The 288,358-nt window shown below is 40.6% G+C and overlaps 2 protein-coding genes across 27 annotated transcripts in view; one reads left to right on the top strand and one right to left on the bottom strand.

Annotated features, from left to right (window-relative positions):
• Positions 1 to 58,247: 58,247 nt before the first annotated feature.
• Positions 58,248 to 246,018, bottom strand: adgrl2a (adhesion G protein-coupled receptor L2a). Of its 26 annotated transcripts, XM_052074459.1 has the most exons (27): positions 166,745 to 167,444; positions 147,270 to 147,444; positions 123,987 to 124,200; positions 112,622 to 112,731; positions 100,625 to 101,425; positions 86,961 to 87,260; positions 86,432 to 86,535; positions 85,977 to 86,162; positions 83,657 to 83,695; positions 81,570 to 81,753; positions 80,819 to 80,941; positions 80,511 to 80,710; positions 79,684 to 79,857; positions 78,768 to 78,974; positions 77,971 to 78,191; positions 76,988 to 77,054; positions 72,530 to 72,621; positions 70,682 to 70,726; positions 70,426 to 70,452; positions 65,934 to 66,102; positions 65,696 to 65,824; positions 64,662 to 64,758; positions 61,815 to 61,943; positions 61,059 to 61,076; positions 59,936 to 59,974; positions 59,402 to 59,421; positions 59,209 to 59,330 (listed from the first exon to the last, which is right to left on the bottom strand). In XM_052074459.1, the coding sequence occupies exons 2-25, from the start codon at positions 147,331 to 147,333 to the stop codon at positions 59,937 to 59,939; spliced, it is 3,738 nt and encodes a 1,245-aa protein (XP_051930419.1). In that variant the 5' UTR covers positions 147,334 to 147,444; positions 166,745 to 167,444; the 3' UTR covers positions 59,209 to 59,330; positions 59,402 to 59,421; position 59,936. The 26 variants fall into 26 exon arrangements, with proteins under 26 accessions (XP_051930401.1, XP_051930402.1, XP_051930399.1 ...); XM_052074441.1 differs by lacking the exons at positions 59,936 to 59,974; positions 166,745 to 167,444 and adding exons at positions 217,639 to 217,727; positions 245,925 to 246,018 and having other exon boundaries at positions 58,248 to 59,421; XM_052074455.1 differs by lacking the exon at positions 59,936 to 59,974 and having other exon boundaries at positions 59,100 to 59,330.
• A 40,585-nt stretch (positions 246,019 to 286,603) lies between these two features.
• adgrl4 (adhesion G protein-coupled receptor L4) overlaps positions 286,604 to 288,358 on the top strand; it is an 18,094-nt gene continuing 16,339 nt past the window's right edge. Inside the window, exons 1-2 of the mRNA XM_052074543.1 lie at positions 286,604 to 286,961; positions 287,136 to 287,285. Coding sequence (XP_051930503.1) covers positions 286,847 to 286,961; positions 287,136 to 287,285 — 265 coding nt within the window. The 5' untranslated portion in view covers positions 286,604 to 286,846. The remainder of the gene's footprint in view (positions 286,962 to 287,135; positions 287,286 to 288,358) is intronic.

Below are 288,358 nucleotides of genomic sequence, written 5' to 3'. Positions count from 1 at the left end.
AGCATTCCTCACAAAAATGCTGATGCTTTTCATACGCTAATCAGGATCAAATGTATTATCCATACAGACGCTAATTTAGCCAGCCGTCACCTTCTCCGTGGCAGAGCTGACAAATTATTTTCCTTTATGGAGCCTTCTTGTCAATCTGCTTGATTGGCTGAAATTTTTACCAATCATTAGCTACATTTTGACGACGCCGGGCAATTCACTGGCTGACAGGTGTCCAATCAGAAGTTGGAAATGATTCCTTTGAGATTTTCAATGCGAGCTTGCAAATGCATATGCACGTGGCTCCACAGCTGCATTGCAAATTCCATTGCGATACAATGTGCATACTAAAGTGTAAAACTCACTTGATTCAGCTGCTTTGGACAAATGAAATCCATTTTAGAGGTCACGATATTTGTCGAGCATGTAAACAAAAAAAGCAATAAAATGTACCAAGAGTGCAATTGTATTCTTTAAAAATACTGCATTGCACATTAACTTGGTGATTTCTATGCGTTGAGCAAGTCAAAACACCATATTTTATATTACTTTGCAACTCTTTCAAATTCTGACTGAATAAAGCAATGGAAATTGTAAAAAAGAAAAGTATTATTAGGTCAATTAAATGACTCAATTTAAACTTTAAACAATGGTAATTCATGCTATTGAATGATCTCTTTCCCTGAGAAACATTTACAAATAGCAGCAATTAGAGTGAGTGGGGGAAAAAAAAGATGCAAAGCTTCAATGGGGAAATACAATTGAAAGCATGCTATTGATGTGTACAAATGTATCCCCTTCTCTTTTCTATGATGCTGCGCCATGAGAAGCGGCAGTGGGAGAGTCCCAGTCCAATGAACAAGTAATGATTGCAGCTGCTCGAATGCGTTTCTGCCAAAGAAGCCAGATCATGTCTCTCCATAAGTAAAATAAATAAAATCTTCTACACTCAACCTCCAATGGTGCAAATTCAAAATTATATTTGAAAAAGGAGTACAGTACAGTATTTTGTGATCACAAACTAATCAAAGTCAAAACATTAATAACAAAATAAATGTGAATATATATGTCCTGTATACACACACAAACACTGATGTCTTCATTTCTACATGCAGCAAAGAAGTGAAGCATGGTGAGTCTCTGTCAACAAACTTCCTGAGTCAACGAATGTGGCGATCATTTCCAAGCCTCTGAAATATTGACATGCTGTGCTTTATTTCTCACCTGCTTCTTCTCTTTGTGTCAAAATAATATAGTTCCGGTCATGAAAATTCACTCACTCCTTGCAATGTTGTTTGTGGTTCAGTGTAAAATAATATAGAAGTACAAGTTTCACCTCAAAAAATTGTTTCCTGACAGAACACCAGTTACACTTAGTTTTTATGTTAATGTTGTAGTGAGTTGAGTGTGAGTTGCAGGCCGAATTAATATTTTTCACAACTGTCCAGTTCAGTTATATTTGCCCAAGGGGAATAGAGCTTTAAACATTTATTAAAGCACTTCAGGTGGATAGTCAAACAAGCCAGCAGCAGAAATGATGCTGACTTAGTGTTTTTAGTTGTTTCTCTGGGAAGAAAAAAAAACATTTTTACACAATCGCACTGGTAATAAAAAAAACAAAAACTGTTTTATTCTCTGTCACACTTGTCCTAAAATGTAACTTGATGCTTGCAATGTTACAACTTGATTTTCACAAGAATGAAACAAAAGTATTCGTAATATTGTCACGTCAACTTTATTCCCATAATCCCATAATATCATTTGATTTTCTTCTACCAATATATTTGAGGGTTTCAGTTCAGCCTTTTTGGATTCCGCGACAATTATTGAAGACAAAAATAGTAATAATTTTGGGGGGTCTGCTAAATCGCTTAATTTTTCTTCTCGACACCGTCTTAATTGCATTAAGAATTAATGGTGTATTTGCGTGGCCAGGCTCACCACCAGACACCAGTTACACGGCTCTTCCTGCTGGGCCTGATGCCACGCAGCGGGCCCGAGAGTGCCTGCCGAGCACCAGCCGCTATCACACTCCAGCTCGGGGGTTAGAAACTTTGCGGCATACATATGCATGAGGATCCCTCATATCTCCCCAAAGGCGGCCATATCTCACCATTAGTGGCTCTCCAAAGTCTTTGGCGGTGCACAGTATTGACTTTTGGAATAATATCTGGCAATCCCCGATGTGATTTATGATGATGTGCATTATCGATCACTTAAGAAGATATTTAGGTATTCAGAGTAAAAAGTTATGTTCTCATTATGCTGATGGTGTGAGCCACTGGTCCGAGATGAACGGGAGGAAGTCAGCTCGCACATTAACGGCGAGGTAATTAGCACATCGGCACTCCCTTTCTCAGCTCTCCCGCTGCTGAGGCAGGCCTGACGTGCTTTCGCGTTAGCACAAATTGATACTGCGGCCCCACAGGTGGGAAACAAGCTCTCATCACCTCGTCACCCCAGAGGATGTGAGACACAACAACATATATTAAACCACTATTTCGCAGCATGTGGCTATTGTCTTCATGAGATATTTTACCCTTTATGGAGCCCTTGGGGGGGACACACAAAATCCAATACGAATTTGCTTTTAGAGGAGGAGGCATCCGCTACATCCAAACAACTGGGATTTCAAGTGCTTCCTCCTGCCAGAGGCAAGAAAAGTGACAAGCCATCGAAATGCTTCAGGCAAATGCATCAGCGCCGGCAACGCCACGGGCTCACAGACAATAGGAGTGGAAGGGAATGACCTGCTGCAGTTTAAGAACGAACGGTGCAGAGTGAGAAGAATGCATTTCACTATGTTAATTTGTCCTCTGGACATGGACATCTGGACATCTGCCAAGGCTTAAATGTTTTTTAACTTGGGGGGTGGTAGTGAGTAGAAGCAGAAATTTCAAATATTAAAAGGGACAGTGTGTTTAATTACATGCAAGACAATTCTATCACATCAACATACGTTTATTATATAATTAATTGACAAATAATTGCTAATTGCATTTCATGGGCCATGCCTCACCATAAGGGAGGTTGATATGTTTTGTCTCCCTTTATCTACTATGTATATCCGAAGGAGACAAAACACCAGATCACAAATCAGATGGATAGATGACTACAGTATATGTAAATTCAACAGACTGTCATTTGCGAGAACACTAGATCTCGTTTCTAATGCCATTTTACTTGCACCTCCGCTAAAGAAATTGGTGGTAGGCTTGCAAAGTGTGTTCTCTCTGAGGCACCGTAGTGTGTGTGTATCAATAGTGCAATTATCTATGCATTAATTTAAAATCTCTCAAATCCCTGCTCTAATTGGACAATTAGAAACACACACTATTTATTCCAATTGGTCGTATTAATTATGAGCACAGCATTTTAAGCATCAATTGTGATTTACCATTTTACATTTGAAACTAATTCAAATAAGCCAAAACTGTTTCTGAACCTTCAAACTCAGAGCAACAAACTCACTATATTTTACATCCAGTCAATATCCGACATTGCGCAAACAACTTTGACAATTTATAGATGGGGTATGTGAGATGTTTTGTACATTTAAGTGGGCAAACACATGCAGATGTGGGATGACTGAAAAGTAGAAAAGCTTAAAGAAACCAAACTGTGCTCGGAGGCGGGAAACAATCGCAAAACTTTCTACGGCTGGTAATGTTTTTAACATAACTTTTGCCAAGATATCTTTGTGAGAAAGCCTTGGCTGGACATGGTGGAACCAGCATCATTAGTGTCTGTCTCCCAGGGGTGGCATGTGTGGAAGTTACTGCCCTAATCAATAAGCAAAGTCCAAGTGTTGAAATATTTATCCACACTGAGCTTCATGCTTGCGGTGAACCGTCTGAGCACTCTTCCTGCACCTTAAAGGGTTATTCAGAGAGCCATATACGCCGAAGAGTACACCTTGAAATCAATGGGGTGCCACTCACAGACTGAGTGCTGAGTATTGCAGAAGCCCATTAATTTATTTTCAGTGCGAGGCGGAAAACAAGGCAGGGAGCGGACGTTGGCGGAAAGACAACTTGGGATGGTGTTGCCCTGACATTGGCTTTTCTAACTTTCATCGTAATAGTTACAATTAAATATACCGCAGCTGTGGAGTAGGCTAACACTAGTCCAACATCAAGCAAAACATTTCTAAATACATTTTGCTTTTATAGGTCTGTCAGCTTTACAATTAAATAGATGTCATTGGTGAAGGCTTTGAAATATAATACATCGTTTAGCTTTTAAAGCCACACAAAAGACGATGTTCTACACAACAGAAAATGAATATATAACACTGTATATCATGACGTTTTAAATCCTAGACATTAACTGTAAAAAAATAAAAATGAAAAATAACAAGTATGCGGTATATCCAATGAGATCATGGTGCGACACCCTCTGCAAGACATCTTTTCAGCTTCAAGACTTTGCTTGTTATCTCACTTTATCTTCCCACAGAGCATGTTACGGACGATTAAAAGCTCTGTGTGATACCCGGGCTAACATCTTGTTAAAAGCGAGAACCCATTTGTATTGCTTATACCTCCATTGTTAGAGTCTACAAAGGATGACAGCCGCCTTCGCCTCCTCAGCTTGAAGTGCACGGCTGAAGTCTCCACTCATTACGCCGCCATAAAAAAAGCGGATCTCATTTGTTAAATTTTTTCAGGAGGTGACAGTACACTTTGAAGTTTGTCTTGCTGCAAAATTCCGTCTTCCTTTCTGAGCAATTGAGCTGAAGTGATTTGGTCGCGTGTGTTTTGTTTTGACATTATTTTGGAAAGATGATTGGTCGGATGCTTCAGAATTTGGTCCCTTAGAGCAGGGGTGTCAAACTCATTATTGCCACGAGCCTGATTTTAGTTGGTTTTCTTTGGAAGGCCGTTATGGCATATAAAGAAGTCAATAATAACGGTTTATTCGCCTTTTGTTTGAGTTATTGTAATGAGGGTTTTTGGTATCTCTTATTGACAACATATGCAAATTTAAAATGTTGGTTGACATTTTAGATAGGATTATGGAAGTTGTCATGTATGAGGTGCTTTCGCGGGCCGCATAAAATTATGTGGCTGGCCAGATCTGGCCCCCGCGCCTTGAGTTTGACACCTGTGCTTTCGAGCTTTGGTCTCTGGAGAAAAAAAACAAAAAAAACCAAAAAACACACCCTTAACCAATCGTAATTTTGCACTCGGCAAAAAAAAAAAAAAAAAAATGTCCATGGCAATTTCTCCAAAAAAGGGAAATTTCAATCAAAAGGAGACAAGACGGCTTGTGTACTGGGAAGGCAAATTCAGCAATTGTCAAAGAAATTTTAGATTTTTTTTAAAATTCACAGTCACTTGGATTCATCTGATGACAACTACATACATAGAAATTAGAGAAAGAATATTATCCAGGCAAACTCAATGGCATTTATTTTAGACCCTGGCATAACTGTTTAATTTTGAAGATTCGTAATATTTATTTGATTACTCTTAATTGGGTGCCTACACGATTCAGACGATTAAACTCGCAAGCCGGGTTCATCTTAATTTTGCTGAGCCCGACATGTGTCCTTGGCCATCTGCGAACATTGCGCTGCGTGGTCCAAACGAACCTACACACTCGGATAGCATACAATTCTCCCTTCTTTGTCAGCCCTTACCAATCATTTTGGTTGTATATTTCTTAAAACACAGATAGTTTTAAAAATGTACAAGTGCATTAATGTGTTTGTCGACGTAAAAGGTTATCACCAACTGGCTGCCCACCTGCTCCAATTCAGTCTCAGCTTCGGAACCACTCAACTATGGCCTATTAACAATTGTTGACTGTCAATTTTCAAAATAAGACCAGCGGTGTTTATGATCTTTTAGAGTAGAGGTCCGAGCAATTGTTGGAGTTTGAGATTCAGGAGGGTAATTGGAAGATATTGACTAACAACTTTCACTGTCTGTGTTCATTATTCTGCTTTACTCCTCATTAACTGCAAGGTCTTCATTATCACCATGTTGCAGTTGGCCAAGAAACATTGTTAAATTAACATTAGCAATGACCCTAATTGTCAGCTGTTTGCTTTGTCACATTACATTTTCCAGGCCAGTTAAGAAGCTGTCTCCTCTTAATTTAAACCGTGATGCCTTTTCGATACGGAGAGGCAATAAGGATGAAATGTGTGGAGTGCCATTTGCTTCACCACTTCTCTGACTCTCTTCACACATTTGAATAAAAGATGCGACAGGCATGTGGAAAACATTGCCGTACATGCCGGACTGCCATCGGGCTCCGAGATCATGAGTGGCAAAGGGGGCCTATCGGATGCCAGAGGAATGTACCGCACAGATGGCACCCACATCTAGTTCTGTCGCCAGTGTTCACCCTCTTAAAAGAATCTCCAGTGTGGGGAATGTACTTTGTGCGTGTGTGTGTGTGTGTGTGTGTGTACATATAGAAGATAATGCAATGGTGTACAACGTACGCCAGTGTTTCTATTTCCATTTCTTCTGCACTTGCAAGCGAGTGATGCATTTCTACGATTGAGGTCAGTTGCAGAAAGGTCATACGAATTTGACAGCGTCTGTGGAGGTTTAATGTGGATGTCATCCAAGGCAGCCAGCTGCATTGGATCAACACCCAATCATGGTTCACCTCACCACGATGTGGATGTTATAAGATTGTCATCGTCCTGAACAGACCACCTCAATGTCCACCTCCTTGAAGTCTTGCGTGGAATTAGTGCCACATCTCTTCTTGCAAAAATCTGCTGCTTTTCCACTGTCAGCAACAAGTAGAGATGGAGAACCGTATGTTCTTAAATGTTCCACTGCAGACGGCAACCAAAATGGTCAACCGCTTCACATGCTTTGCTGTTGTCGTTTGTATACAATATTACCATATCACAGGCTTCCTATCCTCTGTTTTTTGATTTTCCATGTCAGTGTTTTTTTTTTTGTGGAATCATTACTTGAAATGATTCTGTGTTTATGGGAAATAAATATTGCCTCAGTTTCCATGTCGGCATGGACTAAAAGCAAGCATTACTTGACAAATTTGGATTTATAATTCAATTCCTAAGACTCATAGAAATCACCTCAAATGCTAATTATTACTGCCTTAAAACAAGGACAAATGAGTAAAAACACATTTCCGCTTCATAATGAACCCAGTTACATAGCTTGGCTTCTTCTTTCTGGCAGTGAACACGTAAACAAGCCGGTACTCGTGGCAGAAACAAAAATGCTTTGAGCATTTTTTTTTAACTGGGGTACCCAAATTACTCAAGGACTTGTTTCAGCCCTAATTTAGACCCAGAGGCAATATCAGAAGGGGGAAAAATGAGACTTTAGGCCCTCCCACATCATTGTCGCACATTGAAAATACTATTATCAGTCGTCAACTCCCCTCCACCTTGCACAGCGCCGTGTGGAGCACGCCCTTTGAGAGTGACAACCGGATGTTTTTCACATGCGTTGAAATGTTTAATTGCCTAATGAGCATTCAATTAAACTGCTAAGCAATCAGTCAACTGGGCAGTGCATCAACACCCTTGTTGTTACTTTGCTGTTGGCTATCCGAGCAACAACACAGTTGCATGGCGGACCTCAGATACAAACACCGCATGTTAACAGAAGCCAACTGGTATGCAATTACGTGGATGGTTTTAAAAGTGGACCAAATGCAAAACAGCCCTGGTTCTCCCGTTGGCCAGGATATGTCAAGGTACCCTGGTGGTTTAAGTATGTTTCAACTAAAAAGGGAAAGTTTTCCATCGGTTATGCCACCTGCGTCAACACGCTGTATTCTTGATGAGAGATACATTTTGAAAAGAAAACACTTTGGACGATGTATGATGCAGCAGAAGTGCCATATAAGCGGACTCAATGTACCATTTTGATCAAGTTGATTTTGTCACGTCAGACTATGACATGTTTTTCAGCAAATATGCAATAAGTAAGATTTTTGACTTCAGGTTTCCTTTTAGTTCTTGAAAAAGAAGCGGGCCTCCTCAACATAGCCTTGAGCCTGAATGTGAGTGCACAAAAGGCCTGCATGTTCTTTGCGAGATTTTTGTTTCTGATATTTAACCTGCTTTAGGTTAGGCATGCGCGCACGGGCGCACACACACAAAATGCTTCCTTTGAAAGTCCTGATTTATAAAAAAGAAACTACATAAGACATACATCGTTTAACACAGGGTTCAAGGACAAACTGACGCATATTTTGCCACCGGTACGTCACCCCACAAAAAGCAGGAAGTTAAAAGTGGGATGGGTGGAGATGAGCGCAGGCTAAAGAAAAATACATAATTGAACAGGGGGGGGGGGGGGGGGTAGACCAGAATGTAAAATCAGTAGAAAGTAGAAAACAGGCCAAGCAGGGCAATTTGATCTTAATTAGCTGCTGTACACGCAACTTCTTTTCAATAGTTCATTACTGGCTCCTTTATGACTTCCTTACTTAGGAGATTCTTTACCACAACAATTCTCTGCTGACTCTAATTAAAAACATTGCATGGACTCAAAGTCTGCTGTGCATGATCAAGTCTCACACAAGCTATAACATACACACTTTTACTTTGAGACCTCAGATCTAAGTTAAAAAGGTAATTATAATAATGCTAAAAATAACTGCATGCACATTTTACAATCTAAAATGAAATGATTTCGAGAAATTATCGAAACATGTTAGAAAAGTATAGAATCATATCCACGATTGACGAGGTTATGGCTTCTTTGAAATGGAAAAATGAAATATTACACAGCGACGCAGAGTTGTCATATTTCATGAGCCAACAATGATGGCATCGCTCACAAACTCCTTGGGTTTTTCTTCTACACATGGGGTCAAATTGTTTTTGCTCTTCTTCACATATGAGGTCTACTGTGTTGAAATCCAACACCCACCTGAGTCTATTCTGCCACAATGTACACATGTGTTTGATTTAACCCTACATTCCACATGCATAATACATTCAATGTCAGAAAACCAGTATGCCCCTTCCCCAAAATTCCAATTCTCGCAACATACTTCCACCAAGGAAATGAGGAGCAGTCAAAGGTCAAGTCAGTGAAAGAGTCTGAGGGAGGGGGGGAGGGGGTTGGGGAGACCATAGCTTTTTCTGAATTTTCCTTCACAGTTAGAGCTCGATTTGTACCAATTTTAGCCAAATACCTCCTTGAAGCTAAGGTAAAATATAAAAGTACTTTGAAATTGACAACACAAAATAACAAGACTGAACAGCATCATACTGTGCATGTAAGATAATCCACTATGCGGTATTCTGAGAATATTGGCATTGATTTTAAACACATGCCTTGTTTTCTAGGACTGTGAGACTACCTTGCAAATCATAGCCTTTTGCTCAGCCTTTTCTAGTATGGGGAGCTTTTTATGAAATATACAGTGTCTGAAATGCAGCCTATGATTTGTTAGACTAGAATATTATCAATTTTTTCGCTTTGTAATACAGTCAGACCAGCCTTAAAAAGGTGTGCAAGAATTAGCCTTGAACTGTGCGCAGTCATTTTGAGATGAATGACATTTTAGCATCATGTATATACAGTAGCGTGCACTAGCTTTGATTTCGAAAAGGAACCTATTTAGCATGTTCATTTTGCCAGTGCCAATCAGTAAATGGTTGCATAGACCAAAAAATAAAATCCACAAAAGTTAGTGGCTCACAAAAGTTAAATAAATGAATACATAAATTAATTAAATTAACCATTTTATTACGGCTTTGATGGAATCTGCCCACTCACCACCATCACACCACACACCCATCCTGTTCATTGTCCTGCATAAAATATGAAGTAGCCAGACAACCAACAAAAAGATGGACAAAAGAACAACTTCAGCCCAGTACTATACATTTATTGCATTGTCTTCTGCGACAGGTGTCAAATGCAAGGCCAGGGGGCCCGATCCAGATCGCCACGTCATTTTATGTGGCACCTTGCATGAACCTTGCTACAGTCTGTACCGAAATGTCAAATTATCATGTGCAATAAATAACGTTGAGATTTTGCAATAAGTTAGTTATCTTGTTTACGCTCGCTTGAACAAACAAATAGTTGACACATTTCAAAAGTAGTTTTCCATCCATTTGTACAAGTAATAATACGATGTGATGACTAAAAACGTTTTAGGTAACGACAACATGGGAAGGCGTAACTCCAAAGAGGCCCGTGACCAAAATGAATATGACACTCCTGAGGTACTTGTCAGTTAACAAATGTGTACCCACTGTATTATTCAAAAAATAACAAAAGTCAACTTCTGAAGTACACATGGTGACTGAGATTTTAAAAAAAATGGGGCAGGGGGGATTGAATAATGAATCAGTGGGACCAGGTTGTGTTTTTTTCCCCATACAGGAGCAAATGGACAAAATGACTCAATAATGGTATGCATTAAAGCAGTAATATTGCAATAATAATAATAATAATAATAATAATAATAATAATAAATAACTTGCCATTCCAAAACGGCTTCACACAACCAAGCTCCTTACTTGAAAGACTAAAAGCTATTCCAAGGCATTTTGAAAGGCGCATCAAAAAGGTTCTGGGCGGCCCACCTTTTTTAATGCCGACAAAGATATATTGACTCCCTGCCCTGTTCGGCAGACAGCCACACAGGAATAGGCAACACCATCATATCTAATTACAACACTTCAGATTTTGATGATACACTTGGCTTGAAAAAGCACAACACTGTAAAAGAACAATTGCTCAGAGAGCCCCAAGCAGCAGGTGGTGCAATTTCAGTCCTTCCTGTCTTAATGAGAGAACACATCCAAAGGTAAAAGGGAGGAATTTATACTTTAATTCCATTCCCAAAGTCATAAAACGAGGTGCTCTTAATTTATTAGTTTATTAAAGGCGAAACTTAAGCCAGAAGCAGCTTTGTCCTCTCGATGTCCTTTCTTCCATCCTTGTCGGGTTTAGCCATATTTCTAAAATTATTAAGCTCAATGCAGACTTCCCACAGGGGCTGAATGATGTAATGGATTAATAAAAGTAAAATAAACGGGTTATTCTTGGTCTCAGGGACCATCAAATTAGCCGGGGCTTTCAATGACCTCCGAAGACCACACACCATCACAGTATCTCACAAAAATGTGTAAAAAGGAAAAAGAAAATGAAAAACATACTGGCATTTAGTGACCACAATGTAATGCAAAGAAAGAGTAGATCAGGTCTTCCGTTGGTTCTATTTTTATCACATCTAAATTTGGAGAGAGGTGTTGAATGAAGGAAAAGCATCCATTTTTATATACTGTGCAGTTGGGGGGCTGAAAAAAAAATCAGTGACCTTTCCTGATTTTGGTGTAGCCATGTCACTTTTGGAGCTTCAGCGCCATGTTGCCTGGTGTTAAAAAAATAAGAATAAGAAAACCTTTATTCGTCTCACAATGGAGAAATTCCCAATTTATAGCAGCAAAGTTATGAAAGGAAGAAAGTAGAAGAACAAAAAATATAGAACCATGTACTGTATGTTAGTATTATCATTCTTTCAATGGCCAATATGCTGTACGAGCGATTGATTTGTCTTTGAGGAAAGCGTTCCAATTTCGAGTCATGTTTAAGTTCTTACTTGTATTTTGTTCATATTTTTACTTTTCCATATATTTGGGGTAAAACGGTACAAAACACGTTTTACACCAAGGAAGATTACTCAGCCTGCACTTCCTCATTCCACAGTTGGGCCTAAGATGACAACATCCACTATATTTCAATATATATATTTCAGAAAAAGCCAGGACATAACTATGTCCTGGAATGAAATGTGCATTCAGTGCTTTCATGTTTATATAGAACGTGTTTGTGTGTCTTAAAGGTTAATCCAATGATATTTCACAGGATCAAAAATCCTCATGATCATTTCTTTCATTTAAAGTGGACTGCGTGATTACAGCAAGCTACTTTTAAGAGAAAACCTTGAATTGAGTCTGATAGTATAGACGGAACACTTAACGCTCACTAAAAGCTTTTTTTTTTCCGTCTCTATTTTATGTTGATCTCACTTTTACCTTGTGGAGGTTTAAGTATTTCTCCACTAAGATGCTCTTCACACTTACATCTTCGAGTCTACCATCTCAATGCACCAATTTATGACAGATGGCCTTGGACTTTACAATAGGAAGTGCAGATACGTCATACATCAGACAAAAGGCATATGCGAGAAGGAGAAGAGAAAAAAAATCCCATTTTATAGTGCCAGTTTGCGGGGCATGGTATTCGGCTGGTTAGCATGTCCGCTACACAGCGCAGAGGTGCAGGGTTCAATTTCACCTCCGGCCTTTGTGTGTGGAGTTTGCGGGTGCTGCCCGTGTCTGCGTGGGTTTTCTCCAGGTACTGCGGTTTCCTCCCACATTCCAAAAACATGCATGGCAGGTTAATGGAACACTCCAAATTATCCTTAGGTGTGATTGTGTGTGTGTGTGAACAGTTGTTTGTCGATGTGTGCCCTGCAATTGGCTGGCAACCAGTTCCGCAAACCATGTATTTTCAGCCCGAGTTTATTAAACACTTAGGGCCCTATTTTCATGCCCAGTTCAAGTCTAGCGCAATGACCAGTCAACTATGTGCATGTTTGGAATTTTCTTTCTTTTTGGGTATTATTTTGAGAGACGGGCACAGTTGGTGTGCACAGTGCATGAGTGAACAGAGGTGACTTCCCAGCCAATCGAAGCGGCTCCTCTCATTCACTTTCGACTCTGGGCTGGTGAGGCGCGCAGTCGACATGGCGGAGGCAAATCAGATTGGAGTCGGTGCAGGGGAAAAGTATGTTTATAATAAAGAATTGCCAGAAGATCTCCACTTGTGTATGACAAAGATGGCCACTCTCAAGTGTTAACGTGGACATTGGATTGCGCATCTGTGTGTAACAATGCCCCGACCCCCACCCACACAGTGGCACTCTTTATGACATCGATAGATCATTCAGCACAAAAAGTAGACATACTGGATGTTAATCGGTTGATTTGATTATGATGAACAGCAATTTGTTATTTAGCAAAAATAAAATAAACACATCGTGGTGATTCACAAGACGCATTGAGTGATGCAGAAGTGCATGGCTGTGTGCCAACTGTGCTACAAAGACATTATCACCAAAACGTTCAAGCCCGTCACATTAGTATTCACAGTTTTAGTATGAACAAGTTTGATTTAGTGGCTGAAAGATGACTTGTTGCCATATATATATATTTTTTTATACATTTTAATTGTGCTTGCTACTTAACTGGTCACCAAAAATTAAGGCTCCTATACTTGGGACTCCCATGCTATTTAAATTACTGTTATTACGATAGTTGTTTCATCACGCAGTCATATTAAAAATAAATATATACACCAAATACAAATATGTGCTAAATCTCTGGCAAACCACCGCACCATGAAGTCATGCGTTACGTGATTTAGGTTGGCTGCCTCGAGTCAACAGGCTGTAAAAATGACAAACTGAAGGTAAACAACTGTGATACCAGGACATACTCGTCTTGATAAATGAAAGGAAGTGAGATCCCATTCTGATTAGGGCTGCCGAGGACGGCATCCTCTGTGAATATTAATTTCCCTTGAAGAGGCGTTCTCACTCTCTCTCCTCAAAGGCTGCTCAATATATCGACGGAGGTCACGAGTGAAGGTGACGCACAAAGTTGTCTGGCAGCAAAACTGAAGTATTTCACTAATGACCTGAAACATTTTGTGACTCCACTCTATTAAGCTCTTATTTGGTTGCCATCATCATCAGAACGTCTTAATTGGCGTCAATGAAATGTTACATTTGGAGTACATTCGTCAATTTGATACGAGACCACACACATGCAGCGACGCAACAACAGACGACAGAATGATTGGTTGGCGGTGACCCTGCCCCGAGTTGAATTTCACTCGCTCACTCGAAGCAGTCAGGACATAAACGATAGAATCTCTACAACAAATATTTGCAGGGGAACACAAACAGCTACCCTTACAAATGAGCGACGTAAATCATCATTGAGAAGGAGATTAAACACATCTTGCCGATCTCTCTCCAAGCAAATGCCAAAAACTGAGATTTTCTAATAATTAGGGCTTATCTAAAAAGCACTGTGTATGGAAGCCAAATTAGCTTTCTTTTTTTTCCATCACAGTGTTTGTTTTCTCCATTAACATAATTTTCTCTATTCTATCAAGACCGAGGAATTGATGGATTGCTTGATTCAGTTCGTAGAATTTACGGTTAGAATTTACGGTGCTCTTTGAAAAGCTTTTCGCACTTAAAGTCGCAGACATGCATCGGTGAGGCACAGCAAGAGCACAGTACCAAAATAAAACATTTGAAAACTAAAGGGAATGCATCATCCATCAGAAAAAAAAGACATCTTTGTCTGTGTGACGCAAGCAGCTAGATAAAATCGAGAGCATGTTTTCTGCACATGTTACAGGACGGGAAATGTTTTACAAAATACACAGACCCAGAAGCGAAACATTAAGTTATGGCAATTAGCCAGCGACAGAGGCAGTAACAGATGTGTATCTGTATGTGTGAAAGTGAATTTTTTTTTAAAAAAGTTCACGAAAAATACAGATAAGTGCTGACACAATTAATTGTGGACCAAAAGTTGTCTGCACAGCAGCATGGGAGGCAGGCTGTTTTGTAGATGATGTTGCGGCTGCTGAAGCTATCTAAAACTTGAATGGCACTTTGTTGTGAGCAGACTTACAAGACCTCAGATTTCTTGTCAGTTATTTTTTGTCACATGTGACACCGTCCCACTGGAAGGACAAGACATTTCTGATACTAATGCCGGGTACAGAAACAAAAACGCTTTATTTTTGTCCCAATGTTGCACCTTCCTTGCCAAGGAAGTTAAACACCTGACAATCCTATGTCTTGTGAAATTGCCCTGTAAGACATTGTTTGTATCTGAATTGCGTTGAGAGTGGATTTGTGATAAAAAGGGGGAAAAACTGTCTAGGTCGAAAAACTAACTAAAACTCCACATGTCCTAAGGCTTTTGTTTTGTTTTGATTTTAAAAGGGATTTCCCCAGACTCCAAATGATATTTTCCAGAGACGGTCTTTTCGTGTTGACATTACAATTTTACAATGCGCCACCTCTGGTCCGTTTCACAAACACTCGGGTAACTCGGCCGTTCATCCTGGAGCTTCTCTCCGTTTTTGAGTGCTCATGTGTGATATACAGTATTTCTGCGTCTGAGAACATTCGGAGGTGGAAAAGAATCTGTGTGTGGTGTTCTGTTTTGGGATTATCTGAGGAAACCACACACGCATGCACACAAACAAAATGACTAACACTGTTTAATGCCTCTATGCTCTACCTTTATGTGAGGGGTCCATCACAGGTTTAAAGAAATCCTCATGTGTGTGTGTACCTCTTCAAAGATGAACAGTAAAACACATTAAGACAGACATGCCTTAAAGCTTAAATCAAAAGAGCGAGTAATCTTATTTGGATCACCACCAAATGATCAAACCATTGCAGATTCTAACAAAAGAAAGCATGCATGTTAAATTAAATCAACATTTCCTATAACCTCCAGCAATTTCTCAACACTCAATGCCTGTTGATGAAGCCTAACTTTTGATTCCAGAACAATGATGACAGCGTTCATCGTGAGCAATTGTAAAAGTGACCTTGACAGAACTCAGTTCCAGTCACCCATCCTCACGCCGACTGATCTGGGTTGATACCAAGATATAAGACTTATCCAGTTCTTTCACCTGTCACTGCTCTCGAGGGAAAGAGATGGCTGCTGCTTCGGGGTATCTGTGACAGAGTGAGTGTGTCTGAGGAGATCAGTTTAGGGAGATTAACAGCTCAGTCCATCGCTGTCACCAAGTACTGCTGAACCTTGACATAGCTTAATGGTATTATGAGGTCAGGTGAGTAAATGACATCTCTGCACAGCGGCAGGTGGAGAATACGTCCAACCGGCTGCATTGGTTACTGGGGCAAATTATGCAATCATGCATCAAGCGGTCCAATGTTAGGTAGGTCCCATTCACTCCACACAAGGTGAGAAATTCACTGGCGCACAAGTGGAGATAGCATTCATCAGTCAAAAAAATGTTTTTTATGATTTGAAAAACAGTTACTTTTTCACTTGATGCTGCTGGCATGGTGTAGGAGACCATCTTCAAAATCAATACCTCTTCCAGGGGTAGCAGAAAAACACTAAACATGATAAAAGACTCGTCAGCTTTGCACTGAAATGGCAGAGAATGAGTGCAAACTTTTTTTTTCTGCCTTCGGTCATAGCATTTGATCACTCGGTTTGGTATACATGTTGGTAAAAACTAGTCAAGTAGTATGTGGATATTACAGTGCACAGCTTGCTCAACTGTTGGGGTAATACTTTCATCAAACACATTTTCTTCCAAAGATGGGGGAAAAAACACACCATGTCTGGTGCAAATCTCTTTGTCTGCTCTGACAGAATGTTGGAGAAGTCAAAGGCAGCAGAACCAACAAGCAGGTTTCTCAACAAACACTTCCGTATGTGTGTGCCAGTTCAGGCCTGCTTGCCCCTAAAGCACACATATTGGACACCTATGTTTGTGAACATGTGTTGTTGCTTCCCCACAACACGTGCCCCCATGCTGTATCGGAGCTTCCAATTCTCAAAGGCAGCTTAATTTTTTCAGAAGGGAGATATTTCAAGTCTCGGTATAATGTACACTAACATAACTCAAAAGGTATTGGACTCCAATAGAGTTGCAATAAAAGCAGTACTTTGCACTGGATCACTGTTAAGCTTACCTTAAGACAAGCGCAGGACCTGCAGGCAGACGCAGTGATCTCAGTACTGGTTTATTGTCAGGGCAGAGGAGTAGGTCAAGGAGGCAGGAACCAAAGGCAGTCAGAGAAACCAAACTTAGGTGCACCGATGAGCTGGGCAGGAGAGATGATGGCAGGGAAAGTAGCTGACAAACTGCCAACAGTTTGTCAGATCTTCAGACAATGGCCTGTATGTTACAGAGGAGAGTGTGGCTGACAAGGTGAACATTGGCAGTGTTGGTGAGACAGGTGCAATGATTGGGGAGAAGCCCGCCCACACTGCATTCAAGGAAAACAGAACAGAGGGAGGGGCCACACAGTGGAACAGACACAATGGATTCCAACAATAACTTTGTTGATGAGTGCCCCAAAAGGACACACTGCAGTATAGCCACCAATATTTTCCCCACATTTCAACAATTATATGCTTTATTTGCAAATGTTCCCATTCCCAGACGCTTCACTTTCATTTTCATCAATCTTATTTTTGATTAACTCAACTCAAGTAAAATCTACACACATTGAACACACGTTGAAGCAGTATTCAGATCTGGTCAGTTCAAGCGCACATCCTTATGTTGAAAATGCTTCAAGTCAAAGGCCGAGCATAACCAGAAATTTTTCAGTGGGGAGGCCAGCATGGCAACAGCTCAGCGAGGGATGGCCATACACATGGAAGTACAAATTCTTGTAAACACCATTGTAACCATAGAAGACATTGTTTGTCATACCATCCACAGGCAAATGTGTATAAATAAAATGGAAAAAGAAAATGCTGAGCTGAATTTACTTGATCATTTTCTGCCATTGCTTTGCTTTTGTGTTCTATCTCTTAGTCAACCTCTATCTCATGCACAGAATCGCTAGTTAACAGTGAATCAATTGATGGCTGGCCATGATGACCAGGACCCGCCCAGAATTACACCGGCCGTTCAGGAAAATTAACATATTTTCCTGCGGGTGGTATGATAATGACTTCTTGGCCACTCAGTTTGCTTGCTATGGTGTGAAAGTAATGACTTTGATAGATTTTGAAAGAATCCAGTATTCTTTCTTGAAGAGAGCTTCTTTTGCAATTTGCATATAGATCAATTGTAAAGATATTCTGTTATTATTATGTTGCAATAAATTGTGGCAGATTAGCAAGGGGTCTAAGAAAACTGTATCCATGTGAAAATAGGAGACAAATTACAGTTGGTAGAATTATAGCTTTGTGGCTTTTGTGCTTTTAATACTCACTGATTTACTGACATTTTCCACTTGCCTGTCAAAAGTTAGACACGGTCTGAGGAGCCGTAAATTTAAACTGACTTTCAACCACCAATTTGTCCCATGCGCCGGGCAGATGTCAAAGGACACACCCATGATATACCTTGCCACGAAAAATGAAAAGCGGTCCGACAAATTTGCAAACAGGCGCAGTGAGGTTTGCGCCTGCGTAAAAATTAGGATCAGCCAACATTTCCACATCTGCAAAACTAAAGTAGAGCCCTCGATCATTCCTGGTTTTCTATGGACAGTAAAACAATTCAGGTATTTGTCAATCCAAGCAGGCTACGATTCAGAAAGAATATCAAATGCGAGATAGCTAAAGGTGGCTTAGGTAGTTTATAGGTTGATCAGAACTCTGCAGCTGGCACTCAGGGGAATATTTCTTTTGTTTCCCCTTTGTCAGAAACAAACACCTTCCGTTTTTGAAACAAATCCAACTTTTCAAGGAAACTGAGGTTGTTGTCTGGAAACGTTTTCTCGGCATTGTGATAAACTAATTACCTGACAGTAAGCAATGATGAAAGACTGGGGACGAAAGTCGTCTGAATGTCTTGTACTTTCCTGTGTGCTTCTTCACACGGTCCTTGCAATTATTCCACACCAAAAAAAGAAATACAACAACATTGAATTTTGAGTTTTGAGTGCACTTGTGTCCGTGCACAAAAACATATGTTTTTGTGCAGCTTATGAGTGGGATGGAAAATTATTGTGTAGCTTTGGTGCTGGTGTGGTTTGTGCTCTTGGGCTCACAGCGGGGTGACGCTAAGGCACCTTGATGAATTCAAACACTTGCAACCATTTAGAATGCGAATAAGAGTCATTTACTGTACATTTCAGCAAGGAGCCTGGCGCTTTCACTGGCATCCATCAGCAACATAACAGGTGGCCTGGAGCTGACCGGGAGAGAGTTGTGAATATCAAATTCTACAAGTGTCGCAAATGAGAACTGGAAATATACTCTGTTCAAAACTGGATGCCCAAAGTGAATGTTGGACCACAATATTTGTATGCAGCGATGGCGAAACTATTATTCTGTCCGATTGCAATGTAAGTAGACTCCGAGAAGGACCATTTTGCAATTCTAGTATGCCTGCAATTGTGTGTGCAGCTGCGGAAAATCTGTTTTCATTCTGTTGCTTTTGGATATATGATGAGCGATGATTCCCCCAAAGGAGAAAACTTATTTACTGCCAAAATAGTCGTCATGAATACTGACTTGATTTAAAGCAAAAGCGGACACCTGTGGCATTCTATAAGGCCATTTACTGGAGACAGACTAACGGCCCAAGGATGTGTGCATGAATCAGGCCATTTCCCACATGGAAGGATGGGGAGGGAAAGAGGGCGGAAGGCAGAAGAAAATTCATGGTAAACCTTCAATGTACCTGGCAACCATATATTGCTCATATAGCCATAGCACCCATATGACATTACACTCTCCCATATGTCTGCTGCTGTTTTCATCATGCTGAGCGGTGCTCCCTTCTTCATGAAGTCAGGCCGAGGCTCACACAACTAGAGCGCATCCGTGTATACGGTACATTGGGTAAGGATGTGTTCATTACTGGATCTGAAAATATTGGTCTGATGGGTGAAAAAAACAACAATGCAGCACCGGCAAAAACAGTTGGAGGCTGTACATCTATCATCTATCAAAGCAGTTTTTGACATTTCTACACTACCAGAAAGGAGGTGAAGAAAAAGATGTGATTGTAAACCATCGTCACTAAGACGGAGTCCCTCAATGGCAAATGACTTATAATTATGAAGAAACCTCTTGAATTACAGATGCAAGTTTCCATTTCATTGACATCATTAAGATGCTTTTATTTTCAATCCGGCTTGGTGGTATGGAGGCAAAGTGCTGAAAAACTATAATCTTCCAAATACTTCTGGACTTTAAATGTATTTTAAATATAGTGATTGGCAGATTATTTTGTGAAATGCACTCACTGCCCAATGGCCATTAAATACATCTGTACAATCACATAAGACACAGTATGAAATCATGGCCCTATTCAAGGATAATAAAGTTCAGAGACGTTACTATAGTTTGATCCTGTAATTTACATACATGATCAAATATTTTAAAAAAGTGTTTGGTTTATTTGCTTGTTTCCCCAATTCATATCACTCCACTTCAGTGCTCTACATGTACATTCGGATAAACCAAATAAAACAACATAATCCAAAACAGAATACATACACGACTAAAATGAATCAAGTTGCACATGAGCAAGTTAGAGATAAGAAGTCCCCCTAAAAACATACTTCATTGCATGCTTGTACTTAAAGATCTAATCTACTGCCACATTTAAATGCTTTAACAACCACACGTGTAACATAATACGCGGTATGTCCATCATTGATACTTTATTTCATGTTTAAGAGAGGTAAGAAACCTCACGTTGTCAACGAAGCAATATGGAAATGTATCCACACCCAAACACACATGGAAATACACAGTTGTCAGCAATTTTGTGTACACTCAATTCTCCACAAACTGTGTGTCGCTCCCATATGTGCTCCAGTAGTGCAAGAAGCAGCTGTCTGAAACAAAAGGTGTCTAACACGAGCCTGCCCTGACATGGCGTGCATTTGAATGTTTCCATCTATTTGTCTACAGAATGCTTTACTCTCTCCTCGGGAGACTCAGAAGACATTTGGTAGGCATATTTGCCATTAAAAAGAATGCCACAGGGGACAGCCGTGCAAAAGATAGGTGCCTGGGAAACAGCATCCATGACTTCCAACACTAACTGAACAATTCTTCCATCCTGAATTGAAGTTTGTTGCAATCTGAGGTATATGATATCCAAAGAATGCTCCTAAGTTGCAACAAATGATGCCTCTACCATACTGTACGATTTCCATTTAAGATTATATTTTTGCAGCAAACAGTTTGACATTCACTGGAAATTGCTCGTTCCCAGAAATTCAATGTACAAGGCAGAGAATTTCAAAATCCATTTTACATGAAAGCATATTTTAGCCGTCGGTAAACACGTTTTTTGCCTTTTTTTTTGGTATGCATAATATAATACGGTATTTCATATATGTTTATGTGTAATGTTCAAAAAATAAAAAATGAGACAGAAAACTTCTGAATAATCATTTGCAAACAATGTTCAGAAACGTTTATTCTTTTTCTTAAAAAAAGATTTATATCGTATAAATGTATTTCGAGATACCAAATGGTTAGTTTTCATTTGGCTCAAAGAAAATTTGAAGCTATATAAAGGACATACAAAACGCAGCATGTCGTGTGCCCAAATACTGTTAAATTCCCATTAAATATGGTTAACGCATGTTACAGTTCGTCTGTCTCATTATTAAATGCTAAGACTGTATATTTTTGTTGTTAGATCCTAATGTGGCACTGGATCATTCAACTAATTACCAAAAGGTATGTATGGTGTTTGACCCATGTATAATTGAATACAGAATATTCATCAAATTAGCGAATGCAGTTGGAATGTGCAGCTCATTCCCGCAGTTGTGGTGTGGGAGCAAGTGACTTCAGGTATTTAATCAACCGGAAGTGGGGAATTTCTAAAGCAGCTGAAGTATGGACGGCAATGCTTCAATATGTTTTGTTGCAGATTTACCTCAATGAAAAGAAAGGCCCTTCTTTAGGAGTCTGTGTGCTCCTTGGTCCACTTGATATAGAGATACACATCTCTGAAATAGGTCTTAAAGCATCCACTCATGAGCTCAGCAAAAATGAAATGTTTTTGATTAGTGGACGGACAAATGAGAGAGAATAGGTCTTATGATTGGATTTTGAAATAACTTCCACCTAAATTGTGTGAAGGGGTAGTGCATTTGTATCTATTGTTTGAAGTTGGATTCTTATTTTTTACAAAATAAATAATGGATATTGAAATCATTCACCTTAACAATGCTACACACCCTTTCATTAAGGACGAGAGCTATTGTGCTGTAGTTTCGTGATCAGCGTAGATCAGGAGCAGCACGTGGCGTTTGTCTCTGCGGAGACCGGTGTTGATCATTTTGCATGAGCTCCGGCAGGCGGATCTGCGAGCAGGATGGCTGACGCACTGTGGGAGTGGTCGCAGCCAAATTTTTTGATGGCCAATAAAAGCAGATCCTTTCATTTCCTTTAAATGCGGCACGCTGGTCATGTACTCACATCTTGACATGGCGAAAATAAATTTGCGCTGTGAAGTGGGCACTTGAAAACCAGCTCCACCACATCCGATCATTCATTTGAAAGATCTAGAAAATAAAAGCGGAGATATCACAGTGAGCAAGCAAATGCAGAAATGATGCATGCATGGAATCCATTGTATTTTCAGTGTTGATGAGAGAAAGTTTCAGAGAGAGAAATACAAATATTTAGTTCATTTACGATAGTTAAAAAAAGAAATAAATATTGGGCTTCAGTTCCAAACTACCGTAATGAATTCAAATACAAATTGTGTGATTCAGATTCAGTTTTTCAATGTAATGACTCAATAAAACCAAAATAATCTTTGTTTATGCAATTCAAATGCATTTTTTCAATTCAAGTATTCATGTTTAGTGATTTAAATACAAATATAAATGATTCAGATTCATTTTCTGGTGACACATGTTTCATCCCATACAAACACTGAAACATCTTGGTGGTCAGACAGAATTTAAAAAAAAACAACATTTCTCCCCATGTTTCAACACATTTCTTTGGATGTTGGCATAATTGTCACTGCGGTGCAGTGGTTTGCCATCCACCAGAGTGTTGTTTGTGATTTGCAGACACCACTGCCAATGCCAGGATGATCTGTCCAACTCAATGGCAATCACTGAGTGTGGAGAAAGGACACATGGTGAACTAAAACTGGGTTTTAGTTCACCAGCTGTCTGAACAAACCTCCCAAAAGATATTGTGATTGTCCCAGTGTGTGTACCTGCTCCATCCTGCTGCCATGCCACGGTAAATGGCTATTTATCATGGTAGGGCTGGATTTGACAGCCTTGCCCTTCCTTCCAAATACAACCATAATTCAAACGACGTCGCACAGGGTAAATTATACCCTCAGAAAGAATAAACCTTTCTCGGGTACAACTTTCAGGTTGCACAGTGGTTCTCATGCTTCATCACCAAGAGCTTGTACACGCACACACACGGGCACAGTTACGATTTTAGAGTAAAAATACGTGGAAAAGAAAAATCTGTACAAGTATAAATTGTGAATTTTATGGAAATAAGAGTATTTTTTTTATTGTTTGTGATGTTACAAGTATAAATGTAAAGCTGCAAGTTACACTTTTAAGCTTCACAAACAATCAAATGTTGACACTTTTTATTTATTTTTTGATCTTATTTATTAGACTCTTTATGTTTAATGGTAACATCAACACTCATGAACAGTTTATTGTATAAACATTCTATATACTGAGAAGTAACTAAACAGAATGATATTGATTGTGATACCTCCCTCATTAAAACTTTCTCCTCATCACAATCATCTTCAAAAAATTACAATTTAATTCCTGTTATCTTTTATTTTTTAATCTTGTTTTCAGTGTGGCACTAATATTCCTTTGTGAAATTATTTCCACCACATTTGAATTACAAGATTACATGTGATTCAATTAGCATTGGTGTGCATGTTTTTTAAGAAGGAACCAACCTTGTAGGAATTAAAATATTCCAATTAGATGTTCAAGTCAAACATTGTTCAATATAATTTATGGAGTCTTAATTCAATCCTATTCCACACACACACACACAAAGTCAGCTGCAAAATAGCAATTTCACATCCACAGTATAAATTAGTACCAATCATAAATATGAACAATGCCTGAATGTTTCAAATCCAGAGTGACATCAATGTTTCAAACCTGTGGCCAATGGCAGCCAGAGAGACGAGTCAGCCAGGACAACAGCTTAATATTTTTTCTGGAAAACCGCTGCTCTATTTTAAAAATGTATTTCTTTCTCATTTCTAATTCCACTTGCCCTGTTCACTTTCATCCCTCAGTCTTATTAAAAGGACTTTTACTTCATTACTCTGCATAGACCGAGCTGGTTCCCTTTTTATTTTTTAATATCAAGCAAAAGCAACAAGGAACCAGGTGTGTGTTTCTGTTCATGTTTCGGTGATGAAAATGTGTCTCACCTGAGTCTCACAAGCTATGTCAGATAGAAATGAGAAAAGATGAGTTGGTGTGGTCAGACCTGAGGGAGGGAACAGGATGCAGGTGTTCGGCCACATTCTGCCAAACAGGTGCGTCGTGCTTGCGCGTGTGTGTGCATATTTGACTTCACACATTGGCATAAGGGCAATACTAATGCAAATTACGGAAAAGGATTGAGAGGTATAATTTTAACAAGGGACTAGAAATCATCACTACATTACTGGTCTCAAAATCAACAGCTGTAATATGTAAAGCTGTGCAAGCTACCCATGTTTCTCAAAGGACACACACACACATAGCGGCACACACACACACACACTCTTGCACCTGGAAAAATAATTAATGGCGGTGAGTACAGTGCAGACCTCTAACCAGGCCTAGCTTTCGTGGATGCATGCATTATTCACTGGGTACGATTCAAGAAATTGTTGCGAAATGCCCTTACTTGCAATGTAACGTAAGTGCAGGCAAAAAAGAAAAAGAAAATCCTCCATCTGGAGGTTGCTGTGCATTTTTAGCCAAATTAAATCCGTTCTTCATTGGCCCACCATGCCCCACACCTCCACAAAGTTTTAGCCAAATTATTTAATTATTGTACAACATTGCTTGCTAACAAGTAAACAAATGAGCATGATCAACTTCATGTCCTTCCTGGGCAAGGTATCAAATGTGATGCTGCATTTATGATTACAGAAAGAAGTGTAAACCTTAACCTTTCTCATTAATCACAAGGTCCTGGGCCAAGATTGAAATAATATCTCCATTTTGGCTTGCAAACAGCAACAAGTACCACAACACTTCTATCTATCCCTCTATCTATTGACACACACTAAAATATATCTTCTCCAATTTGTCAATATCATGACCTCTTTATGAACTGCACAAGCAACCTTTCTAAGTAATATTTTCACATTAACTGACAGATACGTGTTGAGAGGTGAGCCTCTGTGTGAGGGAGAGTGTGGGGGGGGGCGAGATGGGTGAAGAAGGGTTGCTGTGCATCCTTTTAATTTTCAAGTGTTAATATAAGTTGTCTGCTCTATATTAGACTTTAAAAATGATAGTGTGTATTTTTTAGAGGCAGATTGTTGCTTGTGCCTGCAAGGTGAGTTTCTTCACATATTCAACACGACCCACTTTGAAGTGCTCATTCTGTTCTTTCGTTGTAACTGCCGCTGTCCTTCATCACGATAAGTTCCACTTTTGGTTCAAGAGTCATCATCATACTGTCCTTTTGTGCCATCACTAGTACACATTGGATATGCAGGACTTGATATAACACACACACACACAAAGCGAAACAAGAAGTTAATCTTTTGTTTGTGAGAAATGCAGACATTTTGAAATGGAATTAAACACAGCAGGAGCATATATTTGGGTAGCTAAAATAAAACGAGTGACTCTGCGGCACCACAGGGGTTTTGGGATTTTTTTTTTTTTTTTTTTTTTGCTCTGCCTCAGACGAAAAATGTGATGCCATCCTTTGAATAGCGCTGACCACATGACAAAATCATCACAGCCTTCAGCTGCAGCTTCACACAAAGGTCAGTGACACACACCGAGAGCTGAAATGATACATGAGAAATAAAAGGAAGAGGATATAATGATTAAGGGGGTGGATAAGCTCTTTTCATTGCCGTGGAGGATGAGCTTAGTCAGAGTATCCGGACTGTTTTGTACCCCAAAGAAACTGATAGCGGTGACCATCTCTGTGGTTCCCAGCTGTAAATATCTGTGCCATCACACCAAGACCTCCAGAGGATGAGACTTAGAAAGAATCTGAAGAGGCAATTAGACAACGTCGGGCCAGATGCTCTCCACCACTGCAGCAGCGGGGCCTTCTTCACTTGGAGCTAATTACATAACAAAGACAGTCTTTAATCAGGTCCTGCCTACTGTAGAACACCACCACACCGTCATACCCGAATCCTTCCTCCCTCCTCTTGTCTCTTCTATTCCCACAACTCATCTTGCAAATTACACAAATAAAAATAAGAAAAATAGGGAAAGAAGAAATGAACCGATTCGCCTTTAGATAACTACCCATATGCTGTCGTGACGGTACAACGTTTTGTAACATCTATGTGATGTTGTGGCTATTTATCATTGACCAACCAATATTCGACACCGATTCGAGAATGACAGTTGTGTCAATGATGGTTAATATCTCTGTTGGTATATTTTTAAATGCCCTTTTCATGCGAGCAGTGTGATCAAATATATTTTTGTGTTTATGCAAACTGCTTTAGGATAGGTATTCATTTCTCATCTCATTTCTGTCCCGACCTCCAATCCTTCAAATCATTTCTTAAAGCTCACCTCTTGCATAATGCTTTTAAATATCTTTTAGTCACTTTTACCCATGATTACAATGAAACACGCTTTCAAATGAAATGTACTATTATTATTCACATTATTCCAGGAAAGACATAACATTGACTTGCCCAAAACTCTTACAGCACACCCAGCCTTCCAGCTTCTGTCGCACTTTTCTATATTGCCAGTGAGTTGGGGGGCCATCCCAATTGACACCTGGCAAGCGGGGGGTATCCCCTGGAATGGTCGCCAACAACTGAATTTCAGAGTCCAATTTGGGAAGCTTGTCTGTTCCAAAACAACAAGGAAATTCTTTCTTGCCCCCGTTGAGCCCGTTTCACCGGCTGTCTCCATACAGCACATGATTTCACAATCAAATCTAATTCATACCACAAGGCCAAGCTAGCACAGTAAGCGCACTCATATTGTGCATAGCCAATGTTTATCAAAGCTGAGCCCCACCAAATGGCCTCGCAGGGCCATCTGGGTCAAAATTTTTAAACAGACTCCATCTTGGCATCTCAACAGAGCTTCTTATCCGGGCCTCAGCCACTCCAAGTTGCAGATGAACCATCCATCACAGTTAATGTTCTTAAGCAAACAAAGCGTTATTCTAATTATTGCAAATGCAGATTAGTACAATTTACTTGTTTAATCAAATCGTTTGCTTTGTTTAATTATCTGGATATGTGCACATCAAGCGAGAGAGATTTTGGAAGAGAGACATAGATAGAGAGAGACAGAGAGCAAAAGTGGGGGAGGACGTGCACGTAAGAGCATTCTTCGCCTGAGGCCAAAGGGAATTAGAAAGAAAATTAACAATCCATTGTAGAATTTGCACTCAGCACAAAGATGAGACATCTTGGAAAAACTTTGCGCAAGAGTTTACAACCTCCAAACTCCGAAAGAAAAAACAGCTAGCATGGTTGCCTTTCCTGTTTGAATGCAGTGCACCTGCGCTACTGAAATATTCTTGCCATTTGTCAGAGTCAAGCTGATATGCTTGAGGTTAATTGCATTGCAGCTTTTTTTGCTTGTAATCCACCTTGACTTTGAACTTGTGTTTTCTCCGTGTGTCAAATTAAGCTTCGGAAATGGAGAGATCATGCACATTTTGAAGTGGTGAACATGCTCCCCATACACATCTCAACTCATGGGACCCATCTTCCTAATTACCTGCAATCCGATATTTAACTCCCAACCTTGGCAAATCATAAAGGACAGTGTTTTTCTTTTGAAACCGTTAAAAAAAAAAAAAAAGAAAAAAAAGTGCAGTACACAATCTTCCACCCATCTATCCATCCACTAGTAATGCCGGGTGAGCATTGATGTTCTCCATATGCTCTATTCACAAGTACTCTTGGTTTTCTGAGTACAGGAAGCACGTATGTGTGACGATGCTGTAAATGATAAAAATACAACAACAACAAAAAACTCGTGGTGGCATTGCCATTGGAAACAAATCACTATCGGACCTGTCAGAGACATTCAGTCATTCATTTTCCAAACCGCTTTATCCTCACTCGGGTCGCGGGGTGTGCCTATCCCAGCTGTCTTCGGTGGACACCCTGAACCGGTTGCCAGCCAATTGCAGGGCACACAGTGACGACCAACCGTGCTCACACTCACGTCTAGGAACAATTAGGAGTTTTTGGAATGCGGGAGGAAACCGGAGCACCCGGAGAAAACCCACGCAAGCACAGGGAGAACATGTAAACTCTACACAGGAAGGTCGGAGCTGGAATTGAACCCGGTACCTCTGCACTGTGAAGTCAACGTACTAACCACTCTAATACCGGGCCGCCCTGTCAGAGACATTCACGGCAAAATAAAGATAGCAGGAGAGTTGCCGGTAAAGGCAAAATAATCTCTGCCTGTTCCAATTGATCACAGTTACCATGTATACCGGAGTAGCGCCGTGCACTCACACATGAAAATGGGCTATCGTAAATGTTTCAGAAACTGTTATTTTGACCTAAACCTGAATATTGACTGCGTGTAAACATGTTTACTGTCTTCTTTTCAACCTGAATACCGGTTCATCTTGCGATGCAGTTTCTCCAGTTTGGAGAATCTCACCAACTACAGTGTCAAATGAGATCAATTGTGTCTCTTGACAATGCTTCCCAGCTCTTCGCCCAATTGATCGAGAACAAGGCTTTGGTCAAGGGAAGGTGATCACCCCCTCACAACTACTTTGGGCCACATCGATACTTTCTTGCACTTCACTCTGGCATGGTAGAGTTAAAGTTAACAGAAAAAAAAAGGATTTACTTGACCACACTCTACACAAGACACCGAATTACAAATGCAAAAACGTACTGTACATACAAATACAGCACGTGGTCAGAAACTCAGCCAATATAACTTGTTGCTATTGTAAATGTATGCTTTACAATAGCATATTTCAACATTTACACAAGCTCATTTGAATTTACTGTGAACACAATGCTCTGATACAACTGCTGTCTAGATCTCCCGTCTTATTGTGGTGTCAAAAACTCCAGTCCGTTGTTCTTTTTTTTAATCCTTAACATTCTGTGGTTATTAATGATAGATTAATTCACAACTGTTTTTAACAGTGGAACTATTTATAACAAATTCTTCTTTGGAAAGGCAAATTGTTAAACAATCTATTGTTTAAACTTGCTGAAGTTGAATGTAAAGATTGTTGCCATTTGTGCTTCTGCAGTGTACACTGAACTAGTCTCAGTTACTATGATACTTAAAAGTTATCTTAACAGAGTTGATTGCTAAAAACTGTGAAAAATAATAGGCCAACTAATGTGAAAATATTATGGAGTCACAAATACGATTACAAGGCTACAATACAAATATTATTCAATACAATGTGCGCACATTTGAATTTCATAAGCCCAGTAATGTACCATTGCATCGTGTGATGGTGGCATAAACCATTTTTCTTGCATCTTGGATGGCAGCTGATGTCATTAACTATATTTATTTTTCGCTTTATGTACATTCTATTCTCCAATTGAACAAATGTTTTGCTCTAGCACTCTTTTGCTTCATTCGGAAAGGTACGTAATAATAAAGCACTCGGAGAATTGCCAACCCTGTCACTCAAAACAATTGCGGTGACATTCAACAGGAGTTTTTTTTTTCTGCTGTGTCTACATGAACCCAGGAAGCTAGTATCTTACCCTTGTGGGTACTCAAGGACACACACAGCACTATGTAACTTATGCTATCAAACTCTTCAAAACCTTGAGAGCCTCAGGCTAGAGCTGTCCAAAACAATGTTGGTGAAATCATTATGAAGCGCACCTGCGCGTTAGCACTGGACTCCATGGTGGCAGTAGAATCATTGATGGATGCACATTTCACTATTGTTCAGCAATTGTGCATGCAACCTGCAACCAAGTTTTTTCAAAAGTCCCATGGAGATTGACAATCTTAATATCACATTGAGGGTTTAAGTCCGTGCTTAAAAAATAATAAATAAAAAGGTTCTCTTTGGCTGGATTTACATTCAGGTTTAAAGTCTGTTCAGGTTTTTGCCCCCAAGTGGCAGAATATGTGTCGTGGCTACGTAAAGAGAAAAGAAACACATCAGTTGTAGACGCAATGTATATTTGAAGAATATTTTTGGCTCACTTTGACCGGTGGTTGACATTTTTTTTTAGACCAAATACCACCTCAATAAATACTTGCCTTTCCAAGTACAGTACCGCCATGAATAAATTACAATGTATCGCATGAAGAACTTTTTTAACCTGCATTTTTACACAACCATCTAGCCATCCATTGTCCGGCCCACTTTATCCTCTCAAGGGTCGCGGGGGGTGCTGGAGCCAATCCCAGCTGTCTTTGGGCAGTAGGTGGGGGACACCCTGAACCAGCCGATCGCAGGGCACACAGAGACAAGCAACCATCCATGCTCACAATCACACCTTGGGACAATTTGGAGTGTTCATCAGCCTCTGCCATGTATGTTTTTGGAATGTGGGAGGAAACTGGAGTACCCCGAGAAAACCCACACAGGCCGAGGGATAACATGCAAACTCCACATAGGAAGGCCGATCGAACCCACGACCTCTGCACTGTGAGGTCGACACGCTAACCACTCAACCACTCGACTACAGCAACATTTATAAATGATTAAATGCAAATATATTGTACTACTGAACGGGATATACTTTACTCGATTAAAAAAACCCTGCAACATATGTTATTTAATTCAGTGATTTATTATACAGTAATTCAGGTTTTATTAAAACACGTATTTAACATCTATACAACAGAAGTTCCCATCAAACACAGGGCGCAATCCACATTCACCTTGTCTGCCAGACAACGGTTTTTCTAAAACCAAGGTCTGGCTTCTCCATTACAACCGGCACCAATCAATTTGGGCGGGATTGGAGCGGGATCAACTGTTCTGTGCGAGATTCCACTGCGCACTCGCAGCATGCGATTTATCAGACAAAATGACTTTACCACAGTCTTCAACAGTCCAATCCTTGTACCTTTGGCAGAATATCAGTCGGTCTCAAATGTTTGTCCTGGAGAGAAGTGCCTTCTTTGTTGTACTTCTTGACACAAGGCGAAATTTTCTCCATGACAAAACCCACAGTATTGACAAAACGTTCTGTACAGTATTTCCAAAAATTGTCAGTTGTTTGGAAGAAAACATTTAGATAATTTAGTTTTTTTTTTAATGCCTGGGGCTTAAAAAAGGCTTTGGTTTCGTTCAATACGGTATTGTATTCGATACGTAATAATTGTCCAAAATAAAGATTACTACTTGCCGTATTCCCCTGATCACAGGTTCTTTTTGAAAACATAGCCCCTGTGATAAACGAGGGATTACCGTACCACACAGAGAAGCAGACATACAGTGAGTGATGCAGTGCTGAAATGGTGACTGCACCACTGCGCTGAGAGATTGGGGTTGCGCAAAAACAGCAAATAGGACTGACAGCAAACTTTTCCTCCAAAAATGTGAGAATAGACAGAGTTTGTAAATAATGACTCACAAATATGTGGAGGAACACTGTGCAAAGACAACAAAAGAAAGAACAAACAAAATTATCAACTGACTTAGACTTAGAGGCATTTTTGATATTAATAATAATAATAATACATTTTATTTATAAGCACCTTTCCAGACACCCAAGGACACTTTACAACAAAAAACACAAAACATTACGGGTTGAGCAGCGGCAGCCAAAACGCGCCAGCGTTCACTCAACCCGGAAATCCATATTAGCTCCATTACTCACTTAAAAAAAATAAAAGAAAATAGAATGGCACTCCTAAAATAGCTGACTGACTGCTGGAAGGTTTAGAAGTGTGATGTAAGGGGGAAAAACAATCAAAACTCTTCATCAATTACTGAAATGCATGAATACAGTGAGCTGCAAAACCTTTGTCTTAAAGCCTGATCAAACAAAGTTAAAAGTAAGCGCTCCATTTTATATGACTGTCAAATAGCTTTTGTAATTCAAATGAGCTAAATCGAATGAAATAATTTTCCTTGTGTATGTGGAAGACAGCAACATTATTTGTGAATCAAAAACTGAAGAGAGACAATTTTGGTGTTTGTGATGTTTCACTGACATGTTGAGAGACAACGACCTGGAAGAGAATCCGATTTTGATTTTGGAGGAGCCAAGTATCCAAGTGTGCAATGTGAAAGTTAAAGTGTTTTGTAGAAACGGCATTCATTGGCCAGCAATTTGTCTTTGCTGCTTTTATTTAGCACATCTCCTGCTTATACAAAGCCTTTAAGTGTGTGGCTTCTGTGGGAGCTATCGTCATCAGTCAACTCTGCTGCCTGTGAGCACTCCCAAGAGAGGTATTGGGCTGAAATTGTTTAGGGCATGAGGCTCATGAACATAAGTAATGTGGGCCCAGCTAAGATGGCAAAATCTCTCCCACCAAGTTTCCATACTCAAATGTAAACACACATCTATATCCACTGAATCTAAAAAACAAGGCCCCCGCCCCCCAAAAAAAGTATTGGATGTGAAAATTTGATGTTTAACTTTTATCAGGAATGACAGTGTTCATAAGATTTTTTTTTAAACACTCACACACTTCTCTTATTCAGACACAACAGATATGGAGTGAGAAAACTGAAAACTAGCAAACAAAAAATACCTCACTCCTATTTTACATAGCATAAGATGTAATACCTTATCTGACCCGAAAAAAAAGCACGCTGTCAGATCTAAACTTGGATATGTTGAATGAGCCCTTTTTCCAATTGGATTTAACGTAATTAATTTCAAACTGTTCTCAGTCAATATATTCTCACAGGGGGTCGTTTTCGTGTATCGGATTAATGTGCTCTGATGAAAAAGTGGTTCCTATGTAAATGAAAACTGACCACATGCTGGCACATGTTGGTCTTATCAAAGATCTCTTGATCATTTTTGGGGGACATGTTTCAGGGCAAAAATCTTCCCAGTGCTGCACTTCTTTAATGACTGCTCTAGAACGGATGAAATGTCTTCTCAATAGACCCACAACTGTTAAACATCAACCGTACTTGGTTTGAAGTGTAAAATGGCAAATGGGCAGCTATACATACAGTACCTTGAAGAGCGAAGCTGTGATCGCCAGACCAAGCTATTATGTGTTGCAATTTTTCACAGAGGCCTGATTAAGGCTTTCACAACAAGGCCTAAAGTAGGAGTGGCCAACCAGTCAGCGACTAAGAGCCTTTTTTTTTACTGCATTATAGCAAAGAGCCACATCATACACATGGGCACACAAAAACCTCACCCCATCCTCCCTTCCTCTCTCTCAGACACACACACACACACACACACGCACACACACACACACACACACACACACACACACACACACACACACACACACACACACACACACACACGATGATGACATTGACTCCTCCTCGGACTCCAGGCCAATCATTTTCAACAATGGATATTGTGCGCACTGTCACACACACATACAAACTCTCAGTTCAACCAAGTCCACAAACAAAAATATAATAACGTTGTTCTCTTACTATGCATGTTGCTTTGCGCCTTTGTGCAGGGACTTCTGGCATTCCTTCTCTTGAACAATACTCTTCAAATCTGGTTTGTATTGACACTCAAAGCAGGCACTTTCTGCACATTCACATTTTTAAATGATCACTTCTACAACATTCCTACAAAGTCAAAATGTCCCCCCACTAGTGAGCTATTTTTAGAGTATGCCTGTAAGCTACTAATGTGGTCTTGGGGCCTACCTGGTGCTTGCGGGCAGAGAAAAAAAATCTGACAACCACAGTGTTAATATTTGCTGAGAGTAAAACTAAAATGAAAATAAAAATCCTATGCTCATTTTTCCACAGGATTGCATGTGTATATTTTCTTGCTTATAAGAGTTCATTTGAAAAGAGATCAGAAGTCAGGGATGATTATGAACTTCTGCTGTTAGTGAAGGTCAAATTAGAGAGTTACATGATTTTTTGATGTATATTGTCCAATGGGAATCAGAGCAGCTCAAGACTTTATTCATGGAACCAGCATGCAGATACTAAATACTAAGCAACACAGTTTCCATTGACAAGATACGACTTGGGTTATGAATACAGCAATAATATTTCAAGGTGGATTTTGAGTGAGGATTACACAGTGCTATCGCAATCTGAGAAAAAAACAACAGCAAACAACTGAAACAATAACACAGATACTCACATAGCCCACAGGCAGACACAAAAACTAACACCGAATAACTATAAAAAATGTTTCAAGGAAAATGAGAAGTCGATCAACTGGGGGTTGTGGGCTAATTTCAATGATTGCCTGATGAATATATCAAGATAGAGAAAGAAAACAACATGACGAACATGGCTTTCTCGATCATTTGGAAAACTTTGGCAGAAGTTGAAAGTCTGCAAAAAAAAAACAGGAAAAAAAAAACTCCAGCCTCATCTTGATCACTGTGTGGTTTTGCTGACGGATGCCAATGTTTACAGAGAGGAGTCTGATGAAATCCCTTTGATTGCATGATGCGAATCCACATAACCACTCTGTCCATACTCTGGATACTCTGGCGCCTCATACACAAAAACTAACTTTGTACCATCAAATGTATGCTCGAAAATAAACAATCAGGCCTCAATCTTGCTGCTGTAAATTTCCCCAGTGTGGGACAAATAAAGGACACCTTATCTTATTTTATCTTAACTTCCTTGGTTGGTGTTTGACAAACCCAAGGGCTTAAACCAAACAGGACGTCCGTGCTTTAAGGCCATACTGACCTCTACTTGACAAGTTGTTTAGCTTCTCTGTGCCCTTGTGATGACATGCGTGGAAGTCATACAACTTATGCTTTTCCTCATAATCATCGTACTGTATAGATGTAATGCCAGACCAGTGTGAAGATGTTAGTGTAAAAAATGTTTGCACCTAGCCTTACTTAATGCTTTCAAATTTGACCAGTATGCCCCGTGTCTTTTAAATAGCAAACTAAGAAACAGGAATCAAACCCAATCGTTGTTTAAAAAGCAGATATGATTGTGATAACAGCCAATGTCACCACATGGTAAATGGACAGATCCTATTATAGGAAATGGTATCTCTCAAAAGTGAATATACCCTCATACTCCTTCACAATGACCTTGTGCTACTCCACTTACAATTTGAGGATGTTCTGTTGATGCTCAATCAGGTTTACATCTGGAGACATCTCGGCCACTCCACCATCACCTTGACCTTCAGCTTATTGAGCGATGCGGTGGCAAAGCAATGAAATTATACTTCTTTGACATTTATTGCTACTTTCCAATTTGGCTGGGTTTTGTCGCCATCTCATGGCATCGTAGGGTGTGACAGAAAGAGCACACATCCTGAATACTTTTGCGTGTAACTGGAAAGTTTAACAGTGCTAGACATTTAGAGTTAGATAAGTACCCTGCAGATATTCGACGTCCGATTTAATGATGAAGAAAAATGGAACTGTAGCTATGTATAGATCAACCAAGTGAGAAGGAGCCCAACATAATTTCTCGTAATAGTCTATTTGGTGTGTTTCCAAGGAACTGTTTCATGCACATTGAGAGCAGCAGTATATTTCCAATTAGGCTGCAGAAAGAAAGAGTAGATAGACTTCTCGGAATCCACGTCATGTGGTTGACCAATACCAAATCCTACAGATGATTTTTGTCCTATTCCGTCATAAAATGATTGGTCAAAGTAGACAAACAGTTCAGATACTTTAAGCGATTTTGTGTTTGATACTGAATCGTATCATTTGTCTCGGCACGCGGTATTTGGCAGCTTTGATACCTCAGTCATTTTTCATTCATCCATCCATCCATTTTCAACACCGCTTGCACTGAGCAGGGTTGTGGAGGGGTTGCTCGAGCCTATACCAACTGAATTCGGGCAGAAAGCAGACTACACCCCGAACTGGTCGATTTTTCATTCAATATCTATGTTTTCCTTTTAATGTGACCACTGGATGCTTTAGTCTGGCTGAGACAAATTTGCTTGATTACTGTCATACACGTGTATCAAAGTAAAGGCCTGTGGGCCAAATCTGGCACGCCACACCATTTTATGCGGCCCGCGAAAGCAAATCAAACATGGTTTCCTTGATGCTTTCTAAAATATGTACCAACATTTCAAATTCTCATTTTTTAATAAATAAGAAAGCCATTGTAAGCATTTTCTTGTTGCCAAACAACTCATTTCAGTAACTTAAACAATAGTTGAATAAACCGTTATTCTTGACTTCTTTATGATTTCAGTAATAATGGCCCTCCAAGGGAAAGGGTAACAATAATGTGGCCCGCGACGAAAATGGGTTTGAAATCTCTGCTGTAATGTTTTGTAATGAATAAGTTGTCAAAATTGAGGGAAACAATTCTGTCAGTATTTGATTCAGACATGGACCTTTGAGTCTTTGAAAATAATTCAAAAAGGACGGCAGCCTTATATTCTTCAATGCATGAATAGTTCTATTGCCCAAATGGAATATAAAGTGGTCCAATGCCCGAGAACATGCCATTTTGTTTTGGCAAAAGCAGACACTCCTACCGCTATCTGGACATTTGCGGGTCACATGATGATTTGATTCCATCATCATTAATGATTCCTCCGCATCTAAAATATCTTTTTTAGACATTTTGACGGTGCACATACCAGTTTCCAACCTGTCATTAGGGCTCGGGCGAAACAGAAACAAGACACTTTCATGGTTTCCCCAAAGCAAATGGCACAGGATGGCGTGCTGTGCAGTCCAAATGACGAGATGAGTGAAAGGAATAGTCATTATTTTTCAGCCACTGCTTGCATGAAGCTTGGAACCAGTTCTGAAAAAGAGATTAGAGAGGGAAACAATCAAGTTCCTGTCACTCCACAGAACCTTTTGTAAGCGTTTACACTTGGTGTTGAGTGATCGCCAACACAATTGTGTCCCCAGTGGACGTCATACTGTAACACATCTTAGCATTAAAACCGGCTTCATGCAAACACCTGTTATTGCTGCAGTAGCATTTCAGGCTTTTACTTGACGTGAGGGCTTAACAAATTTGACAACTGCAAATTCCTAATGCTGCTGTCGTCAACCACAGTTGTGACTGGGAACCATAACTGCACACTAAATCATTTACAGCTTTCAGTAAAGTGAGACACAACTTTGCTTCCTGGCACGTAAGTCTGTGTATATGTTGCTGGCCATTTGCTGGGATCGCCTGAGGGCTCTCAGAGAAAAAGAGAAGTGACTACAATTCTCTTTGGCAGTCATGAAAAAGAGGGGTCAAATCTGGTAATGATTGTGGTAAAGTGCTGGGCCAGGTCCAGAATATGCCCTCGCTGCTGCCACACTGCTGCCCTGTTTTTCAATTTATATTCCTTCTGTGCTGAACCCTACCAAGACTTTCCACCATCGATGGAGATCGCACGTCTGTGTGAAACAGAGCGGGCCTTTGTTCAGCTCTCTGAAAGCCTCACAGGATTTTATTTTGGACTTGTGTAGACTGAAATTTAGGAAGTACAGTACATTCCGGTTCAAAGCTCACTTCACAAGATCGACTTCATGACATTTGGTCCGTTTTTCCTGCACGCGCTGTTAACATTTGCAGATAAACAAACAATGATAACTCCTGTCCTAACGCCACACTTGATAAGCAGAAAGGTCCATGAAACTAGTACTACCTACGCAGAGCGCACCTCCCCCGTGTGCTCTGCTGCAGATGCACTCTCTGGGGAAATAGAACCCTCAATGTGCAATTACAAAGAATTCCATCTTGGGTCCGAAGATACTGTGTCTCAGAGGCACAACATGTAGAGCAGGCATGTCCAGCTCTGGGCCTGGAGGGCCACTGTCCTGCCTGTTTTCTAGCTGCAACACACCTGATTCAGATGATCGGCTCTTCAGACATCTCTGAACCACCATTAGAACATTCCTGATTATTTGAATCAGGTGTGTTGCTCTTGGGAGAGCTAGAAAACAGGCAGGCCAGCGGCCCTTGAGGACCGACTTTGGACACCCCTGACTTAGAGGTTGTGGGTTTAAGCTAAAGCTTCCATGTGCTTTTGAGCAAGAGCCAACTACTCCAGTTGCTTCTGGTGCTGTATCATCATTATGTGAATGAAATGTCCTACTTTCCAATCACGACAATAGAATCCATTAATTGTTGTGTGACTGTGGGATGAGATGACTGTGTAAAAGCACTTGAAGTACCTTTAAGCTAGAAAAGTGCTGTACAATTTATAGAGTTTTTATACAACATTACGTATAAAAACATTACGACTGACATTGGGTCGCAAAAGGTTGGAGGCTATCCCTTCTGACTTTGGATCAAAGCTTGATTATACCCAGAAATGATTGCCATTTATAGCCCCAAATAAACCTTTTTATACTCACATTGACATTGAATGGAAATCAAAGTGATGCGGCCTTGCGTGGAAGTCAGGTACTTGAACCACTACAGGATAAATACCGTAGGAAGAGTCGCTCCTTAAAACAAAAGTGACATTTACGGAATAATAATGTGACATTACATCATTTTGGAAAACACAAGGTCCACCAGTTACTATCTGGTATCTTTGCTGAAAATCAGTGTCCATGGAAAATCCAGGTATATAAAGTAAACTGTCCTTTTTTTAAAAATTATTTTAAAACCATCTCAAATTGCAAAGGCTCAACACAATCAGATGACCAATGCATGGATGGATTGACCAGAATAACCCGAGAAACAACGGTGTGCCTATTATGTCTGGTTTTCAGCCATCGCGTGGAAATATCACCTTCCACACTTCCAATTTATCTCCAAAACGTATCCAATCCAAACACTTCTGCATCTAAATAGTCAAGCAATTGCTCTACTCATGTGTGATGGACAATGTTTATCACGGCTATGATCAACTATTTCCTCATGAACGCTTTTGTCACAGCCTTCTGCAGGCTGTCATATGAAATTCCGCCTGCAGACTCAAACAACCATAATTCACAGGGTGTATTTACCTCCTCGGAGGACAGAAACTTGACAGATGATAAATGGCCGCTGCTGACAATCATCAACACATACTAACCCACTATGTTTGCCTTTGGTGTAAGTGGCGCCAGAACATGGAAAATTGGACTTTGGCAAATGTGAAGAGAGACATGGAACGTGGAAAAGAAAAAGTAAAAGAAAGTGAATAATAAACAGAGACAAAGGAGCTGCGGAGACCTGGGTCAATGAGCAACAAGTTGAAAGCTTCTTATGTTGAACGTATATTTAGCATGGTTGTTAGTCCGCCGCTACATGTGTTGACTGTATTTGTCCCACTGTGAACAGATTAATGCTGCACATGCAAACCCAGCAGGAGAGACACACAGCTGTAAAATCATCTGTTTGTTTTTTCTCTCTGTTGCTTTTGTGTAGCATCACCTCCCACTTGAGAGCAAGACACAGATGATAAGACTGGTGGGAGATAAATGTGAGTGCCCTCCCATCATATTATTCATAACGGTGTTCTGTCAACGCCAAGTATGTGACTATGCAATCAATTTCTTTCACTGCATGCCGGCGTTAGCTAACAAGACAAGTGTACATATTGGAACTTAAAGCAGCTTCGTGAGTGTAACAGTCTGCATATGAGTGTAACTCACTCAAACTAACATCTTGTCTTCGGTCACTGTGCAAGTGACCCACACTCCAACCCTTTGAAAAAAAAAAGTTTATTTCTGGCGAGTATATATGATTTCAAATCCATTCCCTCTTGGCATAAAACGAGGGCAATGCCTTAAATATCCAGCCTTTCAGCCGAGTAAAGTGCACTCCTGAGCAAAATATTAATGGGTGCCGTGTTTTCGATCCTTCTAAAGCTGTTGCTGTCCATGTTTTAAGAAGCTCAAATAATGGGCAGCAAAACATTATTTCTTTATGAATTGAGGACTTTGCAAACCCCATCGTCTCATTGTGGTAGTAGATTGGATGTGGTTATTTTTCATCAAGCCAATGTTAATAGAAATGAATAGATGGACATGGGTCACATGGGTCTTAGAGAACTGAGTTATTTTTTTCAGGCTCCTTGAAATTAGAAAATTAAAGGCTGAAATTGTAAACGCTGGACTGCTGGCAATTACCTTTCTCTGCGCAGTTTATGGGTTCAATTGAATTTAATTTAGAGGCATTGAAAAAGTGTGATAATTTTACAATATATCTCATAAAAATACACAAGTTACTGTTGTCAGACAGGTTGACCATCAGAATTGCATTTTTTTTCTATTCACAGATGTAGCTGTATTTTGTACTTGTACATGTTAAGGTTTTGATGTTTAGAAACCGAAACGTCACATAACATAAATAACATATAACATAAATTGCAGGTGTGCGTTGCTCGTGGCCAAGACATACCAGATGTGATTGGCTTTCGATGACAAATCAATTATTGATGAATCAAATATGAGTATCATCAAAGACACGTTGAGTTGGCAACCTGTTATAACTTTAGCTTTAATTTTTACTTTTGCATCTTTTTTCTTTTTTTTTTCCCAGACATGCAAGCTCATTAACAGCTCCTGCAACATTGCCCCCTTAAGATCACACATTCTGACAGATTTTTCCAGAAAAGACATCCCCTTGCTGAGGAATGGATCCGGAAGAAAATGTGAAGAGGGACAAAAACTAATGGTTCCAACCGTTCTATCCATTGACCATTATAGAATGTGAAGTTATTCACTAATGGACCAACTAACCCCTGTTGGAGCGCGGGAGTTGTTTGATTACATTCAACCTTTAGCTGTTGGGAAGGGGCGGGGGGGGACGTGTAAAATGTCAATGTGAAGGGAGCTCATCGTCATACATTAGCAGAAATGTATATTGTAATTCCAAATTAATATTTATTAATTTATCATTTCATTCGGATTGTTATTATATTTGCTGCTTTTTATGTTCTATCATTATTCTACACAGCACTTTGTTACAGCTGCGGTTGTTTAAAAAAAGTTGAATCAAGTTGAGAATCAAGTTCCTCTCAGCGTGTAGCAATGTAGAAGATATACGGTATGTATATATATTTTTTTCGAAATGCTCACAATGTAATCATACAACATAATAAATTCAACATTATTGCCATTATACTACGGTGTGTATAGGGCCTATTATCTGTTATTGAAGACGTTCAGCCTGAGCCAATTCATTGGTTGAACAAGAACCAACGATTGCTTATAAAATATGCAGGTAAGGACACGTTTCTCAGAATAATCAGAATGAATTTATATTGCTTTGAATGTCATTCCCACTTGCAGCACAGGAGGAAAAAAAAAACATAATTCAGTCATCTGTGCAATGTTTAAGTTTCTGTTGGCTTTGTACTTTCTCCTCCTCCTATTTCACATCTCATCCATTTTCAAGAGAATTAGGAGATTAGTCATGTTGGACCTTGCTTTCTTGTGATGTGCTTTCATTACGTGCCAGCATTGAGAGGATCCTTGTAAATATGTTCTCATATTCACACTTTGTATGTGTCGGATATGGATGGGAAGCTTACAGTCGTTCCCTCCTCTAAACTCAGTTGAGCCAAAAGGTGTGAAACCTACGTTTTTGTGCATCAGATTCAGAGGAGAAATGTATTCCCTTTTCATTTAAAGTCTAGCAAGCTCAGAGCTCTAAATCGGGTATGGAATTAACTTCTCAAACGATACAAGAGACATCAGATGACCCACAAAATTGAACTTTTCCACCAAATGAAACTCAATCTATCCCTGAAGACAGTTGCAGCTGGGTCAAAGTCAACAGCATGACATGTGGAAGGCACTTGAACTGAAAGTTAGCAGTGCATCTCATTTCCAAATAGTTTGAAAAGGGCTCCAAGGATTTAGATCACTGTCAAGATATAGTATTTTTGATTTGTCCAATTTCGCTCCGGTGAAAATCCAATGAACAGGCTGTTTTCAGAATGTCAATGTTGTGTATCCTTGCCACCATAATGCTCCCATATCCCGCTTCAGGACTCAAAGGTCTCTTCAGAATCAGTTGCACGCTGTGAAACGGATGATTCCCAGAGATTTCCTGGGGATATTGGATTTCCCCAAGCAGATGAATCTATTTGTGACCGACATGTCAATTTTTCCAGCGCATTTTAAACGACCAAGGAAGGCACCTTCTGACATCTCGCAGGCTTAGGCAAACACGTGTTCTGCTGACCAGGAAAAGCTTCACATCTCATATGGGGATATTGCTTCATGAGATTTTCTTAGAAACATTCCCATGTGACAGGATGACCTAACGCCACTCTTAGATGAAGCACCGCTGACCCACATTCAGGTTGAATTAAACCTCCTCTGAAGATTTTAGAATAGCGTATGGAATTTGGTTAATGTGGAAAAAAAACAAGAAAATACAAATCTAAAAAAATATACTTAAATACAGAAAAAAAAGCCCCCGATAGTCTCAGCTCAGATTTGTATATGTTCTCTAATAGTCACACAAGAACTGTAAATGTTCCAGATTTCTTGAATGTATTATAATAATTTCGAGGACAGGGATATTACTGTCATAATAGCTGCGTGCATTAAAATCAACCAGATGATTTATGATATGCAGTGTGGTGGCCACAGCTGGACTGTGGCCAGTGGGCATATCGACTTTTCTCAAGGTATTTCCTCCCAAAACAGACATTTTCTGTTTCTCCGTCTGACTTGAGAGAAAACAGGACTTTAATGGCTTGCAGGCCGAGTTCATTAATAGTACTCTGTAAAGAAAAATATAGCGATCCTAGCAGGTCCTGGCAGTCCTGCATACAGTATATAATCAGGTTACTTGGAAATGCCTGAGTCGGAATGTGGCACCTGCTACAGCAACCCGAACATGAAAATCTAGAGTCATCATTAGCATAGCATTATAATAATACAGACAGCAATGGTGGTTTTGCGACGTGGTAATTGTTTTTTTTTAAAAACATTTCTAAAATTCAGTCCGTTTTAATTAGTGTTTAGTGCACGTTTGCTAGGTTTTATTTGTTGGTATGAGATTTTAAAAAAAAGTGACAAGTATTGTGTCGTAAAAATTCAACAAAAGACAACGTTAAAAAACCCCAAAACTTAGTAGATGGATCAAAACCCATTCCCAAATCGAATAGAGGGATAATACAAGACTGCACAAAACTTGAGGTGTCTGAAGTGCAGTGAATAATACGACTTTTATTGTTTGATCACATAAAAAGGAATGTATCTCCAACTGGATAAATATTTACTACCAATATAATAAGTAATCATGCAAAGTAGGCCTACTGTATCAACGTAATCAGGAGAACGTGCGTTTGTTTGTGTGTAAAGGAAAAGAGATATGTGTGGGTGTGCATGTAATGGGTATTATTTGGTGTAAGCTGTTACTGTCAAATGAGTAGACAACAATATATTAAATTGGCGAACGTCAGTGTTTGTGTTTTCTTACCTTGCGTGACTTGTTAAGCTGTAGGGACCAACGTGTTTGGATTTTGACTCGATGTAGACGTGCTGCGTGAAATGAATTTCATAGCATATCAACACTGAAAATTAGACACAGATAAGATATTAATTGCTATTTGAAACACTGGATGAAGACTGGTAAGTCAAACTGAAATTTTGAAAAGGCAGGCTGTTTACCCTTTGTTCTTTCTTGAAGCTTTGGACAGCTCGAAGATTGACCGCATCTCCACTGAGGAGCACCTTTTTCCACTTTTCCGCCCGACTCAGCTGGCGGATATTCCGAGAGGGGTTTGTCTGTCTGGAAAAGCAACGCTGGACTTTTGAGCAAACGCTTGTGTTCATGAATGGGTCAGCGGAGTGTGTATATTGTTCATGTCCGTCTCTTTTACTTGCTGAAACATATCCGTCCACGTTTGACAGCACGGGGGTCGACAGCGTCGTTGCACTTTCTGATCATTTAAATGCTCAAAGGCACACTTGAAGAGCAGAGTTGTTTGGGAAAAAAAGAGAAGCCACACAAAGAGCTAGCCAGAGAGCAGCCCTTGACACGGTTCTATATCACGTAAGGGACTGCCTGCCACTTTCCAGTGAAAAATAATGCTCACTTGTCAATCTTCCGAGCTCCAGCCTGAGAGCGGCCAGTCCTATGGAGACCTATTGAGGTGTATGCTTTGTTTCATCTGGGGCAGGCCTCAGAGGAGAGCAGGTCTGTTGGATCTAGGAATTGTCTTCAAATATAGAGTACCGCAAAAAGGGCACGCTTGATATAATCCCGGGGCGAATGTGCTATACAGTGAAGGAACTGAACCTACAACATTTTACGGATTTGCCGAGTGAGAGATTTGAGTATTTTATATTGCCAGAACTACAAGTGAACCTTGACAAAAGAACTAAACAAGATAGTGTTGAGGTCACTTTAAAAAATAAGAGCAAGTAACAATAAATCAAGCACATGTATATAAAAGACATTGTAGGTCACCGGTGTCAAACTCAAGGCCCGGGGGCCAGATCTGGCCCGCCACATCATTTTATGTGGCCTGCGAAAGCAAATCAAATTGTATGATGCTGGCTAAAATTTGGACCAACATTTCCAATGTTCATATGTAATATATAGGAGAGCTATTGTAAGCGTTCCTTTTACCAAAACCCACATTACAGTAACTTAAACTATCGTTGAATAAACCATTCTTCATTATTGACTTCCTTATATGGTTTCACAGTCATGACGGTCATCCAAGGGAACCGGTAACTAGAATGTGGCCTGCGACAAAAATGAGTTTCACACCACTGTCGTAGAGATTCGTCACATAGGTTTTAAAGAAATCATCTATGAGCTTCGGGACTGAAAACAAAGATAACCAGAGTAATTGAACGTTTTAATTGAACAATATAAAGTAACACAGTGAACATCTAAAAATGAATCCCACAGGAATAATGAATACGTCTTAGAATGTAAACTTCATTTTAAAGTTACAAATTTATTATCATCTGTACAATGTTAACATCATTGCAATTTGCAAACCTGCTATTTGCAAACAATGACACCGGCGATTGCTGCTTTGGATCGGTGGCTGCACGGCCAGTTAGTCGCGGATAAACTTCTCATTTTTTACATGGCACCCTGTGTGAACTCTGCCCGCATTTACCTGCTTTCCACTTCATAACTTGTCTGCTACTTGTTTTTTGCCTTGTTTTTGACGACATACCTTGCACAACGATTTAATTTACTCCGTGCAGACACCTCGCCACGCAATCCTTCACTGCCCGCCAACTGTGCGTTGCTGTACATTCCGTCAGTGTTATGATGACTTTGTGTTTCCCGCCTATACTTTAATTTGGTGGAGGATTCTATTGACCTCAACTTGCAGAGTTAGAGAAACGGTGGACTCTGATTGGCTGCTGTCACACACATTTCCGTCGCGTCTGGTGGAGTATATGTGCTCACAGCTGCAGCTGGTCACATAATAACACAATTATCATTCAGATAAACACCCAGGCTCATACTTAAATTGCACTTTCTAACACATTTTGCTTTATGTTGCGCACGTGACTAATAAAAGTACAGTTACATTCCAGATCCCTTTATATGAGTCGACCAAAACTGTATTCCGAAACTGTGCAAATATGCCCTGCAAAAGCTGTGAGAAGATATTTCATGTTTTGACCGCAGGGCCCGACCGATATCATTGCCACATTATGTCTATTCAGTCCATGATATTGCCTTTGATCAGGCAGATCAAGTCCAACATTTTGAAGTATGTAATATAGGGTGTTCATCCTGCACATTTTTTCTTCCTGGCGCTCGTAATACTTCATTGTGCTTTATCTCAACCGAGGAAGTTTGTGTCACTGCGGCACTGAATGAGATTGTGTGTCTCACAGATTATTCACAGGGATTATTAATCATCCCACTGTCAGAGTTTCCAGCGACGGGAGAGGATCTTTCTTCACGCCTTAAAACAACTGACATGGAAAACAACAGCTGCAGCAATAAAATACTCCCATAAAAACGATCCATAAATGCACACAAAGAAAAAAAAAGTCGCTTCACTAAACGGTGTGTTTTACTGTCATCTCAATGACTTAACACCTGTTTTATTACGACGCTGGTTTCAATTTCATGTGGCTATTTAAATCATTTGAGCCATTGAAACTCATTGAATTTGTACTTTTATTGGTTATCTGTCGAAAGAGGTTCTTCAGAAGTTTATAAATGTGAAAAATGAAATTTAATTCACTATTCACCATCATCGTCAAAGTGCAGGTTATTGTAATAAACACTCAGCAGGTGTCGATTTTTTTGTGATAGAGACCCTTGTTCACTGGATCCACAAAATCTTAGAGGTCAAATGTGAACTGAGGACCCCCTGTTGACAGGAACATGAAGCGAAGGACACGAAACTTTACCTTCATAGTTGCACGTGTGAAAAATAATCTGGAAATAGATGCAAAGTTTGCATGCTCACGGCGGTGTCCATTTTAAGTGCAAGCAGACCACATTGAGAAACTAACAAAAAAAAGCTTGACATATTGCAGGACGAAACTGCGTTTCTGTCACATACTGAACATTGCATACACAAAAACAAAAAACATTGCGGGAGTGATTTCTGTGTGTAACGATTCTCCTGTAAGACAAGACACATTTTATTCAAAAAGGAGACAAGGCATCAGACGAGCCACTAGTATCATAGTGGAGACTGACGTATAACTTGACGAATTAGTGACAAGCAGTTGTTTACATCACCCTTATGGCATGGCCACGTCACATTCTATTACCTTTTGACAGGTGAAAAGCATAAATTGCATGCAGAGCAAGTGGAAAAGGGACATAAGGTAACACTTGGTCTTTTAACAAACATTGTAAAACCATTGCGAGGGAGCCTGTTATTTATTAAAAAAATAATAAACCATTAATTTAGTCTCTGCCTGTTTCTTCCTTCTCCAACGGTGCGGACATTCATGGAAAATAAATGAGTGGTGAAGAGTGCTATTATCCAACAGACACTTCCTGGCAAAGAAACCGTCACCCTGTGACTTTTGCCATTTACTGCACTTTGTTAATATGCAAGGCAGCAGCTGTGATGGCGCCCTACCTAACTAAGACCGGGTGAGAACCTGTGGTGACTCTGAGTAATGAAGGTGAAAGGCATTCCATTTCTGCATTAGTCTGCCCATTGCCCTCCCTTCGACCTTTTTCTTCGTCACATTTCTCTGTGGGCTCACGGTGACCCAATCCGCCCCACTCATCTGGGTTCCGTGACCGTTCTAAACATAGGCTCGCACCGCACTGTTTTTGCTAATTATCTTCAGAAGAAAGTCATGTTTTCCCCCTTTTCTTGGCAGCTATTTTCATCCGACGTGGAATGTGGATCCTTGGTCAGTGGCTTTATGATTAATGATACATTGTCTGGAAGAATGCAATGCGGTGACAAGCGATCGTACTGAGACAATGCGGAACGGAAACAACCGTTTTCCTCAAATGCTGCTGCTGAAATTCAAATGAGAATAATGTCCAGGATGGTCAACATTTTGGGTTTTCAAAGCATTCATGTATCAAATTTTGAGTTCATGTAATAGCTGGTATACTCATCTGTAAACAGAATTATGTTTTTTGTTCCAAATCAGTGACTGTTTTTATTTTTTTTCTAATAAAAATTGGGGGAAAAAAATCTGTGCATCGACATTCAAGGTACTGCCTTTAAACGATATGTGATTTGACTGATAACAAACACACGGTTAATCCATTTCAACTCAATATCAGGCAAAAACTCACAACACCCACTATTATTGATGCACACATCTAATATGTTCAATTAGATCTACCCATAGTCATCAATATAAATCGACGTTAAGATGACCGTATATCTTTTAAGTAGAATGCAAGTGAGAAAAGAGAACTCACTATCATAGACTATTTAAATGGGTGACTAAAAAGCACATAAAATAGACTTGTTTTTTCCTTTGGAGAATTAACCTCAAGGCCAGCACCAAGTGCTGTGTGGTTTAAAGGCTGTCAGCCATTTTTTTTTCAAGGGATGTAATGGATTTAACAGCCTGGTACCGGGAGGCGTCAACCTACCATCTACTTGTAAATGTAAACGTTGAGGAATTTAGCAGTGTATTTGACCCCAATTAGTGCTTATCTCAATTAATTCTAACGGAATCCTACGTGGCACATTTAACGCAATCATCATCAGTCTAACGTAATGTCAAAGAACCATGAGAGTATTTGTCACTGAATCCATCAAATGTTTATCAAGTGTCTTACTTTAGTGTCAAGTATTTGTTTTGGAGCGTGCACAATGCAAAGAGGAGGTGCAGGTGCTGTGAGAAGACAAATCAGCACTTTTTCTTTCCAGGTTGAGGCTCGACTGCATCGAGGTGCTTCTGAGGGTGTCGATGAGATGCAAAAGGTGAACATTTATGATGTAAGGAAAAAAAAAAAATTATACAATATGTATTCATGAGCTTAATTACAGGATGTGTTAAAGTGATACCTTTTCATTATTTCCACTATTGTCTAATAAGCAACAACCAGCGAAAGGTGTCATATAACAAAGGACTGCCAATTATATGGATATTATAAGCCAATGCTTTTCCCCTGGCTGGCAGCTTTGCAAAATTGTTGAATGTCAGCAATTTACAAACAAATTGTTGACAATAAATTGGTTGCTGGCAGCCCAGTGGACGAGTGGTTAGCGCATCAGCCTAACAGCTCGGAGGTTTGGCGTTTTGAATCTTGGCTCGGGCCTTCCAGTGAGGTATGCCCATGTTCTCCCTGCGCTGGCATGGGTTTTCTGCGAGTCATCCGGCTTCCTACCACAACCCAAAAAGCATCCACTTTATGTTAGCTGAAGACTCCAAATTACAGGGTGTGAATGTTTGTACCAATGTGGCCAATAATTTATTTGCAAGACATTTTTGGATTCATCCTCATAAACTACGAGTGAATCAAAAACTATCAGTGTTATTTTGCTAGTCCTTAATGTCTCACATGGGCCAGCTGGTCGTTAATCAAATCATGCTTTTGTTGAACGTGCAAAACCATAAGTAAATATGGCACACTGATTGCACACTGATTTGCAGTGGTGTTACTAGATCTCTTGCGACCGACACGTGTCTGGCTACCCTGCTAACTCTGAATCATTCAAAGTAGTGCGGACTCAGTGCGTCATAATCATTGTGCTTATTATCCCGATACGTGCACCGAGTGCTGATTAATGCCTCTGAGCAAACATGTGCAGAGAGTGAGGTTGTCCTGCAGTCCTGTTTTAATCAAGTGCACCTTTGATTTTATTAACTACTTTGTTTGTCCTGGATGCCCTGCACTTTCACAAGCTCATTATCAATCACGGAGGAGTGACACATTCTGCTAGACAGGACTCCACACAGTCTCCTCTTCATCTTTTACCTCTTTGCCAAAATGCAGTCAATCCATTATTTCTTAGGCAATGGTAACATTGGGACCCTGTCAGCTGCCGTGACCCCTCAGGACCGCTGCGACGAACGGGCCTTGTGAGCTAGTGTACTGTTTAGGGGAAAAACATTTCCTTTAATCGCGGCAGCAAGGTCCACGAGCAGTGAAACACAAAGCGGCAATGTGACTGACACAGGGTGACAAACGCTTTGAGCCCGACAGGAAATGAATGCATAGGTCGAGGAATAACACGACGCATGAAACAGGCTTAAATTGACACGTCTCTCCAGGTGACACGAGTAAATATTACGGCTGTGGCCTCCACTCTGTGTCTTCTATTTCTTTCATCGCAGAGATTGTGAGAGATTGCATTTAATTCATCTAAAAGGTCGCGCAATGACAGACGTACTGCAACATGTTATGTCATAGCCACTATGACATAGTGTATCAGAGGGTAGATTTGCCCAAAATCTCTAGCGGCAGGCCCACATTGGAGCATTCTCGTAAATATTGGAGAAAAAAAAAGCTTATAATTTCTATCCCCAAACATATCAAACTGGACAACAAAATGTTATTCAATGGAGGAGCAGTGGTTGTATGATCCAATGACCCCTGTCAAATGAAGCACTCTGGGAAGGGACCAGGGCACTTGCTTTGAGTGTTTTGTATAATTCCAGATCCACACTTTCAATGTCAGAAGGAAAAATACAAACCAAAACAGCAGTTTAATGCTTTTTTCTTTGACCTCCATCAATTAAGCGAAACATGTCGAAGAGTTTTTTTGAATCTCTTTTTTTTCTAAATCCTTCCAAGTTAAACAGACACAATGGCCAACTAACACTGGAAAGATCATGCCCTCCTCAGTTATGGCAGGATTCAATTTTACTTGGATATCTTTAGTGTGAAAAGTTTGAACATCTGGTTTGGGTCTTGGGCGGCCATACGATTTAAAGTGTTAGGCCGTGCACACCTGCTGAGCTCCACAGTAGTTTGGTTTCCTCCACTTCTACTTCTTCATTCCCTGCCGTCCCCTAATATGTCTCTTTAGGAAAAAAAAACAACAACCAAAAAACAAACAAACAAAAAAAACAACAACATATTTTTACATTTCATTTCATTGTTCCTCCCAATCTGCCCAGAACCAACCTTGTAAAATCGTAGAAATACGACCGCCCTGAGGTCTTTACAGATGTACACACAAGTCGTACATCACCGATGTGCCAGCCACAGCTGGAAGCCATCGCATCAAAGTGAGTTGTAATGTGGCTCCTGTTTGATTTTACCTTAGAGTCAAAATCCCCGATGCTCCCAAGACAAAAAATTCAGCATCTGTCGGGTTCCCCCCGGCTTTGTTTAACACATCTGCGAGTGATGGAAAGAACTATTGTAGTACCCGATAAACTAGAATACGAGCAGAATTAAGAGTATCCATTCAATTGTCAAATGCAGTTATTAAAGTTCTATCCTCGTTAAAAGATCTGCAGAGATGGACTTTCGAGTGTGAAGCTAATCAATCATGCAGGGCCACCATAATCCATTACACTCGCTGCTATTGACATGTATTGACATTCAAAGTCTACCTCCACAATTTGAGTCGGAATATGTAATAGGAACCCATTCATAATGCCGGGTGCCAATGCTACAATGATCACAAAATATAGCCAAAGTAATTTAGGCAGCCGTACAAAGAAAGGAATGGCTTGAAAGGCGGAAGGCTGGCTGATATTAGAACATCCGATCATTTAAATCTAGTTTTGATTACTGCCGATATGAAACCTCGGCTCAGATGTCATTAATTGCTTGTCTGCTATCCCCTTTCTTTTTTTAAGTCAACATAATGCTCCTCCTGCTATCTGCGATGGGATCCAATGAATAGGAAATGGAATTGCATGATTGGGAACACCTCGTAATGTCTTTTCTAAGACGACAGATTGAAATCGTCTCCACCTCCCATTCCCCACCCCCAAAAAAGGGAGGCCCTGGTGTAAAGGATAATTTTATTAGCAGTGGACGGATACCAAGAGATTTCCCAAAGAATCCAATTGTCACAGTAAGATGGTAATTTCACATCCAATTAGTAAATGGACCATTGGAAATACATGTCTGGTTTGCTTTAGTTAGGCAGGGTATGCCCCTCAAATCAGATTGTTAAGATCAATATGACTTCATTAATTTTGTTCTGCTCATCGAGGCCAGCTAAGAGACATAAGGCCATAGAGCTGGCCCACTCTTCCACAGTCAGACGGCATTCCTCTCTGCTTCTCCTGAATCTGAGATTCGACTTGTTGAATGAACCTCCTCTCTGGGGAGGCTGAGGAGTATGATCCCCCCTGCAGTTGGAACAAATGCTACAACTTCTTAAAAGGGGCTCTGCCGGTCTGCCAGTCCAGAGCCAAAATGTCCTTGATGTCCATGTGATGTTTCAGAGGAATGCCAACCAGGACAGCAGCATACCAACCCCAATGTATACAGTGTTGATGGTACTCCGCTTCCCACTCTTGAAATGCTGGTTGGCGGACCAGAAATTCCTCAAAGCCGTCTGGAAGTCACTCTGCATGCCTTCATTTAAACTCCTCCCACTCCTAAATCTTTGCCTCAACAACCAACAGAGCCACTTAGTCTGCCAGTACCTGTCAGCTGCCTCTGGAGTTTCAAGGCCAAAACGGGCCGATAGGATTCTCTTTCAACTGTGGCAATGTTGTTCACCAGCGAGTTCATAGATTGCTGCCAGGACTGCGGTAGGCTGCTTCAACAATGGAGGCGCGAAATATGGGCAAGTCAGATTCTACGTCCCTGGGACATGGTCACAGGTCTGTTGGAGGTGGGTGTTAAAGCTAATTCCCAGCAGACCCTCTGCTTCAACATGTAAGCATATATGTAAGCATTCAGGTCTCTCAACAGATGGGTGTGCTACCCGTGACTCCAAAAAGGTTGGGTACTCTTGAGTTGCCGTTTCGTGCATTGGCACAAACAACAGTCAGCAACAGTGTGTCGGCTAAAGCATGACTATCTAATCACTATCTCACGACCTCACGCATGAAGGAAAGCTCTTTCCCTGCCAGGGACATTCCACGTCCCTTTAATTAGCTTCTGTGGCCGGAGATCACCAAGCTCCCACCTCAAGATATGATAAGATTTATTTGTCCCACAAAGGAGAATTTTGCATCCTTGCCGCAGCAGTAGTATCGGGAAAATAAAATAGCATGCTTGAAAAAATATTACTATAAGAATCATATTGTACAAAATAGGAAACTAACCGCCATCCTGTTCACCAATGCATCTGGTCCTCTGAGCCACTCCCATAGGTGACTCGTCCATGGAAACGGGAACCCAAATCGTTTTTCTTTCTGGTGGTCCTGATCAGGCTCCTTGTGTAGCAGGCCCGGTCACTAGGTTCTCACCACCACCTCTAGGCCTGGCTCCAGAGCGGAGCCCCGGTGATCTGATTTCAAGCTAATAAAATTCACTCAAATTGTTTACTTTCTAATTTGGTTAGAATTGGGGTTTGATTTCAAATCCTACATGCAGTTTATATGACTTTTGATGTATAAGACATCTTACCTCAAAGAAATACCGTACTTCATGGCAACATGTTTGAGACCGTCCCAAACATTCAAATGTCAACAAAAGTCCAGGCAAAGCCAGTCGTATGATTCTATGAGCAAGCTCGTGCATGTCGGTGTTAGTTCCACACGAGGATGTAGGAAACAAACAAAGAATAATGACATCACAGAGCAAGTGATTTGACAAAGATCACACACACACACAAAAACAAAACAATAAATAATGTTGTTTTAATTGTCAACTAGCTCATGGTCACAACGGCCCTGTGGGACACTTTTGGCTGAGATCAGCATGACAAGGTTTTCTCTTGTACGGCTCCTTTGAACGGTGATGAAAAACTACTCCAACAGAGTCATTCATAATATATTTTCTATCTTGTCTTCACAGAACACCTTTGCCACCAGCAAGGAAAATCTAAATCAATATTCTGTGTCAATGTGCAGCTGCACTCAAGGTTATAACTCTTTTCCTTCTACTTATTAATTATAAACGCAATGCAGAGTCCATTGGCTGCTTTATGGATCTCATCCGTGTACTGATGCGGTCAAGGTTCTCAGAGTGTTTAAATGATGCAGCCAATGTGTTGATGTTTTAGATTCAAGTATTACACATGTTTCAGCATGCTTTGAAGACATGTTTTCCCTTATAGCACATTGTATCTCCAAATATGATCAATCCCTGATTGTAGAGATTTTAAAGCAAACAGGTTGCAAATCAAATTTTGTTTTCTGTGAGCTACAGTGAAAAAAATGGTGTGTTGAAATTATTCAACTATGCATCTCCTTAAAAAAATACTTCGAGATCCAAATGATTTCATTTGAGGTACACTTGATGTAATCAATATTTTCTTTTTGAGCTGCTGCTGGCCTATTCCAAATTGTTGCCTATTTCACATAACCTTTGTGCTATTTAACTTGCTCAATTAATGCAGAGGAACCCACCACCCCCCAAAAAAGTTGTCCAATTCAAAAATTATACATGCTCTATTTTACGGCCTAATTGAAAATTTCGAGTGTTTGTTGTTGTTATTGAACCAATAATGCATGTATGTATAATTTGAAACTGAGAATAATGCTTGTGGTCTTTCTGCAAAACAAGATAAAAGAGGCACGATGCAATGTGACAAAACATGGTATTTATATCATGTTTGTCATCCAAAAGCAATAACTGTTTTCCTTGTACTCATTCTGAATGGCTGCCACAACATCCGTAATTGCTTTCAAACGGCGGAGCGAAAGGTGCTTTCATACTGAAGTCATTTATCACCAAAGAAGCTGCTTTACCCCACTCTGATGCTATTCTATTTTAAAACACATGATGGAAGAAGAAAGACTCGAACACTGTTGATGATTTTAATTTACACCTTTTTTCCCGATGCAAAGTATTCAATTATTTTAAAGTCTTGTTTGAGCATCCGTGGCAGACTGACAATGATACGTCAATGCTCTCTAATCCTCCGTTTGTAATCTCGGCTTTATAGGGAAGATTTATGCAGTGGAGCGATGCAACATTCCATTATATCCAAAAATCTTATTTTTATCATTGTATAATGAGAATAAACATACTCTGATGACTGGTTCTGCCACTTTTTAGGGTCTCACCTTCAAAACCCGTCTTTAAAATGAGCCGTCCCCCCTGATGTTAAACTGGAACTGGCTACACTGGCACAGTACGCTTTATTTCATTTTCTCTTCTTCAGTCAGTCACTCTCATCCCCTTTTCATTTGAAACCCTGCATCTGTTTTTTTTTTCATAATTATGGGAGGGGATTATAGTGGAGGCAGCTCGAGCTGCAGGTTAATTGGATTTTTCACCTCAGCGGGACCAGATCTAAGTCGCCCATGGGTCGCAAATCTGCACATTTGAAGTTGGGGACAGGACAAAAGAGGCTGGGGGAAGAAAAGAGTAAGCAGTTAAAGGGTCCCCTTTGACTCTCGTTACTTTTGCCTTGCCAGATACTTTCTCACTTTCATCCGTGCTGGTGACATCTGTAAGGGCCGCTGTGTTTTCCAATCTCAGGAGTCATACAGACACGCATTGAAGTGAGTATTGACTCCTGGTCTAGCAAGGGTTTGGAAGAAAACTTTTTCACATACACTCAAGGTACAGTGCAAGTGCTCCTTCATCTCTTTGCGAAAACGAACAATGTGGGAAGAAAAAAAAAACCATCCTTAAAGTTCAATCAAGTCCTTCTGATGAACAAGTTTTTTATTTTACCCTGGTGACACTAGTTCAAATCGGTGATGCGTGCTCAAGCCCACTTGTAGTTGGGAAAAACACGAGAGGAACACTAGTTTTCGTTTCAAATTTAAATGTAATCATGCATCTGTGAGGTGTTTGTGAAGCTTTTCACTCCTCTAAAACGATGATCAACACATTTGTGTGTAACTTTTCGGATGAATTGTTCACAGCTACGGTTACACTCGCATTCACATATCACATTGGTCGGAAATCTGTCTTTCCTCAAATTGCATCATATACTGCAGAGTATAAATCCTAATTGTTACTGATGATTCAGAAACGACGACTATCGTTTGGTTGTTTTTGTCAAGACCACATTCACATTACACAATCAAAGTCCCGGTTCTGCTGACAATATTCTCTACCTCGGTTTCCTCAGCGCAGACTGCTTCTCACGTCTGTGGGAACATCCGAGCCCGCAGCCCCCCGGCTCCTGGCCTACTTCTGAATCGATGTTTGACAAAGGCCGAGTCTCTCCCTGAGCAAGATGCAGAGAATTAGAGAGGCTCTCATGTGGCGAGAAGGCCACACGCAAAGCTAGAGGGTGCCAAGCCCACACTATCCATCACAGACAAATATCCTTATCCCAGATCATATTGCCATGCTCTTAAGCGCAAAAACAAACCTGCTTGCGAGGATCTAGGGTTGCAGTGCGAAGACAAACAGAATTAAAGTTTGATCAATGGTCTGCATTGTCTTCTTGAGAAAAGTTTGTCTTTTTGCTATACTTCAGTCACTGAAGTGACACAAAGCATTTGTGGGCTGACATGCAGGCATGGTCCAGGAAAGAGGTAATATTCAATTTCATTCATTCATTCATCTTCCGTACCGCTTGATCCTCACTAGGGTCGCGGGGGGTGCTGGAGCCCATCCCAGCCGTCTCCGGGCAGTAGGCGGGGGACACCCTGAATCGGTTGCCAGCCAATCGCAGGGCACACAGAAACAAACAACCATTCGCACTCACAACTAGGGACAATTTAGAGTGTTCAATCAGCCTGCCACGCATGTTTTTGGAATGTGGGAGGAAACCGGAGCACCCGGAGAAAACCCACGCAGGCCCGGGGAGAACATGCAAACTCCACACAGGGAGGCCGGAGCTGGAATCGAACCCGGTACCTCTGCACTGTGAAGCCGACGTGCTAACCACTGGACTACCGGGCCGCCCTAATATTCATTTCCAAATTTACCTCTCATGCGAGGCTTGACTGAGTGTCACAGACTTTCGCTCAGTGGTGCTGCTGTAACGACCGACACGTGGAGCCATCACTGAAAAGACAGCCTGTCGGAACAAAAACAGAAGACCGAACGGTGCGGCTCATCCATTAAATGCCTTTTTTTTTTTTTTTTTTGCCAATTGCCTACCTATGCATAATTATGTCCAACTTTTGTCAGCCGCTCAAGCTTTTAAATGCCACATAATTGTGGTGTAAGTCAAAACAGTAGCCCACTCAACTGCTACGTTGCGTGGCTCTGACAAAGAGTGCACCTTTTTTTTTTTAAAAGGTCTGAGTCGTTTACTTCAATGCCAAATGGTAATCAGAGCAATTTCCAGCTCCTCCGCTGAGATCTTCTCACTTCTGCTCAACTGGTGTTACATTGCAGTGCTTCGTAAATTAGCATTACCTGAGGAGTAACACGGGTGGGAACTGAGCGTGGGCTTCAGCTACAACCGACAATTAGAGCAAGAATGTGTCATACTTGGACATATCTAGTAGAATATTTTTTCTCCAAGCGCAGCCAAGTGTAACAATGACCAGTTGTGAGCTCTGTGGATCACTCCCACCTGCTAATAAAGCCAACATTCAACAAGATTTGTGTAGTGCTGCTACGCTGTGCCAAAAGTAGGGCTCATTCAAGAATATACTTAATGGAATACTGCAAATCAAGAGTCATTGAACCTTTATTCGTGTTACAACCACACAGAACCGTTTACACAGCAATTTTCCTACCTGAGTTTCTCATCTCTGAATAACATGAACAGATTTGCCTCGTTGACAAAGGTGGCTGAAACGCGCTCTCTCAAACGGTGCAGCCATGAAAGAATTTTTTTTTTTAAAAAGGAGAGAAAATAAATTAGATGTAAATTCACCAAATTACCTTTCAAGGTGGTTGGAACTTGAGAGAAAAAGTGTAGATTATCCATAGCAACAAAAAAAAAGGTCAACGTGATCTGATGTCCTGTAGTCGCAAATACACCATTAATAAGCAACATGGCATTTGACCAAAAAAAATCACATTTATTGTATTTGTCAAACATGTGTTGAACTTTACATCAGTCTTAGAATGGAGAGCCCGTTGTAATATGTTTACCGGTACACAAAATCAGGAGCTACAGTACAGTATGTATAGCAGTGCTGGGAAGTATTTCCCATTTATTTGAAAAATAATAATAAATAAACCATTTAAGGCAGTGAAAGTAAACTCGTGATTAATTAACAACAAAAACCCTTCATTTTCAAACTGCCCATAACTTTGTCTAAACGGTTAAAATATGTACTGGACTTCTGCATAAAGTAAAGCCACTCTATCAAAATCAAATCAACACATTTAAGTGGGTGATATTAATGCAATCCAGACAGTATAAACACTGTTGACTGGTGGGAAATGTGATAAAGCATCCATTTTTTTTGAATGTATAGTTTCTGTCTTTCTTTACATCTGTCTTTCACATTCAAACTCACTACCATGAATCAACGGTTGAAGCCACTAAGTATAACTTCTAGACAATAGTCTCTCAAATGTTAAACTTTGTAGTTAATCAGTTTCTTCATAATTACGGTTTCCCAAGAATCTGTATTTTACACCAGCAATACAACAAAATATATATTTATAGCCATTATTCTTGACTACAGATTCAATGTACAGTTGAGAAAATATAAGGCCAGGGGCTTGATTGCTAGCGGTCATACAATCGAAACGGCATGGGGATGAAGGATGACCAGGACAATATATATTCCTTTTTAGGGGGCATGAGAGGGAGGGGAGTCTGTACAAGCTCAGGTCAATGTCCTGGTCCTTGAGTGTCATTTTGTTCACAATCCTGGAAAAAACCCCAAACCAAACAAACCAAAGAACTGAACAAAATCACAGGGCGTTGGGAAGTGTATGTACAATTTTTTAAATGCTTTTCTGAGGGATCAAGTAATGGTTCTTTTTTTTTTTTTTTTGTCCTTTTCCATTTCTATTATGGTACCGTACAGTTTTGACAGCAGCAGCACATTTAAATACATAATTGGCTTATCTCTAAAAATGAAAATTCTGTATTTTATGTACACTTTTAATAAAACGTTGCAGCACATTGGCTGAAAAGAGTGGAAGTGACCTGTTTGGGGAAGCAGAGCGCTCAATGGCTAGTTCCAATGACACACCTGCTTCCTTGACTAGTTTGTCCACCAAACGGCTGAAAATGGCCAAGAGAAGGTCTGGTTGTTCATTTTAATACATCTAAAGGCTTGTGACTAGCTGCATCTGTCCTTCCCGTACATCACCCTCCGGTATGCAGCCGTCTTTAGTGATGGGGATAATGTAACCATCACTTGTCCTTTTGCCTATCTGGTAATAGGCCTGCAACTGGTGTCCGGCTCCTAAGTTAGGCATGCTCTTGTAGTAAACGTCGTCATTCTCGCTCCTCTTGGATGGGGACAAGTCCTCCACAACTTCCGGACTGCTCTCCGGATAAGGAGAGTCCCTCAGGTTGGGCATGCTAGTGTACAGGGAGTCTCTGTTTGGAGACTGCAAACTTTCCTGGTCGTTGTTGTCGGGCGTCAGCTGGCCTACAAGGGTTTCCACTCCCTCATCAATCCGCACCTTCTTCTCAGGGGCATACAGAAGCGAGTGAGTTCGCTGGGGGATGAGCGGGGCCTCCAGCTCGTGCTGATGGTGCAGCTCGAGGCCCACCGCTTCGCCCATGTGCACCAAAGAAGAAGCGTCGGCGACAATGGCGTCATCTTCGCTGCTGCTGCCACCCACCGCTGTCACCTTGGGTGGAGCCCGCTCCGTGTTGTGGTGGGGATGGTGGTGGTACTGCAGCGGCGGGGGAGGCAGCTGCTGCTGTTGAGGGCGATGGTGGTGATGGGGAGCGTGAGGCAAATCGGGGGGCTGCTGTTGGTGGATTTTGTTACAGGCACGCAGGTTGTTGTGTACAAGCTCAGAGATGATCATTTTCTCGAAGGCAGCGTCGTCCAGACTGAGTCCGCAGTCGACCACCTGTACACTGTCGCCGAAGTCCGCACTGCGGAGTGAGTAGCTGTTGTTAAAGTTACCATTTAGCGGTAGAGTATCCATTGCACTTGTATCCCTCACCACATTGTTCAGTGAGTGCCCTGCCAAGAAAACATAATAACTTTCCGTTATTTTTATCTTCATAACACACGACCGCTGAATCAAATTTTTAATGCTGTTTAGGATGCACGTAGTTAATAACTTTAAGCCATGCCATACGTCTGTTAGTTTGGCACAATGCTTTGCATGCGTTTTCAGCTTGCCATTTATTTCTTCATTTAGTCTAACTTTTGAACTTTCAGCTGTCATTTATTCACTGTCAGCTGTGGTGTATTAGTATGCCACAAAGAGTCAATGAAAGGGGGATCCCAAACAACATTAAGAAAACCAAGGCAACGGTAGCCATCATCACGACACACTGGGAAGAGGCAAGCCACGTTACACCAAATAGGTTGAAGGTGCAAGGCGAGAGAAAAAGCACGACGACGGGGAGGAATGACGGGAAAGGGAAAGTAGTCATGTGTAAACATGAGACAGCCATCTTTGTTCTCACTACACGGGGAGCCCACAAGCAGCACTCCACCATCACCACACACAGCAGGTGAAAAGACTCACTTCATGTCTGCCTGCTCAGCCTATCTGGTCTAAGAGCAGCTGATGTACAAAAGAAAGTAAAATGATTTATTGTAACATGAAGAAAAATCACTCAAAAGAGCAACCCAAAAAAGAAATTAAAAAAAAAAAAGGTTGAACTGCAACATACCAAGAGCAAAGGTTCAGAAAATCTAACCGGCTTCCAAAGGCAGTTGTGTTCAGAATAGCAGCAGTGCGTCTTAAAAGTTGAGCAAACACACTTCTATTACTCTGAACACAACTGTATATTAACCAAAAACTATTAAATCACTTTTCTCTTTTGCTTTTGTCCAATTAGGTATACATTCTGTCGGCAGCATGTGCGCCCATAGCTGGCTCAGGTCAGAGGTCGCCAACAGCCTAGCATTTGGCATTCGTCACAGTGACAGTTCCCAGTGAGACACCGGTCACTGGCAGAGCAGCTGAGAAATAACACAAGCACCGTAGAGGTCAGACGCAGTCATGTTAGGAATTCCTCAAAGCGCGGAGGTCATGAAAAGCAGCACCCAAAAAAAAAAAGATAAATATTAGTTATTCCACGATAAAGAGAGGAGATAAAGGCCAATGTGACTCTGAACACTAAACCAGATGTCGACATTAGCAGGAAGACTAATGGGGGTGATTTTACTGCACAGATTGTTTTTCTGTAAAATACGAAAAAAAAAAAGACGTACAAGGATCAGGTTTGCCGCGTTAAATGTCCCACTTCTCGTGGCGAACACGCGACCGGCAGATAAGGTCAATCAAACAGCTGCTGCCATGCCAGGCACGTGTTTACCACTGGACAAAAGTGATTGAAAAAGGTTGCGGATGAGCTCAACTGGACTCTGTCACTGCTGTCCGTGACAGTCGGACAGAAAATCAGGAAAAATAATAATGCCTCTAAAATATTGTAAGGTTACTTTCGAAATCATTCCAAAGAATTCGAACAACATTTTGTGAACCACTTGCTCATTGAGTGTTTGTGTTAATGGCCTAAAGTAAACAGTAAAAGTGCCGGTGGTGGCGAAGGGGTGGGATGTTTGTTTTGTTTTTGTTTTTTTTAAGTAGGCATGCTGAAAAAAAATTTACATTTGATAGGCAAAGTTAAGTTTGACTCCCATACTTGTCTCTCTGTAGGTCACTAGAGGGAAGCACAAGGGAAGAGCACAGAACATCACAAAAGATGCCATTTCAGATTCAACATGGTGGGGAAAACATACAATTAAGCCCAGATAGGACACTTTTTATTTTTTTTTGTCTCAGTCAATTTTGATTTGTGAATGGGTACCCACTGGCTACAAAGGACACACAAAAATGTAAAAAATAAAATAAAATAAAACAGAAGTTTTTTATCAAGCTGTCAAAATAAGTTGTGAAAAATATGTCCTTGCCATTTCCAGTCACTAGATAACACCTTCATCCAATTACACAACAAATATAAAAAATTGAGAGGCCAGAATATGCCTGATTTGGGGCTTAACTGGAACTACATTGCAGTCGTCATAACAAAATAAAAAAAAAAACATTTTGATACGATGGGGACTCTTCTTTGTATGAAATGCATTTTTTGATGTTAACAGATTTGATGTGTTTTAAGGGTAAATCTCCCATTAAAGCACACAACAAATGTCCTGATAACATGGCTCATGCATTTTACACCATCACCTCATGACTCAAACAATCCGGCTTGTTTAGGTTGAGAAATTGATGGGAGACAAAGAGTGGACAGGATGCAAGTGTGACAATGCAACACTGTAGAACACCCTGCCTTTTGTTTGGCCTGTCAACACTACATTGAAGAGTGAAATACTTCGGGGAGGGCAGATTTTAAAAAAAAAGTGAAGAAAAAAAAAGCAGGTGATAGAATAAGCAAGCACACCTGGAGAGTTAAACACTGGAGCCGTGGGCGTGTTACACACAACTGTCTCAGCCAGTAAGGTGTTATAAGGGTTGTTAGAGCCTTGTGGTCGAAGAAGAGGATTTGTAAGTAGATAATTCCCGGTCATTCCTGGAGATGATAGACAGAAGGTGAGAATGTGCACTCAGCCAACAGGGAAAGCCATAAATGAAAGCCACGTTCAGAGAGCGTCCTTATTTGAGTTATGTGGAAGCAGCTGGAAAAATGCGAGACGAGCAAAGATATGCGGACAATCGTTTGGTGTTCTTGCCAAGTGTAATACTCTGCTGACTGATACGTAAGACCAATGACTCACATTTTGCACCTGAATAGGGTGGAATATGAATAAAAGGACTGGGAGGACAAGCAGTTGGTGCGCAATCGCATTGGGATGGTATTTGTCAGGTTTTTGCAGCTTAATAGAAATGAGAATACTGTCCAGTGTGCATAAACACTTAAAAAAAAAAGCCCAACAAAAGCCACTCTTTACGAGATCATTTTCCTGGAGATGAACCCTAAAAAGTTTCATCCACTCAACACAGCAGCAATGGCTCAAGGCTTGCCACTTAAACAAATGCAAGCTGATAATCAAACCCTGAAGAGAGATACATTTTACGATGCCAGCATAAAAGAACATTTCTTCATTCAACAAAGTGTGAATGAATGGCATTTATAAGGCTGTGTTCCTGTTCAGTTTGTTCTTTGAAATATGCCAATGACATAAACCAAAATTGTTAGTCATCACGCTACATTTTGGTGAAGGGATGGAAACCGTCGCTCTACAAAGCTGACTGCTTTGAAAAAGATCAGTAAGATAACATTTCCAAAGGGCTTTTAGACAGTTCTGTATTCATTTAATCAGTTTTAACCTTTTTGGGGGAAAATGTATGCACTTCACACCAAGTAGTTTCTGCTGTATTACATTTGCGGGGTGCCCCCAGACAACAGTCTAGAGCAAGGGAGTGGCAACTGGTGACCCACATGGGCCAAACTCTGACTGGCCTTTGAATAATGTAAAAAAACAACATATACCTAATTTGGGGGGTGGGGGGGGTTTGTTTTTCTTTTTACAAACCCAAAAATCATTCACTTCTTTCACTTTTTGTAAGAGAAAATGGGGGACAATAACACTGAAAAAAAAGGGGAAAATCCCAAATATGAAAAGAATATTAGAAAAAAAATAATGCATATGCGAATCCACATGTGCCAAACTGAATATGCACAGGTCTACTGTAGTTTTAAGTCGTAATATCACCAATCACAATGAGGTGGCAGACATGTCTTAGTTGCTCTTAAATTGGGCCTACACTCCAATGTGAGTAGGCCTATTATATAAATTGTATATTTTTTCGTGGATTTGGAATCCTTCAATAATCTTGACATTTTGAGTAAGTTGATTTTTGTGAAGAACAAAAAAATGGAGCACTTAATGTTCATTTCTTGGTCAACAGTTTTGTGCCATCCATTAATGGTAGTTTTTCTTCAAGAAAGTAAAAAAAAAGAAATACAGTTTGTGGTTATTTTATTGTTTGCTTCAGTCTCTTTTTTGTTGGGTTAGGACTGCATTTTTGCAAATACATGCATTGACCAATGTAATCAAAAGTTAATTATATTGACAGCTCATATTTTGCATGTATGCACATATTTTGCCCATATTTCAAATGGCACGATGAAAACGTGTGGCCAACTCCAGCATTTAAGTTGCCCCTGCCTTGTCTAGAGCATTTTATATCATGAATTATACGTCACATTTTCCTCCAAACCGTATCCTCCTCTCCATTTCTTTTTTTAACCAGCTTCTAACGTATTTCAGTGAATGAAGGCATCTCCAGTGTCATTATTCACCTGTGTTAAATGCCATCTGTCTGTCCATTGGGCAGACTTCAGGGATGCTTTTAATGACAGGAAGTGCTTCCAGGAGATAGAGTCCTCGTTTAGTGCAGTGGCTCTCCAGGGTAGCTAGGTTTCTACACCCCGGAGTGATCAATATCTAACCTTTACATTAACAACTTCACGGCTCGACACTGTGGGGAGAAGAGCTCAACTTCTATTTTGTTAGAGGTGTATGAGCGAGTCAAAATGTGCCTCGGAGTCAGAGGTGCAGTGAGTTACCTTGTAAGAAGTGACAGTGAAAAAAGAGAGTGAAGGCACAGATGTGCAGGTATTGGCATCGAAGCAGGGTGGGTTTGTTAACTTCCTCGGAATACGCTCGCTTCTCCTTCACATGCACCAAAAGCCATTTAACAGACAGGAGAAAGCCGAGCCACACGCTAAGCGCTCCGGGTCAGTCAGAGTTGAACATCATCTTCTCATCATCATATTTGTGTTCAAGCTAAATAATAAATGACAGTTCCTTTTTTTTCATCCCCTCACCATTTGAAAGTAACCGAGGTCACCTCAGATGCCAGGCAACAAATGGCTTCTTTCTTCAAATATTCAGGTCTCAGTTTCTTCAATTCAGTTTCCTCATTTTTCATTTTGTCTCCATATGTGCTGTGCGCGTTTCTCTGTACGCCATTTGGACAGCCAGCACTTCAATAGGAAATGTTCTATCCTCGCCCCACTTTAGGGTTGACCGAACGGATTATTTGAGGACGGGTTTTAGTAATCCTTTGTGGACGCAACAGGGAGACTAGACGAAAGGCCGAGATAATTTCTTTTCCCTTTTCTAACCGCACGGCTCTGTCTTTTCAAGCTGCGGCCATTTATTACGATTGCCGAGGTACCATCCTTTGTGGCGGCGAGGAGGAGTACTTTTAAACCGGGTGATGAAATGTGTGCATAGGGGTGTGTGTGAGAGATGTGGAGAGAAATGAGGTGTGAACTGACCTTGGTTAAGGGTGGAGGTGCTGTTGATGTCACCTGAGATAAAAGAGGACTCAGATTGCTTTCTTACGGTGTCATTCCACATTCTCCTGATTCGACTCTGTCAGGTCAACAAGGGACAGTCATTAGGACTTTAAACAAGCCCGCTGTGCAGATCCACTTTCATTGCTTTGAGTTATGTGCTCCATCTTCCTCCGCCCACTTTTTATAATTACAGCGACGCTGTCTCCAATGTCACCGTTTTTGAAAATGAATGCTTTTAGCCTTCGTCACTTGCTGAACACATTGGAAAAGTGAAAAGGTGTGGGCATAACTACTTAGCCGATCATTTTGAAATGGGTCCATTGTGTGGAATGATTGTTGATTAATCACATGGTGTATGTACTACTTGGCTGTAACCAAGAATTTGCTGTAAACTATGAGAAGCTGAGCTGCAATCCTGTACATCAAAACAGACCTCCATTGCGGAGCATTATGTTGTTCAAAACAACACTGCCATTGCAATGCGTGCACGTTCGGCTAGTGGCATTTTTTTGGACAGGCAGACATCATTTAAGTCTAGTTTTACCTTTGTCACCGGAAGATGTCCTGTTCTACCCCACTACAAATCTGTCAGCCATCTTGGGGGAGTCGATATATTTTACTTTCGTTTTATTTAGCATCTTTAGTCACCGTTTCACACGAAATTCAACTTGAAAGTCAACCTGCATCAGAAAAAGACTGTTTGACTTTGAGCCTTACTTTTCAGCGGTGGACAAAGGAAATGTAGTCAAATGCCCATCCGTTCTTCCATTCGCATTCTGATGTTGAAAGCTAGCGAGCTAACCCACCAATCACGGAGGCTATCGTGTCATTTTGGCTTGACCCCAAGTCAAATATGGTGCAATACCGAATAAAACGTGCAATTCTATTTCACATGCACATGGCATTAGTGAGAAAAGTGGCAGAAGCTTAAGTGGGCCAGCAGAAAAGAAAGGAACATAAGACATTCGGAAGATGTAGCTAGTCAAGCCGCTTGTGCAAGCTTGAGGATCTACCTGGGTACCAGAGGAGTAGCGTGCGCTTGTCCGTGTCGTGGAAGTCTTTGCTGAGCCATGCGAGCTCTCAGTTGGCAGCCTTCCACAACAGTACGTGTGACGGAAACACTTGCTGTACTCTTTGCGGACCTACGAGTACAGACAAATATGGCTCTCCGGAAATCTTCAAGATGTGTCGAAGTGCTCCAAAGGCTTGCCATCTGTTATGCTGAGCACTGCCGGATGTCATGAAACATACCTTTTTCTGGAGGAGGCAGTGGAAAACGAAGATAAACATCCCCTGGAAGGCGTTAAATATAGTGAAGAGATATGCCATGACAATGGAGGCCTCATTGATGAAGAAGAGTCCAAAGGACCAGGTCAGACCCAGCAAACAGAGAAGCGCAAAGGCACCCATGACCCAGGATCTAGAAAATGGCCAAAAACAAAAACAAAACAAACAAACAAAAAAAGCAAGACATTCAATTTTGCATGAATAGCTTATATGTCTCTGACAAATCAATAAATGGAGCATTACTAAGAAAGGGGGCAGGGAAGCTGAAAATGCTGTCCAAGTGAGCCACCAATAAAACTCACCCAGCACAGACCTACCACATGACCGAATAAAAGCAAAGGAAACAATTGAAGGGCATGTCTTTCTACCCTTTTTTCCCAAAAAATATCAGTTTCCTTTTTTTCCAGTGTGATGCTTTGTATTGTTCAGATCTGTTCCATATTTTCTGTTCAGTCAGAATAAAATGCAGCTCTTCAATAAAACCCTTGAAGGGGAAATCATGTTAAAAAATGGCTTTACAGTAATATGTTCTATGCGGCCCCACGAGTTTAATCAATACGGTGTTTAATGTAGCGGTTTGGGAAATATGAATTAAGCGGCAAAATCCACCCGTTTTTATCCATTGCAGTTGTGGGCAGTTTGCCACTCAGGGCTGAGCTTGTGAATGTCACATGATCATACCCTTAGGCAGTTTTGGTGGCAAAATAGCCGCCCTCTGAGATGGCTAAAAACGGCCGCCTTTTTCTGCTTAATTTATATTCCACCAACAAAATCCATCCATCCATCCATCCATCCATCATCTACCGCTTATCCGGGGCCGGGTCGCGGGGGCAACAGCTTTAGCAGGGAAGCCCAGACTTCCCTCTCCCTAGCTACTTCTTCCAGCTCTCCCCGGGGGATCCCGAGTCGTTCCCAGCCCAGCTGGGTGACATAGTCTCTCCAGCGTGTCCTGGGTCTTCCTCTGGGTCTCCTCCCGGTGGGACATGACCGGAACACCTCACCGGGGAGGCGCTCAGGAGGCATCCGAATCAGATGCCCAAGCCACCTCATCTGGCTCCTCTCGATGTGGAAGAGAAGCGGCTCGACTCTGAGCCCCTCCCGGATGACTGAGCTTCTCACCTTATCTCTAAGGGAGAGCCCGGACACCCTGCGGAGAAAACTCATTTCAGCCGCTTGTATCCGGGATCTCGTTCTTTCGGTCACGACCCATAGCTCGTGACCATAGGTGAGGGTTGGGACGTAGATCGACCGGTAAATTGAGAGCTTCGCCTTTTGGCTCAGCTCCTTCTTCACCACGACAGACCGATACAACGTCCGCATCACAGCAGACGCTGCACCGATCCGCCTGTCGATCTCCCGCTCCCTCCTACCCCCACTCGTGAACAAGACCCCAAGATACTTGAACTCCTCCACTTGGGGTAAGATCTCCTCCCCGACCCGGAGGGGGCACTCCACCCTTTTCCGACTGAGGACCATGGTTTCAGATTTGGAGGTTCTGATTTTCATCCCAACCGCTTCACACTCGGCTGCGAAACGCTCCAGTGAGAGTTGGAGAGCCCCGTTTGAAGGAGCCAACAGCACCACATCATCTGCAAAAAGCAGGGATGTAATACTGAGGCCCCCAAAACGGACCCCCTCAACGCTTCGGCTGCGCCTAGAAATTCTGTCCATAAAGGTTATGAACAGAATCGGCGACAAAGGGCAGCCTTGGCGGAGTCCTACCCCCACTGGAAACGATTCCGACTTACTGCCGGCAATGCGAACCAAACTCTGACATCGGTGGTATAGTGACCGAACAGCCCGTATCAGGGGGTTCGGTACCCCATACCCCCGAAGCACCCCCCACAGAACTCCCCGAGGGACACGGTCAAACGCCTTCTCCAAGTCCACAAAACACATGTAGACTGGTTGGGCAAATTCCCACATACCCTCAAGGACCCTGCTAAGGGTGTAGAGCTGGTCCACTGTTCCACGGCCGGGACGAAAACCACACTGCTCCTCCTCAATCTGAGGCTCGACTTCCTGACGGACCCTCCTCTCCAGCACCCCTGAATAGACCTTACCAGGGAGGCTGAGGAGTGTGATCCCTCTGTAGTTGGAACACACCCTCCGGTCCCCCTTTTTAAAAAGAGGGACTACCACCCCGGTCTGCCAATCCAGAGGCACTCTCCCTGTTGTCCACGCGATGTTGCAGAGGCGTGTCAACCAGGACAGCCCCACAACATCCAGAGCCTTGAGGAACTCCGGGCGGATCTCATCCACCCCTGGGGCCTTGCCACCGAGGAGCTTTTTAACCACATCGGTGACTTCAACCACAGAGATAGGAGAGCCCACCTCAGAGTCCCCGGGCTCTGCTTCCTCCAAGGAAGGCGTGTTGGTGGAGTTGAGGAGGTCTTCGAAGTACTCTGCCCACCGGTTCACAACGTCCCGAGTCGAAGTCAGCAGCGCCCCATCCCCACTGTACACAGTGTTAGTGGTGCACTGCTTCCCCCTCCTGAGACGTCGGATGGTGGACCAGAATTTCCTCGAAGCCGTCCGGAAGTCGGCTTCCATGGCCTCACCGAACTCTTCCCACGCTCGGGTTTTTGCCTCGGCGACCACCGAAGCCGCGGCCCGCTTGGCCAATCGATACCCGTCAGCTGCCTCTGGGGTCCCACAGGCCATAAAGGCTCGATAGGACTCCTTCTTCAGCTTGACGGCATCCCTTACTGCTGGTGTCCACCAGCGAGTACGGGGGTTGCCGCCACGACAGGCACCAACCACCTTACGGCCACAACTCAGATTGGCCGCCTCAACAATAGAGGCACGGAACACGGTCCACTCGGGCTCAATGTCCCCCGCCTCCCCCGGAACATGGGAAAAGCTCTGTCGGAGGTGGGAGTTGAAACTCCTTCTGACAGGGGATTCCGCCAGACGCTCCCAACAAACCCTCACTATACGTTTGGGTCTGCCAGGATGGACCGGCATCTTCCCCCACCATCTGAGCCTACTCACCACCAGGTGGTGATCAGTTGACAGCTCCGCCCCTCTCTTCACCCGAGTGTCCAGAACATGCGGCCGCAAATCCGATGATACCACAACAAAGTCGATCATCGAACTGCGACCTATGGTGCCCTGGTGCCAAGTGCACATATGGACACCCTTATGTTTGAACAAGGTGTTCGTTATGGACAATCCGTGACGAGCACAGAAGTCCAATAACAAAACACCACTCTGGTTCAGATCGGGGGGGCCGTTCCTCCCAATCACGCCCCTCCAGGTCTCACTGTCATTGCCCACGTGAGCATTGAAGTCCCCCAGCAGAACAAGGGAGTCCCCAGCAGGAGTACTCTCCAGCACACCCTCCAAGGACTCCAAAAAGGGTGGGTATGCTGAGCTGCTGTTTGGTGCATATGCACAAACAACAGTCAGGACCCGTCCCCCCACCCGCAGGCGGAGGGAGGCAACCCTCTCGTCTACCGGTGTGAACCCCAATGTACAGGCACTGAGCCGGGGGGCAATGAGAATGCCCACACCTGCTCTGCGCCTCTCACCGTGAGCAACTCCAGAGTGGAAGAGAGTCCAACCCCTCTCGAGAGAACTGGTACCAGAACCCAGGCTGTGTGTGGAGGCAAGTCCGACTATATCCAGTCGGAAATTCTCTGCCTCACACACCAGCTCGGGCTCCTTCCCTGCCAGAGAGGTGACATCACCAACAAAATACTAATCAGAATGTTGTGTTTAGACTAGTGGGGATGGATAGAAGACATTAGTGAAAAGAAAGTTTTTGCCTCCCCCTCTAACAAACGAACTGACCAACACCTTTAAATCAAATCATGTTACTGCCCCGTGCTGTTAAGAATGTCAAAGGAAATTAGAACATAATAACTGTTAAGTTGCAAACGCACTTGTTAACACCATGGGAAAAAAGTATCACTTTATTGTTTTTGTTGTTCTGTCATTTTGTGTAAAATGCAATGCTAAACATAGTAGGGAAGAAAAGGAAACTAATTTCCTTTATATGGACACAAATTCCTGCGCCTTTTCCATATTATGAAAAGAGAAAAAATAATTAGTGCAGTAATTTAAAACCCTGATAAGACAACCACAAATATCTGCAGAGCTTTGAAATCCCATTACATCTTTTTCGCAGGAACATTTTCTCAAAACAAACAGCACAATCCGAGGGTACAGTATTTTATCTGTGTCTGAACCTTGCAAGTAACTACCAGCACTTGAGGAAAGAGTTCAAGGAGTAAGGGCAAAATACCACCTGGTGGGTGAAGTCGCCACAAAAATACAACACAATGTATATAGTGAGAGGTAAGATTCACAAGGACAGGACTGATTCGTTTAAAGGTTGCTGTCTGGCAGAAAACGGATGACCCAGTAACAACTGGAAACAGGAAAGAGAAATAGGCAGGAGAGGAAATAGAATTAAGGAGAAATTGAGGGGTTCTGGTCAATACGTCCTTACTTGATAAACTGTTTATTATCTTCATAGCTAGCATGAGAAGCAGGAAGAGAGAAGCACAATTAGATCGCAGCAAGGATTAGACTGCAAAGCTCAGTAGACAATAAACAGCATACAGGTTGCTGATGATTCAATTGTAGCATTCGTAGGCTATGTTGACCATGAGTTGTTACATTTAAATAAGCATGTGTGTGTGTGTGTATGTGTGTGTGTGTGTGTGTGTGTGTATAATTAGCTGAGGTGTAAAGTCAAAGCTTACCCAGGCAAATCAGTATTATAGTAGCCGTCACAAACGTGATAATTACTGGCATGGATTGCCCCACAGAGAAGAGAGTGACAGAGAAGAGAGGAGAAAGGAGAGGCTGCGTGTTAAATTTGCTTTTACATGCAACATGCAGAGACACTGCCGCTAAAACAGTGCCATGAGAACACAAACAAAAAGACCACAATGATGCTATTAATAGACGGAAAATCCTTGCCGGAATAAACAATTTGAAGAGAAAGGTTCAGAGCACAAAGCACAAATTGTGGTTTCCTTAATATGCGAGTGGAAAAGCTCAAATCCACCCGGGTGCGTAAATAAGCCGTTCTCCCGTCTGCCCTTCTTGATTGCACATTCACCGCAATGTTGTCACACATTTGTTGGGAAAAGTAAATAATGAAATCACGGCTAAAATGAGCATGACTGCTGCCCTTGCACTGTTCAGATGAACAATGTGTAACCCCTGATTAGCGGCCTGTGAATACTGTTTTCAAATGTATGCAAGACTAAATAAATAAACAAGCAATTACAGCTTCAGAAAATGTCCAGCAGCAAATTGTCTGTTGTGGGTTTGTGAAAGGCTTTGTGTTAATTTCTTGGGTTAGAAACTGGGATTGAAAAAAACAAAAAACATTTCAAACATATGGTTGCTTTTCCGCTGTACCCTCACCCTTGGAGAGGTGAAAGGCGTGATTTGTGACATTCTATGCAATTTAAAGTTGGAAGCAAATCACACTGTCAGTTCTATGCTTCAACAGTTTGCAACAATTTGGGTCTCGAACAGTAGTTCCACTTCATTGAGAACAGATACAGTCAAAGCTCCAAAGTCCGCCCCAGGCACTATACAAAAAGGTGATGATGCCATTTATTACGTGTAATTCAGTGGCTTGGTGAGAATCTGTATGGGCACTCACTTAAAGTGTGTGTTTATGTGTGTGTATGTGTGTGCTTGGTTCGGGGCGGCGGGAGACATGGTTAAATTAGCCAGTGTAAAGTAAGCAGAGCTACAGTATATTGACTGTTGATGAATGCAAATGAGCGATTTAACAGTGTGAGCTTCTCATAAACGACACTTACTTGATGGCTTGGTGAAGAAGTGCACGGGGGCTACAAGACATCGAGCAAATTGCAGCCTCTGTGATTTCAAATGCTTTCATTTATGGGGCTACTTGCTCATTTTCCACACTCTGGCCTCTGCTTCCACTTGGCGAGGCAAGAAGCCAGTCAGGGTGCTCAATTCCTACTTACTATTTCCCAGTTGCTCAAATAAATCGATTAAAACGTGCATATATATATATATATATTATATATATTATATATATATATACAGTATATATGGGCCGGGATGAAGGTCTGTTATTTTGATCATATTGTTATTTTGACGAAATCATGCCATATACAAATAAAAACATCTGTCAAGTGTTTTTTTACATTGCAGAATAAAATATGCCTCCTCAGATATGCACACCACATGAGTAATCATTGCATCTTGCTTTTGTCATTTAACTCTAGCATTTCATCAACAGCGGGGCTAACTCATCTAGTTTTATAGTAGCCCCAATTTGATCCTGGAAATAGATTGTCTCTATTTTCAACGGGATTAATTGATTTCTAAGACCCAATCAGAAGGCGGGTCATCATTTCACAAACTGATTGCTTTTGGTGTGACAGATTGTATTTCTACATGATTCCATTTCTTAAAAGTAAACGTATTGCTCAAATAAGTTAAAAAGCCTTTCCGCCAGAGTCACAGAGCCTAAGTTTTCATGGACAGTGGTAAATAGCAGCAGTGTTATATTACTTATAAGTAGGATGTGGCTATTGTGCAGCGGAGACTTTACTTACTTGATATTCTCCAGTCGGCTCGAGTCTGGTTTCAGGGTGGTTGAGTGCTTCACCATTTTGTACATGGTGATGACCAGGAAAATCAGATTGAGCTGTCAAATCGGAGATAAGGTAGTATTAATGCATAAGGATGAATGACTAACAGAAGAAAAAAAAAGATCTTGGTCAATGTTGCATCAAAGTTCCAAAATAAAAGAGGAGGGAGGCCAATCCTGCATGTCTACAGACTAATCCAATAAACATCCATCGCTCCAGTCGAGAGACGACCGGCCAAGTGGCGCCAAATTTAGTGTCATTCCATATCAATAAAAGCATGAGAAAGCATTAAAATCCATCAGAGAAGGAACAAAAAAAAAGAGAACTGACTCCTCAGTCTGAGGAATTCAGGGGGGAACAAAAAGGAGAAGAGGTAATAAGAAACCATGTTGTTGTACAACTGCATCATTTTATGCACATACTGAAATATTATAACCAGCAACAAAAGGCTGAAGGGAACATTGTACATTTTTCGATTCCTCTGCATGCTAGAGAAAAGACCACAAATCGGTGAGATGAAGAGGAGAGGGGCGGGGTAGCATTTTAGTGTACTAAATCTTAAGGGAATCAGTGGCACATAACAGCCTGGGGGAAAAAAAAAAGAATCTGACGTGTTGAGAGAGGTTTTTTAAAAATCTATATATATATTTTTTTTGGTTACCTTGAAAATCAATACTGTGATTTTGAGACACAGAGCCTGTATGGACTGACAGAGAGGAGCTGTTTCAAATAAATTCACTTCAAATAATATTTATTCTGGAACAAGGTAGACCTCGACTCAGCATGTTCATGCACTCAAACGAGCAGGCGAACCTTTAAAAAAAAAAAAGATGAATTGGAGTGTATGCCTATCAAAGACAACACATGTCCCCAGACTTTGAAACTGAACTTTTAAGTGCTGGGTTACGTACAGCATAACAAAGCCCTCCAAGAATAAAATGGAGATGCGTACTTGGTGGGAGGGAATGAAATAAATTACCTTTGTGGGTGCCACTCGGACCGTGGCAACTCATTCTTAAACAGATTGTTTGTGCTAGTGTGTGTGTGTGTGTGTGCGTGTGTGCACGCGTGTGTTTGCGTATTCTCCTATGAAAAGACTGCCTGTGATCGATACATCGCCCCTCCTCATGCAATCAACTCATGGTGCAAAACACAATAATGCAGGCTGTATACCAGGGATAGAGTGGGGAGAGAACGCTGAATCAAGTGCCTCGGTTTATATCACGAATGGCAATGAACCCGTGTTTGTTTTGCAGGTATCAGCGATTATTTCCATCATCCGCCGGAATGAGTCAAACGGTGGGGACTGGAGCTGTGGGGTGCGGGGTGCGGGCGGGGGTGTGCGGGGGGGGGGAGGACTTTTGAAAAGCCCCCTTTCACATCGAGTGGTGACATGGATCCAATGAGACAGCGGAGAGTGACACAGAGCTTTAAAGTAACCTAGCTGCACGGAACATGTCCCCCACCCCCAGCAACGCGCTTCCCTGGGGATCCTCCTTCGTCCTCCATCCTTCACTCTTGTCTTTTCTGTCTGGGAGCATTCACTGCAAGCCATGCAGATGCAACCTTACCACACTGGGACATCAGGAGAAAGCCCCCACCCCCTGCCCCTCCCGCCCCCTTCACATTTTCCAAGGTAGCCTGCGTGTGTACACACTGAACTCTAAATGAACTGCTGGGGATAAAATATTTAAGGTGCAGATGGAGCTGTCCAAATGATAAGAACTGCTTGCGACCTGTCATGATCCAAAAGGCCTTGTGTTCATGTTAGCTCAAGCATACTAATGGTTTACCCCCAACTAAAACAAGCATACAGTACATTCATTATTTCCATGTACCCCTTTCATGGAGCTAATACCCCCTGTGCCCAGAGACGACAATGATCTAAGTGCCTTCCACCAGCTTTTCTGTCAGCCTGCTGTGTTGTCTATGGCTAGGAAGGAAAATTCACTGGAAATGCACAGTTGTGCGCAACTCCAATGTATCCCACCCAGATCTTCGCAATGCTTTGCCAAATTAGGAGTTGATGTGAATGACTATGAATTGAATATGTTTATTTTTAGCTACAAATTAAACAAGAACGTGACTAAAGTAATATGTTGTGCACCGAGACATATAATCATCCATTATCTGAGCCACTTATCCTCGCAAGCGTTGCAGGTGTGCTAGAGCTTACCACAGCCGCCTTCGGGCGGTAGGCGGGGTACACCTTCAACTGGTTGCCCTCCAGCCGCATGGCACACATAGACAGACAACAATGCACACACAATCACACCTAGAGACAATTTAGAGAATTCAATTAACCTACCATGCTTGTTTTTGAAATGTGGCAGGAAAGCAGAGAACCCAGAGAAAACCCACACAGGCACGGAGAGAACATGCAAACTCCAGACATGAAGGCCGGGGCTGAAATCAAACCCCCGGGCCTCTATACTGTGAGGCGGATGTACTAACCAGCCGACCGCCATGCCGCCTAAAGTAGTACAATGCATCTTTATTTTTGTGGCGCTTTCACAACAGCTGCAGGACAACTTAATTTCATGTATACTATATCATCTGGCGGGTACAATAATGTGGTAGAAATAGCAAAACAGAACAAAAAAAAGCACAAGGGAGTGCATGACTTCTCTTGATGAAAACCAATGCAACATGGTTTAAACGCAGACTTGAGCCACAATAACACCTTTCTTCCTCCCTCATTTTCTACTTGCTCATGGACCGCTTCCGCTCTCCTTCATTGACAAGGACAAAGCCAATTTGTCGAGAGGTCACTGGTGGTGCAGGCAAACCTTGCTCCTGCACACTCCCTTGAGATCAGCCTTTCCACAATACTTTGTCTTTTTGAGTCATTTGTTGCACCGAACCGGAGGAGCGAGTTCTGCAAAAGCTCATTCCTGTCACACATTAGCTCCTCTCCAATACATTAGCGGCTCGCAAGGGTCATGATTCTATCCGTGCGGTCATCACCGCCGGGATCCTGATCCAGACACATTTTTCATGCAAATCATTACGGCGGCAACATCCGATTGGAAAACAATGAGGGTCCAATTTAGAAAAGAAAAATATGCCCCTGCATGTCTGTCGAAGATGAGGAAGCGAGCTGGCTTGTTGAGGTACCGTTTTGCCTTTTGTCCTGAGAGTTTCCAAAGCAGTGAAGAAAAATGGAAAACGGAAGAGTTATTGAAAGGTGTGGACCCGACTTACTGCTATTGACACATTCTTTAATCTGAGTGATTCTGCAGTTTTTGCTTTTTGTGTATTGATACTGAATTGATTTACACCAAAAATTGCAGAGATGGCACATGTGCCGTATTTATCGGAGTCTAAATTGCTCCGGAGTATAAGTCACATTAGTAGGTGCATTACTGCCACCTTCTTAATATGCTAAATAGAAGGTGACCAACGGCATTCATGAACCAAAGGTATTTGCCAATTGCCTCAAGAAAGCTGACACGATGCAGGGATTTTGGGTGCCAGCCCAAGGTCCATTTTAATCTATACTGTACAAGTCAGGCTTTGTTTCAATATACACAGAATGCACTTCAGATAGAGATCTTTATGTGTTCTTACACAGGCGAAAAAGCAGAAGAGTATCGCTCATTTCAAAACACCTTGGGGCTTCGCAGAGACTGGCTAAGATTTGGCCTTCCCTTCTCTTACTGTAGCAGATTTTCATAGTCAGTTTAATGCTCAACAAGAGGTCACTGCATCGGTAGATACAGCGCCAACCGTGATGCTGGATAATGAACGCAGCGCTGAACAAATGTAACCCATCTGGCCCGCAAAGCTGACAGAAGTTTGCCGAGCTCCCGCGTCTTTCCTGGTGTGCATGAGGGTAAGCTAAAACATGGTGTGGTAAGAAGGGGTAATATCTACGGGCTAACACAGGATGGTTTTAACACACACACTCCGGTCTGGAGCGGGAGATAATAATGTCACGACCAGTAAATAATTGCATGGCTCAATGGCACATATGCTATAAGTCCTTCACCTCTAACGGTCCTTGACCAAACAAAGCTGTGCCTTTCACTGATGCCGTCATCTGCTATTTACAATTGACATACAACACAAAAAGGAGGCAGGTGCAGGGGAGGAACATAGCAGCTATAAAATCTTAACGTGCCATTTTACTTGAAAGCACGGATCATAGCACGTCATTGTAAAACAACAGCTTGCATCTGTAGCTATCTCTGTGCACCGCGTAAAGGTACAGACACACTATCAGATCGTGATCTGCGTCAGCCTGCTGAGAGATTATTGTGGGACGGCTCAAAAAAATTCTTTGGCACAAGGTTCGGAGAAAAGAAAATCCTGCTGATTCCTCTTCTCACTTCTACCTTAATCGCTTCCCTGCATCTCCTTCATCTCGCCCACTCACTCTGTTAGCTTCACTCTTCAGAGAAAATACAACTTAAAGCTTACCATGATGATAAAAGTGACAGGTCCTATGAAACTCCAGATGAAATGATTATCCACATTGAGCCAGCATCTGAAAGAAGGAAAGGCACAAAATACACATTTCAGAATGGGATAGAGAAACAAAGCCACGTTCCCTAGTTTCCTAGATGGAGTAAATCAACCACAAATTACACTGGTCAACAAATGTTTCGAAATTGTTTTAATCAGACATAGTGGTAAATGTTTCTGGATGAGGCTCTTTTTTTGTTTGTTTTCCTTGAAAACATTTTTTAGATCAGCGACAAAACTACATTTTGGGACACAAAGCAATCTCTGATTAAAATGCGTAGTTGATCAGTGCTGTGCTAAACGGAAGAATGCGCCCAGAGAAGTTGTCTTAGCGTGACTACACAGTGACAACAATGTTGTTGGTCTGTAGCAGGACAGAATCAACAGCACCTCTGCTGGCTGCTGCCAGGTACTGCACTCACTCTTAACTCAAGACGCTTCAAGATTTGTTTCTTGGACAAAAATATTTTTTTTTTAAAATCAACTAATGGAATCACTGATTATTACGTAGGATTGGCGTCTTTCGGCCGATAGAATGAATGATTTCTCATCCATTAATATTTAACCACGAAAGCTCTTTTTATAGATTGACCATTGGGGCAGAACAAAGGAAAGACCCTAAGTAGCCCCACTTCATAGTCTTAGCAATGATGCGGTCATTAATCTACGTAAAAAGCTTTTTCTGCAGAAGGCATTTACAAACAAGAGGTCACCTGAGGGTCTTTTAGGAGAAAGGCATTAATGTAGCCACACCAAATCCCCTCCCTGATTCAACCACAGTGTTGAGTCCATCAGACACTTTCAAATGACATGAAAAATTGAACAGCTGCCCATGCCAGCTGATGTTTGATGCTGGCCTTGGGGTGTTTGCATACAGTGGAAACAGAGAGTACTGTACATTTTTGTTTCAATAAAATGGGCTAGAATGATTTGCTTACACTTTTTCTGTCCCATAGCTTCCATAGTCGATCGCTGCGGAGACGCCGACCACGATGGCGGGAAATAGGTAACCAGATACGTAGTAGTACTTTTTCCGCGAGTATTCACTTTCAAAGACTTCCACCAGCATGAGGTACAGCTGGACTCCCTCCAAACACATCCAGGAAAAGGAAGCCAAGAAGAAGAAGTGGAGGATCCCCGCAATGATTGCACAACCAATCTGAGTGAGAACACACATCCAAATGAAAGAAGATGCGATTTATCCAAAACTTATTAACCATAAACACTCTTAGATTGAAGCTTGCATCACATATGGGAGAAAACTGAAGGAGGAAGTAAACAGTAACAGCTAAAACCTCTTCTAATGAAGCTGAATTTTGTCCAAAAGTGAGGTTTTAATTGGAAGTATTGTATCACCCAGCAGCAACCTATGGTAAAATAGTTGATGACAAAGTTTAACATGACATGAATTACCGGTAAGTGAAACCATGGCGACTATACTTTAAATGGGGGTGGGGGGGCATCTGTCAAGGCGTGGACACGGCTTCTTAGTCACTTATATTAACTCATTCAGTACCAGCCAATTCTGGACCAAGTCTTTGAGGGTGAATGAGTTAATGATGCTGCTCATGTCATGTCAGGGATAAGCCGAGAGGCTTTAGAACAAACAACACTTAAAGTCTCATCCATTTAACTCTGAAGAGTCTTTAGCCTTATTTTGCGGGGTTGTGAGGCGATAACGTGAAAAGGAACAAATACAGAGTAAATCATTAGGGTGCACGCCCTGCCCTCTTACCCTGGGCTCTGTCATATCGATACCAATTAGGAATATTAACTCGGCGAGGAAGAGATTGATGCAGAGGTTCTTGTGGATGGTGTTGCGATCGCTCTGCAGGCCTCGGAAAAAGCAGAAGGTGAAGATGCTCAGGCTTAGACAGACGAGCGACACCACGATGCCCACGCGGGTGATGACAGTCAACAGCAGCTCATGTTGTCTGTTGACCTGCGAGAAATATGAATACATATCACACACTGCTTTATGCTTGCAAAAATAAAAAAGAAAAAAAAACACCATTTCATGTTTTTTTTTTGCAAAACATTACTACTAAAAACCACAACCACCTTTTTATAAGCATTACACTTATGGTCCAGTGTCACATCTGGTGCAGTATTTTTTAATCAAATGTTTATTCCCTTGAGTCAAACCAAAGCCTGCCTTGTGTTGAAACGGTCGCAATAATACGATAATCCCGGGCTACTTTTCCACCGAAAGTAGCTCATGGATGGCATTATTATTTCTGCTCTTGAAAATATTTTAATATTGCCTCATTGGCAATTCACACTCAAGTTTTTTTTTTTTTTTTTTTTTTTAACATTTGGACCTCTCAAGCTTCAAAGCCAATTAGCTTCACTTACTTCATCCTGTATCACTCACATGAAACTGATTCACAGTCAACATTGTCATGGTTGAAGAGGTAACATTTTGATTGACTGAAAATTAGATGTCAATAGAGAATCTGAAATGATATTCAACTGTCAAAAGGTTTTGGAGAGATATTGCAACATTTTCGCTTTGGCAAAGAATATTCATCTTTGAAAACTTGAAGATGATTAACTGACAAATACTAGAATAAGGAACGCTTCTGAATTTCACCAATTTCACCCGGAACAAGGAAAGATGATGAATATCGCGGAACACAAAAATGACATACCGAGATTTTGCGGTGGGCCATGAGGATGGCGAAGTTGGTGAGGTGGCTGCAGGAGCAAGACGTGTGTGTTTTATTGGACTCAAGGAGTTTGCAGCCTTGCGTGGACCAGTGGCCCATCATACTCCGCTCGGAATAATTCCAGAAGGAGCAATTGGAGTTGAAGTAGTGCTCCATCTGCAAGATAACAAGAGATATGCTAAAGTGTCCCAATAATTGACTGCCTGAAATTGAAGTAGATGAACAACACAAAGGCCATTTACCCCCTGCTCGTACAAAGTATTTTTCCGCACTGATACGGATGAGGATTTCTCACTTCACAGCTCTTATGAAGCAATTCATACGTTGTATCTCATTTAGCACACGCTTACCAAATCAAGCGACACGTTCTTGGATATATGAGGCTTTAATAACAGTGAAGCATAATTGTTTGACGCCAGTCTTTGGAATTGCACCATTTCTCTGATAAAGAATGGATCCCCGCGTCGCCCTCGGGGAACTCAGAGACAACTTTAAAAGAATAGAGATAATTGGTGCTCCAGTAATTTCATCCTAGATTGTACAGCTAATCTAGGAGTTAATTTCCCCCCCACAATAAAAGAAAATGGCTATCATTTATATCCCAATGTTGATTAAGGAATTAGTTTTCATTAAGAATTCACTTAGGTTCTAAAGGCGGCTTTAATTTGATGTTCAGTGACTTAAATAAACTACAGAATGACCGAACAAGACATTTGGATTTCAAATTCTTCCTTCCCTCTACTTTCTAGATGTTTCAACCCCCCACAACCTACCGTCCCCAACCCCATCATGACCCCCACTCCACTCACATCTATGTGCTCCAAGGTAAAAACCACTGGGTCATTGATGAAAACTCGGCTGGATTCTTTGTTGATTGAGGCAGCAATGATGTCGGAATTAACGGACACGTTGTGTCCGTAAGCGTCGTTGGGCATCTGAATAGTGGCGTTTTCTGTACTGAGAAACTGCCCTAAATTCTTGTAGAGGACAAACACCAGCTTTGCAACTCCTACATGGAAAAAATAAAGCATGAATGGCATCTTGCTATGCAATGATGTTATGTGAATTTTTCATTTTTCTTGCAAACACGTAATCATCCTTCCATAATGCAGCTCACCATTGCGACTGTTGAGCTTAATGGTATTGGCCGAAAGCTGGATGGAGATTCCCCCCTTTGTGGATTGTGGGAATTTGAAATCCTGTACCTGACCGTCTGTGCTGAGCACATAGACATCCAGGACTGCCAGAGGAGGAGTTGGTCGCGATGAGAAAAAAAGGGGTTATAAATCACAACGAAACATGTTTAATTGGGGACGTGACAATAAGATAAGACAAGACTCGGGAGACTAATGTCAAGGCTTTCTTATAAAGACCCACAATCGTATTACCCCGACACAATATAAACGACCACCAAAACGACATCTATTCATCCTTGTAAAACGCTTTCTGAATGAAGCGATGCAAAGCAACAAAGAAAACACCATATGTGTATGCTTTAAACGTTAACGGGAATGACGGGGATTACAGGGCAGCTAGTGGAGACGCAAAATACCCCGTAGCCGACTAATGCTCACATTAATGTATAGAATTACAAGGTCTAGACACATTCATTTATAAACTAAGCATCTGCAATCAGAGAATCCGGCCCCTTTAATTGTCTGATATTCATCATTTTGTCAGTAAGCGGCTCGTTAAACTAATACGTGATGTTTTTCTGTACCGGAGGTCAAGATGCAATTTATGAAGAGAAAGTCCTTATTTTATGTCGCCGTCTTGTTTGCCGTTTATAAATAATTCCCTCAATTAAATCATATCAGCTGAGCTCGCGTCAATCATAAGAGCCTATCGGTTTACTGTTTCTGACTCACTTATATTGTCTGCAGGAACTTTAACGATGGCGGGCTCCATCAAGTTATCGGCGAACACAAAGGCGCCTTCCTCCAAGGTGTCCAGTAACATGGTGGCAGCATGCGTCTGCTCCGTGCTGTTCATGTCCTTCCAGGACTTCAGTGCCTCGGGTCGGAGCAGGTTGTTCACTGTATCTACAATGGCCTGTGGCAAACAACAGGGGAAAGTGAAAAACTAAACTAAATGCATATTTTTGTGTGTGTGGTCGGGGTAGGGGTGGTGGGGCGGAAGAAATTTGCATTCGCATTTGATGACAAAAGGGCATGCAGACACTGATGAATAAAAAGCTGAGCGGAATCATCACATGAAAGAATATCATATGACCAGACAATAAATCACAGTGATTTAACAGCCCTTGAGGACTGTATGCATGATGTTACAAGCATGTCATGACGAAAAGACAATTGCAAACTAAAACTGTGGATGATGAGTGCAGCAGATTTGGTTTCTTTTCCAAGGACGTCTCATCAATGCACCCACTTGTCGTCAAAGGGTAGACAGTGAGCAGGTCTGCTCTAATAAATGGATATTAACTCAAAAGCATGATGGCACTTCTAGTATTGAAATTGGAAACGTTCCCTTTTTATTACAATTCAAACTTAAATTCATAGGAATCAACATAATGTTACAGTTTTTTACACATACCTCTGGCTTCACATTTTTGGGAGTGAACAAAACTCTTGCATTTACTTTAGCTTTCTTCAGGAAATAACTAGATCAATACCTCTAAACAAGAAATCAATGCCAGAGACAGGTGGTGTTCATGATTCAGTGGATGGAGAGGACAGCTCAAAAGTGATGCGTGTGCATCAAATATGGCAGGTATCAGATAATGCTGGGCCATCAATCTCTTCTGTAGCACTGCTTTGGGACACTCTATATTGACGATTATATTTGGACACATCTTGTATATTATGTAATCAATCAGGGATTGGGTTTTCCCTGTGCTAGTTAATTCTTTCTCTGATTAAGATATTTTGGACTTTTATGGCAATAGCATGGGGACAGTATTTTCTTGACACACAACTGTGTTCCACTACAAAATGTGAGATCCACAAAGGGCTGCTTCCATGGATGCTGTGTGGAAGAATTCAGTTAAGAGTCCTGGCTTGAGCTCAAACACCTTTTGCACTAACACTCACGAGAGATAACCAACAACCCTTCCCTGAAGTGTGAAAGTTGTTAGAGCTGCAACGGGAGAAGCAACTAGTATTTTCAACACTTTTTGTAAACCAAAATGTGAGGTCAACAATTGGATCAAAAGTTATTTGTCCCTTCGCCGGGCAATTAGTCTGCGTGTGCCTTGTGACTTTGCTCCATCTGTTTTAATGCTGTCCCACAAGACAGATCTGCACGGAGGAAGGTGTTGACATTGGTGGCAAGCGGAGGACGCGGCCGTCCCTCGTGGAGGAGGGATATATTTGGACAAAACACTGTGATGCATAAACAGAACCTGACAGTGTTCGGGAAAAAAAAAAAGATTTGGCCCACGTAACCCTATTATCCAAGTGGAACAAATTGCATCAATTTACAGAAAACAATTACTCCTACGACCTCAAACCTGTTATTGTGAAACAAGAGCTAAAGTTTGACTTTGCGGTTGATGAAAAGTCAGGTGATGGTGGTCCTTGAAAAAAAGTATGAAGAGGTGGGATTACTTTTTTTTTCCATTAGAATGAACCCTGAAGAAATTAACAAGGCAGCAAAACAAGTCGGACATAAGGAGTGAATGTCGTCGCTGTTATGACTCCTGATGTTTAATCTTGAGTCAGAATCTAAATTAAGACATTAAACAGGAGACATTTATGATCAAGTGTCAAGACACAGTCAACTTTCTAACCCCAGATGATTTTTTACATTTGACTTGAATGTGGTTTTACGAAGGGAAGTGTAACGAACACAGGATAGAGTGAGTACATCTCAGTTTAAAAATAAATTTAAAAAAAAAAATCATGCTGCAGAATGCGAGCTGGTCATACAGCACAGGCATAGAGGAGGGGGTGGCAGCAAGCATGTGGCTTCGGGGGTAAGAGCTTCGCTCCAGTACCTTCATGTACGCCCTGCATGTCCTCTCTCGTTTTTGAAGCTTTTTATGTTTTAATTCATCAAGAAACAAAAAAGAGATAAAACAGAGAAAGACAGATGATTTGAAGTCGAAGTAAGCCTGGAAGAATGAATGCACAAGCTATTTCATCAATGACTCGCTTCTTACCTGTAGGTCAATGAATAATGAGGGATTTGGATGACATTCGTGATCATTGCGTAAATTGTGTGACTGCAATGCATGCAGCCAACATTTTGTGGTTTCTTTTAAATTGGACGTTACATAGAAAGGAGGCAGAATGACTCCATGAAAAATACCATTATTATCTTTTTTTGCATAGTTTCCCCATTTTATTGTTTACGATAATCAAAAAAAAATGTACCAAGTAAATAGTGGACAAAGACAATGCATGTAAACATAACATGCAGTTTTAAGTTGAAATTTATTTGATTAAGGGAAAAAAAACAAACATATGAAGCTACCTGGCCCTTTGTGGAAAAAGGTACCGTATTTTTCGGATTATACGTCGCTCCAGATTATAAATCGCACCAGCCAAAAAATGCACCATTAAGAAGGAAAAAACATACATAAGTCGAATTTTTGAGGGAAATGTATTTGATAAAATTCAACACCAAAAACATACATGTCATCTTGAAAGGCAATTTAAAATAAAAATAAAACTAAAGAACAACAGGCTAAATAAGTGTACGACATGCTAACGTTAGATGACGCTTAAAACAACGAACTGTGAATGTGCCTGGTATGTTCACGTAACATATTAAGAGTTATTTAGACAACTATAACACAAAGAAAATGCAAACATATTTACCAAACCATCAGCATCACCCCAAATCACGAAATCCAACGAAATCTTCATACTCAGTGTCACTTTTAAACAACTCCGCCAACCCTGGAGGTAGAAGATGCAGCACTTCCTCTTGTACGTTGCTTACGTCAGAGTCATTGTCAGTTGTTTTTCTCAGTTACCGCCAACGTGGAATGTATCAACAAAGGCCGAGAAAATAGCATGTGATGTGTACAATGTGTTAACCATTTCACACATAAGTCGCTCCAGAGTATAAGTCGCACCCACGGCCAAACTATGAAAAAAACTGTAATTTATATTCTGGAAAATACGTTACTTGCCCCCTTGTCAAATCATCAATTAACTGAGACTCGTCACATTTTTGGGGAAAGCCGAGTTATTTTCATTGACCACACGTAAGGCTGATTACCACATGTCCGAGAAAACTAAATAATTTGCAGTAAAACATTTCAGAAAAAAAATAGTGTCGGTAGTGTTATGGTCTGGGGCTGCTTTGCCTACACAGGACCTGGATGACCTGCTGTGAGTGATGAAACCGCAAATGTTGCTCTGTACCCCCAAATCTTGAGGGAGAGTGTTCGGCCTTCAGTTAGGACCTCCAACTGAAGCGCACTTTGTGTCTGTATCAGGACAGTGAACCATATCACACCAGCAAGACAACCTCTGAACAGCTAAAAAAAAAAACAAAATGAAGGTTTTGGAGTGGCTTGATTGAAATCCGGATTTGAATCCGACTGAAGTGCTGTAAGACGACCTTAAAAAATATGCTCAGCCTTGAAAACCCTCCAGTATTGCTGAATAAACCAAATCTACAAGGAAGAGTGGAAAAAGTATCCCCTCAGAGATGTGTGACACTCGTTGCCATTTATAGACAGAAAACATGTCAGTTGTTGCTGCTGAGGGTGGCCCAACCACTTGAGTTTCGGGGGCAAGTCCTTTTTCAGGCAGCACCGGGTAGCTTTGAAAGGTTTTTCCTTAATAAATCAAATCAATATTTCAAAACTGCATTTTATGTTTACTAGCACGGTCAGTGATGCTTATATATGTTTGATGATCTTAAACAAAACAAATGGGGAAACTATGCATATCTACATAGAGTTTGATCAAACTTAGTTAAAAAAAGTTAAAATATGCCCAATAAATCCCACAAATCCCTCAAGGTCAAACTGCAATCATTTATTATGCTGTGCATCAACATATTGCACACAACTACTGCACATTAGACTTTGTTTGTTCTTTGCCTTTTTTTTTCCTTTAACCACCACAGAAAACTAGCAATGTTGTCAGAGAAGCAAACTAGGATAATGACCAAAAGAATCAGCAATGGAATTTCTGTCACGTAGGTAAGCGATAAACCCATGATGAGAGAATTCTTTTGAAACGCAAACAAGACAATTAGCAATCCTGCTAGACTACACTGGAGATTACAGTGTAATCAGCTAATTAGATGTTTTTTAGTTGTTATTATTATTTTTTTTTTTTTACGTGCAGTGATACCTTGTTGAAGCTCCGTCCTGCAGAGTCCTTCTCACTCGGCCGTAGCTCCTGCAACTGAGCATCCAAGATGTCCACCAGCTGCTCCATGAGGCGCACTGAGGAGCTGACGTCCCCTGCGTAGATCGGGTTTTTTGTGTGCTTTGCTAGCTCGTTGGCCAAGTTTGCTGCATTTTCGCCGCTGCGGATCTGCGGGAGGGCAGAATTACAATAGTGCAAGGAGACAGATTTACTATTAACAGACATATTAGGACAAGTTACACGAGAATAGAGTTTAAGTAGTGTATTTGACTAAGTCAATCTAAAAATACACACGGCACACTATTTTGATAACTAATAACTTGAGTGTCCAAATATTTTCCATCTTATTTTAAAATGTATTTATTCTTACTCTTTATTTATTGATTTATTTTACATAATGCTTTGAAGAAAAACAGAAATAAAGAGTTCACACTCACCTTCTGGGCTACCTGGTTGACCCAGTGGGAGGTACAGTTGCTGAGATCGGGGCCCTTAGGGTGCCAGGTCCCAGTGGAAAGTACACATAAATAAGATGCTGTGCCTGTGCGAGATAGCAAGAACAAAAGTACAATCAAGTAAGCCAGTTTCGTTCTTGCAACATCTTGTGTTGGTTTTTGCTCGACATTGGTGAACATTTTTCTCATTTTCTGTCCCAATTAGCCATGTGGCCTAACACAATTTCACACACAGTCCAATACGAGTGCATGTCGCCATGCCGTGTTCTGGGTCCAAACAGCTGAGCCTGCAACAGAGCCGCTACAGATTGCTTAATTATGTTTGGACATGACACGGCAAAAGGCACTCTATTAGAAACTGCCTTCACTGAGTCCCCACGCTCACTTTAGGGCTGTGCACATCAAGAGATCACGACTAACTGGCATATCAGACACATCGAACCAACTCGGCTGTTCTCTTGAGGGGCGCAACATGTTGGGAGTCCCGTGAGACGAGCTGGGCCCTGTTTACCTCGGGTTCCCTTAGGGCAAGGTCGCTCCACCAGCATGCCCCGCTGGGTCTGAGGCCACATGATGTCTCTTCTCTCAGTGGCCTCGCAGAAGCGCTCGGGCAAAGGGAACGACTCCAGGGGCGGCGGGGATGTAGTCTGCAGAATCATTGGAGGGGGCTTGGCCGCTCCCTTGCCGCCCTCTTTGGGCCCTGTTGTGGTGGTAGTGTTGTTGGCCACTCCCCGGTGCACTGTGGTTGTTGTGGTGGCGGTTGTCGTTCTCAGAGGCTGGGGGGACACGCTGGCCTGAGATAAAGGCGGAGCTGCAGAAAAGCCACAATGTGATTATTTATATTTAAGGATGTGATTACGCAACAAAAGCATCTGGTACGAGCTTCAGGCTGCAGCTGCAGAAAACTGGCGGGAATAAATTTGGCACTATCCACGTCATGCCAGAGCCAGTCTATCAAGAAAAACTATGTGCATGTCCCAACAAATACGTTTTACTGAGTCGGGCTTACTGAAAAGTGGGTCATTTGCAAAGTGGAACTTTGGAAAGGCGTATCATTGCCAAAAAAGGTCCAAAATTGTTATTTCGGTTGTGAAGTAAGAACAATGAACACGAAGTGTGCGTGCATGTGTAATGCGTCGTTTGTCTGACTACCATTTTTTTCACATTGTGCTTACACAAAAACCATTATTGCAGTTTGAAGCCCGTTTGCTGACACAGGTTCCAAAATGTTGTCTTGGATGGATGACCACAGTCAACACGCTTTCTTTCTTCCATTTTTTTGCAGGACTAAGTGTGACTCTCATGAATTAGTCAAAGTAGAGAAAACATGTTATTCTGTGCGGGTGCACTTTAAAGTCAGCTCATTAACGTGGCACCCCCGTGGTCCTCAATGTGGAATATATCAAGTATAGCGGTAAAACTATATAGCAGCTAGTCAATGTTGGAACGTCTGGTTAATGGCTGCTCCATAAGAAACATTTTCCGATTTTTTTTGCTTGTTCTCGTCATGTTCAACACTCTAATGCTTATACTTCCAAGTATCCTGTTGTGTAAATTGCAGCTAAGTGCTTTGTTCAACAAGCGTATTTGCCTTCCCGGTGACAATGCCTTATCCACAGCACTCAGTCTGCAGTGAACAAGACAATAATTACAGAAACAGCGTCCTAGCTGGCAGTCATTTCTGTATAGGAGAATTTGAAAGATGGATGATTGCATTTCACCAGAGTTATGCAAAAAACATCGAAGAAAGTAGATACATAGTACACTCCTTACATCAGGGGTGTCAAACTCATTTTTGTCGTGGGCCACATTATAGTTACGGTTTATCTTGGAGGGCCGTTATGAATTTTGAAAACCAAATAAAAGCTTTTAAATCTCCTCCACATATTACATACACAGCACACAACAAATTGATGAATAACTAGTTTTAAAATGAAAATGTCAATAATAATGACTGTTATTGTGGATTACATATGAAAATTTGAAATTTTGGTTTAGACTTTGGCAAGCATCATGGAACTTGACATGCTTGATTTGCTTTCGCGGGCCACAAAAATTGATGTGGCGGGCCAGATCTAGCCTTCAGGCCTTGACTTGACACCTGTGCCTTACATTGAACATGATATACGAAGGATGAAAATGTGACGCACTAGGACGGTACACTGGAACTCGAATAATGTGATCTCGACATATTCCTGGTGTTTACTCAAATAATGCTTTATTTTTTTATTTTATGACGATGGCTAGATATTTTAAATTATAATATTGGGCAATTACCCCCCCTCCAATTATCTATTTTCTTGAATTTTTGTTTTGCATTTGGCAGCCAATGTAATGCACACTAATGACACCTGCATCTTATCACTCTCTCCCACTCTTGTTCGTTTGGCACAAGTTACGCCGTGTGCATCATGAAGAAATAACAGTGCCCAAACTACCAGATGAGAAATTGAGATCAAGCACCGTTTCTGTCAAGCAAAATTAACAACTTAAATAGCATCATTGGCCCATGTTAAGATCTTGGATATTGCTATCAGACACTCATAATGCTTTTTGTTTTGCATGTACAGTAATATAATACAGTATATAAAACATATGATAGACCTGATAAAAACTGATTTTGTACCCTGGTGGGAATCAATTAAAGCAAAAAAGTTGAACAAATAGTCTCATCCCAATTAAATTAACGACATGATATAATTCTCAAGGTATTTGCTGGTTGGTTTTAAAAGGGGCATCTTTTATCAATGGCAGGGTCTTTAATTGGGATGCAATGTGCACTGTGAATCTAATCGCACTGGATGACTTTGATTTTCTCCATTAGGCTGCCCATAGAGCGTGCGGCAAGCGGCGCGGCTATGGCGCGCCAGCCAAGCCTGGCCGCTCAAAGTAACGCAACCCCGTAGTGAAAACATCGATGAAACAAGATGACAGCGACCCAGCGATTGGAGGACAGAGTCAGCTGTACTGGACAAGAGAAGCTGAATGGGGGAAAGAAGGGACTAGGGGGGAAGTGAACGTCGAGACGATGACAAGAAAATTCAGAGCGGATGCGATACGCTTGCAGACAAAGAAGACAGCATCTGTCTTTGGGGTGGGATTGAAAGAGAGACAATAACACCCGTATCCATCGGATAATGTGACTGACAGATGCCCATTAGCCCTAATGTCTGAATGTGAGAGGTGAGCTGAACCTTTTGGCATATTAACTCTGTTGACCTAGGAAATATATTTGTGGGCTGATGTGCAACAAACCACACATACTTTACATTGGTTGACTTATTGCATTAAATGTCTGCTTTAACCTGAGCCTCCCGGCACGCATCCCCGAGTGACGTCCTTCGACTTAAAACAAAGAAATTGTTCGTTGCACAACCTGTCAAAGCACTCGTGACGACAACCTGTGCCTAGCATCCATTCTCAACCGGTATTTACACCTGGACATCTGAAACCTGCCTTCATGTCGTGTTGTTTTTCACTACTCATCCAAGTTAAAAAAATAAATAAAAAATACACCTTAAATGTTAGCTTGTTTTTTTTCAATATAATCTGGACTGGGTTTAAAAAAAAAAATCCGGTCTTTTTGCGGGAGTCTTATTTCCAAAGTGTAGAAGACGATAAGGATAAGCTTCCTGATCTCCATGGGTGGAGAATCCAGACAGAAATAAAATGAAAATCAATCTGCAGTTTGGCAGCATGATTTAAGATAACACTCTTGCAATTGCAGTGAGTAAATCAACGCGGCATTCACTGTAATCCAAGTACATTCTTCTGGGACGTCCGTTTACGACCATATCTTGTCAACATCGCTCTTTCAATCGGGCTGCTTGTCATAGCTTACCAGGAGGTTCAGCCATGCACTCTAATTCCTTTTCATCGTAAAATATCTTTCAATGTTTTTGTTGATTTTTTAAATTGTTTTGTTTAATATGCCAATTTTTTTTTATTATTCCCTTTTATGAGCAGTGAACATGTACTGGACCATTTTTAATACCAGATGTTGGCAACGACGTGATATAAGAAATTCCATTCCTCATTCCGTTGTCATATTTAAGAATATGTTACGATCTCCAGGCCAATAATCAACACATTTATCAACAAATTAGCCTTCATTTATAATTTAATATTATAATTCTGTGGAGTAATAGGCATGCTCACCACATACATAAATAACTGAAGTGGCATTTTGTAAGTAAACAAAGTAATCTGTACCTGTAGTTTTTACACCATTATGTCACATCTGGTAGAAGCATTTAATTGATTTTACTTTAATATTTTACTCCCAAACGAAATACATGCGGTGTTTATCATCATACTATTTTTTTTTTCTACAACTCCAGGCATTTGTTTTGCTAAGCAACGACATTTGGCATTCCCATTTTGTTTTTTGGTTCGGAATTCTCACTGAAGATCTTTGGGGTGATATAATATGAAAGCCAGCTACAATCTGTATTAGAACTTGATCAATATGGCACTGCCCACGCCCCCAAAAAAGTCTATATCTAATAAATAATGGCCCATGGCCGATATTGAGGCTAATAACCAATTCATAGGTGATGTATGAAACATGGAAAGTGTCTGTGATTTGACACACGTATACACAAAACAATGTCATGTAAAATACTACTATCGACAGGAATGCCAGCTTCATGTGTCAAGAGGGATTCAATTAAACTCAAGCAAAATGACAACACTGCGACGCTAAACAAATTTTAAGATTCATGGATGGTAGTAAGCTGTCTCCCAAGCACTCGTTTATATATGCAGTTGGGCATTCAATTATTTCAAGATTTTGTAGATGATATTCAAGGAAATAACAAAAAGATAATTTTATTCTCATTTAAAATGGAATTTTGGTCATTCTGGTTAGGATGTGCACAATCAGATATGGCCTGTGAGTGGCACTGATGAAAAATGTCATTTAAGTTGCCCATCCCTGAAATGGCTTACAAAAAAAAAAAACAGTTTCTCTCAGCCATCTCAGTGTGATTAGGGGAGAAGTGTGCTGCATTTTACTGGCCTTTGTGTGTCTGAGGAGGAGGCGCCAGGCACTCGCAGTGTGGAGCACACTCACAGACACACAGAAGCATCGTGACAAAATCTCTGAGCAACAATTAAGGTGATACCTCGGTTATGTATTGATCAATGCCAATTTAGCAGTGTTACTCTAAAATCTACCCGGTTTATGGGCCCAGCGATTTATCTGTTGGGCTCGACTATGCATACCAGTTCGGCAAAGTGATTAGGAAATTCACCACAGAAAAGAGGAGCACTCCGAAAAACACGAGAGGACAAGCGAACCCTCGAAAATGAATCGAATGAAAGCCGTATTAGTTAAACTGCGAAAGCATTCCATTTGGGAGGTTTATAATGAAGACAAATTCACTTTCCTGCGTGAGAAAGAGGCTAATATGAATGCAAGGTCTACTGCCCTGATATATTCATGCATAAACAATGCAGCCACTCTGACCACTACTGTTCATGTACATAGAGCCGCCTCCAGTCTGTGTAATCCAGCCAGAGAGCAGTATAATAATCATATTACCTTTATGCCATAGCTCAATTTAATTTAATCCAATAAAAGCTGTGAGGAATGAACCCAAAAGTATTAAAATATACTCTCATTCAAAGAGATGTCCAAGAGAACACGTTTGAGTTGAGCTGTTGTTAGCCATGGGACTGGCAGCACATCATTGAATAACATCGTTGATGATGACAAAATCCCACTTTTGTCGCGCAAGCGGAACGGAGGCCCTGATAATGATGTCTGTGCGTGCTGCACTCAGCTCAAGGGAACCTTCAATTAGTGGTCATAGTGAGTCAGTGCATGCAATGACAACCCGCCAAAGCAGCGCTAATAATCAGGACAAACTTTATGAATAATCTCTTTGTGCCATTACACACTCACACGTTGTTGCACTTGTGTGTACAGTCTCGGCGGTTGCATTGTTGTCGGCAGGGTGAAAGGTCACCAACTGATGACAGACATTTAGATGGGAACCCAGGAGAGGAAAGGGGGGAGAACAACTTTGGGGTGTTGAGCGCATGCATCAACATAAGCGCTCCAGAACCCACGAGCGCACACGCACACGCACACGCACACACACACACACACACACACACAGACACACACACACACACACACACACACACACACACTCACACACAAACGCACACTCACACGGCTCAGATGAGACCTCACCGCGGCAAAATCATCCCGGGGTAACAAATGAAAACTGACAGCATACGCGTCTTATATATTATGCTTAATGACTCCCCTTCCAATCGACAATGTGAGGTCGTTCCAGACTCGTACATCTTATGTTAAGGGGGCAGCAGTTTCTTATCTGCAAGGACTTGGTCTTGGTCTTATTTATGAGTCACTGGACTGAACTGGAGAGAGAGAGAGGAATTGACATTTCTTCAACTGAGTTTGGGAAAAATTGTTTGCACATTTTCATACTGATTGTAGATGTGGTAAATCACTAGGAAAGTATTCATACTTCAAAAATAATTTGAGAATGAGATATGACATGATTTATATCCAAGGTAGCGGGGGTTCTTTCCACCGCCAACTAGATGACATCAACAGCACTACTGACTCATAGCAGCCCAGCGGTGTGATCAGCTTTACCTCAGCTGCTTCAAAACATGATTTATGACATGCAAACGCTCAGGCAGCCCGACAACTTCCGGTTGTCATACTTTTCAGCATTTTAGATTTACCAAAACCGTATTTGCTACTCAATGCGATGTTGCCAAAGGGGAATTCAAAAAGCTCAAGTTTCATTGAGCAAGAGGCACGACTGCATGCCCCCCACCTTACTGTTAGGCCTCCATTAACTACAGTATTGGTCTTTCGGTCCAGTTTCTTTTCTTTACATTGCCAGAGGATAAAGATTCAACATTACTCATTGCCATTAAAACATTTCACGTGAACTGGAGGTTTTTGTTTTAGTTTTTTTTTTTTTTTTCGTTCGTTTAAAGGGGATGTGTTTGAGGGAGACAACCAAGGCTGGCTCCCGATGACGAGACGGAAGACAGCACAAGCACGTCTGGCCGAAACCATTTCCTCATCAACCAAGACTATGTTGTGCATCCTGATCCAGCTGCTGTCAGCCTGGCGCTTGACAAAAACACAACTCTCCAAATGGAAATCGACCAGATGAGACAAGAGGTAGAGAACCTGACATTGAAGTCATTCTTCATTTTGGGGATTGTATGAAGAGTTCAAATATCACAAATAACATGTAAAAAATGAATGCAGCTCACGCTACTTTAAAGTTAATTTATCTGAAAATTGGATGAATAAAAAAAAAGAGATTTGAGTATTTTGTCAGAGTTATTATGAGTGACTCAAGCTGTTAGTGATTGCACGTTGTTTTACTATATTTTTGTAACATTTGTTGTTTGTTGTTAGATTTGAACCAATACACTTATCAGAGACAGTAAATCCCTAAAGGCAAGGGGAACTACTAAAATTCATCCCAAACAAGAGTTCAGTGCTCAGTAGAACAATCTTAATCTTAACCTAATCCACTTTGAAAGTACGGTCAAATTGTGTTCCTTCTGCAGCATGTTTGCTATGTTTGTGGCGTGCGTTATGAAAGGGCATGCTGTTTTTGGAACTGGAGCAAGTTTTTGTTGTTATTATTACACAGCCTTAACCCCACATATATTCCATTACTAAATTCATAAGAGAAAACAGCACAGAGTAATCTCCAGATAATTTCAAGCGAGGGATTTGAGAAGCTTTACTTCTTTATTCCCATTTTGTGGCAGACTTACTGCTACTATTTTGTATGTTCATGGGTGGTAAAAACCTCCTAAGGGGGCTGGAATTGGTGAAGTTAAAAGTGAATGGAAACCCAAACATGACAAGTGTGCTGCTGCCTTTGGAGACAAGCCACACTTTGTCTTTGTCAAAGTACAAAGAACCTACTAGATGGATGATAAATAAAGAACCCATTAGCATTGAGGTGATGAACAGTGAGGAAAAAACAAAACAAAACGTGTCCATGATTTATTCTTTTTGTTGCTACTCTGTCGCCTACAACAACATGCATTCACCTAGTCCCCTGAAACCACTCTGCACCTATGGAGTGGTTCTTGACTACAAAGTAGCGCTGTAATACACCATATGTTTGCAATGCATTCCGATATCTGCCAATAACAACAATGATATGCAGAGGAAATAGGATTACATGTCTTTCACTCTCCGTTGCATTTGTGGATGTGAAGCGGGAAGAATGCATTTGATTGCTTGCATATCAGCAGTAAATGAGGAAAGCTGAGCAAAGGAAAAAAAATATAAATAATTTCCCATGAGCCATGTCCGTTGGAGCCGAGTCTCAATATACACCGTACGTTCACATCTAAGGGAACATAACCTAATAGCTAATTTATGTCAGTTTTTGTTGTGTCTGATATTTCCCACACACCAAATGTGGATACATATAACCATATTCATACTCTTGCACAGTAATCTACACCTTGACAGCAACATATAAAGAAAAGACATAGCAGCTGCCAGACGAGAGCTTTAACGCCTAGACGACCCCCCCCCCCCCCTTAACCCCACTGGCAGCTTTTCTCTCGACTGTACGTGCATCAAATTTCAAGTTTTAACTCCAAATGTACCAAGCACACTGATACTTAATGCTGTGCAGACAAGGAGTGACTATTTCAGGGATGAGTGTACACACACGCACATGCCCATAACACACATGCCTGACATGCACATTTTTCTAAAATGGAAAGTCAAGCATGTTGTTGGTGCAGATTAGCGATAGCAATAATATGGCCCATGTGAGTGAATCCCTTCAAAGGCATACATTGGGAAGTAAGACGAACCAATGTTAAGTATGAGTAATAATTATTTTAATATGCCTTCTCTTTTGGGGGGCTCAGACTTTACTCAAACGAGACCATGGATCCCTTTGGCAGTAAAGCTCAGTGAAACTATAATCACACCGTCTACTCTGTTTCATGTACAGCAATTCTTTGTGAGTGTAAATCTTAACCTCGGATTTATTTCATTCGGCCTTGTAATTTTTAGCATTTGGAGCCATGTCACTTGCAACTTGAGAAACTATCTTGAAGTGTTTTTGTGCAAATGTGTTGTGTAAGAGGAGAGGGTTGGGCAAACGACAACTGCCCTTAATGTCTGATGATGTTCCGTGCAACAAACAGGTGATGCCTTCACCTCATGAACTGAACATACTCTAAATCCGACAGACACTGGGTTGTTCTCCCATGACGCAACATCGCAGACCTGTGAGCAGGACCGTAAATCCCCAATGTCGGATTTCATCGCTTCGGTTCACTCCATCCGTATATCTTAACTGAGCGTGACGACTCGCGATACCAGCAGTCGACGTATGAGACCAGTTAAAAAAAAAAAAAAAAGCTACACGGGAGGAACAACAAATGTCAGCCTGGCAGTAAAGTAGCTGGCCTTCACAGTCATTCCTTTACATTGCTAGCTTCTTCACAGTTCCACATATCTCCAGTAAGCTGAGATGAAATTCAACCCATCATGTGATGTGTACAGACCAGGTGGCAATTTAGAGAACTTCAACAAGTCCACTGCTCTTGGTCACGTAGAGGGGTTAGACACTGTAGATCTGATGACATGTATGCATTTCAAAATTTATTGGCACCACACACACACGCACACGCACACGCACACGCACACACACACAACACACACACACACACACCTTGGATTGTATGTGAACGCCAGAGTACATACGGTGGAAATAATTTGTGTAACTATATGGAGCAGATGTTAATAATATAAAGAAAGATCCAAACATGTTCAAACTAAGACCCTTCATGGAGTTGGGAAACAGTGTTAACCACACAACCACAGTATTGTCCTAGGATGGGAATCATAAGAACTGCTTTTGAATTTTGGGATGGGGAAAACAAACTAAGGATTACTTGCGGTGACACATTTGGATGGAAAACTGACTGATGGAGTGTTGGAGTGAAACGTGTATTTCATCAAGAGCACCGTCACTTCCCAAAGGAGAAGGCGTGTACACCAGAAGATGCTTACAACTAAGGCAAAATAAGTTCTCATTCGCTGCTTCAGTGCAGTAATGTACAGCAGTTAGAATTAAAAAAAAAAAAAAACCTCTGCTAAATTATCCCACTAGTGAATACATGTTTTTAAATGTCTGAACTAGATATGCGTGATGGCCTTATACAGTTTGCCAAAGGCGCAGCTAAGGATTTACTTAAATCCTGTCATTTAGTCTGCAGTGCTCTTTTAGTATGATTTGAACAGTTTAACTGAGGCATTAGATTTGACTTCAGGGAGCACGCCAGGAGAAACATTAAATGACCAATGTGGGTACACTCTTGAGCAAGGGAGGCAAACAGTGTCAGAACATGTCGTACCATCAGAGTCCATTTCCTTAAAAGGGCAAGCTACATTAAGGTACTACAAATGACTGAATGCCAATGCTGTTTTTAGACATTTTTTCCCGAAGTCAAGAATGTACATAGTTGCAGCCGCAATAGCATCGGAAAGCAGAGCAGCAGTGCCTCTTAAGATAGCAGCCCGATGTAAAGTGACTGTGCACCCTCGGGGACTAGAGGTTTTAAAAGGTAATGTAAGGTATTCTAGAGGGAAAAGGAGAAAACACCAAAACGAAGGCTGCAATAGGAAACACAAGTGGAGGCAACAAGATGTCATAGCTGAGAATATGACAGCACTGAAAAACAAACCAAAAAGGGTGATTTTACACATCAGTACCCACTCCTACTTCACTCGCGTGTCTAACTTGGGCAGCTGACAGGAGGCTGGGGTGGGTGAAAGAAGGGGTGGTCGGGGGGGCTGTCAACGGCAAACAATCAAATTGGTTGTTTTAAATGCATCCTAATGCTCGCTTGCTGCTGCAGCGGTTGAGCGTGGAGGCAACACAGACCTGACATTTTCGCCAAACAACTCAGGTGGCTGTGAACGCTCGATGGTGAGAGTCTCTTATGTCTCTCTCTGTTTTTCCTACGCTTCCTCAAAATGTTGCTAAGTGAAGTTTGAACTCTGTGTTAGCGCTGCCAAAAACAAGAATATATCACATCGGTGCTGATCAGAAAGCTTTAGATTCAACAAATGCTAAGAGGCTTGATCTCTGGGGTGAATGCTCATGTCTGCATCTGCAAGAACAGAACATGTGGGCACTGGACGGGACTTCCATTAGGCATGTACACAGTACATAGGGTGCTCTTTGGGCCACACGCAGATAACTTTCAAGTAAGTGGACGAGCGCAATTTCACCCAAATGTCTTTGTTCTCTTCATTACTTTTATACAGATGTATAATTCCAGGGTGAAACACAGCTTGAATCCATATGCAAATGTATTGACATGCGTGCAATGAAGAGAGAACATGATTTGTGTGGGCACCAAATGTGGTGCCGAGGGCTTTTATATGGCAGTGATTCACAATTTAATTCTGCAACACGGGAAACATAAAAAGGCTAACAAAGCTCACCTGTGTCCTATCGAGGCAGCAAATATAGGCTGTTTGTGCACATTTGTAGGAAACAAATATCCTTCAACATGCTTATTTGGCAGTTTAACACCGCATATCAGCGCTTGACATAAATAAAGTACCCATAGAATTGGTGCATAATGAGATTCCAGCGAGGACAGAGCATTTAAATCAATTTAATCATCACCGTTAAAAGAACAGACATAGGAATATGTTCGTTTACGAGGGCCCATATGCAACAAGGAACAAAGGCACAGAGCCACGAGTCAACGAGTGGATTATGGTGCTACTGGTCTAAGCCAAGCGATGGACTTACTGACCCATTTAATGTCCACTTCCAGTGGAGACGCTTGTTGGATGTGACCCCGTCCCCTCCCCCATAATCCAACACGAGATGATGTAGCCTCAACATGAGCAGCGATATTGGACTTGACAACAATCCAACTGTCTGCCATGTAGTTTGTCAACATCACTTTGCCGCGATTGAGCAACCAGCAAATGCGTGCAAAGGGAAACAAGCCAGGAAGTGTGGTCCTCGTTAGTTGGTGAATGCATCACGAGCAGCCGCAACATCTCGCGCTTGTCTTCTATATATGTGCTTTTTATTATAACACCCTGCTGATCATTTGTCCGCAGTTCTAATATCGTCATTATGTTCATAATTGGCATCATTTGCATTCGGACCGTAAAAATATTTTCTGCACAATTAGATGCTATAGCGTTATGATCGGCGTTTCGCGGCTCAAGCAAATCTAGAATAATCATTGCTGTTTTTGTTTTGAAATCATTCTGTAGCTCAAAGAACACATACATCTCCAACACTGTGATTGTGGGAAAGTCAATGAGCCGAGAATGAAGATATCGCAAAGAGGCCGTCTGGCGACAGGCAAACCAAAGTGCCCATCATTTATGTGTCAACAGCAGTCATGTGGGAGGACAAGTTTACTGACATGTTGATGATCATCTCAGACTATTCTCCCCTGCGCTCATCGACGGATGCTCGACATACATTAGTCAGCAGCAAGACCACGCCAATGCCTCGTTTGTCAAGGAGAGAAGAAAGTCCTCGTATGAGACAAAACGGACAAGACAGAAAACCCATCAATATGTTGTTGAGCAAATATTTTGTGGTGTACTTCTCCTTAGTTCGCACTCTGTACAGGCACACTGCATAGCTCGATTAAAATTTGTGGTTTGAACGACAATTTATGTTCCGTGTCCTTTTCCATTTAATGAGCCTTAAAAACAGCCCTTGAGTTGATCAGGCTGAAGGGGTTCAACCTCAAATATAAAGAAAAATGTGAAGACAGTTCCTGACAGAACACAATTTAAAAAATATATTTAGATATTATCCTCAAATTGTACCCCTGAATGTACGCAACGTGTGTTTCTGGTGACATTTTCCCGCCTTCTTTTTTTTCTTTTTCTTTTGATCTGACTTTTTTGGAATTGTTCTCTATTCCTGACTGGCAGCCATATTTTAACAATTTGATGGAGTAAATGACTACATTATAATTCCATCTGGCAGTACAGTATTGATTATTTAGTGAATTAAAATCTAACTTTTTTTTCCTCAACTCAACTGTATTTATTGAGCACTTTCAAACAGCTATCACTGCATACAAAGTGCTGTACATGGAGCAGCTAACATAGATACAACAATAAAGCAATACATCAGTAACAAAAGATGGTAGAAAGCACCAAAGTTTGACTCTAGGTTTCTCCAATGTTCTATTTTCTTAACCCAACATAATCCCCATTTTATACATAAACCCCCGCCTTGGCCTTGAGTTATGCAGTTCAGCCGGCTGAACCGATTTTGACTGTCCGACCCCTGCTCCTATCAAGCCAACGAGCAAACACCTTACACATTTCTGAGCCCAGTGATAATGTGTGGAGAAGTTGTTTGACCTCACTGACTACTAACTGACTGCAATGAGCAGTGCATGTGTTTAGGACCCAGGGCGTGAAGGGATTAGGTTCATTACTGGCATTATATTCTTAGTGTAGGGTCTATGAAGGCCCCTTTCATAGCTTCATGCCAGCTTGTTTAAAAGTTTCCAATGAGAACGGCTTGGTTGATATATTCCCCCTTTTGTGTCTCTTGAACCAAACCTTAAGTCCTTGTACTCTTTTGCAGCATATGAAAATATTTAATGGCCAGGAGGGACTTAGATTTCCAGCATCACTTGGGGAATGATCTAACATTGCCTCGGGCCAGGCTTTGCACCTGTCCGGGCATGTAGGTTTCCAGCGCCGTGAATATGCGTCCCTAACAAGAAAAAATAAAAAATAAAATCCGCTAGCAGCGGTCCCTTGAGCTTTTGGGACTACTCAGGGAATCTAAATCCCAAAGATACTGATTTGTTATGATACGGCGGCTAGCTTCAAGGTGTTTTTACCGCACACTCTTGGTTCCTACACATCAGTGTTTTTCTATCCTGAAAATGGTGGAAAAAAGAAAACAAAAACATATTATATTAGAAAAGTCCAGTGTTAAGAAAAAAAATAATTACCTCACAAACATAAATGCAACAACATACTGCAGCCAACAACTGATAAATCTCTGGAAATAAAATAACTGCACTTTTCAATGATGGTGCTTATGTCTCAAAACATCGACAATTACAGTTCAAGGTTCGATAAGTGAACAATAGTTGAAGCATTCTTACCATGTGCTGGATCCGGTGGCCCAAACTCCAGATTGTACCTCAGGATGTAGAAATTATTCCACACATAGAGCTGGTTATCTCGCGGATTATAATCCACAGATGCAATGTATTGATACTGGTTGGGAAAGTGGAGATCAACATATTCCCCACGGTTCTGCTTGGTATTATAGATGTAATCGATCATGCTCTTGCTGACTTCGCTTTCATTGTCCTCATAGGTGGAACGGACCACGTAGAGTACTCCGCAGGCCATGAAGGCATTGGAGGCTGAACGTTTGTCATAGGCCGTCTCCCACGTCGCCTCAAACCGTAGCGTGTAGGGGTTCAACTGGCTGATGACTATCATGCCATTGTTCTGCTCTGTCGCGTAGATCACCCAGAGGCCATTCTCATCTACGGCCAGGTCAATGTCTGTTTTACCACCCCACTTATAGGGTGATGTGTCATGGTAATTGGCATTGTTGATGATCGCTTCCCCGCTTTTGATTCGAGTTCGCAGATCAAACTTGACGATGTTGCGGGTACGTTCTTTGTTGAAAAACACGGCACCATCGTAGACCACAAATCCGGTCCCGTCCACCCGGTGCGGCAGCTTGTAGGTAACTGTTTGGCGGGCATTTTGGAAGTCATCCAGGGAGGAATATTCAATTAGAGTGTCTGTCCTATAAGGAGTCCAAGGCATGAAGTAGATCTTGTCAGCAGCTTGCAGTGGATCTTTGCACCAGGCGCCAGCTTGTTGCTCCGCTTCAAACTGAAAGGAGGGTTCCGCGACAGCTTTCAGAGTCCCGGGGCAAAGAAAAACTAGTAATAGAAGAAAGTACAATAAAAGGCAGACGGGTTAATAGGCCATCTAAAGCACCATACATGTAAGATCAAAATAAAATGCATGTTTTGTCTTATGAGCTGTCCACAGAGAATGAGGAAGGCAAACTCAAACGACGAAGCGCGACCACCAATTTTCACAAGCATTATAAGGATTTTGCTACTGTGGATAGCAAGGAATAAAAACCAGTTATCAAGCATAATATTTATGCATTTGCAATTATCTGAAACAAAAAAATGTATTTTGCCTGAGATTAACTGCAGGAGAGAAAACACAAATGAGGGCAACATAAAGGAAACGCAACATAAACAAAAACTCATGTAATTAAAAATAAAAAATACAGCCAAACTTAAGACGTAAAAGGTTACGAGAGAGCGACAGTCGACATAGTCTGGGAGGCAGACATGTGTGTGCCGAGATGCGTCTCACCTCTTGTACAGTAAAAACCTTCCGAGGCATGTCATTAGCAAGAGGTAAATGTCGCACCCATTTATAATGTGTGCGTGCGCGTGTGTGTGTGTATATATACTGTATATATAAAGTTCAGTAAAGGGTCTCTTGAGGTGTTTTGATTCGGGCTCTAAGGCATAAAAACCAACAAAGAACTGAACAGTGCATAGTCAAGTGAGAATAATGGGAGGAAGGTGAGAAAGAAGGGACCTTGGAGAAAGAAGGTGACGAAAGAAAGCAATCGCTTCACTCTTACCAAAGCATGCTATGGAAAATGACTTGGAAGCCAGGCAAATTGTCCTGAACTGCAAAAGCACCCAGGCAGAATGGGGAGGAAGAAACCTTTATGGAGTGAAGCCAATACGCCCCGAGTTACATCATTTGGCAGTGTGTGTGACCTGTGTTTTCTTTACAGTCATTCTTACTTCCCTTAGTGCACTGCACTGATGGTTCACATCGCATTTAGTGGACTCAGAGAAGATACAGTGAAACCTCTAAAGTCTATCCGCACACCGAGCAATGCAGTGGAAACTAACGAGTGTGCGGTTCGGGTTTTCATGAGAGTCCGATCGGCGGACGGAATTGGTGATGAATGACGCCATGTCACTAACTTAATACCCAATCAAAAAGGCACATGAGCTTTCAAGAGTCGGCAATTGAAATTGCTCGCGATTGTCCAATTCAGTTACGTTTGGCTGTGATGGTGAAGGTTGAGGTCATACTGTGTATCTAAGCAATGTTCTCATTCAACAGAATGAAAACTGAGTGTAGTGGTAATACACTGATATCTTACATCCTTGTAACCATAATTCCGATTAATTAACTCATGCTGCCGACTGAAAATATTTGGGTTTGACATCAAAAGTTCAGCTTGATTTTCAGAATTTACATCTCAATCAGATACACAACTTTGAAGACTTGGAGCGTGAACTTCCTCTTTGGGGATCAATATCGGGTTGTCTTTTTGTTTAGTTTTTTGCACCGGGGTTAACACGCTTCTATTTAGTAAGCAGCTTTATATGTGAGAACGCTCCGCAAAATTTACACCGCTGTAAGATATATGTGAACACCCCTTTTATCATTTGGCGTTTGCTCAAATATCTTTCGACTGTGTTCTTTTGATGGGTATTGCGTGAGTGTGAGAGTGTGTGTGTGTACGTGTGTTTACTCCCCTAGTTTCCTTGATAAGGGTACAGGGTTAACAAAGAAGCGGTCCCTAGCGCTGCATTCGGTCCACCGCTCGCCTATTAATGGCCTTTGGTCTGTTTCTCATTTTCAAAGATCAGGCAATATCAAATGTTCTAACGGTAGTTGTATCGCTCAATGAGCAGCCGATTCATCCATTCCATTTATTGTGTATGTGAGGCCGTGGGAGCAGGGGGTGCGCACGTGTCATTCTCCATGCATCGCCATGTCCTTTAGTAGCGTCAGCATGTGCAGATAAGGCCCCGGCGTCATTCGTTGTTCATGGAAATATGTTCATGTCTAGGTGACTCAGTCGTCATTACTCTGATGTTTACTTGATTCGAGTGAGCCATTTCACGTACTGCAGCCGGTGCGAGGACAGTTTTGTCACTGTGACTGACTGAAAGCAGAGCGTCAGGCTCAGTTGCGCGGGCACCATATTGTACATTTCCTTTGCTTGTGTGCGCCAATGACGAAGTGAGTGATGACGACCAAGTTTACAATATTGTGCCTTGTGAAGCATTAGCCATTTCATTGTTGCAATATAATGCTTTTTTATGTGATGTTTATTCGTGAAAGCTTTGTGAAATGATCGCTAAATCAGCTATAGTACTTCTACGACCTGAAGGGTTGCATTTTGTTTGGTAATTTATGGCGACATGGAAATGACATTGTTTTAGTTCTTTGTTTTGTTTTGTTTTTTGTTTTAATGAATACATTACAATTTGATAAAATACATTTTTTTAAGCTTGAGTTTGGACTCTTTGGGGCAAATTTCAGCTTGGCATTCTTGCCCTTCTTCCGAATGAGTAGTTTGTATCTTCAACTGTAGCATCTGCGTTTTTATTCATTTTCGTGACCTTCACTCCTGCCTCCTTTTTTTTTTAAATTTACACTTAATCAGGAATGTCAGTTGCTGCTTTTCAATAACGACCTGGCCAAGAGGCAGCATAAAGAGGTTAATGCCGTTGCACCAGACAGTTGTTTATGGGGCTGTCTTTATTGCTCTCATTTTTTTTTTCTGTCATCATCGGGTGCTGTTTTTCTCTGTCGACCCATTTGATGTATATGACTACACTCATGGCTTCATTTTTCTTCAGGGCATTTTAAATGGTTGTATTGTTGTGTTGTGTGGTTGTGTTATTTCAAAGGCTCTTTTTTTTACCTCTTCTCTTTCAACGAGTTTGTCTTTTCTTTCACACAGTGGGAGCCGCCTGTTCTTTATGCTGGTTACGCCTCTAAATATCTCCACAAGAAAAGGTAGCTCGATCCAAAGAAAATAAGCTGGCACACATGGACGCACGAGAGGAGGGTGGAAGACGGTCACCAAGTGCCCACTACACAGTCAACTTAATATCATCCGCAAGTGGAGATCTTACAGTTCTTTCTAAACATATTTGGCACTCTTTGATTTCCTGCATCCACCACATACTGGAGACCGTGCGGCTCTCCTGCGCTGAATGTAAAGTGAATGAGAGGAGCCATTTCGATTGGCCGGAGGGTAAGTTGGCTATGTTCACTTCCACAATGGCGGAAACGCTCCTGTCTAACTGGACCTGTCTACTAAAACTACCCAAAAAAAGAAATTTCCACCCGTGTGCACACTCTCGTGTGACTGTGAAATGTGGATGTGTTCATAATAAACCCATCACATTCAAACTCATGATAAATGGGAGTTAGCACCAACCCTGACACAAGTGCCATGAGCAAGCCGGGTACAGAAAATAAGTTCATCTGTTTTTTTCCTGGCATGTTTTTTGTTTTCTTGGAGAAGCCTGAATTATTTGGTCTTTCACTGATTGGAATTTGGAACTTTTCATCATTCCATCCACTTTGACTAAGGCCCCAGTGACAGCTACAGAAAAAGACTCAAGGCATGATGCTGCAACTACAAGTTATGTTGTTCTTTTGGTGATGAGCAATGTGTTTTTGCGCCAGAAACACCTTTTGGGAATCTGGCCAAAAAGTCCAAAAAGTTCTAAATCGGTTTCATCGGACCACATCGGACACATGTTCCCACCTGCGTTTTGGAGAGTTCAAGTTTTAGCAAAACGTAGGCAGGCTTCCATCTTGCCACCCTACTCTGTAACACAGAAACCGTTTGAAGAAGACGGGAGATTGCTGTCACATGTATCACACAGTGGGTTGCTGTCAGCCTCTTGGCAGCTTCCCTGACCAGTTTTACTCTCATCTTTTCATCCATTTTGGAGGGAGGCCCGGTTCTTGGTCATATCCCTGTTTGCGTGACTTGATGACTATATTGACTGTGTACCTTTCTCCTGACTGATACCACAACAGTAAGATACTTGTGATGCTGTGGAAGTCCTTTGTGGGTTTTGTTGATATGTTGTGCTGTAAGACGCGACTACACAAATGTCAGAAAGAATCTAATGGCTGAACTTCATTAGAGGTCAACCAGAGGGACTTTAAATGGTGACGGATGTGCGCATTTAACATGATTTTAAATCTGACTGGTTAATTTACAGCCGCATCCACAGTCATAAGAGGTTTTCTACAAAAACGTTACTTCGGTTGTTTATTTACTTCTCTCTCTAAAAGACTCTTTTTTTTTCCCAAGTGAGTGGTACAGGTCATAGTGACAATGGTGGGAAACATTTTGAAATGATTAATCTTATACTCGTGTTTTTTTTAATATCAAATAATGTGGCATTTAAAAATGTGTCTGTATGATTTTTATGTCTAGTTTAAGTAGCATTTGTCATACAAGTGAGAGGTGGACATGTAAATTATGCGCATCCTTTCACGGCACATGATTAACACAGCGACAAACGGGAAAACGGGAGGATGCATTTCCTTGAATTTTGTAGCAAGCAGCCCTGACTGTAATGCGTAAACAACCGACCAAATCCATGCCTAATACTGTATGTCAAAAAGGGTGTGGTGTCTAAAAAAGTCAACACAGAAAATATTTCAGTGTCATGTCTTATTTTTTTGTCAAATTATTGTCAAGTAATTGCTATTTGCTTCAGCCAAATTCAGTTGATCAGTTGTGACAGACATGTGACCAACCTTTGCCTCTTATTTACCATCACTGAGATACTTCTGTTGTGGTATCAACAGACAAATCCATGTTGACAGTAGGCCTAACCTAAAGGTGTCTCAAAAATCGATGTTTTTGTGACTTTGCGTTTCCTGATGTTTTTAGCTAAATTGATGAAATTCAAGGCGATTCAAATTTAGAGGTTGCACTGTAGTCCACAAGTTGATCGGAGGTACCACCACAAAAAGTTTACAACTCAATGCCACAAAACAAAAGTAGCTCTGGTTTGGATTGTGTCTGTCATTTACCTTTTTGCTCCACTTCTATTTTAAGCATTGGAAGAGAGAATGAAAAGGATGGGAGAGGGGGGGAAAAGAGATTAATATGTATTAACTTCCATCGTTACACATGGAGACACAGCTGACATATGGATAAGGATAGGTTGACCTAATTAGAGAAAACAGCAACATTTGAAAAATCCATTGCCATGGTCCTGTAGAAGGTGAAGATGTACATCAAACACTGTACATAATTCATAAATACAAAAAAAAGAACAGTGGTGGGTGGATTAATGTTGAATCGCGCAGTTTCTCATGCTCATATCTTGATAGTAGTTAAGCATGTTAAATTTAAATCATCTTGTCTGAACTGAAAATAAGTCAAATATTGTATTTAACTGTTGGATCAACTAACTATTAAAAAGAGTGGTCGCAATTAAAACACAAACACATTTGTTGGTCATATTTGTATAAACAGCCATTACTACTTCACAGACTTCACTACATGCTACGTATAATATGTGGAAAAATATCAGCCATCTAGTTGAATCTTGTGCCTCTGTGTTCATATACAAGAAACCATCGCACCAGAGGAAAACACAACTAATCTGAGAGGGAAGGAGTGATTTTTGAGGTGTCAATCATTTGTCACACAGTTACTGGCACCTACATCACAGCCAGACCCCTGCGGCATCCCAAAAAAGTAAGAGTTCAAAATTATAATATTTTCTGTTACAGTAACAGTTTACAAATAAAATGCTGGGATTATGTGAGGCTGCTACTACTACTATTGTGACGACAAAGGTCTAACCATAATCACCGGTTCAAGAATTATGACACATTGTGTTTGTTTTTTAAAACTGCAAATTTCTCCTTTAAATTGCAATTAACAGGCCTAATTGTGTTAAAATTCACGACCTGACTGCAGGCACTATGAAAAGAAAATCACTCCACCCATCAGTGTTCAGAAAAAATACAGGTACCACAAATGAAAACAAATATAGATTGACAGCTCCATCTTAAAGAAAATTGTAAATTGGTGTCATTTCAATGCTGAGCTAAATGCCAGGGAAAATAGCTCACTCAGGAAGCAGGTCGGTGGAAATTCCTGGAAGGCATAATCAATCAATTACAAAATTATCATTTGTATTTTCCATCCATGTTAATCCATCCATTTTGCATTTTTAACTTGACAGTTTCACGTGTGTGCGTGTGTGTCTGTTACCCCAGGAGATTCCAGAGAAGGAATATTAAAAATGAAATCTAGATATGTTCAATACATTTTAAATACATTATCACGTGTGTGTTCATTTTGTGTGCACACTCTACAATAACAATGTGCTGATATTGCCTTTTAACTGTATCAATAAGAATCAAATATCAAATTGGATATTAACATGGATCGTAAGTATTCAATTACAATGCATATCCTAAAAAAAATCAGGTGAAAGTCTAGGTCAGACTGCAAACAATTATTTTGCTGTACTATTCAGATGGTTTAATTTTGACAAACAGTGATAGGATCTCATGTCAACTTGGGATGGACATTTGACTTTTTCATTGATCAATCAAGAAAGAAAGTATCCATCAATTCATCTGCCAGGAGGAGCTGCCGTGAATGTGGAAATGGTGTCAGCTGGCATCATGAATGCAAACCAGTTCATCCATCAAGTGCATTCCAATTTGCTTTGTTTGCTTTAAGACAAAACTAATGAACAATCTGTTCCACAAAAATAAATAAATACATACATAAGTAGAGCAGACCGGTCAATTAATTATCTGATTCATCCCAAATATTAACGTCTTTGATCGAGCAAAAACTGGGATGAAAACGGTGATGTTTGATTTAAATTAAAAAAATATAAAAAAATCTTACAATGATTATTTCAATGTCAAGTGGAACATTGTGGCTGCATTGCTTGTTTATAAAATATAACTACTATAGGCATGGGGCAGTCTGTCAATACTTTTTTTTCTTTTGTATTTCATTGCAGCATTACTTCGGCGTAAAAGCAGTTGCATTTCGGATCACTGCATTTTTAGTCTGACATAGACTTTAAGAAATCCAAAGTCTCTTAAACTCATCGAGAAACAAAACCTCTTTGTGTCAAAATATGAAACTGGAGGCATTCTCAAAAATCTGCAATTCCATCATATGCTCATACTTTGACAAAAGAATCGTTTATTTTGTTTATTTTGGAAGATGAGATATGTGGCTCACCTACCACTTCATATTTTGACTTGGAGAGAAAGGCCTTAGTATTTGTGTTCGTACAAAATCAGTTAGCTCTCATTATTCAGGAGAAAACTGTGGTTCATAACCTGAAACACATACTACGATGTGGGAAAAGCAAAGCCAGCCAAATATCAGCGGTTGAAGTGAAAGAGGCCTCTTCAGCCACTTCAAACCAGTTTCAAAGAAGACAGAAAAATCTGAAAAGTGAAATACAGCAGATACATGACAGGAGAGCTTATAAGGTTAGTCTGAACTATATTGAGGAAATGACAAATCAGTGTAATCAGAAATCAGCGGATGGAAAGAGGGGATCTGGTTGCTATGGAGATTTCCTGCGGATTGGACAGGGGAAGGGAAGACAGTCAGTTACTTTTACTGAAGCAGCAGTGAAAGACGAGGCACTCCCCTCCCACATTGAGCCTTCAGTCCTAAACTGTTTCCACTAGCCACTGAAATAGCAAGAGAGTTATTTCTCCATATATCAACTTACAACTTACTGTGTATATATATATATACATACACATGATCGTAAAAATAACTTTCCTCAAGTATGAATTAAAATGAGCTATAATTACAAAGAATAGATGTATTAGAATTATAAAAAATACATCTATATCATTTGGCTAATAACTCCCAATAAAATATGTGGTATTTAGGTCTTTAACAAGTGATACAAAACAGTCTTATAAGCACTGAACGCCATAAAAGTCGATAGCAGTGCCATGCTTGCCATTTGAAAATTGCATGCCGAGTTCAGTTCTATGAACGATTTATCTCTGCTTTCATTTTGTCTGACTCAAGCAAGTACTAGAGCCAAATGAGAGGGTGACTCAGTGCCAGTTGAAGTAAAAATGTACGGAGGCAAGCGCTTCCTTGGCTGGAGGATAATGTTGCTGATGAGGGCACGCCATGAAAAAAAGTCATAAAGCCAAAGATGAAATGGTGGAAACATGCTGCAAAGGCCACTTGCAAATTTGAGAAAAATCCCCAAATTGCTTGTGTGATCATGCAAATTTTCAATTCGCTTCAGCTGGCCACACCAAAAACAACCATTTCCAACATTTGTGCAGACCAGCATTTCATCGGCGATAGCTTTTGAGGGACTGTTGGTTCTAGAGCAGAAATGAGGGCACTGTCTGCAGGCCCGTTGTTGATCAGCTTAATGGGGATTTAATATGTTGTCTTGTAAATCAACTTCTCAAGTCTTGTATCCCAGCAAATCCAGGGAACCCTAAGCCTCTGAGCCACTGTAATGTTTTAATCACAAATCTCGATATTTGGCATGTGCTCTGCCTTGTCTGCAAACAGCAGGGAACTGTATGCTACTAGATCCCTTTTACGCCAACGTCATCGGATCTTTCACTTGCTCTCGGATCTAAATGCAGCAAATCATACTTGTCTTTGTCTAATCTGACAACAACAAAAACTAAATGAAAAATCACTGCAACAAAAAGGCAGTGCAATTTCTCAAATTAAACACAATTCAGCTGACAGTGTGTTATTGCTGTTTTTCTATAAGAGGTTATCCAAAATAAAATGTGCAACTTTAATGATGAATATAAAAACTGGGATGTGTTAGAATAAATTATCTTTATCGTTAAAGTTAAAAGTATTTTGATATTTTAATATTAAGGCCGATACAGTGATCCCTCGCTATTTCGTGGTTCGTTTATTGCGGCCTCGGCGCATCGCGGATTTTTTCAAACATATTCATTGAAAAAATAAAAATAAAAAATAGCGAAAATGCCGCAAAAAGTTCCCAAAAGGTCCCCGAGAGGCAGTGCAAGTCAGTAAAACCACAGTGTGTCACATAGAGCAACATATACAGTACTACATGTATGTGTTTACTGTATTTCATTATTCATACACTAAACTAACTTATGCATGTTTAAATATATTAGTATATAGCATTAAGTAATGTTAATTACTACAAACATGCATGTATACCATTAAATTTGGCCTTATTTATACTCATTCACATGTACATATACCTATACGGGGGGTTCGCTACTTCGCGGATTTTCGTCTATCGCGGGTGGTTTCGGTACCCATTAACCGTGATAAACGAGGGATTACTGTATTTTTAAACATGTATGAGAGTTCTAAAAAAACAAAAAAAAAGACAAAAAATGTTATGGTTCCTCTAAAGTCAATGAATATGTTAATACGGCATCAAACTAAACTTGTTTAATCCATTTATCTGAACAAATTGGAGGAATACCAGTGTCCCAGAACGGACTTTGTTCGAACTTCGTAGTTTATCTCTAATGTCCCAAAAAATTTCAGATTAGCCATTTACTGATTAGGAAAAGCGTAAGACATGGTCGGTCCATTAAGGTCCAATTAGATCGACAAGCACCAAAAAAAACAAAAAACTCAGAGCTGGTGTCTCACAATGATGAGAGAGAAATGTGGGGAAAAAAATATTTTCATTTCAAGTGAAGTAGTGCTTGTGTGTGTGTGTGTGTGCGCGCGTGCACTTGGGAGACAGAGGATTGGTTTGAGGAGAGCAACAAAACAAGTTACATTTTACAAAACACGAGTCGACTCGAGTGGGAAAAGCCGGGCCTGTGCGGATAGGTTGGGGGTGGTCACACTGGGAGCACATTAAACACTTACCGGGACAGTTGCGATAGGACACATTCTGTGTTCTTGCTCCTATTCTGGTTGGGCATGGACCTTTGAGAGGCAAACACATGGCGCTACAGACATGCACAGACTGCAACTGCTGAGAATGAAACGCTTCCTCTTTGGTTTCAACTTTGTCACGATATATCTCGGCTTTGGTTATTTAGAAGTGTGTCTTTGTCCACTTAGTAAGTAAGAAAGAGATCTAAGGAAATAGCGGGCGGAGGAGAGTGTGCCATATGGCAAATCCCTTTGTGTCAGCAGAAGGTGGCACGGTACAGTATATGATCAATATGTGATAATGAGGCAAGTGAGGAATGCCGTACGTGTTTAGATGTCAACATCTAGCACACAATACTCGTTATTGCTTACTCTTTTTAACAATAAGCCTTTCAAGCCTTGGAGAGGTTGACCTTTAAGTTGTCAAGGTGTACTCCCCCTAATGATGTTCACCGGTGCAACCTGAATCCACACTAATGGGCATATTTGACACTAATAAAACATGAACAATGCTCGCCTTGTAGGATAAAGAGATATTTGCATAACAAAATGTGAATGAGAGGAAGAATGAAGAGTCACCAAATATCATCTTCTCATCATTTCCCCTTAAATTATTCCAGTTCCACCTGATTAGCTTGTCTGGCAATTCATGTAAATTTCCGTCGTTAATCAGGTTGTAAAGGTTACTTGGGGGAATACTCCTCACAAACTGCAAATGAACATGGCAGCTCAAAGGACAAAAGGGGATTTTTAATGCAAAGGGCAATCTGAATTTTGTTTGGGATCTGAATGGCAATGAATATTTTACAACTAGAGAGGGAAAAAAATGCTGACGATACCTCCTCATCGAAAAGATTATCTTGCTGACTTATGAGTACAGCCTTTCTGGTCTCTTACATAATGAAACATCTGTTAGCATGCCTCCACACCTGTTTTATTGACGAATATTAAGCCATCAAGGTGAGCTGTGCTTTTGCCTGACAGACTTCTTCACGCTAGAGTAATGAAACACTCTCTTGCCATTATGGAGAGTCAGCATGACTTCCTCCACCTTCCCCTCTGTTCTGCTAACTCATAACCCGGCTCGTCGGACTGCTGAAAACACGGTGAGCACATCAATAATACAAGCGAGTACAGAGAAGATCCAAAATGTCTTACGGGTCATATATCATGAAAAGTTTATGGCATGACTGAGGTGGAAGAAGAGCCAGAGGAAAAGGGCGCTGAAAGGCCGACAAAGACAGCGGACGATACGGACAAGGTGAGAGCAAGAAATGGGACGGTGATGTGTCATGAAGCTGAGAAAGAAAATAAGGACAAGAGCGCTGGTGTAGTGGTGGGATGGAGGGTGACTTTTCAATTCATGAACGTGGGGTGAGAGTGGGATCATACTTACTGTAGGGCACACACTCATACTGGACCTCCAGATACTTGTATGTCCCCGGACAGGGGTCTGGGAAGACATCTGAACCCGTGATCACGATACACTGCGTCCGATTGTTGCATCTGTGAGGACAAATACAGCATATGAAGAATTAAGCAGCAAGTACTATACATACATCTCACACTATACATACATCTCAAACGACAATAAGCATTGAAACGTCTATTCTGTAGAAATATCACACTACCAGCAAAGGGCTTATTCGTTGGGACTCTGGTATAAAGGATCTTAACAGAATAGAACTTGGGTTGAAGTCAACTTTGTAGAATATTACTTGGGTGGATGCCTTAAACTATCTTACGTTTGGTTATTTAATTATCAAAAGGAATGTTCTGATTTTAAAAGTACTTCAATAGTGGTACTCGAAAAAGCAACTCTTTATTTTTGTATTCACTTGAAATGTATTTTTCATTTCTTTGTGTAATTCAAGTTCAGTTGTTAAAGAACTGTGAGTTGGCTCAAGAGCAAAGTTATAACATGATGATTGACTACGCGTAGGGAGCAAGATTGCACACTAGTTGGAAAAAATAAAATAAAAATGAAGCAATGTAAACCACTACATGAGCAATGAGTGTAATTTTTGGGGCATATGTATGTTGGTATACACATTTCTACCTTTTTTGTAGGAGGCTGATATGGCGATAATTGCCTCAATAACCCCAGGAAGTCATATTTAGTACTGAGGGGATGCAAAATTCTATTGACAGTGAACATTCTCGATCAATAATTCTGCTCTGCTGATTTAGCAGGGACATAATTGTATCTTCTCCTGCACATCAATAAAAAAGTCTATTATAGGTTGCCTTGTATTGTGTTTTCCCCCCATTTTACTGAGCTGCAGCAGTCATTACTGCTCTCTGTCCAAATGTTGCTAATATAATATTAGGAAGTGTATTGGAACAGAAGTAAGTCGGTTGCAGTAAAGCACTGAGGAAGGAGCGGATGCTGCTGTATTTTTACAGGTTTACAACCTTAAGGGTGCAAGTCTGATTTTATTGATGCAAGAAGAATATTATATCTATGACAAGAAATGAAATTATGTTTTTTTAAATTATTATTATTATTTGGTTTCACTGCATTTTCACACCTTCCTGCACTTATTTGTGACAGAAAAATTCAAATGGGCATATTGTTATTCTTAGAGCCAATGTATAATATCACAAGATATAGCAGTACATTATTTCTTTAGTCTCTGCCTTCGCATGTGTGCACCTTTCACTTCATTTTTGAATACCACGTCATATCACTAACTTTTATTATTGTTTTGTTGGGATATGAGCAAACGTGTTTCATGAATTCATTTCATTCTCAATCTATTAAAAAAAAAGTGCTTAATATGCCACGACTGCACTGGCACTTGCTATATATACATTAGATGGTCAATTTGACAACCCTGCCAGCTTTGCTTATGCCTTGATACACACAGGAGCAATGTGAATTACGGTGTTTATCTGGCACATTCCAATGGGAGCAGGAAATTAATATCTAGTTTAGTTTAGGCTTCTGTAACTGAATGATAACCAACAATAAAAATGGTGGCAATAATGAGCCTTGCCGAGCCAGTGGCATTTGTATTAAACAAGAGAATACAAGCAGGAGGGACTGGCAAAAAAATGGCAAAAAACACTCCCCATTTCTTGTGAAACAATGTTGACGTATGTGCTGATAGCTTTCTGATGTATTGGCCTCATTTTGGATCTTTGGAGCCAGGCGTCCGGATCTATGGGATTGAGGGACTGTGCTTGTCTCATCTGTGAAATCTTGGGCTTCTCCTGAGACCGATTGAATAAGGCTTAATGACTTCTATGCATAGTTCGAGGCCTCCATTGGAGATCACGCATGTAATTGAAATTCTTGGCCTAAAAAGTTCACTATTTCAGCCTGCCAGGGCCCAGTTCTCAAAGTGCACTCTAATTAAATACATGTACAGTATTATTTCTGTGACTCTCTTTTGATTGTCTGAGGTTATCTTCTAATTAACAACTGCATAATGAATAGTGGTGTTATTCATTTTTAATGAATAATTTTGTAGTAGATGTGTACTTCTTGGTTTAATTGTTAGTATTGTTTCGGCAACAATTACACATTCCTCCCGGTGACCACGGCAGCCCCGTTTCGGGCCACCGTCGATAAAACAGGTTGACCGTGATCCAACGCCAGGGCACGGAATGGGCAAACATGACAGGTAGTAACTGTCGTGGATGCCCAGTGATATGTATGAGTCTCAAAACATTTGCCATGGCAGTCACTATGCGGATGACAAACCCAGTGGGCCGCAATAAAACGTAATGAAACCGGGGTGAACACAAGTAAACATGATGTAATAGGGTGTGTGTCCAAACTTGAAGGTTTTGCTGAGTGTACTTTCCGTCAATTTCTGGTCCAGCGTCTCGGCTTCTCGGCAAGTTTAAAGCTGAGCGATACACTTGACGTAAAATCCAATCCATTTATCCTCACAAGTTGTGCCGGAGCCTAACCCAGCTGTCTTTAGGCAGTAGGCAGGGCACACTCCAAAGTGTTTGCCAGCCAATCGCAGGGCACACATTGGCAAACAACCATCAACACTTACAATCACATCTAGGGACAATTTGGAGTGTTCTATTAACCTGCTATACGTGTTTTTGGAATGTGGGAGGAAACCGGATTACCCGGAGAAAACCCAAGCAAGCATGTGAATAACATGCACAAACACCCTGCTTCCTCGGTACTGCGAGGCAGATGTGCTAACCACTCAACTACCGTACCACAAAACAGATAAACCGTATTTTCCACACTATAAGGGAGACCTAAAAGCGATCAATTTTCACAAAAGCCGACAGTGTGCCTTATAATCCAGTGCATCTTATATATGGATCAAAATTCTGTTATCTTGGACGTGGTGCTTTCAATGTTCTGGAAGGCGCTTTGAGAGAGCTGCAGCGGTTGTGATAGCTCTATTTAAATAAAGCTGTATTGAATTGTATTGTATTGTATTCCCTTTAGTGTAACTCCATCTAGTGGATGCATGACACAACCACAGCTTCTGTAGATTGTATTTAATTATTTCATGCACTTTATACCTTATAGCGCCTTAGAGTGCGGAAAATACGGTAAGCAAATACATATTTTCAAACTACGGTACGTCAAGAAGCAAACGAAGAAAAACATCAACGCAGGTGAAGATTAACACATCCATTCCACAAACGTTGGTTGACCTTAACGTGAAATGAGTCCAAAGGTTAAGCTAGCGGGGCATCACATGTTGAAACATAAATCAGGGTTGACCTTTCAAAATGGAGCTGTGACAAACTGAATTGAACAGAGGTGAATTGGAGTAAACATCGGTCAATTCATTCTTGATGTAAGCATTTCTGAGCAAAGCTGCAAGAAAATCTATTAATCACTTTCACGTGCACTTGCCATGCCCTACGATGGCTTCTACAGTGGTCATACTGTACGTCGGTCACACTGTTGTGACAGGTATAGAATGCATGCTTCTCCTAGGGAAGCTTTTAACCTAGCAATGTTTGTTGGTGCATCTAAGTGTGTTTAGTTTTTGTTTTTTTGCAATCATGTAAAAAGGCATGTGTTTGAAATGTGTGGCACTCAGCCGTCACACAAACATTGATATTAAGGATTTTATTTTGCCCTGAGTTTGTATTTTTTTCCGACTGAAAAGAAGGATTGCTTTCATGGAACAGTGTAACAAATAAATGTTATTTTTTTTCTGTATAACCGCATAAAATGATATGTAGTCATCATCATAGCATTCGACCTGTTTTTATAGAAGGTGAATGTCAAGTGCGAAAAGTAGACATAACCCTTGTGTGCTCCAAATTAAAAAGGCCTTAAGTTACTCATTTTACAATTTTTGTAATGATGTATTTTGTGTTATAAAAACATTCTTTTTTTTTTCAAACACTCAAAATGTTCAGAGGCATCTGTGCTATTCATACATATATAGTTTTTATTAGTTCTTTGGGATCTTTTATTCTTTATTTTTTTCAAAAGGGAAAAAAAAAATGTGTCTGGAGGTCCCAACCAAGCCCTACTAACAATCCCGACCGGACGTGTTCATGTAAAATGCATTGGTTTGAAGCCTCCTGCAAAAAGGCAAACTCATTTGCGATCCTCTGACGCCACATAAAGTTGCAAAATTGGAATGACCTCAACCAACAATGTGGCATGCATACGTCTGTCAAGCGAAAACAAAGCGATTGACGTAAAAATCGCGTGAAATGCATGTATACACATTAGGTTTACGATACATTCAAAAATATGAATTATAATGGGTGCCTATGGTGCAAAATATGTAAATTGTAAAGATTGAGGTATCAAAATGTTTTTTTATTATTGCTGCAATGCCAGAGAATTATCAGCCGGTGACGTCATGAAATTTAGGCCATTTTAGAACCCCTCCATAAGTTTAAGCTCTCGTATTTTTCTGAATGCCTTTGATTCAAAGACATCATTTTACATTTATCGCAAGCGGTGCACTACGAGAGTTAAATGCACAACTTTTCCTTTGTTTAAAAAAATAAACCCAAATGGTCACTCTCATCGGACAATTTAAAGCAGTTCATTCGATTCATCTGCAGCTTCTCATGTGATGCAGTGATTTTGGATACGGATAAGATGCACCTTAATCGGTGAATCTCAGAGGAGTTTCTTTGCCTCTGCCCAATTTTCCATCCATCAAAAGTCGATAAGATCCTAAGAGGCCATTTGGAAGTCGTGAAGTAAGCAGCGATGAATAAAAAACATTGCAGTGCAGCAATATGAGAGAGAGGCTCACGTGAGCACAGAAAATGAAACACAGAAAATGGCACAGCCTACTTCCCGGTGCTTGCCGTTTGAATTTCAATCAAATTACCGTCTCTTCAACTCAAAGTGACCTGTCTCGCTTCATTTCAACTGAAATGCTGAGGAGGTTGAAGGCATAATTATCAAAGCAGAGATCTCTCTCTCAAGGGGCTGTCCTGTTGATCGGAGCCAGGTCATTGAAAAATAAAACCATCTGTAGGACCACAGAATGGTAGCAAAAAAAAAAAAAAAACAATTCATTGCAAGCAGGATAATGGTATATGGTCAGACTTTTATGTAAAGCTGTGGACAAATAATATTGCAGGAAACAGTCATTTAGAATTTAACCATTAGCATCCTTCTTCCAACAAAGGCTTGACTTGATATTCCGGAAACATGAACTACTGTCATGTGCTTATCTTTTGATTTAGGAATAATGAGCACAATAGTGATGTGTTCTTATAGGCATTAGAAATTTAACTCATAAGAATCCCTGCGAAAGAAGCAGGAGCAGTTTCATGGCCCATGGACTTTAGAGCGCCCCTCTGCAACAGACCATGTGGATGGAAATGTTTAGCTGCTGTGCTTTAAATAAAACTCTTGCCGTGCATACGCGGGAGACAAACAAGGCAATCCACTGTCAGACAGCAAAAATGGAGCTCTTTGGAGACCCGTGCAAGCACTGATAAAAATAGTGTGAACACTATCATTTTGGCTTTCCCAACTTACACTGATTGACGAGAGTAAAAAGAAAACATTGATGATTACACCTTGGATTTGTTGTGCTGGGTTCCCAGACTTTTTTTTGTACCGCGTGTGTGCAGGTTTGTTTACAAACGTATCCTATCATTAAATATATCAGTATAATTAAAAGACAAATACTTCATTATTGTATGTTCCTTTTCATGATAACTATTAATGATTTTCATGTCAGTCCAGGGCGTGTTGGTCTCCCCCACACTGGTGAGTTTCACCTCGTCCATAAGAGTGCTATCAGCATTGATCAGTTATGTGACTGATTCACTCCTTGCAAAAATGATGACCTGCTGGCATGCCGCGACTGGGCCGTGTTTCAGTGCAGTGATCAATGTCCTTGCTATTGAATACTTGCAGTGAAGCTCATTATTAGAAAAAAAAATCTATCAATGTAAAACTATTCAGAGATCAGTTCTGCTAGATTCACCTTCCATATTGTGTGTGGCAAGAACCTACTTAGGATGTATAACCTTTAATACTCTGCAGAACTTTCAAATCCACACAGCTCTAAAATGTATCTGCAGAGCCATTTAGTGATGAGACGCTAAAGATATCTTCCCATTTCTTATGGGAACTTGTCTTGCCCTAATTGTGTTCTCATCATCTGATTAGAGGTGATTAGATTTCCCCATCCTTGTACTGGGACTCTTGTAAGAGTTGCACGGAGAGATATTTCAAAGGAACCAGTGGGACTCAATTCAGACCTGTCTTTAGGCTCTGTTCACACTCATCAGGCTTGGGTCATTTTAAAACAAACTCCAGTGTGATTGCTCTGGTGAAATGTGAAAACTACCATGCGAATCCGTGTGGGTAGCATGCAAGCGAACTCTGGTATGGTTTCATGTAATCCCAGTGCAGAGTGAACACAAAACGTAATTGAAAACAACATGCATTGTTGCTCAAACGTTAAAGGTTTTATCTCAATCTCATTATGCCGGGTACGAGAATTCACCCCCCCCCAAAAAAATTTCTCTCTCTCTCTCTCTCTATATATATATATATATATATATATATATATATATATATAGATATATAGATATATAGATATATAGATATATAGATATATAGATATAGATAGATAGATAGATAGATAGATAGATAGATAGATAGATAGATAGATAGATAGATAGATAGATAGATAGATAGATAGATAGATAGATAGATAGATAGATAGATATAGAGAGAGAGAGAGAGAGAGAGAGAGAGAGAGAGAGAGAGAGAGAGAGAGAGAGAGAGAGAGAGAGAGAGAGAGAGAGAGAGACTAGAGAGGGCTGGCCTGAAGGACAGCACAGAGGCACTCATCCTGGCTGCTCAGGAACAGGCATTGAGCACCAGAGCCATCGAGGCCCAGATATACCACACCAGACAAGACCCAAGGTGTAGGTTGTGCAAAGAGGCACCTGAGACGATCCAACACATAACTGCAGGGTGTAAGATGCTGGCAGGGAAAGCCTACATGGAACGCCATAACCAGGTTGCTGGCATAGTCTACCGAAACATCTGTGCGGAGTATGGACTGGAAACCCCAAGGTCAAAATGGGAAACACCTCCGAAGGTGGTGGAGAATGACAGAGCGAAGATCCTGTGGGACTTCCAGATCCAGACTGACAAGATGGTAATGGCGAACCAACCAGATATCGTGATCATAGATAAAGGGCAGAGGAAAGCCGTTGTAGTGGATGTAGCGGTCCCAAGTGATGGAAACATCAGAAAGAAGGAACATGAGAAACTCGAGAAATACCAAGGGCTCAGAGAGGAGCTGGAGAGAGCCTGGAAGGTAAAGGTGACGGTCGTGCCTGTGGTGGTCGGAGCACTCGGGGCAGTGACCCCCAAACTAGATGAGTGGTTGCAACAGATCCCTGGAACAACATCGGACATCTCAGTCCAGAAATGTGCAGTGCTGGGAACAGCAAGGATACTGCGCAGAACCCTCAAGCTTCCTGGCCTCTGGTAGAGGACCCGAGCTGAATGAGGGACGGACACCACCCAAGGGGTGAGATGAGGATTTTTTTTTTTTTTAATATAGTACCGGTATATAAAAAATGCATTTAAACTGCAAATGGAGTGTATAGATGTGTTCTCCTCGGTTCAAAAAGCTCACTTACTGATGGCAAAGAATGAAAATGGCTAATTCACTATTCATTCATCCATTTTCTAATCCGCTTATCCTTACAAAGGTCGCGGGTGTCCTGGAGCCTATCCCAGCTGTCTTAGGGTCGTAGGCGGGGTACACCCTGAATTGGTTGCCAGCCAATCGCAGGGCATACACAGATGTCACAATGAGACAATTTAGAGGGTTCCATTGACCTGCCATGCATAATTTTGGAATGTGGGAGAAAAACGGATTACCCGGAGAAAATCCACACAGGTGCAGGGAGAACATGCGAACTCTACACAGGAAGGCTAGAGCTGGAATCGAACCCTGCACCTCTGCATTGTAAGGCGGATGTGCAAACCAGTCGACCACTGGGCCTCCAATCATTCACTATTGTGGAATGAAAAGCAACTACAGCTCAAGAAATTGAGGCTACATTTGCAATCGTCTCTTGTGAAATGGAGCGTGCATCCCCAAACGCAATTTTCTATTTTTTAAGATCATTTTATTTTCAATAATGGATGTGCAGTGTTACGGATTGTTGTCAACTGCACACACCAACACTTCTTTCAAATAGTCAATTCGTAAATATACACACTATTTTAATAATATTACTAATCATAACAATACTCAAAGTAAGGCCCAGCTTTGCATATACCATATTAATTATTTTAAATGGTACCCTCGTGCAGCATATGCGAGGGTTGCGTCGAGATTATCAGGCACCTGAGTCCACTAATTGCTTGCAGGTGAACGTTCTAATTGAGCCACAGCACTCCTAAGGCTATTTTCAGTCAATCATTGCGCTCATGAAGCCAGTATGCCGACCAATATGAGCAGCGAAATGATTTATCAAACATGGCCAAGCCTCATTCCAGTTCTCCTCACTTCCCCAAAACATTTTAGTGTGGAACGTGGATACATGAACACAGATTTCCACAGGGGTGCAAATCCTCTGCCGCCTGCTTGAATTAATATGTTAAGATGAATATTTTTCATAATGCTGGTTGGTTGAAAATATTCTACACCGTGACTTTGCGGCAAGGATTCAATTTTCAATCTGTTGCTAATCTGTCGTTATTCCCTTAGTTAGTTACACTTGACATTTTAGGTTATGTGTCAACCAACCAATAAATCAAAATTCAGTTGTGGATCTCACTGGGCTGTTTTAATAATGCCATCAATGCTGCTTTTAGATCCCCAGCATTGGATTAAGAAAAAAAATGTAATGAATAACAGCAAAGACTCTTCCCTGATGAAATATCTTGCAAGAGCTTGCACACGCTCAAGTCATGTCTGAAATGTGATATTGATGGAATTTAGTGCCATTGATTTTTGGGCAATGTACTGGGATTTGATACGAAGTTCTCTGAGGTTCTTTCTGCAGTTTCCCAAAAGAGAATAAACTTAGCAATCGTGCAGTGGGACTTAAACACTGAAAATAACTTGAACATTACTAAGGCCTCTGGCACTCTCAGAAGTGCGTACAACCTGATCCAGTCTTTTAAAGGTAAGGGCCGAAAATACTGTTCCACTGTTGTTTCACAGGCAGCTCCTGCTGGGCAGTATTTGTGCTTGCGTGTTTGCTATTTTCTTGTGCGGAGCGAGTTTGAGCTTTGCGTAATGTGCAGGGCCACAAGCAGAGAGCAGACAGGCTATACCCTTTCAAGACAGACAATGTGAGTCAGCTATTTGACTTTATCAAACAGGACTTGACAATAAGCCGCTTGCATATGAGGGCTCTGAGGTTTTATTTCAGGGTTTTGCGTCTTTTTCATTTCCCAAAGCGGCTGACCAAAGTTGCTGATGTTGTTTTACCATCCAGTCCCTCTCTGTGGCATTCATATGCCATTCTATCCATTGTGCTTTGCCTCTGATGGCATCCAAGTGTGACAACTGCTCTCATGTTTGAGGGATCACATTTATGGCGATGGCAAAGGAACCTGACTGGAGGAGCATGTGAACGCATGTGAAGTCTTCCACAGTCAGTCATCTGCTTTGCACATCCACAATATGGACAGCCTCGCGAAAATACGGAGAGGAAGTGAAGAGTTGGCGTTCTCTGGTGTATCTTTGCCTGGGTTGTGCTCACGGCTTTCAAGTTATTTCACGCATAACTTCTTCATGCTTCCTGCGACGGGACACAGCCATGCTAGAAACCAATCAACAACCTCTCCAAACTTAATTTGGTTGAACAAAATATTACTAAGTCTCAATAAAAGCTGCAGTGGATTGAAATAATTAAGCTGGGCTTCAAACTATTATTTATTATTGTAGGATTTCAGTTAAATAATCGAGTGTTAGCTTGTCTGTGGAACTTTTTGCATGTTATTTGCCCTCTCTGTTTAGATCATTGATAGCAAACTCAAACATTTTTTGACGAATAGTCAATAGGTGAGCCTAATTAAAAGTAAATTGCTTCAAGGAGGTTGTGACGCATTGTAAACCGAGTCACGGTTCTCATGTCGTACTGGTATGTAGAATGACCTTTCTGCTGATGAAAATGTGAAATTGTCCAATAACTTGCCAAAGGAATGTAAACACTTCAAGAACACATCAACACTGTAATGCTACACAACGCCATCTCCAAAATAGGTGGACTTTCTGACTGACCAATTCAAAGAATAACCATCACTTCTGAAGTAAAATAAATTGGTTGCAAGACAATGCGCTATCCCACATTGTTTTTGAAGCTTAAGCTGCTATTTGTCTAGGGCGTTTAAAGAACTGGCCACCATCGTCCCCTGATCAAAACCCTATCGAGAACCCGTGGAACATCTTGAAAAGAAAGATCTGTCACACCATAGCTTTAAACAAATTTAAATTTGTTGAAGCAAACCTTTAATCTACATTGTAAACAAAATAATGGCAAGCATAAAAAGTACCAAAAAAAAACCTTACATATCGTAGTGCTTTGGTAAATGCATATGCCTTTAAGAGGCGGGGCCTGATAAGGTGGTGTATGACACTGAGTGAGAGTTGTGGCCACCCGCAGCGTCTGTGTGAGTGTGCTCATTGCGTTTGTGTTTTACTGTTTTCCAGGTGTTTAATATGCGACTGCAAAATTTATTGACCCCCCCCCCAATATAAATTATCCCACTAAGTGGTGAAGTTTTGGGAGTGTTTGCAAACGTAGTTAAGTTTGCAACCCTTCGCAATGACGTTTGCCAGACATTCACAAACAATTTTAACGGCCGCAAAGAGTTTTTCTTGTTACCCGCTCAGTGGGACACGGGCTTACTGTGTATAGGCTATTAAGAAAAAGAAGAACTGCATTTGTGAAATTATGTAACATTAATTATGATGGGTAATATATATTCATAATCATCATCAGCTTTCACTTTGGGCTTTGCCTCAGTATGCTGTATTTGTAAAATTTTCCTTGCCTGTTCTTGCTGTTGGGATAGGACTGGCTATTTTATTTTTGTCCGCACGCTACAGCAAAACTGAGTTAATCTATTTTTGATGGAGTCGATCAATCGTCAGGCAAGCATGTTAAAGATTTTCCTCCAAAGGCGAGAGAAGCGGTGGGAGTTTAAAAATAAATAAAAATAATAAAATAAAAAAAGGGAAGCCAAGAGGGGCAAAACACAAAATAGAAACATTTGACAGCAATCCAGAGCGGATTGCTGTGGGGGGGATTCCACATAAACATTTAACACAGACTGTAAGGAGCAAGTATACCTCTGTGACATGATCTTGTATGCTTCTGGAAGATAGCAGTTGATGTTCTCCATCTGAAAAGGGTCGGCGTCGCAGATCTTGTCATCTGTTCGCCCGTAGTTGGCGCTTTCGATTGTTATGACATCACTTCCTGGACAGCGCAGATCGATGGGGTAACCCTCACAAGACAGCTCTCTCCGTACTAAGCCAAATGGCAGGGCAGCCCGACTGAACCCTGAGGGAGTGGAAAGAGAGCTTTATCAGCGGGAATCAATGTGGAGCGGGATCGGACCGACATTGAGAAACACCATACAATATGGAAGAGATGGATGTGAACAAAGAAAACATCTTTGAACCATTTACTTGTTTTCTGATGGAATGTGTAGGCTAAAAAGTCATACGACTTCCTCCAATATGGTCAATGAGCAAATACATATAAAGAGAACAACAGCACAGCCTTCAAATTATATTTACCGTATTTTCACGACTATTCGACGCATCGTACTAATGGCCGCAGTCTCATTAATGCGTGACATTTCTGTATTTTACACATACACAGGACGCATCATACTAATGGCCGCAGTTTTACAGTGGTAAAACATACGCCAGCTTAAACATACGGCATGCATGCGCGCACTCTAACACGTTAGCTTGAAGCATACGGTAGCATGCCAAGACATACAGATAAGATAAAAACACGTTTTTTAAAAAGGCATCGAAAGCAGAACTGAGTTTGGGTGTATTTTATTTAGCCATCGTACAATGTTCTCACGTTTTTCGATCAATCATCACCCAGAAATCCATCAAAGTCCTCATCCTCTGTATCAGAAGCAGAGGACTGCACATCTCAGTTGTCATTGAATGCATCACATGCTAGTGTGAGTTGCTACGCATTGCCGAGCGGAAAGAAGGAGTAGCAACAGCAAAGTCAACATTTCTCTCGTGTGAAGCTTTCCCACATTTGAAAGTAAAGAACAGAGCGAAACATGGTGGCAGCGCGTGTGTGTGTAGAAAGAATTGAACAATTGTGCAAGTACCGTAATCCATCAAAAACGCCGCGTTCCCTCTCGTTGTTGCGTATTGTGGCGTAACTCGCCCAGCGCTGCCTCTCACTCTTTGTAAAGTTGTGTTTGCCATCGATCATTGTTCCCATGCTGTTCGCAACTTTACTTTGAACGCCCGGTTGATGCCATTGTCCAGCGGTTGGAGTTCTTTAGTCAAGCCTCCGGGAATAACGGCATGCTCAGAGTTCATTTGCTTGACTTGTTTTTTCACCGCTGCTGTGAGACGGGCACGCATGCCAAAAGCATAACCGGTGGCTTTAAGTTTGAACTGAGCTTCGTAGGCGTGTCTTTTTGTCGAATTTATTTTCAGGGGTTCTTAGAAACCAAAACCGGGGTTGTTTTGCAACAATGCACATTGCCACACGCTATACAAGTGTTGGTACTGGCTTGAGGCGTCCACTTACACGCCCACCCTTCACCATTGGCGGACTAGCTTGTCTGTCCTCTCTCTCCCTCTCTCTCTCTCTCTCCCTCTCCATATATGTATATATACACGCCCACCCTTCCCTGATTGGCCGACTTCTTTCACAGTCACTTCCGCCTTTTCTCTATATAAACAGCGTGTCGGCTGTCAGTCAGATTTTGGAACTCAGCGCATATAAAGGACGCTCCGCACCATAAGGCGTCCTGTCCATTTTGGAGAAAATTTAAGACTTTTAATGGCGCCTTATAGTCGTGAAAATACGGTATTTATTTTTTACAACACAGTGTCTGATCGCTGTCGGATGTCCTTTGTTTCAGTGAAATACAAAAAAATTTGCATTTTTCAAAGAAAAAAATAAAATTAAAATTAAGAACTGAATTAAGCTGTATGAAAATGCATTTAATTTGCTTTGCAAGGAAGAAGTATCACAACAGTATGATGGTACTTGTAAGAGTATGGGCGGGGAGAAAAATCCAAATCAATATCAAGCAATAAAAAGCCCAGCTGAAAAGGAACATGAAAAAAGAAAGTGATCCCAAATACAGAACATTTTTAGGTACCCATGCCATGTCGTCAAGTATTACAGCTCACTGATATAAAGCTTAACCAAATTGCCAGCTGCTCCCCTATTCAAAACCACAAGCAGCACTGAATCATAATATCCCATTTTGGAGCATCTGTTACCTTTTTCGGTCCCTTAAATGCCAGTGTGCCAGCTATATTCGAGAGCTGGAGGCTCTCGACTAAGGTTTTTGTGGCAGGATTACTTGCCCTTATTTTGCTGTATTTCATTGGCACCTGTACAAATGAGGCCAATCCATACTTGCATTTGCTTGTGTTTACAACACACTTTTTGTGGCAGCAGTTGCCTTAACTACTGACTTTAGGACTGCTAAAACTGCTTGGAATGGCTCAGTTTATTTTACCCTATTGGCTACTTCATCAATCTGTCATGCTCTTGTTTCTGTTTGTATCCAGTAGGTGGCATATGCTTCGTTACCAACTGCCTTTAAAGACTGCCATGCCAACAGCACGTTGTCGGATTATCCAGCCTTGCTTACGGCTATGTGTCCAAGTGATTACATTTTCATGACGCTCTCAATTTTTGCCTTGTAGTTTTGTCGAGTAGTTTATATTGTTTCTCCTAAGTATTTTTTTCATGACTGTGTAGTCTCGGTTTTGTATTCTCGTGTTTTGGGTTCTCTTGTCCGTTTAGTTGACAAGCAATTTATGTTTTCTCATTCCTTACTTTTTGCAAGTGCTTTTGGGTTGTTCGGCATTCTGCTGGTTCTTTGTTACCAGCATCCAGAGTGGTACTTTGTCAGGCTTGAGTTTTGTTAATAAACCTTGTTTGTATCTAGATGCTATCCTTGTCTACGTTTGTGGGATCCACCACTTTCCGGATTGTTCAATTAAGTGCAAATACAATTATCTTTGTCTGATTAAATGCTATACTATAATGGGAAGGGGATTAAGCTGCTGAATTGTGGCCCTCACCTGAAAATGCTACCGCGGTCTTTTACAAAGGAAGATAAATGTCACTTGATATAACCTGATCCTCCATTTGTGCACCAATCAGGTGAAAGCTCTTCTTCTAAAGGTGCTTAGTGTAGTGTAGAGCTCAGAGTAAACAAAGGATAGATTTGGATGGAGTGGGGCAGCTGCCACAGCCTCGCTAACCTCTGTATAAGACTTCATTTGTTTTGGGGCATCCAATCAAGGAAGGATTTTTTTCTTCCTCTTCTGGCTCTCTCTAAAGGAAATCGTGTGTAATGCGACCCAAAGCTATGAGTCATTGATACAATTCTGAAATATTTCCTTTTTTTTTAATAACCCCTTTTCTCACCTGAGTCAATCAAGAAACACTTCAGGTGTACATGTTGGCTCGTGTCAAGCTCATGTGATGGGGTGGAAAAGTGAAGCATATTTGACAATAAAGATGACCTTGACCTTGACCTTGAAAACAAGGCATGTTAGGAACAGCTGAGACAGCCAATCTTGACTTCACACTAGCATGGTTAAAAGCAAACGGCAAACTGTGTAAAAGTAATGTACAACATCAGTCAATGCCACATTGCCACATCTTAGAAACAAACACTAACCGAAATGATGGCATCATGTTTGCTTCGAACTCTATCACGATGTAAGAGCTAGACTTGAAAGATTTTTTTTTTTTTTTTTACCCAGTGAATATGCATGCGCTATACTGTATGGGTGTTCACGTCCTACTTTCTCTTACTGTCTCTAATTTCTCTTTGTGGTCATTCGGTGATTAAGGTTTTTTTTTTTTGCACATGTGCAGGAACCTTTGTGATAGATCTCAAGCTTGGCAGCCAAACCCACTGGTGCACGGTGTGAAGCGATTGCTGGTAAAATACTTAAGTCACTGGAGAGCCTTTGAAAATTCTGTTTCTGGTTTTATTATTTCAGACTGATGTAGTCATTGTTCATAAGTAGGAAAACAGACTGGAGCTACACACTGACACCTATGAGCAGTACACTGCTTTCACTCATGTATTCCGGGAATGATGATGTATTTCCGACCACGCAGATGACAGGCCCTGTAATAATGCTTGATTATTGAGTCAAAATCCAGACATCGGATGAAATGGTATGTCCCAGAAATGCACTTAATTCTTCAACCGTCTCATTGCATTATTGTCCAGAAATTGCTCTCCATTGATCAGACCCATTGCTGTACTACTTTCCCAGCCTACTGTCAGATGGTACATGTGTGATAGCGGAAATCCAGCGGACCAGGAACTCACAATAACACTAGCATGGCACTCAGTTGTGTGCAGAACAATTTGAATCAAATCTGAGGCTTTATTGGACCATGGTGAACAACATCAGACATTCATATAACCATGTATCACACGTGTCCAAAAGATGAGGACAGAAGTCACCTAATTATGTCATTAAAATAATTCTAATCATATATGAAAAAAATTCAAGTGGTATATGAAATGAAGAGTGACACAAGAGACACTTTTCATCAGCAATATGTGAGTACAAAAAAATGGTAGAAAAGGTCAACAATATTTAATGTTACAAAATGTTATTACCGTATTTTCACGACCATTCGGCGCACCGTATTGTTGGGCACAGTCTCAGTAACGGGTGCTATTTCTGTATTTGACACATACACAAAACGCACTGTATTATTGGGTGCAGCCAGGCATGGTCAAACATACGCCAGCCTAAACATACGGCATGCGTGCATGCACGCTAATAACACGTTTTTAAAAAGGCAACGGATGCAAAACTAAGTTCGGTTGTACTTGATTTAGCCATTTTACAATGTACTCGCACGACTGGTACCGGCTAGGGCCGTGCCTTAAGCGTCCTCTTACATGCCCACCCTTCACTCATTGGCGGACGTCCGCATGTCTGTCATCACTCACGTCCGCCTTTTCTCTGTATAAACAGCATGTCGGCCAGAAATGCTCTCAGTCAGGCTTTGGAACTTGGCGCATACACTAGACACTCCGCATTATAAGGTGCCCTGTCCATTTTGGAGAAAATTTAAGCCTTTCAATGGTGCCTTATAGTTGTGAAAATACAGTACTCAGGACTGTTAAAGTCTTGAAGCACTTCACTTGTTAGACAAAAATCATCAATGATTTTAAGAACTTTACCTATCCCGGTAAATATGACAATTTACTCACACTCTTTAGATGATGCTGAACATTAATATTCAGTCTTTGGTGGTACATATTAAAAAGCTAACCTACAGTGTTAGATCACTGTAAGAGATTTTAAAATCAGGACAAAGTGGCTTTTATAAGATAATTCACATTTTGTCTTGTTGTTTGCCTCGGGCATTGAAATGACTAGCTACGGCCCTGCAGTGAGCCATCCAAGTGTGTTCATTCGCTCTTGCGCAGTGATGACACGAGACAGTGCTGAGCTCCAAGAATTCAAGTGAATTGCACCGCACGTTAGCCATCGACACTTCAGAGGTATGTCGCGGTAGTATGCTCCTATTATGCAAAGAAATTCTCACTCAAATATCGGTGTTCTTTTCCTTGCTTGGCTGTGATGGGACTGGTGAAGTGATGAGTGGATAGCGTGAATGCTGAACAATGTGCGTCTCCGATTCACATGTCCAACACATTTCAACAGTTTCAATTTGTTTTCGAGCTGCAATTTCACCCGTGTGTTTGTTTGTTTGTTTGTTTGTTTTTTAATGTAAATATCCTGAACAAAAAGCATTACAGGTGTACCAGTTAGCGTGTACTGCAACTGACACCATGGAAATTAATAAGCCACAATTCAACAGTAGGCATATAATTAACAGAGACCAAGTCCTCAGCAGCAGTAACGTTATATTACGTATATCAATATTACTATCACTATAGAGAAGCCACATTGAGGATCCGGAACTCAAATTAACCAAGTGAGCATCACGCAAGGTCTGGGTGACATTTCAGTCACAGAGGCTGCCATGCTTTCACCATTTTAACTCATTTAGCTCCATCAACCACATGTGCCAAATCAACAATTCAATTTCTTTGTATGACTCAAATATGAAAATGCGAAATGCCAAAACGGATCTGGTTTTCACTCTCTCTCTCTCTCTCTCTGTCTTTCTCTCTCTCTCTCTCATTTATATGAAATAATTTCATTATGCAACTGAGCCATTACAGTAAGATTTTTTTTGCACAAGGAATCAAACAATTATGTTGGTCAATGATATGAAAAAGATTTGATTTCTATATTTTGTCGTTATAGTGTTGTTGATGTTCAACTTTTGGAATTTCACTATGAATTTACTGTGACTTGTCTGGTGTTTTTAAGAGGCATTTTTAAGGGGGGAAAAACATTTGTAAAAAAAGAAATACTGACAAAAAGTAACATTAAATTCTGTTTTCATATTCTACTCCTCCTCTTCCTCCTCTTCACGAGTAGGTATCACCCTCATACCTCTTGCACATGTTCATCACTATTGTTTTGAGACTGCACAGCAGCAAACGGAAACGCTGACAGAAAAGTGATGCCTATCAGTCAAATCTAATTATATGCAAGTATTAAACCGCAAAAAGCTAATGCATATTCAGTAGCATATTAGGTAGATAGTGCTGTGACCATGGCAACATGGTGGAGCAGAGAGATAACTGGCCAGATCCTTATCGCAGTCTTGTCGATATGTTTCCCAATCAGGCATTCTGTTCAATCCATCCATCCACTTGAAAAGCATTTGAGTCTCTCTCCATCAGCCGGAGACAGGTGACAAATTAAAGGAAGAGAAAACACCACATGGGTACATGCAAACAATCGCAACAGCTACAATGTGCCTCGGAATTCAATTGGGATGAGTTCCTGCCTTCCTTTCTCATATGGTGTTGACTGTGTGTGACTCGATTAGAAAGCCACAAAACATATTCTCTTGGGTGTGAACATGTATTGTCCTATTTATGTGTTATGTGGACCAAGCATCCAAACCAATCATTACATTTTATACAGTATTAAATGTACTGAGGGGGGAAAATCATTTTGGCCGGAGTGGGAAGTGTCCCTAATTTGTTCGAACACATGCATGAATCGATCATCTATCAAAATGATTCCGTCTTGGCGGAGGTTTGCTCTCTTCTGAGTAGCTTGATAGTTTACGACGGGACAACTCAACCTTTCGACATCTGCTTATCGTACATGTTGTTATAACATGCTGGTAAATGACTTCGATTGGTGCAAAGGACCTCTATTTCCATGGGTTATAGCACTTTATTACACCAATGAGGAGACTCTATTTAAAGCTTCCTAGGCTGGCATTTATTACCGTTGTAACCTTTGCAATGACATTAGGCTGATCCAGAATAGGCATCTTAGGAACTGTGAGAATTTCCCATCTGCAAGACAAAGCCATTATGCACAGTCTCTTAAGTGCAATCATATAATAATGATTTTTTTTTTCTTTTTTTTTTGCAGATGAGCCAAATCAATTGGAAAGTGACCATCTGGTAGGATATGAGTGTCACTGAAGCAGGGGTAATGAGCAAAGTACCTCTGCATTTCATAGGAATAGGGAGCCATTCGAGTCTTCATCAGCCATGTAGAAACCTTAAACCTTGTACTTGCACAGAACAAGTCATTACTTCATATACCAAGGACGATCAGAACAGACTAAAGACTGTCCCCTCCCCTATAAAAACTGAAACAGTAAAATGTCAAATTATTCTGTGGCTCAAGTAAAAAATGGCTCAAAACAATTTATTTGGCTGTAATTTAAATGAAAACAAGATTTTGCAGCCTAGAAACATAAATATCTGCAAATGGATTTTAAAGAGGAAGTTTTAGAAAACAATGCAGGAGTGTGAATTAGCGGAAAACACAGACATTCTGTTATTTGGGGTGGAGAGTGTGGGAGATAATTTTTTTCTTGATAAAGTAGTGATTCTTGGCATAACAGTGATCGTGTTTAAAAATTGTTTAAATATAGAAAAAAAAACAAACTATTCAGCCTCTTATTCTGACTTCCTTCTTGCCAGTGAGGTTTTCTTATTAAAATGACCCTTTGTAACTTGAGTAACCCATGCTTCGAGATGGGAGACCTGGGGCTGCGGCTGATCAAAAGGCCTATTGAGGCCCTTACCCTTGACATCACTGTGACCAGAACACAAAGATCTTCAGATTATTTTGATGGGAAACCAGATAATCTTTCAGTCCAGAGTGTGACACAGACGCTGCCGATGCTTGTCGTATACAGTTAGCGCAGCTCTTTGATATCCTTTCTGATGGGCATTAAACAGATGCTTTTAATAGAGCAAGCATCTCTCTTGGGCCAGCTATTATTTGGCTCGTTTGAGCCTACAAGGTCTCTGCTTGGGTTGGATTTGAGGTGAAAGAATCGTCTGACCCACAACATTAGTGAGGGAACGACAGGAAACACAGCTTGAGACCTGCAAGTTCTGCCACCCCAGGCCTTTCTCTGTGGTCCAAAGTACAAGGAAAGGACACCCACTAGGGAAAAGAAAACTTAAAGTTAAGGTTCTTACCACAGAGCTGACTCTCTAATCCACAGATATCCTTTACAACAACAGAAATTAGGTCCACCCAGTAGTGAAGAAACAAAATATTTCGTGTCACCCGCAAACAGCAGGATATGAGGTGGGCTATTGTCGAGGAAGAATTGTTACTTGGGTGTGAAACGTATATCCTTGACATTGTTTTTGGACTATTTATTGTGTGTCGGAGGAAGGACGAGCACTATCTAGAATGATATTGTTTGTTCAGAATGTTTCAGCTTAATGCCATTGCTTCATAGTTTTGAAAGAACAAAATATCTGCTATTTGCGAAAGATGAGGCTTATTTTACCAGCCATATGACACATTCATACCAACATATTGGACTTTTCCGTGCCTATATCTTCAGACATGCTTAAAGTCTTTTTTTCACACGAAGGCAGATGCAATGCTGTTGTCATGACTGGTTGGCACAGTTTAAATCAATATCGTACAGCAAATTTATTCTGTCTACCGCATATAACTTGCATGCTGATGTGGTAGCCCTGCTTGTAAAAAATAAATAAATAACATCTAATGTTGCGAAATAATGTCAGGATGTCAGAATAATGGTGATATTAAAATTGCCACAATATCATTGTTGTCATGCCACTATCTTAAAAGAAACAAACACGACTCTTACTTGAGACCGTGAACCAAAAGGAAAACATGACAATAAAATGACTGACCAAGCCTACTTCATTGTTTACTGCTGTTATGTACAATAACACAATATTATGCTTTTTTGCAATACATGTATCATGACTTTTTTTTTTCACCCACCTCCCACCAGTATTGTGAGAATTTATCGTATTGTGAGGTTCCTGTTGTGATATCATATTGTTCCATTTGGACATCGTTATATCCCTGGTCGCCAAGTAAAAAAAGTCAGAATATTAAAGAAACTACAGAGACAAAACCAAATTGATATTTAGGCTCAAGGAAGTGCAGGCATATTGGGAAATATCACACTAGACGCCAAAACTGTTTGCAGAACACACCCACAAAATGTTTTTTTGTTTCAGCAAAGTCTCTCAGATAACTTATTAAAGCAAACACTGGAGTGAAGTGAGGGATCAAAACTTCATTTGGTATTTATTTCTCTTTCATCAGGCAGTTATGCTAGTGCAGGATTCTTGTGAGAGCTAAGTCTTATTGGATACTTGAATGCTGGATATAGGAGGAAATGTTCAGGAAAAAAACAACACTTGCAAAGACGGAAGAAAGAAAGGCCTGATAAGTGTGGATAGTGGAAGACGACAAGGCAAAGAGCAGCAAGGAAACAAGTGTTTGAACCTTATTTGTATTCCCCACCATCCAACTCCCTCCAGTTCATTTTCATCCCTCCATAGCAACGGTATGGGGTCTATCAAGAGCATCTTTGATATCGGTACATGAAATAGATGCTGTCATTTCTGTGCAAGGCCCCACTTTTGGTGTTAAGGTGGGCTTCCATCCATCCCTTTTCAACACCGCTTGTCCTGTACAGGGTCACGGGGGAGGTGTTCGAGCCTAACCCATGATTTCGGGCGGAAGGCATACTAGTCTTAAGGTGGGCTCCTTTATCACAAAATAAACCTTGTAGGATACTTCTTACCAAGTACCAAACATTTTCACTTCTCAATAGAGCACTTGAGGATACAAAAGCCTCTGTGGGAAATGGTACTAGTGAAATTTGACCTCCGTTTTAACAATAAAATGATCTTATGTAAAGAGGACCTTCACAAACACATCATGGTTTGTTTGGTCTTTCATTGCAGACAAACATAATGTCGAAACGCACACTTAATTAATCCTAGAGGAAATTCTATTGTTGAAGTCTCGCTAGCGATACGAAGGCAATGAAAATACACAGCCTGGTGAAACACCATGTACACGTGTATGTAAATCAACCTTCCGGCCGCATTAAGCTCAATGGGGCTCATCAAGGTCATAAATTCCCCCCTTTTTTCATAATGCATTATTGACTTCCCAACTTCAGCACATGTCGGCTGGCTGCACTCACACGAGCACACACTGTCATATCACCGTCCAATATCGGATCGTCCTGGGGCCAGCCAGTGTGTGTGTGTGTGTTTGGGGGGGGGGGGGGGGGGGCACACAGAGAAAGGTTGAGTGCTTTTTAGCCCAGACAAGGACATGTTCTTGTAATGAAATGGTTCCAATGACCATAAAGTATCTCACTATGTGCCGTGATCTTTAGCAAATATTGCAAATATCCAACCAGTACATTTTTGCCATGAGTGCTCACTTTTTTTTTTGGCCCACCATTGGCACAAGCCCTGTATATTAATGATAAGATACAAGTTTCAGTGATTCTCTCATATTAGTACTTTAAAACAACCACGGCTGTTTACAAAGTGCAGTACATGGAGCATACATATTATATATATATATATATATATATATATATATATATATATATATATATATATATATATATATATATATAAACAATAAACAATAAATTAATCACAAAGACAGTAGAAAGCATAAAACAGTCAAACTAAGATCAAGTCTCAGTCATGCCGAGTCAAAAACCAAAGAATATAAATGAGTTTTGAGACGAGTTGTCAAGATGGGCAGCGAGGGGGCTTACCGAATGTTCAGTTGGAGGTCATTCGAAAGAGAGGGACCATTTTTATGTCATGTCTTAGTACCGTATTAAGAGTGGACGAAAATATTCCTTCGGTGTAGCTACCTTTCTGCATGTTTATATATTTTTTTACATTTTCTGGGCTGTATGTCCTGTTCAAGCTATTCTTCATTGAAGGAGCTATTCATGATGACCGATCAATTCAAGTGGATAAAACTCGAAATATGAAATATTTTAAAGAGTAAAAACGCTTTCATTTCATCCTATTTATGTGTTGAATAATTTTTTAATGGCCCGATTGGGCCAGTGTCAGTACAATTTGGGTGGCACGGCACAATGATGTCATGGCCCAGAGCCATTGGACCACCGTTAATGTCGACCCATGAAAATAATAAGCAAGGTAATACAGTGTAATAAAAATTTGTGGGGCCAATTATATGGTCAAAGCCCTTTTCGCATTAATGTGTAAAATGGGCCGATTGTATGTTTGTTTACTTTATGTATTTATCTTTTTTTTTGCCTGCAGTTGTCGTAGTGAAGTGAACCAACGGATCATTCTTAATGCAAACTGTATAAAACATTTCCTTCAAAGGTTACTTCGGCTTTTTTGTGAGAGCGGCACTTTTGACCTCATTACGCTGCTTTGCCGCTTACAATATTTCATTTTATATTAAGTACGTTTTTAAATGTGATAAGAGTGTCAGCCATATTTTCTTTGAAAGACCTTTCAAATTGGATTGGGGGTGTGTTTGCCAGCTCGCTGCCACTGTTTCCATTACAAATGATGAAAAAATAGACTCATATTCGTCGAGCGGATCGGACTCCGTTCAGTCTTTGCTCCAATGAAGCGTTTGATGCCCCTTGATTCAATAAGGAAACATTTTTCCAGTTCCACAAATGAGAGCAGTCCATCTGCTTGGTTTGCATTCCCCGGGTGCACTTCCTCAAGCTTGTTTCCTTAGATGAGACTACACTCTCGTGTGTATGCATTTGTGCCACATTATTTGGCTTGTGCTTCGACTGACCCCCTGCCTACCATTGAAGTCTGCTCGCCGGCCCATTGAGGACACCGCATCTGATTCAACTCTCAGTCTAGACTGCGGACGTGCTGCCTCCTCGTTAGGATGAGTTGCTATGTTGAAAAATTCTCATTTGATTTCACAGCGAGGTTTTGTGTAATGATACAACTGTTCATCCATCACAGCAAAACAATGCACCTTTCGTTTAGCAGCATTATTTTTACATTTTAATCCTTGAACTTCAAGGGTTTCATCACGTTATTTTTTTGTGGTCACAATCTAAAGAAGTTCTGATTTTAATTCAATTAATTTGACACCGCATATAGTTGTAAAACTAGCATCAGCTGAAAACCGAACACAATTCTTAAAGATCATTTCATCCGAACTCATCTTACCCATCTTTATTTTATCCCCATTTTTAGAGAGTACAGCAATTTAAAACGTTTTCAATGTTAACTTTTGACTCATGACACTCAAAATAAATACAAATGACGAACGATCACAGTCACAACAAATTCTCTCGAGTTGGCAATGACATCTATGAACGCGTGCACATTAAATGGAGTGAGAAACTGACAGCAAAAAGTCTTGTCCGTGTCCAATCCATATCGAAATTCAGAGTTCATTTTTGCCGATTGTGTAATGCCTTCTAACTACCATTCACGGTGTTGCAACTGTTCAACTGTTTCCTGCCATCACAGCAAGGAAACAGCTTAATAGCTGGCTCTCATGTATTCACTTTTTGGTTCAGTTAAAACTGATTTCAAGATTTTCTTTTTTTTTTTTTTTTTTTTAGCAGATGGTGTGTAAATCATCTGCTAATTTGAAATGAAGATAAAGCAACACAAAGAAATCACAACCGCGGCGGTATTGGTATGGTCATTTATCTCAGTTAATTAAAAATGACTTACTCTATTGCTATTGATTTGTACTGTTTCCACATGGGAAACCTTGGATTGCTGTGTTCTTCAGGCGATAGTTTACTTTAGGGGCTTAAGAAAAGAGAGCCAAGCCCTTGACATATGGACACAGTTAGGGGTCATAATGACTCACAAGGTCAAATGCTGAGTCACACGGGGTCAATATGTAGTGATCTGTCACAGGACAAATGGTCTAGGGCTGACAAGTTAAAGCTGACAGCAAGCAAACCAGAAATTTGCGACCTCTTTGTCTAAATGGTGACTTTTGAAAATGGGATAATAAGCTACAACAACATGGCTTTCCCAGACTGCCTATGGTCACTTGGATTGCGACCAATGTTGAGGTTTATATGAATTCATAATACTATTAGCATACATTTACACTTGATATTGTGTTGGAATAGCTAGCTAAATTTGGTTCGACTCGTCACATTCATTATTTGGAGGCAAGTGAGGTAAAAGTTGAGAGAATGACTTAGTGTAGCTGCAACCGGCGGAGATACTTTGAATCAGTCTCAACTAGCTCGCTGCCTAAAGAAGAAAACATGACGGGTGTGGGAAGATGAGCTACATTGCTGCAGACATCTTCTTTGTCATAACTATTTCAAGCAGCATAAATCAATCTGCTGGAGATGACACTGGTATGAACATTGGACTCCAGATGAGAGTATACAGAGCAAGATTCTTAGGTACCGTTAAAAAATACGAAATGAAAAAAGGAAAACAATTATTCTGTTCGTGCAATGTTCATTTTTTTTCAAATGCCCATTTATATCATCTGCCGAGGAAACTACTTAACGAGCTTCATAAATGGGAAGTCAGACTTCCTTCGAAAGGTGCTAGGTCTGAATGCTTTATATTTACAACCCCCAGTTCCACCATTCATCGTTTAGAGAAGTCTCAACTGAATTTATAGCCGCTCTAAATCAGGACAAGAAAAGCAATAGGACAAAGAGGACGCTGGTTAATGCAAAGCAATGTCTTGCATTAGAATGTTTCACAAAAAATACCTTTCAAAACTCCTCAAAATATGCATAATTCATGTATATTATGTTCTGTTAACAGAACACCATATGGATTGACCTTTCACATACTAAGATGAAAATGGCTTTCATCTGCAGTGAAAGCATCTCCCGCCAATACCTGCGTGAATTAACTGCTCATGTTCAGGGGGAAACTCAATGTTTTTAATATAATTCCTTTTGCATTTGCTGGGCAGTATGGCTGTAACATTTGTTATTCTTTGAAGAGGATGAACAATACATGCCTGTGTAAATACATGTGTTGCTCCACCGTTTATGAAGCCATTGCTTGGAATGCAACGCCGCCGCCAAATAGATGCAATTTTTTAGCCAATGTGACTATGTTGTTAGTGGAGACTCTGCAATTTTAAATACATAGTGTGTAATTTGACAGTAACCTTTGAAGCCACTTTCTTGAAGAATCGTTTAAGAAGCTAATTGCTGCTTGTCGTGAAGTGAGTTGAGTCAGCCGCCAGCGTACAGCAATCGGATCTCAAGCTACCACTGTAATGTGCAGCAACAACAGCATTTCAAACGCTGCAATATGTGCAGCATCATTATAATTTGTTGAATACATAGTACAGTTCAATGTGCTGTGTATGACTGAATCTTGGCACCATGCGGTCATTTGCGAATTCAACCCTAGAAGACTTTGCTCTGCTGATGAAAAGTGTATAGCGCAGCTCCGTGTGACCTGAAACTGCAGTCGAATCACCTTAAAATTTGTCAGTGATACAGTAGCAAAAAGGGAAGTCAGCTTCATCTGCCCTTTGACCTAACAAGCTAGTTCATTTGTGCTCTCGAAGCTTGCATGCTGGTTCTGCTTTGAAATACCATCTACTAGATAATCAAAAACATTCTCCTCATCTGTCCCTTTCACAGACCGCTTGATCAGTAATCATATGAAGGGAGATCTGCCTTTTATATCCCCACTCTTCTGCGTTTAAGTGGGTTATATCTTGTATTGATTTCAGTGGGAATGTTACTTCATAAGATACAAAAGAATAATTTGCTCAGGACTACAAAAGTAAAATCTGGATTGTTATATGAGCAAATAAAAAGCACAGTCTTAGAATGAAAGCATTTCAATGTTGATTTCAAACTTGGCTCATAAGACATTGCCGACGCGGGCAATATTATAGCCCCATGTCCCCAAAAAACTTTTCTTTGAACTGTGACTCGTTTTTCCTTTAGAGAGATGTCAGATACTCTCGTATTTGGGATTCACAGAAGAGAATCCATGGGTTGCAAAAATGTTTTCCAGATTGCTTTAGATATATTTGTATGGAACCTGCATGATTCTGTTGAAACAAGCTCAAAATGAGACAAAGCATGACGGTAAAATACAGGGCTGACGGGGAAAGGATGAGGGTAGACAACTAATCAAGAGACCCAGTGATCCCACCCAATGAGGGCCTTCTGTGACTTTACTGAATGGCCATTATCCACAAGGATCAGCTCAGTGAATACCAGGCAAAGGTAGATTTCCCACAAACACGCAAGCCCTCTCACACTGAACCAACCTCCTTTTTTTGTCCTTCACCAAGCAGAGAACAAACGCACATCCACATAACGCCTTCATCAACATGGCTACACCTGCTTGTCCCGCCTCCCCGACGGACCTGCACCGATGAACTGAATTTTGGTGGAAGCGCACGACAATCAAGTGGTGTCTAGTCTCGCCCGGTCCAAGACAGAGAACGATATTTATCTGGTAGTCTGACAGTGCGTCCATCTCGGGGAGAGGGGGCAGTGGTGTAGTTTGAGGAAGCCCCAAGAGACAACATGCTTGTAATTACTCAGGATGAAGAGGAAACATTACAGATGAAAGAAAACAGTGTTTAAGATAAGATAAGATTAAGATATCCTTTATTTGTCCCACACTGGGGAAATTTACAGGGAAGTTTTCTGTCACAAGTGTTATCGAAGGTGACTGCAAACTAAATTTCCCCAGTGTGGGACAAATAAAGGATATCTTAAACAGCTAATAACAGATTCGTGTCAAAATTTCTTCTGCATAAGTAAGTACAAAAAGGCAGTTTGAAAACACTGGTTAAAAACACCAGTAACTGTAATGAGCGGTAAAGTTCAGTATGGCCATATGAAATGATCAGTATGGATAGGAATGACAAACCCTGGCCGGTGTTTCAACTACGGCGTGTGAAGGCGGGATGCCGCTAAAAGAAGGGGAAGATGGGGAAACATAAGCAGTGCAGCATAATCCAAAATATTTTTTAAATACTTTTGAATGATGATTTTCACCATTTCATTCTTAATTTCGCACAGAAAGTGATGGACATCTGTTGACCAATGAACAGGCTCTAGTGCTCTACATTTAAGGCAGCAACTGCAGATGTTGAAGAGTGGTACACCAGACAGGAGTTTGCTGTCCTTTACAACTTCTGACAATGGAAAGCAAAACAGTGTACTGCAGTCGAATGAATCAAAAGTTGATTCAAAACAAACATGGCATGCCCCCCGCACCCCAACACCCACCCCACCCCTCAGTAGCCAGGTGAAAGGAGGTCTGTGTTTGGGTTGGATGGGAGTATGTCAGCACTCTGCAATGCACTGCATGACAAACACCAACCTGGGGCCAGCTGTGACAAAGCACTAATCCAACAAAATCCCTCCTTCCTTCGCTGAAAATCCTAATGAGGATTTGAAGTGCTCGGCGGGGAGGAGACCTAGGGGCTGTGGCTACACCTTGCCACTGCTCATTGTCTCCTTATCTCCAAGCCTGGCTGGTGATGAAAGAGACATGACAGCACGGTGGGCCTTGGTACACAAGGCCCCCCACGCCGGCCTGGGTCCCTGGGAAGCCAGATTCAACAGTTGGCCGCAAACAACCCCAGTGACAGCAAGGCATAGAAGGTTAGACAAAACGAACTGGACTTGTGAAACAAAAACATGAGAAAAAAGAAAATTATCCATTGGCTTATTCCTGTTTTAGGATATGTTTAGATGTGAACAGGATATGAAAAAGCTGCTTTTCTTCTGGCATTTTTCTTGAAGTTTCATGTAAACAGGACGAGATGAAATGATCAGCATTCACACGGCACTGCAAACCCGATTGTGTATTTTGCATGCCAGGAATACATCTCGCATGAATCTCGAGGACAGTACCGCATGAATTCAGCACTGAACAAACTACTTGCCTTAGTCTTGGCAAAGGCCTGTGGACAAGAAAGACGGAAAACCAAGCAGCATGCACAGTAACAGAACTCACACAGCTCTCCGAAGAGGGACTGTTTCTATGTTGTCTTTGTTCTAATGGACTTACTTCAATATTGTATATATACATTTGGAACCCATTTTGCAACCAATTTCAAGTTTACTTGAAGCCAGCAAATAATAACTACCCAGAGAAAATTGCGGCATGGCAGTGGGTGCCACACGATGGTGCTCTTACAGGTTCTGGCTCGAATGAAGCCCCTCAGCTTTTACTTGCAGTAATTACATTTTGGAACACCCTGATTGTCTATTTCACTCTATTCACTTTGAGATTAAGGTTTACAGCCTCTTCTCCTTTGCTTTCACATGATCCCCTTCCCACCCACTCCCCCCAAAAAAGGACTTTTAAAGGTGCCCTTCTCGATTGCCCTTGAGAAAATTCAAGTACTTCAAACAAATCAAGCTGTGAAAAGAAACAGGAGTTAGTGTAAGAAAAAAAAAACTTGCTCAAAGTTTGATCTATGAAAGAGCTTTTAAATCATGGCACAGTATTGAAATGCCCTTCAAGTCAGAGACACAACCGACAAAAGTGTCATCTTAATGGAATGACAAATAGAATATGAAAAAAAAAAAAGAATTAGAGTTCAAAAATCCACTGCGACCTAATTTACAGAGGTCTGCCAATACAAACATGTCATTGGCTTTATTGTATTGTTTAAAAAAATGCAATGCCATTTATAAGCTGCTCACATTTTTTTGATCGTTTGCTGTTAGAAGAAGTTAAAAAGAGAAAAAGTTAGTGAGACCAGAATCAGAGAAACTGAGCTTGTCTTGATAGATTCTCAGCTGTGCGTCTGACATGTCACAATCCCCCTTTCTCCTTGACACAGAAACATTGCTCCACTCAGTGTAATTCGAACAATCTTCAGGGAAGCCTTTGAAGAGAGTGCACTGCTGATGCTAAGTGTGAATTTTTATTCACTTGCTGATGCCGACAAATCCTCTCAGCCTGACTAAATAACACAGGAAGACGAGGAAGACGGCTTAATCGTGTGTTACCAAAGAAAATCATCGCTGAATTACACGTTATTGAAAACATGAGAGGATTTCTTTGTGAATCATACCCTCAGTTAATTTTTTTCTGGTTGCTATGGTAACAGCCACAGAGGAAACAAGCAGGACAAAGGAAATGATCCTGCCGTTCGATAGACACCAAAGTCGAGTGACTTTTGGGACAGGCAGTAAGGCAACTTGTTGAATGTACTCCTGTCAAAACTATCGATGGTGTTTTGGCCAACGCGGAATATGCAAATGTAAAAGGTTTAACAATGAATGCCTCCCAACGGTGTTCATCATAAATAAGTCCAACCCTTTGAAAAGTAAGCGTTTGATCTTCTTCTCAGTGAACACAGGAATAGAATCATCTTTGTCCACATTTTTTATGATGATCATTAATTAAATGCCGCATGGCCAAATTCAACACTCTTCTGTATGATTTCGGTTCTGAATGATGGTGAATGTTCATATTTTTACAATTTACATTTTTGCTTTGCTAGAGTGAGTGTTGTAATTTCTCATTACTGACATATCTCATTTGGGATCAATGTCTAATTCTGTGGGTGTATCGGTGGTATATTATGCCAGGCAATGATTCTGAAAGGAACGTCAATGTGATGTTCTCAAAAAGAAGTATTTTATTTCTTCTTTATTCACTTTATTTCTTCAGCTCTGGTTGACATACGCCTTTCTCTTTGCAGCACAGCACAGTCAGATTGACCAGACCAGAACAAGTGTGCAAAACTCAATCTTTGAAACAGTTTATAGATTTAGTGGTTAAATAGTTAAATGGTAGGTTTGCTTGAATGTCACTAAAGCATAGTGATACTGTGTTACTTTCTAACTATTGACATTACACTTCACTGCATTCCTTAAAAAAATGGTATGCAAACCAGACCAGAGTATGGTATTTATCTGGCCACTGGATATCTTTTATATTTTATATATATATATATATATATATTATATATATATATATATATATATATATATAGTCGGTAGTCCAGTGGTTAGCACGTCGGCTTCACAGTGCAGAGGAACCGGGTTCGATTCCAGCTCCGGCCTCCCTGTGTGGAGTTTGCATGTTCTCCCCGGGCCTGCGTGGGTTTTCTCCGGGTGCTCCGGTTTCCTCCCACATTCCAAAAACATGCGTGGCAGGCTGATTGAACACTCTAATTTGTGTGAGTGTGGGTGCGAATGGTTGTTCGTTTCTGTGTGCCCTGTGATTGGCTGGCAACCAATTCAGGGTGTCCCCTGCCTGCTGCCCGAAGACAGCTGGGATAGGCTCCAGCACCCCCCGCGACCCTAGTGAGGATCAAGCGGTACGGAAGATGAGATGAGATGAGATGAGTCTTTTATGTGTTATTATGCATTTCATTTTCGTCTGGTTTCTTTTATGGAATGTGTTTCATGAAAAAAAAAATTAAAAAAATAAAAGATAAAAGGGGAAACGAGAAAATAAAACCACCTACCGTTGATGCAATTTTAAGGAGAAATATCTAATTATTATGGAATGAAATTTCCTGTTTCTGGAAATAACAATTTGTCCATACAGCACAGCACTATCCATAATCGTAAACCATCAGTACATTAATGCAAAACTAACAAGATACTGCCATGTAAAGAATATTGTCTGAAGACTTCACTACTTGTGGGAAACCGTTGACTAATAAAACAAGAGCTTTACACAAAGCACTCTATCAGGAAGAATATAAGTCACATGTTTCGGTGGCAATTAAAGGAAACTGTTGTTTTGTGGTGTGATAAAGTTAACAAAAAGGTCAATTACAATTTGTAATCAATTGTTTTGGAAATATAATTCATCCATTTCTCACCTATGGTGTTCGAAAGGTAAGGTATGATAAAGGGTCGCAATGCAGGCTTTCGTCTTGTTGGCTGGTCTATAGTAATTAAACAGGAATCACGCTTTTATCAAGTTCGATTATCTTTTATGAGGCAATTAACGCACACTTTACGAAAGTTGAGTTGTTTGTAATTTGCCAAGAGGCAGCCCAACAGGTTGACAGATTAAGAATGTCAAATGCAGTGCTATTGAGAAATCTCGACTTTGAGCTCTTATTATGGATCAAGCCTAAGATGCAAAGACATTGACCCCTCCCCCACACCTCAATGCTACAATAACCTTTGTGAGACCCTCCCTGTCTGGTAAACACCCACATCAACCAAACACCCTAGTTTGCGCCAAAGGCTTTTTAGGAGATGTAGAAGCAATTAGTCTAAATCCTGAAGCAATCGAAACACTAAGGACTCCCCCACCACAACTGACCTCATACACACACGTTCAAGTGTCAGTAGAGGTCATCTTGCCTCGATATATAACCTTTTGAGTGCAGAATTTGAAATGCTAAAATGTGTGATGATCAAATCTGACAATTTTATAATTGAAATGAGTACGTGCTGTCCCTTGAGTAATGAATACATCCGATGATTCTATGACAACACAGCATGATGAGTACTAAAATCAAAACCCGAATGTCCTGCCAGACAATGCAGTTTCAGTCGAGCTCTTATTGGTTCCTTTAGAGCAGAGTATGAAGACCACCCAACGACTACATGAATGAATAGTGACCCAAAAAATAAATAATAATAATAAATAATAATAATACTATCTAGCCAATGACTGTCTATCGTCTGACCGTGGAGGATGGCCAGAAATGCAGGTCATAGGAAATCTCAAGAACAGACGCTGACTGCAGAGAATGAAATTCCGGCACTATCTTTAGTTTCCAAAAAGTGGAAATGACAAGAGAAAAGACGACTGGCAATCGTAGATACTCCTAAAGCCTGTTGGGCAAAATGTCACATTTCAAGTTTCAACGGATGTGCTCGTATCCGTGCGCCTGTGTTCATTTTTACTCGAGTGCAATACAAATCAAATCCCATAATATGAAACACCATAAAGCCACCTCCACATTCACTCAAATTTCAGAAAAAAATGCTGTTCACGTGTCCGTTAGCTCTGTACCGTAGATCTATACGCGCACACGTTTTCTTTCATAGAGATAAGAAGGTGAGGGTGAGGGAGGAAAGCAAGAGTATAGGATGAAAGCCTTGGGATGACAGTGAAACAGCTGTGCAAATATAGATGAAAGACATGTATACATGTGGACCGCAGTCCAACAGGCATCGCAGGGTGTGGAGGATGAGATACACAGTACATTGTAATTGTGGTCACAACACAAACCCCTTTCAGCAAAATGAATAATGTTGTATGTGTCGCGCTCTTCCTTCCAAATACAAACTTTAAACTATTTACAACATTTCACTAACTCATTTAATTCAATTATAAAAATACATTAAAAAGATATTAGGCATAGACGCAGTTTAATGAAGCGTGTGGACTTGGGGATATTGTTTGTAATGAACTGTTTCGGAGCTGATCTCTGCAGCTGAGATGGGAAATGGGACTGACGGAGGGGGTGCCGGGGCAAACTAACAAATGACAAATGTTTTCAATAGCCAAACCAAGTGCGCATTATTTAATAGATTTTACACATTTCTACTTATGGCCACAAGTACCTTAAACAAGCTTCAGTTATTTAAACACGACAAAAGTTAGTTTTGTAGAGTCTAAAACCTTCATACTTTTCTAATGTCCTCTATTATGGCCTTTTTAAAAGTCTATTGGAGGTGATACTGGTTGCCAATCAATTATCAGGCATATATCAACACTCACTGTTGACACTCACATCCACACTTTCACCGGGTAGGAAGTTAGCCCACATAGAATTCTGGAGGGTAAACCACAAACAAGGTCCAAAAGTTACTCTTTTTTTCTGGTTTTGTTTTGATTTGAAGGAATGTAGCAACTTTAACTTGACATGATAAGTCCTATTTGCTATTGTTTGAATGCTGCCTATATTGTAAATTTTTCTGATCGTACATGTCAGAGCATGCGTTGAGAAGTTGATTATCATGCTCAACACTAAATGTGTGGATATTTTTAACATCCATGTCTGGGCTTCCAGAAGCCTAACACTACATTTGAAATCGATGTAGCGCCATGCGAGAGCTCTCTGGTGATACCAACTATCTCCATTTGCTCAAGGTGTAGTCACATTATAAGCCCGGAAAATTGCAAGCTCTTATCGCCGCATGACGCGAAATGATGTATGTTGCAGCATTGATGAAATTCTGCTTCTCAGTGTTTGACAAACCCACTGAAGCTGAAAGGAGCCACACACTCTACTTCCAAGCCAGATAACACACGCTAAAAATAAATTGTATATTAGAATTACAGACAGGTGTCTTGATTGACGTGCTGCAACAATTGTTAATTTGCCAACTCGTTTCAATAATCTTAAATCACTGAACTTCCCAAAAAGGAAAGCCTGGCTGAGACCTACAACAGTTGGCACCAAAGAAACCAATCTTTAATAGCTCTTCTGATATACTCCACTAAAGAGAAGCCAATTTTTTAAAGCAATCAGCAATTACCAAATGTAGTGTAACACTACTGCAGTGATTAAACACTAATAAGTAGAGGAAATTGTTTATGATATGCAGTTTAGACATCTAAATCTGGCCATTAGGATACAACCGAGACTGATTTAATCAGAGCTAAAATGCACCGTGATTAAAACATCAACGTTTTTCGGGTGTGCAATCTGTGAACGCCGTCCACAACAGAACATTTTAGGCCCAAATTTCGAAACGCATCCAGCTCCGATGCCGCTGGGAACAACTGGCACTCTCATGCAGAAAATCTCTGGCAAATCACAATTTGTCTGAGATATACCGACTAATGAAAGCGCTCCCTATCATCCCCATCCGCCTGAGCCTATGGTCCTCTGAGTCACATTACTTAGACATGCACTGTGGGACCCCAGAGGAGCAGTGTGAGCATTACATTTTCATTGCTCATTTGAGAATTCCTAAATAAGTCTATAAGAAAAAAAATTCCCCACCGAGTGACTGACTGTCAGTGAGCCTGAAACACTCATTCGCAGGATGCTGTAAAATGGTGCTCTGTTTTTACAGTCCTAAAGAGTTTCGCCTGCACTTACCTTCAGTGGAGTGGACTTGGAGCAGCGTGATGATAAACCAGCACAAGGTGTGTAGTTTCCACATGGCGCCAAGCTTTGGTGGTCTCTCGCAGGTTTTTGTGTCGTGACAAAAGGCTTCTGATTAAAAAAGTCCGATCCAAACTCTCTTGGAGATGGGCATCATCGATCCTCTCACCTGTGGGGCAAACACATCGCGAGGGAGGGAACGTTAGTTCAGCGGTGAAATGGTAGTCAGGGAAATGCTTTGAACCCACACAGCCTGCCAAATAAGCGCATGGGGCCAATAATCATGAGAAGGGGAAATCCTTGATTGGCATTTGGAAGCGGGACCACCTAACTGTCAGAAACTGGGTGCAACCAATACTGTCAAACAGACAGAGCCCGCCCCTGTCCAACCCCACTGTGACCTATTATGGGAGAGGGGATGCTCCACCTTATCAACCCATGTCTAATTCCAGTATTATATATATATTTTTTTTGAATCCCCATTTATAAAACATAGCCTGCGCCTATGAGCCAGGAGCACAGCGTATCTTAAAAGATTTTAAAGTGATGTTGATTTATCAAGACATCTCACATTTGGAGTCGACTCTCGCTTGCCGACAGAAAATTGACATGAGCCCAGAGTGAAAATGCTCCAAACGACGAGGAAGCGGCCAACTGTGAGCTGAACTGCTTTCCGCATCCGCGTGCATGGCAAATACTAAATCAACTGACGGCAGCGTTAAATGCAAAAATCATACGGCTGAGTGAACATGATGCAACATGTTTTTCGACATGCTCAGCCTGGTGAACAAGTGACATTACATTTGAAGCCCACGGAACCAGTTAAACGTCTCTATTATAATCACAAAGGGGCCAATATATGACTTCCATGAGTCACTATTTCCCACGATTATCTGCTTCTGACATTCTAGCTGCAAGTTAAGGAGTAAAATTGCCTTTTCCACCCCCGGGGCACAGGCAAACAAATAAACACTTGAGAGCAAATGGTCAACACGCTCTGTTGTGACTGACCACAAAGTTATCTCTGCATCCACACCCTTTCACTCCGATCACTCCCTAGCAGGATTCCTGTCTCCCCACCTCATCCATACCTGTCCCACTACTAGGACTTTGTTTGAATGTTTGTTTTTGCTCTCTTTCGCTAGAAAAGCAAATGCCCCCTCCCAAGTCATGGATACACTGGTGGGACTGCGCAGGGTGAAACCTAATGCCTACCTGCACGTCCAGGCAGGCGTTTCACACTCGACACGGCTCCCTTTTGTCCGCCTGTTTACATTGCTGGGGTCAACTCCGTCCTCTCAGTTCCATGAACCATTAGCACATTTACCAAGGGATGTGGCATCACTTAGGCAACGGGGCACACAGGACCCCATTAGAAATTGCTTTTCCCTCATCTTTTTTAGGCCAATCAAAAACAGCCGTGTCCTTCTTGATGTGCTTGCAACCTTTCTCCGAATGTTCAAACGAGGCATTCTCCCTGTCGCGTGCAGCCAGAGCTGTAAAACTCTGCTTCCACTCACTGGAGAATATCCGCTGGCTGTCGAGCGTTTGATCTATTTTGTGTTTGCTAGTTCCCAGACAGTGTAGTACTTCACGGGCATGAAAACGTGCAGCATGCACACATTAGGCAACAAAGTTGTAATTAAGTCTACCATAATCACCTCATCTAATGTGACACTATGCCTCACATGAGACCTCTAATTTCAGAGCCATTAAATTGAACTTAGCTGGAGTACGGGACACGACATTGCGGTACGTTTAGGTGTCACGAATGAATACACAGTTTAAAAAATAAAAATAAAATGTTTTTTCAAAGCTTTGCATATTGAATCAAGCAAAATGTTCAGCGACTATAAAAAGCTCACGGCCTCTGTTGAGGAATCATGTTTGCTAAACAGGTGAGCTGATATTCATCGTTACCTTTGCCATGGTAATTTTCAGCCAACAGAAAGTGAGTTGGCGAAAAACGGGTAGATTTTGCTGCTTCAAGCATATGAATGAGAAGGCAGTGTTTAGACTAGTGAAGGCACAAAGAACATATTATTGTTGAAAACATTTTGGAGCTAGCTTCCCCTTTGAATTAGAAAATGTATGCATACACAAGAGGAGGGTAAGAATTTGGTCCTGATACAAGGATTGTTTCGCCTTGGTGAAGGTATTTGCTCTACTGAGTGCCATTTTCCTTGCATGTTTGAATTGTATGATGAGACCTTGTATCGGCCGTCTGTAAAATAAAGCTGCAAAGGGAGCATAAAGTTTTTTTACGATCATGTAAACACGCACAGGCTGACCACTGACTGGTCCACTGAGAATACTCGTGGTGCACATACAAAAACATGACAAAAATTCCCTTCGAAAGCTAGTTTGCTCATTGAAAGAATTGGGAATTTGAAAAATTGTTCAAATGGAAATGGTTTAAACCTACCAACTATTTTTGTATTAGAGACCAAGGAAAAATCTATGTGTACCCTGAGTCCTGTAGATTTGTGTTTTATCACTCGCATCCTAGTCAAGAGTTTTAAAATCTAACATTCCATTCACGCTGGTACCTCTTCTGTGCAGGCACACAGTCCCAAATAATTATTATGGCATTCCAGCATTCACGCGTCATGTGCAATATGAAATACTGATGCCCGACGGCTCACGACCTTGAGTGAGATAGATGAGATATGATGTTTATATCCCATTATTGCCCTCCTCTAATTTTAATGGAAATGCATATTAACAACGAGATTTTCTTGGCTCGGTTGAGATTAATGGTCTGAATTAAAAGCTTAACCTCAAACTTGTCTGGAGTTATCAGGAGAACACTCGCAAGTCTTCTGTCAAATCACATTGCCTTCCTTCAACTCAGAACTGTGTTTTACTTTAATCCTTGTATGCCTCTGTGTCTGAATTTCAATCCAAACGACCTCAGAGACCCGAGTTGCACATTAACAGTTTCAAAGGCAGGTTAACTGCGTCTGAGGGTGTATCCAGTCGGTAACCAAACTATTACATGAACCATATATAATTGTTGTCCTTCTGTTATTATCTCCTGGCAGTGCGCTCAACATACTTCAATTGTCTAAGACAAAAAAACCTGATGCCTCGGAGGTAGTGGAATTCCCTGCCATGAGGTAAATGTAAAGTGTGTTTCCCTCATACATGTGCATGGCTGTTCTATAAATCGATTACAACAGTCTTGTACTTAATGTATTTTGTCTCATGCTGTGAGTGTTCAACATGCACAGACACCAAAGGCGCAGACCGGAGGGACGCCGTCTGACTGGCATTCTCCTCATTAGATACGCCGAAGTCTCCCCTCTCAGCTGGAGCTTGCTTTTCTCTCCCCATGCCTTTAAACAGAGACGCCGGCAATGATCATAGTCTGAGCCCCCTCCACACCACTGTGATCTAAAAACAGGTGTTTGCATCTACAGACCCAAGCCAGACAGATGATGAAGGGTGTCAGCAACAGAGTGGCTTGATTCCAAAGGCATTATCGAACCGAAGCACCGATCGTGCAGTTGTTAAATTGATAGGGCTTTTGTTTTGTTTCGTTTTTACATATGAAGTCGTTACAGGGCAGATGTTTAAGTGTCCCGGAAAATAGAGATGCTCCAGGGGTGTGTATGACAGACTGTTTCAAAACAAATCAGTTGCATTTATAGTTAAGTGCAAAATGGGGGCTTAGTAGCTGAGAGGAAGGGGGTGATTAGGAGAGACGGGAGGAGGGCTGATTGAAAAGGGCAGTTTTAAATTTGAATTGGAAGGGTGGCGAGGGAGGTCTGAAAACAAGAGGCAGATGTGAAAGAATGCATGGCTTCTCCAAGACAAAGCTTTTGGTTGTCCCTCTTGGCCTGTTAGAGGGCCACAGGAGAATAGACGAATAGTTGGGCTTTTCTATTAAAAGAGGTCTGGGAGAGGTAAAGGGGGGTTAGGGGTGTCTGAGAAGAAAAGGACTCGAATGGGGGAGGGGATTCAAGTTACAATAAAAAAGATTGACAGCTTGCAAGTCTTGCTTGACCCTTGAATTAGCCCTTCAGCTTTCAACAAACCACAAGAAAGAGTTGGGATGTTAATTGTCAACGAACATCACAGGCATGCAAAACACAGGCCTGGACATTCACTGAAATGTAAATCACAGCCAACAGACCACCACATGTTGAATAGGAAGGTTGTTTCTATTGGTTCTTCCCAACAGCATGCTCAAGCATGAATTCATACACACTGTAAGGCCCCCTCATCTCCGACCTCGGAAGGACTAAACCACCCGGGGACTCAGAGCTAAGATGCACAAACACACAGGCACTGCTGCGGAAGGAAAGTACTAACACCCCCCACACCCGAGAATAGATTGCGCTCCTGCTTTTCCATGGCTGAAGAGGTGCAAGTACAATTTGGAAAGCTGAAATCTGAAAATTTGCACTCCAGAGGAAAGCGATTCGACTGTTGATCAGATGAGTCGGGAGCCCCACTGAGCTCAATATGGGGCATGGAGGAATCAGGCGTTGACCCTTTCTGCTGATGGAATGATTGAGAGCAGCCCAGGAGTGACATCCACGCAAACGCTGGGTGACTGCTGATGCACCTCCCGCCACCACCACCTCACTCACCCGAAACAACGGCCCTGACCAGAGATCACGCAAGGGGAACATCAGGTCAAACTTGCACGTAGTGCAACAAGACAGATCAGAGTTGGGTGTAGGGTGGGGGCGGTGGTTTGAAACAATAGGGGGCTGGAAGGTTGGACTCCATAATGGAATGAAAAAAGAAACCAACAAAAAAAAGTCAGAGACAAAAGAAGAGCTTTCAATTGACACATTTCCAAAGTAAGAGGATGAGTAAAGGCTCACCCAAATCAGTAAGGTCGATACTTTTTTGATACCGGTTTAGCTAAAATAAATGGTAAATTTTACTGCGCTGCAAGCCTCACTTTCGTACACAAAAACAATTTCACGACAGCCTGTGAAAGCAGCATGGTGCTCGTTGGGCTCATTGCTTTCATGTTTGCACCATTCATCATTTTTATGAGCCACTCAACTCATCGATGAGCTGTGCTCCCCACTGATCGGGACATATGGCTACGAAATAAAGCAATTATGAGCCATCGGTCGGAACAATACAACTTATTGGGTGTACGGAGATATCCTGTCAATCTAACACCAAAAGCTGATCCGGTCCAGGTAGGGTTTAGTGGACATAATATCAGCAAAATATGAAAAGAGATGTGCTATGATTCAGTCGTATTGCTCTCTGCCTCAATGTAAACAGGTGTATGACATCCGCAGCTTCATAATCACTTCAGCAATGCACTGAAAATCCTATTAGTTCTGTAAGATACCGATACCTGTCCGCCCATAGGGATTATTGCAAAATGATTCGACACGGCAACCGGGTTATAATACAGGTTCCATAAATCTGAGTTGTAATTTTGATGTTTTACTGGCAACTGAAGTGGATTATCTAGAAAGGAATTTCTAAATGTCATTTCCACTTGCTGATAGCACAAAACTATTCTTTCAGCTCTGTTAAGATAAGAATGATTCTGCCAGGGCTATTAAACGGTGTCTTTGCCAAATGTTCCCTGTGCTTGGGAATTATTGGACTGGCATTCATACACAATGATAAATGGGTAGATCAGGAATAGGAATGGGAATTTAACGGTGATAGGAGCTGCCAATCAAATCCAATAAGTCCTTGACCAGGCCTGATTCACCTTGATTCAGAATGTAGACAAAGCCTATACAGTGAACAGTGAACTAGCCACAAACCCAATCAAATACAGTACGTGTGCACGTAAATACTCTGCCAGATTGTTGATCAGCGAGTATATTAGGACATCATAAAAGTAACAATTTATAGTGGCACCCGCTTGGCTATGGCAAAATTTGTCAACTTGGGGGATGAGATCAACTGAACTCTGCTGTCTTGCTAGAGACTCGAAAGCAGGGGTGTCCAAAGCCGGTCCTCGAAGGCCGCTGTCCTGCTCGTTTAAAGTCTTCCTACTTCAACACACCTGATTCAAACACACCAGTTTTATTTTTATTTGCCTTCAAAGATGACATGTCTGTTCTTCGTGTTGTATTTTACCATATAGATTTCCCCCCAAAATGTGACTTATACTCCAGTGTGACTTATGTATGTTTTTTTGTTCTTTATTATGCATTTTATCGCTGGTGCTACTTATACTCAGGAGTGACTTATAGTCCGGAGAATACGGTATTGAGCGTCGGAATAACCACAGCCCCTTTCCCCCACAACGTACCGTGATAGGTAGTGAGATAACCATGGCCCACTCCCTTTTGGGCACACAGGGGCTCAGTGCCTCAGCCTCACTCAAAATCTGTGTGATTATTTATGTCCATGTTTGTTTGCCAAAAAGGAAGCAAGCCCTTTGAATATATAAAGTGTGGGGATAGTGTACAATAACAATGCCGCTGTGTTTACAGAGACGCGGACCAGTAGGCAGCTTATGCGACCCTCAAACTTTTGCTCTTTCAAAATGAGCAACTGTGTGGTTTCTAGTCAGGGCCACGGCATCAGATATGCACGGTGCTCATCAGGCAGTATTTAACAGAATGATTATTTTTTTAAATAGAGGACAGCGACACAAAACATGGACATGGCAACTGAGATAATGATGCCGTTAAAGTGGTAATACGTTGCCAGTGCCAATGTTTAGGATAATGTTAACCACTGTAAAATCTTTCGAGTCTCTATTGGTAAATTCTTGATTCAGATACAGCATCCAATAAAACCTTCAGACATGCAAAAGCCTTTTGTGTCGAAAATGTGCGTCACACTTTAAATTGCAACACAAGTGGAAAAAAAATAACTTTACAAGGCATTCTACAGTTTAATTTAATTTAATTTAAGAAATAACAGTTGCAGTTGTTCTGCTATTAATTTCAGCCGTCTTACTTCACAATCTTACAAAATAAGGGAGTGAATAATGATAAGTGATGAAACACAGAGAAGAAAGAAAACATGATCTGAGCTTAATTTGAACATTTTTATATACACACATATATATTTTTTTTTTTCGGCACAAATTCTGCGGCTGCCTCATAACTATGTGGAGTATCCTGAAGTAAGTTACTGAACATCGAGTGGCTCCTTGTGCTTTAGTGCAACAGTGTGTGAATGAGATGATACATTCCAATAATTGAAATATACCCGGCGTTAATCAATGTGTGACTGGGTTAATGAGTGCAAAAGTGATGCACATACCTTGACAGTAGAAAAGCATTAAATATGTGAAGCCTGTTTCCTCAGTGACTATTGCATTTAACAATGACTCAATTGCACCTTTGCCCTGCATCCGCCTCATGATTTTGCCAAAGCATATCGCCATATTTAAACACTGTGTATTTAAATATGAAAAAATTAAAAAAAATATTTTAAAAAATTAAAGACAAAAATACTTTAACCAAAAAAAAAAGTTCACAGACTTGGAAAGCAGTAATTGCTGTGTGTCCCTCTTTTTTGAAAATGCAATTCTTTGAGCTTAAAGGCTTGGGCCATAATGTGAATGACAGTGACTTGGTGTCTAACTGATGCTTTTAACCTTCTGCAGCCCAGGTGAAGGACAAACGGCTAACATAATAGACGCCACATTACGTCATTTTGACAGAACAAAGCAAGAAGATTTTACAAGGCACCATACAATTAGGGACAACCAAACAAATGATTTGGACTTTTGTGTACTTAGTAATGAAATTGGATTTTTCATGGACTTTGCAAACCTTGTAGGATTTTAAATGGAAAACAATTAACTTAATTTTTTTCGCATAGATGGAAATTCAGCAAAGAGAGAAACCGATCATTCGACCAATAATGTAAGTGAATAATTCTTTATACAGTGGCGTGAATGTACAGATGCCAGCTTGATCTTGGCATGTCACGATCCCTGCCACACCACTGCTGAATCTATTTTCAATACCAAAGACAACATGAATGCCTTCATTCCACAAGGGGAGCAGCACGTCAACCGAAAACGCAGTGTGACCCTGGGTCTCATCAGCAAGCACACAAATGACACACACACACACACACACACACACACATTCTAAAAGCTGGTTGTCATATTTCCAGAATCCAATCACCTGTCAGCCCTAAATCACAGCACCCCGACAGGTAATGGAGCTTGTTAAGCTATATTCAGCTTTGTTTTTTTGCTACACGAGTACAACAATAACAAAAGCGCGAAAGGATGCATTGTGTTCTTACATTCAATCACAGCAAGTAGGCATAAAGAGCAAAGCTTTGAAAAAGCACCATTAGATTTCCTCCAGTAATTTCGTTGAAACAGCTCCATCGTCCCGCCCTTAGTTTTGGTGGGGCTGAGAATTCTTTTCAGTGTTCATTAGCATAGCATCAGGACAGAGAGGTGGATTGTGATGCAAACAAGCTCACCCCGCCAACCCTCTATTTTAATAACGAAGGTTCGAGTGAATCCGGCTCTGGTGTGCTCACTGTACAATGGATCAGGCAATTTTAGGACCTGGGAGCCATATTTAAATTCATGAGATGATGAAAGTGGAGTTGCTTCACTTTGCTTGGTGCAACACAGCTAAATGAGGACAACTGCAAAAACAAAAAAATATGTACACTGTTGCATGCTTAGTGCTTTCTTGAAAGGGGAAGAACAGCTATCTCCTTTCCAACATAATTCAAGTATAATTGAAAGACATTTTGCATTCATAGCCTGTCTTATCATCCGCAGCTGGACAGCAGATACAGCAATCACTACTGTTACACCTTGTGTGTGTTTAATGTGTTTACTTTCTAGTGATAAGCAAAAAAGGGGAAGGACGCACCCCCCCCCCCCCAACAGTGAATAGCATTCCAAAGACACAAGAACAGAAGCTAAACGAGACTGCCAAGCTGCATGCGAGAAAAAATTCACAATGGAAAATTATCTGCTCCTAATTTGAATGCCAAAGGGACCTTAATTCCCATAACAAACTCTGAAAGCGAGAACAATTTAAGGTTGCACTTTTTGAACCGCCACTTGGGATTGTGTATGAAGTCGAGATGTGAATCAAGGTACAGTATCTGTGTAGGTCAGGGGTGCTCATTACATCGATCCTGATCTACCGGTAGATCAAAGACAGGTCCCAAGTAGATCCGAAGAGTGTCGAGGAGAAAAAAAAAACAAACAACCATTTGTGTATCTTTGTACATGTTAGTAATATGTTTTTGTGTTAATGTACGCTGCACCCTAATCATCCTATCAGACTCATTTTCACAAAATAAATATTAAAAATAAATAAATAAAGCGGGTAAATCTTGAATTTACGGTGGCGCGTGATTACGTCACCGGACGTTGTTAACGCTCAGCAGTCTGCAATTGCAGCTTGTGATCAGAGCTGTTGGGCTCTGTCTTTTATCGTCATTCTCATTCAGAGTTTGCTTGGTGTACAATTCACCGAGGGCACGCGCAAAGAATGGGAACCTAGGAGGGCCCAGGGAAGCACTTTAAAACGTGTGCGCACGCGTGCCGATAAGGGTAGATCCCGTGAGGTTAGTTGATCAAAAAGTAGATCTTTGGTCCAAAAAGTTTGGCCACCACTGGTGTAGGCAATACACTGAAATGTAGTAGTTACAGATGGAAGTCGTTCCAAATTGTGGCAGCAAAGGAAAACTCACCTGGACTACAAATGGAATGTGAAGAAAAAAATCATGCGTTCTACACTTCAGAATTAGATAATAGCATGCAGCAATGGAAGATACTTTCACTAGCCGGCCAAATAATTAGGTATGCTAGCACCTCACATGTAGCTAACCGAGGTCGGCAAAGTACAGTTCTAATTTGAAAAATACTACTACTATACTGCAAACAAAAATAATTAACACATTATCAAGCTTAAAATTAATTCAATTTTTTTGATGAATGGTATCTTGTAAAAGAAAATAATGATGATAACTGAGTAAAACATTGTCGTGTAGATATTTTCATATCCACTTTTTTCACAATTAAAACAGACACACTTATACTGGAACAGAAAATACTGATTGTTGATTGTGATGAGGAGGTATGGACTAATTTCTTTATACATGTCGTGTACTTCATGTCCATTCCTCTTAGCGTCCGTGCAAAAGGACAAATGTTAGTGTAGTAACTCGTCATGAAAAGCCTCTCAACAACTCCCATATGTAGAACATGTTTTCCAGCTGCACAGCACAAACGGATTTAATGATGTCATTTAAAAGGAATGGCTCAAGATCTTTAAAGGCTCTGTCACTGCACTTTAAATGTACATACATTTTAGGAGGTTTTAAACAGTAACACATTGCGACTTCAAAGGAGTAGCCGGCTAATAAATATTCTCCGTCGCCGACATCCATCTTTGTCTTACATGCCAAAAATATCCAGCGCATCAATTAGCACTTCAGTTTGGGGCTATCACTGCACGCTCTACTTGCATGCGCTTACCAAAGCTTCATTAGACACAGTTACATTTTTGTTTTTTTATTTAAGGGAAGCATGGATGGGACAGGAGTCGTTTGTCAGGAATTGCAGAATATACTTTACTCCCTTTCCACTTCCTAAGTTACATTATGTCTGCAACAACTGTACACTGGCTCTAATATTCACATAAAACTCTGGAGACGCTTCAGGTGAGAAAATCAAAGCTTGCATGCACTACAAGTGAGGAGGCGTTGGAATGTCGACTGTACTCTCCATCGGGTGTCTCGTAGCAACATTTACATAGCATAAGGTCCTCTGCTTCAGAATAGGTGTACTGTATTTTATTTTGCTAAACATCCTAAATATGAAAGCAACTCACCTCCGGTGTCAGGGTGATGTTATCAGGCAAAATAGGAGAAAACTTTTACATCCTGAGGGCAGGTCTCGGCTTCTACCGAAATGCAGCTCTTTGTCTATCCGCAGGAAGAACCTTTGTGTGATGGAAATGCCTACGAAAGCTGCATCCTCAGCTCACTTCACCACCTTCCACTGTAATCAGCTCAAACTGATCAACGATGCCACAAATGCCACAAGTTTTATTTTATTTTTTTTTATCCAACAGTCTTTTGTTTGTTTGATTGACCTCTTTATGGTCATTTTCAATCAGCTGATATGGATCAGCTGTCATCACACTACTGAACCACTGATCAAGTTCAAAGTAAAAAAAAAATGGAAAAAAAAAGACTCACATGGAGTGCCGCATGATGGATAAGAAGTATAAACTAGACAGTAGTCCTTGCTGGACCTTGAGACTAGGGCAAACTCCTTCCTCCATGAGACTGTACCTTGAATATTTTGCAGGTTTTTTATTTTTATTTTAGCAGTTATTAAGCCAATTCCTTCATAAAAAAGAAGTAGCAATGGTCATAAAAATAGTCTTAAAAATAATAAATCTAGAATTAATGTGTTTCAACCAGCTGCCTTGCCTCCCACCTCCCCGAATTTTTACGTGTCCATGTCTGTCATGGTTTTCGTGCTTACAATTGATGTTTGTATTATGCCTCATCCCGGGGTAGTAAGGAAAGTGGCAAGAGCGACTTCGAAAGTGAAGTAAAATGAGAAAGAAGACTGATCATTACGTGGAATAAGAGGTTACTCATCAATGGACAACCTAACGGCTTTCAGAAACTCAAGTTGTTTTTGCACCTTCAACTTTCAGATGTTTCAAACAATGTACATGATGTCATGCATGCTGCGATCGCGAGATCTCAACAACAGCATTCCGGCGCCGTCATATTGATCAGTGGCCAGCCAATTGCGAGGCATACATTAACATACCATGCATGTTTTTTGAATGTGGGATGAAATCAAAGTACCCAAAGAAAAGCCAGACAGGCATGGGGAAAACATGCAAACTCCACACAGGTTGGCCGGGGCCTGGAATCAAACCCTGGACCTCTGTTCTGTTCTGTGTAAATGGACACACACACACACACACACACACATACATACATACATATATATATATATATATTTTTTTTTTTTTCACAAGTATACACATGTTTTCGCTAATTGTTGTCCTTGTTCCTCACTTCAGCGGGGGTTCTACTGTATAAGTTGTAAAACCATCATTCACCCCTAGATGGCAAACATGGCTTAGCTGCGCTTTTACTGGCTCTTATACGCTCCTATACTAGAATATGAGTAGGCATATCTTTTTTTCGGATTTGGAATGACATGCAGGAAGGACACACATCACACCTCAATAATCTTAACCTTTTGAGCGAGTAGATTTCTTTTTTGGGGGGTGGGGGGGCAACATAAAAGGAGTTGTTGCGCCTCATGTTGGCTTTTCAGCAGTTTCATGCCTTCCTTGAATGGTAATTGTCATGCATTAGAGCCCTTTGCACTGAGGGGTAAAATAAATGAAAAGAATCACAGGATGTGACTAATTTTGGATCTTTCATACATGCATTGAAAAATGTACCTTTTGAAAGGTTGCATCAATTGATCTTCAGAGAGAGGTTCCTCAAAAACTCATTCTGGGTTTATATACACTTTTTACAGCAGCATAAAAACAGTCTGTAGAAGTTTAAATTACCTTTATTTTTTTTTCCTGCATGTCAGAAGAAGCTACAATTTTTATCGACGCACATCTTCCAACAAGCTGCAAGGAAGAGAAATGTGAAGATAGAGCATTACACAATGGTAATTACACGTCTCCTAGGGTCGTCATAGAAATAGTTTTCATAATATAAATGTAAACGTGTATGAGCCTTGAACAATTTAAAAGGTGCTTTATTGCCGATGGAAGATTTTAACATTGGTATATCTCCAAGTGATTTAGAATATGATTTTTTTCATTGTTTTGCAAGAAAAAAACAGGTAGGCTCTGCAGCATTCACACACACGGAGAATATTAAAAAGCATGAAGAAGTGTTAGAAGCAAAGGTGCCGCTTGAATACAACACGGGGGGGGGGGGGGGGGGGGGTGAGCAGCATTAGTGGGCCAGCCTGCAGACATGTATGTTTCTTCAGACCGTGCCAAAAAAGATCAGAGGTGTCAATATTCTCCTTTCCAATTTTCATGATTAATACATGTATCATTTGACATCTCCATCAACCCAATGCCGATACGGAGGTGGAGGGTTACTTATCAGCAATGTTAAGGATGATTATTACTTGAGCACCCCCGCAGCGTAGGTGGAAGAGCTCCGTCCAAAAAAACAGCAGCCCTTGCCAGCAGGCCTGGCACAGCTGTACAAGCAAGGCTGAAACTGAGGGAGTCATTCTCAACGTCTCCCCCCCTCCCTCCAAAAACACACACACACACACACACATCAGCTTTCAATGAATCACTGCTTCTTACACGCATGCTGTAATGAGCCTGATTCTTCTCTACTTGGACAAAAAGTTGATACCTTTTGCCTCATAAACATGTTTCAGCTATTTTAACACATTTATACTAGTGAAGAAAAAGCCAATTGTAAAATGCCGCTCAATACGTAAATAATATAAATCAGAAAAATGACAATTGAAGCTGCAAAATGAAACCCAATTTTTGAGTCACTGTCAAGACTGAGTATGACAAATGACACCAAACAGCTCACTGAGCAGGACAACCATAAAATGTCTACAGCTCAACCATGTTTTAATAAAAATAACAACAGAATTAAACGGAGCCGTTATTACGAAGAAACATCAAAAATAATATATATATTTTTTTAAACACAAAAAAAGTAGTCACTAAAGTCAAATAATTACAATCATAGCTAATCGACCCTTTGTCCTAAAATATTAGAAGTGTGTGCATGTGTGTGTGTGTGTGTGTGTGTGCGCTTAAGGAGCTCATGGATTCTACATTCACGGTAACATGGAGGGACAACTAGCTTTAATATGACTCTCCAGACAGGTCAGTTTATATTAAACCAGCTCTCATGCCCCCCATTTTGTTTTATGCGCAGAGATTTTGCACTTCAGCAGAACTACACCTAAGTCCCTGGGAAGGCGGGGGAGGGGGGGGGGACAATTTTAATTCTATTTTTCTCTCTCCTTTGTTTTCAAGAGCCTTCTCCTCAAGAAAGACATGTCTAGTTGAGTCGAGATGAGGCCGAGGGCTTTTGGTTGGTCACGGCCGAGTCGACCGAAGCGGCGGTGGCTGCTCGGCGGGCGGCACAGAGCGAGGGGACAGAGCAGCAGGTGCAGCTATGACAGTCGCCGTGTTGCCGCCCGGCCCACACTGTAGTCTAGAGGAGGTTCACAGATGTAGCCACTCAGCGCGCGCCTTTATTGGCTGCCTCAAACAATGCATCTCTGTCAGGAACAACTCCTCCTCAGGCCATTTTGCACTGTGTTGGTAAGACAGCAGCGAGCGGAAACTTCATTGTGAAACATACACACGCGAGCGTTGTGTACCGCTTGCAGCAGCGCAATCAAAAGCGCTCGCGTCAAGACAAACAACAGAACGCACTCCAACCTGAAGCATCCCCGTACAACACAGAGGACTGATATGTATTTATACCTGCCGATTTGCTCATCTCACATATAGTACTTTAAAATGCACGTTGGGTATAGCAGCACAAGATAGGAAAGTATGAACTACAGATTCAAGATACAATAATAAAGATGATGCCCAATCATGACCTAAAAACGGGTCACCATTATGAATATAAAAAGTAGAATCTTATGAAAGTGGTTAAGTGGCGGCGAGTGGGTCTCGTTAATAAAGTGGCATAATTTTAATCACCAAGTATATTTTATTAATTCTTCTTTCACAAGCCTGTCAAAAAACCACATTTCTGATCCATCATCATAACTTCTTACAATTAGAGCAACTTGTACCGCACCTGCTGAGACTGCTCCCCAAGCCCCCCCCCCCCAAAAAAACTTGATGTCAACCATGCACAACATTCTAACTGTAGCCATCAAATTAAATGTACTGTCTTTGATTTCTTTTTAGAAAGAAAATTCCAAGACCCTCAAAGTAGCTCAGAGAAGAACATATCAGATATAATACGACGATAGTTTTACGGTGTCTGCTTTCTCAATTACTGGAAAGAAGCTCAACGAGGGCGGTTAATTCATATGCAGAGACTTTATCTGTGCCCAGAGTGAAAGGGGAAGAGCGGGGAGTAGAAGGGGACCCACGGCGGGCCAAAATTATGAGCGTGTGAGGGAAACATAAACCATTTTTTTTTCTTTTTGTGGCCCACACATGGTGCGCAGGGTGAAGATAAAAGCAGCAGGTTCCATGATTCACTGCAGGAAATTAATCGACTAATGCTGTTCTCTCACTCTCTCTGTTTCAATGCCCAAAAACCCACATAAGAAGCTCATTAGAGGTGATGATGGACGTTTATGTTCATTCTCAAAATGTACACAGACTCTTTTTTTTTTCTTTTTGGTGTGAGCGAGCAGCCTCCAGCTCCATCTTTTCTCACGTACACCCCCCCACCCCAAAAAGCACCTCCTGTCAGCATGAGCAATCATTATCACATAATTTCATTGTTTTTCCACCCCTCCACTGCGTTTGATGTCTCTGGCACAGTAGCAATTGAACAGATAATTATTTTGTTGATTAGCTTCGTTTTTTTAGCAACTTAGCGGGCTTGTGATATTGTGATATTCCTCTGAAAGTCCCAGGCCAGACGCTCCGCTCCATCTGACTTGGCAACTAAGCTACGGTGCGAGAACAAAGCCCCAAACACAGCCAAGCACACGCTGCACGACACAGTAACAACTTAGCGGACTTATTCCATTAAACAGGAACATATAAAATGAAATGCCCCATTGTGAATTATCCCCCCAAAAATTAAAAATTTGCAAAAAGCTAAAGTGCACAAAAAATATATTGTTAAATGGTATGGTTAAGTTTGTTCACTAAAATGTTTTACTGAATCATAAAATTGATTTTATGACTGTTATGAAAGGATATGATTCATGTAATGTAACAGTCCCGTGTTGCTGAATGTGTTTTGTTTTTTTTCGGGATCAAAGACAAATCAAACAAACCTAACTTCTGACTCAAGTTTTAGATGAATTGGAAGCATTTTCCTGAAAGGTAATACTTTTAGAAAAAGTGCATACAAAAACTATTCAAAATATTTGAAGGGCATTCATTGAAATATTTGATTATTAAAAAGTTCAAACCGAAAGTAGATGACCAGAGTACATGTTCATTTTGTTCTGCTGCACAGTGATGAGTGCAATCACATTTTTGAACGTATTTAAGTTGCCAAAACTGGTTCCTGCTTAAATTAGCGCAACGGGACCAGGCTGAATAGACTAAATAACAGCCGCAGCTCCTTCTTTTATCCCTTTTAAATGCAAAGAGGCACCAAGTCGTACTTCTCTCACTTGCAACGAGTTACAATCGTCAAGGACAGATATATTGCTCTGCCATGTTTACCCATACCATCCCTGAATAACAGTCCTGTCGGCGCAGGGGCTTTTAAGTGCCTCGCTCTCTTATAATCCAGCCGAGACATGACTCCCTTCCCCTGGCAGACGTGTGCAGATCCTCCCGTTTCTCCCAATGCACGCTCTGCTCACGGCTGCTATGGCGGAGTTGCAATAAATGCTGTTTGCTCAAAGCCTCCCATCTCCTCTGACATGCACAAATTGAATATTTTCTCCAAATTGTGTTGCAGCTGTGCACAGATAAGCACAAGTCTTGTTCACATATATGCCCCCAAAAAATGAGACTGTGGGTTTGTTTTTATGTCTTCATTCTTTCTTCTTATGAAACCGGGAACAAAGAGGTGAGTGTGAAGATTAATTGCAAATTTCCATCAATGCAATATTTCTTTGTAATATTTCCACTATCCAAAAGTGGCATTGCTCTGACTGCAAATTATTTCAGATTGAAAAAAAAGTCTTTTTTTTCACTCTCTTTATCTTTCATTCATTTGTTGGCCTATTTTCTCCTCCTGCCCACATGCTGGGTGTGACCAATACTCATAGTTTTAAATCATGCGCAGCCTTGTGAAAGCCAAGCATGTGCGCAACGTGTCGTAAAATACAGTATATGACTTACAACCACAAAGTGGGTCCGGTCGTGTGTGCACTTTGCACAAAACATTACACAAAAGACAGCTAGAGAGCCGACTAACGGGAACACAGAGTGAGGACGGCAGCCATGTTGCTTCTCGTCATCGTAGTTGAAATAGAGCCGTCGCAACCTATCCTTTCGTTCGTGTCACGTACCTCTATGAAATTATTTCGGCAAGCGGGAAATTTCGTCAGCCGAATCCCACGAATCCCCAAGCCCCTCCACCCTCGTTACCCTGCAAGGACGTTTTGGGAAGTGGAAACAAATGTTTGGTGGTGGTGGAGGTGCTGGTGCGCACAGTAGCGCCCAGTGTTTTACTGATTAGCAATCGTAAAATAAAACAACTCACATGAATGGGAAGTACTTGGCGTAGAAAAAGCGTGCACCTTCCATCCATGCCTTTCTTTACAGCCTTGTTTATTCCTTTTAATGGCGGGCAGTTATCCGCCCAGCATGACTCCATGCAGAAAAAAACCCACAAACCCACAATTTATATGCCAAAATTGGCACCGGAGTGTAAATCAAAATGAGTGCACTACATATCCGATCTAACCTAAACTCCACTCGCGCATGGAAGAAGAACACGAGAATCTTGACACAACATTGCTTGAGAGGAGAGGCAAAAGAAGGATTTGAAAGCTCTGCCTAGAATCCGATGCTTGTGGCAGAGCAACCCTTAAGTCACTGGGAAGGTAAACATCAGCCCATTCTCATTGGCACAATGACACAACGAGAGCAAGCGAATGTTGCTACTCGTCTAAGCGGTTCAATATTAAATCATTAACAAATTACTTTAATAAAGCCCAAGTGCGAGTGCTTGACTCATTGTTATCATTTAAGGATCCAAACAATGGTCTCTTTAGTGTGCGATTCATCAGACGAAGCCAATCTCGGTTGCCGTCTATTGTGCAAGAAAACAAGTGTGGGATGGGCAAGGGTGCATCAAGCAACAGCCCATAATGTCACAAATTTTGATGAGCTCTCACCCACTCCCTCCTCTTTCACGCTTACTGGCTGGAGTGTGGGGGAAAAAAAAAGTTGAGAAAACGGATGAGAGACACTTGTGACTGACTTCAAACCCTATGGAGAAGCGAGCTGGTCCGCATCGATCCATTCCTGGACATAAAATTGGTCAAAAGAGGAGAAAAGGGTCCTACGGATCCCGACCCAATTCCATTCTAAGATTGGAACAATGTACTCACACTTATGTCACAAGTGATGGACAAAGCAAAGAAAATATTTTGAAAATGCTACTAAAATGAAAAAAAGACTCAGTTTCAAATTCTTTTCATTAATCGACCCACATTTTTTCGCCTAAATTTACTCGCGGCGAGTCAATTTAATTTTACAAAAGCTTTGCACACACAGCACAACACAAAGGGTTGAGTCCAAGCAACGTTCCAGCCAATACTTGATACAGAATTCGGAAAACAGCACTCAATACCTATGTGTTTATTCCAAGTGGGAATAACCTCAACGGATTAGATCAATTCATACATATAAACAATTTGCCAACGTATGCTTTATGATTTACTTTTAAACCATGCGTTCTTGCTTATACTTCAAACTGGGTTGTTTCATTCATATGACCGAGTCTTCTAAAATGATCCATATGTACCAAAATGCACATCATTCTTTTCATTGTGAGAAACGACTTAAATCGCAATCATGGACCTGAATCCACTCGGGAAACCCCTTTTTTTCAAACTGCACAATTTAAACCTGAGACGATGTCAAATGCGAGGCTAAATTTGACCAATAATCCCGTGATGGATGACCGAGGAGTGCTGCTGTGCTTCGGGGGCTGCCATGCATCACCGGCCAGGCCGCGGCGTGCTGCTCGCCCAGCTCGTGATCACTTGCCTTAACATCTTTGATAATAAATTTGCCCCCAAAAAGAAAATCACCCGATTTTGCTGCATTTCTGCGCAGACAAAAACAACCATATTTATTTCTCCCTTTGCCTCATTCGGCTGACATTCACCAGCCAATTAATTGCACCTCTTTTTTACAGAAGTGATTATTATATTTCAAGAATATTTTTCATTACTTTTCCCTCCCATGTCTTTGAACAAATAGTCCTTGTCCAATTAAAAAAAGATTAGCCATTGAATGTGCTCAAAAATCACTTCTCAGTTCCGCGAGAAATCCCCCTCTGAATGTATGAGCATCAACGGATTTGTAAAAAAAAGGCGGGGGGGGGGGAATGAATCACGGAACTGAACTAATAAAACGAAATGAATGTTTTAGATTCTTCCATCTCTGAAATGCGATGCAGGCTCAACGCGGCCGCACATCTGTTGCACAGGGATTTTTTTCCCCACAGTATTTTGGAGTTATCGGCTCGCAATCTGCGTGTGACCGTGACTTTTTAAGCTGCTAAAATAGATTTTGCCTTGCAAAAAGCTTCTTTTAATTGAGTGCCGAACACGCGAAGGGGTGTTCTTGCTAAAGTAGGGAAAGTTGCTGCACATTCAACTTAAAGCCATCTTCCTTCGTTTAAAGTGCAACAAAACTTACCTTGCAGCGAAGCCAGGCGAAATATAGTCAGAATTAAAAAATATGAGTAATAAGGGGCGAAAAATGAGTCAGATAGTGTCTGATGAGGGGGGCTCCTATCAGGGTTTGCGGGTGTGAAGCATGCCCTTTTGCGGGGGACTCGGGCTGGTTCTCAGTCGGCGACAGGTTCTCCTCTCATCCCGGCCGTGCCTCTCTTCCAGGGGCACACTTCCATAGCCAAAAGCCACTCTGCCCGATCTCGTCAACACCTCTGGCGGGACCGAGCCGACACCATCTAGTCTGTTCTCCTCTTGTGCACCAAAACGACATAAAAAAAAGTGTCGGCGAACGCTCGGTGGCTTTATCCACGGCTTGCGCAGAGACCGACAAGTTTTGAAGCCGAAGTGGAGCCCGCTCTCGGAGTAAAGAAGGAACGGACAAGGAGCACACTTGCAGTAATCACAGCCAGCCAGCCAGTGCTCGGCCGGGAGCAGACTGTCGTGTGCGGGCACCCACTGAGGGCAGGGGCGGCCCAAAAGCGCGGAGTGGATAATGTCGGATCGGGCTGTGCGGCGACAGCAGGACTTGGAGCAAGGGGGCTTATTAGCGTGCCATCTTTCTTTTTTTTCTGTCGTCTGATGAAATTCAAATCAAATCATTGAGAGGATGTTATCAATACATCATTTATTGGCTCATTTTCTGACTTCAGATGTAATCCTTTGCTTTAGTGCAAACGGTGATGTGCTACAGTGGGCAGTCCTGTCGAATGAACCAATGAAAACGAGGATTTAGTCGATGCTGTTATCTTACATTGTGGTGTGTGTGTGTAGGGGGGGGGGGAGATCACAGCAATAAAACAATAAAACACCTCCACATGGCACAGTAGTCAAGTTAAACCGTGGCTCAGCATTTTTATACCAAACACCTTCACTCAAGGACCACAAAATGAGGCAAACCAGCTCTAACTGAAAAATCATATATATATATATATATATATATATATATATATATATATATATATATATATATATGGTTGCTCTTATAGCCCAGAGTCTCCAGGATCTATAAGAGCAACCATGGAAGCCATGAGATACGTTACCCACCATGGAAAAGACGGTTGGAGGCCAAGATCAAGGCGGCCCGGAAAGATGTGAGTCAATTGACGGAGGCCCAGAGAGGTGTGATGAAAAGGCCGATACCCGAGAGGTACATCCAGATGACCATACCTGAAGCACTCGAAACTGCCAAACAATGGCTCCAAGCCTTGTCCAGTCGCCTAAAGCGGTACACGAAAGAGAATGAGGCCAGACGAATAAACAGGCTGTTCGCAACACAACCTGCGAAAGTGTACGCTCAGTGGCAGGGTCCTAACAACAGGGCTGACCCACCAAGACTGGAAACTGAAAGGTACTGGAAAGGCATATGGGAGAAGGAGATTGCACATAACAGCAGTGCACAATGGCTGGTGACCCTGAGAGAGGAGCACAGCAACCTCCCTGAACAGAACCCAGTTACCATAACAGTGGCAGACATACAGGAAAGAGTCTCATATATGAAGAACTGGACAGCACCAGGCCCGGACATGGTCCACACCTACTGGCTAAAGAAACTCACAGCACTCCATGAGCGCCTAGCAGTACAAATGAACCGGCTGCTGAGGGATGGGACTCACCCAGAATGGCTAACCGAAGGGCGAACGATCCTGATCATGAAGGATCCCTCGAAGGGTGCAGCCCCATCCAACTATCGGCCAATAACCTGTCTCTCCACAACATGGAAGCTCATGTCAGGCATCATTGCGGCTAAGATAAGTGGACACATGGATCAATACATGAACGAAGCACAGAAGGGCATTGGTAGAGATACCAGAGGAGCCAAACATCAGCTCCTTGTTGATAGAACAATCGCACAAGACTGCAGGTCCTGACGTACCAACCTGTGCACAGCTTGGATTGATTACAAGAAAGCCTATGACTCGATGCCACATACATGGATCACTGAATGCTTGGAGTTGTATAAGGTGAACAGGACCCTAAGAGCCTTGCGAGCCGAGCGTTGCGAACTCGATGAGGATGTGGAAAACCACACTTGAAGCCAATGGCAAGCCACTTACCCAAGTGTCCATCAAATGTGGCATATACCAAGGTGATGCACTCTCCCCACTGCTGTTCTGCATAGGACTGAACCCCCTAAGCCAAGTAATCACCAAGACAGGCTATGGATACCGCCTCAGAAATGGAGCTACAATCAGTCACCTCCTCTACATGGATGACATAAAGCTGTATGCTAAGAGCAAAAGGGACATAGATTCCCTGATCCACACAACCAGGATCTACAGCAGCGACATCGGGATGTCATTGAGAAATGAGAAATGTAGGCTTGAGAAATGTAGTCGGATGGTGACTAAGAGAGGAAAGGTAGTCCGCACTGAAGGGGTCTCACTCCCTGAAGGAACAATAGCAGACATTGAGGACAGCTACAAGTACCTTGGTATACCACAAGCCAATGGCAACCTCGAACTGGCAACAAGGAAAGCGGCTACGGCCAAATACCTCCAGCGAGTGAGGCAAGTCCTAAGAAGCCAGCTTAATGGCAAGAATAAGACCCGGGCAATAAACAGCTATGCCCTGCCAGTGATCAAATACCCTGCAGGAATAATAAGGTGGCCAAAGGAAGAGATTCAGACCACGGACGTTAAGACCCGAAAGCTCCTAACCATGCATGGAGGGTTCCATCCCAAATCCAGCACCCTGAGACTGTACGCAAGCCGAAAGGAAGGAGGCCGGGGACTCGTGAGTGTGAGAGCCACTGTGCAGGATGAAACATCCAAGCTCCATGAATACATCAAGGAGAAGGCTCTATCGGATGACGTACTCAGAGAATGTCTCAGACAATGGGGAACAGAAGATGAGGCGCTGGAAGAGGGACCATCATGGGAGGACAAGCCCCTACACGGGATGTACCACCGAACCATAACTGAAGTGGCTGATCTCAAGAAGTCCTATCAGTGGCTAGAGAGGGCTGGCCTGAAGGACAGCACAGAGGCACTCATCCTGGCTGCTCAGGAGCAGGCCTTGAGCACCAGAGCCATCGAGGCCCAGATATACCACACCAGACAAGACCCAAGGTGTAGGTTGTGCAAAGAGGCACCTGAGACGATCCAACACATAACTGCAGGGTGTAAGATGCTGGCAGGGAAAGCCTACATGGAACGCCATAACCAGGTGGCTGGCATAGTCTACCGAAACATCTGTGCGGAGAATGGACTGGAAACCCCAAGGTCAAAATGGGAAACACCTCCGAAGGTGGTGGAGAATAACAGAGCGAAGATCCTGTGGGACTTCCAGATCCAGACTGACAAGATGGTAATGGCGAACCAACCAGATATCGTGATCATAGATAAAGGGCAGAGGAAAGCCGTTGTAGTGGATGTAGCGGTCCCAAGTGATGGAAACATAAGGAAGAAGGAACATAAAAACTCGAGAAATACCAAGGGCTCAGAGAGGAGCTGGAGAGAGCCTGGAAGGTAAAGGTGACAGTCGTGCCTGTGGTGGTCGGAGCACTCGGGCTCGGGGCAGTGACCCACAAACTAGATGAGTGGTTGCAACAGATCCCGGGAACAACATCGGACATCTCAGTCCAGAAATGTGCAGTGCTGGGAACAGCAAGGATACTGCGCATAACCCTCAAGCTTCCTGGCCTCTGGTAGAGGACCCGAGCTGAATGAGGGACGGACACCACCCGAAGGGTGAGATCAGGATTTTATATATATATATATATGATCATGCGACACACACAGTATCCAGGGGCATTACCTCTGTAGTGGTAAGTCCGTCAGTGACAGCAAAAAAGGGCATACGTCAGTGACGGACCACTCAGTCCGTCACTGACGTATGCCCTTTTTTGCTGATGACTGATAGAAACACGCCCCGCCTGTGATTGTTCAAGGAGGTTTCTGAGAAAGGACTGCATTGACCATGGCCATGTACAGCATGTGTGAGGGTGAGTGCTTCTGTTTTCAATAGGATCTCTGCGTAGACTGTAATTCCCAGCTGTGATTATCTTCAGGCCCTATCCCACTGAGCCGCGAGCGATTGCAAGTGTATTTTTAAGGCAGCCAATGTTGCATTCACGTCAGAGTTTGTCAGAGTTCATTCAAGGTTACAAATGTTCACAAGACGTTTAGCTGTGCTTGTCACAAAGAAAATATTAACTTTTATTTTTACATGTTCAAAATTCCCTTGAAACAAGAAGAAACAGAACATTTGCGACCACGAAGAACCTGGATAAACTCCAACGTGGAACCTTATTTTTCGACCTATGCTAATAGTCACAATTGCTCGCCCAGAGTGGGAAAGGGGCTTAAGTAGGTGGAACCAGATGCCGTCACTTCACTTTGCTGTGACTACAAAAATCTACAATCTTCGTAGTAGTGTATTGTTCGACTGGTTAGCACGTACACCTCACAGTACGGAGATTCAGGGTTAAATTCCGGCTCCTGCCTTCCTGTGTGGAGTTTGCATGTTCTCCCCGTGCCTGCGTGGACTTTCTCTGGGTATTCTGGTTTACTCCCACATTCCAAAAGCATTGTTGGCAGGGTAATGGAAGCCTCAAAATTGGCCTGAGGTGTAATTGTTAAGCATGAATGGTTGTTCGCTATGTGTGTCCTATGATTGGTTGGCCACCAGTTCAGGGTGTACCTTGCCTACTACCCGAGGACAGCTAGGATAGGCTCGAGCACGCTCGCGCCCCTCGTGAGGATAAACTGATTAGAAAATGGATGGATGTGTTTATTTGCATAAAAAAATTGACAATCGTGGTGTTTTATGATATATTAGTGACATTATTTATATTTAGATTGTCTCGCTTGTTTGTTCACGGGGCTGAATCCACGCAGGGTTGTTTCCGTTGATTATATACGGAAACACTTGGGCTTTGTGTACAGTAGGTGGCGGTATGTACCAAAGAGCTGTCATCCACCAATGAACCAAGAATAAAAAGAAGAAAGTGAAGAAGCAGTAGCAGATGACGAGCTTTTTATAGACAAGAATAGGTGTGCAAGGTACTTGGATTGAGTTTTACTCTTGGCCACAATGCGGAGCGAGCTTCTGGTTTGGGTGAGCCATTCCAATTTTTAAATTACCGAACAATTTTTAGGTGTTTCATGTCTGAAAACAACTGGAACCAGCCACCAGTTCAACTTAGGCAAATAAGTGGATGTGAAATGTATGAGAGTGTGTGTGTGTGGGGGGGGGGGGGGGTAGCACTGTATGATGTAGATACACTGAAAAATAGTGCACTTCATTTCCCTTTTTTTTTTTTTAATTCCAAAGGATTTTTCATCTGTTCGACCAGTACGTGTGCTTTTTTTTGGGTGGTGTCGTAGAGTGGGGGTGTAACGGAATGACGATAGACAGATTGCTACACTGGTGAAATTTACTGATGGAAGCAATGACGGAAGCGCAGTTAAAATAACAAGTACTGACAATTACTGTTTGGTTCGGTTTGAAATGACGGACTGACAATGATGGTCGGTGCCAAGGCCACTGATGGATGAGGAACGACAACGACAACATTTTGTAAATTGCCCACGTTTGATCAAGAAAAAAAAAAAATGTAGACACGTACATTTGAACCATCACTGAGTGGGAATTAACCCGCACAGCTTGCACAGCCAGCATATGAACCACATCATTCGTGACTATTTTTACTTTAATTTATTATTTATTTATTTAATGTTTTTGTTGTCTTCATTTGAGCACAGTATTTGGTGCATCTAATAGAACTGTATTACAGTGAATTGCGGTGCAGTTCAATCAATCACATTGACAAAGTCATGAAATCGTGAAAAAAACTCTATTGTACTCTATTATATATTCTGTTCACCAACATATTCTATGCAATGCCGTTCTACACCACTGTAAATGACATTGACAGTGATATATTTTTGACCTGAATGCCTCTTTTGTATTTGTCACGTTCTGTCCGAAGCGATAGCTATCGCTTCGTGCAGAACAAATGAAATAAAGGTTGGATCCCCGGAGAACAGACAACGAAAAAATCTTGTCAACGAAAAAGTGTCTTTAATGACAAAAAGAACAGAAAGAGCCCGACAGGGAAAAACGGTAACACAAAACGCTGGTCAAATAAGGTCCAGGAAATAACAAGAAGGGTACTCTAACAGAAAACGCTCGCGGAAAACAACACGACGCGAGGAGGACCTGAATTTGGCGGAAATGAGAGCAATACAAAATCTAGGAGCAAAACGCGAATAACGGCCGTAAGGCAAAAAGGCAACTGGTCAATTGACAATAGCGAGATCGAGCGCGGGAGCAATATGGCACGGCATGGAATTCTCCGGCAGTGAGATGACTGCCGGAGTCGCTTAATAAAGGCAGGTGATCAGCCCGAAATTAACAACAGGTGTGCAGTCGGGGAAAAGAAAGCCCGCCCCCTGCAGGCAGGCACGGAACGTGACAGTATTGGATTTTTTTTTTTACCGTGCAGGAAGATGTTATTAAACCAGAGGTGCGTCCTTATACAGGTTTGTATGTAAAAAAAAAAAAAGAATAAATAAATATAAATACCATACTCAAATTCGATGTGGGTAATATCCACATAAGGAACTCTTTTACTGACACAAAAGAAAACACGGGCAATGCAGAGGAGTTGCATGTTTATTTCAGCATTGGGCGAGGACCCGTGTGTTGTGATGTGGCTGAGCAATTCTGTCCTGATATATTATGAGGCAGGACATGCCTAAGCACCTGGCTTCAATAAAAACTGTCTTTCACACACTGTGGGGAAATGTGAAGTTGAGTCATGCTCACCAGGTGAAGGTGAATGCAGGCGAGCGGCTGACTTATGTTTTTATAAGCATAATTTTACATAATAATACATGCCATTTTTGGGGGGTGGGGGCAGGACAAAAAAAGAGAAAACAGATGTAATAAAAGGTCAACCAGTGCCAAGCATCCATAGCTGGAAAAAATGTTTATTTATAAGCAGAGACTAAAAACACATGTGGTGTCTATGGCTTTTTTAAACAGCAATTTTGTATTCACACTAGTGTGCAGTCCAAATTGCCAACAGAGGGCATTCAACTATTCCTTTGAAAAGATAACTCAACATAAACCGTTTAGAGGTGAGGACAGTTTATTATTAGAGAATTCACACAGTAATATTTTTCTTATCCCCACTGTGTGTGTTGCATGTGTGCTTTTATGTCTTCCATGAGTCACAGCCAGTGTTTGTGAGTTACAGTCATATTCATGTATCTCACAAAAGGAGACTCACTAGCACCAGGTGCTGTTTGCTAACTGCTAGGTACACTCAGGATGGCCCAACAATTGCAAAATATATATCATTCATCTTCCTAACCACTTGATCCTCACTAGGGTCGCGGGGGGTGCTGGAGCCTATCCCAGCTGTCTGCGGGCAGTAGGCGGGGGACACCCTGAATCGGTTGCCAACCAATCGCAGGGCACACAGACGAACAACCATTCACACTCACACCTAGGGACAATTTAGAGTGTTCAATAAGCCTGCCATGCATATTTTTGGAATGTGGGAGGAAACCGGAGCACCCGGAGAAAACCCACGCAGGCCCGGGGAGAAAATGCAAACTCCACACAGGGAGGCCGGAGCTGGAATCGAACCCGGTACCTCTGCACTGTGAAGCCCACTTGCTAACCACTGGACTACCGGGCCGCCCTGCAAAATATATATATTTTTTTGTATTGTTTTTTTTCATGGAGAAATCCACCCTATTTTGACATTGAAACATCTACAATCGAAGGCAGCGAGGTATGACATTTGAAAAAAAGAAGAAAAAAAAACTAAGCTGAAAAAAAATATGTTGCGCTGAACCCGGACAAAGGTTTATAGGTCATACAATTCAGAATTCTTCACTTCAGCAAACAAATAATTCATTTATTGTGTGCCAAGGGCCATTTTACAAGTAGGATCACAGGTTTGAGAGTGCTGAGTTGACAGCCAGGCATCGATTTTCAACACCCATATCGCATATTGCATATTTTTTCAAGATTGTGCAGTCTTAATTTTGAACCTCTTCATATGCGTTAACAGTGTGCTTTCTTTTTTTTTTTTTCCTGAAACACACCAGCTCCCGAAAGTGACTACCAAAAGACCAACAACAGACCTTGGACATGTTTTTTGAAACTTAATATGAAATTAAATGCTGGATGCTTAGATGCATGTTCAACACATGTAAAGAAACTACTGACTTTTGGGAATACTTTGAAAAATAAAATCCACTCTTTGCTCCGACCTCTCTTTGTGTTCTAATATGAATTACAATGTTAAAAGGCATGCAGTCACTCAGCTTGTCTGAAGTGCCGTGCCATTAATATTAACACATGCACACGACACAGCGCCGAGCTTCTCTTATCCCAATTTAAACAGAGTGTAGTGATTCTGTCTCTGACCCGCTAAAAAAAGAGATATCATTTTGGGCTAGAGAGGGTGAGAGAGCACTGTTTCACTACAAGAAAAAGGAAGGACAAGGAGAGTTGGCAGTTGAATCAATTATTGTGTTGTTGTTGTTTTTTTTTTCACTTGAACACCAGCCGCTGGATATGTTGGACACTCCATGAGTAGTCCCTACTACAAGAATCAAAACTGGCGGAAAACATACACATTTTGTGTTTGTTTGTTCGCTACTAAAGACATGACTCCTGTTGATTTTTGTTTCTATTGTCCTATCATGTGGAGATAATGGCAGCTGCTTTGGACTGGCCTCAGTCATCCCCAGTGAGCAAACATACCTCCCAATTTCTCATGTGGCTCAAAGCATGGCTCTTAACCTTGAATTGTTCCTTGAACAATGCTTGTTGGTTCTTTCCCAAAATATTTGCACATGATTGACATCTCGCGCACACATGACCAGTCACAGGACTGTGGCTGACCCCGATAAAGTAGAGCTCTGTGGCCCAAGGTTTTGGTCAGATTTAAAGTTTCAGAGCACAATTACCAAAGCTTCTTAAAAGCAACATGACTTGTTGGTTCACTTATTCAATTCATTTGTGTCTCTTTTTGTATTAGTTATTCATTTTATGCACTTGGGTTCCTACAGAAGTAGAGTTGACTGATTTGCATGGAAACATGGCTGTGTGCAGGATATAAAGTATACTCTGCAGCACATATGAATAAAGACAGTCAGTCAAAACAGCCTCTTCAGTTTTTCATTGCACACAAACAGCACACTTGCGCACAATTGCAACATTTTCGGCCTCTGGCATGGCTTGGAACAAGATACAGTTAGCTAGCAACATACAAAAACTATAAATAATACTGAAAAGGTCATTGTGTGTTTGCTTTTTTTTTATATCCATAATTATGGGTGCTTTACAAGGATGTTGAAGGTTGCAGTGAAAGGTACAGCAGACCATTTGGTAACAAACCAATATAAAGGCACTCCTCACTATAACAATGTGAAAGAAAAGTACTAATAAAGTTTGAATTAAATGACATAATTCCAAGTACATGTACCTCAGTATAGGGCTACCTTCATTGTGGGATGCCCCAAAACCTTTGCAGTTTTAATGCAATGTTTTCCTCCATCATACAGGAAGTCAGTATATCGTGGGATCATTTCAGTCAGGGTCAAAGGATTAACTCAAAGGGCTCTATTTTTCATAGAGAGGCACACGTGCGCTCGGCATAAAACTGGTGGTCTTTATTTCATTTTCGTGCTGAGGCAAGTCCAGCCCAGCGTGTGTGGGAATTCGGTTGACCGTCCTGCGCCATCTTGGGTGTTCGAGTGGATTGAGTTTTTTTTTAATTTTATTTTTTACATCCCACTCAATTTGGTGACAAAAGTGGACTATACTTTAGACAGGCTGAGAGCAGGTCTAAGTTGTGGCGTAGGTGGCGTAATGTGATTTTGGTGGAAAGTTTGGACTGTAACACATTACACATAAGTGAATATTGATCCCAACGGGAATGTGTTGTTTTAGAGTTGTGACAGACCACTGCACTGCAGTTAGTAAAAGTTAAAAAGTCTTCTATTATCTTCATTCATTTTCTGTTGCAAATATTTTAAATTCCAAGTACGGTATTTCAATATTACGGTACTATATATACAAAGTGAGCCACATGTTAATGGCATCTTTATATAATCCACACCTGGATTAATTAATTGATTTATTTATTTGCCCTACGCTTGTCAAAGAACAGCTGGATTTTCCTGAAGGGAACTTCTCCATATTACCGCAACATGGACTCTCCTGGTATTCCGGCATCATTTTTGCCAGGGTGCCTTCAGTGGTCTCCATGGATATCAAGCTCTTGCAGCAGACTTCCAATCAAAGAAGACCTGTCTCACTACAGAGGCGAGTCGGTTAATATTTATGTAGCCATGGGCAACCATGCCACTTGGAGACTTAACCTTACTTCTCCACTTCTACAAGGAGCTGCCCTGTTTTTGCACAGATTGAACTGGACTTCCTTTGGGTTAACAATAGGCTCTGTTCAGGTTTATATATTATTTACTTTGTGTGGGTTGGATGGTGTTTTGGAAATCTCCCCGTGAACTGCACAGCTGAACTATTATTAAGCTTAATATGTGCTTCAGAGTGGTAATTAATAGCAGACACACTATATTTCAAATTAAAATATGACTGTCTCAAACAATTGAGTGCAGCAGAACCTCTAAGGTCAAAGCAATCCATTCAAGGTACATTGGTTAACTTCCAGTTTGTTCATGTTTAGAATCAACTATTTGCGGAAATAATGAAAAGAAAAAAAATTACTTCCCCAGTCCAACTATGTTATTTATCAGAACTTGTTAAAGTCGCTATGTACAAAGACTGAGATGAAAGTATGCATCGTTGAATTGTGGCAATACAGCATTAAACTATTTTCCTAATATTTCTTTTAATCAGTTTTTTTGGGCCATGAGTAACCGCTCCCCCAAGATGTAAGAACTTGAGCTGCCCAGTGACTTAATCGGGCAACCAGTTGGCAGTCACTTTATGTCTCTACTAATTACTCTAAGTTGGCTTGTGTGCTTATTTTGTGATTATAGTCCACCGTAACTACCGGTATTCCATTTTGACGAAGAGCCTCCTACCAAGATGAATAAAATACAATTTCCACCTCCTTATTAAAAATCAGCACATGACAGTACTTGAAACTGACCAATATAAACTAATTATAGTACCTAGCTTTGTCTGTAACATCTCAGAAAATAGGCCAAAATGTTGGCTTATTTTGATGAACCTCAAAGATCATCCGTCTTCTTCCATGGAGGACAACAGAAACCAGAGAATATTTACTGCCTAGGCGCTGAAATTGTGAGGATTCGGACAACTGAATGATTACTAACATAGTTGTGGATTCATTTGACAATAGTTTAGTTGTTGAATAATTAATTAATTCTTTTACATCTGGCAAGTACACGCTATAATCTACAGTAGTGGTGTCTGATTGATGGTTAAGAGTTGACCAGTCTCAACACATGCAGTGCAGTTGAGAGGAGACAATGATGAGGATTTTCTCATTTTGAAGTCTCATTTTATATGCTAGGTTTTTTTGGGGGGGGGTTTCATTCAAATCTGGCAGGATCATGAACAATGCTCTTCTCGTTTCTGTGTCAAATTTACAGGACATGCTTACAGGCCTTGCTTTACAGGGTTCATCTGTATAAGAATAACTACTGTACTGTAAGTGAAAGAATATGTTCCTGTGAAGGAGTTCACAAATTTTTAATGATGTAACACTTTTTTGAGAAACAAATGTAACAGGAAGTGAACCAATGTTAAAACTATCAAACATTCTGATCATAGTGATGACAGCAGTATCACGACTTTGAACAAGAGTCTGCAGACCTCGTATAACTTCCAGTGTATATTCTTCGTTGCTTCTCAACTTCTCTGAAAACCTCTTGTGGTTGTTATTCCTTTGGGAATAAACGTCACCAAAAAAAAAGGTCCAAAAAGACTTACACATGTGTTATACACAATGGCAGATTGAGCGTTGAAGTTTTCTGATACGTTAGCGCAAGGTGTCAAAATCAAGGCCCGCGGGCCAAATCTGGCCCGCCACATCATTTATAGGACCCGCAAAAGCAAAAATGTGTGTCAACTTTCCTGATCCTTGCCAAAATCTCTACCGAAATGCCGAATTGTCATGTGTCATAAATAACATTGAGATTTTGCAATAGTTTTGTTCTCCTGTTTCCACTCACTTGACCAATGATAGATCAATCTTTGATAGTTGACTGATTTTAAAACTGGTAATCAATCAATTTGTCGTGCACAAGTAATAATGTGATGAAACGATTCAACATTTATTTGGTTTCACTGTCATAATATATAAAGGAATATATAACTCCAAAGTGGCCCACGACCAAAGTTAGTTTGACACCTTTGCTGAAGAGGGCTACTTTCTGATGAACATAAATGTCCAAGTATTCCTAAATTAGACAGACACAAACTATTTTCGTAGGGTTAATCAAAGTGTTAATGTGTTAATGGAAACCTGTCTTATATGTGTGAGTCCTGTTTGAGCTTTTAAACATTTTTGTTAAATACCATCCATAAAATCCTTTAATTAAGTGACAATGGCGTGGCACCCATTTGACTGAAATCAATAATGGAAAAACAGAGTAATACTTCAAAGTGTTCTATGTCTTCAACCTACTTCAATCAATAACTTTTTTTTTTGTCGTTTCTCCCCGTTTAATTAAAATGGACTCAAGAATAGCGGCACGACTAATCAACTTCTGTCTAAACATTAAAAAGGGCATTTCAAATCGGTATACAGTATAACGTATTATCAAATCAAGCCCCGATGAATGATCTCATGATCGTGCTCACATTTCAGTTATTTAATCATGCTGTCTGTTCAAAATGCTATGCTCCCCCTTAAAAGAACCCAGGGCTTATAATTGACCCAGCAGACAGGAAGTAATTAAAAAGAAGTCAAACACATGAGGGGCTCCGAGATCAAATTTGAGTGAAAAAGCCAGGTTCAGCATGGCCACGTTGGGCTCTGGCTTGCACAACTGTCAGAAAAGTTGACTGTTAAAAGACCGCACCGCATAAACAAATCATTGTGTTGTGGCGTCAACATCGTATGGCTTCTACGACTACATTCTTTAATCAAACGAGCTGAGAAAGTTCTCGTGCAGCAAAGCCTTTGGCTCTTTTGACGGGTGGGCTGATGTATGAGGCACATGTTGGTTTAAACAAGAGCAGGGGAGCAAAGGATATACATGAAGAATCTCTATTCAAATGTTTTGTATGGAAACTTGGGCAAGTGGAAACAGATGTGCTTCACTTGTGACCTATAAAAAAAATGATATATGGTCCACAGTAATATGGTTCAGCAGAGGCCAACAGTACCAATTTGCTTCATTTTGCCATGCTCTAAGTCTGTCTTGTGGAAAAATTGACATATTTTTCAAAAGATGTGGCATTTTCACTGGAAACGCAGCCCCATGCTCAGTGTGCTTTGAGATGATTGAGCGAGACACCCATTCACTCCCAAGTGCAACACGTGGAGGGGAAAAGAACAGGCATTCGGTCAAAAATGGAGCTTTCATAATTATAATTGATCAAGCTGATGAATTGTAATCAGAAAGTGTAAAATATTGGGAAACAAATGAGAACATCTGCAAATTTTCATCCTTTTTTACAAGACCTTTGAGAGAAATCTGAAAAAATAAACCCTCATTATTTCACTGGATAGTTACTCTTCAATTGTCTCCAGACTTGAGGATCGATATCCACAATTGTTACCACACGACAAGGAGAATGTGGAACACTTCAATGTCATGCCAACAACAATAACAATCACATTGACTAGAAAATAAATACATGCAGACTTGGCATTGTGAGTAACTACGCCCACCTTGGAAACTAAATTATGACTGTGGAGAAATTATCCATCCATCCATCCATCCATCCATTTTCGAAGCCGCTTTGGCTGACAAGGGTCACGGGCAGGTTGGAGCCTATCTCAGCTGTCGTCGGGCCATCGGCGGGGTGCACCCTGAACTGGTTTACAGCTAATCTCAGGGCACACATAGCCAAACAACCATTCGTGTTCATTATCACACCTAGGGACTATTTAGAATGTTCCAATAACCTGCCATGCATGATTTTGGAATGTGGGAGGAAATGGGAATAAAACCCACGCAGACACACGTTGAGAACATGCAAACTCTACAGAGGAAAACTTGCACGGTAAGTTAATTGTCCTTTGGTATGATTGTGAGTGTGAATGGTTGATTTTTGTCTATGTGTGCCATGCGATGGGCTGGCAACCAATCAACTTCCCGAAGTCAACTGGGAGAGGCTCCAACACTCCTACCACTCTCATGAAGATAAGCAGTTCAGATAATGGATATATACCTGTATATTTACACACACATACACACACACGCACACACATAGTTGTGCTCATAATATGGAAAAGGCAGTGTTAATTAAGGTCTGTGGTCATAACTGAGTAACACAGAGGTAGATTAAAGAAATAGTGTTACTTGAACCATGCAGTGTAAAGACGAAGAGGCATTGGTAGTTAAGAGTTGTAAGGTCAATATATTAAAAGAAAAAAAATGGGTGCGAGAAAATCTAATTTTACCTGTGCTGACCATAATAGAAAGCAACTTTCTTAGTGAACTGTGCAGGGGCTAATCTGTCTACGTTAATACCCTCTCGTTTGAGCAGGAAACAACTTCAATTGTTCTCCCTAATGAAGATGAATACTGCACTGCAAAGACAGGGGACAATGTGTGACCTCAACAGTCCCTTTAGAGGTCAATAATCTTCCGGAATAATTGCCTGAAATTTAATTGAGGCAAAATCTTACTTAAGCATTCATCATTGTGGACGGACATTCTTCCCTTCAATTTTGGATTCCGATTAATTCTACCAAATTAAAAGTAACTGCTTTGTCCAAGTATAAAGGAACACAATTATAAGTTTTAAGTACATATAGCTTATTTCCATAAAACATTACCGTTCCAAACACAGAAGGTGATCCCCAGGGGTTAAAAAAAGGGATACAAGCTATAGATGCTTGAGCAAGTCAACAAAGTTTCTTCAAACTTGCTGCAAACCAAAAATATGCACGCTTGTAACAACCGTCAAAATGGACAATATCAAACATTTTAATTTCTACAGTTAAAAGTCTGGAATGAGTCACCCTAATTATTGAACTTAATTTTTCAAAAAGCAATCAAATAGTTTGCTTGATTAGTGGCGTCATCTTGAGAGAATCCAAGAGTGGAAAGCGACATGTAAAAGAAGGGCATCTTCTCATTTGTGAGGACAATGCACGAAATTATTCCGTCCCAATTTCTCAAGAGATACTTTGTAATCATGGCTAATTACTATTATGTGGTAAATTACGAAGGGAACAAAGTTGCTGTTCCTGACTTTGACAATGCAAAAAAAAAAAAGCTCCATAAATCTTTGTACATGACTGAGGGTCACTTCAAAAACAAAAATACATCTGTTCCATTTCATTTATGCAGCGGATGTCATTAACCATGCAAAGCAGCTGGATACATCTGAATACAGGTAGTGGTATTGAGAACAACTTTCAATACCATTTTGTAGTGGCACTTGATTTGGCACAGCTAGACATGCCTCACTTGGATTGTCCCTGTCGAAATAGCACTGTAGCAAACCACATTGGTTTCAGCGTTTTAGCAAACCATAATCGAGGCGATCATGTCTGTTAGGTTAGCTTCGGATATGTGGTTGATTTACAGTATTTACCCAATTGGAAATTTGATTAATTTACTTGCAGGAAAATGTATTTACTTATGTGGCTGTTAGCCATGGTAAGGAGACAAATATAATTTTGAGCCTGAGTGCTGCAAAAAAAAATACACCAATCCCGAGAACCAAACCTGGACTATAATACTGCAGTGTCTTAATGTTCGCACATTTAACAGTGTACACTCAATTATGTTGCAGCGATGACAACTACACTACTGTCTGTGTCTTCGGCCCCTACGAACTTATAGTGGCCCCATCAAATCTTAGAACAAAGGGCCACACTCATACCATTTGGTTAATTTGGCTTTGAAAAAACTTTCTTCGCTTCGGATTATATACATATATAGTACATATATATATGTATATTGATATAGATAGATTAATATTTTGTAAACTTAAAATCGATTTTCTGATTCGAATCATTTTTATTTACACTCCTAATCAATATGAATACTATTCAACCAATGGAAGTTGCTTGAAATCAAAGCACTGTACATACATGTCTTTTTTTATGAGACCCTCTAGATTCTTAGACAAATATGGTCGTCTTTGCACATCTGCTCACTGATGCTTTGACCAGCTGGCTCTTAATAGAATGTTTCGTGATTGTGGAGACGTTCGCTCATTTAAATGTGTCTGCATTTGTTCTCAAAAAGAGGACATTTGTCAGCGGTGTCAGGGCTAACATAAATACCTGTTTGAAAGCAGCGGAATAAATAGGGTCAACATGATAAATGCCATAAATGTTCCCAAAGCAAAGGGAAATGGAAAAATGGAAATGCACAAGTCATCCCATCCATATTTCAGATGATGGCAAAGGCTGGCTGTGTTTAACCTAACGCTGGGATGTTTGATTAACTGTGTTAATCATTTTCCATCTGCACTGGGACCCCGCTACCGCCTTTTGATTAAATTCTGACTAGTCTTGCATTGTTCATTAGATGTACTTGTCATTTAATTGACTGCCTTCAGGCATGGGAAATATACATTTTTATCTCTTGATGAGGAAGTGTTTTAATATTATGTCATTCACACAGTCTGTGTCAGATTCGTGGGGGCGAATGCCGTTACACTTCATTATCTCCGGTGGGAAAGTGGTTGTCACTAAGTTGGACAATTTGATTTTTGCACGAGAAAATTGTCAACAACTCTCATGACTTTATCATGAGCAGTGTGCCTACGGTGTTTCAGAATTCGTTACAAAATCACAAAGAGTGCCTGTTTCCGTGACTCATATGCCGTTATATTCATTGAACATTGTTTTCCACACAAAAATGCTGGATTTTTGGATACAGGATTTACTCCACACAGAAAGGCCGGTTTCAAGATTTAAAACCGGAACATTTGACTGTGATGATGTGCTTAGCACATGCCTTTGTTAATCTACTGGAACAAACAATTCTTAATGAATTACAGGCAGGTCCATAAATATTGGGACATCAATAAAATTCTCATCTTTTTTGGCTCTAAACAGCACCAGAGTGGATTTGGACAAAAATGAACAAGATGTGCTTGCTTTCAATGCAGATTGCCAGCTTTAATTTGAGGGTATGTGTGACCAAATCAGGTGAATGGTGCCGAAGCAATCTGTATATATGTCTCCCACTTTTGACGGGAGTAAAAGCAATGAGACAAATATACTATCGATAATCAAACTTTATTTTTGCGAAATACTTGGTTGCCAAACCTTTGTGGTAAATTGCAGCCTGAAGTCGGCAATTTATAGACACCACCAGAAACTGAATTTCATCCAACATGATGCTCTGCCAGGCCTCGACTGCAACAGTCTCAACTGCAAACATCTTCCTGCTTGATGTTGAACATTTTCTCCTCAGTTTTGTCTTCATCAAGTAAAATACATGCTCACCTGAGTTCAGGTAAGGTGATTGACACCGCCATTGCATATCATTCCACATTCTGCCTTTGCGGTATGCTTTGCGTTGTTGCCCATCTGTATTGTGAAGGGCGGTCCAAATAGTTCCGAAGCATTTGGCTGAAAACGAGCAGAAAGTATAGTCTTAAACATTTCAGCAATCATCCTGCTACTTTTGTCAGTAACAACTTCGTCAATAAATACAAGGCAACAAGTTTCATTGACTGCCCTCACCATGCTACCATTCTTCACTGATGAGGTAGTACAGTTATCACCCACTATAATAGCAGAAATGGAGCCTTTTTTTCTGTTTCAGTTTTCTTTATTACATTCTGTAGAAAACCTATGCCTACGAAGCTAGTCACAAATTTGTGATGAGATTAATGAAAAATGAAGAACTGTTGTAAATGTATGATTTAGGTTATGCCCTCGTATGCCTTCACTGAACGCAGATTTTTTTCGCATTTGCATAACATCATGCAATAGAATGCATGCATAATACCGTTTCATTATGAGGTCTCACTGCCATCCTCCCTTTTTAATTACTTCTCAGCTCAAGTGAATCAAATCATAAAGTTGTCAGCCTTCACTAAGAAGTCAGACCTGCAGCGATAATGACGCCAGACTCAAGTGACAGTTCCATGCTGTGTTCTTCCTGGGGTTAAGGGGGTGTGACTCCAGTCTGTTCAACATGATATTTTCCTCTGCCATTTAATACAACCTTGTTTGTATGGGCCTTAACACACAAGCACACCAATTTGTCAGCATATGTGCCACGCTATGACATTCCTCAGGTACAAACTTGAACATTGTACCACTTAGCTAAATGCAGAAATTAACACCGAAAATTCTGGTCATGTGATTCACTGCTTTGTATTACTGTCTCACAGTAACTCTTCTGCCCGGTTAATATAAATAAACAACACTTCAATATCAAATGCTCTCTTTGCAGGAATGACTCAAATGTACTTTCTACAACAACGCTCTCATGATGGGCCTGTAATGTCATCACTGCCTATCAACACCACTGTTCTGTCAAGTCTACCAGAGATAGAACAGAAATAGAAATGAGTAAGACAACTACTTGTGCGTGTCATAACAATTGCAGTGACAGCATCCTAACTTCTCCTGCCAAGCTGCAGCAGTCATTTGCGTGCCACACAGAGCACAGAGGAGCAGGTTGTATGAAGAACAATTTCAGTACTGATGCGATGGTGTTGACAGAAGAGAGCCAGTAATTACCTTAAAATTGACATTGTAGTCAGGAAAAATGGCGTAAAGCTTTCCTTAGTTGCTGGTACAGTATGCTTGCATCGGTTACAAGTGGAGTTGTGTCCCACTAAATGACAATGCTGTGATGAAAATAGATGAGATACATTATACCAGGGGTGCCCATTCCATCGATCCTGATCTACCGGTAGATCTAAGACAGTTCCCAAGTAGATCCGAAGAGTGTCAAGGAGAAAAAAAACAAACAACCATTTGTGTGTCTTTGTACATGTTAGTAACATATTTTTTTGTGTTCATGTACGCTGTACCCTAATCATCCTATCAGACTCATTTTCACAATATAAAAAAAAATAAAACAAGCAGGTAAATCTTGAATTTACAGTGGCGCGTGATTACGTCACCGGAAGTTGTTAGCACTCAGCAGTCTGCAATTGCAGCTTGTGATCAGAGCTGTTGCGCTCTATCTTTTATCGTCATTATTCTCATTCAGAGTTTGCTTCGTGTACAATTCACCGAGGGCACGGGCAAAGAATAGGAATCTAGGAGGGTCCAGGGAAGCACTTTAAAACGGTACGTGTGAGCTATGATCGTTAACAGGCTGCAAAAGTGTGTCGCATGCATCAGTTTCAGGCTGTGTCTCATAATGGCGTGTGTATGTGTGTGTGTGTGTGTGTGTGTGTGTTCGTGTGTGCGCGCGCGCGCACGTAAGGGTAGATCCCGAGAGTTTAGTTGATCGAAAATTAGATCTTCAATCCAAAAAGTTTGGGCACCCCTGCATTATGCTGTTGGGTGCTCGTAACACATGAGGTGGAAATGTTGAGAATTTAAATTAATCTTTGGGTTAACTTTGCGCGATTACATTTCTCTTCTCTTCACTTCCCACTCTGTTGGTGACCTTGTCCGGGTTACAGACCGTGTGCCATTCCTTCAGGAGACAACACTGCACTACTTTGACAGTCTTGAACATGGAGCTTATTATTCAAAGCATTTCTATTATACAAGTTGATCATTCAGAACAGACAGAAAAGATGGCCATACGCATTATACAGCATGAGCAAGTAGCACAATTAAAAAAAAAAAAAAAAAAACTCAAACAATTTTAATAAAACCTGATAGAATTTGTGCAAATGCAGGAGAGAGGTATCTATTAAAATATACAATTTGATGCGGATCCTTATTAGGATTAGTCACCCTTGTTTAGATGGCTTTACTCTACTGCGTTCCATTGCAGTCTTAATCCTTGAAATGGTATTTCCCAATGCTGAACACATTTGTCTAAATACCACATCTTTTTAATTATTTGGTAACATTTGAATATGACTCACAATTTTATAACAACATAAGAGAGGAAGAAAACATTTTACAGATTAAATTGAGATGGGACTGTTAATATTTATGCATGTGGGTGGTTCTCCCCAAATTAAGAGCATGAACCCATAGGTCACTGGTTTGTCATGCTAAACATAAGCTGTTGGAATTGAGTTCACGAGCTTTCCCAGCAAGGCCACCATGTGGCAAAAGCTCAGCCGCTACTGCATTCTTGTGTGTCTTACCAGTGAATACCTCGGCCACAATGGTCGTGTGGTCAATGAGGAGGCAGCAGTGGAAGCAGCTCAGGTTTAGGCAAAGGGTGAGCACTTTGGAATGGACTCATTTAATCACAGCTGTTGTGCCAAGAACAATGAAGTAAGGGCTCTCCCAAAGCCTCGGTAGGATGTGTCTTTACTTGGTGAGGGACTACAATAGATGGATGTCTTACAGCATGCAGTTGTATCATAACTTTGTTACTATTGCTTTTTTATTGGGGGGGGGGGGGTCCAGATTATAGTGACAGAGACAGGAAAGAATTGAAAAGGCTTCATCTTATTCCTTGTTCAGCACAAATATATCAACAATTGGAAGATGTATAATATACAGTGTGAGCCACAGACTGAATAATGTGTGCAGCTGTGTTTAATAAACAGTTACCGTTCCCCGAAGTGTCTCTGTTTTATGGGCACACACACACACACACATCAGAAAACCGAGTGAGGAGGTTGCTTGTCGCACCACGTGGACATGGGTGCGTTGGCAGCTATCAAGCTAAACAAATACTCGCACGCAAGCTCACGGTCAGGCATTGGACTCGTCCACTAAGTCACTGCATCACGTGGTTTTCCACATGGAACAAGAGTTTGAAAAACATTGCAGAAACATAATTTACAATATAATTTATTGGCACTATGTACTGTACTTGTATAAAGCTAAAATGACGAACCCTCTTCATTCTTGAACAAGCTGAATTGTTGCAGCCAAGATTTATGATGAATTCTGCATATGATGACAACATACCATCTCATTGTACTCACACAATGTATTGGGTAGGGAGCAGAGCAAAGTAAAAGTAGTCAATGTTTTATCTGATTGGGTATGCTCAACAGCATAGGTGTCAAACTCAGGTCCTGTAGGGCCGCTGTCCTGCATGTTTTTCAAGTCTCCCTGTTGCAACACAACTGATTCAAATGAACAAGTTCAATGTCAGGCTTGCACAGAGGTTGCTGATGATCTGATCATTTCAATCAGTTGTGTTGCAAAAGGGAGACTTGGAAAACATAAGGACAGCGGCCCTCCAGGACCTGAGTTTGACACCTATGAATTCAACAGCTTTGAGGGGACTTGTGGAGAGATTGCTGTTGGTAATATTGCTGGAGCTAGGCTGAATGTAAAAGCTACAAAAGAAAATGGGAGAATTATTGATCAGGATCGCTATCGAGCTTTCATAGAGCTTGCTGATGAGCTGTTTATTTGACTCAGGTATGTTGGAAGAGGGAAATTTCGAAAGCAAGCTGGACTGCGGTTTTCTATTATGTCCTCCGTGAGGATGATGTTGTGACCAAGGCTTTCACAATATTAACGTCTTAATTTATTTAAATTGTGTTGCTGACAGCTCCGGCCTCCCTGTGTGGAGTTTGCATGTTCTCCCCGGGCCTGCGTGGGTTTTCTCCGGGTGCTCCGGTTTCCTCCCACATTCCAAAAACATGCGTGAACACTCTAAATTGTCCCTAGGTGTGAGTGTGAGTGCGAATGGTTGTTCGTTTCTGTGTGCCCTGCGATTGGCTGGCAACCGATTCAGGGTGTCCCCCGCCTACTGCCCGAAGACAGCTGGGATAGGCTCCAGCACTCCCCGCGACCCTAGTGAGGATCAAGCGGCTCGGGAGATGAATGAATGAATGAATGAATGAATGAATGTGTTGCTGAATTTTATTTTTGAAAGGCAACAGAATGTTGTTCATACACAAAAAAAGAAAACAAAAAAAAACACAATAACAAAATGGACAAAGGGGCACGCTACAGTCCCAAAAGCGCCTGTGCCAAGGCACCCATAGTTCCCCCACCACACGTGCCAGGGCCTCTCAGCACTTAGTGGAGGAGTGGAGGATTTCAAGAAGCCTGAGTGCATACTTGCGCTTGGTTTTAGCCGCGTGGAAAAAATCCGGGCAACTGGTGAAGAGTGAAAAAGACTTTAACGCTTTACTTCAACCGTTCAGTACTAATTTGTTCCCAGTGTTTGCAATTGTTTTCACAATTTATTGTGAAACATATTGAATGTATCGAGAAAGACATCACTGAAATCACTTTGCAGGATCGTTAAACTTATCAGGGTACTTTTCCTTGAGATTTCACCACATGGCCAGTGATGATGAAGAATAACTAAGATAAATGAAAAATAACTTGCGCGTCTATCCTGGCTGTTCAGTGCAAAATGTTGAGAGTGACAATAAAATAAAAATAATAACATATCAATGAAACGTTAATCTACAAATATTCATTCCCTCAATGATATCTATCCATGCAACCCTCCATTTTCCCATCTGCATATCCCCACAAGAGTTGTGGGCGTGCTGGAGCCAATCCCAACTGTTTTCGGGCAGGAGGCGGGGTACACCCTGAATTGGTTACCAGCCAATCGTAGGGCACACAGAGACGAACAAGCATCTGCACTCATGCTCAAACCTAGGGACAATTTAGAGTGTTCCATTAACCTGCCGTGGATGTTTTTGGAATCTGGGAGGAAACCGGAGCACCCGAAGAAAACCCACACAAGCACGGGGAGAACATGCAAACTCCAAACAGGAAGGTCGAAACCGAAATCATGGCCCCTCTGCACTGTGAGACCGGTGTGCAAACCTGTCGTCTACCGTGCCACTCAAAAATATCAAAAATATCCACACACATCACGTTTGACTTTCAGAAATTATTTCATTCCGGTTTTGTCATCTCTTGATTGAATATGACAAGCGATTAAATGCTAACCTTTGGCATCACAATGCCAGTCTATCTCATACTGGGTGGCATCATAGAAAGAGAAGCCAGTGAATGGTTTGAGTTTCTTGAAGTTGTAACAGCCGTCTTCTCCTCACAAAGCAGTCCCCTGCTGCTGCAGCACTGGTACAGCGTTGCCAGCACCATAGGACTAGATTGGATTAGGGAGATAACCAACTGTGCGTTGGAGCCCAGACTCACCACCAGTCCCCGTTCTCATGTAAAGGCCCCCCCAGTCATTCATTATATGCACTAAATACGAACGGATAGAATCCCTCCAAAAAGTTCTTCTGTTGACAAAACTAAAGAAGTGATTTTTTTTTTGGTTTTGTTTTCATTTGACTCATAGTGGCTGGGAATTTCCAGTTTGGCAGTTGTTATAATGTGCTACTTTGTTCAAGGTTTTCTCAGGGCTCCAGACTATGGATTTTTCCTGAATTCCTTTTTTCCTTTAAGTCCCGAGCTTAGTAGTGTTTGCTTTGGAACAACTAACTCTCGTTACAAGACATATTAACCTGCAACAACAATGTCCAACAAGTGGACAAAAAAATAAAATTACATAAAGTCATCAATGCTTAAAAACAGGGCAGCACTGACTAATAAAGTAGTCTGTTCACCATTGTTGGCAAAGAAAATTAGTGTGTACAAGTGCAGGTTGAGTTGAGGCTATGGTGCAGGTTAACTAAACTCAGAATTCACAAGTTGTCACTCCAGAAGCCATGTGTCAAGAAACCCAGTCACTCCAACTGACAGAAGAGTACTTAAATATTTATTTGGCTTTAGGTAAAGGTACATCTTCACATGACCCCTCATCACTCTCAAGCGTTTTGTGCATTTTCATAATAAGGCCCACCTGGATCCTATAACCAGACGTCACCAGAGCAGTTCGTCTGGGCAAAATGTAATTAAACTTAGCGGTTTCACATGCAATTATAACAACACAGTCTGGGCCATGTGAACCCAGACTACTTGGTTAAGAAAAGGAACTAACATTTATGTTTGTCTTTTCAAAATAGCTGGAACCTTAAACTTTTTCAAATTAGCTGGAACCTTAAAATTGAATCGGATCTCTTCTCATGAATTTTCAAGTCGCATCCGCTGTCTGAATCCTCACCATCGTGTAGTTTGTTTAAATGGAGATATCATATGAAAGAGGAGCGAGTCAGCTGCCCGAGATAAGCCCTATGGCATGTAATGGTTAAAGTGGTGTTGGATCATCGAATATACCATGTGGTGTCAGATAAAAATATATGCCATGGAACCTCACCCCCCTTAACATACACACACTCACACAACAATGGGCTGTCTAACAGCACCCCCACACAGCTGCCTCTCTCCTTGGGGACCCAATGAGGGCCAACTGCATAGTCACTGAAATGAGCTGTTAATCCTTCCACCGGCTCCTGAGCATATTACTGTGCACAGAGTCAGCCACTGTGTGAGCGCATGCTATCAGTGCACATGCATGCATGTGAGCATTAAGGCATGTGTCAATCTGTTTGAGTGCCAGCTGCATTAAGTAGTAAGCATGGAGAAGAAGGTGTAAATGGTTGTTGTTTCCCTCTGACACGACCTTGGAAATGATTCGATATCCGATTGAAGGCTTTTCTAAGTGCACAGTCAATTCTCATCTTGGCAAAATGTAACGCAGCAAGCGTTGGAGGCTTACTTTCACTGAAGAAAAGTCATGATTGCTGCCTATAAAATTAAACTGAATGAGCGTGTATGGCAGAGGATGGGAGGTCATGGCTTCAGGGGACTCTGAGTAGTTAATAAGCTTAAATTCAACACCTGATACTAATGGAGGACTGCTCACCTCCAACACCATCTCTTGCCTCTTGAAACCGGTCATATCCACTGCTTAGTGAGAAGCACAAATCTTAGAATGAAGACCATTTTTTCTAAAGTCATGTTCATAAAGCAGCCGTAAAACAAAACAAAACAAAAAAACCCTCAATGCCTTTGACACTTTCACGGTGAAGGAAACCTTTTCAAATCAGTCATCAAAAGTGAATAAATGGTTGCAGGTGTCAAAGTTAAGCATCTACGGTAGACCAAAAAATAAGGACACGTTCATTTTTCATTCAAAAATAACTGCAGTGGAACCTCTTGGCAATAAGTCCATAATGGGACACCTCAGCCTACATCACAAGATCTCAGTTCAGTGAGCATCAAGGTATGAACTGTGGAAATGTTTTCTTTAGTGTGTGTGTGGGGGGTGGGGGGGCTTAATCCAAATGGAGCAGCTTCAACCAGAGGTCAAAGTTAAGCATCTACGGTAGACCAAAAAATAAGGACACGTTCATTTTTCATTCAAAAATAACTGCAGTGGAACCTCTTGGCAATAAGTCCATAATGGGACACCTCAGCCTACATCACAAGATCTCAGTTCAGTGAGCATCAAGGTATGAACTGTGGAAATGTTTTCTTTAGTGTGTGTGTGAGGGGTGGGGGGGTGGGGGTGGGGGGGCTTAATCCAAATGGAGCAGCCTCAACCAGAGGTGCAAGGAAAAATGTGTGTAGACTATTACGTTACATGAAATAACAGGACTCGCATTCAAAGATGTAAGAGTCCAGTGCCAGCACACCGTTACGTTAAAATATATATATTATGGTCGACTGGTTAGCACGCCGGCCGCACAGTGAAGAGGTGCAGGCTTTGGCCTTCCTGTGTGGAGTTTGCATGCTCTCACCGTGCCTGTGTGGGTTTTCTACGGGTACTCTGGTTTCCTCCCACATTCCAAAAACATGCGTGACATGTTTTGGAATGTTATCAATACTCTGAATTGTGGTTGGTGAGCTTCAATGCATCTCTAAAATTTGCATTACAATCTTTTTAGCTGCTCTAAAGCAAAACCTTGTCCAATCATTACCTCTTCAAGACTCTATCAGAATGAAGCAATATGAGCTTTATTTGGCAGAAGGTGTGCACTTGTGCCTAATTCTATGGCCAGATACTTATTTCGGTCACTAAAAAGCAAGTTAGACTGACAAAAACAGATATCTCACAGTAAAATCAGTCAATAACAACGGTGAGTTTCACAGCTTTGAATTCCAAAAGCATGACTGCCAACAAGAATAATATGGGCAATTTCTCACTGCTACCTGTGTATGACACAATGTCCTCATATCTGTCAACACGGCTCAGAAGCAAGCTGTCAGTTTTCATCTGGAGACCGCAACATCTGGCCGGTAGTTTCTCACAAAAGACTTTGAGTGCGGGCCTTAAACATTTAGACATTTCACCCCGAAGATGGTGAAAGTAGACAAACAAGGTCTATAAAAGAAGAGCATGAAGAAAAGCTCCAATTCAGATCAATCATCGTAAAGAAAAGCTCATTGAGGATTGATGAATGCCTGGTAGATTTGACTGAGACAATTGTGTACGTGATCAGCAATTACGCTAATGACAGTGGTGACATACATTGTGGTGTAGGATTCAAGCGGGTGTGTCAGGGGGAGAGAGTAGAGGGCGGGTATGGTAGGAGTAGACGGCGGTTTGCTGAAAGCCCTTGTCGGAGTCTCTCAGTGACGGCTTGTCAACAAAGCACTCCTGTTTCACTCACACTCAAGTCTCAGGTAGCTCCGGTGGGTCGTCTGAGTGCCACGTGGCATTTCACTCGCGTCCGGAAACGTTCACCTTTCCACACACCCCTCCATCTGCTGTCCTAACCTCCTTCTGTTCTCTATGCAGTTTTCGCTATCTTGACACCTGAATCTCTTTGCGCCTTTAGAAATCAGTTATGTAAAAAAGTGTATTTGATTGAATTAATTTGACTTTCAAGGACTTATTAAAATCAATGCCATTTTTTGTAAAAAAGTAAATATGACTATTGATGTGCTTTCTTCTCTTATTTTTCTTAAATGTATAAACAAATATTTTCTTAACGTTGTATTATTGTCTCCTGTTCAGTAATACAGTCCACAAATGCAAGTGCATAGTAACACTAATTAATAAATCAGACATAACACTGATTTAATCACACTTGTCATTCATTGTAAGAAACTTTTTTTTTGTATAACAAACAGTCACAAAATAAACATTTGTCAATACCTGGAATGACGTTTGGAGCCTTTGCAAAATAGTTGAATGGTCTTGGTCCTCTAATTGCATTCAACCACCCAATACACACACACACACACACACACACACACCGCCCAATAGATTTACTGATGATGACTCCATGTGCATGTGTTGCAACGTGTTTGTTAAAAAAAATACAAACAAAATTGTGCAGCTAGTGTTGACTTTATTCTGCTTTGAGGGGTGGTTGTTGCATGAGGTTGTTTACTTTGCTCTATGATAAGTGCCTTTTCAAATTGAATTTGGCTTGCTGAGTTGAATTAAATTGCATGCTGCGCGACAAGCAGGTATTGAACCAAGGTGATGTGTATATAGTCCTATTGGCAAACCAAAGCCAACTTGATGAGCATGAGTTACTTTTTTTTACCCAATAGATATAATGTTCCGATGGCCAAATAATGTCCTCACCAAACGATATGTAGTTTTAATTATGTTGTCTCACAAGGTGTGCATGTGCAAGCACATGTGCGCGCAGATAATTTACAAATTGTCCATAATTTAAATCACCGATTCCTACTGGCCTAATTACGGGATATCTGCATGAGTGTTTAATGGGCCAGAACCAGTGAAATGTGAAATTAGCAGTTTGCTAATTATGCTGACTGATGAGACTGCAGCAAAACCATTTCTTTCAAAAACACACAAGGCCAACGAAAATGGTGCTGACTTGACTTGTGACTCAAAAGTGTTACACCAGTGCCGATGAGACATATGCGTTAGCAAAGAGATTAAAAAGGCAAATATACAAAAATCAACAACCTGGATTTATACTCATAAATAAGTACTGTACACCAGTACAGTTGTTAGCAGGGAACTTATTGTTTCATGGAGGGAAGATGATGTAAGATGACAGGGCCGTGCCATTTTTTATTTCTGGCCAGTCAAGTTCAATAGCACAAATCAAATTTTGAAGTACACAGGTGGGCAGAGTACTTCGAAGACCTCCTCAACTCCACCAACACGCCTTCCTTGGAGGAAGCAGAGCCTGGGGACTCTGAGGTGGGCTCTCCTATCTCTGTGGTTGAAGTCACCGATGTGGTTAAAAAGCTCCTCTGTGGCAAGGCCCCAGGGGTGGATGAGATCCGCCCGGAGTTCCTCAAGGTTCTGGATGTTGTGGGGCTGTCCTGGTTGACACGCCTCTGCAACATCGCGTGGTCAACGGGGAGAGTGCCTCTGGATTGGCAGATCGGGGTGGTAGTCCCTCTTTTTAAAAAGGGGGACCGGAGGGTGTGTTCCAACTACAGAGGGATCACACTCCTCAGCCTCTCTGGTAAGGTCTATTCAGGGGTGCTGGAGAGGAGGGTCCGTCAGGAAGTCGAGCCTCAGATTGAGGAGGAGCATTATGGTTTTCGTCCCGGCCGTGGAACAGTGGACCAGCTCTACACCCTTAGCAGGGTTCTCGAGGGAATGTGGGAATTCGCCCAACCAGTCTACATGTGTTTTGTGGATTTGGAGAAGGCGTTTGACCGTGTCCTTCGGGGAGTTCTGTGGGGGGTGCTTTGTGGGTATGGAGTACCGAACCCCCTGATACGGGCTGTTCGGTCACTATACCACCGATGTCAGAGTTTGGTTCGCATTTCCGGCAGTAAGTCGGAATCGTTTCCAGTGAGGGTAGGACTCCGCCAAGGCTGCCCTTTGTCACAGATTCTGTTCATAACCTTTATGGACAGAATCTCTAGGCGCAGCCGAAGCGTTGAGGGGGTCCGTTTTGGTGGCCTCAGTATTGCATCCCTGCTTTTTGCAGATGATGTGGTGCTGTTGGCTCCTTCAAACAGGGCTCTCCAACTCTCACTGGAGCGTTTCGCAGCCGAGTGTGTAGCGGTTGGGATGAAAATTAGCACCTCCAAATCTGAAACCATGGTCCTCAGTCGGAAAAGGGTGGAGTGCCCCCTCCGGGTCGGGGGGGAGATCTTGCCCCAAGTGGAGGAGTTCAAGTATCTTGGGGTCTTGTTCACGAGTGAGGGCAGGAGGGAGCGAGAGATCGACAGGCGGATCGGTGCAGCGTCTGCTGTGATGCGGACGTTGTATCGGTCTGTCGTGGTGAAGAAGGAGCTGAGCCAAAGGGCGAAGCTCTTAATTTACCGGTCGATCTACGTTCCAACCCTCATCTATGGTCACGAGCTATGGTTCGTGACCGAAAGAACGAGATCCCGGATACAAGCGGCCGAAATGAGTTTTGAGGGTGTCCGGGCTCTCCCTTAGAGATAAGGTGAGAAGCTCGGTCATCCAGGAGGGGCTCCGAGTCGAGCCGCTTCTCCTCCACATCGGGAGGAGCCAGATGAGGTGGCTTGGGCATCTGATTCGGATGCCTCCTGAACGCCTCCCTGGTGAGGTGTTCCGGGCATGTCCCACCGTGAGGAGACCCCGAGGAAGACCCAGGACACGCTGGAGAGACTATGTCACCCAGCTGGCCTGGGAACGCCTCGGGATCCCCCGGGGAGAGCTGGAAGAAGTAGCTAGGGAGAGGGAAGTCTGGGCTTCCCTGCTAAAGCTGTTGCCCCCGCGACCCGGCCCCGGATAAGCGGTAGAAGATGGATGGATGGATGGATGAGGTGTAAGATGATTTTGGATTCTGGGCAGGAAGGAATGCTTCTATTGTCACCCAGACTGCCTGAGGAGATACAATGGTACCCTGAGAAATGAGTTTAATTCGGTCCACTTATATCTCAAATCATATTTCCCCATTGAAATGAATGGAAATGCCATTAATCCGTTTCAGCCTGACCCCCAAAATGTTTTTTTCTAGTTCTATTGTGACCCAAATGGTTAACAGGTCAACTAAAAGAACATTCATCTGTAATTGTTTTTCGCAGAATTTGCATTATGATGTCATGTCCTTCACCATACTTCTTTTCTAACAAATAACAACAGCATGCAGTCTACTGCACTTTACAAGCCTCCAACAGCAGCAGCAGTTTTGTCACCCACAAAAGCAGAATGTTTGACTTGGAATGTAAGAACACAATCTAAATGTACATTTGTATAAGATGACAAAGCGAAGATGAGAAGTGAATGCAGGCAATGACAAGATCAAACCACAGCAAGACCTGATCCACAATATCTCTACTTCGATAAGGCCACTGCAGCGTATCATCCAGAGGGTAATTTCAATTAAAAGGGGTTTTGCAAGACAAATGATTAAATACCTTTGAGATAACCTGTCACCACTGGAGAGGTGGCAGACTGACTCCACAAGATCAGGGAAAAGAGAAAAGGAAGAGGAGCAGAGTGCTGCTCTGATGGCCGGTAGGGACACGTGATGCACGTTATTGCATTAGCTGGTCGCCAAACGCATAATGAACTCTCGGCCAGACAAGACAAAAGTCTGGCCACACCCCTGTGGAGGGGTAGAAGAAAAGCTCGAAGAACGCGATCGGTAGGATTAACAATGAAGAACCCCCGAAGGGAGGCAGAGAGAGGCCTTTTGCCAGAGAAAGATAGGAAGATTCAGGGGCTTAGCGTTGTCAAATGTTTTATTCAGCCATGACCGTGAGCACCGCCAAACAGATTAGCTTGTTTACCACAGGTTCTCATTTAAGAGATAAATCTTTAACTCTTTGATTTGGCAGGGAAAAATGGACATGGTAGCATCCATTTCACACTCGGTAGAAGAGTGTGTGTGTGTGTGTGTGTTTGTATGGAGGCAAATTACTGAATGCCAATATGTATCGATGGAACAGGAAGGTTGAAGTAGGAGTATTTTTCTAATTTTTCCCAACGCTGAAAAAAATAAACCCCACCCAGAAGGTGTTTGCCAACATAAAAGTGCATTTGAAATTGCTGGTAAAGCAACGTGTGGTAAAGGTGAGCCGTTTCAGTTGTTTTCCCCAATCAACAGCAAAGGGTTCCGTAAAACAAAGAAATAATGCTAGTACTCATCGTGAAATGGAATTACTCCTGACTATGGCACTTAAATGTAAATTTAAAACATCAAAGTATGGTTTGAGCCTGAGGCCCAAGACCAGCACCCTGGACTTGCTTCCAGTCAGCCATGGGATGATTTTGAATGAGAAATTGACAAACCACTCCTGGTGCATGATTTTGGTAGGTGAAGTACTTTGTACTTAGACTAGAAGACCCGGGTCCAACTGCGTCCAGTCAAAACATTAAAACAACTTTCAGAAATGAAAACACAATGGATTCCTGAAGGTAGTTTTAAGATATGCCATGTGAAAAGCACTCCAAAGCTAAACAGATCTTTCTTCTGTTGGACTTTGAGAAGATAGATCAAAAACAAAGAGCGGAAAAATCTAACGACTACAAAAATAATGAGGCCATGTAAAAGTAGGCATGAACTGATCCTCCTCAACTTTCACTCTCCATTTAAACAAAGTGTTGTTTTTGTGGGGTTCTTATATCCAAAATTCTGAAGGTCTAATGCAGTGGCTAATATGATGTATGGATATTTTCAACGGTGAAATCTGAATTGGAATTTTCTTTTTCCACCTCAGCCAGTTTCTGAAAATGGGTGTTATCAAAGAATGCATGCATATTTAGACAAAACGCACCCCCCCCCCAAACAAATACATATGAATACATACGAATATACTGTACTGTATATGAATGATGTGTAAACACGGTCTTGCAATTAAATTAATGACAGCTGTAAGCAGACTGAACAAAATGTGTTTGTACAGCTCACCTCAAGTCAGATGAGGATGATGATACCCACATGGCATGCAGGTTTAATGGCGCTATAGACCGTGTGTGTGTGTGTGTGTCTGTGGGGGGGGGGGGGGGGGATGTGGTGGTTTGGGTATTGAAAATTTGAGTGTGTTCTTTGTTGTAGCTCAGTGGAATTCATGCCTCACTTTCACGCTCCCCTCCTTTTGTTCTTGTCTATTATGGTGGGGGTGATGAGGCTCCCTTGGGCGTGTTAAGCTCGAGAAGCTCAATCTCAATGGATAATCATCTTCAAGATACATCAACAGCGCGCATGTGATTTTGAGCATCTTGGGGGAGCACAAAAAAGAAGGAGAAGCAAGACAAAGTAGAAGAAAAAAAAACAATTGGACTCCGTGACAGCTTGATACTGCGGGTACGATTCACTCTCTTTAAGCAGCAATTACCTTAAAATAACAGCCACATTGGATGGATGGTGCACTGGCTTACAATAGGAGAATTTGCGCATCGGGCATTGCAGTAAATGCAAAAAGTCACCAAGCAAGCTGTAAAATTTTTAAATATTCCAAACTATTGTTTAACACTTCTACAGCGGAGGTCTGAGTAGTACCAAAGAAAATTCTGGATTCTATAACCTTATAAATGAGGGAATAGCAGTAACAGTTATACGTTTGTCTTCAACATACATGAAGCAATGTTTACTTTTTGAGTAGCTTTACCTCTAATACCAATTTACTCCCTTGAAATTTTCTTTGACCAATGTGGCCGAAAAGTAAGTTCGGAGGGGAAATCCATCTACTGAAGTCAGTAATTTGTCAATCAACAGCATACATAGTCTCATCATACTTTTGCATCGTCACATCCCACCTTACTCCCGATTGTAGCTGTGCAACCAAGGTTGGACCAAAAGTCTCAAATATTCTGTCAGCTTGTTCGAAAACGGCCATGCCAAGCATTCTACACCGTTTCTAATCTTTGCTGTTGCTCTTGGCAGAAACATAGTAAATGACTACTGCGAGGGTTGTTTCATTTCCCAAGATGGGGTTGGCACAAACTTCCATTTCTCATCCAACAATTGATAACTACTATATCCTTTGTGACCCACTTTCTTACTAATGAGAGGCCATCACACTCTGGGTTTAAATGTCTGGGGGGAAATGCTGTCATTTCTTGGTTGTGCTTTATTGACCTTATGGGAGAAACTAGCCATTCCTGCCAAGTGGCATTGTGTTATGAGTTAGGGGGCGGGGGCTGTGGGGGGGGACCCAACAAACTACTGTAGGGCAACTTTTAATAGAACCAATGGGATCTGTTTGTTTGTCCAGATGCTTTTTCTGGACACACGACAATATCATGACAGTGGCAATACAAATAATGATTTGATTGACAGCTGTATTGTAATCCCGGGAAGCTAAGGGTTTATATAATGAACCATTACATTTCAGGACACACTCAGCTGTCATTCCTGGAGGGACGCACAGCTTTTCTATGAGCAAAATGACAACGTTATGTGGCGGCCCATTGGCCACCTGGCTGTCGTGCTCAAATCAATAACCTTTTGAGCCATCACAGCTGTAGACTCTGTGAGCCTCTAAAAAGGCATCCATATATCCAGCGAGCGATTTAAAAAAATGGTGCTAAATCCAAATATTGTGTGTGAAGAACTAGGTAAGGAAAATGCATTCAATCCCCATGTATCTGTATGTATATTTTTACTTACCAAACATTTGCAGGGGTAAAGAGTTTTAAGTCTGGGCTCTCATGTGCTCATCCCAGAATTAACATTTTGACACAGACTAGCAGAGAGTTGTCATAATGGATCATTAATATTCAAGCCAATGACCTAATTTCAACTGCAGGACAGATTGATGCACTGTAAAATCCATGTGAACTCAAACAAACTCACATTGTCCTCAAATGGAGATGATTTTATCGAAAAGATCAATGAACGACTGATGCACAACAAATGGGCCTTCCCCCTCATTACAGTACCGTCAGTATGGTAAAACTTAAGCAGTAAAACATTGAAAACAAACCATTTTTTTACGGGTTAGTTTCACAATTGTCAGACCAATCCTCCTTGTGAGACCAAGTGTGAACACCCTTCCTCTGAATCATGAAGCAACATAGTGAAGTACACAAATGAAAAGTGTTTCATTCTTCCCAGACCATAAGTTAATAAAAAATCCACTCTGTTGGCACCAGACTGTCTGACACAAACTCAAATTGATTCGTAATTGAGTTTGTATAGATTTTTATCCAGCTTTTGCTGGTTACATTAGGGCTTGACTAGTCTCATTTTGCAGTGGAGTGTACAGCAAATGCAACCGCTGCTCCGGGTTCACTCTGCAGCGTGCATGGCAATAGCTTGCTCAAATAATAACAGGCTCTGAAGGACAATTTTGTTTCCTTCGACTCAATGTGCAGCCACTAAAGGATATATTTTGGGTCACCTTTTTTCACTGACAGCAGGGTTTTTTTTTGTCTGACAACGGGGATTTGCATTTCACAATTTACTGTCAAATGGGAGGCACAATAACTGCTTAAAAGCTTTTGTTCAAAACACATTGTCATCGGTCTTCAGAGAGAGATGTGCAAAGGTACAACATTTTGTCAGTATTTGTACAAATGGAGGGTTGAAATTAATTATCACTTTGTCACTTATTATTCATCACAGTTGTTTTATTACCTTCACCCATTGGTTGTTGGAGATACTAACCAAACCCTTTGGAAGTGGAAAAGACAGGTTTGCATTTTATTAGTGCACAACAATGAAAAGGCTACATCTTTTTGGGGGGGGGGGGGGGGCATTTAATGAAACATTAAAGTATTGTGCCCCCCCCCTCCCTAAAAGTAGGGTACGGTGTTGTTTTAGTTTTATGCTAAAGTCCAAATCATTAAGAATGTTAAAAATATTACTTGTACAGTACATGAGGGTGTAATGTCTCTATATTCTCATTTTGCCCTATGGGAAAATTGTTTCCAAGCCATAATAAACCTTCTTTAGAGCGTTCACTGTATATTTTGGCACAAAAAACAACATTTGATTCTAACAGAGCCTTGTAATTGTCTTTTAAGGTCAAGTGCACAAGCTGTATCATCCGACAAGATCCAATATAACAGTTGTATAAATCTTTCCCCCAAAATAAAGTGCATGCTTTTCAATCATCTGGCTATATTGGGAAGCCAAATATTCCTCGCGATTGGCTGGCAAAAAATCCAGGGTCAGAGTGGGCCCTGCTTCTTATCCAAAGTCAGCTTGGATATAAACTCTAATTCACCATTGCCCTTGAACAGTGTTTTTATTTTGTTTGTTTTGTTTTTGTTTTGGGGAGGGGTCTCTCAGTGTGATGCATTGAAATTTGACACCTCTGAAAATGACAACCACAGTTATAACCATATTCTGAAATGGATATCTCTCTGACTGTGTCAATCAAAACTGAACATATCCAATTTGTGATCTATGACTTGAATAGGATGACATGATTTGTGTACTAAATGTTGTGGTCAGTGAGTGTATGATGAACTACTGGGTGTAGCTCTTTAAATGTCCTCTGACTTGCCTAGCACCACCAACCTTACTTTTGTCACTGTCTCTCTTGGAGAGCTTTGTGATTTGCGGGGGAGGATGACCATCCATCAGACAAAGCTGTCCATTCAGTCCTCAGTGGAGCCTGTCATAGAGGTCTCTATCTAAACCTGAGAAGCGGTCCATCTTCAGCCAGACAGCAAACCTCCCTCTGCGACTGAAAAAGTAGATAAGTTTGGGATTTATAGCCGACCTGCAACAGGCCCAAACTCCTCCTAGGGGAGCACATAAAACACTGAAGTAAACACGGTGTGAGCAGAAACACACATTTGTCTTTTATGGTTCAATGTACCAATAATGATGTTTGATTTTCCATTATGTTTCAATGAGAGATGAGATAAATCAAGCCTGGTACCTTGATGTCCTAATCCCTTTGCTCTACCACCCCTGTAACGCTAACTTTTTCCTATTACATGTAATGGAATTTGACTTCTTGAAAAATATACTTTAGTTACGCCAGGGCCCCAAGGTACTAATTAGCTCTACCTAGTGAGCAATATCATCATCATAAAAAGGATGCAGAAAGCTTATCTGTATGCAGAGCCGCTGCTCTTCATACCAAAAAGAACCCAAAACTATGCCAGCTAGCATCTCTTACACATCCTCAATATACAGTAACACCTCTGTAAAAGGTGCATGTGCATATTTAAATAAGGGCACATGTGGTTTGCATTGACAGTGCTTCATTAAAAGTCTGAAACATTTCCGATTTATTCGCCACAATCCCCTGTGTCGTATTTATTGGTTTTCCCTGGTAGTACCTTGGAACATTAATAAAGCACTACAATATCATTCATCGTGTGGGATAATTAGGCAGCCTATCCCCAAGAAGACATATATGGCACATAAATTAGATTAATAAGGTATATATGAGTTTGACATCTCAAAGCTCGGGCTCCAAACTTGTTAAAACACTATGATCTGGTGTGAAGGCGAATGAATGGATTTAGTAGCCAGTTGTATCTGAAATGGATACATATTTCCTTAACCTCTCTACTTTTCCATTTCATTGGTTATTATTAATTTTATTATATTTCTCTTGATATCAAAATGATATAATCAACCATCTATTTTCTTTGGCTGAGAGATGGTGTGCATTGCGGCTGGACGCCTTGCCAGTCATCTGTTTAAGAAAAGACCCTGTAGTTCGTGACACCTGAGACAAAACCACATAACATAAAGTCCAGGAGTCAACACATGAGTGCCCTAAAAATACCTCACCAGTGACGGGACATTGTGATTTCCTCGGAATGTTCTATCCAGTAATAGATCATTTGAAAATGTAAACACTTGCAGACATGTATTCAAATAAAAAGCTGCACATGGATATTTAGGTTTCCTGAAGCACTGACATTTATTGTGATAAATAATTAATGTGACATGATCAGATTCTTTACATTGATGAATGACATTCACGAATAATTACGAAACGAATCATTTCTAATAACATATTGGCCAAGTAAATATTATCGATTGTTATTTATGACTGATTCTACTGACCATGTTAACGTGGCATTTAAAAAACTATCTTCCTACCATGATCGATTTTTACAAAAATCTTCATGCTACAGGCTCTTTTGTTTCGCTTAAAGGACACCATCGTCAGGTTCCACGTAGGATAAACCAGTCACACACATTGCTTGGCAAATGCAATTTGAATTACAAATGAATAAAGAGGATCACATGTCTTTCAAATCATAATAGTACAGCATTCACTTGTCTCATAAAAGTCCATCTTTAAATTTAAGTTAAATAAGCAACATTAGCGCTAACTAATAGAAGGACAACATGACATCGCAGCTGCGAATGCAGTGTATTCTGCGCCTGTAATGGGTCATTTAAACACCGGTAATCTCAAAAATATTTTGTAGTCAAAATAAGTCCATGGGTTATTGCTTTTTTTTGTGTGAGAATTTGAAATAATGTAATTCATTTAAATGATTGTGGCCACCAGAATGGGTGCTGATATATTTAGCAGTTCAGTTAACAATCCATGCATCAGCCATACTTCCCTGTGTCTTTCAGTCATCCATTGCAGAATTTCATACTACATGACTTCTATGCCCTGTGGTGCAAACCTAACTGACAGCTGGAACTTCATCAGAAGGTAAGACGACACACTTTCAAAGCAACCCAAGACTTGCTGCTAGGAACTTTTATTATTGGGACTGGATCTGCTTATTGCCTTTATTGCAGGACACCTCCAGGCAGCCGAGTTACGTCTGATTTCCAAACGGGCTCCTATCAGCCACCGTGAAGTGGCAGAGAAGCCACTTAAAAACAGACTGGGCCAAGAAAAGGATCACCCGTGCATGTCTGGCTGTCTTCCTGTGTCATGCAGTGTTGCTGATGGGATGATAAAGGCTTTGCCAAGTGCTTTGTTCTTCTCCTGCAACACCCCTTATTGGGCCAGACCTTGGAGGAAACAACAACGTGGATGTAAAAGGACCTCTAGGATAATTGTGGCAAGCTGCTGAACCCCGTTCCCAGATCAGATTTCTTCAGGGGGTTAGGGTCGTCTCTTCCTGGCCAAAAACAAACCACCCAATCAGGAAATAAAACTCTTGCGACTCCTTTACATTAGAAGGCGTTTAGTTTCGCCGAGTCTTACTTTCTTATCAGCTTCCTCTGTTTGCTAAATGTTTCACGTGACCTGCTTGTTTACAATGATTTAGACCGAGTCAGTCAGATTGGCACCTCACTTTATCTGATCTGCTTTACTACCAGTTGTAGTCTGACCGAACGTTACCATGTTTGCATGATTTGGACTTGTCCTCATTCAAGTTCAAAATGCTCAACAGGTCCAAGGCAAAGTCCCTCACTAGGACAAACAAGTAGTGGGTCATAATAAACACAGTTATTTGGCAATAGCTTTCCATTAAAGTAAAGGCAAGAATAATGGCAACCTTCTGAGCATCAAAGGCATGATTCTAAGAGGCAGTCAAAGAAAGGTATGTGAAGGGGTCGGATGCATCTGCGCCATTTCAATGGACAGTTTCACACATCAGCATTGTTGTGTATGTAAACCTTTTTATGTTACTGAATGATGAGCCTGATAAGTAATACCTTATAACACACACTTGAGTTTATGTCGGATCACGTGAAATCACCTAAGAATGAATAAACACAAAGCATTGCATTTGAGGCCAAATGATATACAATTAGGCTGGCACTCAGTCTCACTCTGCCTAGGTTGAACTGTTAAAAGTAAAAAAATGGACTGTAATGCAACGTACTATAAATTGTGGCAAGTTGCAGGCTGCAATTAGTATTCTGCACTCTGAAAATGACAAAATAACATCACAGTAGATCGATATGAACAGCATTTATTCTAAAACTACACGCAAAATCCAAAACAGGAACTGTGTCTTTTATTATGATTAGATTTGCTCTCAAAATAGAATGTGCACTCCCTCTACTTATGTGCCCCACAACGGTTTCATAGATGTCCAGTGTTGAGTTTCGATACAGGATGGTTGTGACATCCACCTTGATGCATGATTGACAATGTTACAAGCGAAGTGAATTCATGAGAGCTACTAAAGCACTGGGATCTACATGCACTTCCAACCTCAGTGATATAAATCTGACTGGGGTGCAGAGAGGCCAGGCTAGCTGGATAAATAACCATGTACTATGACTGTTGGCTTTCACTCCTGTTCATACACTCACTGTAAAATGAAACCCTGTAACACTTTGATAACATAGTGTCAGGGTTTGTGTAGTTTGAGCACATCGGTAAGACACATAGATCCAACTTCAACTTCAAAATTAATTCAACTTTTTTTATTCAAAAAATCTTTATTATTATTTCCATCATTAACGAAGCAAACAATGTGTTTCGCTAAATTATCATGAAGTCAATTCCGTAAATCTACATTTCCTTCAATTTCGAGCGCTTAAACTGTAGGGTGGGGGGGTTGTGGGTGGGACTCTTAATAATGAATTAACAGTTGAATTAAATGAAAAACATTTAATTATTCTACGTGTCCAGACTTTAGTCTCAAACATGAACCACTAAAAAGACACAAATCCTTACATATGTCATATTCACAAATTCCTGTATCTTTTGGTTTAACAACCCCCACGCTCCAAAACGTTATAACCATAGAATTCACAGATGTGCCTCTCTCAATATATCATGCATATTAAGCAGTGCAAATATAATAGTCATGGAGGGTGGGGGGGCAGATACGGAAAGAATGAGAAAGGAGAGAAAAAAATTGAAAAAAAATTATGCTGAGCATCATACTAGGAGTTTAGAGACATGCACTTAAAACAGTGCAAGTTTCAATCGTTTCAGTGCATTCTGAGTTACAGTACTTCATTGTAAGAATGTATTGTTTGACTTTGTTATTGAAAGCAATAAAACATGGCTTCCTTCCAAGGTAAGTAAATATAATTGATTTTCAAATACTATCTTCAAAGGGGCCAAACATACATTCTTCCAAGAGTACCTGGAGAAAACCCACTCAGGCACAGGGAGAACACGCAAACTCCGCACAGGAAGGCCAGGGCCAGAATCGAACCCTTCATCTCTGCACTATAAAGCTGACGTGCTAACCAGTCAACCGACCCACAGTGTATATAATTCTCAAAAAGGTACTATTTACCCTTTATTTTATAATTCCTTTTCTGCTTGAAACTGAACAGCACATAATTTCCCTTTCAATGACAAATTTCATAAAGAGCGAGCTCATTGGTTTAATTTACTGTGGAATTTTTGAATGATTAGGTTTAACTTGGAGGTGTCATCTCTTGTTTTTACCATTTGCTAAAATGATTCAAAAACACTCAATCACGCTTAATTTGAGAATGCTGTAAAGGTTAGATTTGGCACATTTCTTAATTGTAATGTTTACATTTATTGATGTTCAGATAATAAATAGGAAACGTGAGAATTTCTAAGTTGTTCTCTTTGTATGGGAAACGAGGTAGTTCAGTTAAGAAAGGTTCTGACAATTCTGAGACCAATCCATCTATACCAGGTGATTTGTTGCTTTGTTTTTAAGATTGATAGCATCTTTAACTTCCTCGGGCATGACAGGTTCATCACAGAGCTCTAGTTCATCTTCAGTAACAGTTTTGAAAGTTGAGGAGTAGAAAAAGGTGTCAGTGGATGCCGGGCATAATTTGGAACCGTATAGGTTTGTGTAGACGCGACTGCAGGACCTAGATGAGATTAGAGGGTCCTCTGTTAATACTGGGGATGTAATGATCACGGCAATATTAAAATTGTGTTAAGAACCATGCTAACTGCCAGATGAAGGGGAGCGTAATGTTGAGTTCCTCCCAAAATTGGCTTGATTCACAATTTGTGTGTGCCTTAACAAGTAGGTGCATCAGTGTTTGGCTGATAACACCGTTAAAACCTAACGCAGAATTGTGAACTACATAGACCATGATACTTTGCGCCACTGGGCAAATGACCAATCGACAATAAAATGACCAGCCAATCCTATTTCGTTGTCGTTTTTATGGACAAAAACATACATTTTGGCCGATAAAATGTCTATTATAGTCTCTCCAAAATTCATTCATTCATTCATCTTCCGAACCGCTTGATCCTCACTAGGGTCGCGGGGGGTGCTGGAGCCTATCCCAGCTGTCTTCGAGCAGAAGGCGGGGACACCCTGAATCGGTTGCCAGCCAATCACAGGGCAGGGTACACAGAGACGAACAACCATTCACGCTCACACTCACACCTAGGGACAATTTAGAGTGTTCAATCCGCCTGCCACACATGTTTTTGGAATGTGGGAGGAAACCGTTGCACCTGGAGAAAACCCACGCAGGCCCGGGGAGAACATGCAAACTCCACACAGGGAGGCCGCAGCTGGAATCGAACCCGGTACCTCTGCACTGTGAAGCCGACGTGCTAACCACTGGACTACCGGCCCGCCCCCCAATATGAGATTTATTCTCTATTTGTTGTATCCATTGTGATGTCTGGAATAATGTCCAAAATTCCCCAATAACAATAAAACAGCATTTGGATATGTAGTTCACCAGCTTCATTGTATGTATTTGGTGACTACCAGAGTTGTGTTTGCGATGTTTGTGCAAGTATGCTTGGCGCAAACAAAATGCTGCTTATCACTACAGCCATAGACCAAACATTCATTCATTCATTTTCCGAACTGCTTTATCCACACTAGGGTCCCAGGGGGTGCTAGAGCCTATCCCAGCCGTCTTAGGGCAATAGGCGGGGGACACCCTGAACTGGTTGCCAGCCAATCGCAGCAGCCGAAACAGAACAATTCTATTTTTATATTGTTTGTGAGATTGTTGATTGGATGTTGAGGCTCAATTAATGGCAAGCAGAAAGGAGAAATCAATCTTTGCACTGTTGTTTTAAGATGCAGCGCATGCATCACTCTACTTTCCTAAGTAGTTTTTAATTTACAGTAACAAGAGAACTGAATTATGTTAGGGAACACATTTCTTGATAGTGATGTATGTTCGGACTACATGGGCAGGGTATTTAGTTATGAAAGCTAATTAAATGTAATGGATGAAAAAAGGGTGGACAAATAACGTATGAGTTTCCCTGAAATGCAGAGGTCTGTGGGCAATGATAAACACCTTTTGTTCAAAAAGCAAACTTTCTTGTTTGATCTTTATTTGTATTGGACAAACAACCTAAACTTGTGGAATATGTTGTACACCGATGGGATGATGGGAGCGCCACACTACAATACAGAAAATGCATGTCTGACTATGTTGCATGTAAGGATGGCAGGGATTTTTCACTCCGTGTGTGAGGTGTGATTTTGTGATTGTCATCTCGATGATCAATAAGGTATCAATTGTAATTTGATCAAAATTAGAAACGGACTTCATTTTCATCGCTCAATGTCATATCTGTGCTGTTCATTGAGGATGCACTGTAAAACTGTGCTCCAAATTTAAAGCACTCCGTCTCTCTTGCGTGAATTTTTGAAGCGGAACAGATGGGTCTGAATCCAAAGGTCATGTTGTCGTATCACAAATGGACTTACGGTGCAGACATATGTGGCAGCTCTTAAGGGATTATGAGTCATTTTGTCTGTGGTGGCATCGCAGCATCAGCCTTGCTTGTAATCCACAGTGCTCGGCCTTCACGCAGCACCTTGTCTGAGCATGTTAACACAACCTACGCCCAAACACACAAACACCGACACCCGCCCACACCGTTTGCTCTTCTCTAGAGGAGGATTCATCTATTCTACAGCACCTGACTCAGAAAGCGAATGCATAATGGATAATTGGATGACAGGCTTACAAGAAACTCCCTCACCCCCCTTTGTGAGGCTCCTATTAACTTTGAGATGTTTCTATTTTACCCATTCAGCTTAATAATGAACAGCTCGACCGAAGTAAATTGTAAATAGTACCATACAGAGACATATAAAGTGTGTGTGTGTGTGTGTGTGTGTGTACCTGGTGATCAAGTGGTTAGCGCGTCGACCTCACAGCGCAGAAGTAGCGGGTTCAATTCCAGCCCTGACCTTCCTGTGTGGAGTTTGCATGTTCTCCCCGTGCCTGCATGGGTTTTCTCTGGGTACTGCGGTGTCCTCCCCCCAAAAAATGCATGGCAGTCTGATTGCACACTCTAAAAATTGTCCCTTGGTATGAGTGTGAGCGCGGATGGTTGTTTGTTTCTGTGTGTCCTGTGATTGAATGGCAACCAGTTCAGGGTGTCCCCCGCCTACCAACCGAAGATGGCTGGGATAGGCTCCAGCAAACCCCGCAACTCTCGTGAGGATAAAGCAGATTGGAAAATGGATGGATGGATACATAGATTTTTGTGTATATGTGTTTGTGTGTGTGTGTGTGGGGGGGGGGGGGACTCCGATCGTCCATCTGCACATGATGAGCAGCGAATACACTTAAGAATTAAAAAAGGTAATGTTATTTAAAGCACCGCCTGCTACTGATACAAATGTGTATCTATCGTGATTGGTCAACAATTCAAAATGATATCAAAACAACCATCATTCTACCTCCAATAATATAGAATAGAACACTAAAGTAGACTGCAAATCGACTTAAAAACTAAATCCGGATGAGTCTATTGTGTGCAGCAACTTGACAATATAATATTAAGCAAATTCAAGACACCATTTTTTGTCAGTGTACTTGTTTTTAATTTTTATTAATCATATTGTGATTTCTCCAATTTGTTGCTAATGTGTGCTGATTAAATGTTCTCACACTAACCATGCACATCATACATTGTGTGTTTGTGACTGGCTCGTAAAACAGAATGATGCCTTCCAGCTGAAAGGAACATATCTCATTGTGGAATATTACTTGTGGGAACCAAGAATTACTGACTAATTTATGCGGCAAAATGAGAGTTTACCCGTTACTGAACCACAAACAACGAGCACGGATGGCTTTTTTGAAAACCAATACACACAGGCTCATCTGGGAGCAAATTCTTTGTGTGCAAGAATATATCCCAGGTATATCGAAAGATAGAGGTCGGCTCAGGCTTTTTTGCATTCCCCTAACACAGTGTAAGACCCCCCTGGAGAGCCGCACAGGTCATAAGAAGCTATAAATGATTTCGGAAGCACCGCGGGTCTTTGAAGGAAATGGTCATTGTGTATGAGATGAACACAAATACGTTTGGAGCCTCAAGACTGTGGATTACACAGCGGACAATGCAGAGGTGAGAGGCTGAAGAAATAGAAAAGAAGGAAAGCAGACAGCTTTCAAAATGGAATAAATGGAGGTCAGTTTTGGTTTCATTCACAGATAAGCACTTTCTACGTTTAAATACCATAGTTAAAATATAATATTGGGCTTATTCCGGAATCTGGAAAAAAAGTCAACGCTTTTCATTGCGATTCTTATTGAACAAAAAATGAGGCACTTCACAATGCAAACTTGCATCATCATGATGTTTTAATGAAATCGCTAAAGTTACAAAGTGGCAGTACATTATAATATTTAAACAATGAAGTTGTTGATTTTTGCAACAAAAAAAAAAAACTCAAAAAACCCAAGATGATTTCTTACACTATTTGTTTCTTATTCAGCAGTTTTGTGTCAATAGTAATTTTTATGCAAAAGAGCCTTTGATAATGAGGGTCGAAAAATAATTCAGAATGTGGGGTTACTTTGTTGTTTGCTTCTAATCATTTGTTGTTGGGTTAGGATAGTAAATCTTTCATACATGCTTTGAAAAATTTACTCGCAAAAAAGGAAATATATTCAGAGTACTTATTTTGCTTGTATGCATGTGTTTTGTTTTAATTCACACGATTTAATGGCACATCAAAATGGCTAATCTATCATGATCGTTTCTGCTCCTCCCTTACTCTTCCCATGCATACAGGATTCCATTTTCTTTCTGCTCATGTTTACGCTCGATTCAGAAAGATGAAAAATAATTTCTTGGCTGATTTGTGAGTAAAATGAAGTGACAGATGCAGTCTGTCCATTCTAAAAAAATGACTCCAAATAATAGCCAAACGTGGATGCTATTACCGATATATCTAACCATGAAAAAAATAAATAAATAAAAACTGGACTCATAATTAAAATTGGATCAAATTAATGTCAGGCTGGTTATTTCATGACATATATGCTTCTCGGTTTTGCTCAAATTCTCACATCAGTGCCTCACCAGCCATAAACTTCACTGCATGTCACTCACTGCATTTGACACTGTTTTTGTTTTCAAAAAGCAAAAAGGCAAAATTGCTCGAACACTTTAAACAGTATGATGGAGGTGTTAAAGAAGAACTTCAGCTATCAGCCTTTCACCTCCAGTCCAACCAACCTATACTGGCGACTCGGAATTCCAACTTGCATCTAATCATACGCATATTTCATTCATGTAATGATATGCAATAAGAGCTCAATCCCTCTGTGTCAGCAGTTCCTGCACAGATAGTCTAAACAGAGCATCCTGAAACTGAATAGTTAAGCACCATTTGCTACAAGATACCATAATGAGCATCTAAATTTAGGCCTTTTATAAATACATGTTTAGAACCTCTGAGCATTTTGTCCGACATAATGACAGAATGCAGTGCCCTACTTCTATGTGCATACTTCAGTTAGTTTGTTCGTAGACTAAAAATCAGGCAGTCATTGTGAAAACTTGAGAGAAGGAAAAAAAGCCGAAAAGAGGATGAAAACACAATCCAATAAGAGCTCATTCAAATTCACTGTTATTTTCTGAAAAGAAAAAAAAACATCCCCATCATTTTATCATGACTGTCCATTTGTCTTGGCTGGGCCACCGCTGTGGGGGAGTGCATGCCTCATCCCGCTCCCCCTCTCCACCATTCAAAGTTAAAAGCAATGTTGTTGACTGAAGTGAACCAATGGGCTGCGGTAACATACAACGCCGGGACCGCAGCGCACATGGATGATAAATGACAGTATAGTCCGCACACACTTGCCTTTGACATGTATGGAGTCCGCTATCATATATTTTGAAGCTTATCCATCTTGAGAAACTCAAACCGAGGTGTATTATGCGATTGTGTCATATAATCCGGTGCGCGACAGCGTGCAGAATACAGAGGATGATATTAGCAATAACTGAAGAGGCAGAATGCTATCTTGACAGCTTGTCCGTAAATATAGTTTATCACAGGCACATATAATAAAATGAATGATTTGCTCTTTCCTGGACTGCACATGAATAATAAAAAGCATACTTAGATCTACCGTTTGTTTTTTTTCCCCCCTCCCTTCTGATAGACTGATTTGGATTTTGCCCTGTGTTATGCTCACATTTATTATCTGATATTCAATTTCTTTACACTGCCTTTGTGAATAACACCAAACGCATAAAGAGGGGAATTTGTAGGGGTTGACATGCAAATATTTTTTAAGGATACATTGAAATGGGGAGATACAACTCCAATAATGTCATGGAATTATGAGAATGAAGTTGTCATTGTGAGAACAAAGAAGCATTCAAAGTCTGAAGTTGTTATTTGAAGGGGAGATGAAGACTGTCCATGTCTGTGTGAATTTTGACACTCGTTTTTTCACTCAGTTAAAATCTTCTCATTTTACAACTTTTTTTCTTTTCCTTTTGACTCTTTTTGCAATCTGATTTTTTTTGTAATGCTTTCAATGCATTTTTTAGGTGTGGCCGTTGGTTATGGTCAGTTACTGTATGGGTATTATTCATGAGGGAAAAACGTAAGTACAGCATCTCTTAAAATCCCAAGTGTACTTTAACATACCTCATGCACTGCTCAGCCATTTATAAAAAAAATGTTTTGCCTCTTTTCTGTAAATGTCTATAAAGCTGAATAACGTTATTTTCTGACGAACGGTGTTCATCCAAGGGGGCCCCGAGTTTCTCATCAAGACTACTGAATTCATCGTGACTCTTATAATTGTGGGACTTCAAAATGATGATGGTGAAAGACTGTGAGGAAGATGAAGTGTCATGCGAAACACAATAATCTATCTTATAACTTCAACACATTGTCAAAGTTGGGCTCTTGTCCCATTTCCCTTTTGTTCCTGTCAGAATATGTTCCAACACAAGCATTCTTCAAGCATTAAGATCCAACCGAATTCATAAAAGAATGTTCTGACTTCTTCAGTCGCAGCAAACTTAAAGTCAGACAGAAAGTTTTAAAACAAAGAAACTGGGGAGTTCAAAGTGTTTGTTACACTGGTGTCACCGTAGGCTCTTAAGGGTTAAAATCCCAAAGTGTTGCTGGGGAAGCTACTTAAGTGAATAGCAAATAGAAGAAAGTGACCGAATCCACAAAGAAAACCGATCCAATTTCGACAGAGACTTTGCTCTAATATCTGCTTGAGTGTGATAAATCAGCATTTTGAGTTTCGCTCTACACTCGATCGCTCCCCCGATGACTAATGCGTTGCTGGGACAGAAGCTTTGCAATGTGTGGTGAGATCTCCCAGGCCCATTGTGGCTCTCCCTTGCTGGACATCCCCATTGAGACAGTAAAGAATAGGTGGTCACTAGGTATGGACACAATGAAACAGAACTCAGCGACTGGAACAATTGCAAGAGCCGTCAGAAGGTGACAGAAACTGGAATTAATGATATTTTCCATTTTCACATCAGAGAATGGGCATCTGACAGAAACATTATTAATGAGCGCGGCCTTGTTGGGAGGAATAATGGCAGTTTATTAGAAGCAAGACAGATTGAACGGGTCTCCCTCAAACAAAGAGCTGAAGACATGTTGAAAAATGGAGACAATCTGCCTCAAACGTCCAAGAGGAGGAATACCAAAATGTTTGTATTGTGATCATATTCTTTGATTTCTCAAGAACCCATCTGCTCGATGGTAAATAGGCCGCTCGTCTACAAATCCGATATGTCTGTTAAAAATAGAATAGGTTGCTGGTGAGGTTATCTGTTTATATCTGCTCACCGGTTAATGATTTTATGTGATTCTTTTTGTGGTTGTAGTTTGCAGGCAGGGGTGTAGATCACCACTGCACCGTAGTGAAACCTTGTTCTAGTACGGTGAATTGCCTCCCTCATGCTGCGACAAGAGTCAATACTGCTCTTAAACTGTCAGTCAAAGCTGAGCATAATTACTCTTGCTAAAGGCATTCTGATAAAGCTCTCTCGCAATAGATTTACAAAGTGGACCTAATGTTGTGGTTGTGCATCTGTACTCTCCTGCATCGTGTTATCATATGTACTCAGATTATTTTCTCTGATTAATGTTTGATTTGGGCGGCCCGGTAGTCCAGTGGTTAGCATGTCGACTTCACAGTGCAGAGGTACCGGGTTCGATTCCAGCTCCGGCCTCCCTGCGTGGAGTTTGCATGTCCTCCGCGGGCCTGCGTGGGTTTTCTCCGGGTGCTCCGGTTTCCCACATTACAAAAACATGCATGGCAGGCTGGTTGAACACTCTAAATTGTCCCTGGTTGTGAGTGTGGGCGTGCATGGTTGTTTGTCTCTGCGTGCCCTGCGATTGGCTGGCAACCAATTCGGGGTGTCTCCCGCCTACTGCCCAAAGACAGCTGGGATAGGCTCCAGCAGCCCCCGCGACCCTAGTGAGGATGAAGCGGTTCGGAAGATGAATGAATTAATGAATAATGTTTCATTTGGTTGACACATTGAATTGGAATTATAATTCAAGTCAACAAAATGAAACAGTAGAATGCATCGTCGTATCATTATACAATTCTAAATAGGATCAACATTTTCAAGAGAAACATGTCTTTAAGGACCCTTAATACTCAAATAATACTTAATTTGATCTGCATGATGTCTTTCTTGTTTGTCTTAAAGCTTAACTCTTTGGGTGCAATAGTTTTTGCTATAAAATATTCTGTTTGGATATCAATATTTCAAAAGGTTGACATTTGTTACAGATAATAGTATACGGTAAATCACAAGTGTCAAATTCAAGGCCCAGGGGCCAGATCTGGCCTGACGAATCATTTTGTGTGGCCCGCGAATGCAAATCAACCATGTCAACTTCCATGATGCTTTCTAAAGTCTGAACCAAAATTTTTAATTTGTCATATCTAATCCAAAATAATGTTTGAGCAAGCCATTATTCTTGACTTCTGATTTCAAAACAAGTTATCCATCAATTTGTTCTTCACGGAGGTGGTTAAACATGTATATGCTTTTAACAAAATTCACAATCATAACGGCCCTCCGAGGGGAAACTGTTGCGACAATGTGGCCTGTGACCAATATGAGTTTGATACCCTGCTGTAAATAGTGCTTGGTGCAATTGTGCTACTTTAGTGCGAAAGTGTTGAGACCATTAGGTTTTGACATTTTTAAATTAACAGTAAACATATCTTCATGCTAGTATTGATCATGGTGAAAAATCACTTTAAAGTTATCAGTTTTATACTTCAGAATTTTTAAACTGTTATTTCAACTTGCGGCAGGGAACACACCCCCTGGATGACCAGCCAATCACAGTGCACCAGAAGACAAAGAAGAATTATATTCTACTGCATGGGCAATTTCTTCAGCTAAGATAACATATATGTTGTGCACGCCTGTGAGAAAACACACGCATGCATGGGAAGCATCTGAAATCACCACACCAGAGTTTGCAACTCCAGGTTCGGAAAATAAAAATCTGCCACAGTTTGGCTTTAGCCACAAGTGTTTCTACTCAATCGGCTCCCGGGTAGATTGTTTACCTACCAGTTGAAGAAACACCTGAGGCTCAACCCAAACTGTGGCAGCATTTTTACCTTCTGGACCTGAAATTGCCACCTCTGCTCCACACAGACGAGCCTAACCTGTTCTGCCACTGTTGGGAAAAAAAATATATTTTAAAATTCAAACAAGCATTCCCGAATTGGTATTATTTGGCGAAGAGCACCCTATGTTCCTTCTTGATGCAGTCCTACTGTGAGTTTGGGTGCAGTTTTCTTTCTTTTCGTATTTTGTTGGGTCTCTGTGTGCCATTGTGGGATGCACGTGATGCTTTCCTCAGCAATCCTCGCCACATGCCAAATTTGCATCAAAATTTGGGCTGTACAGAGCGCACACCAAAGTACACTGTGCTTGATATTAGTGAAACAGAAATTTGTGCATGGAGTTTGTGCATGACATTTGCAGGTCCTAATTTCGATGATGCAATAGGTGATGTGTGTCATCTGGGCAATTAGAACACTCCCCCCAACCCCAAAAGTGATAGGGATGCTATTGAAATATTTTTCAGATGATAATGATGTGAACGTGTTCAATGAATTGATTTCTACAATGATTTAGGCAAGGGGTGTCCAAGGTCGGTCCTCAAGGGCCGCTTTCCTGCCTGTTTTTGCAGCTCTCCCAAGAGCAACACACCTGATTCAAATAATCAGGAACGTTCTAATGCTGCTTCACAGCTGGCTGATGAGCTGATCATCTGAATCAGGTGTGTTGCAGCCGGGAGAGCTGGAAAACAGGCAGGACGGTGGCCCCCCAGGCCCGGAGCTGGACATGCCTGATTTAGAGGCTCTGTCCAACACTGGTGTCATTGATTGAAATTCCATGAGGTCCACATCCGCGGAGCGCCAAATCTACCAGCCTGTGCATCGATTAAATACACCCAAATAATGTTAGACCAACTGCGCTGCCAAATAGTCCACCTTTTATCCACTCTAAAATGCTGTCACCAAATTGGGAGGTGCACTGGAGCGCACAAAAGTAACACCCAGTGAGGCGTAGCACATCTACCAAATTCACAAACACATTGAACTGGACCATTTCCCCGACACGAAAATGAAGATGTGCCAGTCGACCAAATTAGGGCCCATTATACAAATTATCCAGAATTTTATCTTGAAAGAATTTACATTTTCACTCATTTATTTAACTGGACTGAAATACAGTGACACAACACAGCCGTGAGCTTTTGAAAAGATGTCTCTGGGATTCGCAGAATTGAAGCAAAATCACCCGCTGAACCTTTCCTTAGTTCATGAATCAGATTCGCATCCAGCATATTCGATTGCATTATGCTTGTTTGAAAAGTTAAAAGAATTCACCTAATTTCTTCCCATGCAGGCAGATCAGAGTGGCCACTTCACGCTTTGTTGATGCATCCAAGTGAGGCAGGGCAGACCAGCTGCAAAAGCTGATCAAAAGAAAGAGAGAATGTGATATTAGCATCAAGTGCTTCGCTGAGTGATTGAGACAAAAACAGTGAAAAAAAAAATAAAACATGATTTTTACACACTTCCTTGACTCATGTTTGGAAGTGAATGTCTCTGTTTGTCAAGCAGCTGTGTTCATTTATACATGACATTAATTCCTACTTTAACCAGAATGATAAGGCAGTTCCCTTTTTTCCTCCCATTTGTATGCTGTTATTGGTAATATGCTAATGACATCCGCCATGATTAGCGATTTTCTTCTAATCGTTATTCCACTGCGGCCTGAGCAATCATAGAGGTAGAGCTGGGAGATTTACAGCCGTAAGCTCCTTCTGACTGCTTACTCTTCGAGTGGAATAATAACCAAAGATTTCAATTAAAAGGGCGCTTCACTGTATGTTCAGATTCAGGAACATCAAAAAGTCTTTTGTGCTTATGACTTGAAATATTTTGGACGAGCCCATGTCACCATCTGATTTATTCATTTAGTTTCATTTTAGCCAGGATTCACATTAATAGTTGTACCACTCAATTAACACATTATTAAATCTTACCCATCTCACTTCATATGCCTAATTATTAAGCGGTGTCATTACCTATTAATGATAAACATCTTGGAGAGCGGGGACTGGTAGTCCAGTGGTTAGCACGTCGGCTTCACAGTGCAGAGGTACCGGGTTCGATTCCAGCTCCGGCCTACCTGTGTGGAGTTTGCATGCGTGGGTTTTCTCCGGGTGATCCGGTTTCTCCCACATTCCAAAAACATGCGTGGCAGGCTGATTGAACACTCTAAATTGTCCCTAGGTATGAGTGTGAGCGTGGATGGTTGTTCGTCTCTGTGTGCCCTGTGATTGGCTGACAACCAATTCAGGGTGTCCCCCGCCTACTGCCCGAAGACAGCTGGGATAGGCTCCAGCACCCCCCGCGACCCTAGTGAGGATCAAGCGGTTTGGAAGATGAATGAATGAATCTTGGAGAGACTATAATAGACATTTTATCGGCCAAAATGTATCACATTTTAGTCAAATTTGATTCACGTTCCTTTTTCCTGTCAGCTATTTTTCAGCATGAACCAAATGAAATCACTAAAAGTGTCCCGCATGGTGATGTATCAGCAGTGCAAATTAGTTGCACCATTCAAAATCTTGTACTGTCTGGTGTTGGTATTGTCAAATACCAAGCGCCTGAAGACAAACTCAAGAAGGCAATGATCATTCAACTTTAACATTCAACGCGATCAGAACCTATAATCTTTGCTTTTGCCATTTCTCAAAGGGAAAAATCTTTGATGAACTTGCACAAATCTTGCTATGTTGTTTTGATCTTAGTTTTGTTAAAATCTCCACAGTTGAGACGTCTTTTTTCCTCATCCTGTTTTTGACAGTTGACATATAATTTGATCTTGATATTACAGCCACTAACAGGACTTGAGAAGAACAGCGCTGACCCGAACGTTCAATCTGACCAGCCAAGTCATGGTTCTCAGTCGATCGATACAGCTTGAGCACTTAAATCGGCAGCTTTTGACATCGCGCGCTGCCGTAGCGTGGAGTGCATTTCCAGATTTACACCACTCTGTCTCTGAGGAGTGCAGAATTGCAAAACAACATTGTAATATTGCAGTGCAAAAGCAGAATCTATTGGAGTCTACTTACAAAGCCATATCACAACAGGGTGCAGTTACGGGTATGACTTTGCCCTGAAATGTAAGTGGAATCCTCCCTAATTGGCAGCCAACTCATTTGGCACTGCTGCTATGACCAAATCATCTGCATGAGTCGAACAGGCCATTGTCTTGGGAGAAAGTGCAGGTTGCTAACAGGCAAATCACCAAAGACACGAGGCAGAGAGTGTCACGGCGAAACAAAAGGTTCTACGTGAAGCTATAAAACATTTACAAAGTAGTGTCAATTACAGCATAAATTTCTAATATACTGTATGCCCCTGTCTTGTTTTAGCAGTGCGCACGAAGAACCACATTTTATGAGGGTAGTAAAACCTGCGTTGCGAATGCAAGATTCAAGGGTCTTTTAATTGAGAACGCCATCTCAGGAATAGAAAAGGGAGTGATCTAATGGAGCGTGGCCTTGTATGTTTTCACCTGGAGCGTGCTTTATGTTCCATTGCCTCACAGCGGGAACTTGGACCAACCTGTCGACAGCTTCACTACTGAGATATGGACTGAAACGTGCAGGCGCTCGGAGCTTGTTGAGCGCCATTACAAGTTCAGTGAATTCAAATTAGCACAAATGACATCAATGTCATGAGCTATAGAAAACGGAAAGAAAAAAAAGTTGGGAAATTTACTTTTGGTTGATCTTATATCTCTTTTAAATGATACCCTATTGCAAAGGACATGGTTTGTTGTTGGGTTGAATGGCATAAGTCCTATCTGTGACAAGAAAGACGCAAGGCATTCAATTGATAGGTTTTTCCAATTTGTCAACAATAGCCTGGCTCATCAACCACATATGACTGGTGGGGAGACAATTCAGTCCTCATTCAGGGATCATCAAAAGTCGCCAGTGCGGGTGGTGTTTGCCACTTTAGTGAGGACTGCACATCCAAACGGAGCCCACAAATGTTTAATTGGGTTGAGGTCATGGCAGGTGCACGGTCAATCTGTAAAGGCATTGTCATTCTGGAAGATGGAGATCCGTTCCAGACTACTCTATTGCCATCGACACCATCAACCCTTCTAGCATCGCACAGAAGCCCAAAACAAGTCTTGAAATCAACAACAGGGCATTAGTCCTATGCACATAATCCAAAATTTGCTCTTCTCCTCTTGCATGCATTTTACAGATGGGCTAACATTCATAACGGAAATGAAAAGGATTTCCACTGACATAAAATATATTGGCAAGACGCATTTTTGGAATAGAAAAATGTAAATCTAGCTCAAAAGAAAAAAAAAGAGTTACAACCCTAAATTTAGCTTAACATGGCTCGTGTGTGTTACATATTTATGTCAGCTGTGATCGGCTGCACCTCTCCTGCGACCCTAATGAGGACACACGGTATTGAAAATAGACAAATAATAATAATAATACATTTTATTTATAAGCGCCTTTCAAGACACCCAGCAAAAGATGAAACCAAATGGTGAAAAGATTTCCTCCGCATGCATGATCCTTTCATCTTGTTCATCGAGATAAGACCCGCTTCACCTCTGGTAACCATTCACCAGCTGAGCGATACTCTATACAGAAAAGTAATGACACTTTGTAAAAACAAGCCAAATAAATAAATAAATCATATACGTTATGCTTCTGACGGGTTATATTTTGTCAGTGAAAAGGGAAGTGAAAATGTGGAAGCTGTATCACCGTACAAGGGATGTGAAGTTTTGAAAGAATAGTCAGCAGCACTCACTTTGATGCTTTAATGAATAAATAATTACCTCTGCAAGAATATAAGGTTTGCCAAACATTCTGAAACTCAAGAAGGAACAAGCAAGAAAGTCAGAGGTGAAAGGTTTTCTAAATCTACTGAAAAATAATGCCCATTAATTGCGTTTCAGTAATGTTTACGCAATAAGATGGGTCATGCCACTCTCTGACGTTTCAAAGGTGTCCAAAGGTACATTTTTCGATCCATTAATGTAAATCTTATTCCCGTACAGTCACTTGAAGAAGCTTTGGGAGTCAAGGTCATGTTCCAGCCTGCATATTGTATTTAATTACACTTGCACTTTTCATGTGTACATTTTACTTCACATTTTTTTTAAATCAAAACAACTTAAAGTAGCCGTACATGCAGCATTTAATTAGCTGATGTTATTGCCATGGTGCATGAAAAAATAGGCCTTGAAGAGTTCCCCTCCAAAACTGTTCTCAAAAGCCACTCAACAATGTCCAGGCCTAATTTAGTAAAGATTGCAAAAAAATCGCTTTAACTTTATTGCTCACGCAAATAGATGTGGAAAATGATTGCATCTGCCAAACATGCAAAATGTCTGAACAGTTCATTCTGGATCATTCTTGAATGAGTAACCGCAAGTAGATGAATTTAACCCAAGTATTATTATTTATCAAACCGGAGATGAAGTGCGATGGATTATTTTAAATACCATGTCTGAAAGGCAGGTGCAAACCAGCAAGCAAAGCGGTGCCAGCATGATAAAGGCAAAATGAGAGGCTTTTCCGCTCATATAAAGATTGTAGAAATTATTTTGAAATTAAAAAAAAAAAGAAGAAAAGAGAGGGAGCAAGATATTCTGAATGATGGTTGATTCCTAAGCAGTCACAAGAAGGAGTCATGCCACATGAACTCCTTTGAATGCTGTTTCCTTGTATCCGGGTCATTTAAGCGAACTCTAACAATTGTTGCTGGCCCCTTTCAACTGTCACACTTTAAGAGCAAATTAAATCAAACAAAATATGGGTTTTATGCGCTTGCTGGCTCAAGACTACACGATCTGAGACCAAGTCTTGTATCACACCAGACCTCACCAAGAAACCAAGACAATAACATGAGTTTGAGAAGTCATGGCGGGATCAAGAAAAAGAATATTAAAGAAATAATAAATAAATAACATTTTTTTAAACCCATGGTTAAACAGTTTGAGCATTCCCCCCTTTACATAAGGTTGAAAGCCAAAAACACGGTACCTGGAACTCTTTCAAAGCACAGCATGCACATTCTCAAATCTTAAGGGTTTTCAACTATATATATATGTGGAACAATTTGAACGTGTTACAGGTATAACGAGTTAGTATTCAGTGATTTTCATAACATTTGGCAGCTCTGTGTCACATAATGTCGATTCCCAGTTTTGTGTGTCAATGTGTTTGTTTGAGTCGCAAAATGTGAATTTTGACTCACAAACTTCCATGCAAAACTGCTTATTTTGAGCCTTGTTATAGCTTGGAGCCTTAGACTATTGACATATAGAAAGATTTCTTTTGCTACATACAGCGTTGCTGACTATGCTTCGTGCTGTTTAGATTCGCTGTTGTGTATTCTGTATACCGTAATATCTATTTATTCATGGACAATATTTTGCACGCTGTATATAATGTCCATTATTTATGGCTTTTGCCTCATGCATAATGCTCTCATTCTGCTCAGTTTGCTTTATGTTTACAGACTTTTATTTTAGTAATTATTGTATTTGATATTCTTGTGTGGGGTGGCAACTGGTTAGCGTGTCCGCCTCACAGTACATAGCACAAAGGTCTAGGGTTTGAATCCGGGCTGTGGGCTTCCTCTGTGGAGTTTTCATGTTCTACCCGTGCCTGCGTGGGTTTTCTCCGGGTACTCTGGCTTCCTCCCACATTGCAAAAACATCTGCAGTAAATTAATTGATCACTCTAAATTGTCATTTGGTGTGATTGTAATCTTGAATGGTTGCTGTTTGTCTATGGATGGATGGATATGCCACTGCCACTCTCTACATGGCTGCTGTAAAATATGAATTAGTAACCTTATTGAAAAAGAACCAACTTCAAAAGTGATGTTAGAAGAAAAAAAAATTGAATAAAATGGATATGACCTGCAGTTTACAGTTGAAGTAATTACCTGATGTATGTAGCTAGGTTAAAATTATTATTATTATTTTCAGCATTTTAAGGTGGTTAGCATGTTAGCAAAAACATGTTTTTTTACATTAGTGAACTTTTAACAATTTTTGTTGTTGTTTTTACATTTACTACAAACTAATTAATTTGACACTTCCACGTTAACATAGTTTTAAAAGCCATTTAATAAGGGTTGTTGACAGTTACAATCTAATCATGAAGCATTTTTTTAATTTCATTTTATTTCTGCTATTGCTTACATAAACTCCATGAACAAATTTGAAATTTACCTAGTGCCCAGGAACTTATTCTTTGATTGAGAGGTTACAATGTTTCCAAAATAAGTTACAATAAAAAGGATTCAGAGCAGCCACTCTGCCATCTAGTCAACAGTTAAGCAATTAAACCATACTTGAAGTGAAGCAAAACCGTGAGAAACTTTTTTTAATGGTTCTTAAACAATTACCAGCTCTTGGATTAACCTTTGCTACATTTCATGTTTTGTAGAGGTCTAACTTGATCAGAAATTTATACAATAATGCATTAGTGTGTCATAACTCTTCTGAGGGTTGAAAAATGGATTTAGTTAAGTGCAGGAAGTATTATGTGTAGCTCAGGGCAAAGCGTTCTGTTGAGTTATAGCAGCCAATTACCTACTGTGATGGTCTGGGGACAACATGGTGTATTTGTTTACACCAAAGAAAATTAAACTCATTTGAACTGTCCTTTGCTTCATTCTTCAATACGCGTGATGCACTCCGACTGGTTTAATTGTGATTTCTGTTTTCAGCGGAGAAAATAGGTGACAATGATCTGACTGAGTAGGGAGAAATGCCGTGCATGACATGGTGGAATTCTGTTTCCCATTATGGTCTCACAAGTGACTGGGTTTTTGCACAGAGGTGCTGAAGCAATTAGCTTTTCTTCTAAATGTGTGCCAGATCATGCTTGGGTTTCAAAGAGTAAAAGAAACAGTATCTCGCTCTTTCTGGAAACCTGTCCTCAATTTCTTTGCTCTTTTACCTTCTTCTTCTTCTCTTTTAAATGCCATGTGGTTCACCATGATCTGTATGTAAATAGAGCGCGTTGACCCAATATCTGATCTTTTATCTGTGATACCTTCATGTTTTATCTTCAACTTTAACAACTTTATCCTTGAGAACCCCCACCCCCCCCACACCCCTTGCTGAGATTTTCATCTGTTTTAGTTATGACTGTAAAAAAATTATATAGTTTATGGAAACCAAAGAATGTATAAGGAGGAATGTAGAGTCTGAATTACATTAGAAGCCAAGCTGCGGGGTGAAACATATTTTAGTTTTATCTCCATAACTTCACAACATTACTAAACAAAACAAAAACCCACATCTTCATTTCCAGTGTGGATTTATTCCAACCACTACATTGCCGGCATTACCCAAGCGAAGGTGTCAGAGGAGAAAAGCGGGGGTATGATGGTAAGAATGAGACGGTTGATCTCTGGTAAGCTGACTGTGGCCTCTAACCTCCAGTATTTAACTGGGCGGCAGCATTGGTGGATTCAACATGGCTAGTTACACACATGGAAAGAAAATGTACTGTGCCTGAATGTACTGTCCCCCACAGGAAACAAAAAGGCATTGCAACAAATAGACTTTGTTTACCTGTCATGACATATCATGCACTTAGGTACTGTTTTAAAACACACACCCACACACACACACACACACGTGTATGTGTATGTATTCAAATTATGTTTTCGTGAGGTCAAATGAGGTCACAATCAATCATGTCAAAACTGTCTCCAAAATTCATGTTCCATAATCTGTTCAACAAAAAAAACAAAAAACAAATAATAATAATAGTAATAACAAATGGGAGTTCCACTGAAAATAAACTAATATAGTGTGGTTGCACAAGTGTGCACAGCCACTTCGAACAGATGTGGCTGTGATCAGAATTAACTATTCACCTTGAAACGCGTGTTAAATGGGAGGCAGCTGAATCCTGTCACAAGCACCTCAGATTATCTCCAAATACATATCAGGTTTTCAAGAAAACATTTCCTGACATTTTCTTCCATATTTGTCTTATATCAGAACCCCAAAGGTTTTGCGTTCATACTGATTGCACACGACTTCGAACTGAACTAATTCCCCCCAACTTTGTCTGAGGAGAAAAACACCTCCAAAGCATTATGCTGGCTTCACAATGCTTCCCTGTAGGTATGGTATTCTTTTAGTAATGTCGATTTTAGCACAGAACCTTCAGACTTCTCCTAGGAAGAAATAAACCTATCAGACACCTTAACATTATTTTTTGGGTTAATCAGAGGCATGTTAAGAGGTGGCAGGTGTGCACTGACTTCTGTTTAATATGAGTTTGGATGTGTGTGTGTATGTGGATAATCCAGAATTTTGCCACATCCCAGTTATATGAGAATGTGCACACTTGTGCGATCACAGTTAGTTTTTTTTTTTTAATTTACTTCCTCTGAAGAAAGAAAATCAATTGAGTTTTACAGGTTATATACAGTAACAGGGTGGCTCGGTGATGAGTGGTTTGCACATTGACCTGACAGTGTAGAGGTACCGGGTTAGATTCCAGCTCCGGCCTTCCTATATGGAGTTTGCATGTTCTCCCTGTGCCTGCGTGGGTTTTCTCCGGGTACTCCGGTTTCCTCCCACATTCCAAAAACATACATGGCAGAGGCTGATTGAACATTCAAAATTGTTCTTCGGTGTCGGTGTGAGCGCGGATGGTTGTTCATCTCTGTGCCCTGCGATTGGCTGGCAACCGGTTCAGGGTGTCCCCCACCTCCTGCCCGATGACAGCTGGGATAGGCTCCAGCATGCCCCGTGACACTTGTGAGGATAAAGCAGATCAGAAAATGGGTGGATGCATGGAAAGTTACAGATACTATAACCTTCCAACCGTGGAAGATTTTTGAAATGAAACATGGAAGACTTTTTAAATGTGTGGCTGTCCAAGAACTTAGACATAGTGTACATCTTTACAAAAGGATAGGTGACTGCATTTATTTCTTTGTGACCTATCTCAAATCGTTCTGATTATTTCAATCATATAGAGTCCATTTGAGTGAATGTGAGTATTTTATCGATATTTGCCCACCTGCCAAGGCTTGTACCCAGCCTGTTGCCCAAAGTCAGCTGAGATAGGCTCTAGCTCACCCGCGAACCTCAGTCCTTGGTCCAATGGACAATTGAAACAGAAAATTGATGTATAGATAATTTTACCAACTTGTCTGCTCACTTTATGATTAGAATCCTTATTGTCATTGGCCGATGTACAATGAAATTTTATGAGACAAAGAATCATTTGTGAATCGGTGTGGCACTGTAAAAAATGTTCATACAATCCACCATTTTCACAATTTCAAACACCAATTATGCTTTGCACAGATGCTCCATCCAATCAGCAGCTGGAGTGCTGTATTTCTGTTAATATTTCACATTAGCCTGTGGCGCTACATAATACCAGATGATTGCTTGTCTGTTACAGTATATGATGAGAAGTGTTCAGGGCCGCTAATGGGAGATGTCTCTGTTTACCACTTTGATGGATGGCCTCTCTGATAGGACAAGAGTTACGTTCAGGGTGTCACAGGAAAAACATGACAGATGGGCCCAGCTGGTGAAGATATCGACACTTTGACCAGACCATGAAGACATTAATCTCAGCCCATCTAAGCAGCACTGAGGGAACACAGGCGACTTCTCTTATATGAGAGCCCTCGCTAAGATGGGGACAGGATGTGTAATGAACCATTTGGTTATCCCAAGTTGTAAATATTATGGCTTTGCAGACACAAAGACAATATGAATGTGGTCAAATAAAATGAAGCGACCCAAGAACTTGTAACCTGATTAACTGTCACAAGAGATTAAGGGCCAGTAATAAAGATAAACAGTGCGTTTTTGAAACGGTCGTGGAATAAAAATGGCAGATATACACAAGTCAGTGTCAAAATGAAGAAGAGGACACTAATGGATCTTTGGATTCTCAGTCACACAATCTTATGCGAATGAGGAACAACTGTTGGTGAATAGATATCATGAGGCGCAGCTGCACGAAGTGATTAAATAGCAATCCTCCCAAATAATGTCACCACTTTGTGGTTTTCCAAGATATTTAGCAACAGTCTTCTGAGAGAACCCCAATGGTGTGTAAATATGCATCAGTGATCTTTATGTCAAATGATTACAGAATTTTTATTTTTTGGGAGGGGGGATGGGCGTTGATCATGGATGCTTAATTATACTGATATACCGTACTTTTTCAAGATATTCAGTTTAAGAGCAATATCGCTCATGACACTTTGGCATCTCAAAACATGAGATGCCAAAGTGCATAACAGTTGACAAACAAGTGCAGTACACTTGACAAACAAAATTATTGCACTACCATACTGTTTTTTACCCATTAGATTTGAGCCACCGATTTTTAAATGTGCGTCGTTCAGAACAACACACGAGACGATTGGTGTCACCTTTCATCTGTGTTTTTGCCCAAAGAGTATAGGTTTACCCATGTAAACGTAACAGTACTAAATTAAACCAATAAATACATAAATAAATAAATTGAACCTGAGTACACTGGGGCAAAGAAGAGAGTCAACACAAGGTAACGGTGTAACAAAAGGTAGGTGTATTGGATAACAGAATAGGGTAACAGGACAGGAACTTAAATGCACAACAATAAATTAACCAAGGGACTGGTGGAAGTATGCCAAACAAAAGAAATGTAATAAAACAGCTAAGAAACAGAACCAGCTAAACTGCCTAACTAACCCCCTTCAAAAATGGAGTGAGCAACAAGAAACAGGGTGCTTATATACTAAACTAAATAGGTAACAGGTGATAGTAATTGAAAGGCGGAGTCAGGAGGTTGTGGGGTGACATCGACCAATGGCGTGGCAGGAGTAGGGCAGGAAGGTGAAGACTCAGGATCTGGAGAACAGAAGCAAATTGGCAGCGCCATCCCGAGGCACCATATGCCATAACATCAGGATGCCCATTTACTTTACACACATCAGTCTGAGACCACCATCCCAAGCTCAGAAATCTAATTATAGCTACCACCATGACAGACGAGAGCTAGTGTGTGTGTGTGTGCGCGTGTGCATGAAAACAGGGGTTTAAGCCCGAGGGTGTTGTCAAGGTGTCCGTTGCAAATACCACTTAACCATTTCTTCTAAAAGTTAACCCATCTCCCGGACCAATTATTATGTTCAGAGTTATTAGTTGATTGTTACATTTCTCTCGGTGATCTTAATCCAAACTCAAAAGTTTGGGTTAAATGGTTAACATTGGCGCATATCTGGGACCTTCATTTCTTCTCCATTATTTGAGTGATCATGTGTGATCACGCGAGATTTCTGCATCTGAGGACATCGGTGATAGAAGAGAATCTTTAAGCGTCTTGTGTTCGGTGATTTTCGGAGTAGAGAACACACAATATGACTATACACTGTATGTTTAATGCCTGATTTTCCAACTTTATTCGTGTAACACTGAACAATCAGACATGCATTCAAACGTTTAGGGAAAGTCAAATTAAATTAATCTGTGAATCTTGCATTTTAGGATGATCCTGAATTTCCACCCAAAAAGTCAAAGAACCCTTACGTTTTGTAATATATGTAAAAACTTTCCCAGAAAAACAAAATCTCAAATTTTGTTTGAATTAACTTGTATGCCGAATATTAGCAACATAGTTATTGTAAAAAAAAGTCTCATTATTGTCAGGTGAGAGAAAACCACTGAGAAAGGTCCAGTTAAAAGTTAAAACAGGTCTAGGCTAAAGAAGCACAACACATTAGTACATGCGTACATACCTGTCAACCTCGGCTAATACCTGCCCTTATAAATGATTATGATTCCCCCTTACAAAGCAACAAAAACCCGTCCAACGGTTAAACGCGCATGCGCACATCATGCTTTATCAATCCGACCGCACGCAGCGATGAAAAAAAAATATACAATTGAGGATTACTTTTGCTGGTTTGCCGTGACAATAGTAGCTATCGACGACGGCATTGTCATTGGCTACCAGCAGGTGAGACGATCTGGATTTGAGCCAAAATGGTCTTTGTGAGATTGGTTCACAATTGGGTTTTGTTTCTCCGTATAAAAGTTATAATACGCCGTATATGATTTTAAATGATTAAAAAAAAACGTATAAAATAGGGGAAAACGTACAAGTTGACAGGTATGTGCGTACATGGTTTTCTGTGTGGGGATCACATATTGTTGCATGTTAGGGTCCAAAGACTGTCTGATGTCACAAATGTATTCCTGCTCAGTGCGGGGTGAATATCGCCTCTCACCTTTAGTTCAAGTTCAAGTCAACTTTATTGTCAAATCAGAATCAGAATCATCTTTATTGGGCAAGTATGTAGAACACACAAGGAATTTGTTTCCGGCAGTACACGCTACACTGGTATCATCAGAAACAAGGACATGACAAATAAGTTTGAAAGGACATTCCGTAATGTAAGTGTACTGTTGTGCAGTTGTACCACCCAATGACAACTGTGAGACAATATGTACAAAGTATCAAACAGAGCTAAAGTGATCAGTGGTAGAATACAAAACTATAACAGTTGTACATTTGCTGCAGAAAATCAGTGAACCATTTTAAAGTGACCAGTAGCAGTATTTGTAGTACAAGTGTGCTACATGTGCAACATACAGCACAGATGAAATTAATTTTCTCTCAACCACAGGAGAGAGAGAGAGGAGCCGCTGCGGGTGCCCGCGCCGCCATCAAAAGAACAGTAAACATCAGCTGGGCTCAAACTCCTTTCTTTATGACCCTGATATGTGGCACAGAAAATAGATGGTTTCAAGTAGTATTCTTCCTTCTAGCATGCATTCAGTCTGGGCATCCAGTCACATCTGTATCACATCCCTGACCTCATTTTGGCACTTTGACCAATTAGAGAGTATAATTTGTCTGTTGTTTTAAATCTCATTTGGAATTCAAATCAGTCAGTGAGCATATTGTTGGGCTGGTTCATTAATAAAGCCCACTCATTCATGGCCTTGTTTCGTGCATCAGTTCCACTCCCGTTGAGGAACATCTCTTCATTGACTAAAAAATCTTCAACGATAGCACAGAGTAGGGAGGGTACCACTGAGGCGAGTGAAAAGACAGAGTTATTATTTCAGCCCGGCAGGGGAGACAATTTGACACTACTTTGTTCTGTTCAATTTGACCATGCAATATAACATGTCCCCATCTGGGTGAAAACCATTTTAGGGATTGTTTGAGGCTCGTATTTCATGCATCTGAAAAGTGGGGCCATTTGGCTTCCCAAGGAGATGTGTATTCACCGCACAGCTGGATACCCGATGAAGAGCCCACAAATCTTATCAGACTGGAAATTTGGCCAATATTCATCTGAAAATGCTCTTACACGTGCATAATAGCAAAACTGTGGAGGCAGTTTCACTAGCTCTGCGCACTGCAGGTTTATTATTTCATTATTATAAGTTTCCATCAATTTAGCTAAAACAGAGAGAAACTGGGACCGTTTATATTATCTAGTATCACTTCAAAACAACATGGAAATGTGTTTATTTGCTTCACCTTTTCTCTATTTATTCCCTTATGATGAGGGCAATATTGTAAGGAGATTTACTTATTGCTTTTAAACGCAAATATCTTGTAATAGAAAGTATGAAACATATTACATTTTGGAAGTAATTTACCCAACACTGCCTACAAAACTATTATACTTTGTGCTGTGTAACACCAAATCAGGTTCACATTTCCACACACACACACACACACGCACGCACGCACACACACACACACACACACACACACACACACACACACACATCTGACAGACAGACAGACAGACAGACAGACAGATACAATACAATACATACAATACATGCTGACTTATATAGCGCTTTCACAACAGCGGCAGCTGTAACAAAGTGCTTAACAAAACAGTTAACATAATAACTGATAATAATAATAGATCGATAGATAGATAGATAGATAGATAGATAGATAGATAGATAGATAGATAGATAGATAGATAGATAGATAGATAGATAGATAGATAGATAGATAGATAGATAGATAGATAGATAGATAGATAGATAGATAGATAGATAGATAGATAGATAGATAGATAGAAAAGCACCATTTTGCATCCCATGGTTTCAGTCAGCAGTCAGGGAGAGAGTCAATACCTGGATGGCTTTCCTCACTATTCTCGAATATGGCTGTCGGCCTTGATCTTTGGCAAAGGAAAAAAAAAGAAATCCAGAGAGTGAAATCCTTGGTGACAGCTGCTTTCCCCATCCCACTCCATGTTGTCGAGATGTTACGCTCGGAGACGCATGGAGACAACTGACCCATTGTTCATGTGGTAATTAAAGAGACCACAGCTGAATATACCCAGCCACACAGCCAACGGGGTTTCCGCACACTATCAGATGTAAATCAATGAAAGGTCAACCCCTGGCACAGGCCTGCGATTGTACTCTTGGCACTCAAATTAGGTCAAAGGCAGTGTGCTGGAAATAAGCGGCATTACAGAACAAGGAAAATCACTCACGTTTAGACCACAGCTACAAGTCGGCCATCGATTCTATATTTTAGGGCAAAATAAATAAATGAAATTTATCTAATGAGCTCACTTGGTCATGTATTCTGACCCGTCCGTTCCTCACTAGAATGCGATGTTAAATGTACATTATGCTAAAGGTGGGAAGGGGGGCGGGGGAAATCCCCTTTTTACACAAACGGAGAAGATGGACTTTTGGAAAGTCTTCACACCAGTTGGTGTTTTTCACAAGCACACTTTTTCAGGCCAAAAACAAGACCCCAAAATAGAAAATATGTATTTTTGAAAATATCTGTGCTTCCAGTGACATTGAATGTTTTTGGAACAAAAATGTTTTTGTAAAATAATAATAATACAACTTTTCACATTACACATTTTGTTTTTAAAACACTCACCTTTTCAATATGTAATTGTTAAAGTAGAGCTTGATTCATCCTTTTCAATTAGCCTTTGAACACCGGTAGTCTTCAATGTTATCATGGTTGCCTTTTCTATAGAGGCAAACATTTCATGATCAGCATTCTGATTTCCTTCATGTCCCCTGAGCCCAAAGCAGCTGGAAAGCAAATAATTTGCCAGTGGCATGTGAAGTTGGCTTAGCAACAATGTCAAACACCACATTTATCAACCACTGGGACTATTTGATGGATATCTTATTGAGCTTTGAAAACAGACTCTCCTCACAAGATAATGTCCAGTCCCACTTCAAAAATGTCTTTTCTAATTAAAGTTGGTCTATGGAAATCCACATTCCAAAGGCAGCGATCTGATGGAGCGCTCACATTCACGCTCGCGCTCACATTCACGCTCGCGCTCACATTCAGAGTTTTCTTAATGAGGTATTCACTGGATGCCAATCACCAAGCATACCTGGACCAGTCTTCTGAAACACATTTGATATTTGATATACATCTACTTTTCCCCCCTGAGCATTTGGCATGCAGTTAAAGAGCTGCTCAAAACATGCACAAGAGTATGCTTCATTTTATCCTGGATGTGTTTAAAGAAACGTTTCTGCTGCGTATACATTCGCTACACGAAAGGCACTCACTCAGTGGGGTGGTGACAAAACTATAGTGAAAAATTTGAAGTAAGCAGAGAACAGTGAAAACAAATCAATAATTCACGTACATTTTGGACAATTTTAAACATAAAGGTCAAGTTGTAGTTTGGTGTTTTTTTCAATGTTGAAAGGTTTACCATCGTGGTAAATAAGGCAAAACCAAAAACACTTTTTGAACAAAGATGCTCATCACAATACAGTTATCATTTCAAGAAAGTGATTTTTGTCATGCGTTGTATTATCACGATAGCAAGACAGTGCGATAAGTATTTACGCTCCTCAAATTTAGCACATAAGTATGATTGGAAAAGGTCTCACTTTTTTTTCCCATCGATTTATGAACATTAATTTATATCTGCTAAGTAGAAAGATTCTGCAGTAATTCTAAACATGTGTTTCTGATTTTCTTTGAGTTAAAAATCTTGATTGTTCCACTTCAACCATGACAGGGACGTGCTATCGACCGAATCTGGTGGATAAATTGCTTAGTTATACATATCAACACATTTATTTGGATTCTCATCAAAAATTAATGGCTTATCCTCAGCATATGCAACACACTGTAACTTTCACAGAAATATTTTGGGTATTCATTTTGTTATTCAACTAACTAATATCAATCAAAAGCAATACTTTGCCTTTAAAAGTTTGAAGTGAATTATTTTAACGTGGTGAAGTGTGTGAGGTGTTTTTTCCCCCCACAACAAGCACATTATTAACCCGAGCATGTCCGAAAAAAAAAAAAAAGCGGAATGTAATGCATTACTGTTTATATAAAATCATCCTCCTAAATTTTGGAGAGAAAAGGCTTCATGACTTTATGTTCCAGTGTCTTTATCTGTTAAATTTGGTGTCATCATGATGCCGAGCCAAAAAAATCCTCCATATTTGCATGACGTATCTCCTCACAGGAAATTATTGCCGCCACGTTTTCTTTTTTCGTCAGTGGAAAATCTCGTTCATGGTGTTCACCCTGTGTTAGCGTAAATGACAGCAACATGTCACAGTGTCATCGGGTAGATCATTTATTTGGGCATGAAATCAAATGGTAACATTTTTCTGTCTTGAAAATAAGCATAGGAATTTTTAAAATATGTTAATATTTCAGTGGTAAATGTGACGAGTTCTGAGTCATCCGCAAATGTGTGAAACAATCACTGCTCGATAAATGAAAATGTTGACTGATGAAAATGGAGGGAAGTACAAGGCAGATCTCACCACAGCAACTTTCTGAAATATGCCAAGTTCAACTATATGTACGATCTTGAAGGGTAATAGTCGGCCGCTTGCATAGTAATCAGACAGCGAAGAAAATATCACATTCTACTTGAATGATAGACCGGATTAGAACAGACTCAATCTCAGTGGACCTGATTAAGAGACTGATAATCATCGCCAGTTCACCTTGAGATCCAAAACTTATATTCCATCTTCATCAATGAGCTATGTCAGCCTACACACTTCATCATTTCTAATTTGACTGTCATTTGTAGGAAAGTATCGGTAAGTATTAGCTCCAGCAACATGCTTTAACTTGAAATTCAACCTTTTGTGCAGTCAGCTGCCATTACCATGCTCAAACTAAAAGGCAATTATTTTTTTCACCTCAAATTATGAGGCCATTTTTTCCCCCTCTAGAAGCACACTTAAGCCAACTGACCCCTCCACGCGAAACAGAATAAATAACAGTGAGCCCACGCAACAATCACTAACACAAAATGTTTGTGTTGAGAATACAGTTCTCCACGTGACCTTCTTCTTCCGCTAATTTGTGTCGCATTCATAACTATTCTTCTGAAAGACATGAAGAAACTAATACGACTCTGGCCAGGTCGTGAATTGTTTTCACGTGTTTACCATGCTGTGAGCCTCTCTCAATGTCAAATCTATACTGTGAGTTAATTGTATAAGCATGCTGCCCAGCATTCGAGGTTGAGGGGGCGGTACAGGAGAATCAGACTGACCTCACAGGACTGTCATCGCACATGGATTTCATGCCCCACTGATGGTTTAACACCAATACCACATAAAAGGCCCTCCTTTGTCATGGGGGTGCGGGGAGGGTGGCAATGATGTCACTGAGTTTTCACTGAAAATGAATGGACTCGTCTCGCCGTAGTCGTAAACTTAAAAACACCCGTCAAAAGTGAAGTGACACTGTTATCACTTCTGAGAGTAAATGAAAATAGTTGTCTGCGAAAACAGAGTGGTCAGTGTTGCGAAAATGAACACAACAACAGCGTTGTTGTTGCATTTTATAAATGTCAAGATAGCAAAACAATTTTGCCGGCGAGCTGGTTTGGTGAGCATGGATCCTGTCACCAGAATAAATGAGATCACTTGAAAGAGAATGCCTCGGTCTGCTTTGGAGTTCAGTCCTTTTGGGGGTCCCTGAAACGAAAGACATGGACTGGGTTGAAAATTGTAGCAAAAAGCATAATGTTGAAGGCCTATGTCATTCAAATTTCCTTTACAGGTTGGGACTGCTCGCATATTGAGGAACTCCTGGTTGGATGCTGAAAATGCCAGTCACAAGTGACGTGGACTCCCTGTGTAATTTTCTTTATTAGTTTTTTTTCTCTTGTTTTTGGAGTTCATGGAAGCAAATATATTGTTCTGTTTTTTTTTTTTTTCAAAACAGAGGAATCAGTTGTTGTTCTTTTAAGTATACATACCTTTTCTATTATTATGTATTCTAAAAATACAGACGCAATCCATACACATTACCTCGTAGATTGTGAATGATGTACCTCTACATAAAGTTAACATTCCAATGTGTTACAAATTGAAACATTTGAGTGTCGAACGGTGTAAGCCCCAACCCCCCCCCCCACCCCCCCCCCAAAAAAAAAACCACTGCTCAAAATAAGGGAAACTCAACCAAGGAAGGATGATGAATAGTAACAAATGTTGATTCTCATACCTGCCCAACTGTAGCTCATCTTTCTTCCCACCACTTGGGCCCAATTTAATAACCTCAAACGTATTCATCCAACTCGGATCTTACTGTGGAGCCGGATGGTTGATACATATGTAAACACCTGGACTAATTACCTTTCGAGCAGATTATTTATGACATGCATTAAAGTGAAATGATTTATTGGTCAAGATGCTGGGCATTAAAAAAAACAAAACACTATCATCCCTGTATAAGGCAACTTTATGAGATTTTTTTTAACAAGATTGTAAGTTTTATCAAATATACAGTGTTGTGTTCTCTGAAAGTGACTGCTTAAATTTGATAAAATTACTGATATTTGTTTGTCATCTTGTGGACATTCGGATGAATTTCTGCTTTTTAAAGCATTCTATTGCTTGCTGATAACCGCCATCAGCATAGTTGTATTTTCCCAAATATTTTCTTGTGAGCAAGCGCATTGACGGTCCTGCAGGTGCTTCAACGAGGACAAAATTACCACAGCACTCCATTGTTGAGTGTTCAGGAGGACTGATTGAGGCAGAAATTTGCAGAGGTAATACATCTCTGATTTCATTAGATCAGTGGATGAGTCCTGCATCACATTTTGTAAAACATTTTTAAAAAAAGCTTTCTGAAAAGCCTCTGCTCTTGGATACATTTGCTGGAACTGAGCTGCCATAGAAATAGGCGGTTCAAAAAAAGGAACACTCGTAACAAGTTATTCACAAATGATGCATGTGTAATTTTGGACTGGGACCACATAACGACACGCAAGCTGCGATGCAGTGCGAAAGCCAAGACAAATACAACCCAAGTAGTAATTTCACTTAAAGCCGTGACTTCATACAGCATAAAGCAAAGCCATGGTTCAGAAGATGTCACTCATGTTGAAGTTGAGTGCATTCCAGAAAGATTTTCTGTTTGTTAGGGGTCACAGAACATTGTAGCTCTATTATTGGGGGACTTGGCAATTTTGGGGGGAAAAAAAAAAAAACTAAACAAAACACTGACGCTGTCAGTATGACCTGATGGTAGTATATCAGGAAATAGATCTTTGAAAAAATAAATAAATCTGCACTTTCTGTCTCCACCTTTTACCTCTATTTAGATTTTTTTCAGAATACGACCACGCCCGTTGAATAAAGAAGCAGAGACAGGTGTGATTGACTAGGTGTCAATCATTCTGTACACATGCAGGCACACTCGCTACAGGCACACCACCATGGCCTCGTGCTCTTATGCTGTTGCCTGTTTGGCTGACGGAGCTATGCTCTTTCCGAGATGATGATGGACTGAATTCAGATATTCAGAATGAACAATTCTGCTCAAAAGGTCAATTTATCACCCCTTTCTTTCATAATTGTCCAAAAAATACAACTTGAAACTGATAACATTGAGTGTTGTAGTAAAACTATTCATACTTTCAATGTAGCAGACACAGCCTAATGTAGGCCTGCTAACAGTACACTTGCTGTGCAGGTCAGTGAGGGGCGTGGCTTTGGTCAGACAATGGAGGTGGGGAGGGATTAGTTGGGTGAGGCTGCATTCAAAACTTGTTAGCAGTTTTAAAACTGCAAAGTCACTGTTTAAGTCAAATTTCAATGATGCTTCTGCAGAGCTTGCTGATGAGCTGATCATTTGAATCAGGTGTATTGGAGGAGGGACACATCTTAAACATGCAGGATAGTGGCCCTCAAGGACCGGAATTGCCCATCCCTTGTCTATAGCGATGTAAAACATCTCAGGTTCACCTACTCGAGTTTAAATGAGTGGACCACTTGCATGATTATTCATAATATCAGCGGACTTGATGAGCAGGCTTGAGGATGAATCATATTCCGTCTTCATCTATGATCTCACACAACATTCGCATTGCGCAGTTGTTGTAATGAGCTATGTCAGGCAACACGCATAATCATTTCTAATTCACCTGTCATTTTTAGGGAAGTACGTGCTCCGGCAATACCTCTTGAACTCACAGTAGAACCTTTTGCACAGTCAAGTGACATGACTACGCTCAAACGAAAAAGCAGAACATTTTTTCCCCCCCTCTCTGCTTTTCAGACACTAGAAGCACACTTTAGGGCTGTCCATACATCTGACTCCTCCTTGCTAAGCAGAATAAATTACAGAGAGCCCACGCAACAATCACTCAACGCAGCAGTCAGTGTCAATAGAGTTCGACTCTCAATCAGATGACCTTCTTTTGCTCAGAATGCAAATTGTTTGTGCATGACATGCATAATCATGTCCTGGAAATACATCAAGAAAGAAAAGAAACAACATGTTGAAGAGTTTACGAGATTTTGTGAAGAGCTTCTCACAATCACATTGGTCCGTGGACTGCGCATTTATTAGCCTGGTGTTGTCATGCATGCTCCAGCAGGTGACAGCTATCGTCAGAAGTGACAACGTGCAGTATCATACCCCAGTGATCTCCCACCCACCCACCCCAATCATGAGAGGATGATGTGTTTGAATTATTGATACACTTTCAAGGCTGAGTGCACCGGGCTTTTCGCAGTGCATATATATATATATATATATATATATATATATATATATATATCTATATAGATATATATATATATTGCGCGTCGTCCCGCACGCGGTCCGTCCTTCCGTCTGTCCCTTTTCAAAACGTACCTACTTCACCGCGCCGCTGCGCGCCGCCACTGCGCCGCTCAGGCAGTGGCTCACTACGATCGCGCGGGAATGTTAGCGAAAAAATGTTGTCTACCCACAAGCATTGCAATGAAATTGTTAGTTATTTAGTAGAGCTAAACATCTCTTTATTTTCGCGATAAGCAATGAAGATGAACAAAAAGTTGAACAAAGCAACAACACTTTTGTGGGCCGAAGGCCCACCTCACCAGCCTTCCGCAGGAACTAGCTGATGAGCCGCCCGGAGGGCGGCGAACCAGCTAGTATATATATATATATATATATATATATATATATATATATATACACACTGTATAGCTAAAAAACAATAAGGGAACAATTAAACAGCACAATGTAACTCCAAATGTTCCTTTTATTTTTTGAGCAGTTTATATATATATATATGAAAGAGTTTTTAAGGTAGGCATTATTAATATGCATTTAATCATGTTTTTATCAGTCATTGAATGACAAATGAACAGAACTGTCAAATTCAGGTCCACAAAGTAAAAAAAGAAAAAAAAAATTCCCGCCACAGCTTTAACCAGAGGTACTTCTGCTCGACCGGCAGCTAAATGGTACCTGCAGGTAATGAATTACTGCCGGTTGAATAGAAGCACCTATAGCTAAAGCCAAACTGGCATGGTTTTTACTTTCAGGACCTCGATTTGACACTTTTGCGAGTGAACACGAAGTATAAGGTATATTGCAGCTTCTCATGTTAGTGCCTGTTCGGACTGGAGCTCATGCATATTGTGAAAAAGTGTTCTTAATCAGTCCTCCCTTGATAAATTGGGTTCTGGTGAGGGAATAGAAACTACAGATGTTATTCATCAATACTGGGATAGGCATAATAACTGACTTGTTGATTTATTGTTGGTTAATAAACTGGTTGATTGTGTAAATGATTTTGGAATAATGTCTTGAAGCAAGTGAGGCACAATGGAGTGCACCACTTGGCTGTGGCCAGCAGAGGTGCCGTTGACTCAGTTTGTTGTGCGAGGACCCCACCCATCTCTTATGAGAATTATTTCAAGAAAATTTTACAACTGACAAAGGTGTTTTTATTGAATGGTTTCAAGTCGTGCAATGCAAGATTTTGCATCAATTAGCTTTTTTTAAGAAAATTGGTGTGACCCCAATCGCACATTTTGGTAATTATTTTCACGTTTTAGATCACTTCTTCCTCACGTCTTGTAAACATGCCCCCAGGAGAGAAGTCATTTAAAGACAAATGCCCCCCTGAAAAAAAAAGTGTTTGATCATGTTTAAACTTAGCCCTGAAAGTCCCTTTATGTACGGAAGTCACAGCGGCATTCAAAAAAGTTCCAAGCGTAATGTGTCTGTGTTGTCAGCCATATTAACAAAGTGAACACACCATTAAACAATGTCATTAAGCACCGACTCATGCTAATGTCTTCCTTTAACTATCAATTGATGCTTAACTTACTGGTCTGAAAGGGAAATCTGTTTTCTGGATTATTAGTCCAAAATAGAAAGTCACAGAGCACTTTGAATGTCGCTGTGGTACTCGAGAGGGAGGGACACCGTAGTTAAATTGAATTGAAAGAATTCAAACGGCAAGGATGAGCTGCATTGAACTTCTTGGGAGTGTTTTTATTGATGTACAGTATTTCGAGCGGTAAGCACCGTGTCAGTGGGTCGGCTCTTGCTTTTACGTTGTGTCCTGTGTGCAATATCTCATTGCGCATAGCAATATAAATGGCAATAAGAAAAGGAATGTACTTTAAAATGACCTCGAATGTTAATAATGCTAGGTGCGTTGTAAAAGTGCAGCCAATTGGACTGAGTTTTTTGCAATTCTGATAATATTTTATTTATTATTGTTGTTTGTGGCCTTCAAGACATAATTTAGATTTGTCATTTTGAATGTACAACTTTCCCGAGAGTGATCATTAAACACAATTTGCCACATTAATTCGCTCTGACATGACACTTATCAAACATGATCTCAAATCACTTTGGCCTTACATTTGCTTCTTTATTCCACTTTGATGAATCAAGGAGGGAACAATTCAAAAGGGGTTTGAAGTCTTCACCCAGGTGGGAGAAATAGACGTCATTTTGTGACAATCATTCTGTGGCGACACTGATCAGCTTCAGTTCACCGCCAGAAAACAGATGGCTTGGCTAACTTGCTTATTATGGTCCAAAATGAGAAATCCATCTTTGACTCTATTTGCTTCTTACTTGCATGCAAACATTAGACACTTGGCTTGGCGTAAGGTTATTTGTCAAAGTATTAGAATTCAAATTTATGTGAGCATTTTTTCTTTCCCCAGGTGTTTGTTGATAAGAATGCAATTTTTAGGACTGATTGAGCATGGTTGCCTTGGACACAAATTAGATGGTTTTTAAAATGTGATTGAACTAAAGAAACAAACAGTTTACTCGCCAAAGTGAAATGCTTGTTGTACATTAAAAGCATACAGTATATTTAGAACTAGTTGACTAAAAATTGGTGATATGAGGAGTGTGACAATGTGGTAAAAATCTTATTTCCTTGCGTGAGTGATGGCGTGCTAAATATGTGGTGGCGTGAGACAAATGAACGTAGACGTAGAATATGAATTTAGCGCCAAACCACACAAATTAGCGCATTAACACATCACTGAGAAGGCCTCTTCTCCATTCACTCTGATTTGATGTTTTAATTGCTCTCAACTTTAACTGTTAAATTTAGTTCTTTATGTCTAAAACATAAAAACATAAAACAACAGTATGTCTTACTGTTTATTGTGTATGTTAAATCGCTCCATGTACAGCACTTTGTATGCAGCAATGGCTGTTTGAAAGTGCTCTATAAATACTGTTGACTTGACTTGACTTAAATGTTCAATAATACCTAACTGTTCCCTTTATAATTTGTTCCTATAGGTATAACATATTCGCTTACTGACAGTGCGCGGTGATCACTGTTTATTTTTCGCTTTTTTTCCTTCTTTCGACAAGAATAAAAACAATTGAATATTTTAACCACATTTGGCTACACTGCCATGTTCCTCTTTTATTTTTTTAATTATATTATTTATTTAGATACTGGCATTTGTAACATAGTGAAGTGCAAACCGGCCCACTGTCAATGTGTACTGCAGAGATACGATTATGATCATGTTATTTGGGAAATCCTATTTTCTGTGGCACGTCATGACTTCCAGAATGATGTAACGGAGATCAACATGCTAAAACAAAGTAATGTATTTACTCATTCAAGATGGGCCGTCTTATTTCTCAGATGTAGACAACTAAACACTTTGTTTGGTTTGGGGGGTGTATTTTGAAACGTGTAGCTATATTTACAATACATCCCGGTACTCACAGCCCCTTTGAACAATAATCTGGATTTTATTATTGCGGTACGAGGTACGTGGTGTATAATTAAGACTTCATCCAGTTGTTTTTAAAAACAATAATTTGAACTGCATCAGAGTACTACATGAATTCCTGAAGCAAACTGTTACAATATGTTGTTCGTGAAATCACAGACAGACCTTTTACAGAGCCAAAAGCCACACAAGTGGCTTTAAGAGAGATTTACGAGGTTTAACATCCTTGATTACAAGTCAAACAGCAAATCTGGAGCCATTCCTCTCTAAACAAATCCACTGTTCAGCGTTGGTCCCACCCAAATATACACTCACATGATACACTAGCCGTTACCCCCATTTATTACAGTACTTTGACGATTGCAATGCACTTATCATGGCAAAGATGCAGCTCTTAGGCCACGAGTCAAATGAAGAATACGCTAGAAATACAGTATATCCCTCCCGAAAAGGGGGAGGCTCCCACAAGCAATATTGTGCAGCTATTACATGCACAAATAGGAGTCTGGCTTCACGGAATCTCAAAAACTGGGCAGCAAGTGACAGGCGGGCAGATGGGCAGTGGATAAAGTCTTTTATTTCCACCATTGAGCCGCTCCAAACCTTGGATAATGGGAGCCAGTTCGGTTCAGCCCATAAAGAGGTTTATCAGTGGCTGTCAGCGTGGCCGGCAGGGGTGAGACGACAAATAACAAGGTAGTGAAAAAGAAAAGTGGTTGGAGTCCAGTTCCCTCACCTGCTTCCCTTCAGCCAATGGCCATCTGCATTTTTCAAAAACTCTCATTTCTGCTTGTGACTCCAGGTGGGAGATTAGAAACAGTTGAAAGTCACGTTGGAGCAGCATTACAGCGAGATATCGAAGTCATGTGACATGATTCACATCTCAGTAAAAATGGCTAAATTGTTGCGCGGATGCTGCCTGGTGATAGAGTGCGTCACTCGCTGCTGGGAGTAGCGTGGCACTGCAATGTGCTGTATGAATAGTAAATCCCAGTGCCATCAATCACTTTTTGCTAAAAAGAAATAATATGTGTGTGTGTGTGTGTGTGTGTGTGTGTGTGTGTGTGTGTGTGTGTGTGTGTGTGTGTGTGCGTGTGTGTGTATTGCAATTCCTCATGTATATCCAGGCCTGTATATCCTGACTGCATTGTGTGAATACACTTTCAAAGTATTAGCACGTAATAATAATACTATGCTTGACTTAAAAGAATAATTTAAAATTGTTTTGGCCCAGGGAGACTACCTTTTTGCCTTTTATGTTTTTTTTATTTATTTGTGGATATTTGTGGATACGGCAGGACAGATTCTCCAGTCGTGTTAGTATTACTGCTAACACAAAGGCTAAAATGATCAGATGGTGATAAAACGGGACATGAAATAGATTCTTGCTGAAGATGGATCTGTTTGCTGGGAATAGCACAACGTTGAAAAAGAAGAAAGTCACGTATTAATGGAAAATCATGGATATTTTCTTTTTTTTTCATTTTGGAAAGAATTTACATCCCTCATATTTCTCAACTATTTTGAGGATTTTTTTTTTCACTTTTAAAAATGATTCCGGTGCACAACAACATTCAAACTAGCAATTTATAAAATGAATTAGGACCACATTGAGAGTGTATTTTTTAATTCAAATATATTTTCTAATTAACATCATACACATTTTAGAGTGATCTACTTCCATGTGTTATTTCCAGGCCAAATGAAACCTACTTATAACCTTTTAATTCAAATTATTTGCTTAGTACCTGTCGTGGATTGGTGTTGAAGGTCGACAATAACTAAAGTACAGTAACCTGCTTTCACTTCATAAGAAATCAAGCATTACTACTCTTGAGCATCTGCTGATTACTGGTCCAAATCGGGAAAACAAAATTAAAAAGAGAAATTCTTAAAATTAAGAAATTCTTAAAACAGTGACATTTTGTTGAGGTACATGAATTAAGCTGACATTTGAAGAAGCGAATCAAAAAGCACAAGCTGATGCACTTGAGTGCCATTGTTCTCAGCCCTCCATGAGCGACCCCGCATCCCAGTGACTAATGTAATTCTGAAATAGATATGAAAAAAAATAAAGAATGTGAGAAGAAGCCAATCATAATAATAATGGGAAGAAGTGGAATATATTTGAGATGATTAAGTCAAGAGCAATTTTGAATGCACCTCTGTAAATAAATAAATAAAATAAAATAAATAAATAAAATGCACCACAAACAATTAGGTCTTTTGTGCATTTGGTTTGTGTTTTTTTGGGGGGGAGAGTCGTGGACGCTAGTGAGAGCTCCTCCACAGAGTTTGCCTTATGCTTGCCGGAATAAATTGCTACCATATGGTGTGATGACAGGATCACTCAATCTTCTGTGTACCTGAACACCACATTAATCATTTTTGGGGGGGATATTCTTTCCCTTTCATCACACAGGAATGTCAAAATACCCACCGCCCCTCCCTCTTTATTTCTCTCACACATGTAGTGAATTTACATACACAGGCTCCGCTCTGCCCTTGTTAGCGACCGGAGCGTTTGACCGGGTTCAAGCCAGAGCAAAACAAAATGTTAGGTTAGGTGTCAGGTGAGACTTCCGTCCTGCTCAACATGCTGACTTACTTTTCCTTTTAATGTGTTTAAGAGCCAGGAACATGTCTCGGGTTAACGTTGAATAAACACAAGAATTGGAAGAATTTGCTTTTTGAGGGTCCAAACCCAGAGCATTAAGCATATGATTTTTATATTTCGAAAAATCTGTGGTACAGTCAAATATGATTTAAAAGATAGAAAAGACCAAAGCTAATATATCAAATAAATATATTCCCACCTACCTTCCTTTTGTGGCTAAGCTTTAATTCCACAACTCTAAGTACTGGCATAAGCTCCATCCACCAAATCAAACTAAAGTGAGTTTGTGGATGGTAAAAGGTGGACAGAGTTTTAAAAAAAAAAGTGACCAATGGCGACCCCCCCCAATCCCAAAAAAAGGGAGAAATGGGACAAAACAGAGAGTGTGGTCTTTCTTGCAATGTCCGCTTGATGAATCAGACATGTCTTATTTGTTGGCTGCACTGCTGGGGAATTTGCATTGATTATTGTCGCCCTCAACAGATACATTTAATCAATGTAGCACAGCGCAGCCAGCAAAGTGTGAGAAAACGTGGGAGGTGCACAGTGGAAGCTGTAACCTTGGCCAGAGCAGAGGAGCCACAGCTCCCCCTTCATGCCAAACAGATGAGATCAGGACCTAAAACCGACTTCACAGGACAGCACAATCTCTCATTTTCCTCACTTGAGGGAGAAAAAAAAGGGCAGGAAAAAAAATACAATCCCCTCCTTACATCCGTAATAACATTTCTATGGGCTGATGTGTCTTCATTAAATGGTGCGTGTGCCAAGCTGTTAGGTCTCTCATCATGTTTGTTACAGACAATATGTTATTTCAGATTTTACATGCTTGCATCGTCTTTCATTGCTCTAATATTTTTTTTCCATTGCAGCACCTGCAGCGAATATTTATATTTATTTGTAAAAAGACACACACACACTCACTCACTCACTCACTCACTCACTCACTCACTCACTCACTCACTCACTCACTCACTCCCTCTTCTCACGGTGTTTCAGGTTTAATTATGACTTGAATACACAATTCTGTGTAATATGAACATATTTTGTATAGAAGTTATCAAACTTAATTTTTTTTTTACTGGTAGTTTTAAATCATTGCTTCCATGCTCGAAAAAAAAAAATATATATAATAGATGTTATAAAAATTGCATTATTACTAATTGAGCAGATATATTTCTTTTGTAAAACATTCTACCAACACTAAGCTGTTTTTTACGTGATGAAAAACCATCTTTATTCAAAATATTTCCGCATAAAAGATAGCAAAAGAGTACGATTAATAACGTTGGGGCTTGTTTTTTATTTTGTGTGTGGCCCCAACACATTATTTCTGAGCACTAGATAATTAATCGTTACCATATATACATTAATAATGGAAATAAAAACACAGAATCATTTGTTTTTAACATCCCCACTCAACACGCACACACAGCGGAGCACAGTATGCGCCATTACCGCCTGCTTTCTTTTCCATCGCATTCCTTTCTCCGTCATCTTCATGTCTCTGAGATCCAAGTGTTCCTCATCTACACACGCAGTGGACAACGGGTAGGGAATCACCCTACTCCTCACCCTCATCACCCTACCATAAGTTTTTCTTCTGCGACTGAGAAAAGAGTATAAAGAGTGGGGCAGGAGCAGGTGATGGAAGATAACACTGTTACGAGGCAAATGTGGGAGGAGGGCGGTACATGAGGGCCGCCCCTCGCTGGGGATTGGCGGTAAGGGTAACAAATGGTTAGTGTTGAAATTTTGATTTACCGGGATGAGCCTATTGTTAAATTAACCTTCGTCAGTCAGGTGAAAGTAGCCCCAACTCACAGTGACTTTCAGTGCGTATACAGTTAAGCGTACATTTGAATGATCAAGAGCTTCGTATGCAAATGAGGCCCGATATGAACTACAACAGATCAGTCGGGCTGACAGAAGCAACATTAAAAGCGGCAAAGAATTACAAAGTTTGCTCACCGCTTCTCTTTATGTCGCCCCTCTTACGAGGCTAACAGAGGAGCCTTGTTGTATCTCCTGACTGCTTCTCTTTTCTCTGAAAGGCATATCTCAAGACTGACTAAAGCCTACATTCGTCTCTCCCCTAGGGCGCGGTGGCAGTCGTGCAGAAAAAGTGAACTGCCGAGGACCCCACTGTTTAGCAAACACTCCGACTAAGGGGAGGAATTAATTATTCAGAGCCAAGGACCAAGGCAACCAACCCCATTTGATTGCACAAAAGAAAGGTCAAGCCATTTCATGGGAGGAACCTCCTGGTCCTGCACCCTGTCAGCTGAAGGGATGTGTACAGTATGTAAGGCTGGAAGGAGTTCACAGCTCAATTAGGAGGAAACTGAGGTTTTAGGGTGGGTGTATTCCAAAGATGTATGTTTCGTTATGTCAAGGCGACATCACTGGAAAATGTGCAGATGGTGTGGAAGGAATGACGAGCAGCTGGGATGACGTGAAGTGGTCATTCGGCAAGGCAAAGCAACAGTGAAGGAACAATCCATCTCAGGATTCTACAACCTGTGAAAGCAATGGTCAGAAAGATCGATTACTGGGCTAAAAATCCCTTTCAATGTTTAACAATGACATTTGATCCCATGCAAACCTCATATTATTGTTTGATCCCAGTCTAAATGGACGACATTAGGAGTTGTGCACTGGTAAAATGTTTTTCTTCACAGCTCGGGCACACTTTGGGATGACTCTTCATTCTCTGGATGGAATGCTTACACTATCGAGTTTCACTGTGACGGGGGCCAAAGCTTTAACCGAGCCTTGGTAAGAATGCCCGATTTTCAATTGAGGCCTCGCTCCCAATACAGAGACCTCCGCTGTCTACTTCACAGAGGAGATCATGTGCTCTGCACACATAGTGTACGGTCACATCCAGATACGGCGTCCCCGGGGTTATTGGTTTAATCTGCAGTTAACGAAGTATACCACAGAGGCCTGGTGGCATTGTTGTCTCTTACTGTAGGTCGTAATCTCCAAAAACTGCCAACCAGCAGAGGGAACAGAGGGAGAAAAATTCTACAACTGTGCAACAGGGGGTGCTTCATCACCCCATTGGCGTATGTGTAGGCAACACACAAAAACCCAAACAATTCTATTGGTTTTCCCAGAGCTCTGTCCTCCAATCAGTGATGACGAAGCTCATCCAGTCCATAGAAACCGGGCTTGCTCCAGTCACGGCTTCCAAAACAAGTTCTTTGAGCTCCAGTTTTCCCCAGTAACACAGGTTGGTCCCTCAGTAATTCTAGGAGGTAAGAACGTAAAATGGCAAACAAGAGGAACAGATAATATATTTACAAAATACCAATATTATATATATATATATATATATATATATATATATATATATATATATATATATATATATATATATATATATATATATATATATATGATAAATAGTCTTACGGGAAAAAATAATAAATCAAATCTGACTGAAGTTTATTAAATGTGAATTCACTCAGGGTTTAAATAAATGAGTGGGCTTCAGGTGGCCCGTAGAAAGGTCCATTTCTCACCCTGTGTTACAGTGTTTCTATACTTGTCTTAGGAATATGGAAAACTGCCAGTGCTCTGTTTTTATTGTGCCCTGATATGAGCACTTCCCGTTCCTTTGGTAGGAAAATAAATGATCGTTCTCCTTTATTACTGATCTAAAGCATTCACACCATGTTCTTCTCAGTGGTGCAATCAAAAGTGAGATTTTTTTTTCAAGCTTGATCTCAAATAGCAGGTGCCTAACTTAGCACATATAAAGTCAAGAAAATCACATGATTGTGCAAACAAGCAACGTGTTTGCAGTGTACGTTTCTCATCAGTTCTGTTACAATCCGAAAAATCCAAGATGTTTGCAATGTCCATTTCCAATCAATTCTGTTAAAATCAAAAACTAGAAGCACTTTGTTGGTATTTTATCCTTACTCCTCTTATTCCAAGACGCAAAACAGCAACACTATATTCCCACTAATACCACATGTGGCGATCTCTTGAGCAATAAACTGATTCTGAGAGCATTCATCAATCTTTAATCCATCCTCAGGCACTATTGAGTAAAAACCTCCCTACCAAATCTCAAATCAGGTCAGATTGCAGTTTGTTTTAGGTTCAAGCCTGGTTTACAGGTGGCTGGGGCCAGGATCTAAAGAGACCATTTTGCTCCTGCTACCCAACATTAACATCCCTTGTGTCTCAACTGTCGGTTAAGGTTACTCTTTTAAAAGTGTTAAGAAGCAATAGAATATTTTGACATTATTTATGTAAACACAAGGGGAAGAACAAATTTGCCTGGGGCACGTTCAAACTAAAATAGAAGTCAAAGTCCTCAAATGTTGAAAGGACAGGAAAGAGTTCAGAATGTGTCGGAAAGTGATCGCAACACGGAAGCTTCTTGGTCATGTGGGTTTGAGTTTTTTGTTTTGTTTTCCCTCGAGCGCAGTAAAAAGTCACAGTCTACACTGACAGGACAGAGGACAGTCTTAGGAACAATCTGTATCATCGCAACAAAGCCACAAACAAAGCAGCTGGGCGCAGCCTGTGATTCGTTGCCAAATGGATGTGACAGTTCCCCACAACATAGATGAGTGAACCAATGGAGCTTCGCTGGGTCTGGAGAGTAGCAATGAAAAATTAATTCAGACACAGAAAAAAAATTAAGTGCTTCTGAAATCGTGTGTTGTCTGTCCCTCGAGATTGCTCTCTCGGCATCGAGGTCCGCGTTAAATGTGTCGATTCTGAGTGGAAGCCGGCAGCTTGTAATGTGACCTAAGTAACTGCCTGCTGACTGATCTTGTGAGCCTTAGCCCTGCCATATGTTTTTCTCGCTGAAATGTCACAACGCAAATCAATGTTTATACTGCAGACAAAATGTGGCGTGCGAATCTTCCCCTGAGGAAGAAGCAAAAGGAAATAAAAAGACTCGGTCCGCACGGTGACAGAAGAGGTACTCACAGAACGGCATTGGAAGCAGTTTGAAAAGTAAGATGACGCACCATGTAGGCTTTGACACCACTGTCACGGTAACTTCAAGGATGCAGCGTAAGAGGATATAGCTGGGTCCAAATGAACCATCTGTATCGTCATGCTTGAGCCCGTTTATTTTTGACATTAAACTTCTGAGCTCACTGAAATCAGGCCAAATAACCCGACAAGGTCTGAATGCTTTTTTTTTTTTTTTTTTTTTTTTTTTTTTTTACCTCCACAGTGGACTGACCTGTGAAAATTCTGCCCATGGGCCACATTCCACATTTTGTCTTAAATTTTGCCAATTTAGCTTGTCACTTTATGTGGCTACTTTTCTAAACAATTGGAACCAATGTGTTATTTTTATTTTTTTCAGAAAGACACAGGTGGTCCGAGGAGACTTTTCCCTGGAAATTATTTTGGAATCCTAAGAACAGTGAATCTGCGCTTGAAATATAGAGAACATTATGAACCCAGAGGACATGTTTTTTTTGTTTGTTTGTTTGTTTTTCAGATTAAATTAGGATATCACATTAATACGTGGAGAAAGGCTGGGTTTTGTGTTTAGCATTTTCCACCTGAGAATAACAACATATACCATAGCTACAAAAGGTAGCAACTCATCAAAACAAGACAACATAATGCTTTAACCTCTATAAATATAGACAGTACAGTTAATGTGAAACACAATTGAAGTTAGCATATTGGCACATGGCTCCTTTTGTAAATTAATTGACCATTCCTTTGGAGATTAATTTCCGATTGGCCTTTTGTTTGCTTATTATATTTTTGACAGGAAAAAAAAAACTAAGGTTTTTCACTTTGTCCAGTCATCTGGAAGCTTGGAACTGCCAAAGTGGCGTAAACATTATTGACTAGTAAATATGTTGGAATGTAGTTAGACGGTAAATGCTAGGACCAGCATTTTTTTTCCCCATATTGCCACTCCAATTTTTTTTAAAAAGCTATTGTTGAGCATTTGGCCTACATCATACCAATATGCTTGACAGTTGAGTAAGTATTAGTATAACATAGGCGAAACACAAAATAACCTATTTTTGTCGATGGAGGTGTCTTTTTTTTTTAGGGGGGTTGAAAACAATGTTTACATGTTGCAAAACTGCTATTTTATTTCACTGCGTATTAATACACGGACAAGAAGAAAAAAAATACAAAAAAATAAATAACCTGACCTTTGAAAGACAACAAATGTAAGTTAAAAACATGACATAACTCTATTAAGAATAGAATAAAAATGCACAAGTGGGCCCATTGTGATAGCTCCAGAGGTTCCAAAAACACAAAATAAAACTGACTTTAAAAAAAAAAATCTCTGAAGCAGTTGCAGCAGATTGTATCCCACTGTGGGATAGGAATCCATCACCCTGGATTAACAATAACAGTAATCAGTCTCCTTCCAAGGATGGACCCATTACAAATTGATGAGACACACATCGACAATGTCATCATCAGCATCATCTAAATTCAACGCTGTTTCAAATGGTTGAATAAAATTACCATGTCTTGGTCAAATTTTTGTTTTGATGGAAACCTACAGTGCAGTGTCAGAATGTAAATTCCTCCAACTTTGGTCTGATCTCTATTTCAGCACAATTTAATTTAACATAGAAAATGGTATTTCTTCATACACTCAATTTTTGGTCACAAATTGACAGTAGCACAGTCACTCATTGATTTTTGCAGATGACAAATGTTTAAGCCAGAGCACTCTCAGCCTGATTCGTTTCCTGTCGAAAACCTGTCCTATAAAAGGTAGAGCAAGCTAGACTCAGGGAGTACAAATTTGTTGGATAGTAAGTTAGCTGTTGCAGAAGCAAAGCAGGTGGCCAGGTTGATGACAATCAACAGACAGCATCGGTGGCCTAATTTCTTCATGTCAGACAACACCATATGGCTCCTCTGCTCCGTACCTATTTAGAGGCTGCATCCACACAGGTATGCTAGCATCATAGTTATCACAATTAATTTAAAAAAAAAATGGAGGGGACTGGATGAACTTCATTACGTATACTATAAAAGACATACTATTCAGATGGGACAGAAGTCCCCAATGGCTTTCTATGTAATGCGTGGCATGTCCTTGAAAGGATCTCACTTTCTTTCATTTTCACACTGCTGAAATGTAGCAGTATATATGTATGAAGAAAATATAGATCATATTAAAATAGCTGAACTATTTATATATATATATATATATATATATATATATATGTAAAACTGAGAGCTGATCTCTTTCCAGTTTCGGAAATGTTTCACATGAAAAATAAGCATAATCTGTATTGAATTTAATTGTATGGGAACTCCTTTTATTAGTAACTTAACTTTTGTTAATAATTATTAATAAGGCCACCATACTATGCTGTTGTTGGCAAGCGTCAGCGATCTGAAATAACAATTCAGATTCTAAAATTGCACCCCCCCATAAAAAAGCATTAAACATTTCGTAAAAATGTGCTTCCAAAAATGCTACTAGAAAAGGTTTCATGACAGCTCTGCCTGCACAAAGCCACAAAATAAATAAATAAATACATAAGTGAGAGCCTCAAAGAGTTACCAGTAGAATATTTATTCATAGACATGTGACTGTAGACAGTGATTGCTGACACGGAGTCTCTCAAAGGCGAAGTGGTGACAGCTAACGGGGTAAACTATATGTGTCACAGAAACAGACCAATCCCTGATGCGGCAGCAATCAGGATGTGGTACCCAATGGCTCATATGTAGCACAAAAATAAATAAATAAATAAAACACTCATCTACTACAATTCATGTTGGTAAACATAACGTTGTACATTTTTGTTCAAATGTATTGCCGGCACAGTTCGAAATGGTGACTGCTACTCTGCTGGCAAATCCTTTTAATTTCAACTCAATTTATGTCAAAAACACCAGAAGTCTTCCCAAGTGTCATCTTAACACAGAAATAAGACTGAGGACAAGAGCAAAAAGTTTCCAGAGTGGGAGCGGTCTTTTGTCCCCCCCCCCCCAGCCCCGCCCCCACCCCCATGGATTCTCTGTAGGATCATGTAGCAGAGGTTGAATTAAGCAGAAAATAGGTTTGTGCGCCTACAATGGTGCATAGATAATAAGAAGGACACATATTGAAAATGCCCTGCCGAGGCAGCGTCACACAAATGCCTTGTTTCTGTTTGACTGGAATGCCATGCTTTTAACGGCCCACGAGTGGGGGTCAACCACCAAGTGACAAAACAATATCACAACATTTGCATGGCAGCATCCGTACAAATACGCAAGTTGTCAGGCATGGCAAGCGCAGCCTTTTCAATTTGACAGCAATCCCTTTAGGTGCGAGACGAGGAAGGTTCAGCGGTGCAGAGGACGGCGAGAGATTTAGTAGTGGAGGAACGGTGAGACTGCGGAAGTTGCATGCAGTGAGGTGTGTGTCAGGGCACGAGAGACAAAGCAACGATTACACACAATGAGGAGAGTAGAGTGCATGCTGACACTAATGCAGTCCGAGGGGAGACACGAGACAGAGCGCTTGTGACAACTGTGCGAGGCCGTCACACTGCTGACAGACAGCATTATGGGTAACAAATAGAGCAAAATTGTGCTTTTTTTTTTTAAACACTGCAGATATTTCTTGTTTGAATGACGGAAACCCCAAAAATAAATAATGGGAGGAAGTAGACATCACCTAATAGTAACAAAACAGTTGACTGTTTCAACTTGGCATGTAAGGTGCTTTTTAAAATGCAGTTGGCAAGAACAATTGGATATTATGATGTTGACCTAATTGTACAACGACACCGTGTAAAACAACTAATCAACTGAAAGGGAATGAAATAGGTAAAACAATTATTTTGTCAAAGTGCTCAGGTCCTTCAAATTATTATTATTATTATTTTTATGTTTAAATTTGTGCAGATAGATTTTTTTTGTCAATGTTATGTTCTTAAATTGATTTTAAGTGCTCAAGATTATAACATGCAAACTGTAAATGTAGGAGGTAATAACTATGTTATAAAAGGGACCGAACATTCTTTTTTTAATGTCACAATTATTTGTAATAATACAAAAGGTATTATTACATATATTTTGCCAAATATACATACAGTATTATATATATATATATATATATATATATATATATATATATTATATATATATATGCACACACACACACACACACACACACACGTATGTCCGGGTACTATGAACATGTATATTTATCTCAGCTGTGACTGAAGGTGCATCGGTCTCGAATTTATTTATCAAGTCATTGAATTTGACCAAAAATTGTTTTCTTAATATAAATTATTTGACTGTTTTTACAATTGTTTAATTGTATTCTTTTGTATGTGGCGCATATAATTTATTGTGTATATGTCTGTTGAATTTCTCAATGGAAAATGGAGAACCGAAAAAATAATTGAGCAAACAAGCGTAAATCAACAACCGTTGAAATACAATGAAATCAAAGAACAAAATAACGATAATTTCATCATTAAATGATTTAAGACAACGGTAAGAAAGCGTGAACTCATCTCCCATGGAAATTTCACATTTCCAAACAAGCTGAGTTCTCTCGAAGTGTTTAACGTGTTTAAATCCACGTTAAAAATATTTTTTTTTGTCCTGATACTTTTGATTAGTCTTTAAAAGCCTTTTTAAAATAAAGTCCCTAAAATCATATTGCAGTTTATTTTTTAGTTTTGTTTGTAAATGCTTTGAAAATTTTGACTTTTCATTGTGTGAAGCATAACTTCTGTATGCCTCGCCTTGCCTGGAAAGTTTCAAAGACTGTAATTCAATTTCAGGTTACTATAAAATCCAGGGTTCATGACAGATGCGTGATCTCATTTAATGAAACAACTCATAAACACAAATGTTTATGAGTTAAAAAATAAAGACATAAAAACATTTGAGAAAATAGTATGCCCTAAAGTTTGTGGAATAAAAGCAGATGCAACTTTGAGGCATTTGCTCATCAAGTCAGGATGTGTTTACAACTTTACACATTGGACCGGGAAGCCATCGGGCTGCTGCACCATCATGTGGTTTGACAGCACATTTTACATGCAGAGGGGAGCACTATTATTGGTTTTACTGTGTCTACCTGTGTGACTTCCTCAGGGGCAGCCTCCATCTCTTTTCGACAGATGGGAATCCTGATGTGTTACTGACTGCATCTCACTTAAGGGATGTGCTTAGACACACGTTTGTTAAAGCAACACCTGCCCTCAACTCTCCAGCTGTGAAATATTTAGATCCTTCTCAACACTGGTTCCAATGCAACTTGGAGTTTGTAATCATCTTCCTATATCAAGTAACTCGGCACTCACCCTCTCCAAAACAATTTTTTTTTCATGTGACAAAGTGAGATGATGGAGCCTATACATAGGAAAATATGTAAGTTACGATCATTATTTGAAATACTAGTAAAGAATCGGAATTAATTCCCGTTCATTTAAAAAAATATATTGATGATTGAAGCATATTACAGATTTGCAATTATAGACTCAGATGAAACCTTTCAGAGTGAATTTGTCATATCAAATCTTTTTAGCTGTACATTCTACCTGGATTACTTCATGCTTTTAAAGTGTAAATCAAAGGCAATATTTGTGGGGGCAGGGGGGTGGGAATCTATTTATAGCCGGAACTGAATAGAGAAAATTGAACTTATGTAATAAAAATGGCTTCAAATTGGTAGTCATTTTTTTTCCTGAATTGAAGCATTCCAAGTATTCTATGAATTGTCACAGCACTTTTGGAATGATGAGTGTGTCTTCATGAATAATAAATCAGATGTTAACCAATGCTCAAGAAGAAGGGAACTAAAAGAAACAAGTCATTTTTTAAGGTCCCGGAATTAAGAAATGTCCAGTAGAGTTCTTGAACAGGTATGAAAGACAGATACATAAAGATATGTGGTAAAGGTGTGTGTTCCCTCTGTTGAAGAAAGAAAAAACAAAAAACAAAAATTGGATGAATCTTAAAACTGTCAGGCCGCAAAACCTATGGCAGAAGCTTTTGAGACAAAACTAGAGCTTTGTGAAAAGTCACATAAGCGCTATATTTATTCATCCATCCATTTTCTGTCCTGCTTATCCTCACTAAGATCACGGGGGCCTCTCGCTGCTGACTTAGGGCGAGAGGCCAGGTACCCCCTGAACCAGTCGCGACGAACAGAAAACTCATGAAGGCACGGGGAGAAAATGCAAACTCACTATGGGAAGTCAAAATTCATACGCCAACCTCAAAACTGTGAGGCAGTTGTTTACCACTTGAACTCCATACTACCCAGCTCCATGTTTACAGATACAAAACTAGACCACCAAAAACACAGAACACTCTCTTTTGTGAAGAGAGGAGTCTATGATATTTTCTGGGGTTGCTTTGCTACACCTGGCACAGGCTTAAATCTGTGCAGGGTAATTTAAAGGCAATGTGGAGTAACGCATGCTGTGCTGTGTCAGGAAGCTTGCTCTTAAGTTTTGGATATCGATGTGTTATGATATGTAAAACAGTTGATGTTAGCCATTTAATAATGAAAATATTGAAAACGAGGCATGTAGGCTGGAACAGGCCAGGGTGTTGCTAGGAACGGCTTCATAGATGGCATGAACTGTATGGTGCTCGGGCACACATCCAACCATTGTCATTCATTTCGAATAAAGCATCTTGCACTTGACATACTTTAGGAAAAAAAAAGGTAGGAACAGCTTGTATCCTGTCTCTGGACAACTGTATGTACTGTGCAGGGTTACACAATGCCAAGCATACTCCCTAATGAAAGCTTAATCTATTTACATGTCTTGTCATAAAGTGCGCCCAAAGGCAGCGGTGTCAAAAAGATAAAAAATTACTTCTGCAAAAGTCACACGACTTTACTCTCTCTCACACACACCAACTCATGCCAACACACAGATGTGCAACAAGCACATGCACACACATTCACACGTGTACACACATCTTCAAAAATGGACGAATGGATCTTCTGTAAACTGTAAACTCTGCTCTCTTATGACTCCTGACTGGGAGATACTTGCGGGAAAATCAACAAAGGAGGACTCTTCATCATTTTGGCAGGTGAGTCTCTTCACAAATTACCTTTTCCCCTCTATCCTTCACACGGGGGACTTCACCTGCATCTGCAGCAGATTGTGCTGCCACTCAATTCATTCTCATCCCACGATACTGTAACTAATCTCATAAACTTTGGGTTACGATGCCATAAAGAACATCATAAATATATGCAGAAATATGCAAAAATGTTATCGCAAGGTTGAAAATCAATAGGGAGAAATGTAGATGTGTTGATATATTGAACATACTACAGCAGGTGAATATATCGCATAACGTAAATCGCATGAGAATGCCCGGGTACATTTGAGGGTGCAGCTACACAGTCGTGTTAAAAATGAACCTGTAAGATGCTTTTATTTTGTGTTACCTTTTTAAAATAAAAAAAAGTGATTCACTGTCCAAATTTGAGAATACTACCAAAATTATGTTGCATAAGGAGTTTAAATGGTCGTGATGTGACTGCGAGGGGACTATCAGATTTCTCAACCAATCTAATAGTATTGCTTACCCACGTGTGTGCTATCATTACAAATGATTTACCAATCGATCATCCAATCATCCATTTGTCCATCCATTTTCTTCCGCTTTATGGAATAAGGTCACAGGGGCAGCAACTAAATCAGGGACTTCCCTCTACCCAGCCACTTTATTCAGCTCTTTCATTGGGCTCCTGAGTTATTTTCAGGCAATTGGGAAACATAGAAAGGATCTTTAAACTAATGACTGAGGTGTCCAAGAGGTATCCCGATCAGCTACCTGAGCCATCTTATCCGTCTCCTTTTAATGCGGAGGAGCCCCTTCCATATGACCGAGCTAGCTCTCAAACAAGCTCTATGGAAGAACCCAGACACTCTGAAGAGGAAAATAATTTTGGTCGATTGTTCTGTATCCAGGATGATGATCTTGTGGTCATGACCCATGTCTAAAAATCACATATAAGTGAAGGATTGTAGATCGACCACTAAATCAATAGCTTTTGCTTATTTGCACTTACTTATTCACCACGGCAAATGCTGCGCTGATGGTCTGTCAATCTGCTGCTCTTTTGCTCTCTCACTCATGAACAATACAAAAAAAGATATTTCTACACTTGGGGGAGACCTGGAGAGGGCACTCCACCTGTTTCCGTCTGAGTACCATGGTCTCAGAATTGGAGGTGTCGATTCTCATCCCATCCATTTCACATGTGGCTCCAAACGGCTCCAGTGTAAGTGGAAGATCGCGTCTTGATGAAGCCAACAGAACCAAAGCATCTGCAAAAAAACGTCTCCAGCACACCCCTGAATAGATCTTACCAAGAGGCTGGAGTGTGATCACCCCTACAGTGGGAACCACAGTATGCAAATCCACAGACACTGTCCCCAATCTTAATGCAATGTCAAACAGGACAACCCTACAACATCAAGAGCCTTTAGGGGCTCTGGGAATGTAATGTTTTGTTTGAAAAAAAACCCTCATATACTGTACATTGAGATCCTATTTGAAAAGTTCAGTCTGCTGTCATTTAAACATTTTTACGTTGAACACCTGTCCACGTCAATGGTCCTTACATGCATTTGGACATGCCATGTAAAAAACAAGTGGTTGCAGACTGGACTTTATGGAGTCAGGTTGAGATAGTCATCACCATTCATTCAAGATACCCAAAATGCTAGCCGGTTGAGAGCATTCTTTTCAAAGCATACCAATCGCTGGTATGCTAAAAGCAGCCGAACCTCTTGGGTGAATATTGTGATCAAATGTCCACATTTTCCAACAATATTTCAAAACATGGCTAAAATGTTCAGCCTGAAATTGAGACCCAGTTATAAAAATAGCTATAAATGCTAGTTTCAGAGATAAGGGAGTGACCAACTGGAGAGACTAACTGTTTGAATCCGTTGGTTTCATTTGCACTTGAAAGGAGGCTTGTGTCAGCCTTCCTCCAGGTTGCTGCACACATCACTCACCAACTATATCCAATGATTAAGCCCATGTGAAGCACTAATAAGGAGCAAGCACCACCCAGCGGACTCGCCTAATTGGGTCAATCAAAGATGATCCACATAAAATCTTAGCTGGGTGAGAGAGAGTGAGCACCTTCAGTGCGCTAGCACTTTTGCAGCCTTCTGCACTGAGTATTGCAAATGAACAGCCTCAAGGCCTGTGGACATGATGATGGGAGCCTTTGATTAAAAAGGCAGAGTCTCCTGATATCTTGACGGTTACATTGCATATCGTGTTGCCTTTCTTTGAATCTGACTCGCTTTATGCAATTCCCGCTTCCTTGCTGCACGGACAAAAAGGAATGATTTAGTTAAAATGTGAGGAAGGTATACTTGTATCTCTTCTACCCGACTGCGCGGGATTCCCATCAGACATGTAATTCCAGAGCCTCTTGTTCAACATTTTTGCATACTGAGAGTGGGGGTGTGCAGTTGTGTTGGTGCAGCACAGTTTATAGTGGCCAATTCGTTTTCCGTTAGGCTTCATTTTTCCTCTGGAAGATGAAATGTTACATAGCGACTCAAATCATTCTTCGCTTTTTTTAATCCCGCTCATGCAATTTACAATTGGTCTCTATATATGTAAAATGTAGCTTCACAGGCCTCTGTGCAATGCTTAGCAGATCATTGATTACAGTGGAAATTTGATAGGGGAATACATCTCTGAAGTAGCCGATATTGAAGTTCAAGATCCAAGCGTGACATAGGCGCAGTGAGTATCAATTGATTAATTGTGTGAGTTCAACTTTTTTTGGGTACGTCCATTCCAAAAGATTGACAAACCACGACCTGGTTCTGTTCTGAATCAGACGTACTTCAGAAGAAAAGAATATACGTGAAGTCAAAGGTAAAGTGAAACACCAAAAATTGAGTTGCTGTTCATTTTCACGGTGAATGGTAGGTTCTAAAATGTGTAATGTTACCTTGTCTTTAAAAAAAGAAAACAAAAACTATAATAAGCCTGTGAAGTAAAAACAAGATAAAACTGATTATCTGATTGCATTTTTATCAATTGCACAGAAAGTTTAGAAACACGATAAAACGGAAGCACTTGGGTCTTCTGTATAAAAACACAACACAGACGGTCGTGCTGGGAAAACGGCGTCCCTACTGTACTTGGCATGAATGTAGGCTAACACGAAAACAATTTTATGAAGGAGAACGATTAATTACCCCAGCACTATAATTCATAGTCTTCATGCAAATCAAGCAGATTGTTGACATCCTCACTTGGAAGTAGATAAACATCGGAACTGTTCATACCATTTAAATCAAAGTTATTCAGTGAGTTTCAGGTTATTCTGGTCATGAAACATAAATGGTGGTAGAAGGCACAGATGTGGAAGAACTAAACTAAAAAAAGAAAACTGTAAAGGGAAACGTGTTGATGCATAGTTCACTACGGTTTCAGAGAAATCCAAAGAGCGCTGAAAATGTTATTAAAAAAAACAGGATATCAACATTTTATGTTGACAGTATAAATGATTGATTTTGCAAATATTGCATTATTAACATTTAAAATGAACGATGAAATGTCGAAGCTTACCACTCTTAGCCCGATCATTTAACATTGATGCAAGAGTGAGGAGTCTTTTTTTTGTCAATACAATTGTCAAAATCACACTACTAACAATCATACCAGCACTCACCCCCCAGCTCCCACCTGAAATTGTCATCGCATTTGTTTTGTTTTGTATTTGCCCTTTCCAAAACATGTGTTACTGCTGAATCCCTTTACGCGACAATTTACCTTTGTGGAGTGTACACGCATTAATTGTGAGGCCAGTGTTGAGCAACACCACTCAAGCTACGCGCGAATGACTGAAGGCGCAACATGTAACTGCCACTGTCAGCCACAAGGCCTTTAAATTTTTAACTAACCCTTTTCACTCCAATCCTGTAAAATATTTAACACAATTCAACATGAGGAAGTTTTTTTTTCCTTTGGCATGTTCAACGATGCTTGGACAGCGTGAAATTCTTTGTGACTTTCTTTTCCATTGCCTGGAGGATTCAGCCATTTGAAAACATTTCTGCACACATACACAACTGCTAACAGGTAATCTATCTAATTGCGGCAAGGGAGGGGTATGTCTGTAAAATATTGAAGAGCTTCCATAACCTTTATTTCACCCTGCCTCCGCATGCACGCCGCTGAGTCTTCGCATAGACGCTCGGTGTCCTCAGGCTCTGAGGTGCAAACAAACAAACTTGACGGGCTGAAAAATTGACCACACTCTTCAGATGGCTTTGAGCTCAATTCTGGTCATTTATGAGAATTTAACTACAGATTGACAAAATATTTTAATTGACTTTTTAAAAAATATATAATTGCTGAACATGTTTTAATTTGGCCTCATAATCTGCTGAAATACTGCGGATATGAAGCCTGTTCTGAGAATTTGGTAGAATCTTATAATTCATGTTACTGTATTTTCCGGATTACATGTCGCTCCAGAGTATAGGTCGCACCAACCATAAAATGCATAATAAAGAAGAAAAAAACATATAAGTCACACTGGAGTATAAATCACATTTTGGGGGGAAATTTATTTGATAAAATCCAACACCAAAAACATACATGCCATCTTGAAAGGCAATTTAAAAAAAAATAAAATTGAAAATGACACACTGAATAAGTGTCTGATATGCTAACGTTACGTGACACAAACGACAAACTAAGAACGTGCCTGGTATGTTCAAATAACATATTAATAACATATTGTAAATTTCCCCAGTGTGGGACGAATAAAGGATATCTTAAGAGTTATTCAGACAACACTAGCATAAAGAACATGCGAACAAGTTCACCAAACCATCAATGTCACTCCAAATCACTAAATCCAATGAAATATTTATCCTCACTTTGGAGTTGTCACTTTAAAACAACTCCACCAACTCCGGAGGTAGAAGATGCAGCGCTTCCTTTTCTACGTCGCTTACGTCAGACTCGTCGTGGTTTTATCAATACTGGTCTAGAGCGGCCTAATGTGTATAATATGTGTATAATAATGTGTTGATATTTTCACCCATAAATCATTCCAGAGTATAAGTTGGACCCCCAGCCAAACTATGAAAAAAAAACTGCGAGTTATAGTCCGGCACTCAATTTAGGATAAAATCACACATTTTCAAGGCTATTTCCAAATCATTTTTAATTCCATACAATTCATGTGTGCACTTCAAAGTATTGTTTTTTTTGTACATACATGGATGACAATTCCAAATGACAGCACAGAGCTGATGGAGAAGTTCATAAAAATACTACACCTGGCTACTCAACCACTTACAATTCAAGCGTAACATTTTAGCTGCAGCAGATCTCTCATATTTGTCGAGTATGTTTGATACAGGGATTTCAAGAACTTCAAATATAATACATTGGTGAACTTGCCATCCAGGATTTCCTTCTTGAACGAGAACGTACTGAGCCATATAATGAGTTAACACAGCTCATGGGCATTGATGGTAATAAGTGTTGGCTGTTGGCAATGGGGTTCAGCGAGGTCAAATTTAAGTGCCGTGCATTTATCCACGCAAAAGGAATTCACCTTCCTGAGATGAATGGAGAACTCTGTAGCACAGGTCATTTGTATTCAACATTCTGGACGGATGGCAACAAAGAGAAATCACCTATGGGACACTTTAGGATGGTCCGGAAACCATGCTGTGATATGATGAATGGTCGTCGGAGAAAAACACTTACTCATTGGGTTCTTGAAACTCGGGTCACGTCGGTCTTTTGATCGACCTCTTTACATTATTCAAATGCAACTGCACAATGCAAGTACAGCGCAATGTACCATGACAACTAAATACTGACAGGCGAGAGCAACCTAATCTCAGAAAGACCACATTGTAATCTTTGCAATGATCTGTAACTAGCCTGAGGGGTTTTATTTTATTTTAAATTCAAATGAAATATTTGTAAATTATGAAGGCACTCATCTCAGCATAGATTCGTAATGCCAGTGCTTGTTTGGATTCAGACAAAATATCAACATTGCCATATTGTTATCTCATGCGGTGCAGTATCAATACGCCAACTTCAGTCAATATCATTACAGTTGCAGTCAGACAACAGTTTGATTTTTCAATATGACGTTAATCTGGTGTTCTGCAAACACCGCTTGAGTACACAATCGATGAAAACTTGTTTCATGCTTGGCCATGTCAAAAATTGGGGATGAATGTTTTTACTTAGTTGCTCACAAACTTGGAAAGTTTCATATTTTAAGGCGGCAAAATTTGAAGTGAATTATGAGAGATGGCAACATGTGTCCCTTAAGATAATTTTGATGGTGATTTTAAAAAATGTCTGATCAGTTTTTTGAGATGGTTTAATTTTTTTGTGTTTAAGTTTAATCCATAAAAGCTTGCACAATGTGGAATTTACCACCCGTTACATGAATTCTGACAAAGTTGATGAAGTAGTTGTGTAATGTTAACTAACAATTACTCACTACGCAATAATAAATGTATTTGCTGGGCCACACGTGTGCGTTTGTTAGTTGCATTGATTTCTTTCATCAGAAAAAACCCAGATAAATGTTGACTTGACGCAAAAAGAATGTGGTAAAAGAATTGCAAACTATTGTTATGTGGCGAAAAAGCAGGCTGTGCAGAAAAATAATAAAATTAAGTTTAGCCAGGATTCAGGAAGGACATTTTTCCATTTTGTTGATTTAAGTAGGACACAGCTAACCAGGTTTAGAGTATTAGTTCTGCTCCAAGTTGTCGGGCAACAATGACTTCCTCAATGCTTTTTTAAAGGAGTACGCCTGAGCTGCAAGCCAATCAGGTCAGAGCTGCAATTGGACATCCACAGGTGATTGCAATTCCCATCCCTGAAAGCAATCAGTAGACTAGTAAATGCATTAAGCATCACTCAATGACCACAGCAACAGTTTTGGATGGAGAGAAATCCATTCATCCCAACCCCCCCCCCCAAAAAAAAAAGGTTACCGTAATATTGGTCATTTGGCATTATGACAACTGCATTCACCGATGATGATGGCTTTTCATCTCTTTTTTAGCAAAGTCTGCTTCAACTAATCCCAAATCATTTTCTGGACAACACAAAGGACCCCCCCCCCAAAAAAAACCTCAAACAAACAAAAAAAATAAAATAACAAGATGAACTGTTTGAAATTGTTAAAATACCTGGCCTGCCATCAGGTGGCAGCTTCTATGACAACCACCATACCTGCAATTCCTCCCACACAGGAGAGAATGGCGTGACATTTACCAGTGCTGCAAGGCACATTTTATTGAAATGGCAAGGCTGCAATATACAAGGCTGAAAGGACCCATGCTGGGTCCCAGTAGGGCTCCTTGACACTGCTACCTGCAATGCCTATTCAGATCAGGGGAACAATTACAGTTGTGGAAGCAAAAATGAACTAATTTATACAAGGTTCAAGCATTTGGTGACAAAGTGCTGGTCAGATTCCTGCTTGAGACCCTTCTGGTTGGTGTTATTCCTCTGACTGAGGCAATGTAGTAAGTTGAAGTCATACAGTTCACAAGTTGACCGAATCTTTGGGGAGAAATCCACTTCTAAAGTGGCACAAAAATCCATTTTAAACCTCTGTTCTCAGAGATGTATATCAACACTACATATCTGTTTGCCTTTGTTAGTTTTCATGAGACCGCACTGGTGGTACTGGCATCGAGGAAAAATGTCATAAGGACTTCAGGACGGAAGTGTAAACTACAGTGAGAAAAGTAAACTACAGCCTGGATTGCTCAGCAGTCCATCACAGGGAAAATATTGAAACAGGCAACTATTCACATTGTCAGTGTTAACCGAAACCACACTGTTGACACACAACTTGAATATATACTGTCGAAGTTCACATTTCAGCAAAGGACCGAACCCCCATGCTCGAAACTAGAGTCTAAAAAATTATTTCTACACCTCCATAACTTTCGAATCTCTCTCTCTTTGACACGTGTATTGGATTATGGATGTTTCACTAGAAGCAATTCAAAACTAATTAAAATCAACATATAAAAACAACTCTATTTGAGTGGTACGATTAAAGGATCATCTCTTCTTCTTTGATGCCATGACATTTGCTTTTGACAGTGTGGCCATCAGCCTCCAACTCTAGTTGAATCTTCTTACCCATTTTCTTTCTTTCTATTCTTCTCCAGAAGCTTAATTCTCATCTCTTTCAGTCCATGCTCCATCAGTTGCTGCTTCAGCTCATTCTCACGTAGCTACCACACACTGGCTCTTGGTGGAGGTGATCTTGAGCGGAAGGCCTCAGGCAATGAGCAGAGTTATGTGGAATTTAAACTTTGCAGTATAGTCTGTCTCCTTTGCAATCGTCAGCGTGGCACTTTTGCCCTGACGGTGCCATTTACTCTGGTCCATTTGGAGACTGCATAGAGGATTTGAGTTTAATGGCTACATCACAAAGGATGCTTCATGGCAAACTATGTATCAAGAAAAGGCTGCCAACCACTGAAATTCACTTGTCTAAATGTCCTTATTTTTACCCTTTAGTCAAGAACATTTTAGCGGCACCCTGCTCCGGCAGTATATTTTGCTGTTTGTGTGTGTGTGCATATCAAGATGAATTCTCTCTTATTAATCCTCTTGGAACAGAAACTGCATACGACTGTGTGTTCCTCTAAGAGGTGGTCGCTTAACGAAATTGAATTTCTTTCCACAGTTCTTACAAAACCAGTACAGGAGATAGTGGTAGACCGCACCGGTGTGTCCCACTTTAATAAATGAGTGACATTGTTTATGTCTTTATGCTTATGCTTGAAATCGCTTACAATCCCACATCATAACTGCATATATCCTCTGCCGCACTGTTGTGACAACACCGGAAAGATGTCAGCTTTTAAGATGATGCTTTCATAATGTTTCCCTGGTGTCTACCTTGTTTCTTGACAATATAATAAGGGGCATCTCAATATTTTTCCACATGCATTCAAATGTCGGATATACCGTACACTAATTTCCCCATACACTGATGAATTATGTTTGTCTAAAGTTGTTGAGATATCCTGACTGACATTTTCCAAAAAAAAGAAGTTTTATCCCTCTCTTTCCCATGCGGCTCTTATTGATTCATGCCGGAAAATGAATAAATGACTTTTACGTGAATGTGTAATGTGTAAATAGTTGCAAGCAGATGGAAACCGAAGGCAGATTTAGAGTTATTATTCACGACAGTCTCTGTCGTGGGTGATGAAGAAAGTAAAACCGATATGTAGGGGATCTGGTGCAAAATCGATGACGGACGGGCTATTCACTGTGGCTTTTGACAGCTCTGCCTGTTTAAAAGCTTAAAGTATGATTGGTGATGGTATCGGAACTGTATTCTTGTTGTGCTATTCTGCCAGCATTGACATTTTAAGATAAAGGGCTGACCATTCACTAATTGCGGGTGAACAAAGGAGCTGTGTTTATCCATGTATCTGCTGTGCCCGTGTCTTCTTTCAATGCCGAATTGCTTTGTGCGAGAGATTTGAAGTGCCAATAACAATTATGTCTTACAGTTGAGCAATTTCGAGATTTGTTGTTATGTTTCCTTGACTGTTTTAAAGACTCCCGATGTTATGGCTTGCTTTCGAGACTTTATGGCCCTCTGAGGAAACAACCGTTTAAATTCAATTAAGACTGCAAAATGGCTAAAACCAGTCCTTTGAAAGCTTTGTTTGTGTGCAGTCGAGGCACGATGGCTATGTCGAGAGCTGCATACACAGTGATGATTATAGCTAAAGGCTACACAGTATTGGGTGAATAAAACTGAACTGTTATTGCTGAAAGGTACAGTAAACCGTATAGACTGTGAACAAAATGGAATTGTTATCAGAAAGCTTTATATAATCAGCGATAAACAATAATGGAATCAGCCAATGGAGCTTCGGCCCATCAGAGTATTTCATAATTAGCAATTAGCGATCAGTGTATTATGGCAGGTGCTTCTCTGAGTGCCTCCACTCAACTTGCTCGAACCAATCCTGAGGCGCTGCAAGTAACATATCCCACTGGATAACGAAATGATTAATGCTTGTCACAAAAAGGCCCACACTGGCAGATTAGCCATGATTATGATTGGGCTCATTTATTTTCAACATGCCATTATCTCTTGCAACATTGACTGAGCAAATGGCCGAAGAGTGTTCCCGGCTGTGAGCGTAAAACTGTGTTCTTGATCATTAGAAGTTAGCAATAAAGTCAAAAGTTCAACAACAACAACAACAACAACAACGTAAAAATAAGAGACGAGGACAAAAGATGCTTGAAACACAGGAACATTTAAATGTAATTACACAAAATTGGGTTGAGATCACCCATGACATGGAATGGTTTCATGTTACATCTTTGAAGCTGCAGCAACGCTGAGAGCTGAAATGCAGAGATGTAGAGGACATATGAATGATTAATCATGATTTGGAGATTCATTGGATTGTGTGAAATTGCTTGACGTTAAATTGTTGAGAAAAAAAAAATCACAAAAGGAGAACCGTCCTTGACTGAAACCCTCAGACGTGCAGTTGATTCTGTCTTGAGTCTAAAACCGAAGATGACTTTTGTGCTTAATGTATTCACAATATTTAACCTATCATTAAAATGAGGTGATCATCCAGCATTGTAAAGTCACTGACAAGCAAAGGCCTGTCAATTGGGCACCTTATTGGGTGGCGCGTTAGTCCTATATATATATATATATATATATTGTTCATGAATGTGCAGTGCATGAACATTCATGAATGAATGAATGAAAGAATGAATGTTCATGCACTGCACATTCTTTGGAAAATCACTCTTCACTGATACAGTATATCGATTAATATAAATGTTTGTTTTAATACAAATCAATTCACTGTTCATTTTTTTCACACAGCACTTAAGAAAATGTCAATTGTACCTTCCTGGAAATGTACCTACTTCTTCTAATAAAATGATCATCAATTTTACGAACATTATTGTTGTTTTCAGTTATTCTTATGAAAACATATCCACGTATTAAATTTTTTTTAAAAGTACATGTCAGTGAATTCAATCTCCGCTGTGAGTAAAACCCAATATAAATGTATGTTCACCAATGAAAACATTTTTTATCATGCTGCTGCTCTCGTTGTACCTTAATCCAGCAATATCATTATCGAACACCTTGTCCTCCGTAATTCTTCAGATTTCATGTCGTCTTCACAGCCTTAATTATGAAAACAAAATGTTCAACACTTTTTTTTCCCTTTATTACGAGGTGTCTTGTCATTCAACCATTGGGCTCATCAATTTTTATGAGCTTGTTGAGTAGGTGTGAATAATTGATTGGAAACTGTTTTTCGATGGCTTGATTGTCACAAACCAAGATAAATAGAGTGGAATAGACTTATAAAATATTTACTGGAGTGCTGGCTTGAAAAATGATTAATTCCAAAGTCCTTTATCATGGAAAAGTTGTCTACGGACAGTGCCCCCCACCCCCAAAAAAAGGGGTATAAATCTTAACAGAGCTCAAAACTTTCTAGTTTGGTCAACTACAAACATGCAGTACATACTGGTACAACTTATAAGTATGAGAGAGTACGTCTTGTACGACTGGGATTACAGCAGACCATTTGGCAATCGAAAGAAGAACAGGTCAAGAAGGTTCAAAAACAGTTACCTTCAGTCAACATAAAACTTCAGTGTGCCTGTGAGATTTTGTCTTTGGGTGGGTGTAAAAACATCTGCAACCTCAACCTGAGTATTAGCAGCAACATAAATGATGAGCTCTCAGCTTCAATGCCTATCTGAAGTGCAATAAAGAACCAATACTATTTCTCTCAAAGTGAACGTAAGAGAAATAAATCCATCCATTCAGTACCCAAATTCGTAAGACTGCAAAGGAATGAATTTCGACACGTGATGTTTTGTAATGAATTATGACAAATGTCCATAAATATTTTTCATCTTCCATTATTTCACCCGCATCCACAGTTCTTGATAAAGATTAAAACTAAGACTGTGATCACTTAGTGCCATCTACTGCTAGAATAAAAGGAAAACATGTAACATGTTGTAACTGTAGATTAAGTCTCTAAATAATTAGTGACCTTTCCTCCTTTTCTTCCTGTCTCTCTGCACTCTGGCATTAATACATCTACCATTAGTTCGAACCAGTTAAAATGGTAAGCTCACACATCGTCACATGAGCTAGGTTGAGCTGCCCTCTGGTGTGGGTGTGGCTCAGGGAGTATAACGAATAGCAACCATACTGTATTTAACCGTGTAGTCGATTAAACTGTTGCGCAACATTCTGATGACATTCCAATGCCATGTAAAAGTCCAAAAAGCAAGATAACCCAATGTTTCTGTGGTTACGTTTTATATACATTGGATATTAAAAGCCGACATAGCCATATTCAAATGTCATCATTTTTCTTGAAAATCAGTTCAAGATAAATCTTTACAAAACTGAAATACTGTGCGACTGTGCATGTTTAATACAGTCGTATTAAAACCCGTGTCAAATAGGAATTAGCGCACACCTGCCATTATTTAAAGTGCCTCTGATTAACCCCAAGTACATTTCAGATGGTCTAGTAGGCAATTACTGGTACTATATTTTCTTTTGCTTCCAAGCCCGAAGGTTTGGTGCCAGCACTGACTGCTATTTGGAACTATTCATAATTCCCTTCATCTTGTCTGAGGGCCCCAGTTCCAGTTAAAAGAAAAACGGCTCCAAAGCATAATGTTGCTGGCAGCATGGTTTGCTGTAGGCATGGTGTCCTTTTGACAGTGAGCAGTGTTGTGTTTGCTTGCATCTTTTGTAATTATGGCCAAAATGTTCATCCTTGGTTTCATTGGACTGTAACTATTATCTCACGTGTTTAGGATATTTGGTCCAATTAAATCATTAAATTTCAAGCAACTCAAAATATACATCATTTTAATACTCATTACGTGGAATGCTTCCTACTGTTCTCACTATATTTCTGTGTCCATACCTCATATTATCTATTCCTTCAATTTTATGATCCCCATGTGCTGGATAAATATTATGTATTGTTTCAATTACATGTTCATTAGCATCACAGTGACATAGATTAACACAAATTTCCATGAACTGAATGCAAATTAATTTTAGTATGGAGTGCAGCAGTGTGCTGTGATTGGTTATAGTTTCCATAATATTACCTCATATTTATGTGTACTGTATACTTTTCTCATCAGTTACAAGCAATGTTTATAATGCATGTACAGAATTTTTGGAGTCCGACTTAAAAACGAAAATGCTGTGTGATGTAGTGCGATTCCTTTTTTTATTTTTTACATTGAGTAATGACCTTATCATAAGCCATCTTGAAAAAGATAGAGGCTCCCCCAGAAGACATAAGGGGCAGGCGGTACATCTTGGACAGATCGCCAGTCAATCACAGGACAGTGATGACAAATAGCCATTCACTCACATTCAAACCTCTCGGCTATTTCAGTCAACCCAACATGTACCTTGACCAATAAAATACATTCCATTTGGATTTTAAATTTCTCAAAAGTTCCATTCTCTCTGTTAGCATGTATTACCCCTCTAACTGAAACTTGGATGTCTCAGAATTCCCGCCTACCTGCAAGGACTGTCCGTAGCATCTTGTATACAATTTGCATGCATATTCTTCCCGTGTTTGCGTGGATTAGGTTAATTGAGGATTCTGAACCGTCTGTATTTAATTGTCTATATACAGTTTCCAAAAAGTGACTGGCTCGCAACTGGCGCCTGGGACAGGTCTCACCTTTATCAACGTACCATAGAGACAGGGGTGTAACCGATCAAAAGTAGAAAATACGATCTAGAATGTACAGTAGTGCACTCTCCTCCAACAATTGAAAAATACCTGTGACTTTACTGTATATGAAGCAAAGTAAAACATATTTCCACCTAAAGCAAAAAAATACCATATTGTACGCACTACAAGGAGCTTCGGAGTATAAGGCGCACCTTTTAATAAATGGCCTATTTGTAAACTGTTTTCAAAAATAGGGTGCACCACATTATAAGGCACATAGAATAGACGCGGCAATAGTGGCTGTGGTTGTATTATGCATCCACTAGATGGAGCTACGCTCAAGGGAATACAACACGGTACAGTACAATACAGCTTCATTTATATAGAGCTTTGACAACTGCTGTAGCTGTTACAAAGCGCTTTACGGAACATTTAAAATACTGCGTCCAACAAATCTGAATGTTGATCCATTTATAAGGCACATCGGATTATAAGGTGCACTGTCAGCTTTTGAGAAAATTGAGTGTTTGCAGTGCATTATAGTGTGAAAAATATGGTACTCTACATGTGTTTGAAATAAGTAAAGACGAGCAGTCACTGATGGAAATGTAATTTAATGTTCGGAAAAGAAAGGTTTAACAATGCAACGGTTCTTCACTAATTTTCCTGATTTGTCCAAAGTGGTTTTGCAGGCTAGATTGGCAATGCCCACTGCCTCTTACCAGTACACAACAGCTCATTAAACAATTACATACAAATAAGATGTAATGATTTATAAGATGCCAAGGATGTGACATCGTAATATCTATTCTAATTAAAAGCGTGGGGGCACTATATTTCTCTTCACATGGCTCAGGTTATAATATGTTGGAGTCTATTATTAGAATGCAATTTTAGAGTAATAGCTCCTTGCGATCAATGCAAGGTATTTTTAATTGCTTGATATTAGTGTTGTGTAAGTCTTTTTCTCTTGCCTGGTTTAGAAGTTTCTCTATGTACAATCAATATTTGATTCAAATAAAATATTGTGTCAACCAATACAACACACCCAAATTACACTTTTCGCTTGAGGGATCATTGAAATCATAGCAAGTCTAAACCCTTTTTCAGACAAGCAATTCCACCAAATAAATTGATACATTAAGTGAGGGAATGTCAAAGAGGGGAGGAGTGAGGGATTAAAACACACATTAAATATCACTGAATTTATTTATTTTTTTGCGTTTTTGTCATGGCTACTTTTATGGTTTGTTATCTCGGTAGTGCACACAGTTGGGCTTGTATCAACCGCAAACAGATTCTGCCCGAGGCCCCGGTAGCAAATTATTAAGCAGCTCTCTAGGATACGATCAGTAAAGTTGATAATGTCATATTTCCAACACTCACCCTTGTGGCCTGCCAACTATTATGCTCTCTTTTGAGGAAACTGGTATTCTGAGTCAAGTCCTGACCGCCTGCTCGACTGAGCAAACCACAGGGCAGATAGTCTCCCTTTCAACACACCTTAAAGTGAAATCCTAGAATTGCAATAAAATGAAAATACCGAGCATGGCGCTGGCATGCAAGTGGTCAAGCAGTTAGTATTTTTTGAGAAGGTACTTTGTAAAAGGTAAAGCAGAGCACGCGATAGGCAGCTTCTGCTTCAAACTGCACCGTGGAAAGGGGCTGACAACTTAAATTATATGGTTATTAACACCAGGCCAGTTCCGCTTCTGTACAGGCACTGAGACCCCACAATAAAGACAGCACCTCACATGGTCATCTGTTTGCCAGGTGCTTGGGCTAATGATAAAACGCAGAATACTTGACTAGCTTGTGCTGTTCAGAAAACATACTCACACAAGCCTGGCTTTCTGCTGTCATTCAAACAAAGAATGGCAACAGTGTGAGTGAGGCATGGGACTCCATTTTTGTGCCTAATGCGAGACAGCTGATGCATATTGATCCATCCAATATCTGAACAGCTTATCCTCACGAGGGTGGAGCCTGTCCCAGCTGTTTTCGGGCAGAAGGCGGGGGACACCCTGAACTGGTTGCCAGCCAGTCGCAGGGCACATGTAGACGAACGACCATTCGAACTCACAGTCATAACTAGGGACAATTTAAAGTGTTCCTTTAAATTGCTATGCATATACTTCGAATGTGGGAGGAAACCTGAGTACCCACACAAAACCCACACAGGCACCGGGAGAACATGCAAAGTCCATACAGGAAGGCACCTTATACTCCAGTGTGACTTATATATGTTTATTTCCTTCTTAATTGTGCAGTTTTTGGCTTTTGAGATTTATAATCCGGAGCGACGTATAATCCGAAAAATACGGTATTTAAAAATGTTTTCATCACATTAACAGAAACATCTGTTCTGCTGCAAAACATGGGGATGGCACGGCACAAGGGCTCCGAGGGTCTACAGCCCAGTCAGACATCTGTATAGCCCCAGTTAAGCTTGTCAAGCATTTTATTTGATATTCTACGTATTTCCGATAGAGGAAAAAACATGGAAACATCCTTGGGAAAATAGTCAAGTCAAGTCAAGTCAACAGTATTTATAGATCACTTTCGAACAGCCATCGCTGCATACAAAGTGCTGTACATGGAGCGATTTAACATATACAATAAACAGTAAGACGAATCGGTAATAAAGGCGGTGGAAAGCACCAAGCAGTAAAATCAAGGACAAATCATGCTGAGTCGAACGCCAAAGAAGACAAGTGAGTTTTGAGGAGGGCTTTAAAGATGGGCAGCGAGGAGGCTTGCCGAATGTTCAGTGGGAGGTCATTCCAGAGAGAGGGACCCGCAACAGAAAAGGCTCGATCCCCTCTGAGCCTCAGTTTAGCTGTTTTCAACCCAACCAAGCTCCACAAACAAATAGAACGATAGTTATGCTTTTAAATAAGAATGACAACTATCATCCATATAATCTTGACAGTTTTAGACTTGACCACCTCACATTATCATTCAAAGTTGCCAACAACCCTTTGCCAACAAGACTCTTGAAGAAAAATAAAGAAATAAATACAATAAAATAACATATTTCCTCAGGGGATATGACGTGCTTTATTGAGAGCCTAAAATTACTTTCCGTTGAGAGTTGCAACCCGTTGCATGAGCTGACCTGAGGCAATGAGACATCTTTTTCAAGCATGGACTGTACAGATATTTTGCATTGCATTCCTTAATTGTATTCATTATATTGTTCAGAGAAACAGGTCATAAGAAGCAGATAAATATCCATGTGTACTATGCTGTAAGATTTTACTCTAGGCCGAGAGCAAATTAAGAAGAATACTTTATTCATTAATTCATTCATTCATCTTCCGTACCGCTTGATCCTCACTAGGGTCGCGGGGGATGCTGGAGCCCATCCCAGCCGTCTCCGGGCAGTAGGCGGGGGACACCCTGAATCGGTTGCCAGCCAATCGCAGGGCACACATAGACGAACAACCATCCACGCTCACACTCACACCTAGGGACAATTTAGAGTGTTCAATCAGCCTGCCATGCATATTTTTGGAATGTGGGAGGAAACCGGAGCACCCGGAGAAAACCCACGGAGGCCCGGGGAGAACATGCAAACTCCACACAGGGAGGCCGGAGCTGGAATCGAACCCGGTACCTCTGCACTGTGAAGCCGACGTGCTAACCACTGGACTATCGGGCCGCGAAGATTACTTTAGACTAGGTCAATATTAAAGAAAGTACATTTTCAGAAGTCGGTAGAGTTCCAGGGAGTTTTATCGGAGAGCCAAGTAGAACTCTTGGTTTGTTTATTTGTCTTTTTATTTTTTTTTTGCAAAAGCATGAAGATAACTTAAACTCTTAATTATATAAAAGTGCAAAAAAAGCATCGGAATGAGGGACCTGTCAGAATACACTAACTGTGTAGCTACAGCGACAGAAGACAACATTGCTTTTTACTACAAAAGCACGGTTTGTTTTGAGGACAATGTTTTCTGAATGCCAACAACCATCTGGATACTTCTAAGGAGATTTTTTATCATCTTGTGTTTTAGTTTTTTTTTTTGTTATCGCCCGCCTTTCACACTTTTGACATGGTGGATGGAATCGGCTGTTTCAGCATCTCCACCTCCCTAGGGGATGATGTCCAGTGTACTTCACACAATAACAGAACCAGAAGGCTCTGTCGTCTGAGAAATGGGGCTGTCAGATCTGACTGTTTTTTTTTTTTAATTTGTTTGTTTTGGTGGTTGTACTGAATTCTTTGGTTCAGGCCAGGAAATAGAGAGACCTTGAGGATATTCAATACAGACATTTTCTGGGTGTTCTGTCCATAAAAGTGGTTGACATCTTGACACCGACTTTGTCATATTTGGTCCATGTCCATTACTGGCTGTCAAAGTGTGAGATATAAGATCTAAAATGTCTTCATGTCTCTTTTTTTACCACCAATGACTTGGAGTTTTGCCCGCATGTTGCGTGTGTTTGTGTGTGGTGGCCAGAATAGTATTTGCACAATACTTTGTGGTGTGGAGGACAAGAAAGAACCATTACAGTTTGGTTTGGATCCAAATAAAATTGTGGTTCCAGGAATATTTTATTTTACATTGTGGGAAATCCAATAGCTCTGATAGCCTACTGCGGAAATGGCAAACATTGCGGAAGGAGCATTACCGGCAATGGATTACAGTTGATACTTTCAGCAATCAACTGTAATTCATGACAAATGTATTCAGATTTTTTTTTCATGTATTAATTCCTTCATTCGACAATTGAGAAATGGTTAAGTTATCGCCAAGGTATGCACTCACTCATTTTAGCCATTCATTCATTCATTTTTTTTGTCCCGCTTACCCTGTTCAGGGTCGCAGCAAGGACCAAAGCCTTTCCCCCGCAGACTAAAGCTCGGACTGCCAACCATTTAATCACAGAGTGAATATACACGGTGCATTGAGGGTTTATCAATCCCTCGATGCCCACTAGCCTAATCAATTAATATTTTCAGAGGAAAGATTCTGACAGTTACTCACTGAAAACATTCCACACATGATTAAGACCGAATTATTTTCGTACCAAAAACACATGTAGCTCTGAGGTGAACAGATACAGGCAAGGCATGTTTTCTTGTGACCGTGCATAGTGTCATTAGGCCTTCAACAAAAGAGCCAAGCAGTGTTTGGGTGTAGCATCAAGATGACAGTCTTGCCCCTGCATTGTCTGATTTATCACATGACAGACACATCGTACCTCCTTAGCCCCGGAGGTCATGGAAGATGGATGCACCACTAATCTTTGTGACTTGCTCTCAGATGGGGGGAATTCACCAAAAAGTAAGAGCTTTAGAACTTGGCTATCCACCAGTAACCTCATATGTGAAGACATGTCTGGGTCTGGTGTGTTCAGTCAACTAAAACCCAGCGTGGTGACTTCAAAAATGAAATGATCGCTGGCCCACAGGGACAAAGCCCGACCGCAAAAAGCCATGATATCTGGATTTATAATGCACTATAAAGCAGTGATTCATCTGCGGCTCTGCAAGACTTTTCTCATATAAAGTCCCACCACAACAACTGTCCATCAGTTAACCACCTAATAAGGCTGATAGGGTTGAAAATCTTCCACTTAAAAGAAAAAAGAAAAAAAAACAGTGACATCTGGTTGGCTTGAAGCAGAGTTTTGAGAAGTACGTAGAATCATCCTAGTATCGCCTACAATAGAGTGAGACCACAAGTATTCACAGTTACAGTATGGATTACAGTTGATGGATAAAGTGAATCTGGGCTGCATTTGCAACAGCACCCCTTGGGGGAATATTATCAGGGAGGTTAGTGGTTTCATTGATTCCAAGACTGCAATCATCTCCATCTGATGTAGTGGGCAGAGAGAGGATAAGTGAAGCTGCAGTCTGTTTGTCAGCATGACAACTTTGACATGAGCAATTTAATCGCAAGGAAACTGCAGGAGTTTTCGTTTGTAAAAAGCGTAAACAGCATCAATGTATGACTACAGTGAGTCAAATATTTGACAAAAGAAAATGTTTTTATCTTTGTACCCATGTTCAAGGGCAAGCGGTATTTTATGGAAAATAATTTATATGAAATGAAGGTGTAAATGGGTTTTACTTTTTATTGAAAATTAAAGTAGATTATACAGGTAGATGTCTCATGAAGAGCAACGTTCACAACTTTTTTTTGTATTTTATTTGAAACTGTCTGATGACGTTGCATATTGTACAAATAACATTTTGATAGAATAAAATGTGTAATCACATTGTTTTTTTTTTAGTAAAGTTTTAATTTCAAAGCAATGAATTGCTTTTAACCTTGACAGAAACTGAATTTGACCAAATTCAAACCAAGAAAGAAAAGGATACAGTATAAGTTTTTTTTCAAGGTCAAAGGGAATAATCAACGCATGACTGTTTTGAAGGGCACTGCATACGGATGTGGGCATCATCTATCCACCCTGAAAATAAACATGAATTAATAATCTGTGCTTGAGCAAGGGTGTATTTCTAGACATGGATTCCAAGGTGAAAACAGAACTTGAATTATTCTGTTTTTAAAATATGTTCAATGGATAATCATTCATCTAGAATTAAAATGGTTTTGAGAGACGGGGACATTTAATTAGCTATTATTATCATTATTATTATCTGCATTAATTTATGGTGCTTATCCTTTAGTTTGTGGAAAAAGTGCTTTTCAGAAAGTTAACATCTATCAAGACTACAAAGCCACAACAGTACAAAAACAGAGAGTGAAATTGTGTAATTGTGAAAGGCCACTGGAGCCACAGAGTAGCACCAGTTCAAAAATGGTTTGGTACGTTGGGCCTAAACTTTTAACACAAATGCAAATCCTGCATGCAGCAGATAAAAGTTGAGTGATAAAAAAAAAAACAAACAAAAAAAACTCTTCTCCATTTTGAACCATAAAGGTCGCGCTGCAATTTCACTTGCAAGAGGCATTAAATAGCCTTACCTCCAGTGGTGCTTTTTTGTTTTCCTCGTCTTGGAGCCGTAAAGTGCGCTGGAACAGGGGGAGATCTCTGGTTCACTTGTTGGATGGAGATGGAATTGTTGGCCGTGCGGGTGAAAGCGACACTCTTAAGAGCCCAATGTGAATAGAGGTCAGGATAAGAGACACAGTCAACAAAGACTGATAATCCCTTCTCTACCCGCAATGCACACTCAGTTCCTGTGTTGCAATCAGACATTTTAAGGGCAGTTAAGATGCAGCAAGGGGCAGCTGAATGAACTGCGGTCAGGAAAGACTCCCAAGCTCCCATTATGGAGAGTAACCGGTGTCAATTCACAGCAATTAGACCACTCAGATGTGTCAGTAGACAGGCCTCAAATTAATAAATAAATAACGTCGACCACAAGTGCACGGCAATATAGCCCTTTGAGTCATTTGAGTCTCCCAGTGGTCTATTTCCGTGCAACATTTAGTCTTTCAAAAAGCAACTAGGTGTGCCGTCTCATCCTCTCTTTTCCTGAATGACCTTTGAGTGAAAAGACTCCTTGGTGAGCATGTAGCTTACTGTACATCTGGTTCTCCCATTCCGCAAAGTCAAGTGTTTAATAGAGATGCTTAAACGTTATTCACTCTCACTTTTTGTTTATGGGGTAACTTTAAGGGACACGGTAAGATCACTACTGCTTAATAGATCGACGAAATGACCGAGGCTGAGAACCGGAGACCTTGTTTGATAATTATCTGTCAAAATCTATACGTTATAAGCCGACCCCCTGCAATTATTTACATTTATACATGTTTACACGTACTGGACATACATATACTTTAAATGAATGATCTCTCTCTCTCTCTCATATATATATATATATACAGTATATATATATATATATATATATAATGTTTTTGTCTCCGTACAGCACTTTGTGATGCATTTTTTAATGAGTCAAAAGTGGTATATAAATAACATTACATTTGATTTTATTACACAACATTTACTTAACTCTGTTTTATATATCTATACTATAATCATATTTATCCTTTTGACCAGTTGGAGTTGACAGTTTACGAAACATGGATACCTCGCAGTCTTCCTTAAAACCGAGGGGCAAATCATTTCATTTCTGGTTAATCCTGTGAAAACTCATATCTCAAAAGCACTTCCAAGTGTATCCTAACATTTTGAGGGTTTCATAAAATAAGTGTATCAGTGACATACAAGAGTAGAATAATATCAACACAATTTGGCAAGCAGCATGACTCTGGAGCTAGCGTGGCTGTTTTTGATATACTAGTCAGTTCGTGTGAACCCTTTTGAAAGAGTGAGGTTATAGTTGTTGTTGTTTTTGTCTTTGTGTAAAAGAAGTCACCTTATTGGCAACTGTCAGTGGTTTGTGGTTCTTCTCTTTGAAAAATACCAGTAAAAGGGCTCTTCTATGTCGGCAGGGCAGATTGGATGACTGCTTGAGGACAGTCCCTGACACGGCTAAAAGAGGGGGGAAAAAACAGCTCACAAAGCTTTCTTCTGAAAGGTCAAAATGAAGACATTTCTCTTCAGACGGGGGTGAAAAAAAACTAAACCTTTTACTTTGCCATTTTTATGATAAAAAAATGTTATTTCATTGCTGTGGTTTTGTTTGGAATAAAGTATTTTAGATGAAATCTGGACAGACGAGCCATCAATGTGCATGCTGTGTATTTACAAAGAGACATTGCCATTTACGGATCAAATAACGAACATCACAGTGATGTTGCTGATTTGTATTTATTTTTTGGTCAGTTTGAATAATCATATGGCTCATGTCTTTAATACGAAACAAAACATGTTTTTGTGTAATCGTACCCTAACCGTAAAAAGTATTCTGATTTTATTTATTTTATTTTATTTTGTGGCTTCATGGCACACACCGGTCGAGAAATATACAAGCAATAACATTTATTTTTTGTTGTTTGGCATTATGCCTGTGACTTCATAGCAGCTCGTATCTGATGAAAAACGAAAGGACGATTGATCATGCGTAAATTTGGCTCCACATAATCTCAAGCAACTCTTCCAAAAAAATGACATTTTAAATTAAATCATATTAAAAAGGACACTTGCCTGTACAAGAACATACAGTATACACAGTGGGAATTGTAGGCTCGGCTGCACTAGACATCATAATAAACAGATGACAGTGTGCAAAATATTTCTTTCTTGTTTTTCAATGAAGAGACAGGAGAAATAAAATGTGGCATAATGTATTCATAATGCATTTGTTGCCTACATGCAGTAAATAGCCGTAACAGTAAATAACACACAATTTCCACCAATGCCAATATACTATATGATCAGTATGATGCAATAAATAGTGAAAACAATGCTACAATGTCATGTCAGGAGTTGAGATCTACTTCACCCTGAAACGCCCAATTCTCCTAGTCATATTGTCAATCCAAAATCTGGTCTATTTTACAAAACATAGAGGCTCTATTCAAATGTAACAGCAAAACAGAAACAAGTGCAAGAACCAAACTAGACGGCCGCATTTTATAGTGTTCTCAATCTCTATGGCAGCAAAAATAAATTACATGGCCAATGAAAAACACCCCACACCGCTGCCATCATAAATCCTGTTGTAGTAATCAGTGAGGAAATCTAGATATTTGGAAAAGCATTGAAGGGATTAGACAGGGTTTTCTACCTCCTGCTGTACTTTGCCCAAGTCCTGCTGAGAACACCGGGAGTTCTGCGCAGGGAGCGACTGGATTTGACCTAGCTGCAGTATTATTATTATGATATGACCCAAACAAAGGCATCAGCATGGGACCGAGGCGGGGGGTGTGTTATTTATCCCCACACCACCCCCTGCGACTCAAAGCTTCCCTTCTTGCATTAAACAAGATTTTAGGGGATTAGAATTTGTACACAAATGAATGGAACCTCAAAAGACGGACGCCACAAAAGTCGAATAATTTTGGACAACATTTCCTACCCAAAATATGTTTCAAAAGAAAAACAAAATTTCAAACCATAATAATGTGTGACATCAGCAATTGTTGAGAGATTCGTGCTCGAAAGCAACTCAAGGCCCGGGGACCCGATCTGGCCTGCCACGTCATTTTATAAGGGCCACAAATGCAAATCATGTATGCCTACTTTATATTACTTACTAAAATGTGTGGTACGATTTCAATTTTTTTAAAACGTTTTAATAATTAGTGGCATGTTTTAATTTATTTTTTTTGTAATGACTATTTTCTAGTTAGCCATCGATTTGTTGTGTGTTTGTGCCTGCACATTTGGCCACTGATGGAAATCAGTCTGTTACCCCTACTTTAAATAACCAATGAGAAAAGTGTGTTTTTGCTTTTTTTTCTTCTTTTTTTGGGAGGGTGGGGGCCTGGGAGGGGGCGGGGGGTGACAGATGGCAAATAACCACATAGCCCGAAAAATAAATTATGGAGAATATGGGAGAGGGTCTGCTAAGTACAATTAATGAAATATAAATCACATTCAGTTATTTATTCCAGCAGCAAGGGCGCTCTTGTGACAGTTTGACTTGACAACATTGGCCTGTTCCTGCGCAGTTACACGTCTATTGGCCATCGTCAAATGGTGAGTGATAGGGCGTGACTTTAGTTCATTATTATAGAGTGCCTGTCAGTGGTGGGTTGTGCATTTGGAATCAGGGCCATCAGTAGGGATTTAGCCACTCTTTAATGCTACCACTCGCACGACCGATTCTGACCCTGGCCAGATTAAATTGACATGTCAGCACATAGATACAACTGGGTGGACCAAAAAATACTAATTAAAAATAAAATCGAACTTCTACAAGTAACAGAAGTAGTGTAGCGAAGAGAAAGACTGTTGGGAGTACATAAAATTGACTGAAATAAATCTTAACTTTTAGCTTGCAAAAGTAGGTCAGTGCATCTGATAGTGTTTAATCCATAAGAAGGACTTGCTGGCCCAGACAACCCACCACTGCCTCTTGAGCTAAACAGATTCTGTTCGACTTGGAGGTTTCTGCCTATTGATTGCTGCACAGGACTGATAGAGTGGTATGTTGTGCACTACATGTTGTGATACTAGCTTGCTAAATAGGTAGTTAGAAGCAAGGGATTTCAAAACGAAACATATTGGCTCCCACAGCTGATGTACACACGATGGTTAACCTGTGCTGTAATGGTTCTGAGGTAACTGCTAACGAAAAAGTAATTGAGTTGCTCCCTACACTTTCATAACATTTCTTCCTCGGAATAAATGAGCTCCTTTATGAAAAAAGACAAACTGCTGTTAATGATTTTATAAGCAGGGAGCCCACCTGACATCCTTTTTCTATTACAGTTCTTTACTCAATTTGCAAGGAGCGCTGCAGGTGACCTAACCTATAAAAGGCCACTCCAAATTACATTATCAAGCTCCTCGAAATTTTATAAATTCAGAATCGGCCTCACAGGGAGGTGGCGTACACAGTGCCGGTGGCTTCACCTTTAAGTTTGCATAAATCAATCCCACCAAAGGTTAGAACACATCGCACGTCATACATCAATGCAGTTTTTAACGTCATCACAAATAATTATTTCAAAAAAGGCACGAGATCTTATGTAAGGATCACATTGCAAAACCATTAAGATGTGGCTTAACAAATGGAAAGTGTTATATGGTTAATATTGGTTCTTCATTTAGTTGTGCACTTAATAAATACTCTAATTCAATTTGTGCATTGAACTGTGCTACATGCGCTCAATAAATTAAAGTAATTATCTATCTTACGAGCCTACAGGTTAAATTACATATAGTAGTTCAACTTATCCGGTAATTCTGACTATATATCTTCGATTGAACTGTTTTGAAATTAGCATTGTCACCACCTCATAGCATAGGATACCATACACTGCATCCTTGAAGGAACACAACCTCGGTCCATTGTGACATTTTGTTCCAGTGGTGAAACTAACAAGGGGTTGGCGGGTAAGGAAAAAAAAAAAAAGCCCCAATCAGTAACACTTGTGGCTCCTTGCCGAAAATCTAGGGGGAAAAAAATGACTGTCGAAGAACTCAGGAATATGGATAGAATCATTCAACTGTGTTCAATCCGGGTCGGGACAAATGCTTTTGTGAAGCATTCAAGCCTGAAGGAAATTTATAAGTTGCATCCTAACTTTGGGGAAACTGTCGTATATCAAAGTCCAATCTGTATGAATGAAAAAGGACAATGATCTTTTTTTTTTTTAATGCAAACTTTTTTGTGTGTTCACTGCAAATTAAAGTCAACATTTTGATTTTGATGATAACATTTGGAAAACAAAATAAACTGGGCTTCCTTGATTTATTTCTAGGAAGAAGGAAGAAAGAAAATATGTATCAAAACATGTCACATCTGTGAACATGTATCAGAGTGAATACTAATGTCACTTACCTACAACCATACCAATCACGAATTAACGTTACCAGACGCCAACGGTAACTAAGGTGCAAAAACAATGTATTACCATAAACCGAACGTGTTATTATAGGTCTGCTCTAGATTGAGCTAAAAAACAAACAAACAAATAAACAAAATAAAAATTGTTAAACAATTTTACACATCGTGCTGAATTTATTAAACAGAAGTATGTCGTTTCAAAGGTTAGCACTATCAGGCAGGTTTCTTTCTTCCTTTTACGCTGAATAAGATTCATATTGCATTACCATTATATTTGATGAATATAAAACAACATAATATTTTATGGTTGAGTTTCATTTTTAAACTATTACCGGGAGTCAATAAACAATTATTTTTTCCCCAAACAATAAGTGAAACAGGAAATAAATAAAGAAATTACACACAAACTGCAGTTTGAATCATGTTTGTTCGTTTTTTTTTCAAACAAGCACACACCACATTAAAAAAGAAAAAAAAAGACTTACTGCAATTATCATGGCAACCAATATTGCAATGGGGCATAATTAATTCATACATGTAGCGGTAATTAGAAAACGGTTTGTCATAGGGTCCGTGATAATCATCCAAATACAGAGCATCCTCTGTGCAAGTCGAAATGAAACCTTGGTTATGAGTGCCGAACGCCTTTCTCTTTTTGTTCAGACTATCAGGAGGTTGTGCTGGTGGAACAATTTCAGGACTGAGCTGCAGTGTTGCATTGAACAGGCGGCCAAATAGTCAGATCAACTCTCCAGCTAGCTTTAAAAGACAAAAATGTGTAGTTGTAGTTAACCATTTTACTGAAATGTGTGTACTTGAGATCAGCAAATTGTCTGTTTTCATCAGTACTTATGCAAAAGGTACACTAGTTCACCCATCAAAAATATAGCATCCGACAATCACGCTAATGTTAACATGAGACGAAGCTGAAGTGTCACAACATCACAAAGGCAGCAAAGTCGAAAGAAGCGCCAAGTGGTTGTCTGCTGTTTCCTCTCAAGGCAAACATGTAACAGATATGTCGGAATGCTGATAATAATTGTTGATTACAGTTTTTGTAAAATAAACATATCAACAACAAAGCTTATTTAAACACCCTCATTGAAACCGACTCTTCCGAGGAAATAACACATCGTTGAATTAGACAAAACAAGTGTTTAATTAACCCTGTCTTTTTAACAAAGTAATGAAATAGAACATAATCATATTGTTCCTAGGTGTGTCTGGCCTCATGAGATTTAAAATGAGCTGACCAAAGTAGGTTGTGAGCATGTACAACTTAAAGTGCAGAGGTCCGGGTTTTGATTCCGTTCTCCAGTCTTTCTGTGTGGAGTTTGCATGCTCTCTCCATGCCTGAGGTGTGTCTATGTATGCCCTGCAACTAGCTTGGCAACCAGTTGAGGGTGTTCCCCACGTACTGCCCAAAGAGGATAAGCGGCTCAGATAACGGATGGATGGATGAACTTAATCTTTTAGACTTCCCCAACTCGCCAAGGTGGGCACACCAGGAGCAGTATTGAATTGAGGCAAAAACGGTGTCATGCTTTGTACAGTAATTCTTTTGAATTATGCCATTATCCCTATGTACAATATTATGGAGTGTTACATTTTCTTATTAAACACACTGCAACTATCCCCCCGGACCTATTTCATTGGAGAAAATATGGTTTTCAGATACGGTAAAAAATTTTGAGTTTTGAGCATGGTCATGGAATGCATTTTTATCTCGAGGCACCACACTCCTATAACACATGGATGTACCTTTCTGTATTGCACCCCCCCCCCCCCCCGCGCCCTAAAAGGAACCTTTTTTTGATAGACCTCACCAGTTTCTTCTAATTCTGTTCATTCATATAGCTGTCAGGAGATTGTCAAGGTGGAAAGGAAACAAAAATGTGGGTTCACTCACACTGAAGCTAGCAGGAGAAAAGAGCACAAGACTACGCTCACTTTTCAACTTTGGGTGTTGGAATAATAAAGCTCTCCCAGTTTTTATGAGAGAGAATTGTAGCCATCTGTGGCTCAGTAAACAGTCCTCCCATTAGGCGGACCATAAGGTCGATATCACCTGTGCCAAGTATCAAAACAGATTACCCAGCGAACACTGCACTTCAACTCTGGATATAGCCTAAACAGCAGCCACGTGTCAAACCAATGCAAAACTCTGCCACTTCTGAATTTCCATATCAATAAGAAGGGAAAGCAAAGTCTCCGCACTCGTCTCAGGTGTTCTTTTTTTCGCATACAAACTATGAAGCAAATAAACCTCCCATGGGAGCTTTTAAGAACTTCTCACTGAATGTGAGCATTCCCGAGAAGGGGAAAAAAGCATCGTGGAAGGGTGCAATCAGTCCAGGTTTGTTCGAGTCAACATCATTTCCTTCCTTATCGTTTTAGTAAGAAAGTCTGAGCGAGACATTCAGATGTGTTTTTCACCGAGTTCTTTCCCAGGACAGTAATGCCGAGCCATTCTAACAGTGCCATTCAATGCGGCTGCCTCTCTCAACAAACTCCATGCCTTGCCTAAGCAATTCAAACCGCCTCCACAGATTGCAATAAAGTCAACAAAGAAGTCCTCCAAGGGAGACTATTCATCAATGAATGTGGTTGTAAGCGAAAAATCGGGTCTAAAAAGATCTCAGTTACACCTGAATGGCTGCTTGTCTTTACTGGGTTCACATTTCATTTCACCTGTTTCCCAACTTCCTCCAAGTAAATGATGCATTGACATAACAATTTGGAGCATTAATATTCGTCGGCTGCATGGATATAAATGGGCATTCGTAACTTTGAAGGAGAAAAAATAAATGTACCTTGAACATCTTATTCTACTGTATCCGGTGTCTGTCTCAGTATTTTCTCACGAAAAAGTCATGAAAAAAAAAAAACACAACTACACTCAGAACATTTCTATCTAGATGTGTTTGTTTAAAAAAGAAAAAAAGTTATCTCGGGAACTTAAGCCATCAAAGCATAAAAATGTTTCCAGGAGTTCAGCTAGTTTAACATAAACTGAGGTGACTGGGGGTGGGGGGGGGGGGATAATACATATCATCATATTCTTTATTTCATCACAGGAAAGCAAATACAGTATGAAGCAGTTCATTGTTTCGTTTGTATTTTAAGCCATTAAAAATTCTACGCGTCACCACTCATCTGATTTTAATCTTGCAACAGCAATGATGTAATGAAATGGTGCAACTTAAATGAGCCAGAAGTTTTGGGAGGCTTTTTTTGAACATAACAGTTGAACTCTTGTTCGGCACTCAGGCTAATAAATCATGGGACAAATGCAACATTTTGCCATGAAACGAGCAACACGTGTGGAATCACGTCGGCGGAAATTGTATTTTCCACCACAACACTCTGGCACTTTTCTATTGCCGTCTTCGCAGAAAGTGACCTTTTTCCTTCACCCACATATGTTTGGACTGTTTGGGGTTGGTGGCAGCGGCTCAGGACTCTCCAGACAATAACCTGTGCGTTTCACATGTGGACTCTATTACGAGTCCACTGAAGACTGTTTTGTACAGTCTTTCTTTCTCTTAATGTTCTCATAGGATTCAAAATGTTGGCTCTGTATGACTAAAAGTCAAAATGTAAACTTCTCATTTGGTTTCACCTAAATCTGTGACAATCGTGTTCATGTAATTTTCCGATAAAAAAAAAACAACGCTTTGTGTTACTATTGTCAATATGAATAAAAGATAAAGAAGTGTTCTTTCTGGACAGTAATGTATTGAAAATGTCAGATTCCTCATTTGTATAAAAATGACAGCAAATAGAATTTACTGTAATTAGTATTGCAGTTAAAATCTTGACTCAATCAATCAATCATTGAAATGCAGCAAGATGACAAGACACTGTGAGTTACGTGGGCCTGTGTAGTTGAAGATGGCAGCAGTGGAGTTATGTAAACTTATCTTCGGAAGGGAGGAGGTCATCCTTGACTCCAGCCATAGTCCGAGTTGTTGTGCCCTGAGTAAAACCTCATTGGACAATTGAACAATGGCAACAGAGGCTTTCCAAAGGGCAACATGAACCACAGGAAGACTTGAAGTACAAACACCAATGCTTCTAAACATAATACAGTGGATGCTAAGTGTCAAATGAAGACGCCGCTTTTTGATGAGGATAAAGTAGCCGAGTGATGGTGCTTGTAGTCATATATATATATATTTTTTTCAGTAGAAGCAGATTAAGGATCAAGACAGGAAGGGCCAGGTTTAGAGAAACAGGAAAAGTGACTTAAGGAAATGGACGACGTCAGAAGCCAGCCCACTGCTCACAGTCTGCTAAAAGGCAGATTCAGAACCAGCGCAATTATGGAGTCTTCGCTCTGGTCACCAATGAAACTAATCCTTTTGACAGGTATGGGAATCACGCAATCTTTACATGGTTGTATGGGGCGCAATGTTGCCATGACCATGACATTCCTGTTCATACCTGACTGCTGTAATCAACCAATGTATGTGACGGCAATACAGGGACTAAAATGTTGTGGCATATTTCCAAAGGTTCCGTTTTGTGTTTGTGTCTTTACAGCATGGCTCTCCAGTATGATGGACCCCTGCCGATTGTCTGACATTTGTGATTCTTGCCACAAACTCGCAACATGCAGAGCTTTGAATGGCTCGAACGAGGCTTGCTTTTGTCGCCATGGATATACCGGAGATGGGACAACATTTTGTAATGGTAAATATCAATCCACAAAACTATTCATATGGTCACTGAGTACTTCCAATGTAAATAGTCTTGTGTGTATGTTTTGTAGACATTTCAATATTTTGTGCATCTCATACCAAGTTACTAGTAGGCTCTGATTTTTAAAACACGTCATAATGAGTTGCCAATTGAAGTGTCCATACATGTCTTAATGGAATCTTTAATAGAATGTGTCAAATAGAGTGAGAAATAATAAAAACTTGTTTAGAATATAAATCTTAATTATTTCTGTGACAACTTGCTGCTATTTTATTCCATGAAGAAGTGGCCAATTTAAATATTAATACTGAAGTTAAATAAAGTACAATCTCTATTGTCCAGGTTATCGGGACTCGGTCCAACAATTTTTGTAGGGTTTCGATGAGAATATACTTTCTTCAAATACTGTCACTTCTCGTGTCACATTCAACTTAAAAAGGTCCACTGTACAGTTCTACCCCACAAACTACTTTTCAGATAAATCACAAATAATAATTAAAGAACTGTGAATACAGACAAAGAGTAGCGCCATGGAAGCGTGGGACTGCTGGTGCACAGTAAACAATTTTGAGTGGTGAATACGTAATATATAAAGTGTTCAAGGACTTTGTGTATAATTGTGGTACAGTACTACAGTTCCTGCTGCTGGTCACTTAAAAAATGGTATAACGATTATCTGCACAACCATCTTATTATTGTATTGCCCCACTAATTACATTTGAGCTCTGCTCGATGACTCTGCACATTGTCGCACAGCTGTCAGTGGGTGGCAGTACTGCACTAAGGTACCGTTACATTCCAGAAAGTCTTTTGAAACTTATATGTCACATCTTTGTTTGTCTTAGTTGCTTGTTATTGAAATACTAGAGTAGTCTATGTAACCGGAGACTAATTCCTTGTGTGTTCTACGTACTTGACCGATTCTGATTTTGATTTACAAGTACATGTACCTTCAAAGGTATTTACTGCTTGAAACTCCACATTGGAAGTTCTACTATGAGGTTTATTGAAATCATATATTTTTTTTTCAATGGGTTTGAAGTGTGTTTCAATTTGTTTGAATA

This window comes from Hippocampus zosterae, chromosome 8 (assembly GCF_025434085.1).
Source record: "Hippocampus zosterae strain Florida chromosome 8, ASM2543408v3, whole genome shotgun sequence".
Classification (NCBI taxonomy): Eukaryota; Metazoa; Chordata; class Actinopteri; order Syngnathiformes; family Syngnathidae; genus Hippocampus; species Hippocampus zosterae.
The sequence above is the reverse complement of the archived record's forward strand: the minus strand, read 5'-3'. Positions and strand labels throughout refer to the sequence as shown.

Excerpts from the sequence above, each read along its gene's own strand:
- adgrl2a (XM_052074441.1), bottom strand. The coding sequence starts at position 147,333 with ATGTGGAAACTACACACCTTGTGCTGGTTTATCATCACGCTGCTCCAA. Across the intron at positions 78,192-78,767 it reads TCGATATGACAGAGCCCAGG|ATTGGTTGTGCAATCATTGC; the intron begins GTAAGAGGGCAG and ends GTTCTCACTCAG. Across the intron at positions 77,055-77,970 it reads AGCTATGGGACAGAAAAAGT|ATGCTGGCTCAATGTGGATA; the intron begins GTAAGCAAATCA and ends TCCTTCTTTCAG.